General features: G+C 32.7%; 32 protein-coding genes across 32 annotated transcripts; 14 read left to right on the forward strand and 18 right to left on the reverse strand.

Annotated features, from left to right (window-relative positions):
- Positions 1 to 30,715: 30,715 nt before the first annotated feature.
- TRIADDRAFT_60224 (uncharacterized protein) lies at positions 30,716 to 37,262 on the forward strand (the record flags this gene model as incomplete). Its single annotated transcript, XM_002116155.1, has 26 exons — positions 30,716 to 31,156; positions 31,403 to 31,617; positions 31,820 to 31,847; positions 32,018 to 32,053; positions 32,147 to 32,227; positions 32,330 to 32,446; positions 32,545 to 32,643; positions 32,708 to 32,851; positions 32,924 to 33,016; positions 33,100 to 33,132; positions 33,264 to 33,344; positions 33,466 to 33,561; positions 33,640 to 33,717; positions 33,794 to 33,856; positions 34,058 to 34,113; positions 34,193 to 34,258; positions 34,318 to 34,456; positions 34,492 to 34,819; positions 35,076 to 35,401; positions 35,528 to 35,607; positions 35,706 to 35,778; positions 35,999 to 36,080; positions 36,154 to 36,258; positions 36,394 to 36,595; positions 36,757 to 36,946; positions 37,035 to 37,262. The coding sequence occupies 26 exons, from the start codon at positions 30,716 to 30,718 to the stop codon at positions 37,260 to 37,262; spliced, it is 3,480 nt and encodes a 1,159-aa protein (XP_002116191.1).
- Positions 37,263 to 39,597: 2,335 nt separating this feature from the next.
- On the forward strand, positions 39,598 to 40,362 carry TRIADDRAFT_60225 (uncharacterized protein; the record flags this gene model as incomplete). Its single annotated transcript, XM_002116156.1, has 1 exon — positions 39,598 to 40,362. One exon carries the CDS (start codon positions 39,598 to 39,600, stop codon positions 40,360 to 40,362), a length of 765 nt encoding a protein of 254 aa, XP_002116192.1.
- Positions 40,363 to 41,080: 718 nt separating this feature from the next.
- Positions 41,081 to 45,219, reverse strand: TRIADDRAFT_60226 (uncharacterized protein; the record flags this gene model as incomplete). The annotated part of the gene is made up of 14 exons (XM_002116248.1): positions 41,081 to 41,285; positions 41,378 to 41,472; positions 41,636 to 41,704; positions 41,801 to 41,978; positions 42,077 to 42,165; positions 42,255 to 42,313; positions 42,404 to 42,509; positions 42,655 to 42,830; positions 42,944 to 43,008; positions 43,099 to 43,322; positions 43,407 to 43,894; positions 43,997 to 44,355; positions 44,445 to 44,577; positions 44,667 to 45,219. The coding sequence occupies 14 exons, from the start codon at positions 45,217 to 45,219 to the stop codon at positions 41,081 to 41,083; spliced, it is 2,799 nt and encodes a 932-aa protein (XP_002116284.1).
- Positions 45,220 to 48,793: 3,574 nt separating this feature from the next.
- Positions 48,794 to 52,189, forward strand: TRIADDRAFT_50836 (uncharacterized protein; the record flags this gene model as incomplete). Its single annotated transcript, XM_002116157.1, has 10 exons — positions 48,794 to 48,848; positions 49,078 to 49,225; positions 49,463 to 49,557; positions 49,730 to 49,815; positions 51,150 to 51,251; positions 51,337 to 51,461; positions 51,565 to 51,625; positions 51,784 to 51,870; positions 51,954 to 52,034; positions 52,136 to 52,189. 10 exons carry the CDS (start codon positions 48,794 to 48,796, stop codon positions 52,187 to 52,189), a joined length of 894 nt encoding a protein of 297 aa, XP_002116193.1.
- A 471-nt stretch (positions 52,190 to 52,660) lies between these two features.
- Positions 52,661 to 62,197, forward strand: TRIADDRAFT_50837 (uncharacterized protein; the record flags this gene model as incomplete). Its single annotated transcript, XM_002116158.1, has 28 exons — positions 52,661 to 52,689; positions 56,603 to 56,663; positions 57,008 to 57,121; positions 57,465 to 57,539; positions 57,647 to 57,704; positions 57,803 to 57,891; positions 57,963 to 58,039; positions 58,146 to 58,184; positions 58,286 to 58,402; positions 58,448 to 58,452; positions 58,787 to 58,863; positions 58,962 to 59,042; positions 59,162 to 59,235; positions 59,420 to 59,495; positions 59,644 to 59,781; positions 59,896 to 59,997; positions 60,082 to 60,138; positions 60,201 to 60,290; positions 60,415 to 60,462; positions 60,575 to 60,657; positions 60,764 to 60,833; positions 60,926 to 61,018; positions 61,135 to 61,210; positions 61,319 to 61,387; positions 61,476 to 61,549; positions 61,627 to 61,713; positions 61,861 to 61,914; positions 62,084 to 62,197. The coding sequence occupies 28 exons, from the start codon at positions 52,661 to 52,663 to the stop codon at positions 62,195 to 62,197; spliced, it is 2,127 nt and encodes a 708-aa protein (XP_002116194.1).
- A 1,015-nt stretch (positions 62,198 to 63,212) lies between these two features.
- On the reverse strand, positions 63,213 to 71,634 carry TRIADDRAFT_60230 (uncharacterized protein; the record flags this gene model as incomplete). The annotated part of the gene is made up of 16 exons (XM_002116249.1): positions 63,213 to 63,801; positions 64,074 to 64,234; positions 64,352 to 64,572; positions 64,787 to 64,965; positions 65,111 to 65,279; positions 65,972 to 66,154; positions 66,669 to 66,849; positions 67,453 to 67,676; positions 68,277 to 68,367; positions 68,637 to 68,891; positions 69,048 to 69,201; positions 69,319 to 69,412; positions 69,849 to 69,973; positions 70,127 to 70,201; positions 70,556 to 70,620; positions 71,611 to 71,634. The coding sequence occupies 16 exons, from the start codon at positions 71,632 to 71,634 to the stop codon at positions 63,213 to 63,215; spliced, it is 2,790 nt and encodes a 929-aa protein (XP_002116285.1).
- A 1,002-nt stretch (positions 71,635 to 72,636) lies between these two features.
- TRIADDRAFT_60231 (uncharacterized protein) lies at positions 72,637 to 74,154 on the reverse strand (the record flags this gene model as incomplete). The annotated part of the gene is made up of 4 exons (XM_002116250.1): positions 72,637 to 72,739; positions 72,976 to 73,016; positions 73,735 to 73,826; positions 73,971 to 74,154. The coding sequence occupies 4 exons, from the start codon at positions 74,152 to 74,154 to the stop codon at positions 72,637 to 72,639; spliced, it is 420 nt and encodes a 139-aa protein (XP_002116286.1).
- Positions 74,155 to 76,172: 2,018 nt separating this feature from the next.
- Positions 76,173 to 80,266, reverse strand: TRIADDRAFT_60232 (uncharacterized protein; the record flags this gene model as incomplete). The annotated part of the gene is made up of 20 exons (XM_002116251.1): positions 76,173 to 76,208; positions 77,057 to 77,149; positions 77,241 to 77,294; positions 77,419 to 77,462; positions 77,601 to 77,679; positions 77,769 to 77,842; positions 77,927 to 77,975; positions 78,068 to 78,153; positions 78,244 to 78,318; positions 78,393 to 78,483; positions 78,571 to 78,621; positions 78,733 to 78,816; positions 78,924 to 79,010; positions 79,220 to 79,257; positions 79,382 to 79,455; positions 79,569 to 79,661; positions 79,763 to 79,818; positions 79,941 to 79,961; positions 80,055 to 80,134; positions 80,260 to 80,266. The coding sequence occupies 20 exons, from the start codon at positions 80,264 to 80,266 to the stop codon at positions 76,173 to 76,175; spliced, it is 1,272 nt and encodes a 423-aa protein (XP_002116287.1).
- A 198-nt stretch (positions 80,267 to 80,464) lies between these two features.
- TRIADDRAFT_60233 (uncharacterized protein) lies at positions 80,465 to 84,658 on the reverse strand (the record flags this gene model as incomplete). The annotated part of the gene is made up of 4 exons (XM_002116252.1): positions 80,465 to 80,562; positions 80,799 to 80,934; positions 81,321 to 81,402; positions 84,525 to 84,658. 4 exons carry the CDS (start codon positions 84,656 to 84,658, stop codon positions 80,465 to 80,467), a joined length of 450 nt encoding a protein of 149 aa, XP_002116288.1.
- Positions 84,659 to 88,939: 4,281 nt separating this feature from the next.
- Positions 88,940 to 90,227, reverse strand: TRIADDRAFT_30592 (uncharacterized protein; the record flags this gene model as incomplete). Its single annotated transcript, XM_002116253.1, has 8 exons — positions 88,940 to 89,011; positions 89,124 to 89,167; positions 89,245 to 89,323; positions 89,408 to 89,481; positions 89,575 to 89,623; positions 89,741 to 89,826; positions 89,959 to 90,033; positions 90,131 to 90,227. Coding segments are annotated over 8 exons (576 nt in total), but the record flags the coding sequence as incomplete, so codon positions are not given.
- Positions 90,228 to 90,282: 55 nt separating this feature from the next.
- Positions 90,283 to 95,088, reverse strand: TRIADDRAFT_60235 (uncharacterized protein; the record flags this gene model as incomplete). Its single annotated transcript, XM_002116254.1, has 13 exons — positions 90,283 to 90,339; positions 90,563 to 90,619; positions 90,862 to 90,899; positions 91,013 to 91,086; positions 91,235 to 91,327; positions 91,414 to 91,469; positions 91,592 to 91,612; positions 91,698 to 91,777; positions 91,884 to 91,939; positions 92,022 to 92,100; positions 92,184 to 92,322; positions 92,887 to 92,968; positions 94,937 to 95,088. 13 exons carry the CDS (start codon positions 95,086 to 95,088, stop codon positions 90,283 to 90,285), a joined length of 984 nt encoding a protein of 327 aa, XP_002116290.1.
- Positions 95,089 to 98,489: 3,401 nt separating this feature from the next.
- TRIADDRAFT_60236 (uncharacterized protein) lies at positions 98,490 to 102,155 on the reverse strand (the record flags this gene model as incomplete). The annotated part of the gene is made up of 18 exons (XM_002116255.1): positions 98,490 to 98,558; positions 98,658 to 98,701; positions 98,781 to 98,859; positions 98,964 to 99,037; positions 99,158 to 99,206; positions 99,334 to 99,419; positions 99,561 to 99,635; positions 99,756 to 99,846; positions 99,930 to 99,980; positions 100,196 to 100,237; positions 100,332 to 100,358; positions 100,798 to 100,867; positions 100,969 to 101,061; positions 101,254 to 101,309; positions 101,371 to 101,391; positions 101,565 to 101,644; positions 101,976 to 102,031; positions 102,109 to 102,155. 18 exons carry the CDS (start codon positions 102,153 to 102,155, stop codon positions 98,490 to 98,492), a joined length of 1,110 nt encoding a protein of 369 aa, XP_002116291.1.
- Positions 102,156 to 102,264: 109 nt separating this feature from the next.
- TRIADDRAFT_60237 (uncharacterized protein) lies at positions 102,265 to 104,759 on the reverse strand (the record flags this gene model as incomplete). Its single annotated transcript, XM_002116256.1, has 4 exons — positions 102,265 to 102,323; positions 102,541 to 102,688; positions 102,819 to 102,900; positions 104,635 to 104,759. The coding sequence occupies 4 exons, from the start codon at positions 104,757 to 104,759 to the stop codon at positions 102,265 to 102,267; spliced, it is 414 nt and encodes a 137-aa protein (XP_002116292.1).
- A 2,142-nt stretch (positions 104,760 to 106,901) lies between these two features.
- TRIADDRAFT_60238 (uncharacterized protein) lies at positions 106,902 to 110,339 on the reverse strand (the record flags this gene model as incomplete). The annotated part of the gene is made up of 13 exons (XM_002116257.1): positions 106,902 to 106,957; positions 107,668 to 107,816; positions 107,941 to 108,032; positions 108,127 to 108,226; positions 108,332 to 108,435; positions 108,574 to 108,728; positions 108,832 to 109,003; positions 109,069 to 109,116; positions 109,197 to 109,256; positions 109,340 to 109,483; positions 109,612 to 109,671; positions 109,824 to 109,973; positions 110,088 to 110,339. The coding sequence occupies 13 exons, from the start codon at positions 110,337 to 110,339 to the stop codon at positions 106,902 to 106,904; spliced, it is 1,542 nt and encodes a 513-aa protein (XP_002116293.1).
- A 2,684-nt stretch (positions 110,340 to 113,023) lies between these two features.
- On the forward strand, positions 113,024 to 117,786 carry TRIADDRAFT_30693 (uncharacterized protein; the record flags this gene model as incomplete). Its single annotated transcript, XM_002116159.1, has 16 exons — positions 113,024 to 113,122; positions 113,975 to 114,080; positions 114,272 to 114,479; positions 114,948 to 115,071; positions 115,273 to 115,397; positions 115,474 to 115,520; positions 115,615 to 115,718; positions 115,798 to 115,917; positions 116,010 to 116,108; positions 116,180 to 116,356; positions 116,405 to 116,453; positions 116,569 to 116,678; positions 116,875 to 116,969; positions 117,055 to 117,162; positions 117,237 to 117,347; positions 117,465 to 117,786. Coding segments are annotated over 16 exons (2,004 nt in total), but the record flags the coding sequence as incomplete, so codon positions are not given.
- A 1,363-nt stretch (positions 117,787 to 119,149) lies between these two features.
- Positions 119,150 to 123,103, reverse strand: TRIADDRAFT_64256 (uncharacterized protein; the record flags this gene model as incomplete). Its single annotated transcript, XM_002116258.1, has 5 exons — positions 122,965 to 123,103; positions 122,361 to 122,471; positions 120,880 to 121,074; positions 120,184 to 120,256; positions 119,150 to 119,262 (listed from the first exon to the last, which is right to left on the reverse strand). Exons 1-5 carry the CDS (start codon positions 123,046 to 123,048, stop codon positions 119,150 to 119,152), a joined length of 576 nt encoding a protein of 191 aa, XP_002116294.1. The 5' UTR covers positions 123,049 to 123,103.
- Positions 123,104 to 131,705: 8,602 nt separating this feature from the next.
- TRIADDRAFT_60242 (uncharacterized protein) lies at positions 131,706 to 134,522 on the reverse strand (the record flags this gene model as incomplete). Its single annotated transcript, XM_002116259.1, has 11 exons — positions 131,706 to 131,810; positions 131,888 to 131,971; positions 132,080 to 132,166; positions 132,248 to 132,299; positions 132,417 to 132,499; positions 132,606 to 132,718; positions 132,870 to 132,958; positions 133,169 to 133,205; positions 133,750 to 133,852; positions 134,090 to 134,134; positions 134,439 to 134,522. 11 exons carry the CDS (start codon positions 134,520 to 134,522, stop codon positions 131,706 to 131,708), a joined length of 882 nt encoding a protein of 293 aa, XP_002116295.1.
- Positions 134,523 to 136,412: 1,890 nt separating this feature from the next.
- TRIADDRAFT_30639 (uncharacterized protein) lies at positions 136,413 to 138,328 on the forward strand (the record flags this gene model as incomplete). Its single annotated transcript, XM_002116160.1, has 5 exons — positions 136,413 to 136,571; positions 136,826 to 136,994; positions 137,077 to 137,478; positions 137,585 to 137,749; positions 137,901 to 138,328. 5 exons carry the CDS (start codon positions 136,413 to 136,415, stop codon positions 138,326 to 138,328), a joined length of 1,323 nt encoding a protein of 440 aa, XP_002116196.1.
- A 6,420-nt stretch (positions 138,329 to 144,748) lies between these two features.
- TRIADDRAFT_60244 (uncharacterized protein) lies at positions 144,749 to 147,344 on the forward strand (the record flags this gene model as incomplete). The annotated part of the gene is made up of 4 exons (XM_002116161.1): positions 144,749 to 145,030; positions 145,956 to 146,121; positions 146,367 to 146,635; positions 147,285 to 147,344. 4 exons carry the CDS (start codon positions 144,749 to 144,751, stop codon positions 147,342 to 147,344), a joined length of 777 nt encoding a protein of 258 aa, XP_002116197.1.
- Positions 147,345 to 148,993: 1,649 nt separating this feature from the next.
- On the reverse strand, positions 148,994 to 158,974 carry TRIADDRAFT_60245 (uncharacterized protein; the record flags this gene model as incomplete). Its single annotated transcript, XM_002116260.1, has 26 exons — positions 148,994 to 149,257; positions 149,791 to 149,905; positions 149,983 to 150,619; positions 150,771 to 150,914; positions 151,048 to 151,185; positions 151,969 to 152,205; positions 152,312 to 152,491; positions 152,682 to 152,807; positions 153,044 to 153,169; positions 153,851 to 154,048; positions 154,190 to 154,288; positions 154,681 to 154,860; positions 154,959 to 155,057; positions 155,204 to 155,671; positions 155,793 to 155,970; positions 156,084 to 156,287; positions 156,364 to 156,677; positions 156,828 to 156,995; positions 157,215 to 157,395; positions 157,557 to 157,610; positions 157,694 to 157,747; positions 157,850 to 157,894; positions 158,033 to 158,095; positions 158,259 to 158,312; positions 158,611 to 158,721; positions 158,864 to 158,974. 26 exons carry the CDS (start codon positions 158,972 to 158,974, stop codon positions 148,994 to 148,996), a joined length of 4,548 nt encoding a protein of 1,515 aa, XP_002116296.1.
- An 11,348-nt stretch (positions 158,975 to 170,322) lies between these two features.
- TRIADDRAFT_30524 (uncharacterized protein) lies at positions 170,323 to 171,203 on the reverse strand (the record flags this gene model as incomplete). Its single annotated transcript, XM_002116261.1, has 2 exons — positions 170,323 to 170,525; positions 171,047 to 171,203. Coding segments are annotated over 2 exons (360 nt in total), but the record flags the coding sequence as incomplete, so codon positions are not given.
- A 1,697-nt stretch (positions 171,204 to 172,900) lies between these two features.
- On the forward strand, positions 172,901 to 175,123 carry TRIADDRAFT_30529 (uncharacterized protein; the record flags this gene model as incomplete). The annotated part of the gene is made up of 4 exons (XM_002116162.1): positions 172,901 to 173,069; positions 173,706 to 174,033; positions 174,633 to 174,747; positions 174,857 to 175,123. The coding sequence occupies 4 exons, from the start codon at positions 172,901 to 172,903 to the stop codon at positions 175,121 to 175,123; spliced, it is 879 nt and encodes a 292-aa protein (XP_002116198.1).
- A 789-nt stretch (positions 175,124 to 175,912) lies between these two features.
- Positions 175,913 to 178,318, reverse strand: TRIADDRAFT_60247 (uncharacterized protein; the record flags this gene model as incomplete). Its single annotated transcript, XM_002116262.1, has 11 exons — positions 175,913 to 176,084; positions 176,205 to 176,351; positions 176,428 to 176,531; positions 176,634 to 176,752; positions 176,861 to 176,953; positions 177,038 to 177,170; positions 177,266 to 177,356; positions 177,486 to 177,574; positions 177,670 to 177,778; positions 177,938 to 178,039; positions 178,209 to 178,318. 11 exons carry the CDS (start codon positions 178,316 to 178,318, stop codon positions 175,913 to 175,915), a joined length of 1,269 nt encoding a protein of 422 aa, XP_002116298.1.
- A 5,528-nt stretch (positions 178,319 to 183,846) lies between these two features.
- Positions 183,847 to 185,316, forward strand: TRIADDRAFT_30509 (uncharacterized protein; the record flags this gene model as incomplete). The annotated part of the gene is made up of 7 exons (XM_002116163.1): positions 183,847 to 183,993; positions 184,068 to 184,202; positions 184,297 to 184,361; positions 184,486 to 184,545; positions 184,640 to 184,722; positions 184,819 to 184,922; positions 185,011 to 185,316. Coding segments are annotated over 7 exons (900 nt in total), but the record flags the coding sequence as incomplete, so codon positions are not given.
- A 1,197-nt stretch (positions 185,317 to 186,513) lies between these two features.
- On the reverse strand, positions 186,514 to 189,183 carry TRIADDRAFT_60249 (uncharacterized protein; the record flags this gene model as incomplete). The annotated part of the gene is made up of 4 exons (XM_002116263.1): positions 186,514 to 186,864; positions 186,949 to 187,267; positions 187,597 to 187,647; positions 189,068 to 189,183. The coding sequence occupies 4 exons, from the start codon at positions 189,181 to 189,183 to the stop codon at positions 186,514 to 186,516; spliced, it is 837 nt and encodes a 278-aa protein (XP_002116299.1).
- A 329-nt stretch (positions 189,184 to 189,512) lies between these two features.
- On the forward strand, positions 189,513 to 191,807 carry TRIADDRAFT_60250 (uncharacterized protein; the record flags this gene model as incomplete). Its single annotated transcript, XM_002116164.1, has 10 exons — positions 189,513 to 189,573; positions 189,792 to 189,854; positions 190,066 to 190,250; positions 190,348 to 190,453; positions 190,829 to 190,893; positions 190,998 to 191,103; positions 191,185 to 191,266; positions 191,357 to 191,393; positions 191,473 to 191,577; positions 191,706 to 191,807. The coding sequence occupies 10 exons, from the start codon at positions 189,513 to 189,515 to the stop codon at positions 191,805 to 191,807; spliced, it is 912 nt and encodes a 303-aa protein (XP_002116200.1).
- Positions 191,808 to 204,484: 12,677 nt separating this feature from the next.
- On the forward strand, positions 204,485 to 208,826 carry TRIADDRAFT_30620 (uncharacterized protein; the record flags this gene model as incomplete). Its single annotated transcript, XM_002116165.1, has 6 exons — positions 204,485 to 204,561; positions 205,086 to 205,183; positions 205,923 to 206,327; positions 206,394 to 207,178; positions 208,244 to 208,390; positions 208,668 to 208,826. Coding segments are annotated over 6 exons (1,671 nt in total), but the record flags the coding sequence as incomplete, so codon positions are not given.
- A 3,477-nt stretch (positions 208,827 to 212,303) lies between these two features.
- Positions 212,304 to 213,213, reverse strand: TRIADDRAFT_50842 (uncharacterized protein; the record flags this gene model as incomplete). The annotated part of the gene is made up of 3 exons (XM_002116264.1): positions 212,304 to 212,620; positions 212,765 to 212,956; positions 213,165 to 213,213. The coding sequence occupies 3 exons, from the start codon at positions 213,211 to 213,213 to the stop codon at positions 212,304 to 212,306; spliced, it is 558 nt and encodes a 185-aa protein (XP_002116300.1).
- Positions 213,214 to 219,758: 6,545 nt separating this feature from the next.
- Positions 219,759 to 224,850, reverse strand: TRIADDRAFT_38236 (expressed hypothetical protein; the record flags this gene model as incomplete). Its single annotated transcript, XM_002116265.1, has 11 exons — positions 219,759 to 220,264; positions 220,364 to 220,501; positions 220,583 to 220,817; positions 220,935 to 220,998; positions 221,065 to 221,159; positions 223,127 to 223,204; positions 223,280 to 223,390; positions 224,177 to 224,265; positions 224,354 to 224,423; positions 224,611 to 224,671; positions 224,794 to 224,850. The coding sequence occupies 11 exons, from the start codon at positions 224,848 to 224,850 to the stop codon at positions 220,159 to 220,161; spliced, it is 1,104 nt and encodes a 367-aa protein (XP_002116301.1). The 3' UTR covers positions 219,759 to 220,158.
- Positions 224,851 to 232,574: 7,724 nt separating this feature from the next.
- On the forward strand, positions 232,575 to 234,696 carry TRIADDRAFT_60254 (uncharacterized protein; the record flags this gene model as incomplete). Its single annotated transcript, XM_002116166.1, has 5 exons — positions 232,575 to 232,999; positions 233,285 to 233,365; positions 233,481 to 233,552; positions 234,198 to 234,500; positions 234,609 to 234,696. The coding sequence occupies 5 exons, from the start codon at positions 232,575 to 232,577 to the stop codon at positions 234,694 to 234,696; spliced, it is 969 nt and encodes a 322-aa protein (XP_002116202.1).
- A 128-nt stretch (positions 234,697 to 234,824) lies between these two features.
- TRIADDRAFT_60255 (uncharacterized protein) lies at positions 234,825 to 238,162 on the forward strand (the record flags this gene model as incomplete). Its single annotated transcript, XM_002116167.1, has 8 exons — positions 234,825 to 234,860; positions 235,344 to 235,385; positions 235,627 to 235,712; positions 235,988 to 236,085; positions 236,192 to 236,322; positions 236,837 to 237,040; positions 237,311 to 237,722; positions 237,987 to 238,162. 8 exons carry the CDS (start codon positions 234,825 to 234,827, stop codon positions 238,160 to 238,162), a joined length of 1,185 nt encoding a protein of 394 aa, XP_002116203.1.
- Positions 238,163 to 250,824: 12,662 nt separating this feature from the next.
- Positions 250,825 to 254,196, forward strand: TRIADDRAFT_60256 (uncharacterized protein; the record flags this gene model as incomplete). The annotated part of the gene is made up of 1 exon (XM_002116168.1): positions 250,825 to 254,196. The coding sequence occupies one exon, from the start codon at positions 250,825 to 250,827 to the stop codon at positions 254,194 to 254,196; it is 3,372 nt and encodes a 1,123-aa protein (XP_002116204.1).
- Between the last annotated feature and the right edge of the window lie 5,588 nt (positions 254,197 to 259,784).

A 259,784-nucleotide genomic window follows, 5' to 3' on the forward strand; every position in this document is an offset into this window, starting at 1 on the left:
TTGGTTGCTCGTGCCCCGGTAAAATATGGTAATTCAATGCCCGTGCTTAACGCGTGGAAGCTTGATAATGTTACTACTACTACTACTAAATAGGTCATGTGCTAGGATTTATAAGCATATGTAAAGAGTAGATCGAGAGTTCTTCTTGTTCATAGTTAGTTATAAATACAGTTACGATTGGCTTATATTGTAATTCATAAACTTAACTCGGGTTTTAAATCCAGTTAGACTGATTTATTGTGGACCTTAAAAATCGACTTACTACATATACACATTGATAGTACACTATTTCATAAAGGCTAAGATCTCATCGCTATATATGTTTGGTCTAAAAGTTTAGTTACTATTGGGTTCTTTATGTTTTATAATCAAAAATATCAAAATAGGATATTGATTACGTAGTTGCAGTATATAGTCAAAATTTCAGGTCAATTTTGACGACGTAGTTTCAGTTTTACAAAATATAAAGCTATCCTATCTTACTTTATTTATCATTACAAATATGCAATAACCTATTTAATTCACGGAATTCTATTGATGATAGCAAAGTCTACAAACCAACTAGTCATAAGAAGGAATAATGGAAACAGTATGATTAGCGAATAATAAAGGCAACATCATATGATAATCCTAATTTGGATTAAAATCAAGGTATACAGATCGTGATCTTTTGTGGAATAACTATTTGTATTCATTGACTTCGAAAATAGGAAAATGTATCCTGCTTAATAATGCTAACTTCTTATTAAATTATTATAAGAATAGGGTGAATTTTAATAATTTATCCTTATTAATATGACGAAATTAATGCTGTGAAAAATTTTAGATCGAAATATGCGTGGTAAGAACTTTGAATTTATCAGTATCTTTAATTTATTAATAAGTATTTGGCGCCATTCATTTTGCGTGAATATTAGATTAGTTTCGATTTCAATTAATATCTACCTATTCATTATTTCATTTATCGCATTCATTTTACATAAATTTGCACGATCTTTTGTGTTACTCTATAGTTATAGTATCTGTGCTATGCAGTAGGTATTATAAATACAATTATACCGAAGGTGGCTACGGAGCTAGCATAATATACTAATAAGCCGTACGTTAAGGTAAAAGTCTGTCAAATGTTCTATTTGGTAGATCGTTCATAATGTTTCTCCTTAGATATATCCTCTGGTATGAAACTGAGCATTATTTGCCTTGATTTCAATAAATAAAGTGAAGCTTTGTTATATCAGCTTCAGCTGCTATATATTTTCGTATTTATGTATAAAATTAAAGTTCCGCTCGTAGGTTGTATGCTAATACGATGATTATAGAAATGAACTATCATCGTAATTGTAAAGAAATAAATGCTAAGCGAAAGGTATATCAATGTCATCTAAAAATTGGTGCGGATTTACTTAGTGACATAGTTTTGTATAAAATCATTCTAAGTATATTTTTCCTTAAATTTTATTATTATAGAATCCATTGAATTTCCAAGAAACATTGACTTAATTGGGTCTTGAACAAAGCTTCTATAGGGTTACTGATAGATAAAACATAAGCAACATGTATAATACCACTTAAAAAAGAGTACGCATTTGCAACTATGAAGATACAAGGAAGGATTAAGAATAATAAATTTTAACTATATAGTAAGATAAATCTTTCAAATCGAATAATTATATCACCCTATCATAGAAATGATTTATGATATTAAAGGAATATGGATGTTGAATAAGTGTCTGCGATCAATGATAATTGAATGGCCTCTGGAAATAGATTAGGATAACTTATGTAGTATATAGTACACAGTATGAGATGTTTGCTCTGTTCTGATCTTTTTTCAATTGCTGTTACCACAGAAACCCAAAACATCATCATTCAAGTCTGTGATATAATAATGCCTTTTATTAATTACCGTACTGTATTATAAAAAATAGCGGATACGGCCACTATAACAACTTCGAAACAGTTAGATGTACAGTTCTATATAAATATTATTAAACGCTAAAGTTACTTCAAAGTTGATTATAATTGTCGATGAAAGTAGTATTCGTAACAGATAATATTGCTCGATTAAGGTCTTAATAAGAAATTCAAAGTTCTGTTGAACAAGAGATCTTAGTAAATTATTTAAAGCTCTTTTATTGGGCATATTGAGTGCTGGAACAACGTTTTACGTTGGTAAACACCTTAAAAAATACTGAAAAATAAAGTATAATACAAATTACTCCTATAGAAATTTATATGGTAATTTATTTGATTAGCATAAAAATATTTTAAAGCTTCTCTTACTCGAGTTTGAAGCGATTTTTATTAGCTTAAATTTTAGACTCCTGCATGATAGTACTATGAAAGTGCACATAGCAATTATATTGAAGAAAGAATAAGGCATTAAATTTAAACTGTATTTAATTGATTACTAGTATGATGATTTGTGGTGAATAAAAATTTCAAAGGATATAGTCAATTAAAATAGGCAAAGAGGAATTCTCCGTTGGGTAAGTATATTTTCCTATTATAACTCAAGATTCTATACGCTTCCTAAATACTGACTAAAATACCTACTAGACAGCTATCTTCCCTTAATCAACTAATTTATAACTAATTAATTATAATAACTACACTACGAGCGCTACACGTAATCTTTTCTAAGATAGATAATTTGATTAAATGTGATTACATGTTGTTTGTTCTGCTCTTTCTACGAATTTAAAGGCGATCTAATGCCGGTAAAGGAACAAAACAATAACTGAAATGTTATGCACTATATACTAGGATTATAGAAAGCATAAAATTTTCATACGATACCCACAGTGTGATTGTAAGTATTTAAATGCTATTAAATAGTAGACATGGGATATAAATCAGTAATTTCAATTTTCGCAGTTTTACCAATGTGTAAAATGTGAATTTAACTTTACTTGTATTTATTATAATTCAAATATCCACGTAAATCTACGGCTATTAGGATTAAATGGCTAAGGCAAGTCGTTTCAGGATTAAGCAATGTAAGATGTCGTTGTGGACCATGATGCATAGGAACTACCTCTGAGTTAGAGATTAGTTTACTTGGATTACTTTCAAATTATAGCATAATCTCTGATTGTGTTATATTTTACTGCTAGAAAAAACTTAAGGGAAGTGTTTGCTACGTTTACCGATTCTGATGGTAAATGTACAAATTATGACCCTAATTAATTTATCATGGCTCCAGCTGGGCACATCTTTAAAGGTATTTACAATGAAAATAAAATGATCGAGGTTTTTCTCTATTAAAACGGTTAAAAGGGAAGAAATCGTCAGTGTATGACTGATGCTAAACATGTCATATGCCCGATTCAAAGTTAAGAAAAATTGGCATTTTTCTACAGATTATAAGAAATTGAGCTTCACTATATGTGAAAATGTAATCTTATTGGCAATTTTTGACAGATTGCAGGCTAAGCAGAATTGATGAACAGATGTGAATAAAATGTTGATAGTGCAAAATTGATAGCACGGATGGAAATGAAGTGTGCACGTAAAATGGTCTTGTCCATAAAATTACTATATGCGCCTGTATACACAGTATATATGTGGTCCTCCATATTAATCCTACTAGTATAGTGGCTTAAGAGTACAGATTAGAAATATACTATTATAGGTGTCTCTGCTGATAGATAGACTTCATTTTGTATTTATTGTAGACAGTTTTGACAAGAATAATTGTCAAGTTTATCTTAGGCTTAAAATTGCCGCAATACTGTAGGTAAGTGCAGAATAAAAGAATTTTCAGGAGAAAATCTGCTACTTAAAATCAAATCACGTCAACTTACCTTATAAAAATTGAAGATACCAAATGCGGTACGTGGTATATATAATCTAATTCGGCGAGAGGATGGGAAATTCTGAAAACTTATCCACACATTGAAGCGTAATTCGAATAATTAAATCATATTTTGTATCAGCGCTTCTTCGACTTTACTGAAAAATGTATATTGAAGGGCTTATAAGTTCAAGTATTTTTATATCCTATGTAAAGCTGTATATGCTGGGAAAGCAGACTAAAACAAAAAAAGCTTTATAATGATTTTGTGTTTATTATTCTTAATATTGACTATTCATGTTAAAGTCTCATGATAAAATAATAGCTAGTTCTTGTTATTGTTGTGAGATGTTGACTGCAAATTAAATCATCAGTCAATCTCTTTATTTGCCAAAATTTGAATATGATACTGTTATTCTTATAATATAAGCTATTACAATACTCATTTGGTATTTGATATTAATGGAAAGGGAGTTTATAATCAATCAACAGATAAAAGAAAAATAACCCTTTTTGTCATGTAATTAACTTATCGATAGTGTCCGCTTCATTATTCATAGCTATCATTGTACAATTAAAAATGTCATCGGAGTCAGTTTTAGCTGATAAATTTAAATCTTTGGCATGGATATATCCCATTCTAATTTTTTCTGGTATTGCGCTTATATTTACTCTAATTTACCAAACGTACACCTGCAGTATTTATCGGTGAAGTTATTATACTTTAAATTATCGCGATTAACGGATTATGTGGTTAGCTCTTGATATGTGGTATCGTTGTTACTGCCAGCATACAATAATAAATAGAACTGTATTTTATAGATGAAGTTGATATAGGAGAAATAAGAATAATTACTATACATGATATTTTTATTAGTTCTTACGTAAGAGATGTGCAATATCGTACCACACGTTAAAATTGTTTGCCTGCTATTATTTTATGGCTATCTTCTACTAAAAATGATTAGACTCAAATTCAAGAATTCGTAACTCAATAACATTAAGGTTAAATTAAAAATTGCATTAAAAAGTATTTTTGTCTATTTGCCCAAAAGTTCTTTATGATTTCTTTTAAATTGCAGTATAGTGCTTCGGCAATGTCGACTATTGATGCGTTGCTGAGTCGATTGCAAATATTAATTCATTAATTGTATTATTCGTATTGTAATGAGATATATAGATTCTACCTTAATTTTTAGACTTGCTATTATGTTGCTGCATGAATAGATCGTCTGTTTATTTCCCTTCCTTCGTTTTATATAAAATCTAATACTAGTCGTCCAATGTGACTTTTAATTGAACACATATTGCACTAGTACTTTACGTGATTTATTTATAGCCGCAGTCATAGATACAATTTATGATATTAGATATTGGAGAAAAAGACGTAATGTATCTATTTCAGCCTTTCAATCATAGACTGTTTGCAACTTGCATGATATTGTAAATTTTGGGGATTTTGGCATTACCCTACCGTCACAAGGCATACACCTTAAAGTAAAGTAGAATATGTAACAATTGCATGGCTTATACATAAGATTTATACACCTTTTTCTCGTTGCTAGCGAATAATTACGCTCTAGTTGAGTTAGCAATTTAAATACGTACACAATTATCAAAGCAATAAAACAGTTCACTATAATATTTCTACCCACTATCAGCCATTAGTATGGCACTATGAGAATATCTACAGTAAGTTAACTGTAATTTCACTGCGATTATTGGATTGAGTACAAAGTTGGCCACTGATACAGTAAAGCATTAAATGGCGATCATACGGCTATTGCAGGCAATGAAATGAGTCGTCTAAATCTCGTTTAGGGATTGCATTTTACAGCTGGCATGTTGAGATGATTACATTGGGATGCAGATTTATTTGACATTTCCCTCAAAATCTTAGCTTATGAAATTGGTAACCGCTTTGTGTTATTTGTAAATTAAAAATTAAAAATTTACATTTATTATTTCTTAAGATTTGCCATAAAGTCGGGATAGAAACTGACTTTATCTAATTAATAAAGCGATGGATTAATAAGTAGTCATGGGACCTCTGTAGTCTTGGATAAATAACTATATAGAGAGAATCTAACGGAAGTAGCAAAATAGATTTGTTGTAATTCGTAGTTAGCACCGTACTTGAAGAAGGTTTAATTTGCTTATGAATAAATATGAGATGCAGTACGAATTGATTTTCATTTAATTTAATAAAATCAACATTATAGCGAGTATTCTTTCTGTAAATTATTTATGCATAGTCATTACGTGATGAGCTCGATGTAAACTCCATATCAGTATACAATTAATTATTTAAGGTAATTGCGTGTCATAAAAATATCAGAATACATTAGTCACGCTAGTAAAAAAGACAGATAGCGCGTGACGATACCTCTTATTAAGGCTACCTCCTGTGATTCCGTCATAGTTTTTTAAATATTTTATATATCTTTTTTGTTAGTTAGCTACCTGGAGTTGTATTATACAGTGCATGGGAAAAATATTATTATTTTGATATTATAACGATATACTATATCTACAGCGTGATAAAAAAATAGCACATTCAATATAACGAGAGTATTAGAAATAGGACAAAAATAATTAATAATTAACTGTTAATACTGACTTGTAAGCTTGGCAAAACTTTGTTATTGACAGATGAAAATACTATATTACTCAGTTTTGTACAAGTACATACATCAGTTAGATCTGTAATCAATAAGACAGCTCTACAGCATGCTCGAGATAACATACTCTGGATCATGGTTCAAGTTATAGGAGCCGATAATTTTGATTAGTCAAAGAGAGTTCTAGCTTGAAGTTTTGAGGATGTTTGCATTTACTATATGTGATTTAATATAGTTGGTGGTAGTTTCTAACTTTCTATTATTTCCTATCATAGAAAACAGAATAAATTTCACGTATAGCCTTTCATAACAATTATAGGCACTATGCTGTATTAAATAAACTTTTATAAATAGGATAACACATGCTTTGATGCCCCAATTCTATTAACGTAAGCTATGTAGATATTCGACAGTACGTTTTTAAACAACCCAATCTTGATTTACCCAAATCTTTCTATGTGACCCTTTCGAGAAAAACGTAAGTGGAACAAATTTAAAATCTACTATAGGTCATTAGTACAAAAGATCTATCAATAATTATAATTCTTTAGTAACATAAATCAGCCGAGATAAAAAGTGATAACGTAGCTGCATTGAAAATTGAGGCTTAAAGCTAAAGCTAATAATTACGATGTTGTTATTTATTATGGGATAAGGCAACTATGGCTCTCAATACTTTTACTTTTAACGATTTATTGAAATCCCTTCACTCTTACTCCTTATAACGTTAATTTGGCAGTTGTTAAAAATAACTGTAGGCGAATTTAATAAAGTTAAATCAATTCTTTGCTTTCAAGTGCCTTTACTTAGCGGGAAAATCTCAGCTACCTACGAAAACTCCTTGGCAAATAATTTAATAATCTCTAAAAGGTATGCTTTTTCATTTCTTATATTGCATTCATGATTGGAAAAGAAAAGTTTATTTGCTACAGGAATAATACTGTGGACTATTTTAATTCGTGATAGCAATATCTCGGATTAATTTGCTTTTAAGCACAAAGTAACTAACCATAGCCGATTAGTCAACTCTTAAGGCCAATGTTATTTGCGTTCATAGCATAACATAATACTAAATCTAGTCAACATTCTGCTAGACCAGAGCTTACTGAAATTTTATGCAGGTATGAAAGGTAATAATGAACTGGTTAAAAGCATGAATCTATAGGAACTACGTTTTAGCAAAAAAATTAAGTAAGCAGATATTTTCTTATCCTGGTATAAAATAGAAGATATTGATTTGATAGCGATTTTAAATTGAACCCATTAAGTAGATATAATACGAATTTAGAGCTGTAAATCACGTTATAGGATTTACGAGATGTAACATTTAAATCTAGAAATGGTAACAACTAACTTTCAATATTTTGGTGGCAAACATTGATTTTTAATAAAGTATCATAATATCTTACTATTCCTACGTAGAAAGATTTCTGATAACGCACACGTCAGTTAGTGTTCTGTTTATTTTTAAAAATTATAATACCTCAGTACTTAAAGCAAGATAAAAGTTTACATTTGCTAACCTTAAAGTTTTATTAAAAGTTATAATCAAAATTCAGGATATTTCACTAGCAAGCTTTCATATAATATGTAGAATGAAAAAGTGGGAAATAGGCAACCGTTTCTGAGATTTACGATCCTATAGCGTCGCCTAGTATCCATCTTAAAATATACTTAACTTAAGCTACTGAATTAATTAGCATAACTAATTGAAGACTCTGGTCGCGATATGCTTTGTGTACCTATTTATTGAATATAAACTTCAAATATATAGTTTTTTGTTAAACTATTTTGTCTACTTGACATTTACTGCAAAAATGCATTTAGTTATATTAGTACTTACCATAAGCTCTCTTTATTTTTCTCTCCCTTTTATCTCGCAATAAAATTACTTAATTTAAGTTTCACGTCTTAATAATTATCGTAATCGTTGTATTGAGGTATTATCTACTTAATGCCATTACAAAATAATTATACGAGCTTCACGAATTTCTTTCTGTAAGATATTTAGAATGATGCTTTATCATGACAGAAAATAAATTAAAATCTTTTTTGCTTTGTCAATTGTGTGCTTGTATTCCCATCAGTAATAGTATTTTTTACCGGTACTAGCTACGAATATTTCTCATCACTTCATCATCAATTTTAGTAGCTCTATAAATTGGCAGCTTATTAGCCTACAATACGCTACACCAATTCATTATAACAAACCAAAAGTATATATATTTCGATCGTTTTATATCGTCTGTGTATTCTTAATTTTCGATAACGTAGAAATAAAATTTCTATTACTTTCAACGGCTGTAAATAATATTTTGATTTTTGGTAATTACCTACAGAGTGATTGTTCGTGAAAAAAAGGGGAATAAATGCCCAGTTTTTTACCATTTAACCTAAAATAATTAAAAATAGGTTAGAAGAAGTACTTGTTAACAAGTTGAAATACACCTATTAATATGATTCAACACTGCAATGAAAGCTCTCAATTATTTTTTATACTACAAGATTATAAATATCATCAAATTAATATTGTATATCAGCATTACTCTTAATCTGATTCTTCTTCAGAAGTAAAACGGATTCTGTATGCTTTTAAAGTGATGAAATATTAGAAGATTCTAAAGATATAGAAGAATATATACTCTAATATGTACTCCAATGTAATAGCTAAAGCATAGTAGAATCTAATACTTGCATATAAATATTTACAGCAGATAATTATAATTTATATATTTGCTCTCAATGTAATCTTAAGTTACATTGAACTAATGATGGAATGATTAAAGAATCTTCCAAACTACTTTCTTCTTAATCAATGCCTTTACTGCTAGTTCGCCAGCAAGATGAACTTATTTGTTTAAGTATTTAAACCTATTAGATTGATAACAAAATTGGACTACCACAGAGGAAAGTTGATAGTTGGAAATCAGTAAATAAAAAAGTCAGAGGTGAAGCAAGTCGAGTCATGAGAGTTTATGATAAAGAATGAATAAGAAATGTTTTTATTATGGATTAGCAATAATACTAATGAGTTTTAGAAGTAAGCTTACTAGTACAATCGAATAATATTTGATAAGAATGACGGTACCTCTCAAGGAAGCAATATCTTTATTCTAGAATATGTATATCAATACCGATTAATAAATGCATAACCACCTATTGATTATGATGATGATATCTAAATTGTCAGCGGTGGGGAAATCTGATCATATTGATAAAGTAAACATAAAGAAGCTGCTAAGACATAATAAAAGCTTTGAGAATCTATATACTTGCCGTTTGAATTAATCTTATTAATCATATAGATTTTGCTGATCAGTTGAATGACTTTTGCATATTAAAGAAATAAGGGAGAGGAAGCTACCTACTTTCATTTATTGTCCTTTTCATTATGGTAAGTAAAGAAAAGGATTGTTATAATGGAATGCCACATTAATAGACAATCTGCAATAGCATTAGGTTCTACAGTATATAGTGAAAAAAGTTATTGCGGAAGATAGAAACCGCCGCTTTAAATCAATCTTTCTATACATAATTTTAGTGATGTTGTTAGCTGATTAGTACTACTAGCGCCATATTCTACTTTAGCCAGTGTCTTTAAGTCTTATTCGTTACTAAAGTCTTGTATTTAGGTGAATTAAATTCATCTATTAAGAAGTGATCATAAAGGGAGAAAATTTAGGAATTGCAATTATAAATATTTACAGGCAAGTTATTATCTTAATAGATATCGATTATGTCGTACGGGCCTTAAATCTTTTAAGAGACTAACAGTTTCTTTATTATATTAGTATTATAACGAGAACCGAGTAAAATTCTCCATTCTACTAGAGAGATACAATTTTATAGCAATGTAACTCCATTTTTATCGCTAAAATCATGTAAATTTATTTCATTTTTCTAAGTACGAGCATTAGACCATCTAGTGAATAAATAATGTACGATATTTTCTCTTAAAGACTAGCTCTTAAAATGTATTCATAAAATACTAGCTGTTGTATAGCACGGCTAAAACTAGTCATGAAAGAATTTAAGACACTAAATTTCTCATATTTTGATAAGTATTTATTGTTGTAATCTACGATTAAAATTCGATTCTTTGTTCTATCACGGAAACTATTTGACATTTTTAATTCTTAAATACGACTTTGTAGTACTACAATGGAAGCTGAAATTATTTATAAAGTTGCCTCCTATATATCTTGCACAGTCTATTTCTCTGATTATAAGATATTGACTACACTACCCTTACATCATCAGGGTGCCATCAGAGTGTTAAATTTTAAATTATAATGCACTATAAGTCAATATGGTAAATCTAGCTCATAAATTTTTAGATATAACTTAGCTAGCAATTCCCCTTTTCGAGGAGAGTCTTGCTGTGAACTATTAGCTACGGTGTAGCTTTTGTCTTGAACATCTAACCTAATATTGCAAGGATTTCAAAATTGGATTAATTTTCTATTAACATTTACTTAAATTTTAATATGCTACCAGCCGAGACTGGTCTGCAATGAAAATTGGTGGAAGGAATTCACAATGAGAATGTAAAATTTCTTAATATTAAATCGATTTTATGATTAACTATTCCGAAAATTGTTAGCAAATGCGATTTTGTATCTTGAACATCATTTCTGATTTAAAATAATTAGTACGGTTTTCGTCTAAGATAAGATCTCAACCAAATACTTGTATGACTATGATATTGTTTCTATAAGTACTTAGCAAAAATTAAAACAGATCGAGTTAGGCGGAAGATTGCGTGAATCATTTCGGAAGCAACGTTATACTCTTCACATATACCGATTTTATGTTCTGTATTCAGAAATTTACCGTACACCTAATGACTACTCTAATAATTAGTAGATCTCTCACCAATGCACTGAGGCACTAGTAAAGCAACCAAAGCCCAGCTAATAACCAAATGCCTTTATTGATATATCTTGTATCATGGAAACGCGAAAAAAGTTCCTGTTTGTTGTATAGACGTGATACTTTTTTTTAAACTACCGGTCAGAATACTCTAGAATCAAATCTGGGTTTTTATTAGCCTATGAGGTGAAATTAATATCGTTAGTTTGCTTTAATTAATTTCTAATTTACATAGGTGAATTAAAATCATATGATTGTTATATATGAATTTCAATTCCTTATTTAATTATCAATGGTGCTTAATCTGAGATGGCATTGCGATATTTACCACAAATCTACAGGCAGTAATGGAACTCTTTATGTTATATAAAATAATGAATAAATTCAGTTGTTAGTAAGTCATAGATCAATAATGTTTTGCCCTTTAATTATTAGATAAGTTAGTATAGTATAAAATATAGATATTACGTAAATCAAACTGGTGAGTTTGTGTTTTCCTGTAAGTATGAAATTTTGCTTAATATGAGAATCAATTTTATCAATGAATAGCGTGTCTTCAGTCCGTATTATGCCGCGGTTGCTTGAAATACATTTAAGTGTCCCAGCCATTATAAGTTATTCGTATATGATGATCATTGTGGAGTAGCAAGATATCTATAATCTTTAGATTTCTAAATTTTAAATTCAGTAACAGATCAATGTGGCTATACTAAATCCAAATTAAATAGATATCTACGGTATTGTTGTAGTTTAATGACTGGCAAGAACAGACGTTAACTACGCTTTCGGCCATTTTTAAGTAATCTATATAATCAAGTCTTGAAATGCAATGTCTAAATTCATATGTTCGATTAAAATGGTTTCTCTATTCTACGCGTGTTACATTAGTAAAAAGTAGATAAGTTGAGCTTTTCCTAGTATTTGTTATTGTCAGTCATATTAACTTGTAATGTACTCATAATGATCGTAGTTAGAGGCGATCTATTAAGCTAAAAATAAAAGCTTCCTTTCTCACAATTAAATGTAATGCTCGCATGCTTTCATTGTGGCTGTATTATTAAATTTTATTCAAGTTTTTATCATATAATCTCATATTTCATTTCTTGCATTTTTTAAACGGTTGTCATCTGTTTAGCACAAGCAAAAGTGAAGGAATTGATTAATTTAGTCTGATGTATCTGTTGAATTTTTAACTATTCACTCCTTATTAATAAATAGATTATAGCTGGTATTACCTATACTGGTTTCGTGATCGAATTAAGATACCTTGTTCTCAACTGATTCCTGTGTCGCTAAAGATTTTAATTTTGAAACAAATTAAGCAGCTTGAAGGGTTCGATTCGCGCGCTATCGGATTCTTGCGATAAGTTCGGTAGCATAAACATACAGAGATATTAAAGTATGGATACTTAATTTTTAAGATTTAACTATTATATGCGTAATATCTTTTACTGCTTTCCAAAATGTGAATACCAGTATCAACTACGTGGGTGGAAAATTGACGACTTTATAGGATTGAATTTCAGATATACTTAAGTAAAGTTCATGTCTTATTTGTAAATAATTCAGATAATTGGTATTGCATGTATATAATTTTTAGCGTTCTGACAATAGAGCGAATTTAAGATAGATCTTAATATAACGCAGAATCTCTAAAAGTGCATATCCTGAGGATATTCAATTTGCCCAGTCAGCGATCTGCATAAGTAATGCGATTTAACTGGATAATGGAAAATTTATAATTATTTATTGGAATAGTAAAAAACGTATCTTTTCTTAGGCCTACGATGAACTGACAACGCGAAAAACAATGTTGAAATTCATATCCTGTTGCTACTACAAACCTATTATAGTTATAGAGTAGTTCTAATAAAGAGATTTTATAGACACATTATCGATTCATTTTTATGGCTATTATCTCTATATGGTATAATGGCCTTTATTGAAATATGTTCTGTAGAATCTATTCTTGAGAACAAATTGAATAAACAGGAAGGCTTGTCAGAGTTTCTCTATAAAATAATTCCGCAAGTTCTTTGTCACTGGAATTAAAAGAAAACTTTACTGTAACGGTCGTAGTTAATCAATTAGACTATTGAAATTATTTTTAACCTAAAATGAGCTGATGGCAAGGATATCGTCATCTTTAACAGTTTAACGCGTAAACCAGGCGAATGCATTGTGTTAACTTCATAAGATTGCAGTAGTAGATATTCAATTCTTGTATGGCTAATTCTGATTATTAAATAATTACTGCTTTTGTTAATATGTCTCTCAAGATCTGGATTATCGCAATTGTCTTAACACAGGTTCAATATTATTCAAACTTGATTATGCTTTCAATGATACAGTATATACAGGTCCAATCTTGTTATACTTTATGTCCTTTGAGCATTTTTTAAAGATGATGAAATACGGTAAGACTTATGTTATACAGTACTTTAACCCTTATAAATATTTTAATTGACAGAATAAATATATATTGTATGCTTTCATTAATGATGATTTTGGTTAATTTATGCTTAAATGACTTAAGAATTCTTAATCTTACGATTGCATCCTGCGTACTTACACTCCTACGCTTATTTGCTATATAGTAATCGTTTAACAGTGTATTACATGATTTCATTCATGAAAAACTCCTGTCAGTTCATTATTAAAGGTAATATTTTAATGTTATGTATGAATTTTTCTTGTAGTTATGCCTACATTTAGTCAGCTTAAGTAATGAGCTAAATTTATCTTTTGTTGCCATTTTATGATAATTTTATCAGTTAAAGCCTGAATGAAACGAAACTATCTTAATGCACCGAATAAATTCTCATACAGTTATATATCTACATTTACATTTCGTTATTGAGCCAACTTTATATGATTTCATTAAGCCTATGGAGTAAATCATTTAGTACTAATAATGAGGCTATAAATATTCATCGTCCAGAAAAGGAAATAATATTTCGAGTATAGAAAAAAATTTCATCTATTCTTTAAGATATCGTAATGATTTAATGTATAGCTGAGCCTAATTGAGAATAATCTATGCATTCTTCTCACTATCCGTGTTACCACTATTGCTTTTTTCTATCACTTAATTTAGCTTGAATCTTAGCAAGAAATCGGACTATCTGTAAATTATTAATGTAATATACTAAAATAATTATTAGTTATTATTATTTTCTTAAGTTTAATTCTTGAAATTACTATAGGCTATATAAAATTATTGTGATAGAAGAAATTTAATAATTCTTTTAAATGGGATTCTTAATTTCCTCACGAATACGAAAATATATTGCTATCAATATGTTATACTAGCGTTACCGCCACTAGTTTTATGCAATGTATGTTAAAGTACGACAATCCAGCTATAAAATATCGTAATCAATAAGTGCAACTGCTACCACTTTGCATCTTTAAGGATTGATAAGAAATTATGATAAATCAACCCTGGAGCCAAATAAACTGAATAAAATCTCTAGAAAGATATAGTTTGGGATTGAAAGCAATAAGTAGTTCAGGCAATTTTCTAAGTATAGTTTATTAGTTTAGAACGCTAATAGTGGTATAAAATTTGTTATATACTCTATTTAAGCCGCATTTATCAATTTTAGTTGCGATTCAAACTTTTGATTATATCTGATGCGATGATTCAAAGCAATATTAATTCTGTATTTAGGTTCACTTCCGCTGATGAAAACCTATCAAGTGATTAAATAACAAAGCGAACTAAGCTAGGAGGATCTTAACAGCAAATTTAATAAAGTTCTATTGTAAAGTAATAAAGTCAATAATTGTGGAATTCTGAAAGAATTTTCTTCTGTATTACTGATGAAATTGCCTTTTACTGAACAACAATAGTAAAATTTGTAATGCTTGTATATCAAATAGTTAATACATTATTTAAATATTTAAGAATCGGGCATATAGATGTGTATTTAATATTCCTCCATTGCTTCTATTTTGTTAGGTTGTTATCGAACTTCCTATGCCACTGCATTATCAGGACTATCGTTACATCCTCACTTATTGAAAATGCAAACATCCTGTATGCGTATGAATACTGCATAATTTATAAATTGTAATGAAATGAAAAGTGTAGAGATCAAGCTATAAAACTTTAATAAACTTTGATTCTACTTTCGTTGCACTCCGGTCGACTTAACGAAACTTTGATACCAAAGAAAATTTGGGAAACAATCGAACAACAATTTATTACAAAAAAAAATGGAGAGAAGCATAAACCGAACAACCTTACAAATACTTAACTTTAAGTATTAATAAAATAAGTGACAGACTTAAAAACTGTCAACAACCAAACAACCTTTCAAAAAGAAGAACGTTTTAACTTCCGACAATTCGACCCCGAAGGCCTTTTAAATTCAACAAGTTCTTCAAAAGAATCTTCTTCTACTCTCTCCCTAAATTTCCTAATTGCACTATCATTCATAGGCTTCGTAGAGCCGTCAGAGGTATTTAAAACTAAACATTTACTAACCAGTTGCTCTTAAGATCCATTTTAGAAAACTACTTTGCACCATTTAAGAAAACAACAATCATTCAAAGTTCAGACACAATTCAGCCTATGATTCCCTTACAAAACATTATAAAACCAACAAGTTAACTATAAAATATATCAAATTTCACTTCTAACATAATTTCTATCATCAATACATTATAAAAGTCTAACAATTAACCTTTAAACATCAAGATTTAGTCATAAAAATAGCAGTCTAACTACTTGACAATCAATACAACCTCTGCCAATTTCCATCTTATTCTCTATTTTCCTAACTAAACTTTCCTAACGTGACGTTCATGTCACGTCATAAAATTCCAAAGTTTCAAATTCATAACAAAAAGTTCAAATTTCAAAAACCAACTCTTACGATATTTCCCATAAACTAAAATCCAAAAATTAAAACAGAAAAATTATAACAGATAAATTAATACAGAAAAATTGTAACAGATAAATTCGACTGGTTCCGGAATCCGAAAAATTCGGATTTTATAAAGATCACAGTAATCGCTTATCAAAAAATTTTATATGACTACTACGACTACTTTTTCTGACATTAGTATCGCTGAGTATTGACAGTTGATGTTTTAGCGTCAAGTTGTACGGTAACTGTACGATTATAGACTACATTACAGTACTTTACTGTCATGTTGTTATAAAAATACCCTTTCTCTATGGATAGGGTTTTGTTACTAAGTCAAATTCATTTACAATTTGAATAGACTATCAAACGCACTTTCTTTAGATTAGGCAATTACTCTAAGGCTACTTCGCTAGTAATCTATATAATACCTTGTAAAATAATGAAGAAGAAAAGATGGCGACATGATGATTTAGCAGGGTAAAGCTTGAAGACACTATCACTTTATAGGTACTTTCTATAGTAAAATAATACTAGTTACATACTAAAAGCTATAAAGGACTCTACTTTTAGTCCTTTACTACAAAATGATTCTAATCAATTGATATATCATGATGTTATGCCTTGATGATAATTTGGATCATTGCTGTAGTTATATTCGTGCTTGGATTAATAGCTCTATATTACATGTATAAGAAATTGAATACGGTATTGACTGAGTTTTGCTTATGTAATATACTTTAAAGATGGACATTTTTAGCATAAGTATTATTAAGTATGATACTAAACAGATATTTCAGAAATGAAGGGGACTGAAAATGATGAATAATCGTATTTACAGATAGTGAGTCTATTATATTGTGAATTATCTAACTTGTTTTAATTATAATTCACCCTTGTTTATGATGTAGATATCATCAGTCCATTAATCAATTAGCTAATCCTTAAAAATTATTTTCGATAAGAAGAATGCTTGTAAAATGAGGGTAATTGATTTATAAAGATCAAGATTTTTATTCATAATATTATTAAATAAGTAATAAAGCTCTAAAAGGGTTTCGTATAAAACATTTCCGTTCCGCGTTGATTACTGATCAAAAATTTTCTTAACATGATTTATATGTGAAATTTACGAAATATAACAGAAATAAATAGGTGAAAAGTGAACCGTAGGTGTGGGTTTTATTTCGCTTTCAGATTGCAATTATTAACGAGATTGAGTTATTTACTTCGTTTTTTCTATGTAAAAGAACATCCTGGAATAATTATGATTAATGCATGCATAAAACTTCATTAAGAAAGATAATAAGATATTTGAATATTTACAGATTCTTAATTTGGAAAAATTGCTTAAGGATAAAAAAGAAAGCATACAAATATTAGGTAATTCGGGAAAATATTGATCTATTATTCTCATTTATTAATTTACTTTTGGCATCGTCTGTTCTAATAGTTAATATTATTTACGTATTTGATATGCTGATTGTTAACGATATATAAAATTTTTAACACAATAAATATGCTGAAAGAGAAGAACATTAATGCAAAAGAATAAATCCTGGATACAGCAGAGAAAAAATGAAAAATTTACAGTTATCCATTATAATCATTTCTTTCTAATATTGGCATATTACATTACGTAACAGTCAGTAAAAGAAAATGATCTTCTAATTAGATAATTTCACTTGATACGCAATTTTCTAGGATATTATGATAATTTGTTTGAATCATTGGCTAAAAAGTGGATATGACTAAATACTTTTCCAATTTTTAAAGCAAAAAATACCCAAATTACGGTTGTTTTTAATTAAATTATATTTGTTTTTGCAAAGCATTATTCTAACACAATTAGTATTTGTATACTATAAATATAGCCCAATTGGAGCCATCGTAACAAATCCTTCCGTGTTAGATCAGGGTCATAGAAATAGCCTATCTAATATGAAGATCCTAATATCTGAGATGCTTATTACATAGCACGCCATTAAAACAATATTTAAAAGATCAAGTGTGATTATTGTATAAATTCTTTACAAACTTATCATAATTCAGGTTTTTTGCAGTTACTATACCATCAAATTATTTCGAAAGTATTTTGACGTTGCTAATAGTATGATCATCTTATCCAAAAGATTATTTTGTTTATGATTCCTAAGATATAGCTCTTTACAATACTACGTTATGTAAACATTACGGCTAAAATCTTAATCCTGGCTAATCCCGGCTATTATCCATAACAATCGACTAAAATCCTAAATAGGAGTGCACAAATCTACTATAGTTTAAGAATTACCATTTGCTAATCAGAAAGAAAACAAACTTCCTTTACTTCTTTCAGCTTAATAGTAGACACTTTTGAAGTGCAATCGACCGATTCATATGACTAGTGAACTACCCGTTCAAATGAACGGGAATTATACTCCACACTAAATGCACTCTTAATATTTGAGAGTTGATCCTGTTATCTGATTGAAAATATTGCTGATGCAATAACAAGACATTCAATTTTGATTTATTCGTTTAAATAGGAATTTAAACTATGATATGGGCGACTAAAGCCCAAAATTCTGATATTTTGCCCTAAATTCAGACTTTAGCCAACTATTACGCATAATAAGCGAGGCCAGGTCTTAGCCAGATCATATATATATTGTTGTATAGATGACGATAGATAATCTACTGACTAGTTTACGTCTAATACTGTTACGAAGGTATCTTATGATAAGTCACTAGATGGTAATCAAAATTTTTCGGCTATAGGTAATATATAAAGATCTTATCTACAATACGTTAAATATAATGTATAGATAACAATAATATGAGCAAGAGATATCTCACATATTTCTAGATGACTTTCACTTACTGATCAGTGGCTATACATGATCTACAGTAGATATGTCTTAATGACTTTTTGTCTTTGGGAAAGATCTTCAATTAACTGGTGTATGATATAAATGGCTTATGCTTATGTAAGTATTTACCTTAATAATTATATGGAAGTAGCTTACTGTAGAGTGCTGTAAATATTAATATATCCCATAACTTGAATAGCGTTTCAGTATATCTGAATGCTGAAAGAGCAAAAAGTTATGAGTTGCTCGCATATCAGCATGATAATAATTTTATTAATTAAAGCTGTCACTAATGAGGTAAAGATCTAACTAAATTATTAAAAACTTCGCTTGCATGATTGTTTTGTGTACCCGTTCTGTAGATTGTATACTCATACTTCATATAAGGTCGATATTGCTCTATTATTGATGTCAAATAGATTTTTTTGTCTTGATGAACTAGCAATATTGTAGAAGCCCAAATAAATGAGTAAGGAGCTCAATTCATAATAGATGTATGCTAATTATGTACACATAAGTAGGTTGAGGTGAACTCTGTTTCTCGTGCGTGGCTCTTGCATACGTATTCTATGGCCAAGTTTATAACATAGAATAGCATGATAGTCGAGTCTCTCTTTACTACAGTGCCATACCATAAAGATATAATTAAATAGCTAAAGGAATATTTAGTAAATTTGTTCTTTTCGTTGTGGTCGGTAATACAATAAAATTTAATTATCCCTTAGCGTAAATTTTGCAAGGAGGGCATAATTATCTAAGGTAAGGTACTGATATGAGTATATTATAATTTAATAGGCTCATCCATTGTCCATCATCCGTTGAGATTTTCACAATGTTAAAAGTAAAATCATCTTAATGTCTTTTATTCCATTAAATAATAATCATACGTATATTATTAGTAAAGTTAGATTCTTCGCGATTTCCTTCTCGTTAAATTTAAACAGATGTAAATCATTCACATTCAGTTACATTAAAGTAAAGGCTACATCAAAATATGCTCTACTGGTGAAATATGTAGGTACAGTTTTTTGTTACAATTATTTTTGTTAGTAAATGTGTTATAGATCACTATATAACAAAGCTTGTACAGAAATTTGAGCACTGAGTATGCACATTATATATAAATTGCTGCATTTAACAAAAGAAACATTTTGCTGGCTATATCCTTATATGCTTCATGATAATAAATTAAGGTGAGGAAATCAGACAAATCCAAGATGAATTGACGATTAATGAAAACGACTAAAATAATCCTTGGAAGGCCTTTTACTGTTTTAGTACATAATTGAGACTAGTGTCGTCAAATTGTATAAAAATATACTGTACAGAATTATCCCAGCAATTGATCCTTGTAAAATCGTGGCTGACTTGTGGGCATTGAGGGTAGCGATTACTTTCCGGAACCTGATTTTTTGCCTTTACTACTTGTGCGAGAAGAGGCCCTTGAGCTTACTTTAGAACCAGTTGGCGATTTAGCTGCACTGCCAATATCAGTGGCACCAAATTCCATAGTTTTTGATTTGATGGATTGTTTTGAATTGGACGCTACACTAGTACGACTAACAACTGAATTCCTGTCGATTATCACATAAAGAAGAAATTAATCCTTAAAATATTGAAAAACCAAACAGTTACTTGCTATGTCCTAGATTAATAACATACACTGGATAAATAACTTACATTCAATTGCAATTACAAATCAATTTTGTTTTAATTACCTTGATGAAGCAACACTACTTTGAGATCGTGAGCTACTTAAGACTGATGGAGGACGAGAACTTTGCCTGGATGATGCTGGACTTGGAGGCTCTGATAGACCAGCCTGATAAGAAAATGATGATAGTCTTATTTTAAGCGCTGATATCAATTATCTAGATAAATTGCTTTACAATGAAGATAAAGCCATGTAGATGTAAGTAGATACGTAAGTTAAGAGGACAAATTATAATAAACTTACTTGCTGGTAGTAGGCACTAACAGTGGTTGATAAGTTAGGATTATCGCTGCTCAAACCCTTAACTTGTTGCATAATGTTATTATTAAAATCACGTAGTAGGCGTGTATCGATGTCTTTCTATATTTTCCACGATAAAAAAGGAATGAAATATAATATGCCTTTAGTTAATGCTATATATCATAGAGTCTCCTACTAATAAAACTAAATCAAAGAAAAGATAACAAAGCAATAATGGCTTTTGCAGTTTGTTCGCCAAATTTCAAACTCAGACTAAATAAAGTTATAAACTTACCTCTTGGGGTAACTCTTCAGATTTACTCGTGCCATTGCGAACTTCCTTTACTAATTTAGACATCTATAAACGAATTGATAGTCGCATTAGTTAAACTGTTTACGTTATGAATGATGTCTAAAAATGTTACAGCCAATCCTACCTGCTTATTAATTCTTTCTTGTTTCTTTTGTTGCTCACTAACGGCTGCTTTTAACTGATTACCTTTTAACTATTAAAACAGAAGAAGTTATTATAAAAGCTCTTCTAAAGTCGGAAGAAAGAGTAAGAATTTGAACTACTGATCATTATAACTTGGCACAGTTGAATATAGAATAGATTAGATATTTTTGATAACTGTTTGAAATCGTGGCTAATTTCAGGCATTCAGTTTACCTGGAGGTCTTCCAAAGCCTTTAGAAGATTATTTTCATCTTCATCTAAGGCAGCGAGATTTTGACGCATAGCCTGTGATGTAATGGAGATAATCATAAATTCAGCTGAAGTTTAAAGCTACTTTAAGATAATTCATTATCAAAAAATAAAGTGATTCAACCTGTAGATCTTCTTGTATTTCACGAACTTGTCGACGCTTATATTTATATTTGTCAAGGACAGCAGCCAACTGTTTTTCCAATAGTTCTTTCTCTTCGACTTCATCTGCCATATCATCGACCGGTTGAAGGCTTTTACGTAACTTTTCATTGCGCCCGGCCAGTAACCGAAATGTATTATCCAAGGCTCTGAAAATTATTATATAATATAATTACTCTTCGATAGCTTTGCATCTGAATCGTTGATTGAAGAACTCTCTTTAAAATTCAGTTTCAAGTTGAGTTTTAAAACTGAGAAATATTTACCTAATTTCCTTTTCAGCCTTTCTAATTTTAGCATCTAGAATATCGCCCTGGCGTTGAAGTTCTTCCTTTTCTTGTGCTGCCTGGAAAATTGATTATAAAATCTACTTAAATCTATTTTATTAAATATAAAGATTTGATGAAATAGTATACTGTACTAGCAATTAACTGTACTGTTGTATTGAATGTAATTATAATTTCATTATCTACCAAAATTTTTCATAACGGAGTAATCATCAGCGTTAGTTAACTTAAGCTTTTTTTATGAAGTGAAGTGAATTACAGACACGCAGTAAATCAATTATAGCTTTATTCTATTGGTTATCATAATGCTTTAACTCAGTAACGAAGGGTGAAGAGTCTTAACGATGCAATAACTTATTACTTATTAGAACTTGTTTATCATTGTTGTACGCTAGAAAAAAGTAATAAAAGTAGCGTAAAACGATATAATCCTGCAATTAATATTTAGCCTACCTTTATAACAAAATATGCTTGTGTATGTTCTTCTTCTCCTTCAGGTGGTGCCATAGAGACCATCAGAAGTTCATATCTAATTTTAAAATGATTTGTGATATATTACTAAAATGTAATGAAAGTTGAATTTAACAGCTATATCAGAAATAAGGCGAAACTGTTACCTTCTCCTTAGTTTATCAATTTTAGAGATTCTCTCGTGTAACTCAGAGCTGCGAATCACAGTATAAATGTTTAGTAAACAATAATGAGGCCTCGTATGATCGTCAATGAGAGTGGCTATTTTAATTATCACATCTATAAAATTTTTATAGTTACCTTATAGTTTGCTTTTCTTCACTTGCGCTCTTTAGTTGAGCTCGTAGCATATCCTTATGGATATTAATTTCATGACGCCTTTCTTTCATTGCCTTAAAGGTAAAAGTTATTATAACAATTAAACAATTAATACTAAAATTAAGACCGCATATATAATGCACTATTCATTCCATACTTACAGTTTCTAGCTGTAGTCTTCGCTTTTCTTGCGTTAGAACATCGTCAGCTTTACTTTGCAGATGTTCACGGATTCTGCGTTATAATTTGATTGCATAAAATTTAGTACATCTAAAATAATTGATTCTTGATCGAAATTACATTAGATTTATTTACGTATAAGTCTTGGTACTCACTTCTTCAGTTCCAATCTCAGTAAATTATCTTCAACCAATGTATCCTAAAATGAAATTATGCGATTTTTCTCTTCAGTATAAACTAGCAATAAAAGGTGTCTCTTCCTTCAGTCATGGCTTATAATAAGCGTTAGAATATGAAACAAAGCTGTACAGAAGTAGTGATAATGATTTTTGAATGAACTTTCTGAGCACGGTATCTCTATACGCCTTTTTAATAAAATTGCTATAAAATATTTAATGACTAGTTAGAAACAAATTTTGACTCTGATGAAGAGCACTTCAATCTTTAAAGTAGCTTCGTATATCGAAAAATAGTTTAATATTATTTTAGACATTTAAACTTATTTTATACCTATCATTAAGAGATAAAATTTCATGATAAATTTAATACTATTCAATTTTGAAACTCTTCTAATAATATCTTCCGAGATATTATAAATTGAGTAAAGTATACTTTAAAGAGCACATAGTAACCTGCTTTTGGGCTGTTAATCGCCTCAATTCGCGCTGCGAGCTGTCATTATGCAAGTTCAGTTCACCTAAAAATATTGTAAGTCAACGATAAGATCAGTCGTATTCAATAGTAATGTGTAATAAAACGTTACTTTTTACATTATATCGTGTTTCCAAGTTGTCTTCTTACATTATGTGCACGATTTAGACATTTTAATTTTTACCTATTTTGGTCGTTAATGCATCCTTTTCCTTTTTACTCTTCTCTAATTCACGATTTGTCCTTCGTAAATCATCTTGCAGTCGTTTCATTTGATTTGTGAGTAGAGCCTTGGTGGCTTGTTCTTTTTCACATTGAGTAGTTAATTCCTAGTAACGTCACCATTTGCAATGGTTAAATAGATTTATCATTACTTTCCTAAATTATTATAGAGTTCCTATCTTTTACGATCACTAAGAACCAGTGTTATTAGGATGATAAGCGTGGCACTATTGATAGCCATTTATCACGAGGAATATGCCACACTATCAGATTAACTAGTACTATCCAAAACATTAGTCTTGTTAAGACCGGATAAATATTAGTAACCTACTTTTGCTCTAGCTGTAAGTTTTTCCTTTTCATCTGTGCCTACTTCACCCTGTAGACGAGCAATTCTTCGTTCCAATTGCTGCAATTGGAAATCCTATGTGACAGATTAATTCAGATTGTAAGTTATAATTATCGTATGAAATCAAGTGTTATAATGTTTATGAAGAAGAAAACGATGGCATTTCTACATGGATAGAGTGAATTCGAAAATTTGATTTTTTGAGACGACTTACTTGAGTATAAATAAGTTCTTGTTGCTTTAATGATTCTCGATCTAACATGGCTAAGCGACTGTCGAGATTCTTAATAGCAGCACGAGAGCCTTGAATTTCAGCGTTAACTACCATTTCGTTATGCTGTTCTTTATGTAGTATCTCATTCTTCTTAAATCGCAGTTCTCCTAATTGTTGTAATTCTTGTTCTAACTTAGCAAGTCGGTTTTCTTCCGCTCTCATGATTTTATCCCAACGATCAGCTTTCTCCTCAACTGATAATGTTGTAACGTTACTTTCTTTCAGCTCCTTGGCTAAATCATCACGCTCTTCCTGAATAGCTAAAAGCCTAATATAATGAGCATAGCAAGTAATCAGAATAAAATTGATCACTTTTAATTTTCGTATTTTAATAAACGCCTATTACTTTATTTTATTAATGATTTATTGTCTATAAAGTTAATATATCTACCTATTTTGCTTATCTGCAATTTCTGCTTTTAATTGACTATCTTTTGATTTAATATTTTCATAGTCATTTGCAGTTCGATCGACAACTAGCCTTAAACTTTCGAGCTATAATTAGTAAAACATTTTGATTAATATCAAAAGTAAAATTTCGCTAGTACAGTATTGTAGAATGTTACAGTGAATTGAAAACTAAAAGAAATGGTAATTTTTTATCTGACTTTAGGGATATGCTTCTTTTTTACTAGTATTGGTACTACAATATGACTAAACATGGATGACTTAAAATAAATCTATGGTGAATACAAAGCATGAAGTACCTCATCTACAATTTCATTTCTAGCTCTTTCAACTTCCTGATATTCTAGGCGTGATTTGCCGATGAGCTGATCGCCAACGGCGATTTTTTTTCTAACTTCTTGATTATCAATTTTGATTGATTCCAATAGGCGCTACAAGGAGAGAGGATTTAAGGATTGTTGTATAGTTAAAATTTGATACATTGAGTACTTTCAATTTGTATAATTTTGCACTAATTCTAACCAGTCTTTCGTTAATTGAATTTTCTTTTTCTCTGACATGTATATTGATTTTAGCTAAATCCTAAAAATAAATGTATGGATCAATTTATAATGGAATAATAAAAATTTCTTGAACCTATTTAACAAACATAAAACTATCGATAGTATTGTGGAAGAACCGACGTCTTCACTTATTCTATGTAGTTACTAACGTTATTAATCCCTTCAATGTCTTTATCTCTTCGTTGCATTTGCTCAATTGTAGTTTGCCATTGTTCAAGTAGTTCCTGGCGTTGTTGATGAGCTCGTCTAAAATCTTCTGCTACTTTATCTACTTCTAGCTGTAATCCGTTTATAGTAAACCAGTAAGTATCTATTGAACTATTATAAAGTGATATACTTGTAAGCGAAATTTCGAAAGATGCTTTCGATACGAACCTGAGAGGTAAGTGTTTGAGTTGCTTCAAAATCTAATTGCTTTTTAAGTTTGCTAAGTTTTTCTGTGTTTTTCTCCGATTTTAATGATAGATCCTATTGCATTAAGTTTGTGGCTATTAACGTACAGATTCAAATTATAATTTATTATTTTATGTACTGTAATACCCATAATTACTTACTGTAACTTTAGTTTCGTCCACTCTTGTATATTTTTGCAAAATTAGAGCATCTTCATCTTTATTAGTACATTCTTCAAGCCATGCTTCAAGAGCCTACAATTTCATTGATGAGCATAAAGTATTCAGTTATCTATAATAAAGTGTCTAACTTTGTATTTACATCATAATATCTATTGAACATAAATTGTTTACCTGTTGATCCCATTTAACTTGATCTTTGATATCATCAATTTTTTGATTATTTTTAAAAATGACATTCTAATAGGTAGAAATATGATTATTAATGGCAATGATTTGATTACTTTTTTTAAGATACCGTTATCACAGTATATGTATAAAAGTAATACAGTTAAAATTTTATACACAAGAGATGTTATTTAACTGGAATAACATTTGCCGTTCGCGGGTCAAGTGGTTTACGTAATTATTCTGCATCTCCACTGTCACTGTAACAAACCTGGTATATATTCATTTTGTCTTTAGTCTCAGAAGCTAAATTTGCAATACGTTGTAGTTCTATGGCAATGCGGCCCTTTTCACGATTTGCTTTTTAATAGTAACAATAACGAACAGTTTAACAGGGTATTATATCTGGATTTTAATAGACCGCCAATGAAATTGGTATATTGAAGATTTGGTTATACAATCATTCAATTACAATAATGTTCTACTTATCAAATAGCTATAACATACCAAGTTGCAGAAAGTGTTTCTCACTTTGATTTTCATTTTGTCTGGCACGACACATTGCCTATCAAAGTTACGTATGTTACATTGGGATTGTAAGGGTAAAAGAGCAGGTTGAAACAATTAATTTAAGATTTCGATTAGAGTAGTGGGCATGCATTATTTCTTAGGCTAACCTGAGTCTGCTGCCATTCTTGCCTGACATTTTTCATATGCTCTTCCATAGCTCTTATACGATCATCATGCTCATTATTGTGCATTTTTAACGACGTATTTTTTTGCTCGTTTAACCGTATCTAAGAATCATTGAGGATAAGATATTATAATTGGATATAATTTAGTACGTCAGAGAGTGAAAGATACTTTCTGATGGTTTTTAAAGGAATAAAGGTGAAGTAGTAGAATCTACCATACAATTACTCCGTATAAATGTGCATATATATCTATGACGGAAATTGCCCATAAAATACAGTGCAGTTTTATACTCCAATAATGCCAACGTTCTATACTTACAGAATATTCCTTATTTGTATCATCTAATATGATACAGGGTTATAGTTAAAATTTGCAGTCATTTAGGCTGCGTTACAAGGTATACATACTTTCTCTTCCAGTAACTTATTTTCCTTATTGGCCACTGGCATTACAATGTCATTGTCCCAATCGAATTCAATTTTAGTACGTTGGTCCATGATGTATACGTTGATGTTCGCTTACGTTGGTAAAATTGTAATTTCTTGAATTATTCTGGTATGTTCTATAGAGTTAGATAAAAAAGGAGGGATATTACGTCCAAGATATGATATCTGTATATGCGATTATTTTTACTTTTTGGCTTATTCCAATGTTCTAATGATCGTTTATAATTGTTATCCATGAAGTAGAAATGCATTTATGTCATCCAACTAGCTTTTACTCTGGAATCTATTGAAATATAACTTATTATAAAACTTACATTAATCGTTGATAATGATGGATGGATCACAAGGTAAGATCGATTTAGCAGTTTTACTTGTAAACGTTACTGATTATAATTATAGGAAAATATGAATTTATGCAATGAAATGTCAAAATATGAATTTGTTACTATGGAGACGATATAGCCGTCCTTCTTTCTGGACGTATGCCATTATCCAACATCTTACAAGCACGTTTGTTTGGAGACTAAATCAATACTGTACCCTATATAGTGGAGTAGTGAATCAGTAGTTTAGGTATAATGACCGAAAGGAGAATAACATACCATCGATACCACGACCAAGGCTAGGAACTATCTTCATACTGTACCCTACGTAGTGGAGCGGTGAATCAGAGGTAACCTTCCATGGGCTGTTGATGAACTTGGTATAGCGAGATTAATTTCGATAATACTGTACACCAAAAAAATAAAATTGTGTACGTATAATTGTTATTTGTACAGCACACATAAATTTTATACAGAATTATTAGCAAATCATAACTTTTAGTAGTTCTTCATTCCGATTTTCCTGCCGAAATGAATTTCGCTACAGTGTACAGTAGTTTACAGAGGCCTGCCGTACAGTGTACAGTACTGTAACTTGAGATGGAAGAAAATGGTAAGGGAGGGGAGACGAGTCAGGCGGCGGCGACGGCCGTTACCAGTTCCGTACGTCCCGTCTGGCACGTACAAGGAGATTTTTGCCTAGTAAAAAATTTTAAAACGGCAACTTACTGTACTGTACAGTACAGTACATTAGGATAGATTGCAAAGCGCTCAAGAGCCTCAGCTTAGAGCTTTAGATGGTTCTTGATCTGTCCCGTCGAATTTATAAATTTGGCTGTAAACGTAGTCTTGAGCTGTTGGCATAATCTGCCGGGATTATATCAATACAAGTATCACTTTAAGAAGCAAGGAAAGATTCAGGTATGTGATTGCATCGATTGCTATAATTTGACAGTTGTGTACTGTAGATAGAGACATGAATGGACCAGTATCGAACGACTAATGTCGACGCGGATAATATAGTAAACATCATCACTATTTTGAAAGAAGCTGCACTATCTTACTAGTAATACCCTTATTAAAATTCAATAATATGAATAGCTACTGTGTTACAGTTGTAAACCTTTTACCTTGATTTCATGAGGAAGATCAGCTTAGAATGTAGGCTAAGTGATGGAAAGTATGTGTAGCCTGAACGATACTGTCAATCTAAATATAATCTTAATTGACTACTGCGCCAAAAACGTATTGAAAGAATGAATGTTGTGATGACAGTACAGTATTTGCAAATGAAGCATCTTCCTGATGCCATAGCGAGTAAAGTTATCCAGTAAAAGCGATAGACAATAATTAGTAATACTGTACAGTGTACATGTACTGTACTATAATTTCTATCTCTATTCTCCAACAGGATAGACATACTTAACTTTCTCTGCTTGGTTAGGCAGTTACATACTGTAATATGTACGCGTATAATCTAATCTAATTGATATATCATACTGTTAATATAATCAATTGTTTTTCTTAACAGTACTCTATTTTAGTGATGATTGATTGTAAACTTGTAATCATGGAGTACGTGATAATAGTGATCGATCTATGCAGTATACTTTTCGTTAAAATGTTAACAAATATCACAGTAATTCTACTTACTGTACCTATCTAAATGGGAAATCAAAGTTAAACCATCGTTACTGCATGAGAATTATACTGCAGTAACTGACTTGTAATGACCGCAAACTCGTATGTCAACATCAAATGTCTACGTACGTTGGCCATCTTAGTAGAGATGCGATCATGCATCATTTTAATCTGCTACTTTTCTAGATTAAGAACCTTATCTGATCAATCTCCTATCTCCAATTGCTTTCATGATAGAGTAATACAGAATGGCATGAATAGACTGCGCGTATCACTGCAATGATCGTTCATTAATTTTATTATTATCATATGAAAAAATTAAACTGAAATCGACCTTTCAAATGTCCCGCCATCTAATTTAAACTCAGCTACGAATGACTGCATGCCGAGTATAAATAAGTCCACTCACTATAAATAAATAGATTATTTTTATCATTTCAATACTGTGCTGTAATGGACAGTACCGCATATTTTAGTTCTAGGTCAATGACAGTAAAACAATTTGAATAACACTAATGGCATAACGTGAACCGAGCAAATACTGAACTATCCAAACTATAAATATTAACGTATATTCAACTTGAAGCCTATGTTAACCTCAAATCATAGCTAAAAGACCGGGCATAAAATTTTTTTGTCTGTGCTTTACTTTTCGCTGCGTAAGTTTTTACGACGTTACAGTTATTCTAGCAATTACCGTTAGAGCCTACAGTAACGGCAAAATTGTTAGGATTTACTACGATTCTGCGTTTACATCATCTCTCAATTCGTAACAAATACAATACTATAAATGACAAATCCTTCCATCAGCATTAGCGGATATCAGTTCTAACCGGAACATCCGCTCGCCATTCTGATATAAATATTATATGCGGTTATAACTTTCTAGGGTAGGACATTCATTTTGCTAGCTAAAATCTTACTTAAAGCTGAAAGAATGCTAAAGGTTTGGATTACACCATTTGAAGATAATAAAAGTGAAATTCAGACACAGATGTTTACTCAAAATAGCACTTTAACGTTTTTGCCTTTGTCATATTCCATCCAGCCTTCATGTTGTCCTATACTGTTCTTCTTAATTACAACAACGTTGTTAGCTATAACTACTTACTTTTAGATTAATTGGTTAAAATAATTAACCTCATTACGTTGATAAGCTCGCATGGTCGTATGGCATGGTCGAAATACTTTTTAACTGGTTAAATTTTTAAACTATTTCAGGTCCCATCAACTGTCTTTTGGTTATAATAAATTCTTTAACAGTAAGTTCAAAGTGACAGCATCATCGTATTAATCATTTGACGTTAAGATGGCTTCGCACAGTGAACAGCATAATAAGTCGCTTGGTGACTACTTAAAAGAAGTATCTGATGGCTTGATGACGCTTTATAACCAGAACGATGGCTCAAACCGTAATGAAGGTGATCCAACTGAGGAAATTCCACATATTGGGAATGCAAAATCCGCTTATACATCTGATCAAACGACACAGAATAAGTCTCTTTCGCAAATTGCTGCAAACGTTTTAAGTACAGAAGAATATCAACAGCATCGTGATATTAATTTACCACAAGAAGGTACAGACTTAACTGCCGTTGAAGCTCATGGCAATGATGGTGGTCAAGATAACGATACAAACATTCAACAAGAGCTTTACGATAACGTGGCTACATCAGGCCATTTACTTAGTGCATCTGGTCAGGCAATGAAAGACAGCAATAGGGAAAATGAGATTTCAGACAATCATTCGGTATGATGTATACTTTCTGTAACATATTATATTGATAAGAATGACCTAGACAAAGAATAATAAATCTTTCTGATATTACAGAGTCAACTAGATTAACATTAGATTATCATTTGAAGGCTCCACTTTAGGATTACTAATTAGCATTTTGCTTTTTTAAATCATTGAGTATGATTTCCTTTTTTACTAAAAGTATTCTTATGTTTACCATTATGCTATCAACCAACGAACGTTACTATTTCCTGTTAGGGTAACATTTCTGGAGATGTTGCACACTTGGAAGATGTCCGCTATCAGCTGCAAAATGCTATGAAATCTGCTGAGCCCAGTAACAGATTATTGGGGCTCGCTACGGAAAAGTTCACTGCTTCCGGAGATAACCAATTAGATGCACTACTAAACCGTGTAGGGGGTGATGGTAGAAGCATAGAAGATGCTCAGTTTTCGATTGATCGACATGATTGGTAATTAACATTAATATGGTTGGCAAATTTAGACTGTACTGAATTAAATATTTATCGGACATTCGAATATTCACTAAATTTAATCGCAAGAATTAGCTAGTTATCATCCGTTTAGCTTTTACCGTAGTTTATATTCCTTTTTCTAAATCTATTAGTGGACTACATTTGATTTATTTAATTTTATTAATCTCTCCTCTTTCAGGTTAAGTTCCATTGGTCTTGATTCACAGGTTCTTCATGCATCAAATGGTAATTCGAGTGAAATATTTACGTTAAAACAGCAGTTAGAAAGCGAAGTCTATCGCAGAAAGGCAAGCGAGTATTGATAGATGTAGACTAACAAAGATTTATTTTGTTAGCGCTATTGTAATTTTAACATTAAACTATTTTTCATCTTTAGCACTGTGAAAGTCAAATCTATTCACTTAATGCAAAGGTATGAGACTAATTTATTAAAAACATTTGACTTTGTCCATGTAGTTATAAGTATTCCAATGCTGTAATGACCTTCCATTTAATACTATTGTAGCTGTTGGAAATTCAGCAACAGTTAGCAGTTGCAAGGTCTTCGGAGCGAAAAAAGGATATGATGATTGAACAACTCGATAAAGTAAGAATACGTATCTTAAATTCTGAGAATTTAGATGCTGGTGATACATTAACGTTCTGTAACGTCTTTACTTTCTAAATTAAGTTACAATTTAAAAAATAGTCCGTAGGCAGTGTTCTTGAAAAGTGGAAATTGCGTGACGCGGAAAGAACTGAATCAATTAAGAGATTAACCAATGAAAGAGATACCATTAGACAAGCGCACCTTCGTCAACAAGAAGTATGATCTAAAATTTTCCATACGTATATTATTGTATCAGAAATCATAATTATGTCTATTCTGTTTATCCTCTATCATCAATTAAAATGTATTCATAGGTTCTCTCAAAGTTTGAGCAGGACATGGCTCAGGCTGTAGAAGCCTTTTCAAAAGAACAAAAACGAGCGAATCAAGCTGAAAAAGAGAAGCAAATACAAGTATACGCTTTTAATACATATGCTTTGATTTGAACTCCCTTTCACACTATAATTGTTCATTCAGGTTCAGAAGTTATTGCAGGAAAGAGAACATATCAATCAAGAAAAAGAACGTCATCGGATGTTAGAGGTTGAGCGAAATCTTATCCAACAAAATTTAGAAGCAGTATGCAATGAGAAAAGCGCTTTAGAGAAATTGCTGGAAGAGGTTAGTACGTTCTAATCGACTTGAATTTAAAAGTTTGTTGTACGCAGTGCTAAAAATCTTTCTGTATCTTAGGAGCGATTATTAAGACAAACTATGCAGCAAGATTGGTCTATTAAGGAGGATAAGTTGAAGGATGAACAACGTCAAATGTCTAAAGAAGCAAAAGTAGTGAACGAATTAACATATTTTTGACATGGCGTTAATATAGTTTATAAAACTTGTATTTATTACTAATCTCCTCACTTTAGGGTGAACTTGATAAGTACAAAGCATTATTTAAGGTATCATAATATGCATCGTATTGTTTATAATCTATTATGATCTATGAAATTGCCCAATTTATATAGTAAACCCTATTTGCAGTTTAAATCTTGCTATAATTTCTTAACGAAGAATTTATTCATATAATTAGGAAGCGGAAGTTTCTATGGAATCTGCAGATAACGAAATACATAAGTTAAAAAATGAGTTAGATACTTCGAAACGAGCTTATGTGAGTAGATGGGTTAAATATTTTGTATACAGTAGTAACTTTTATCGTCTATTACGGTTTTTACTACTGTATGGAAAGATACAAAGTGTTCGTAAGTAATTATTGATTTTCATGCAATTAGGAGAGTTTAAAGGTAGAAATGAGTCTCATGGAAGCTGAGCATGAAACAAGCCTTAGCAAACAAAGGACAGACATTGTTTCTGAACTTGAACTACAGGTAAAGAAGTATACCGTATAAAGATATGATAATGGTGGTACCGATCGACCCTTTAATATGCTTTAAAATGGTTGCTAGTTGTCTACTAAGTTAAAAGAAACTGAAGAAACAGCTGTAAAGAATATTTCTCAGCTAAGAGACAATCATAAACAGCAGGTTTTTATTTAAAAATAATATTATGTTTAGTCAACTGTACTTAATATTAATTGGCATTCAAATGTTTATTTTTTAGATTGTAACCCTTAAAGACAAACATAAACAGGAAATAGAAGCATTAGCGTCAGAGTATTCGCAGGTTATTAAATGATCTTGACCTTGCTACTGCTTGTATATATACATTCCACTGCTACCTCTTAGTTATGTATTTACATACCAGGCAGAATACTTTGATTTCTAACAATTTTTTGTACACCTTCAGTGTGTAGTATAATTAATTAACAAGTAAATTTAATGTATATGTACGGTACTAAGATCCTTGTATATATTTTGCATACAGGAAATGACTTTGAAAGCTAATACTTTGAAAACAACTATAGATGACTATGAAGGCCGGTATGTATGCTGATATTGCGTAAATATTCGATGCCCACTAGAAATTGCTAATGCGAGAGTTTAATTGTCAAACTGCTAGACTACAGTCATTACAGAATCGTTTAACTGAAGAAGAACAGTATCGTAATGAAAGAGAAAGGCAGCGGTAAGTCAAACTTTGTCTTCTAATTAAAGAAATGCTGCTAATATGAGATCAAATTTTAGGAATGATTTAATGCTTCGTCTTCAAACCTTAATGCAATCTCATTGTAATGAGGCTGTTAAGTTAATTGGAGATTTATTACCGTCATCCATAAAGGTGCTAGCGCTTATTTATTATTTCAAACGATTGCTCACCGCTAAGGTTCCATTAACAAGTTTTATTATTTTTGGATACAGCCATTAGCGGTTGATGAAAAGATAACTTCTACCAAGGTAAATTTATTATGTAATGAGAAAATGGAAGCAGATGCTACTATATTACAACATCAACCTGTAAGCTCGTCCGACGAAAAAACATATGATCCAGTTTCTAATGAGAACCGTAATGTTAACCAAAAAAGTAACGAAGTATCTACTCAGAACGAGGTCCAACCCATCAGTGAAAAATTAGATAATCTTGGTATTATGAATGAAAAGAGACCTTTAATAAATCCAGATTTAGGGAATCACCATCAGAATGAAAGTGTTTCCTCTGATAGCAACACTAATATTATTCGTAGCTATGGTAAGTAAGAGCAGTAACAGGTATCGATACAATACTTGTAGTCGTATGAAAATGTATTAAATTCTCAACTAAATGTTATAGTAGTAGTAATCAAGTCAGGCATTGTGAAATACTGTAACATATCAAGAATAACACAATACTGTAAATTCGTTCTAATAAAATCAATGTCAGAACTTATACATTTATCAGATGTTCTTATCAAATGTTGAGTATTTTATATACCTGCTATTCATTGCATCAATTTTAATTGATCTAGGAAATGATCTCAGCTCAGGCTCTTATTCTAATAATTATGCAAGTTCCAAGCCAAATTTCACTAATAGCTTCAAGATATCGAATTTTAAAACAGAGAAATTGGCGGATATTAGTAGATATCTAAATACAATGCCTAGAAATTCACAAGATGTATCTGATCAGATTTCAACGAATGCCAAGCAGAATAATCAAACAAGAGTCCTGGCAAATAGTATTAATAGTCGTAACATGACACCAACAAAACAAGCAAATACGGACTTAATTCTAAATATACTGGATACAAATGCAGCTAACGAAAATAACGTTACACGATCGAATATTGACATGGTAGTTTAGTTATTATTGAAGAAAGTTGCGATTTCTAAGTTTGTCTTAGTTATTTTACGCAAGATTTTATAACTGAACCGTTTTATATTAATATCAAAATTTTATGTGATATTGTTAATTTTTCAGAGGCCTATTCAAATTCCCATTGAACCAGGAAATACAGAAAAATCTACAACAAATTTATCGAATTTGTACACTGCAAATATGTAAATATGACCACGCCTCACACATTACAGTATTTTGGTATAACAACATCTCAACGTTGATACTTACATTCATTTTATTTTTGATTAACTTTATAAAGAAATGCTGGTCAGATAAATGCCGAAAATATAGACGATTTACGGCAAAATGAACTGCAACACTATGTTGAAATGGTAATCGATCTACCAATTAGCTTACTATATTTCTTAATGAATATATATAACGTTAAGATTTTACAATAGTTACTAAAGCATAGAATTGGTTATTTAATCGGTTACAGCTACTTCAAAAACCACCTGGTCAACCGCTAGAGACGGTAATGTCTTAAATGCTTCTAATTATTTATAAAATAAGTTGCTTGCTTGTTTTAATCCTAATTTTATAACTATTAAGGATATGTTGACAAACAAAATTGGTGATAGCGATCAAATTGGACTTCCCTCCGGATTGATCGCTATTCCGAAATCTACTGATGGTATTGATCGATAAATGTGTCTAATGTTTCTAAGACATTATCTTTACTGATAGATTTTTTGCTAAATTAATAGACTATGTAGCAAATTTAAATGAAAACAAGAATGAATCATTTCATTCTTCAGCTTTTCAACATGTACCTTCTGGTTATGCCGGATCGATTGCGGCGACGTCACAAGGTATGATGCTGTACTGTGGTATACGGTTGTACCCAAGGAATCTTGATAGATGGAGTGCTGCCATCTTACCTTTTGATTTTATAATTATGTAGTATCGCCTTTGCTAATTTAACGATTTTTCTTAAATACATGCAGCTATGAAAGGACAAAATAGGGCAGTATCAGTACAAGATCAATCCTCAAATATGGAATCTAGCAGTACTGCTATAAACACAGACTCTAAGTACTTGTCAAATCTAGTTAATATTTATCGAAATATGTCTAATAATCCAAACCAGAAGCATCTATCGTTTGACAACGAAGCCAACTCAGTAAATATGCAGCCAACCTACTTGAGGTATTGCATTTGGAAGAGTAGACTTCGTGTAATATCCAGTTAAAATTTTCGTTTTGGATATGCGTTGACTTAATTTTGATCTTGTATTTTATAGCAGTGCATTACTATTGGTTATGTTATTACAATATTTTCTTATTACGGCTAAAATTTTAATTTTAAAGTGAAACTTTGGGGGGTTATGAGCAGCAAGATTCCAGCTTGAACTTTCGCACCTTTCAACATCCGAGCAATTTCCAGCCAGATCATCAAATGGAAGAATTGCAGCCACTAAGTGATATATCTATACAATATCCGAAAGGAAATGAAAGGAATTATCCTAGGACCCAAGACACTACTTCAAGACACCAACAGGTAACCTAGCTAAGTAGCTGTAATGAATTCGGTCATCAAGTTTCCCTTTTTCTGAGCATTATTTTGTAAACTGCTTTATTTGAAAAAGCCGTCTGATAACATTAAGGCAGCGGTTGGATTTAATCCGATTTCGCCACCTGAGCGAAAGCGGCCATATAAGCAACATCAAAGTAAGCAAGCTAATACAAGTGGGCGAGAGACTAATATTGTTCACACACGGTCGTCTGCGTCTAAAGTGAGTCAACGCTCCGTAAAAACGGATAAAAAAGCTTCTGGTGTGGCGAGCCGATCAAATAAAAGTACAGCATGGCGTTGAATAGCTAATATAACAGTTGACAAGTACAATTTGTGTACCCAATATTTAATAATTTATAGTACAGCATTTTTATCCAACGTCAGTAATAGCAGGTTATTAGCAAAATTTTTAAAACGTTTCATTGTCGATAACCAAGATTAATGTATGTCGTAGAAAAATAGCAAATAATGAAGTTCTAGTGTAGAGTTTAAAGGGAAATTGAGATTTGATGTTGTAGTCATAAAGCGGCAACTGTATACTGAACGATAACTTTAGCTATTTATTACCGGTATAAGAATGCCTTCATAATGTAGAGTAACTTATTCGGATATAATCATTTTATCATTTTAAGCCATGCTGGCTATATCATAGAATATAAACCACCTTATTTGACATTAGTTAAGTATTATATTGTAATATATTTATTCATCGCTCAATGTTTAATCGATTTCATTCCTTGTTATGGCATTGTACATACAGTATATGAGTACGTTTGTATTTTTCTATATGCTACTGTACTCTAAATCATGTATACTTGCTTGTGCCTTGATTGATGTTAGTTTTTTGCAGTTTTATCATTTCTTATAATAGCTTTTCTCTTATTCCTGTGCGATACCATAGGTTATAAAATTAAGGTTCTATTTGACGAGTTGATGTACGCGTAATAATGCAGTAATCATTGTACAGATTTAAATTTTCTTTAATTTGCCTGTCAGACTATTACTGTATCGATACCTTAGTGGATTTGTAAATGACAATGAGTATATGTTGTATAATTGACACATATGTGACAATGGTTCCTATTAACAGTTTCGATTAATTTCTTGATGTAAATTTTAAGAGATAAATACTGTATTCTCCTTTTTAAACATTAAAAATATACATGTACTCGTATGTTTCGACATAGCATCGTACAACTTTGGGATCGGGTATTTCTTAACTGATTGAGTAATAATTCATTTCATGTATGCTATTGTCGTTTACAATAGCTATCACTGCAATTACACCTAAATAGTGATATCGTCTACTTAATTTTATCTATCTCTTAAACTAATGGAGCCTATTTGGACAATTTTATACCATTTTATATTGGTTTTTAATAGATTGAGGTCATGAATGAATCAGTGTAGTTGAGGGTTTCTACAGCAGAAGGTCTATCTGCTCGTAAAGTTATAGTAGGTGTTTCTATGAGTCTACTATGCATATTATGCATATTATGATTGCAACTTTTTTAAGGCTTATTTAGTATAATCCAGTAATAAACAGAATTTTGTCGTACTCACAGTACGATATCAATACCAGTGTATAATTCTATTTTATTAATTAATTATACTAGTCGAATACCCGTTCAAATGAACGGGTATGCATACTACGCAACACATTCCACTGAACAAAATTTAAAGCTAAAGCCAGCTAGGTTATCAGACTATGTATGAATCCCTTCTTAGTGTAAGATAGCTAGCTTACAATTTAACGGTGCAGTGTTTCGCGAATAACTTGCCATATTGTCAATTTTGGGGGAGTTTTTACTTGTGCATATCTAGTACTGAACTGTACAGTACTGTACGCCATTATAATAATTTACGAAATAAGTGTTGATTTATGTAAGGTACTATAGAGTACAGTACTTAACCAAGGACTACCAGAAGAGAGAATTGATATTAAATACTGCATAAATGTCAGTACTGTAATCCGTCTGAGTACTCAGTTCGCATGTGTTTATCATCCAGTACAGTACAGTACTGTACTGTAGTCCTTGAGTGTACTGTACTGTACATTAGAGTCTTGAAGTAAGGATATCTACTGTACACTGTACAGTACGCTCTACAGTAGAGCACTGTACAGTATAGTACTGTACAGTACATACAGTACGTACTGTACTGTACTGCACCTCAAGGAGTTTCCGAGTCATTCAGTTGTACCGCGTGCATTTCCAGCTAACACCTTGCCAAAGGTTACGAACCAAGTTCACCACCTTTGACATTTGACATTCTCCGTTAATTTCTATCATATTAATAGAACTGTATCATTATTCACTTAATTTATGCCCGTGCATGTTGATAGACTAGTACTGATACTGCTCAGAAATAATAGTCATGCTTTCGAGGAACAATATTCTACAGGATCTTACTATAACAATTCTAAACGTTTAAACTACGGCTCGATGAGGATAGGCTGACTAAGTGGCTACAAGCCCATGACCACGCCTAGTACAGTCTCTGTTCGTGTGTAGTACTGGCTCGATCAGTTTCAAGATAATATACAGTATATATAATAATAAATACCCGTATAACATAGAATCTCTGAAATTCATCGGTTGACTTACAGGTTTGAAAAAAAGTAAAAGAATAGTGAAATGGCTTTAAGAAAACGATTCGAGAATAAAGTAGTAGTTATTACTGGATCGACTGAAGGGATTGGTTTTGCTACGGCTCAAAGGATAGCTGCAGAAGGTGGCAGCGTATCCGTTAGCAGTCGACATCAGGAGAAGGTAGATAAAGCAATTCAACTATTACGAGATCAAGGCTACACCAATACCCTGGGCAGAGTTTGCGATGTTAGTAAGGAAGACGATATTAAAGATCTTATTCAAGCAACCGTTGATAAATTTGGCGCTATTGATGTACTCGTATGCAACGCTGCAGTTGCTTTTGGCGGACCAGTCATCAAAACATCCAGTTCAGTATGGGATAAGACATTCTCAGTTAATCTTAAATCTGCTTTTACGCTTACCAAGGAGGTTTTGCCTTACTTGAAACAACGCGACGGTAGCAATATTGTATTGATATCGTCTATCTTAGGTCATAGCCCTATGCCAGTGACTGGAGTTTATAGTGTATCTAAAACGGCAATGTTTGGATTAATGTTGGCACTGACCAAAGAATTAGGCAGATATAAAATTAGAGTGAATGCTATTGCACCTGGTGTCATTGCTACCAAAATGAGTCTAGGCCTACGTCAAGGAAGTAACGAAGATTGGGTCATGCGGGAAACGCCTTTAAGGCGATATGGTCAACCTGAAGAAATTGCCTCTGCTGTAGCTTATGTTTCATCTGATGAGGCTGCTTATGTAAATGGCAGTACAATTGTAGTTGGTGGAGGTTTAGGAAGTCGATTATAACTTTATACGCTAAACGATCATTATGATACGGTACAAAAATCACTAACTAAATAAACAAGTTTTAAATTACTTAGATATCCTATCCAACTACTGTACTGTAATGCGCAGTATCGAACAGTCCATTTGACATGAAGTAGTACGCAAGCTTTTATTAGATTATCTAACATGTTCTATCGTCCTCTACGAGATATTTGATCTCTATAAAAATTTAGAATGGCTTGTTATGGTGCATCTCAAAGCAATAGAACTAGCGATACAGTTTTTACTTCTTCTAGCTTCGTAAAATAGCAAAATCCCTTTTTTATCATATATCTACTCCAACTGATATTAGCGAGCTTAGTTTCAAATTAATTAAAACGTTACTTTCCAAAGATAGTATCACTGATATGTTCTATATCTTTTTTTATAAACATCAAGCTGTTGATATTAAAAACGATAATACAGTGGTCGATTATAATTATGTAATAGCTTATCAATAGCTATAATTTATTACTTTTAATTTATGATTCGCAAATCTATAAAATTCGTAACTAAAATAATCTTTTAATCCAATATAGAAGCGCATTCTTATAAAAGTCTTATAATAGAAAAGTCAATATTGTATCGTGTTCCAAATCAGAGTATGTACATGTCGATTTTTTGAGCCTCTATTATTATTAAATAGCAAAAATTGATACGAGAAGTAGTGAATATACTTATTAATTAGCTGTTAATCTGTTCAATTCCCAACTGAAATGGGTGATTTCACCGATGCATTATCATCCTCATTTAAGCGTCCATTTGGAGTACTTTTAGGTACTTGTAAGCGATGCTTTGGCCTGTGCTTTTGCTTATCACTTTCAAGGTAGCGAGGTGGTGCTAACTGTTCTAGTCGTGGCGACTTGGGATAGCGTAGGGTAGTTTGGGTTTTATTTAGCAATTTCCTAACATCATATTTACATTTAGAAATTATTACATAGATTTATTAAATTATATACAACCTTCAGTTTATGTCATGTAAAACTATGTACTGTACCTGATGCGCTTTTTAGCATTATTTAAAAATTCTTCATTCTCTAATTCCATCTTCTGAGCTTTGGATAACTCCGGTGTTTGTTGAGGGTGAATCAACTATAAAAAAGGTTATCAATAAAAATAAAGCCCATGTTATATGTATGCCTATGCATACATGTTTCATGATGTATAGGCCACATCATTGGAGTTAATTGGTGTATAAGACATACGATTTGCGATTGTTGGTCTATCGTAGTTAACACTAACTTTCTATCCTTACCTTAAGTTTAACGCCTACGTTAAATTTACAGCTTCTTGCTTGAGCACTGAAGGACAGATAGACTTTATCCTAAATAATTTACCAAAAGCATATTAATTTACCGCTTTCCCCGGATTCATTAAACAATCGATCGACATATAACAAGGTAAACTTAATTATAGTTACCTGCCATTTGCAACGAAGTGCAACTTCTTTGGTGATTGCAAAACAAATTGGTTGAAATGGTGGCGCATGAATATGAGCATTATTTTTATCCAGGTGTGAATCAAGATCCCAATTCCATTTCTTTTTACGCGTACCATTAGAATCCGCAACTTCTCCGCCGGTCGGATAAATCAATAATCTGTTAAAACAGACAATATAGTAATATAAATTTACATGGAAAATGCTTGATTACATAGTATAGATTAGACGATGGTCAGGGATTGATAAACTACTGACCTAATTCTGTTATTACTATGATAGATACAACTATGGCCGGACGGATTAAATAGGGCTAATATTTTTTGACTCTCAGATAAGGGAGCATCCTAGAGTAAATATTCGTATTGGCATAAAATAATGTTATTTAACATGTAATGAAACCATTGAGTTTACAATTTAGTCTATGATACCTTACCTCGAGTACAACATAACTCAATCCATTACCATGGGCACTAATACCTATAGCTACATTACCTGATGGATAACTGATTAAATACGCAGTTAAGGTAAAAAATAGTCAATATACATTTAATCCTTAGTAAAGATGTCAAGCTGCCATTTTACATGAATTATAAAGATACAATACGGATCCCGTGCCATCAGGAAGTAGAATTAAGAACAAACTACCATTCTCATAAAATTTTTGAATAGGTAATTGATTTCCTTTTGCCTATTTCAATTTATGTATGACATTGAACATTTCAATACCCACATAAATGTTTCCTTTCAGATTTAATATCTACACTTTAACTATGGTTACCAATAGATAATATTGACTGAATTACTAATTATTTATAATTATGGTTAATTGCTACCTTTTGTTGAAGAAAAGCTAAATTAGACGGCAATTCTGTCATAAATGACAATTTTTCGTCGTCCTCGTCAGGATCTATTTCGTCTTCAGGTAAAGGAGAAGGTATAACTGTCCATCCTTCTTCTAAGCAACGATTTGAAGATAGGGTATAATTGATTGTTTTAATTTGTCGAGCAACTGCAATAATATAGGAATAAATATAGATAAATATTAGTTCCAATAGTACAGTAATTTATGCTTTACTGTGATAAAATAAGGATGTTATGTATTGTAATAAGTAATTAACTTACATGCATAGTAATTCAGGTTACTAATTGTATTAGCTAACTGGCGTTCTCTTTCACGTTCTCTCATTCTATTTTTGAGTAAATATTAGAGTGTAAATAATTATGTACAGATATATGAATGCAACTGTGCGTAACTATGCAATCTTTAATAGACATACTTTTCTTGTGCTCTTTCTTTCGCTTCTCGACGAGCCTGCCGATTCTTAAATGGTGCATGAGGGGAAACATTAATCAGCGCATCACCTTCTACGTCACTTATATCGCTATCAGCTTGATCAGCATCTGCATCTGGAATTTCATTTCGTTTACTACGAGCACCTTTACTTTCACTAAGTTCGTGTAAGTATAGAACGAATTGGTGGTAATCTGGGCAGCAAAATAGCTGTAAAAATAAGATGAAAATGAGAATATAACATTGTTGTATTCACAGCTTATAAATCTTATAATTTTTTCATATTAAACTTACCTTTTCTGCTGGCGTTGTTTCAATTTCTTCTATAGTTGGAAATTCTTTAATAATAGCTAATCCACAATAATCACAAATTCCATCACCTTGTGCATCACCAATAGAACTATGAAAGCTAGCTACTGATTGAGACGTCATCGGAGTTTGGGCGTCGACTCTTAGAGTTACCGCTTCCGATTCTCGATTATACTTTAATATAGATGGTGGTCCTACTGCAGCAATTGCATCTTGCTCGTTATCTATATAATTGTCGTTGTCATCTTCATCGGACGAATCTGAGCTAAATTCCATAGTCAGGACACCGAAAGCATCAGAAATTTCAGATGTAGAATCTATTTTTTGGGATGAAATTGTACTTGATGGGGTATTGTGCCTACTAAATGCTTCCTCCGGTATTGTGCCACTTTCTGCATAATTTTCATCAACTACTTTAACATTGGCTAGTGCTTCTTCAGCTAGTGACCGATGCTGCATTGCTTGGCGAGATTCTGTGATTCCATCAAGCACATTAAAATTATGCATTGTATACGATTTAATAAATTATAGAAATCAAATTACATCGTTATAATACAGTATTACTTTCAGTTTACCTGGAGATTGGTTGCTTCCAGAATCTTCGTTATCAGAAAGGGCATTGCCTCCTTTGACTAAATTATGCAATTTCCAATCTTCCATCCAGCTCCAGTCAGTTTGAATTTCAATCGTTCTTTTAGTCCTATCCTCATTATATGTTGCATTGACTATTCCGTGTTCTCTTTTAATTTTGAACGTTTGAGGTTTAAAACTAACTACAGGCTTGCGAATATCTCCGTGTCGAAAGCGTCGATGCTGTTGTGAAGATAAAGTTTTACGTTTAGTGCCATCTGCACTAACAGCATTCCTTGTAGTAACGTTAATCTCTGTTTTAGAAGCATTATCGTCATCAAATGGTTTAAATTCTTCGCTATGTCTAATTGATAGATTAAAAGAAAAGTATTATATTTTTCAGCAATGATTTTAATTTAAAAATAGAGCATACATTTATCATAATGTCAATACCGTCTTTGAAGTATATGTTTTCCTTCTGGGTTATTAAGCATTACGACTTTCTTTTCTTTCAATTCTTCATCTTTAGTCGTATTTTTTACGTTGGTATTACTTTCGACTAGGCTGTAATTGCTTTCTTCTTGTTCTATTTGTAAGCATACACAAAATTAGCGTATCATACAAGTTTAATAGTCGAGATCGCAAGTCACTATGGAATTAGTATCAAATATCTACCTGGCTTTTTGCTTTCTTTAATCGGCTTAATATTAGGTAAAACAGGCTTTGGCATTTGTTGTTTTGGTGTAGCTGAACGCTCCTTTGCAATTATATCTAAAATTTCCGAGTCTAGCCCTTTTACCAACTCAATAGTTGGACTTGAAGGCTGAGCCGTTTTAACAACATCGAGTATAGGCAAGACTGTCAGACTTTTAGATTCTGATATCGATTGTGCTCTCTTTCTTGGATTTGAAACCCAATCATTTATATTAGAGTAGCTTTTTGACCGCATACGACTTGTTGTTGATTGTTGTGGTAACGTGTCTTTATTTATTAGTTCTTCTGGAATATCTGCGATACTCTCTGATCTTGTTTGTCGACTTGATGTTGTGGAGGAGTCATTCGATTTTAATTCAGCTCGCTTCAACGGTTGATTAGAATTATCAGAGCTAAGAGAAAATGTGACACTGTGCGATCTACTTCTCCTAGGACCTCGACGAAGGGCAGAGTTACTAACGTTCTTTCCGTCATCAAATGGTTGATTTGTAGCGGATCTTGTTTCACGAGACATTATGTAAATTGTATCGATTGACTATATGCATAATGAGTAATAGTAATAATTTTATGAGGATAGATCATTGAAACATGTTTTATGTCGATGTGTTCATACGCAGATAAATTGTATAATAAATAACTACATTTAATAAATAGTTAAGGTTGGATTCCATTTAAGTCAATTACATACGCGTATATTGAACGTAAACCTGTAGTTGGTAACTCAGCTTAACTTTAAGCAATCATATTATAGAGGCAAGAGAAAATAAATTCATAAGCAATTAATGAAGCACTTTTCTTCTATATTAAGCTAAATTACCTCTCTAGACAAAGTCTGCTATCTACATATATGGATTGTAAACCGATTTATTTATAATCTTTGAGAATTGTAAATATTATAAAAACTGAAATACTATCTTACTAAACGAAAATTTTATTTAAGCTAAAATTTTAATCGTATCTGTTGATAGATTAAATATCAAACTTTCATTTGTCAACCCAGTTATTTTTATCATCGCTATTGCAATTATCTCATTAAAGGAAAGGGTAATCAGTGTCTCTATCTGTGTTTAATCTGATATAAAATTTAAAATACCGTTTGCGTTTTATATTAATTCAATAACCGGATATCGCAATGCTTACCTGGTATGTGACGTATCAGATTGATCGCCTCAGTTACCACATATTCTTATTTCGAAACTGACTGATTGAATGATGAATATTGGTGCAAGCTATAACAAAAATATATAGACCGAGGTAAGTTAAATGTTTATATTGATCCATTATACGGCGAATTAAAATTTGATTGAATACAGTAAATTTTCGACTTAATTGCTTAAATTATCATAGTCTATATGATATATTGTCAATAAGCAAATTTAATATGCTTCATAAGTAGCCATAACTCTATTCATAAAATGACGAAGAAATGTGATGTTTAACTAATAAAAACCCTGATTATGCTTATAATATGATATACACACTTACGCCTCGATGACCGTTAGTATCCATATACAGATGCACGTTTATATAGAATAACTGACTATAGATATAGATAGTTTGCTACTATACCACTAAAATATCTAAATTTTTCGGGTGCTACTTACTTGTAAAAACAAGGGCAGTTTAAGTCTTTATAGGCTAATTTACTTGGGTATACGTGTATTTCAATTTGTATGACAATATGTTATTAACAAGATAGGTCGATACTACCACTAAAAATTTGGCATACTGTTAGAGTAGTTATCGGATATAAGTTTACGCTAACCTAACCTAACCTAAATTTGACTCGAATCCTATATTAAGACTTGTACAGAATGGCAACAGAGATCTCATTACCGAAGGCTTTCAACTTTACGTTGCCACGACAACCATCTGACACCGTTAAAAGTGTCACCGCAAGTGCGCAGTACGATAATACAGTGAACACAAGACTACACAGTGCACAGTGCACAGCACAGTACAATACACTGTAGACATTCGCCGTGTACTGTGCACTGTACATTGTAACTATGTTCAGAGTTCAGTACGGTCCACACGGTCCGACTCCAGTCCGCCTTCGCGCCGAACTGTGATGAACTTCGTACTAGAGTTAGAATAGAAAAGTTTTGTACTGTACTGTCATAATGACAGTACTGTACAGTACAAAACAGTGTCATTTAGCATTTAAGCATTTGCCATTTGGGTAAGAAAATTTTTAGGGTTTGCAAATCTCTAGTGAGTGTACAGTGTACACTCACGCACAGTTCACTTACTGTATTGTACAGTATGGTCAACTTGGCCATCTGGATCTGGCAATACAGTACGTAGTTCATACTGTCACATACTTGTACATTCGAAATGCAGTAGAACTACGTACAATACTGTATGGTACTGTAAAATACTCCGTCACTGCAGCGTACTGTACACTGTACAGTACAGCTGCTATTTTTGTTTCAATTTATTATTTGCAAAGACTATGCACGCCTACCATTTACTAATTTCGATCCTGGTATCGAAATTGTAAAAATACTGTACCGTAAATAAATTTAAATAAGTTTTGTAACGATAAAACTTGTTTATTGCTTATTAAAAAACAAATAAATAAATAAATATCAATGGCGGGCCAGGTAAAACACCACTACAGTACTGTACTGTACAGTACTATACCGTACAGTGTACAATGTACAGTACTGTACATTACCGTAATCATGAATAACGAATATTAATAAATGATCTTTCCGAAAGAACTGAGTATGCGCAGCATGCACTAATAAGTAATAACTACTGTACTGTACAGTGTACAGTACAGTATTTCGCCTCTTCAAGATACTGTATCTACAGTACTTGAGTTCTGTACAGTACAGTACCACTAACCCTTAGTCACTACAGTACTGGGATTCTGCTTGGATTCCAGCAATAACTGCCAATTGACGATTATTGACACAATTACAACCACGTACAAGCAAAATGAACCCTAGCCAATCATTTGCCAGCTTGCCGGTGTCTTCACGTGCCTTTTGATGATGCTGAACAAAGTGTTCTATCGGTCATAGATCAAAACATCGGTACGGTACTGATGTATTCATTATTACCCGAAATGAGGCGCAGGGGTATAAATATATATTTGTTGACGTACCCCGCTGGATTTCAGTTTCTCATCTGCTTTCCAAGTGACGGATCTCCAATCTTCACAAGTGCAGTACGTCGAAAACAATTCTACAGCATTTCAGCCTGCTTAGTCATTACAAAGACAAGATCACATTTACTGTACAGTGGTGTACGCAAAACTAGCCTTCGCTAACCTACTGCAGTCCAGTGTCATCGTGCCGAAAAACAGCTCTGAACTACTTTCTAGTAGTAACATACTCAATACAAGACTACAAGTGCGTACATACTTTACCTGCACATTATTCCAAATTCGCCATTTCATCCTTCTGATATTGACCGGCTTCCAATTGAAAATTATTGTGTAAGAAAATATACAATACAATATTTCCTTTCTGGTACTGAGTGTTACTTGGAGTAGATAGAATGTACAGTACTGTACATAGATGAACAGATGGATAGTACGTGTATGTCATGGGTCATATTTAATTACTATCTTGCATTGGATCGGTTTTCATAAGTCGCATTGCTCACCTCATTGAAGCTCTTAGATGATATTTTGATTCCTGTTCTACTTTTTGCCGGGACTAGGATATTTATAGTGCCTTGTTGACCACACTTGATTGATCATAGACCTCTTGTATGTACAGATTGAGCTTCGTCTATTGACTTTGCGTACCATAATGCAGCGCAGCACGAAAGGGGTGAAACATATTTGACCCACGCAGTAGTTAACAGATTCTATATACTGTACTTACGGTACTGTACTGTACTGTACCATCTTACTAAAACGATTACGTACGAGTATTGCATAAACTCGATTACTCGATTGAATAATATTAGCAGTAAATACGGTCATGTTAACCGATGGGATGTATTGATAATCTAGATTAATCTTGATCTTGTAACATTTTATCTTGGACTATTATAGAGATATCATCGTTTTAGTCTTTAAACCAGCCTAGTAGAGCAATTATTTACGACCGGAAGAAATCGGATTGAAAATGCAATGGCAGCCATTTATACTGGGTGGTGTTGCCTCGCTTGCTGCTGAGTCATGTAGGTTGATAGCGGCAGATTGAAATTTCAGCATTCTGTGTTAAATGATTTATATCTTCATATACCCTATGCATGGACTACCCTGAGACCTCTACTAATCAATTTATTACGATGCTTTGGCTCAGTATAGCGTAGACTTATTGCTATTTCGCTATGCATTAAATAAATGTAAACTATTCCGTATCCTTGTCATCGATGGTTAACGGTTAGTATTTACTGTATGATTTAGGCACCTTCCCGATTGATACGGCAAAGATTCGATTACAAATTCAAGGTCAAATTGGCGATGCTAGTTTAGCACGTCTACGTTACCGTGGCATGGGACATGCTTTAAGATTAATTGCCGCAGATGAAGGTTTTAAGGCGTTGTATTCTGGGTATGTACAGTACTGTACAGTAGAGTGATTTATGAAATGCAAGTTATACGAATCTTACTCTACTTGTGCCATGTTGCTATAGTACTGCACTAAATGGTAAATATAACAATTATATTATATTAGAGGTGATGCATCGTACTACAGTATATACATTGATAATATTAAATTATGTCTGTACTTCAATACAACGATATTATCATCAAATTTATTTACTCTATGTATTAATTTATACCATAGTCTTGCACCTGCCTTGCTGAGGCAAGCATCTTATGGCACTATTAAATTTGGGACTTATCATACTGTCAAAAGAATTGTCGCAAAAAATCCTGAAGGTAAAAGTTAATGAAATGATTCTATAGTAATTTACTTATTTTAGATGATTTAACACCTATTACAGTAGTGTTTATTTAGTTGAGATGCATATTTGGAGACAAAAATTTAACGTGGCATTTTCACATGTAATTTTATTATCCTTGTTGATTAATATATTAATTATTATTATAGATGAGACTATACTCACAAATGTATTTGCTGGAATGATTGCCGGAGCACTATCTTCAAGCATCGCTAATCCTACTGATGTTCTGAAGGTTGGTAACTATGATAATATGATTGCGCACAATTACACAATCTACCGTAATCCGTAATATTTCATAATAGAGTTTTATTCATTACCAAGAAACATTCATTTTTCTATAGCCAATACATATAGTAGTATTATTAAGTGTAAATTAGTTATGTACATTATGTGATCATTACTTCAAGATTACAAATATGTATATTGATACCTACAAGTCGATCGTTTAGTATTAGCTAGCTGATGCATTAAAATGTGTTTAGTTAAGGCTTATTCGTTTTCCTTGAGTTATGATATAGTGATTCACATCATTTCCGTTTGTTAGTGCTTTAATATTCGCAAAATGCTATTGTGTCATTTTGCAGATACAAGTAGAGCGAATTGCTTCTTAGTATTTCTCCTATCTCTTCAGTCATACCGTATCGTAATTATGGTGTAGTTTGTACTATACTTCATAATAAGGTCCTACAGGCATACACTACCAGCTATACTGCACTTGGTTTAGTTGGTTATATCAGAGCCATACTATAGTACTGTAGTCTGTACTGTAGGACGAGTATTAACTGTGCGTATTATCTTTTTTCACCGTAGAGAAGGAGAATTTTTCTGCATTGTGTAGCCGATCTAGTGTATTAACGCATAATCTACGCATACGCGTAAATCCGTTTTCTAGTAAATGCGGTAGATTAACCAAATATTTATTATTCGTTAAGTTTTAATTGACTTGATGAAATACCGCATATTTTTATTTGTCATATACTAGTTCGTTTATTCGTAAGCTCAAAATTAAATTAAGTTACTTTATGCTATTGCTTCACGGATGATTATGGTATTTTACCTTCCAGACTTTAAGACGTAAATGTTATCGCGTAGGCGATATATGAAAAGGAATCTTATGTCGTTTTCTGCAGTATGTACGGGCAAAACTGTAGCATTCGTCTGAATGATGGTATAGCGCTCTTCAGACGCTTTTAAATATATGTGTATATCTATGTATAGCTTGTCTATATTCAGTCCTCTACTATTTCGTTTGATTTCATTTCAGTATGAACCTGCATAGCATACCTTATTTACCGTTTAGTATATATATGTTACTGTACATTTAATTGCTTTAGAATAGAAATAAAATTTAATTAAATTATGTTACCATGTGCTTCTTTAGTTTTCCAAGTCTATTCACGGTATGAAAAAATTTATGATCATAGATAATTGAAAAATCACGATATGCTAAGCCTATGTAATATTTGTAGATGTAGTTCATGATAAGATGTTATTGTATTACAAGTTTTGTGTTTCGACTAAATTAAAAATTATGTATTAATTTTAATTTTTATTATGGTTTTATAGGTTAGGATGCAAGCTGGATCACGGATGAACCTGACTGGAAAGAATGTGCTTCGGTCTTTTGCTGATATTTATAAAGAAGAAGGTATTAGGGGTCTTTATCGGGTAAGCTATTTCTTACGTAATGTTTACGATGAGGCTGGTCGGATGTCTAAGTAAATTTTGTACAAATATTATTTTTATTTCTTAGGGTGTGGGACCAACGTCACAAAGAGCAGCTGTGATAGTTGCCGTTCAAATGCCAACTTATGAACTGAGTAAGCGTGAGCTCATTAAAAGTCAACTTATGAATGATGGCCTATCAACTCATTTATGGTGCGTTGTACTCGATGAAAGATATTTATTAATCAATCAACTATTTAACACGATAGTTATAAATTGTACTTATATATTTTACATAATCTTGTATGGTTTACAGCTGTAGTATGATATCTGGTCTTTCTATGGCTCTAGTTTCTAATCCTTTGGACGTTATAAAGGTTAGAATTGTTAAAATTTGTAAAATTTACCGTTTCTCACCTACAACTACAGCAATATTAGCGATTATATAGCATACGTAGACTTACCTTTTAATTTTGATATGGGCTTACAGCCAGTTAATTCCCCAGAGTGATAGAGATAACTTTAATATTTATAGACTAGAATGGTGAATCAATCAGCAAGTCGTATTGTTAGTAAAAGATCAGCGTCATTTTATAAGAATTCTTTCCACTGCTTATATCAGGTAAGAAATAGTACCAGCAATATCTAAAAGTCTCTATGTTGTAAAGTGAACGTAAGGTGCCTAATTAATAATTTTATTCGTAGACAATTCGTGGTGAAGGCATCCTTGCACTATATAAGGGTTTCGTACCCTCATTTTTGCGTGTTGGACCTTGGAATGTTATTGTATCCTCACATAGATAACAATTAAAATTACTATTGCAACTCTTTACATTATCTATTAATCATGAGTGCTCTTTCTTATGGTCCTTAACTTTCTAAAACAGTTTTTTGTAACATATGAGCAAATGAAGCGCATTGATTTATTGCACCATTACTAACCTGGTCTGAATTTTGGGTAGTTGGATTCATTGATTTTATCAAGACGTTGCTGCATAACCAAGAAATGTTTCTCTTACGAAATTAGACTACTTAATAATTTATGTCAGCTTAGACTTAAATTATGTATTATATCTTTGTGTAGATACTCGTATACGAGTACATTCGCCTCACATTGCAGTAACCGCAAATTGACATTATTACAAGAATTGACTTTACGGTTGGAAGCTACATGTAGGAGATGGATATTTACCAGACATGTACAGGATACTAGTAATGCTAAATTGTTATTACACTGTGAATACTTACATAATTAATCATGTATTCGCGTATATAGCCTGGTTTGCATTCTGTATGATATTGTAATTTAACCATATATGGCACTTGTAATATATTGTACTGTACGGTGTTGGCAAACAAGAAAATTATTAATCGAATTTGCATAAGTTGCGAACTAATTTGTTTAATTTATTATGGCATTATTCGGTGGACTAAAGACAATGTAATTGTATTTTGAGGGATGTTAAAAACATTTATTACTGGAAATGCTCTCAGCTTTTATAAAGGAAAATTCATTCACTATGCTTTACTCTTAAATACAAATAAAGATCTAGAAGATTGCTTACTACAAGGGAAAATTACTGAGCAACATACTCGTACGGTAGATCTATTAAATCATATTATATACTGTACCGTATGTTTAATATTAATGCCACTGATTTATTACGTATAATTATCAATTGCCACCAGTTAAGAAATGCCTAATAATACTGTACGTTGCTACGGAAATCGCTATTGCATACAGTACAGTCATTGGCAGCGCATATGACTGTATCGAACTTACTGTACTAGTATACGTATTGAACGGCAAGGATGACTTTAGGGTATATTGTGAAGGAGCATGAAATCATTCACAGTATTCATATTTAGCGAAAGGATGACTTAGAATACAGTACATAATGAAGAAGCATGAAATGATTCACAATGGAAAATTACAGTCGGCATCCAAAATTTGTTGAGGCCATACTGTACAGTACATTCAAGCCTTTAAAGAACGCAACGATTAATTATATGACTTGATCGAATTGTGGCTCCAAATACACCCAGCTCACAACTCCACAATGACAATCATTAATTGTAATTGTTGAGAACGCAGTCAATCGAATACAGACGTACTTGCGTCAGGTTAAATACACCTCCACCGAGACAGCATTAATTGTAAATTAGAATAACTATCTTAACAGGAATAATACAAGTTTTTATTTTTCTGTATAGTGGAACTAATCAAGTTAACATTAATAGCGACGATATTCATGCTAGATAGTAAAAAGTTGATGAGGTATAACAATTTCACAGTATAAGCGTACATTTGAAGACCACTGCACAGAAATTGTTAAAGCACTTGTGGTTTAGAAAATTTAAAAATACTACAATATTATTATAGGCATGAAAATGTAGAATCCTGCTCGATCACTATTAACCTGTATTTATTGTTGCTCATTGATAGTTTTCAGCTATACAGTAAAAATAATTATAATTGATGATGATTCGCTATTACGCATTAGTACAATAAAATTTTAGCAAAACTTAGTGTACATGTAACGTTATACAATTGTCAATAGCGGATTCTGCACCAGCGTGCATACAGCATGTTAGGTAAATGCAATAACAATAATAATAGGGATGAGATTTATTACAATAATGATACGTATCAATCGTTTAAAACAGAACTACTGTCTACTTGTGCCTTTCTGAATTTAGTCTTTCATCGATAGCAATAGGTCTGTCGTCATCCATTCATCATATTTATCATTCATGACACATGTTACTCATCGCTCAATTCATACGATTCATATAAAATTTGCCCTCGATGATTAAAGGTATAAAACGATTGCCTATTGGTAAAGTTTTCCGATGGCCTATCACATCATAATAAAAAGAAAGAATGACAACACCATGAATGAAACACTTATATATGTAGCGAAAGAAAAGTCGTCAAAATAAATTTGTTGGCAATAAGACTGGATTAATATAGAGCATATTGTTATAGAGACATGTAACATGCTATCAATGATACATTTTAATACGACAAATTCTTTTTCAGGCTTTCAGAAAATTGACCAGTAAGAGAATTTCTGTACGGTTCATAATTACGCATATAATTATATTATAATTTACGCCGAGAAATTTCAGTTCTTTGAATAGCTAGTACCTGTCGTTTAGTTCTGCTGTTGCACTTATTTCGCGAAAACTTCCAGAAATGATAACTACGCCAATGGTACAAACGATAAAGCCAGTTAAGCATTCGACTAAAATCTGCAAGTTCAAAGAAATCATTGTAATGGATGATTTTGTTTGGTTTTGTAAGAAAGATTTATGCCTAGGTATTGCAGAAAATTGTTAACAAAAATTGCTAGCACAAGTTATTGAACTATGATCATTTTCAATGCATATTATGACGTTCATGCTTAAGCTTTGAAAGTATTTACAAGGTACAACCATGTTTCATAAAATGTAATTTCTTGAATAAAAAAGTATGATGATACGACTTTGATGCTTACGTCTATTGGTGTATTAGCCACATTTTGTTCGGTTAATTTGGCGTAAGTCCGATCTATGAATAAAATACGTTGCAGCGATCATCAATGTAAAGTGTTGAGCGCATCCAATTAGGATTCACTGTAACGGTTAGATATCAAAGTTAATCAATGAAATTACGTTGTACAGCGGAATAGGCTGAATGGAATACTCCTAAAATTCCGAATAGAATTAAGAATCTGGCAACGGTGCGAAAGCCAGTCGCCATGATGTTTCTAAGCTTTGGAATAGCGAAGTAATGTAGAGACTACAGTACTGTACTGTACTGCACTGTAGTGAGAGCCTTTCTTCTTCATGAGTACAGTGTACAGTGTACAGTACATACAGTATAGTACAGTACCATACAGTACTGTACTGCGCAGTACTGTACAGTACTAGTACAGTACAGTACAGTACAGTACAGTGTACGGTACGTGCAACGTTGGTATTGTAGAAAAGTACTGTACACTGTACTGTACTGTACGGTACTGAACTGGCTGCACGTAGGTGAAAGCAAGTTTCTGCCTCTAGCAGCTAGCTCTAGATCCCAAGGAAGCGAAATTGAAGTCCAATCAATTAATTATTAACCGTCAACGAAGAGAATATGTACAAATTATTTTAACATGAGCACAATACGATTAGTCAACCTAGCCAGCCGGCTGCCATTACGATATGGGACCACTTGTTATAAGGTAGGACTGCTAAGAGTAAAGTCATTTTATTCATAGTTCAGTACATCCGGTAAAGAAATGAATTGGCTTGATTGTCCTCGACACAGGCTCTACTCTATAAGACCGTGTTCAGCGTACACCACGTGAGCCACTAGCTACAAGGTCTGGCCATGTTCTCTGGTCATGGCGTTGCCAATGAGCAAACCACACTCGCTCTGCTAATATCATATTATGAATAATGATACTCCAGAAGAAATGACCACAAAGTTTTTAAATAGATTTAAAACGTAGAATAGATTCCTTACTGACCTCACTGTATAGGATCGTAAGAGACCATTCGATTACAGTATTATGGCATGAAAGTCAAGCTAAATTGCCAATAAATGCTGTATGGAATAATCTTGTAAACGACTGTAGTAATCAATGAAGTCTTTCAATCCATTATAGCCATTTTGATCAGCTATACCTGATATTGCAGTGTACAAATATAAATGGCTCTGCAGTACCTGAACTCTAGCTGTGCATAGGCATAAGGGGTCATAATCAACTACAGTGCCGTAAATGCCGGCAACATTGTTGGTTTCTAACCTTTCACTTGCAATGCTTTGCAGCATGGATTTACAGCACTTCAACCTAGCTGTCCCTGTATGGAGAACATCTACACCTGTAATGTGCAATATATTGAGTAACAGTACTATGATTTATCTGCCTTCATTCAACAACGAACTAGTAGTCCTGGTTTAAACTTGCTGCATAACCCATTTCTAAAATGATTCATATAAATTGTAGAACTGTACGCTACTGTATAGTGACGTTAAGACGAAAATAATGCAGCGTGATTCAAGTAGAAATGTTGGCGTACGATCACATATCGCAGCAGTTGCAGTACAGTCGAACTGTTGCTTTTCCCGTAGACCACCATTAAACTAACAGACAGCATGTTGTGCCATAATATTATCCAATATTTTCATTGATACTATCTATCGGTTATATACGGTACCTTGCTGACCACTTTTAAAGTCATTTAGAATAGTTTAAAAATTAGTATCAACATCGAATCATTGAAATATGATAGTTTGCTCCTTATGTATAACATTGGATGTATTTTTGCTACCTTGTTATCATATTACTGCTCATATATATATATATACTCTAATAACCAAAAAGCTATAGTAAATATCAGCATCGTAGCAGTAGATGCGCGTACTTTTGTATACCAACCCTAGAAGTAATAGTAATTATTATACTCGTATGTAATAATTAATTGCATTAGTTGACGTATCTGTTTATTGAATCGATTTTATAGATATCACCTTTATTACGGGCTGCTATGTCGCAATCGGCGGTAAGAGTAATAATTAATTATTCGTGATTAGTAAACTGTATGTATGTGTATTATCTATCATACTGATCATACTGTACAGTATAATCGCAATTTCCCTTTATATCGTGAATTCATAATCCGTACTGCAGTCGATTTTCTGGCCGTATTCGGCAATAATTAAATTTTGTATTTTCTTATGTGAAAATAAAATTTATTTCTACGAGTTCTTTCATAACGTACCTACACAGGTAGAAGTAGAGAAAATTCGCAATATTGGAATATCAGCTCACATTGATTCCGGGAAAACGACATTAACAGAGCGAGTTTTGTTTTATACCGGACGCATTGGTCAGATGCACGAGGTAGAGTAAAAGAATATAAATTATAATTATTATACGTAGATTTACACGTGATAATTTTAATTATGCTCTCCCTTAAAATGAAATTTTAAAATCTTGAAAAACTTCGCACTATATGCAGTAGATCTTTACGGTTATACCTATACCAACTTTGAATTGGAATCGTTACAACTTTATCAAATTTAACTCATTAATCTTCACGCCTGTGTTGTATTACAAATTTGAGTAACTTATTCCAGTTTCTTAAAAATTACCAGTACAGTATTTAAATTTATCTCTCATACGAGATATAGAGCGATGTACTGAGCGTTTATCGATGCTTATAACTTTGTTGCATTTATTGCAGGTCAGAGGTAAGGATAATGTCGGTGCTACAATGGATTTTATGGATCTGGAACGTCAACGTGGTATTACGATACAAGTTGGTATTTGGTTTTAATCACCCATTGATTTTATTGATAGCAATACAACTTGACTTAAAACTAACCAACTTATTAAATGTTGTTTTTGTTATGTTATCGAGTATAGTCTGCTGCTACTTATACCAGCTGGAAAGAAACAAATATAAATATTATTGACACACCAGGTAAAATATATAGTAGAATATTTCGACATTTAAAACATTTGCAGTAGTAACTTTCCTTTTCTAGCAATTAACCATTGTAAACTTTATTGAATGATTAGGTCATGTTGATTTTACTATGGAAGTCGAGCGTGCCCTACGTGTCTTAGATTCAGCAGTATTAGTATTATGCGGTGTTGGAGGTGTTCAAGTGAGCAATACCTATATAAATATCTTATATTCTTTGTACTTGCATCTAACGTTGCATTTATGTACCGATAGAGCCAAACTTTAACCGTTGATAGACAAATGAAACGTTACGAGGTTCCGTGCTTAGCCTTTATTAACAAACTAGATCGGTTAGGAATATTCGAATGATCTTTTGCTTTGTCTTAATAAGAACCTTTGCAATAATTTATTATGATAATAATAACATTAACAAGGTATCTGAACTACTTCGTATAGAATGGGAGCTAATCCAGAAAGAGTAGTTTTGCAAATTAGGTATTTTTAAGTTTACAATTTCACTTTTAAAGAAATCTGTATAATGTTCGTTACATATTAACGTTCTAGAACATACTTTATCAATTTTATCAAAATACTAGGTCGAAATTACGACATAATGCAGCTCTTATTCATTTACCGATTGGTTTGGAAAGTGATTTTAAAGGAATTATAGACATAATATCTAGAAAAGCTATTTACTTTGAAGGTGCATTGGGGTAAGATACATCGTGTTTAAGCCTTACAATTTAAATTAGCATTAGTAATAGTAAAATAACGCCTGATGCGCTTGCTAGTATTTTATTGTAAAGTTCGCCAATATTTATTGTCCATTACTTAACGGTATTCTATAATTTAGCTCCCAAATAGTCGAAAAAGAGATTCCTGATGATTATGTGGAAGAAACGAATAAGAAAAGACAAGAATTGATTGGTACTTACTTGTTAGATAGATTAGCAGTTTGACTTAGTTAATCGACCAAATTTTGGCTGTCGATTTGGATTTAACGTCAGATTATTTATCATAGCTTAGTTGAATTATCGGTAATATCATTACTTGCTTTGCTAAGTTTTAGTTATTGCTATATTTTTACATCAAAATAGAGGCAGTAGCTAATGTTGATGATGAACTAGGAGAGAAGTTTCTGGAAGACGCAGATTTATCTAAGGAAGACATCATCGTAATTATGCATCTTAAAAATTTTTTTAATTGTATACTGAGTAATTCAACTTTTGTTTATCTGATTCTGGTTCATTTCTGAATCTTGCTATAAAACAGGCAGCAATTCGACGTTGTACCTTAAAGAAAACTTTTACACCGGTCTTATTAGGATCAGCTCTAAAGAATAAAGGTGTCCAGGTAGCTGTAGAGATCATGATCTTATTCAAGTAGAGAAAAATTTTTTATTAACATTCTTAATCGCCTAAGATACGAGTATGTAGTCTAATTTATTGAACTGTTGTTGTGGTATTTTATAGCCTCTTTTAGACGGTGTTTTAGCATATTTACCAAATCCTTCCGAAGTTGAAAATTTTGCTTTGGATCCCGAAGAGTAGGCTTAGTTATTATTGTTATTAATTTTGATTTTAATATTCATTTAACTATTATAATTTTAGCTATAGAAATTAGAACACTAACTTGTTTCATTCTGCAATTTAATAATTTTTTGAAATTTCAATTGTTTACTTTTGGTAATGAAGACATATTTACTAAATCAAAATACTTTTCGATACTAGCAATGAGCAAAAAATTTTAATGAATCCTTCACGGAGCAGCGCACAGCCTTTTGTTGGCCTTGCCTTTAAGCTTGAGGTATGCAATGCTGTAATAGTGGGAAGAAGTCATCGCAATTGATTATAGCCCATATTTACCGTTGTAACTTTAGCAGATAATACAATGACGTTAATTAAATATTATGACCATTATGTAATTGCTTAGTGACTTTTATCTTCGAATTCAGGCAGGTCGATTTGGTCAGTTAACATATATACGTATCTATCAAGGACAGTTAAAAAGAGGTGGCTTTATTGTTAATGTTAGAACCGGTAAACGTCTTAAGGTACCACGACTTGTTAGGATGCATAGCAATGAAATGGAGGTATTTCGATGCTTTTATTTACGATTTCCTAAAGTATCATGCTTCTATACAATCTGATAGGTTACCCTAATCTTACTGTAAGTTATTCAAGTCTGCCTTAAATTTTTATCATAGGACGTCCAAGAGGCTTATGCCGGTGATATTTGCGCATTATTTGGTGTAGACTGTTTTTCGGGCGATACATTTGTGGCTGAATCTTCTCGGTCATTATCGATGGTACTGCTGTACTTGATAATTTATCCTGTAGACGTTAGTACCTTTTGACTTAGTAATTTACCTGCATCATAAAAAAAATCATAGGAATCGATGTTTGTTCCAGAACCTGTGATCTCTCTTTCTATCAAGCCTACCAATAAGGTAAACATAGAAAAATTCATTTTCTTTACCTGTCTATTTTTAAAATATAACTAATTTTTTAGAACGATATCGGACAATTCTCTAAAGCGATCCACCGGTTCACTAAAGAAGATCCAACTTTCAAGGTGCACTTTGATGACGAGAGCAAAGAGGTACTGAGCAACATTGTGGTGCGCATGTTGATTTCTGTGGTTTTTTATCCAATGTCTTATTATGTATTGCATACAAACATTTATTCATTGTATTCTGATACTTTATTAATAATAATTATTATAGACCATTATTTCTGGTATGGGAGAATTACATTTGGATATTTATGCCGAGGTAAGTTTCTTGCATTGAACGATTTTAATATTATTGGGTTGCTTAGTCTCCAATTATACAATATAAGCACGCCTTAAGAATCTCATCACTTTTGAAAACTTATTCGTATTAGAGAATACGTACAGAATATAATTGCCCATGTGAAACTGGGAAGCCGAAAGTGGCTTTCAGAGAAACAATTGGTTCGATTGCCCAGTAAGTAAAAATAAAAACTATGATAAAAATATTTAATTTAACGATGAAATCCTTACTGTATGACCAGGAAAGGACCTTCTCATCTAATACTGTAATTTTGATACAGATTCGATTATTTGCATAAAAAACAATCTGGTGGAGCTGGTCAGTTTGGTCGTGTTATCGGAGAAATTCAAGTATGATAAAGTACTCTATTTACATGTACGCGTAACGAAAAACGTCTTCGAATACGATAATAAAATGATTTGTTTGCTAATAATATGGTTAGCCTTTGGGCGAGGATAAGTTAACATCAGTTGAATTTTCCGATGAAACTGTTGGTATGAATATTCCAAAGAACTTTATACCTGCTATTGAGAAGGTATATTTTCATTTGTTGCTGTATTGGCATTGACGATAATTATAATTACAGTACTACGTTTGGCGTATTTTATAATTGCCAATGGTATTTTAAGTAGATTTTTTGCTTATCCTTAGGGCTTCCGAGATATATGTGAAACTGGTATTATATCTGGACATAAAATTAATGGTGTTAAAATTGTATTAAAAGATGGTAATTAACATATTGTATTTACTTTAAAATATTATAATTCTAGTGTGTAATTCTCATGGTGAATTTATGGTATTGTTAATTAACCCAATAAATACTGTTATTCAAAAGGTACTTCCCATGCAGTCGACTCTAGCGAATTAGCTTTCCGCCTGGCTGGCAAGGGAGCTATGAGACAAGGTATTCATTGTTATTGCCCGTGTCACACTTTTTTGGTTAATAATCTTGATCAGTTTGATTCCTGATAGTTCTAACCTCCGCTCTTTAGTATTCCCTAAGGCCAACCCAATAATACTAGAGCCGGTAATGCTGGTTGAAATTAGCGCTCCAGAAGAATACAGAGTAAGCATAATTAAATGTGAAAAATTATTGGTAAGAATCACCTCACAAACATTTCTTTTATTCTTTACTATATGAAGGGGGCTGTTCTAACCAGTATGAGTCGTCGGCGTGGCGTCATTACTGGAAGTGATTCAGTAGAAGGATACTTTTATCTGTTTGCTGAAGTTTGTAACTGCTATGTTTTGACATTATATGAATTATTTGTAGATAAGTTCCATAAAAGTAGTCCAATCCTGAACTCATGGGTCTGATAGGATTGCATAAAGTTACCAATATTATTTTAAATTTTCTTTTTCAAATTTATACTGTAGGTTCCGTTGAATGATATGTTCGGATATGCAACTGAGTTACGATCAGCTACACAAGTAAGTATTGTTTATATAGCACTTTTCAACTGTAAAAAATATTTATGTAAAATGATCCTAAATATGTAGAGGTATTTGTGACTGCTTTAACAGAACTATTGCCATGTAAAATATATACCGTATATATACTCTAAAGCCACCATACTTAGTAACTCCAATATACTGTTAGGGCAAAGGAGAATTCGTCATGGAGTACCAGAAATATGCACCAGTAACACCACAGTTACAAGACACCTTAGTCAAGCAGTTTGAAGAAGAAAGGTTACGAAAGTTAAAAAAATAAAGAATGCCTGCAAAGCGAAGTACGTACATGTGGTTACTTCATGAAAGTAGCTAATCATGGTCAGTTCTTTATGAAATTGATAAAGAATGATATTAAAGATATGACCATGCCTTTGCTATAGGATGACCTTTAGCGTTAATATTTTTATCAAATAAGCTTAAGCTATCATAGTATCGCTCCTTATGTATACACGAATATTACAAGTAAATAAAAGTTATATCATGAATAAGTGAAATTTAAATAAAGTGATGAAAAATACATTGACGAAAGCATTATAAATTTTCGAATCGTGATTATGATTCTCCAATTTTAATTTTCAAAGCTAATTGTTGATAGTACCATTTTTTGAGTCAGTACTAAATACGTGAAAGCATACGTACTGTATATGGGCATACATACCCAGTAACCTAAAAATGGTCAATATTTTCAACGCTCATGTCACATATTTTCATTTACTATAACGTTTTCGTTGATATAGCATTAAAATTTATTGATTTCGTTAACGTTACAATTTCAAAAACAGTTTCTATTGAAATACACTCCTTACTAGGAAATGCATGATGACATAGAAGTGTGAGAAGATTCGCTAGTAAATGCCTAAGAATTTGACTAATTCAGTCAAATACCAATTATTTATGAAAGCTTTAGAAATTATAGTGATCTTACTATGGGTATATTCCTCATTTCTATCACAAAGTACACACTACATGAAGTGTGCACCGTTGCATAAATCTCTAAGTCAAGGGAGTGTTATTAAAAAGGGACACTATTATTACTATTGCATGCTAAACTACTATATATTGGTACAACAATGTTTTAATACGCATACTTTGAGTGGATAAATTAGAAAGACTCGCTGGAAACTTCTGTCTACGATAGTGTTTCACAGAAAGTTTTCAAGACATAAAAATCTAAGGAGTAATACCATATCCAAATTTATGCCAATCAACATTATAATATGCGACCAATAGTAACAGAAACTTTATAAAATAGCATCAATTAACGCAAATTATTTTTATAATTCATCTTTTTTATTATCCTGTGGTTGTTGGTCATCTTTTCTATTGCTTTCAGGTTGTTCATCATCTTCGTCATCTTCCTCGTCATCTTCGTCTCCTCCTTCGTCATCATTGTCTACTTCTTTAGAGTTTCCTGTTATTGCCTCTTTTTTCTCTTTGGTTAAAGGTCCAATGTTGGTGCCATCGATAATTAGCCCTTCATCATCACCGAACCATGCGATATTTCTTCTCGGATTATAGACATCATTCTTTTCTAGATATTCTCTAATATCTACAGCGGATTCGACGTTGAAGTCTTTCTTTAAATTATCTCTTTTTTCTAACGTCAAGAAATCGAGAGCTTCCTGCTTTGGTAACCAGTCGCGATCGGCTAAATGAACACCTCCCATTTGAATAATATCTTTCATATTAGCATGCAGAGTTTTATTAATCCATTTCTCAATATTGCTTATTTCTGGAGATTCTTCCTTATCAATAAATGTGTTAGCAATACCCTTTCTTCTATCGACATAAATGCATCTTGGAACAGCATCGGTGTTGCCACGGGTATAGTAGTAAATAATGGATTGCGTCACAACATCATCTCTGTCATAACAGGCAATTATTGCAAAAAGTTTCAATTAAAGTGCCTCAATAATTCGTAATACATTTAATTTAATTACTATATTTTCTTACATTCTATACAAATATGAAAGGTTCACGATATCATATGATTTCATCGATTCATGAAATCATACGAACCTACAATACTAACTATGATCTACCTTTACATTTGCATACTTTATATAATAACATTAGTCAATTATCGATGAAAGAGTCTTCAAAAATACTGATTATAAGCTAGTGGAGTGACTTACAAATCCATCCATGCGACATTTATATTACTATAAATAGAACCAGAAAGGCGATTTACTATCTCCTTCTGAATTGCTTCCGCATCATGGCCATGTAGAATGAATGATACTAATGGTTTCTTACTTCGGAAATAGTTTATAAAATTGTGTTCACTAAATTGATCCTAGAAAGGTGTAGAGGATATCAAGATAAGAATATTAAAGTTATTTAACGTTGAAATTATAGACAAGTTAAGAAATTGGATTATAATCATGAATGTCGTTAACATTATGAGACTAACAAATAATGGTAAGCCATTATTGTAGATAAAAGTTTCGATTCCGTCAACGGTTAACTCTCCTTCGTAAACAATCTGTCTTTTTACTTCATTAGTTGCTTTATAGCAAATAACTGCCGGTAATTTAATATTGAGCTTTTCCGCTAAGGCCATAGAAATGTCGGATTGGAAACTACGTCCGAATTGCATTATTCCACTAAAACGCTTCATAACTTCATCAAATTCTATTACGTTAAGTAAGTACATGAAAGTTATGAATTAGTAGACAAATAGGTAACTTTTCAAGGCTGATTATAGACTGCAGTTGATATTATAACGATAACCAGTTATAAATAAAATTGAAATTAGTCGCTACAGAACGAAATTGTTCATACTAGAAATGAAATATGGATTAAATTGACTTCCATAAATATAATAATTATGCTTACTAAGTCTTACCCACACTCGGTTTCTCGAACAAGCCAATAACGACAACGCCCGAAGCATTTTCAAGGAACTTTTGACCTTGCTCAACTGATGTAAATTTTCCATTGCTCTCTTCAGTATAAATCTTAATTCCAGCAATCAAACTATCGATTGTAAATGATCCCTTATAGACCACACCGTCATTATTCTCACTATGGGCGTACAATGTATAGCAGAATAATGATAGAATAGGTAAGATTAAATTCAACTTGATTGATTTAAAATTTTACTATTTCTAATTTTATCTTTGATTTTTACTTTTCTTTAGTTATATCAAGTATCTTATTGATCACTTACGTATAAACTTTAACTGTTGGATACTCTGTGATACCATTAGCTTCACATGGTCGTGGATAATCAGCGCAATTAATCTCGGCAAAGCTAAGTTTCATTCTAGTCGGGTTTTGCTCGAACTTTAATTTTATATCTTCATAGATAAATGAAAATGCACGACTTCGTATATCCCCTGCAGATGGAAATAATTTGTTCATAAATACTCTATTTACCGACAAAAATATTAATTTGACATCTAGTATAGGATTACTACAGCCTCTATTAGGTAGTTATTAGTATAATCTCTGTACAAAGGAGATATATAGGATTCTACGTTAATGGTTGATTAAAATAACGTTTTTTGTTAGATTAATAAAATAATGGATTACATAATTATAATTGTTGCCTATTATTTTTATATTGGAATCAGTATTTCTTATCTTATTTTTACACTGCCTTATTTTGTTGAGGGTGGCCCTATCTTAATTACTAATAATATGATCGATAATCATTCTAATTAAGACAATGGATAGTGTATAATATAGGGATGCAATATCTTTGCAATAATTAATTAATCAATATCGAGAGTTGTGTAGTTAACATAGAAAAATAATTAGCTCCAGGCTGATTGATATTTAGTCCTACCACTAATGAACTATAATTCAAAAATAAAACTTATACTAGAAATATCCATTCCTATAGACTAATGGATCAACAACGGCAATTTTCGATAGCTTAGACGAAGGCAATTTCAAAGATAAACATTTCTATATTTACAATCGCCTTTTTTGACAAATGCTAGTACCTTGCTAGATAATAAGCTTAAAAAGAGACAATACTGGTAATGAATACAAATTTTAAAAAAATTGTAATAGATTTTCTTACACGTTGTATAATAATTAATAATTCGAATTCCATTTTGGTTGATAAATTCTTGAATAGTTTTATCGGTTAATGATGTTACGGAGCTTTGTCTTTTATATCGTTCAGCTTGTGGATCTTGTTCATCTGATTCGTATATACGCTTGATATCTTTAGCAATTTCATCATCAATATTGTTTATATCAGCTATAATATTAACCAAAAGCAGAGAAAAGATATAGCACTTAAATTATTGGTTTAGTTAATGCTAGTAACAATAGTTAACGATCCAAATTAACAGATTCCAAGGACTAATTGGTAACTTAATAGATAAGATATACGTAAGAAGAGGGGTAGGTATTCTGGTACCCCGCAATAACTTTTTATATAGAAAATTACAGTAAAATTGTATAAGATAATTTAAATAGGAATGTGCTGATATTGATTTATCTATAACGTCTTAGAGGCTTTTACTAAAAATATTTGTATACTTTATAATATTTTTTATTTACTAATATCTAATATTTAAATAACCACACCATATAATGCTATTCGATTATAGATAGTAATAATAAAATGGTATTTATTGAATTAATAAAGTAAATTGATAGTATAATGAAGGAATTTGATATGTGACTGTATCAATCATTTTGGATGCTAAAAATGGCTTCAATCAAAATTTTTAAGGGATAAGATATATACAGATCCGACATTTAATAACCTTTACTATTAGATAAACGTTTTGGTGGTTCAAAATGATCGCCAGCTGTTGGTGGCAATCTAGTGAAATCGGTTAACGTTTCTTCTTCGATAAAGTCCAATATGCCTTCATATGTAAAGTCTTTTGTCTTACTAAATATGTTAACCTTGCCTTTAATGCTAACAAATCGCAAATTTGTTTCCTAATAGTATCAATAGAATGAAATAGTTAATATTGCATCAAATTATTTTATGATTAATTAACTTTGATGATAGGCTGAAAATTCTAAAAGTTCAATATCAATAAGAAATATACATTATTACCATGCTTTCGCAATTAATAATATCAGTAGTGTAGGATCGATCCATTTTTTAATCATACTTAGCTTATTTGCAATGTCAATAAGTGAAAAAGTAATTTATTTTGATTTCTAATTCCATCAATGTACTGTATAGTAGTAGTGTAGATAGGATTAATCTTAAATCTTCTTCAGCTTGTGGTATCCAAACAAAGAAATTTAATAATTCAATATCTATCGAGCTGTTCTACATTGATAGCTGATTACATCGATGTAGAAGAGTAACTAGAGTCAATCTTTGATCATGCTGATCTTATGAAATTAAATGAATAATTTTAGCAAATTATTATCAAATATTTAATAGATATTCTTTCCATGATTTCTGATAATATCAGCATAACATTTGTAATATCAGTTTGATATCTCTATTTAAAATTTAATACTCTATCGACAATCTTTATTCGATGTTCATTTCTAATTAAAATAGCTCATTCAGACGATACATACTTGTGGCACGTCTTTATCAGAGGAATACAAATAAGTAACTACGTCAAATTCCGGATGGGTAATAAAACTCCTCTTAACTCTTCCTAATACAATTTCCCAGTAATCGCAAGATACAGGTCCAGGACAGTAGAATATAGCGTAATTGATTTTCTTTTCTTTACCAGTGGTAATGTTATCATGTTTCTCTTTCGTGATTGATTCGACATCCATATCGGCTTTCTCAGCTAGGTGCCGTAGTAATGAATTCAGTTAGACTTATAATTAACACTGATTGCATAATTATCCATATTTCAGTTTCTCCTCTTTCAACTTAAGATTAATTGTGAAATTTAAGACTGAACTTGTTTCTAGATTGTTAGTAATAAGCCTTCTCGGCACATTACATCAGTAATTTCTACAAATTTTATAATATGTCTATCGTCTCCGATCGCTATTCGATTTCTGTTATGATAAAATATACACGCATATTTTATTGACTTAAAGGTGAATATAGATGCTATATGTACGAGTATATGCAAGTAAGGAAACTGAATTCTAGCTATGATAGCGTGGACAATTATCACATACAAGCTATGGGTTTCAGTACTTGTGCCTCTATTTTAAGATCAATATTTTCTTTGTTACCGTACTCTCTCGAGTTATGAACAGAACTGTAGTAAGGTTTAAGATTAAGTAATATATAATTCAACTGGACTATTCTTTTAGTAAATGTACGGGGCTTGAAGTACTTTAGCAGTAATTTCGATATAGATCGAGATATGCTAGATCATATCAATTTAAGAAAACTGAAATATTAACATTTGATTATACTGTACAATACTTACTTTTAACGCCTACACCAACGCGTTTCCAGTATTCGTCTACAAAATATTTCAAGTTGCGTGCAGTATAATTTCCTAACATTTTATGCGTATCCTATTATATAATAAATGAAACAGAAGGAATTGTCTTATTAATGTATGGATAGCGATTCATAAATGATAGAAACGACAAATATTTATTAAAATTTTGAATACTATTTGATATTACTAATATAGATAAACTACTTGACTAACGTATGTGGTAATTTGATATTAACAATTGATGCATAGAGCAAAGCACCAGTATCAATCTGACTAGAAACTTATATTTATCATAGTAGTTAAAGACCAAGAAGGAATAGGTGGAATAGAAGGTAAGATTACCCTGTCTGCACCAGCTCTTTGAGCATAGACTGCTGGAAATTCTTTAATTTTATACCATTTAACTGGCAAATCAGCTTTTTCATCTAAATTGGACATATTAGCTATAAGAAATCCGATTTTTCCTGAATATTCACTTCCAAAATCTTGGACATCCTGTATGATTCGTTCATATTGATGACTTTCAGCGAATATGAAAATTTTATTGACATCGTTTTGATTATAGATAGTTAAATTGTCTTGATGGATCAATTCCGTCTAAGAATAATAAAATAGCACATAGATGTTAAATAGCGTAGAAAAAAAGAAAAGAGAAAAACTTTCAATACTTATGCAGCAGAGGCAAAATCATTTATAGACTAATTCTATCCTACTTAGATAAATCTAGTATGACTTTTGTTATTATCAACTTACATATATCGGTAATTTATTCCTTTGCATGAATAAAAATAATTCGTGGCTTGAAAAATATTCACTATGGTAAGTGTGTGGACATGATTGATTTGTCCGATGTAGTGTATCATTGCAATGGTAGATCTTGTATACATAATCCAAAGGCATTACCGGGCTATAAATGAAAAATAAGTTCATACAATATTGGTTGTTTAATGAGTTCAAGACTTTATTTCCTTCTTATTGCATTGAAATCAAATCAAAGTAAAGCAATCTACTCTTAGAGCCATACTCTAGTTGTCGATGTATTAAGGTGATGTTCGTGATGATTACAAATTTATAGCTCTCCTTGAAAGTAGGGAAGCTTTCAAAGAACATCCGATGAGCTAGATATGGGATATAATATAGGAAAAGGATCGAAAATGATATTCTACACGATAAATTTTAGTAGAATTGAAGTATCTACTAGGCAAGATTAAGTTGAAGTATTCTATTTTATACTGTAAATATTATTTTTAAGTAGAAAAGGTCATCGTTAATACGTAAATACGAGCACTATCAAATATTAAAAACTACGCTAACGGTAATCATTTACGAAATTTGTTTCATTTCATTTGGACAATATTTGTTTGGATATCTCATGAATAGTAAAATAACAAGTAATCTTTATACCAGCATGGACTTCTAGATACTTTGAGTATCTGGAAGTCTATGATACCGGTAAGATCATTGTAATGTCCTGCTTCGTTTTTATAAATAATTTATTTCCATATCTATTTCTATCAGATACCTCATTATAAATGAATTAGCCAATCTACTTACCTCGAGTGTAGAATTTACTAAAATAGCCAATAAAAATATCCATATTCGCTTCAATGTTATCCAATATTAATTTTTTTAGCTCTTCCTGATTGCTAATTTTAGCCACAACTTGATCATAGTAGATGCTATTTGGATTAGCAAAAGTATAAGTGTTAATGTTCTATTAGTTGTAAGAACATGGCTAATATATAATAATGCTAAGATTAGTATAATACTCTCGTAAGAAGTTGACAAATTTCCATGAATTTTTTGTGTAAATTTTATCCTAATCGACATACTGTAGTAATCGAGCGACAATAGCATCCGTGTCTTGTAATTCTCTCAATGGAATGGAACTAAAATGTTTTCCACGCCTGTTTATAACCAATGTAATAATAGGTTAAATAAATGATTAGAAAGTTATCTTGTAGTTTGAATGATTCCTTTGCTACGTTGTTTATGTATGAAAACGCATAAAAAACAGTTAGCGATATGAACCTTTTTAGTAATTTATAATTAGAAGTCATCATCTACCATGGTAGTATGTGGTAGTGGTTAAAAAATTTATTGCATTATACATATAGTATTAAAGTTTGCTAGATTTATAAGTAAATTATAATTTTCATTTAGTTACTGTCGCTGGAGAAATCATTAAAAGTAATGTTAACAAGTTTGATCATGGAGAACTAATCTATCATAAGTAATGCCTTGCCTCGCTATCGACAAACCTGAAAATCTGTAGCTTTGGTTTAGTGTTGCAAAATTCTTCTTGGTAGTCTTTAAAGCAATCAATCTAAAGTAGAGATGAAGTTACAAAATTATGGCTTAGTCATGGTAGATATTGCAGGATTAAAACAAGCGATAAAGCTAAATCTATGTAAGGCAGAATCCAAACCAAATGAGCACTACACTTCAGGAAGCGAATAGCACAGAAAGAAAGTTACAATCGTCCTGTTTAAATTACATGGTCAATAACCCCTATCAAATAGGATAGCTAAGAGTCTTAAGATACAATAGCACCTGTATGCGGAAAGATATACTCTTTTATAACTTGTTATACTTTTATAGAATTATATAATTCCAATTTATTCAGTCAATAACTCCGTTTAAGCTATGTTGGTAATCTTCAAACATAAAGGAAGTGAAGAGTCGGTTTTATTACTCAAGTAGTCATTTCTACGTTTCAGCAAGCGGATAACACAGAAATAAAGTTACTACTGTACTGTTTAAATTATATGAATATTGACTTTTATCAAATACGGTAGGATAGCTATGAGTCTTAAGATACTAACGCAAAAGAATAAAATTATATGTAATTTATTCTTTACGGTAGGAGTTGCCATTTAATCGGTAGATATTAGTTCAAAAAGCAAAGGAAAACTAGTCATCTCTCCATTCAATGAAAAATCCTTCTCATTATCAAGTCGATAGGCCATTTGAATAACTTATTGCTGGCCATTGATTTTTATACAGGCGCATTCTGAGTAGGGGAAATAAACCCATTTCTTAACAAGCTTAACAATGTCCATCCAGAATGCGATGCCATTCATTCAGGGAAATTAAAGCACCTTGTCTTTTATAATAGTTGGTTTGTAAAAGTGATTAAGGCTTTTTTTTATGTGGTCGCCTTTTCTATACATTGAATGGGAGAAACAATGTTGCAGTACTGTTGTAGATAGAGCCGCCTTGTCTATAGTATTATAAAGAGACACTGCTTTAAAATGGAATAGTTTACACTAAAAATTACCATTTGATCTCAACAATGGCGTTGACTAGCCAACACCAGTTGAAAAACATCTTCCGCCATGGTTGAAAACATAACATCGCGAACGATAAATAATAGTTCGATAAGTAGTAGCGGCAATAGGAGAAAAAAAAATATATTAGACCAGAGTTCATTTTATCTAATGCGGATATGAACTAAGGTTGTTTTCTGTACGTCTAAGAAATAGAAGTTAGGACAGGGTGAAAATGGAGTGAATAGGTTGAAAGTATATAACGATCAATGGACATTAACTTAGAAATATATTAATCGCGCATTTTCTCATCTAGTTTAATTAATTGAAAAAGGCGGAAGGAAATGTAATGAAAGGTCGCCGATCTTAAAATGTTTCCGAGAGCAGCTACTATCGGCAATAATATTTTCCTATTATTAGAATAGTGCGCGTTGTAAAGTAGAAGTGCAGTGAAATGAAGAAAGTCTGGCCTAGAGTTAGAATGATTCATTGCAAAGAACGGCTATCATTCGTCATCGTTCGGCTATGGCTTCTATGAATAAAATTGACGATAATCTGAATTTCTTATCGATTTAACTAATATTGTAACACTGTAGAAGTAGAGAAATATCTTATTCAAAATCATCAAAGAACTTTAAATGAGATGAATATTTAGTAGTATACATATCTGGGTAGAGCAGACAAATTTATGATAGTCTTCGATTATATAGTCATGGACATTTAGATTACATCCTCCTGTCATAAACGAATTAAGATATATTAACCTGGACTTGTTACTATCCGTTTATTTACTAGGGCATGTTCATAGATAGTCTTTGATTTTACTGCAATGGATGTTTTGCTAATCTACATACTTATATGGCCGGTAATCGAAGATATACTGTGTTGAAAATGATTGTCTTACAATAATTTTTTTCCGTATCCTCTCGGATCAACTGACTTTAAAATGAACTATTTATGTATTAAGAGTAAAAATCCGGTTGTCATCCTTGACTTATATTTTCCTCTTGTTTTGTAATGATAGAGTTAATCATTCAACTCTAACTAGGCTTAAATCGACGCTACTCTACACATTAAATCTTATCCGCAGAGGATGCCATTCTTAACACATTATTGATAGCACAAGCAACGGCTAGACCAACCAAGAAAACATTAAAGATTCGTATCAACGACATCCTATAGACCATAGGGAAACCATCGACAATTACTATTTTACTCTTTTTCTTTTAGTGTTTGGTACACACGTATGATTACCTATCAAATAATACAAACTCTCAAGCAATAGCATACTGCTTGTTTATTATCTTGGGGAGAAAGCTATTTATGTACTTATTTCCCTGTAGAATAGCCAATTAATGAACTTTACTGTGAGTTAAGAACGTATTTCTGTTAAGTCACAATTAAAATCTTACCACTTCTCAAACGGGTATAGAGACATGCCTAACTTACTAATCTTTATGTATAACATATATAATTAGTAAACTCTTTCCTACAATTCATGCTAGCGATCTATAGCACAAAGGTTACGACCTATCTTTGTAAAATAGCATTTCTGAGATTGAACAACTTCTGATAATAATTATTTGTCTACGCGTAAACTTATTTCATAGTAAAATAGAAACACTCCTCAAACGATGATGTCAGATTACGAGGTGTAAAATTCCAAGGCATAGTTTTCAAGGTTAGAGTCAACAAGATGTCCACGATGAAAGTATTAGTCTTTTGCACAGTAAAGTAGTACGAAATTAAATACCTTAACACCAACTACCACAAATTCTTTACGGATTATTTGTCAATCATATCGACTGGTAGTACTTAGCAAACAGAAAGACCTTGTACTCGTACGTCTATCGGCAAACTCGAACGGTATTGACGATGATGATGCCTAAAGATTGTACATCGCTTTCGAGAAATTATTTGATGATGAACCAAGCGTAACAAAGTTCCAACATGGAAGCGTCATAAAAAAATGATGATAAATTATATGCTTAACTCAAAGTTATATCCCTATTAATCTACTTGGAGGCATTACCCGTAATGCCGTAGGAGATAGTCTACAGTTCTCTTACAAAATTTCATTTTTCTCTCGTAAAGGAGTGAACATATTTATTGTACCGAAGGGTAGGAATAGTAGATGTACGGGCAACGAGAATCGATATAAAATGACTTACAATAGCGATCTTGACTTTATGATACTCTAGGGCATCTGCAACAACGCGAAAATCGGCTTCAAACTGTCGAGTGAGGGTCTGATCCATATTACCTAAGTAATCAGAACATGAAAAAAACGGAAAAAACAACTTTAGAAAATAGAAATTTTCGTTACCTTCTACTCGTACTAATAGGAGATACTAGAGTAATATTCTATAAAATCTGCAGTTTAGTTTTTCATCTTCTTCAAACATACTTGGTACTGGTTGCTTGTAGTAAACTACAATTTGCCTGTAGATCAGAAGATCATTCTGTAACTGTTCATTGGTGATTTCGATATTAGGAAGTTCAGTAAGCCAGTCCTTTCGACATTCAACATGATATTGTGTCAACGTTAAAATGGCTGCAATCAGTAAAAGATTGAACTGCTTTGCCGCCATCTTCTTCGTTCTCTATCTCTTCTTTACTTCCTTAGACTCTCACTAATTGCTAGAAATTTTTTTCTCGAATCTTAAAATTTTGATGGATACAGCCCGAATAAATCACGCTGTAATCATCAAAAAAGAAGTGATTGATTCACGATAGACTCCTTCAATGCCTTTTAAGCAACGTTCATTCGGTATGCAAGTAGTTATTAAAACAATGATCTAACAAGTTGTTTCATTGATTTGCAAGCCTTTATCCAGTAGGAGGAGTTGAAATTATCCGTATTGTTCTAATTGACATTCATGCTTCCAAGTTTGTATATAGCATTTAATTTCTTGCTGCCACGTAGTACGTTTAATTAGCATTACCTTTGTTATGTCTTTACAAATAGATGGAATATTGAATCAGCATCGTCAAATAATAAAGTGTTTATAAAATATAGTTAATTCTTTCTCATCTAGTATTTACTACTTTTTCAATCTAGCCTAGTAACGCTGCTATGTAGGGTAATCAATTTAAATCTGATCGATTAAGTTAGAACATGCTTGCACTTTTGCCTATTTTCTATCGTCCATCCTTGCTTACAATTAAATATCCATGCGGTATGAGCGTATTGTCTATCATATACGCGTATTACTCGTCTTCTAAATACTCATGGATGCGGGTATACCTTGATCATATTGTCCATATACGATAGCTTAAAGGTGTTAGAATGAACTTTTACAATTCAAATGAAGCCTATGCTAGTTTATTAGCTTAAAAACTGATAATTATAATTAATCTCGAAAGAGCCAAATTAGGTACTGCCTATTTACTTTCATATTAGATGGTAGCTTAAAAACAAAGTGCAAACTTAAATCTATATCAAGAATCAGAACATGATAGTCAAGTGCAGGTTTAAAGACATACGTCTCTCAATTTAGTGATTTGCAGGTTAATATTCAGAGCGCAATTTGCCTTTTCGGCAAAGAGTTAAATAGTACAGCAATGATCAGGTCTATATTAGGTAATGACTTAAAATAGAGGTTGAAACAATATCATCTACGGTTTATCGAATATCAGTAGGAGGATTAATTGAGCTACCTTAAATCTCTCTTCAGTGTATCGATTTGAAAACTGATATTCACTGTCTATTTTATCAAAAGTGCTTAGATGTCCTCATAGTAGTCAGCTTTATGCAAGATAGCAGTTTAAAATAAGAAGTACGAATATCTATGCCGAAGAGCAAAGATAGACCCTAGCTAAAATAACTTATTTCATGTTCTTTTTAGTAGATTGGTTTGAAATCTGATAAGACTATTTAGTACATTATTTGCTTCACCGAAAAGGCCTAAAACTGACATCAATTAATCAGTTTAACGTATACTAAGTAGTAGTTTGAAATAATCTCAACCTCAATACTAACATCAAGTACAATGTTACAAGATATTTCACGCCATAATAGTTCTCTTTATATCTTATTCTTACTATCTTTAATCTGATATTTGATATTCAGTATTTACTTCATTAGTAAGAATTTAATTGGTTCTTAATATTCAATGTTTTGCATACCATCAGCTTAGAGCTAGGCCAATGCGTTAAAATAAATACTAGATAGTTCAATCGGATGTAATCAACTCGTTAATTATTACAGTACGAGTGTATACAGGTATACATTTGATCAGCGTTAGCGTGGTTATTGGCTGAGTCGTTTCACTATGACAAGCATGGGAATTATCCTGTTTCAATTGCCCTAGGATTAATATCGATACAGCATATAGACTAACATAATATATGTAACTTGGAAACTAAGTGTTGACATAACCTAAGATGCGTAGCTAATAAATAATATATGTATTTGTACAGTAATAATATCCATATCCTCCTCCTACTATTATTCACTAAATATTAAAGGGCTTACCTCTGACTAGTTGCCTTTGAAAATCGTGCAAAAAATTAAAAATTTTTTATAGCCACTTGATATCTCGTGCTGATAGGTTGAAATTTTAACTATATGCCTACTTGAATGAATCTTTTGAAATTTTAATCAACTTCATTTAGCATACAGGCTTAAGGCAACATCGCTACGCTAAATTATATAATAAACAGTTTAAACAAAGCCAATTCGTTTAATGAATTTATACCAAAGGCTGAATCTGACCAATGGCATTTGATTCGTAAAAAATAAACAAGTGAACTACAAAATAATTGTAAAAAAATGACAACAGGTAGCTAAGATTTTCGTATAGACATAAAAATCAACTCTTTTTGCATGAAAGAGATTACAATAAATGATATATTTTAGCGTAAATTTGTACAATATCATTATAAATACTCAATCGGTCTTTATTAATAGCTGAAATATTTAATATAAATATTTTGGGTAGTTAGATATAACATCAACTCAATGGAGAGTACAAGGTACGGTATGATATAGTAAACTATAAAATCTTTAAATTCAACATAGTGATACCAATTTACCTTATATTTCTCATAAGAATAACGTTATATCAAACTATTTATTTATTCTGATATTGCTTTTTCGCCTTGTAGAAGCAAGATTTCGAATATTTCATAAAATTTTCATTTTCAATTACAGTATTAAAAAACGCATGTATAGTAGAATGAAAAATATTATACGACCTTAGGAATAATGAACAGTTTCTCATAGCTTCTAATTATGAATTCCCATTAATTAAAATCTTAATATATCGCAGAGTATCAGAAATAATTACAATATTTATCATGAAATAAGTACGATATTAAGTAGTTTACAACATTCTCAATAGATCTCTAACGTCCGTCATCTATCTAGATTATATCCTGTTCAAACCCAGATGATGATCCTCTGATTTGTAGATACAATTAATAGATTAATGAGACTATGGCAAGAAATTAGGACAGCCAATAGACTGATCAAACCGTAAAATTACGTACCGTTTCCTTAACCGGCTTATTTCCCTTGTGGTTGAACGGAATAATAACTAAAAAAAATAAATTTGTCTTAGATGTATGATGCCCCATGAAATACTAATAAATACATTACAAATCCAAGTATCAATAGATGTACTGTAAACGATTTATGATTAAAGCAGTCGCAACTACAGAAAAAGCGGCTTACCAATGCAGATGCACCTTCTGATGCCATCAACATGTAAAATACATGGGACCAACCCTATAAAAATACAGTGCGATGAAATGTTTACCATGTTGTACATGTTTGAATATAATAACGTTTAACAAATAAAATGAAAGAGTAATCAAAATAAGAGTTAGCTGAACTATATTGAAAGACTTACAGTCGGCACTATGTAACCAGTTAGTAATGGTCCCATAGCCGCACCTGAAGTAAATTAAGTTATATTTCATTATATCCACCACTTGCATTATAACTGCAGTGCCTTTCAGGATATCCCAAATATTTCTCAAGCGAAAAATATGGCATAGAGCAACAACTTCAAATATATATTTCGAAACTAACCTATTCCACCAGTGCCGTTAATGATTGAACTCACAGTAGCTGTAGCTCTTTGATTACTCTTTAGTGATGGGTGATTTCCCTGATTTTATTCATGCAATATATTATGTTAACTACGATTAAATCTAACATTATATGTATTAGGCAATATGCAAGGAAATGGGGACCTACCAATTCCGCAGAGACGGTAGTGATTATAAGTGCGCTAGGACCATAAACCGTGATACCACATAGCATCATAAGTACTAATAGGCGTATCAATTTACATTTATTAAAAGCAATATAAAAATAATAATAGAAATATATGTTTATCCAATTGTAAAACTTACCGATATTTACCGCTAAACTGATATGTCCAAAATAGTGATATATAAATAGCTGTAAGTATAAAATGATAAGAATTACTTTTAGAGCCGTTTGTATTACTTAAGTGTATTTGCCTTCTTATCAAGAACTTAAAAATGCTTTACCGAAGGAACTGAGAGTAACAATAGGACAGTGCAAATAATAGCTTTGCATCCGGTCTTATCGATAATTAAGCCAGCACTTACACTACCTGTAATTGCATAAAATGAATTTCAGTACAGTAGTAATTTAGTTTAATATGACTATTGAATAGCTATCTAATTTGTCTGCTAATTATTACCTATTATGCCTCCGAGATCAAAAAAGACTGAAAGGAAAGCAGACTTCTCTGAACCATACCGGACGCCATTAATATCTGTAACAGTAGAAACTTTCAGTATTACATTTTCTCGTCCGTAATAAATTGTACAATAAATTTAAAATATTTACCAATATCATCCAGATAAAACGGTAACCAATAAATAAATGTATAGCTGACCAATTTATTAAAAAAGAGGGCAAAAGCGAATATGGCTACGCTCTGAAAATAACATTAAAGCAACATTTAACATAAAATTTTTATTTTACGAAACTAGGAAAAATGTCCATTAAAGAAAATTAAACTCACGTCAATTTTAATTGCATCAATAAACCTTATAGCAACTTTAGGTGGTGATTGCTGTCCAACGTTGAAGTAAGGAATAAGAATTTCGTAAGCATTAATACGTGGAAAGCATTGTATATCTATAAGTTTGTATTTACTATATTGCAAGAAGCTTTCTACACTCACATTATGGTGAATATCAGGCATATTAGCAGTATCAACTGAATTTATACTACGATGACGAGAATGTAATAATCTTCCAGAGTTATCCTGCAGTATGTTAGATTCTTTCATGAGATAACAGCATACGTAAATTTATAGTATACAATAGTACTCATTATGGTTAGTTAAATTATCATTAAAAGTATATATTGTACCTCTTCCACATAACTATTTGCCGTACTGTCATCCAGGAGCCTCTGTCGCTCACCCTTAGTGCGATAATGATCATAATTGTTAGTCATCTGTATTCATATTAAAATAATTGCAAAACTTTATACTGTAAAATGATTTTTATTTGGTAGATTACCGAGTTACGATAACGGTTGATTTCGTCTTCGTCCTTTCGCAGTTTGATTATTGTTGAAAATGAATTACATTCATTAATAAAAGGCTGTATGGAATGGGAAATAACTAATAAGGTCTTATCTATAAAACTTGAATTAATTCATACATTTTGCTTCGGTTCTCGGCAGTCAACCTCAGAAGGTTCTTAAGGATAAAGTAACATCAAGATTGAAAAGGAATAATAAAGATAACGCGGACTACATTATTACCGGCTCAGTAAATGTACGTTAGACCTATTTTTTATATGTTAAAAAAAGCATTTCTATACCTGTAACGAGAGTAAAGAATGTAACTATTCCAAAGACGGCCATTAAGATACCAGGGACAACAAATGACCAGCCCCTATTAATTACAATAATTACGTTTTTGAACTCTATACTCCGCACTCCTAAAGTACTACAACCACAAATATTTAATAACAAATATATTAGTCATTATTCATAAGTCATTAGTACCATGCCCCGCTTGCCCAAATACCAGGAATTATCGACCCAAGAATATTTCCAACAGAAGTATGTGAGTACCAAATACCCATTACTAAGCCTCTCCTACATTGGTTTAAATACGAACTTATTTAGCTTCGAAAATAATTTTTATATCAGTTATGATTATAGCATAAATGCTTTCTGCTGATTATTCTATATATTACCTTCCTTTTCCATACCAACTTGCAACACACGCAATTAAAATAGGTAATCCATTTGACTTTATAAAAAATTTAATAGGGTAAGCTTTATAACTAATATAGTATAATTTAATATGAAAAAGTTTAAACAATTTTAGATTATTGAAATATAATAATTTATTCAGTTTCTGAAGAATTATACCTGCACTAATCCATCTGCAATCTGTTTTACAATAAAAATAAAGATGTAAGCAATTTTAAAGTGATTTTCAGATCAACAAAACTCAAAGGTTATATAGTTGCAAAGATAACTGACCTGGAAGACTACAAAGTAAGCATAGCTGTGTATTTTAAGGAAATAGCTTAGTCCAAGGGCAACTGTTACGACAGCAACAACTGTAGGTGGACAATTAAAGTTCTCCAATTAATATTTGAACTACTCGTATTTAATTTTAATAGTTATCTACAAGTTTCGCTTGAATTATCCATGAAGTACGAGATTGCAAGTTTAAGCAACTTACGTAGCATACTGATAGTCAGAAAATATCTTTTATTGACCCGTTCAGCTATATAACCACTGTATCGATCAATAAAATTAAGTATTTAGTCATATCATATCGCATTGCGATTTCGCAGAACTGATACAGTACTGCGTGGTCATTCATTTTTATATCGATACAGGGTATAATATTAATAGTAAACCGTGTTATATCAAGACTTTAATCACTATACGTATTTGACTTGCCTGACAATACCACCAAAAGCATAAAAGAGTAGAAAGAGCAGATCTAATACACCAAGCAGTTGACTTCCGTCGCTTGTACCTACATTGAATTGTAATTAATTTACAGTTTTGAGAGATTTTATATGATTTCTGTTAAGCAAAGAGCTTGGTCGAGACAAAGGCCGAAATAATTTTGCGGATTTTCGATATATGGTATATTAACTAAACTAAATACGTGAGAAACTAAACATATTTAAGTGTGATATTTTTAGGTGGGATAAAAATTCTAACGAGGTTCAATGCAAATTAAAATCGCAAAATACAGTACTATTTTACCAAATGGTTTCCAATCAGGGCAGGGTACATATAAATGAGAGATGTTAGTATGATTTCCTTCAGCGCCAATAGCTGAGAGAAAATTTGAGCGAATTGGACCATGATCAAGGGTACAATTTGCCGTAAATAGAGAACTCTACAAGTAGTAATTTGGAAAGAAAGCGAGACATTTTTATCATGGATAATATATTTAAGAAATATAATTAATAATTGGCTATGTAGTTATAACCGATAACTGCATTTAGGGGCCATAATGATTAACATAATAATTTAATTTAAAACATGTTATAAACTTTACGAGTATGCAAGGATTGGTAATTTGTAAGCAGCCTGTTAGATATGTACATACAGTATATCGCTAAGTAGAAATTCTAACTTTTTTGTAAGAATTTGATAATACTACCGAGATTATGATTATAGATATTAGTAAGTGATAATTTACTCGTCTATTAAAATTGTTCTGCTTTTAAATAAATGAAAAATTTGATTAATACATATGGATTTATTGAATATCATTATTACCTTAACAACAGATATCACCTTTCTAGTGATGTGATAGTTAGTATAGCAAATATACGTCAAGACTAACGTCCACATACCATACCTAAGTGAAATGAAGTTAACAGGCAATGTTAAACAATAGACTGGGAAAAGCTTCTATTATCGAAATACAGGCTAAACTTTATATGGGATAATAAAAAACTGAATAACTTCAAACCAATCTCTAGTATACTAAGTAGAAATCTAGCTACTGTTAAGTTTCAATCATTATAGCTGTAACTTGCGGTACAATATTATACGCCTATTAATCGCATAATGCTGAATATAGGTACGCGTATTACATACTGTTGGCTGCAGATGAAAACGTAGCTACTGACTTATTCTACAGTAGAGCGAGTATTGTATTTATATCCATTGCGATCAGAATTCATTATTATATTATCTGCATCTTTGCTTCTACCATAATGGAGTTTGCAATATGCGTTTGTAAATTATAACGCAATTTAATTTGTTGCCATAGGTACTTGTAGTTGAATAATGAATTGATTAAGAAAATGCTATATGAAATTACTCAGTTGGTAGATAAATTTTGATACGAAGTAACATATTCGTTTATCATCTGAACATATGTTTACATTTACTTACAATACTATTTTTTGTACTGAAAGACTACTTCATTGTAGCTATTTGTGCTACTACGAACTTTAATCATCAAGAAGATAAACTCTTTTAAGTCATTTATTGCAAGTTTAGCGAGTTATTGACTACATTTTATACTGAGTAAGAAGTAATCACGCTAACGAGTTCTTACTATATTCAATTGTAGAATTGTAGAAATCATAAAATGTTTGACAAGATTCATTGGCTTTGAATTACTACAATTGGTCATTCATTTCGATGATGATCCTATACTCATGCAGGAAGAAATATCCCAAGAGCAGGACCTTCACGGGATCAGTACACACTTCCATAGTGCTGAGTTAAGAACTATTGGATAAGGTATTTACACTCATATTACACCTAGGTTTGATCTATTCGATAGAAGAATAAGTTGATGAATTCACTTGCATAAGTTTTAAAATTGTTCAACGTAAATGGTTTCAATAAGATAGTGAAATTCAAAGTGATGGACTGAAGTATTTTTGAGTTCGTTTGTTGATCGTGATTCTGCTATTGATGATCATCAGTTAGCATACCCTATTAGCCTTCCAGTACTATGAAGACTTACAGTAAAGTGTTTATAAATATACTATAACAAAGTGGATTAGGAATACGAGACTATCACACATTATCTTTACGTGATTATTTGCTAAATACAGTGAGTATAGTGCCCATAGAACCAATATTTTTCGATCCACTACAAGTTCGATTATTTCCAAGATCAATCAGAGTATTCTTAGCATGTGCCTTACGCTCAAATACCTACGATGGGCATGTTAGTTGTTCTGTGCTCTCCATGCTTGAGTATTTTTATATGGAAGTAAACTGCTGCAGAACATTATTGTTCCATAATAACTGTACTGTATTTGCTAATGGCTTTGAAGGTTAGTCCAAGACTTTTTACTTCAAATGCAATCAATACCTTGTATCCTTGACACAATGAATTGAGTAAGCAAAAACCGCTTTCTCTTCTACGGTTTATGAGCTAGTACAGTATATAATTTCATTGGACTATCTACCAGATAGGTCGTACTGTGAATTTTCCATAATAGCAGAAGATCAATGTACCTTTATTCTTTCATTTTTTGAAAGAAAGAAACCATTTCATTTCCTCCATCTACAGCACAACCACAGGTAGAATAGGCTAAAGAGATTATGATTAATTATTTTCTATAAGGGTGATATCTCCCTTTGCTGACACAAGCACAGCGTACAGCACGACAGTACATTTGGTTGACCAATAAAGAGTAATTTCATTGAGAAAATTCTAAAAATTTGTATCATTTCAAAGGGCGTAAAATGGTTTGCAAATTTCACGTTACTACAGCACAATAACACAATCTTGGATTGGCTAAAGTTATCACGACTAATTATTTTGCATAAGAGCAATATCTGCAATTCCTGAGACAAGCAGCATGATAGTTCGTGTGCATGATCAATCAAGGATAATTTCATTGACAAAATTCTACTAAGAATTTTATATCATTTGAAAGGATGTTGACATGATTGCAAATATAGTATGACCTTGATACAATCTATTTTCGATAATGTTGATATCTCCTATTCCTGATATAAGCACAGCTAGCACACAGCATGATAGTATCAATCAAGGATAATTTCATTAACAAAATTCTACTAAGAATTTTGTATCATTTGAAAGGATGTTGAAATGATTGCAAATACAATATGACCTTGGTACAATCTATTTTCGATAATGGTGATATCTCTTATTCCTGATACAAGCACAGCTAGCATACAGTATGATAGTACAGTAGGTGTTGTTGATCAATCAAGGATAATTTCATTAACAAAATTAACAAAATTCTACTAAGAATTTTGTATCATTTGAAAGGATGTCAAAATGATTGCAAATACAGAATGACCTTGGTACAATCTATTTTCGATAATGTTGATATCTCCTATTCTTGATACAAGCACAGCCAGCATACAACATGATAGTAGGTGTTGTTGATTAATCAAGGATAATTTCATTAATAAAATTCTACTAAGAATTTTGTATCATTTGAAAGGATGTTGAAATGATTGGAAATACAGTATCAGCTTGATACAATCTATTTTCGATAAGGTTGATTTCTCCTATTACTGATACAAGTACAGTATACAGCATGATAGTAGGTAGGTGTTGTAGATCAATCAAAGGATAATTTCATCGACAAAATTCAACTAAGAATTTTCGACCACTTCAAGGCCGTCAAAATGAAACCAAACATCACTTTACGACATTACTCCTAGGACAGCAGTGCAGTAAATAGACTAAAGTCGTCCTATCTCATTGGCTACGATAGCAATAATATCCTCCATGGATGACTTCCTTCCACTCCACTCATTATTATATCAATGAAGAATAATTCCAGCGAGAACATAGAGACCTACAATAGTCTACGCAGCATTTGCAATGTCATGCAAAGCATGCACTTTCAACTCATTCAACGCCTTTATACCTTGGTTGAATAAAGCGTCCAATGATCATCATTTTGGGTGGGATAATAATGATCATCAGACCGCCAATATAATCCCTACTATTATTACTTTAAATAAACTTACAAGGATTCTCTTTCTTGTCGCCTTAAAAAACGAATAAGTGGTGGAGCATTTTTATCGATATTCCGGCGTCGAACGTGGCTATAGCCAACCGGTAAATCGTTGTCTTGTGAAGCCATCAAGTCGTTGTCCTGCATTGCGTTTACAAGTTGAAGTGATCGATTGATGCCAAACAAAATGGAACCACTACGGAATATATACTTTATGCGATACTAGAGTGGATTTGGGGGGGGGGGGATTCTCAATATTCTAATTAGCCTTAATATTCACAGAGTAGAGAAGGAAGAGGCTGAAAAAGTAGACAGAAGAAGAATTTCCTATTTCAAACAGAAAATTAAATTTGTCAATTTGTTGATTCCATTGGTTGCCGCCGCTATCCTACAAGTTGAATCGTGGGTGGACGCTACACTCGCCATTGAGTCGACTGACGACAGCAGTGAATAGTAAGTAGTTCGACTGTAGGAGGTGTCAACAGAAAAATGAAAAGACGTACCGTATGTGTGTGTATCGTACAATAGCCGCAAGACCGTGGTGCATTGCATAGACAATGAACTCGATCGTGGTCAATTGCTATACTAATTGAGTCATTTCTCCAACGTATTACGTTATCGTGACGTGGGTGACGTGATTTCATAGCAGGTCAGTCACTTGAAGGTCGGCAAGTCTCGTTCAGGTCACGAGAGCTACGCTTGTCAATCCGTCAGTACTTCTAAGTCTGGAAATGGTAGTCAATCTGTTGACCTAATCCGCTAGTCCACAAGCAATCTAGTGCTGCAGCTAAAGTATTGGAGTCCAATGCATGACACTCCTAACCGTCTAACTGCTATACTTGATTATTGATGTCGAATTTGCTTGTCCATGGTGAATCAATAAAACTTTTCATGTTGATTTTTACATCAATCTTGTATCAGTGATAATATCTGTATCGATCTCGAAATTGGAGTCAATCCGTTCACCTAATCCGCTAGTCTACAAGCAATCTAGTGCTGCAGCTAAAGTATTGGAGTCCAATGCATGACACTCCTAACCGTCTAACTGCTATACTTGATTATTGATGTCGAATTTGCTTGTCCATGGTGAATCAATAAAACTTTTCATGTTGATTTTTACATCAATCTTGTATCAGTGATAATATCTGTATCGATCTCGAAATTGGAGTCAATCCGTTGACCTAATCCGCTAGTCCACAAGCAATCTAGTGCTGCAGCTAAAGAATTGGAGTCCAATGCATGACACTCCTAACCGTCTAACTGCTATACTTGATTATTGATGTCGAATTTGCTTGTCCATGGTGAATCAATAAAACTTTTCATGTTGATTTTTACATCAATCTTGTATCAGTGATAATATCTGTATCGATCTCGAAATTGGAGTCAATCCGTTGACCTAATCCGCTGGTCCACAAGCAATCCAGCCGCAGCTAAAGCGTTGGAGTCCAACGCACGACACTGCTATACTTGATTGATATCGAATTTGCTTGTTTATGGTGAATCAATAAAAGTTTTCATGTTGATTTTTACATCAATCTTGTATTAGTGATAATATCTGCTTAGATCAGTGAAAGCTCATCATATTAATGATACTTCTGAAAATATCATATCTCTATTATAATTATTGGACACGATCAATATTAGCAGTATTAGTCAATCCGTCAGGACTTCTTCAGGTCTTTCATTAAATCGGAGGCAATCCGTTCAACTAATCGCTAGCCCACAAGCAATCCAGTGCTGCACCCTAAGTATGGAGTCGAATGCACGACACTGGTATTTGCTATACTTGATTAATGTCGAATTTACTTGTCCATGATTAATAAATAAAAGTTTTCATGTCGATTTTACATCAATCGATCATCAGTGATAATATCCGTATAGATCAGCGAAAGCTCATCATGCTAATGATATTTATGAAAATATCACCTATTTTTCCAGATATTCATAGAGATAAAAGAAAAATTCACACTAATAATACCAAATCGAAGCTCGATTCGCTTCTCAACTTGCAACAGGCTTTCCTACTATCGAATCATAATACTATTGATATACGATTGAGTATCAAGAATTTACTGGGTCCGTCTAATGTACTTAATCCATATCATTTTATAAATAGTTAATAATTAGAATTAGAATTGAACTAGAATGAATTAAGAATCAGTCAAAGGCATCGATTGATTTACTGATGATTCTATCTCCAGCTACTGCTTAATTGTTGGCTGAATTGCATAAAGAGTACAACGAATGTATGATCTGTCTCTTCTTTCATCAGCCCAGCTCTAAGTTATAAAGGATGCTGACTGATTACACTGAAATAAGATTCTATCCACCATCAATCTGCATACCGCAGTGACATCTTCGTATTGAACGATGAAAAATGAACAAAAATAATTTCCACCAGCGCCAACCTTATTAATGGAGTCATTATCTACAGCCACTGGTTTTAGCAGCTTTAGACAACACTTTAGCGTACAATAATAAACTGAAATAATTACAGTACTGTTGATTGTAAATAAAAATATATTACGTAAATCTCTTCTTTCTTCGCTGGTCATGTGTATCTTATACAGTCATTAAACAGATATTTTGATCCTATAGTAACCCTTGATCAAAATAATAGCTAGATCTGTCTGAATTATAATGATGAATAATTTAAGGTGACATTTCACACTACTTCGATAGTGTTCAGTAAGTTTTTGAATATCTCTTCTTTATTCATTAGCTTAGAATGTTCCCGTGCATAAGTAGTGATCCCATAGGAATCCTTTACTTAGGGAGAAAATGACATTCATTCTCCGTTCCGCTCTGCGTTTAATATCAAATCGAGTAAATAGGACAGCAATGGTGTACAGCTAGTGATACTCTTGCTTAGATGAGGTAAGTAAAGATGAGATCGTCATTTTTTTATTGTTCCACAACACCATAGTAATTACTACTGCTAGATAGAAATCTTTGTAAGGAATGGCAATGCAGTAGAAGCAGCTCCTATTCATTTATAGAGTTTGAAATTACTTGGCTTTGCACTACTGCAATTTCGATACTCATCACAACTTTATCCAAACTTTGCCAACACAGCAATTTTGTAGTCTTTTCATCAATCATAGGCATTTTTTATTCGTTAACAAAATGTGCTGATTATTAATAATAGATGCTGCAGCTAAGTTAACGTCTATGTTGAAAGCTTACAGCATGTCTTAGTATGTAATACTGTATATAGAATAAATTTTTATAGTATTAATTTATAATACTATAGATATAGGATATTTTAAACACTTACGGCGTCTTTTATTTTTAGTCGTATAAAAGCATTTCTATCGTAATGATTTCTCAATTACTAACACTTGTAGTATAGTAGTAATTGATGTGGTCACTGTGGCACTCATACGTCGTACACTGGCCATAGCCTACTACGAGCGTACAAACCGTGGTGTAAAGCTTGTTCTTGCCAATAAAATATTCTTCTAGTACTTATATTGCTATTCCGGTAATTCAAAATATGCAATCATTGTCTTGTCATTATAATCAGAATAATTTAGATTTACATACAGTAACGATAGTTATGGATACAATTTCTTATACACGATACACTTATACACTTATATCGTATACGCTCATAGAAGGAAAAGACAATTAGACCATCAAATTTGTTCGATGGAAATATTGGTCAAGATACATTTCTATTTTGCCTTCGTAATAAAATATATCTTCGAAGATGAATAACTATGTGCAATAGAGGCCATGGCTATGCTATTTTATGAAAATGAATTAATGAATATTTATCAAAGTAAGATCAACCTTCTTGGTAAAAACACAAGAAAAAAATTGATTATAAAAAGTGATGATTCAATGCACCGATATCTATTTTTCATCTTCCATAAAGCTGTTGGAAATACAGTAATTAAAAAATAATGACAGTTTACCATACTAAAATAGTTCATTCTTAGCAGACAAACGATTCAATCGCATCTGTCCAGTAGTTTGCAATTAAGACCGTTCAAAATAACAGCAATAATAAAATTGAAATTATCCAAATAGAATCCGGGAATGAAATTGGCATTTAGCGCTTTAATATAAGCGACGTTTCTTCCAACGATAATTATAATTACATGTCATAACTAGTATTATGCAGTAGCGACTACTTTGCCATTTTCGTTGAACGAGTACGTTCTTTCGCTTCTATACAAAATAACGTTAATAATTTTGTTAGAATGATAGGCATAAATATTTTGAACTATCATAATATATTAAAATTGGTCCCAAGTAATCTGAAACATACCGATTATTTTTGCAATATCCCTTACACTCTTTAATCAGAGGGCCTAGTAAAGCCTAAAAATAGACGTCCATATTCATCACAAGGTAATATAAGACAAACCACTCTTATAAACTATTTTTTTTCGATACGATTTAGATTTCTGAGCAACAAAACTAAGTGTGGTTACTTACAAGAAGCGAACACAATTCAGAAGCCATCATAGTATAGAATACGTTCATCCAACCCTAAGGAAAAGCAGAATCGCACCGTTATGCTATTGCAATTCACTCAGACTACTTGCACGATCTTCTATACGTATTCAATTTTCGTACATATTCTTTTAACTATATGACTTACTGTTGGTTGTATGATGCCTGCTAGTAAAGGTCCCAACGCAGCACCTTGGAAGTGGTTATGTCAATTGTCGGTTAGTATAGAAGTTGTTAAATGATATACGCATAGAGCCAGTTATACTAACCTAATGAGCCTGTAGAATCTATAATTGCCGTTACAGTAGCGGTAGCTTCTTGATTTCCTTGAAGTGATGGGTTATGTCCCTAATTAATCAGAGGCAGTATTCGTTATCAAAGAGCGGAAACGATGATATTGATCAAATTAAAACAACTAAATTTTCAACGTACCAGTTCAGCTGATACTGCTGTGGTAATTAATGCGTATGGTCCATTGACAGTTATGCCAGAAAAAATCATTAACACTGCAACAAATGCAGATATCCATCCATCAATTTCATTTCATTACCTATTACTGTAACAAATTATAACTTGACAAGTAGAAAAACATAACTTACAAATATTTAATCCTAGACTCTTCGTTCCGTACAATTGATATACAAAGAGCTGTTAATTGAATAATAAAGAAATGCTCATTACATGTATGCAACAATATCAAGATAATATAAATATCCAAAATCCCTAAAATTAATACATCGATATCTTATATATATCGATACTTACAATAGGAATAGAAGCTGCCAACATTATTATACAAATTAGTGCTTTTGCGCCAGTCTTGTCAGTCAATATACCAGCTAGTACACCCCCTTTTTACAAAATAAAATGATTTAAACTTATTTTGATGAAGGCATAGCTTATTATGACGGGTTTTATGGTAGACTTTAAAGTATTACCAAGCACTAATAATGCAAATTAAAAACAATACTAAGTTGTCATACCGATGATTCCTCCAACATCAAAGAAGATAGAAAGGAATGCGGCTTTCTTACCACCATATCGAATTCCTCCAATAACTACGCAAAAAGGCATATTCGTATTGTAAGAGGAAGACAGTCATAAAAAATAACAAAACTTTGAGATAAAAAATCGGATGTCAAACAAACTACGTACGTATATTATCCAGATAGAAAGGCAGCCAAAATAGGAATGTATAGCTGACAAGTTTATTAAAAAATAAGGCCAGGGAAAAGTACACAACGCCCTGAATAATTATACCTATTTAGTAATAGTTAGAGAAAAGAGCGTAAAGGTTGTATTCTTCATCATACTTCAATTCTCAACGCTTCTAAAATTGTTATAGCCTTGTGAGTTTGCGGAGCCTACAAAATATAATATTTTGGAGAGTCAATTACGAAATAATCGATTTTGACACAAAATAATAATGTCTTATAACATAGACAAAATAATATTAAGTTCAAAAATTAGATAGCAGTTACAATATCATTACATTGTAATTAATTAGGCAGTGGATAGCTACTATTACTGACATAAAGATTATTAATTTAAGGTTACATTGCATAATAATCCTATACATTAGCTTACCTCCTGAGTTATAGTCTCTGCAGTTTCTGCCGATGCTAAAAGTTGGTCTCGTTCGTTCTAAATTTGGGTACATTCAATTTCGCTATCAAAATTTTATATGAAAAAACTAGCTAAACGATGTCAATTTCGTACAAATTGCAATTGGTCACTTGTTGATGATTCTTCAGATGGCTCATCCTGTAGACAATTTACAATATTAGTTAATATAAATCTAGCATCAAGCAATTTACGAAAGCTTGATGAAATAATAATTATGCTATTTTTATGGAAACGAAATCTGTAAAGCATTAGTAGCTTACATTTTGGCGCGGTTTAGCACAATCGACTTCATCAGGCGCTAAGAATTAAATCGTTAAAATAATTTTAGATCACGAATAATCAAATATTATACCTTTAGTATGTCTGTTACTCTATAAATTCTTAGCATAATTATATATCAAATAAAATTACCTGCTACAAGAGTTAAGAAAACCAAAACTGCAATAACTGCAGTTATGATAGCTGGAACAATGAATGACCAACCCCTGATCGTTAAATATAAAGAAATATTCATTCTTTCACTTGATATTATTACTACCAAGAGTTAGCTACAGTAAATATTATTCTTGAAGGGTTCAACACCAATAAGTCTAGTAAAAATTAGTACACGTTATTACTTTAATTTAATCTTACCAATTACCCTGCGCCCATAATCCTGGAATCACTGAGCCCAACATGTTGCCAAAAGATGTATGTGAATTCCACACTCCCATGATAAAACCTCTCCTATAAATTTTTACAAAACAGCGGACTCATTTAGCCATTAGGAGAAGTCCATCATGCTAATTTATTGATAAGTATAGACATCTTACTTGCTTTTCCCATACCAGTTGGAAACAATTGCTACAACAGTTGGCCAGCCTGTCGACTATAAGATAAGATGAGTCGAAATGAATGCAAATGTTATCTGTTTTCGTACAATAAAAGGATACTTGTTGCAACTAGATAATTATCAGTAGCCATGCATAGAATAATATTATCCAATGTTACCTGTGCGAATCCATTCAGTATCTACGAAGTATGGAAAAGTCGTTGTAAATAATTAAGTACATTTGATAAAGAATTATTAGAAGTATATTAATCCAAAGGTACTTACTTGGAAGATAAGAAAGTACGCGTAACTATGAATTTTTGCGAAGTAGATAACACCCATCATGGCAGTAAATATTGATATTCCTATTTTAAGTGAATTATTAGCAAGTTTTGAAGAACCAAAACGGAATTAATTTTAAAATCTATACCAATAACAGTATTTCTATTACGTGAAAATTTCATACGTTACCTAACATTCCGCCACTTAGAAAATACCTCTTATTTACTCGCTCAGCGACGTATCCACTGGTGATTTAAACATACCTGATTAGAATTATATAACACAATTTTGTAATAGCAAATGTTTTACGTATGTGCATGTAGGTACCTTACTAAAACACCCACGGCATAACAGAATAAAAAAACTACGTCCAAAATTCCCAGCAAGTGACTACCATTTTGTTCATCTAGATAATTGAGGGCAGGACTTACGTTAATATTTTGTTTTCAAAGGCAATCAAGTTAAAATACAAAACCAGTCATAACATACTAAATGGTGCCCATTGGGGGCATGATTGAACCAATTTCGTTCCGTTTATAATAAGTGGCTGAGAATGGATTTCATTACCAGAGACAAGCATTTGATCATTATCAAGAGCTAGCGTACAGTTGGGTGTATATAACGAGCTCTGCCGAACAGACAGTGAAGGAATGATAATATAGAGTAAGCAAATTTTAATGACCGAAATATCTTATTACAACCATAATATCATAATATAAAAAATATTTGGAATAATTTTACGACAATTAAATTAATTGAAGATGAAATTTTTTATTTCATTTCAGAAATTAGTCCATTCTACTTCACTTTTGACATCGGTCAAAAATTTTACAGTAGATAACAGAAATGAACAGGAAGTCCTATTGTAACAAAGCTATAATTAAGCAATTCACTATATACAGTATAGGGCAAGGCGTAGATAGAACGGAGGAGCAATATTCGAGCTTAGAACTTTCTACATTATGCACCAATACTTTACAATATTCCATATAATTGTTAATTAATCAAGCTAATACGATTCTAATCTTGGTGATTTTTAAGTTCTTTCTAGCAGAGAGATCTCAAACATTAAAAAAGATCTCCACTAATTCCGGTAAGAGAATTACAGATATTGCAGTATTTTAGTTCTTCGCACGTTATAGTGTTATCTACTGTATCATCACATAGCTAACACAATTTTGATCGAAATTACCTTAACAACGCTTATGATCTTTCGGGTCATATGATAGCATGTATACGAGAGGAAGGTTAGAAATAAAATCCAAGCCGCATACCTGGTAATCAATAGAAGAACAATATCAGAAACCAATGGCCTTTAAAATGGTTCATAACGCTATTATTACGTGAATATAACTAATAGCTAATTGTATGTGAGAAGATTCAAGATGGTGAGATACTGAATAAGTAAATATGCAACTACATTGTACAGTACTGATTTCAATCTTTGCATGAAGTTACTTGTATATGTGTACGGTAGAGAGAAATACTGATTGTAGACTATATAAACAGTTTACATAAAGTTTTGAGGCAAACCACCTTGCGAATGGAAAATAAAGCATAAACCTACAAGATTTTAAAATTATGGAATTATGGCTGATAATGTGATATAGGTTTTTCATATTAGGCAATTATAGTTCAATAATAATGACTAGATTGAGCATATACGTGTATAACCAGCTATAACGTATAAACACCGTATGTTTTTGTCAGCATGTCCTGAACTACTCGTATAGTAGTTCTAGTAGGGTATTCGAATACTCTCTACTATAAGATTTTCCGTAAAGTAGAAATCACGAATAGTATTTCGACAGCATTTAAGTGATTCTTTAATCAAACCGGAAGCTGATGTTGATGCTTTTAAATACTAAATACTATAGCAATTAATAAGTAAATTTTATATCAATGATATAAAGAAATTTGCTTAAAATTCAATTTTTAGAATGTAGTTAATCTTTACTAAAATCGGACGTATCAATCTCAACGAAAATTAATTATAGACGAGTATAGGTAGGGCATTTTTATTGGCCTGTATTGGATGTAATACCAGTCTATCACTGCAATTAAAGCAACATCTGCGTCCTACGAATATTGCGGGAGGCATTCTACGAAGAGCGTTCTAATGCACTCTTGTAGTGTTATTTAGGTGGCTTAGTAGTTCCGCTATTAAATCGGCTTGACGATTTAACTTGCATTATATTGAAGGGTATTGAAGAGCATTATTATTGATACTTATTTCTATCAAGTCTTGGGAAGATCAACTGTAGAAGTGATGCGCATCATAGCTTTACTAGCGATTACATTCATTTTTTATCATTCATAACTCCCAAGACGAGCAATCTGTTAATCGCATATGGCTACTGTATTAAGATTGTTCTACTACATTGCATACCGTTGAGACTTGATTAAATATTGTACTATACGTCCATGTATCGTATGATCATTTCCTGTCTTGTATAGCGCAAAGAAATAACAAGGCTTATACAGTATTCGTCTTGGATAACGTTGTTACTATTGGAGGCAGAATGGTGGTAACAGCAGCAATTGATCAATTTAATGTACGTGTATCCTAGTGATTTCAATTACGTTCCTCTCCTTTCCTTTATAGCAGACCAAGTAGAAATATAACTGTAGATTACTGGAATTAAAATTTTTATAGTACAATCTGGTGCTGTTACGCTATGGTCTAAATCAATAGAATAAGAACGATGCTACATACGAGTCCGGTATCAAGTATCTAGCAATGGCACTAGCAATTTATTTTAGTGGCTAGTAAAAAAAAATCGAACATGATTGAATATTGAACTCGATTGAATACTAATCGGCAGTAACAATCCATCATCTATTGAGGCATTGTGCTACTTTTCAGGGGAAAAATGTGATTCTAATCTCTGCAGTTATTTACTCTGGTCAAGATTACGATATGGATTTCCTCTCATTAGAAGGTAACCTTTAATAAAGGAAAGTACATTAGATCCTTGGAAAGAAAAAATGGCAGTTTATTTTACGGATTACTACAGTAAACAATCGTCTACTATAGCCTGTAAAAATAGTCCAAAATGAATTAGTTTTAAAGCGTTGGAATGATTATCCTATCCACTATGCAACCTCATCAATGATGACTAAGTGATAACAACCTATCAGGGAAAGAGAATTGGATAACGTATGGGGCCGATCGAGTAGTAGTGTAGATTATCTACTTTTGGATTGAATATCCTGTTTCAAAATCAATCCCTTCAACTCACATATTCTCCCTCGATTGCCTCCTTATCACTCGTATTAACGGTGGGCCTCCAGAGTTCCTGGATGTAGAACATAACTGCGTACTGCCGGCATTAATGCTGCCACTTTCGTCAATAATCTTCTCGTTCATCATATTCGCGTTTTCCTTTTCCATCTCGTAGCAGCTAGGGTACTGCCAGCAACGATTTGCTGGCGGAATATATAAGCGATCGTATGGATTACAACTCTAGCAATATTCTGCTTGGTTCATCTCATACTATCACCTATAGCGTTCAGTCGCTCGACAGACATGTTACTAAGTTTCTATAGTACTACGCCAGTCGGTAAGGATTTCTATCAGAAATTCTCCCAGCCAAGTTCATATTGATTCATATCGACTCGCCCACGGCCATATAATACACTCAGATTCAACGTACTTTATGAGCATGGATACTGTCAAGTCGTGTTGTCCAGCTGCGACTTATGGCCGGCCTTGTTGACTGTTTACATTTAGACCTTGTTTCGATAGTTTGCAACTAGGAATCCAGGATTAAATTAAATCCCACCCTTACCCCCCTCTGGAGAAAATATGCTAGCTTTTCCAGCTTTGATATACTTCTATGAAAGGGACTCCGTAGAGTTTATTCTAGTATTGGTAATTTTCAGTATTTAACCTACTTTGATTGACTTTTTGCTAGGCATGGATTACAAATAAATAGAGATAGTCAATATGGCGTTCAATGGTTATTGGCGTTGACAGCAAGTCATCAATCCACTACAACTTCCCACCATGGATGTCAGTACTGGTCTAGTTCAACAACTTTTTCTCTCTTGAATCGTCTCTGATAACGACAGTACTTTACTACAGCTGTTTAACCCTACACTACTTCTATCACGTATAAACAACTCGATCTCTATCTCGACCTACGCCATAGTCTATCTATCGGATGTGTGGATGCTTGTACTGAGGTTAAGGTTACTTTCTGTTTGTCAATATTCAGGTGGAAATCACGAGTGTCAGCGACGATGTTAGCTAAGTCCGTTGATTGTTGCATTGCATGATGCTGTCATGGATGGCGTTAGTATGCCAACTGAGCATAACAGGATACATCAGTAAGCCGAGCTACAGCACCCGGTAAAATTTCTTTAGTAATGGTATCGAAACTGGATATAATAATCATTTGCGATGATTATTGTCATAACTCTGGAATCCAGTTGCTGCATAGCTGATATAGTCATTCGGATTTTACTACTGTGCTTATCTTGTTTGCCATCATCCTGATATTTCCTCTGATTAGATACAATACGTGTAGAGTAGAGTACAGTACACAGGGACTTCTAAAGAGAAATCCGTGCTGTACTTATTTACAGAACAAGTCCTTTGCTGTACAATGTACAATTTCCTCTGATTAGATATTGCCAACAGCAACTTCTAATAAGAGAAATTCGTGCTGTGTTATTTACAGTAGAAGTCATTAGCTGTACATGGAGGATGCTTCGATCCGGTCCTATTGCAGAAAGACAGTACGTTAATAGGATTACCGATTACACATCATCCTAATATTTTCCTCTGATTAGATATTGTCAACAGCAACTTCTAATAAGAGAAATCGGTCGGTATTTTTCATACAGTAAAAGTCCTTGTTGTGCAGCTGGGAGGATACTTCGATCCGGTCCTATCGTAGCAAGACAGTTCAGTAATAGGATGACCGATTACTCATCATCCTAATATTTCCTCTGATTAGATGATATTGTCAACAGGAACTTCTAATAAGAGATATCGGTACTGTATTTCTAAGAGAAATCCGTGCAGTGTTATTTACAGTAGAAGTCCTTTGCTGTACATGGAGGATGCTTCGATCCGGTAATATTGCACCAATACAGTATAGTTATAGGATTATCGATTACACATCATCCTAATATTTCCTCTGATTAAATATTGTCAAAGGAACTTCTAATAAGAGAAATCGGTACTGTAATTCTCATACAGTAAAAGTCCCTATTGTACACCTAGTATGGCTAACAGTATCATTTGCAAATGGAGGAGGTTCAATCTGGTCCTGTAGCAGCAACAGAGTAACAGGCTTCCTTTTTATTAATAAATGAATTTTAACTCAACATCAATTATTTTATTGTGTACAATTATCTATTCCACATTCTACACGAGTAATGCTCTACTTCATCGTTCGATGATACTTTTCAAAGCGTATTTACTACTGTAATAACTTGAAATCATTAAAGTATAGAACTTTATGCTGATACTGTTTCAAAAGCACCTTTAATGAACGGGAATGGGATTACAGTATTTTTACACGCTGCGTATTACTGTATCTTGAGATTGAAAAAATTCTTTTCAGATCTTGAAGTAGGCATGCCACGGAACGTGACTCGATCATGTACACGAGCTTTAGCATAAAACATCGCCCAATATCTAGTTTGCCCATATTTCTCTTATGACTACTATTGTATAGGCTAAAAGCACAAAAATTACTCTTGAATGATAGCAAGCATACCCTGACTATGTTAAAGAGTTTACCCTAATCGCTGGTTTACAAGACGACCATAGCCGTAATGCTTCCGTATTATTCCCTTACAACCTGGTCTTGAGTAGAGCTTGCTGTAAGAATATGGCCATGAACTATCCATATTACAGTATTTTTCATATCCCAGCACCAGGGTATACAATATTACATGTTGAGTAAAAGAATCCATCGAACGATCAAACTGTAGCCATTAGCAAAGAAAAAAGCCTTTAATACCAACATATTGCAGTTTGTTGCTGATTCTTTATTGACTGACTGACAGCACATGACATGATTTCGTCGATAGAGTGCCAAATAGTAAGACCATCTGCGACCAAAAGCATGCTTAGAAACTGCATATATTAGTAGTCGATTGATTATTTAATACATACACAGTATGATTTCGTTGAAAGATGAAATAAATATCAAGCTACCGGTGACCAATGAAACAATAAGTTCTCGTCTTGTATGCCATTTGAAGCCCCAAGATGAAGGATTAAATAATACAGAATATCTTGAATACTGACTTTTAATTAATTTACATCATAAATTATTCTTTCTCCTGGCGAAGGAATCAAGGTATATCAAGTGTTTTAAATATGGCATATGTCTTAAACTTCAAGTTCAATTATACGTGTCTATTCACATTGATTTTGAGGTTGATAACATCGAACAATAACATTCTCATTCTTACAGATACTAAAATGCTATTTTTCCCGTAACGATAATAATATTCATAAAATCTTCATCATTCTTCCATCTTCATTAATGTGTAAGTTTTGCCATTACTAAAAATGATATTATATGAGTTTTTATTACCGTAACTTCAATAAACATATATTACTCAAGATACTTTCATGCCGATAATCAACCATTAAAACATAGTAATTTTTTTAGGCTACTCACGATGCTTTGTTACGCATTATTCGAATTTCTTTCACTGACGGATAGATTAAGATCTATAAAGTATTCATCATCATTAATAGAGGTAGCCAAAATAATATCATAATTACCATTTATTTTAATTAATACAAAAAAAATAAATTCTTTAGGCCTAATATTCCTGTACCAAAGTTGATATTATTTGTGAGCCCATTAGCATGTAAAATACATTGTTCCATCCCTAAATTTACATATATTTAAATAAAAAGTATAACAGAAACGTTAGCTTTATCACTATTCTTTAACTATTGGCATTGCTCGTGTTGATTAGTGGGCCTACCGTTGGTAGTATGACACCAGTTAATAATGGTCCAAGCGCAGAACCTATCGTAAAGTCAGGAATAATTTAAAACGCGAATGATCTATAATTTGTCGCAGATGATCCATTTTACTACTTGCTAACCGATTGAGGCCGTAGCATCTAATATTCCAGACACTGTAGCGGTAGCTTTCTCGTTATTTTTCAAGGTTGGGCTGTTACCCTGGTTATATACAGTGCGAAGTCAAAAATTTCAACAATGATAGGAATAAATATATCTTCGTATTTGATTGGAACAATTTTATTAAACCTAATATATCACAATACCAATTCAGCTGCCACTGCACCAACTGTTAGCATTAAGGGTCCGTTAATAGCAATGCCAGAAATAATCATTAAAACTGTAAGAAAATGGATAGCAGAGGGTGATATAAAAGGCAAGAAATGGAGAGGCAAAAGGGTATAATGATTATATCATAAATAATTTCTAGAATTTATATTCTGAATACACATTCACTAACCGATATTGGAGGCTAAATTTATTCTTCCGTAAAAATGGTAGAGGTATAGCTGATATTGAAAATAATCCATTACATCAAAAACGGATAGAATTGACCAACTTATACTTAGCTTTGAAGTAGTAGTATCAAGCGAATATTAGCAGCGAAGTAGAGATTACGTAATTATTGAAGCTTACCGTTGGAATTGAGATCGCATACAGTGTCATGCTGATTATTGCCTTTTTATTAGTTTTATCAAAGATGATACCTGCTACTATTACACCTTTAATAATAGAAAAACTATCCTTAGTAATAATCAAGCATCTTAGCAACAATTTTAAACTTTGTGTATTCTATTGTAATTATGACAATGTATTAATGGAAAGCTCTACCGAGATACTTAGAATACAATACAATATTGTACCTATAATTCCTCCAATATCGAAGAAAATAGATATAAATGCCGCGATTTTGCCATTATATCGGACTCCCCCTATTACTATGAATAGAATGTATCGTTAAATATGTATTAAAATACGTTTTTAACGTAAACTGATGACATTAAAATATAATTGAAGAGTAAAATCAAACAGCAAAGTATGATCATGGTTTTACATACGTATACTATCCAAATAGAAAGGCAGCCAGAATAAGAAAGTATAGCTGGTAAACTTGTCAAAAAATACTGCTAAGGCGAAACTGACTACACCCTAAATAAGCATACAACCAATATTATAGCTGAATATGGAATGCACAAAATTTTATTAAAACTATTTATATTATACATATATACTTCAATTTTTAAGGCGTCAGTGATCGTTACAGCTTTTGAAGGTGAAGTAGCCTACAAGATAATAATGATCCAATCATTAAATCTTTTGCCTTAATGAATGTAATTAATTAGCGTTCCTAGATATCGCTCATATATTTGCTATCTGATCTAAATCGGGCCATCTATATCCGTAAATACTGTCATAGATATGGTAAAACAAAGTAAAATATCCCGATTTATTGGAATATGCATATTGTGCCGAAATATCAAGTTTAAGAGTGACTTACACTTTTATTAGTTTTGGACAGTTGCTCCTGCTGATCATCTTTCTAATATTTCAGAGCATGGTACATATATTGCAATAAAATATACTAGTATTATTTGATTTTTTTGGCGATTCTTATTTGTATTTTATTCACTTACAGTTATCGTTTGTACGACCTCATAATCCTAAAAAAGCAATTAAATACCAGGATAAGAATATTTAGCAGTTATACGAGCGAAGTAAATCAGGAGAGCTGAACATAGCATAATCTGATATTAGGTATTATCAGTTGAAATAGTTTAGGATTTAAAATTATACTTTGTTTAACAATTACATCCGTATAATTAGATACCATATATAGAACTATGCGGAAACAGTCAAGCAAATGATTGCCAAAATTTACGATTACAATTTCACTTATATTTGGCTAGTTGGTTTATGCAATAATATAAGTTATTGTGTAGTAAAAGGAACATTACGTCATTTACATGTTGACGTGGCTCTGGACAACCAACTTCATTAGGCTCTGCAAAGTAGATAAAGCGCAACTATATCAACTTAAGCAAGTATGTCCAGATGTCAACGTTGGAAATAAATCTATTATATTATTAATAACTTGCCTACGACTAGACTAAAGAAGATTAAAATTGCGAAAACTCCAGTTATAAGTGCCGGTATAATAAACGACCATCCCCTGATATCATTGTAAATTAATGAAATAATGATTAAGAATTAGTGATTTGTATTGAGTCAATGAAATGTAGTTACATTAGATAATTAAGAAGTAAGGCTTACCAATGACCCTGTGCCCAGACTCCAGGAATAAGTAAGCCTAATATATTTCCTACGGATGTATTTGAACTCCATAAGCCAAAAAAGAATCCTCTTCTAAATCATTTAAATTTACAGCCATCAGATTACATACTATATTTACTTTAAACATATTTTTAATGAATCTTGTTGTTACTATAGGATCACAAAAAATTTTGCTTAGCAATTGCGAATATTTAAATTATTTTATCAGTTTTGTTATCCAAACGAGCGATCAGTAATTATATTAAAAACGAATAATGGATTTACCTGCCTTTTCCAAACCAGTTTGCAATAATTGCAATCATGGAAGGCCATCCTGTAGACTATCAGTACAGATATTAGTTATTTTTATACATTCCTAATCAAATATTTCGATTGAATTACCTGCGCTATACCATTCAACATCTAGTGAAAACAGTAACAAAAAGAGCAAATAATAATATGAGTACATCGGTAAAAAATTGATTTAGGACGTATTACACTTACGTTAATGGCAATTTACGCGCTTTATCATGAATAAAGGAATCTTTTACTCAATATTCTACACTATAAATGGTATCAAAGGATGCCAAACTTACTTGAAATATAATAAAATAGGCATAGCTGTGAATTTTAGCAAAGTAAGCCATTCCGGTAAGCGCAGTAGATAGTATCATAGCTGTTTGAGTTTAGGGTTGCAATATGAATCATAATTAGCACACTGTACTATTGACATTTTTATGAATTAATCTTTCCTTTTTAGTTACGGAAGTCGCTTAAATTCGTAAAATTAAAGTCACAATATTGAGATATACGCGTAAATTATTAAGCCATAATAAATAATACATAGTAGATATATGCTTATTTTATTTAATGTAAAGTGATTTTTATTTTATTTTATTTTACTGTATTGCTTGGTCAACTACTGTTAAAGATATTAGATGAGAATTTTAATATATTAATCGTGATTTTGGTATCCCTACATCTTTTATATACTCAGACTTTATTACCTAGCATTCCAAATGTTAGAAAATATCGCTTGTTGACCCGTTCTGCAATATATGCGCTACAAGACAAAAATGAGTATACTTATGATAGTCGTAGCAATCACGGAAAGCAGTCTTACATAAGTATCAACCTTACCTTAGTATCATTCCGAAGCCATAAATTAATAAAAACGAAACATCCATTACCGCTAGCAAGTAGCTGCCGTTATGTTCATCTAAATAGTGATATATATATAAGACTTGGTTTATTGCTATAGTTTGCGTTTGTATCAGAACCTGATAAAATAGAGCGTTATTCTTGAACTAAAATTTTTACATGATAACTTTTATAACTGCAAGTAGTATTGATTGCTGAAATAAAATTTATTAAATATTAATGCTAACACTTAAAAATGTATACGTTCACCATATATCAATATTATTTATGCTCTTGGAGCCATGAAAGCACAATTAGGTATGCATAATGCCTAGGTCTTATAGACATTATGCATATCTACTGGACGTTTGTAGCTTCAACAGTTTCATTGTGTTATCTCTCACTGTTATTGCAATTCTGAAATTTACTTACTGAATGGCTTCCATTGAGGGCATAACATATTTAAATTCGAATCGTTAATAGAAATAAATTCGGACGGGCTTATGTTAGAAGAAGAGTAACCGGCGTGATTGAGGTAACTTAGAATCTTGGACGTGCAATTGAGTGTATACAAAGAGCTCTAAAAGATAATGAAAATCTATTAATTAATATAATATAATTTATGCTGTGTTTTGATAATTAAATTCGTTTTCTGATTTAAATTAATTTGTTTGTTAGTTTCAAGTTTTCATAAAGATTTAAATTTTTACCTTAACAACGCTAAGAACTCTTCGATCCATGTGAAAACAAGAATAGGCTAGGTAAGTTAGTATCCAGGCCCAAGCTGCATACCTATACCCGTATACATTAAACAGTAAGAATAAAAGTATGATGAGAAGGTAAGAAGTAACGGTCAATATTATTCTTATTATTCGATTTCAAGTAATGGATAATAGATAGTAGGACAAGAAACATTGATAAATAAAAGTCTTGTAAAAAGTACGTTATATAGAAATTGATTTCATTATTATTTCCATGAAGTTAAAGGCCTGCTGTCATATTAAAAATTAGATTTAGTACCCATAATCCAAGCCCCGCATATATAAATTGCTGATGATCCAGCAAGCAAAACTTTTAATCTATCGAAGTTTTATTGCATGATCGGTCTCAATTTTAATTTACGAAAAGCATCTCACCACGTACTGAAATACGTGAGACCGACATTAATGGGCATTAATTTCTGCCTTGAGAAATTACGTAGGCGCTGCTAAATTTTCATAGGAATACGATAGATTGATCACTTGAATAGTGTTAACGAAATTACTATTCGAATTTAAAGACTGTAAATATCCCTGTTGGTGATGAAAATCTTAGCTGATGGGCGTAGTTGAGAAAAGTACTTTAAGTTAAATTGGATATGAACGATAATATTGAAACGGATTTCAGGGCACGTAAAAAAAACTGACCGATTAAAATCTCACTACTGCAGTTATCTATCAATTTGAATGCTTGAAATTGATCCTTTGATTAGATTCAACGAGACTGATATTATTTCTTACCCTTACTGAAAGGTAATATTAAAAACTGGCCGATTAAATCTAAATGTACCGATACCGGTAACGAACATTTACCTAAAACATTTGGAGCTATCTGATGTCAAAAGTTCAGCATTGATTGTATATCGGTAGCGCTATATGGAGCAGAGTGATCGCTTCAATGAACAACTAAGTCAATGATGATGAAGACATCGAATATGCGACATTTCCGACAAAATTACAAAAGTCGATTCAAACTGTTGAAGTTTTCAATCATCGCTATTACTACATATCTATCTATGATCTAATCTATGGTATAAAGATTAAGTAGGTGTCAAGACAGTTAAAAACTGTCTATTTTTGTATTCTAGTACAATTAACGAAGCGATTATTAAAAAATCGATCGATCATCAAAATATTTAATATCCTGTAGGTTACTGCAACTGCTTGAAGTATAAAAAATTTCCTGTAATTGATCCTATTTGCTATAGGGTACAGTAGTATCGAAAAGTTCAGTGTAGGTAATATTATTAAATATTTAAGAGTAAGTTATTATAAAATTCTGTAGTATCGTAGCTCGTAGTAAAGTGTGGATAATAATATACAGTAGATAGTACAGTATATATTTAATCCGTCACATTTATTGTATCAAATTAAAGATGGAAGGAGCGATACCTTAGCTACTATTTCTTAGGCGTGATATCACCTGATCTTTTTAACTGATGGTTTATAATGACTAATTTAACGAGAATTAAAAACAAATAGACCGTTACGCTTTTACAGTCTTAATAAATCCGCTACAGTTGAAGTTAACCGCCTCCAGAATTCTTTTATGCTTGCTAGTAACTAGTAATAGAGAATTAGCCCAGCAACTGATCAGTCATTCATGTAATTGAATACTAGTACCGATATCAAGTTCATCCTAAAGAGTAATCATAATCAATCCTTGCCATTTCTAATTAGACGTGATTTTATTATTGTGCTTCATTAATCATGATAAAAGAATGAGTTTAAAAATAAATTAGGGGCAAAGATTAAAACAAAATCTTACAAATCTTCTCTTTTTTGTCTTCTTAAGAAGCGTATTAATGGTGGGCCTCCTTCGTTCTCATCTTTGTTTTCCGATACACCTTTCGTATGCTTAGTTATGGGTAGTTTTTCGTTCTTACTTGCCATAATAATTTATTTATTTCTAGTCCGTGTCGAAATAAATAATTTTGTCTTCAATTCAATTACGGTCAACAAGAGATAATGAACCAATGGGTAGATTCTAAAATTTATAGTTCCTTAATCCAAATTATTGACGTGAGATTGCAATTGTTACTAATATTGAAGTGAGTGAGAAATATCGACCATAAAACTCTGGTTACTAGACTCTATTAGAGCGGTATACAGTATAGTAGTATCACTGCGTGCTTCTTTTTCTCAATAGTTCTCGTTGAATTAGTTCGAAACTGGCGTGCTATCCAACTCGCAGTTTTTTACTATTTCACACCATCATGTTGTTTATTGTCTCATATACAATATGGTGTATTGTATCATTCTAGTGTTTACAATAATATAAATTCAGAGACGAAAGTTGGCCATTCTCCTTATTACCATGATTAAGAATATACAAAACTCAATAAATTAGTTAATGAGTCACGTGAAAATTGATTAAAGGTGAAAAATCAATGAAATGGTTTAATGTTTGGACATGCATTTTTTAGTATGTCAAGCTGGTTCTTCCTATTACACGGTGATAGCGTCTCTACCAACCTAGTGATAATAGCTTGGATTTCTTATTAACTTTATGTTATTAAACGAATTCGTTCTTCTACAAACAATTACTTGTATCATGGTACAATCTAGCATTCAGATATGATCCATTTTGGGGCTGCACTACATTTACATACTCTATTGACTAATAGGCACGCAAGGGAAATTTTGAATACGTTTATTATTTCTATATCGTTGTTAATTCCCTGAAGTGATTTAGAATCACTATAGTCATATAACTATGTGGATTAGTGTGCAATTATCAGATAAATTAAAAAGAAAATTTATGCTCATTCCTGAAATGAGTGAGTAGAACTTTTGATCTTATTGATGGATTGTAGATGAATAAATCGGATCAATATTGATCTAATAAATCGAATATATTCAACAGGATTGTACATCAAGTATGGGATAGTTCATTTGATCAAGATTAGAAGCCGTCGACTAACCGTAATTAAATTAAGATATAACTATAGATTGTTGGAAAAATGAATGCAAATTAATGTGCAATAACAACATTTTGAAAGAGGCTTAATCAGACGTTATTATACCAAATGGATTGCGGGTATATCACAACATTCAACACCGATTAGATATTTGAAAATTGAAGAGGTAGAGTGATCATAGTGAAGTTAAACAATAAGTTAAGCTTAAAGAGATGGTTATAAATCAGTGTGCTTGTTATTGTGTGATTTAGTCTGTGAAATTGATCGAATCAAATCTCTGTCGTACGAGATGATCGCCAGTAATCGTCAATGCGGTAGCCTTCGATAGCATTCTACGTATACTATACACTAATTTAGATATTGAAGGTTTTAAAGAAGTAAATGACCGCAAAAGCATTAAGCCATAGTTCAAATTAAGGAAATAATAGCAGATCAGTACGAGAATCATTGTATCATTTGTCTGGGATTACTGCAGATAAATTAGATCATTATTATGAAAGGGTATAGACTACTAAAAGGTCTTCTTTTAGCAGTCCATGTCAATGGGCAAGGAGCGCAGGTAATCTTTAGTACTCAGCAGAATATATAGTTTCAAAATAAAAAAGATGACTATTCAAATCAATATGCAACTAACGGGATGGAATAAAACTTAATATTTCCATCCTCTGTTCGTACTTGTAAAGGAATTTTACATTATGGAATGGAATTCATCAAGTTACTATTAATGATAGGTAATGAAAATTTCTTAGTTTATATGATAAATGTAGTTTGAAATATTGAAATTTTCAGCGAAAAATAAGCTATATCACACAATTTGGTATTGGTTTACTGAATCTGAAAAATAATTAATGGAAATCTCGTTTACTTGATCTATCCTTGCAATGTAGTGCTCGTATAAATGCGTGTAACTGACAAAATATTACAGTTTTAACGAGTTATCATACGTTGCAACTTATCAAGCAATTTATTAGTAGAAATGATTAACAGCCTCAATTGAAAGTACCACGGTAGTAATTAATCAAGTAATCTGCAATCATTTAAGTTAAAAAGTATTCATACATTGACATAGACAAATCCATTCGCTACTACATGATGAATTTTATTGCTCCAAGAATTAAAATCTACGAAAAATCTCTTTATTTTCCTTTAGAAATATCTTCACAGTACTATCTAAAAATAAATAAGTTATTCTCTTTCAACGATTAACAAGTCTCTCATAGGCTGTTACCCAGTTATTATCAAGATTTAGTACAATTAATAGCTACGATATCAGAAGTCATTTAACATTCTTAACTATTTCAGATAAAAATTCAATTATACGTTTATCAGCAAGTGAAACTTGATACCGCATATCTCAATCTTTCTCTATATATATTGTACAAGTTACGTAACTTATTTACAACTCTACAGGCTCAAATTGAAATTGGCCAATGTAGAAGAATGCTATTTAAAAATAATGAGTGAGCCTCAATAAAATTTATCAACGTATATTCGAAGGTATGTCTTTGATCCAGATATCATCTGTGAATCTTAAAAACTTATTTATAACAGAGTCGAAGAGATTGCTACTAAAAGATTAGATTATATAAATTAAGTTTTATTTTATATCGTTGGTGATGATGGGGTTAAAATTCGGATCTTCACTTAATCTCAAGTTATGATTCCCAGTAATATCATTAACCGCATGACAGTAGCAATGACGACAAAGCTCTTGTATAAGCTAAAGGCCGAAAATTTTAAAATATATATAAGCTCACATAAAGCTTTAATGCATAGGTCGTTGGTATACACGTATGCATAAGAGTTTATGCACGAAATTAAAAACGATTGTAAATTAGTCGGTAAATTGTGGTTAATATACAATATCGCTCTCAACTTACCTTTAGGATTTTTGTAAAAGATGCAGTTGTTAGCGCATGTGTCTGGATTAGTTTCCCAAAGATTAGCAGTGCAATTGCACAGTTGAGGAAGTTCGGTATTACTAGCTTGAAAGCGCTCTTTGATACTTTCCCGTAAAGCGTTTATATATCTGATAATATTGATAAGTGCAAAATAAAAGAATGCATTAATATCTACACTTAAGAAATCCTACAAGCTAACAGATGATGATCGTAATATGGAATGAGTCATTCTTTAAGATATAAGACATTTACCTTTCCATTTCTTTGTTTCGTTGAAGTTTCTGTTTTCGCAGTTCAAGCTGCCGCAATACTTCTTCTTCTTCTGCTTTCTGCCTCTTTTTAGCCTACCAATAATCCAAGATAGAAAAAAAGCCAATTCGTTTTATTTATTTTAAATAGTATAGCAAACCGCCTAAAATTCATTTGCATAGGACATACTTTGCTAGGGCTTTCACCCGTAATGGGATTTTTCGGCTCTAAAGCTTCTCTTATTTTACTTTCTTCAGTTCGACGTAAACTTTCGTTTCGTTGTTTTATTCTTAAAGTGTTTTAATAAGTAAAGTTATTTAGCTTGCTTTTTGATTATGATCGCTTGAAGTTAAATACATGAAGGATAAGATCTGTCCGTGTATTTATCTCTTACTTGGCAACTTTTTGCCTGTGTTGTTTGAGCTTAATGTTTTCTCGTACTTGTTCACGCTCAATATCCATAAATAAGCGACGATACATGGTATACTGATTGCGAATCTAAAACAAGAGAAGTTATCATTAGTTTGATTTTTTTCTGAAATGGAATGATGTATGCAAGGGAAATAAGGAAAATCATTAAGACATAATGATGTTGATATTATCCATGATATACTAATAATATTTAAAAGATTATACCTGTCTTTTGACATCATCCTGTCCTTCATTTACTACAGATTTATTGTGGGACCTACTTTTACTTAATAACTGTTTCTTTTGAATTGGATGTGTATTATCAGCTTTATCATGCGGTTCATGTATTCCTAGCTGATCCTCTACTGTATCACTATCTGCTAAATGATAAAATTGTTATTTTTATCTCTACGTCGTAATAGATTAGGATACTTCATACACAGTATTATATAGCTCTAAAATAGATATTAAAGAATGAGTTACCTGCACTCAATTCTATATTTTTATCGTCTTCACCACTGTTCGAATCTGTAACGTTCGAAATTTGGTCTGCAAAATGTACTTTAGGTTTTGCCTTGAAACTGATGACTTCAGCACCATAGTCATCATTTGTAACATTTTCCTTTTCGCTTTCGATATTGGATGTATTGGGGTACTTTATGGCGTAGGAAGAATAAAATCAAAATTGTTTCTGAGTTAAAGTTAATAATTTACTCTTACATCTTGAGTGGGTGTATCTTTCCATCGCCCACCTGGCAGACTTTGTATCTACAAAGTACAAGATTTAAGTTAAGTAAAATTAAGGTTTGACATTTCAAGGGTGTTTATTGAATAACAAATATTATTACTTGAGAAGAAATTTTCCGCGATAAGAGACTTTGTCGAGCAGCACACGATTGCTGACTAACCTGTAAAAATCAGCATTTGTTATCATAAATTTATATATAAAATGACTAAGATGGTAAGAAAACAGTTCTGAACATATCATTACTTTTTCTGAGTGTTTCAACAATGCAGTATTTCCAGAACTAAGTGTTAATGGTTCTCTGACAATCTCCTTTGGTTTATCTTGAAATTGGTCTACACCCGATTTCATAGCTAAATTTGAGTTATCACGAATAATGCATGTATCTCGCTAGTTTGTGAAATAGAAATAAATGTCTATTAATAAACTACAAAATTGTGGATATTAAGCAACCTTTATCGAAAGTGGCTGATATAATAATGATAGAATTTAGGTAAACAGAAAGTTACATTGCATACTTTGGAAGTTGTACTTTCCACGAATGAGCTCTGACTAATAACATGCCTTTCAATTTCGACCTTTTTAAATAGTAATAATAAAAATGCACAAATTAATACGTCTTTGCAGACGTTTCCTGCTTATAGCGAGTATTGTAAAAATGTTACCCTTCATCATTTTGAAAGTCAGTGTATGAAGTGTAAATCACAGCTACTGCTATAATATTTCTTACGGCTTTGTAGGATTTCTCAAGTTGGCGAATGCGTTTTTGATGTTCCATTTGTTTTACTCTTAATTTAACTTCTTCCTGAAATTGCTTTAGTTTTGATTCTCTCTTTAATTGTTGTGATTTTATCTTTTTTTCTTCTTCAATGGCAGTGATCTAGATATGCGGATCGAGTATAGACGCCATGAATTTTAAATATTTTTGGTAATTATGAATATCTTGTGAATATTTACGCAAAAATAATTTGAACTACATCTTATCCGATGATACCTCAGCATGTTTGTATGCACCCATACGAGAATTTCTTGGCTCTGGCAAGACACATACTGAATGACTACTAGGGTCTTGGCCACGATCGGCTATATAAGCCCGCGATTTGCCACTGATCGCATTGAAAACAGTTGCTATTGGTCGGTGTTTTGTTTCTGCGGTTAAATCCTTTCGATAACTTTTTGGCACCGGTATATGAAGTTTATTACCATTCTTGTTTGTTGCAAAAACAGATTTGGTATTGACCACCATTGTGATGGATTTCAATGGAATTCTTAAAGGTGAGGATAGCGGTACATTAATTTATCAAATCAGAGTTATGCAAAACAATTTTTCAGCTATTAATGGTTCTAAATATTTTTCATGGATAGTATATTATCGTAATAATAGTATAATATATATATGCATATTGATTTTGCATTTAATTATAATTATATGGTATTGTATGTTTCTGTGGTGATTTAATGATCGATTTACTTTAAAATTTAATAGTTAATTATTTCAGCTAGGATAACAGACAATATTGGAAATTAATCATGGAGGTGACTGCTGAAATTGCAGGGTATAAATCAAAGGGTTAACGATGCGGTCATGAGTTCCATAGCTGAAATTAAATATTAGAGTATGACTTGTTGCTGTTTTAATTTTACCGCAACTCTATTAACAGAGAGCACACTTAACATCAATCTCGAATCGGGAAGGATCTTATATAAAATTATTACTAATTTCGTATACGCGTACCTACGAGATATATCGTACGTACGATCTACAATGCGAGACTGTGACAAGACTTGTAAAAAAGATAGGGTGGTCTAATTGTATTTATATACTAACATTTACTATCCTGAATAAGTACGAGTCAAATTGAAGTCAATTAATGAAGATGATTGGGTTGGTTATAGTTCTTAATTCTATGGCAACATTTATCGCTAGTTCCATCAAAAGATGATGTGGCACTTGTGGTCTAATCGTATCGATATATTAACAATTACTATCCAGAATAAATACGAGTCAAATTGAAGTCAATTAATGAAGATGATTGGGTTGGTTGTAGCTCTTAAATTCCATGGCAACATTTATCGCTTGTTATATCAAAAGATGATATGGCACTTGTGTTCTAATCGTGTTTATATATTAACAAATACTATCCAGAATGAATACGAATCAAATTGAAGTCAATTAATGAAAATGATTGGGTTGGTTATAGCTCTTAAATTCCATGGCAACATTTATCGCTTGTTATATCAAAAGATGATATGGCACTTGTGTTCTAATCGTGTTTATATATTAACAATTACTATCCAGAATAAATACGAATCAAACTGAAGTCAATTAATGAAGATGATTGGGTTGGCTATAGTTCTTAATTCCATGGCAACATTCATCGGTGGTTACATCAAAAGATGATATCGCCCTTGAGGTCTAATCGTGCTTATATATTAACAATTAGTATCCAAAATAAATACGCGTCAAATTGAAGTCAATTAATGAAGATGATTGGGTTGGTTATAGTTCTTAATTCCATGGCAACATTCATCGGTGGTTACATCAAAAGATGATATCGCCCTTGTGGTCTAATCGTGCTTATATATTAACAATTAGTATCCACAATAAATACGCGTCAAATTGAAGTCAATTGATGAAGATGATTCGGTTGGTTATCGCTCTTAAATTCCATGGCAACATTGATCGCTTGTTGTATCAAAAGATGATATAGCACTTACCGACAGCTATGATGAAAATACGATTTTAATTACGACAAGCTTGGTGCATTCAAATTTTGAGAAATTTCTTTAAACTATGCAGTAAGAGATGAACTCTTGTTGCTGATATAAATGGATATCTCCAAGTTCGCTGATTATTGTATTGATTGTTCACTTTCCTCTAATCCTTGTAAATTAGTATAGGACTTATTCGATTTCGCTATGGAGATCAGAGAGTACGTCTACCCTGTAATATAGTGTATTATCCATGAGTCCATCAACCAACCCTATACAGCTATCCTAACTCGATCCCTTGCGCTACTTCCATACTGATGACGGTACGGTCCAGTATCGATCTATCACGTGATAACATTTGAAATTACTTTTACATGATAATTTCCGTTAATATTCGTCGTGGGTTCATTACTAGTGTTAGTATCAATCTTTGATATTGTCAGTACGCATGCTCAGGGATAGGTTATCCAATTCATTGCTGTTATTATTATTGACCTTGATGAAGAAGTCTTCTTCAGCAGCAAAAATTACAGGGAAAACTAGGGCCGTAACCTTCAAAGAGAATTTTGCGTTATGAATAGGAGAGTTTAGAGTAGTCTTATTTTTATTCTGTAGTGATAGACTGCCAGGTGTCGTATAGAACAATTTCTTGCTTTTAAAAGGAACGCTACTGTAGGCGCTATTCCAGTATAGAACTGTCTAGGACGCATGCGCTATGGGCCTTCTGCTATGACCGTGAACGATAGTGAGACTGTTATTATCGAGCTAAAACCATCATGGCGTCCGTTATGATTATCGATTCTGCGCACGAAAGATTCGTGCAGTAGAGCAGAGTACAGTACAGTGTACTGTTAGTGTACAGTACAGTACTTTCACTTTGCTGCGTCTAATGTACTGTACCGGTACGTTCGCCAGCTGCACACTGTAGTGCACAGTACAGACGGACGACGTCACTACTGGTCAGAGGACGGTACTTTCCAGGGTACAGTACACCAAGTCACAGCACGCACACAACGACGACACTCAGTTCTGTTAGTCAAACATTCCCAGTGCTGCCTGCTAGCAAGAATGGAAGACAAATTGCAAAATCAAATTGAGTATGTTGGAAAAGTACAACTACTATTGCTATTTTCCATTTGGTTTAACTCATGACTATGTTGTTCTACAATAGTCCATTGAGTTTTCTTTGATTGTGTATTCTATTATAGCACGGGTCAATTACAAAAAGCCTTGGCAGAGGGTGCCAGCGTGGAAGAAATTCGACAAATGTGTTACCATAAGTCTTTGCCAGATGAGTATCGAGCAGAGATTTGGAAGGTAATTTGAATGACTTAATCGGGCTATTTGCATGTTGATGGCATTGATTGAAGGCTGTATAGGGGAAGAATGTCCATCTTTAAAATTAAAATATCAACTTTATATAGCACCCAGTCGGTTAGATAGGATAGCATAACTAGTTTACACAGAATACCAAGTATACTGATGGAGTCGTGGGTTCGTCATAGACTACGTGAAATGGAAGCGTATTTTACCTTTATTCATCATCATCAATGGCTGTAATCAACTACATTTTGTGGTAAACATGCTTTTGTCTCCGTCATTATCGATTTGAAAATAGACTTTTAATTGAAAATATGTGTAGCATACATAGGTAGATGTCTTTTAGGATTATTTAATACAACTGCCACAGTCAATGGTAGCTTTTTCTTCTTTTACCTACGAATACAGTGTCACTTGTGCTAATTAATTAATCTTTATCATGGATCATTTTATTATTATTGACAAGCAATCCTTCTGATCATTATTATTATAATGCCAAGGATTAAATAGAATTGATCCTTTCATGGAAGCGTTTATAGATGTACTTCACTGTTATACGTGGAATCGATTTCCCATCATAGACTGCAATGATCAATTAATTGACATACAAATGTTCAACAATTTTACCGCAGTGTATAGTGTAGGTAGATATACGGGTACGAGAAAATCAAAACTCTGATAGACCAAGTCAGGGATTGTTCAAATTAAAATTCCCAAGCGCCTGTTAGCATACCCATTCGTATCAATAACTTTGATAAGTCCAATTTTCAACGTCAAGTGAATATTGTATCATGCTACAATAAAACTGAAAGCGTATTGCTTATTATTGTTGTTTTCATAAAACTCTAGATATGTCTAAACGTCAAGAATAAACCGGATGGTTTAAGTGATTGGAAAGAAGAGTTAAATATGGAACAGCAGACAATTTTACGTGAAGACTGTATGAGAGAGATTGGTAGGAGATTCGTATTCAGTAATAAGATTGATACATATTTTAAAGGATTGATCGATCTCTTTGAGAAGGGAAGACTTATTCCTTCATATTTCTAAAACCATCCTTTTCATTCTTTGTATTGTGATCAAATAATTATTGCATACTAAATTTTCGATGATCGAATATAATTCTAAAATTGTATCGTATCACAGCTAAACTGCAATTGGATGATCAAGAGAAAGAAGCACAAATGCTGTGCGACATGGAATCAGTTTTAACTTTTTATTGTCATGCAAGACAATTAACGTATGTGAAGGAAAATGGATGGCCAGAATTACTCCTACCTTTTGCTGCTTTGAGCTTACCTCGTTCTGATTTATACAACTGTTTTTATGCCTTTATTTCCAAATTCATACCAAGGTAAGTAGTTAAAATGATTAGTAGTCATATGAGTGTGTAGATACATTATGTATGATTTTAAAATGGTATATGAATTATTTTTGCAATACAGAACATAATTTAACATGCAATTACTAATTTTAATGATAGTCATCCTTATTGCCATGACATGATATATTGCTAATTATCGATAGATAAAGACCAGTAATGTTGATGACATTAACATTTATTATCTGCTCTCTCTCTCTATATCTCACTTTACCACTATGCTGGACTCTACAGATATCTCTATAATAGCACTATATTGCACTAAGCGAATCATGTACTATACTTACTCATATTATACTTTTTACTTTATTACTATTCCAACGTTATTATCACGGTCAATTAGGCAACTATTGTATTGTATAATATTCGATACAAGTATTAACATTTTCGACAAGTTTACATCACCCGTATTAACTTGATCTATAACAATTCCTTTTGCAGAGAATGTCATCGATCTCCGAAGCCGTTTCAGGTTTTTAGGTTACTTCTTCAGTATCATGAACCAGAGCTGTGCTTATTCTTAGATACTAAAAAGATATCACCTGAAATGTATACGAGAAAATGGGTAAATGATTACTGTAATAATAATATAAAACATCGTAAGTTGCATTCGTAATACAATGTTATGCAATATAATTTTTATGACTTAAAGTATACATAAACTTGATAGTTAGTGACACTATAAAATAATTGATGACAATAATATACTGCTTTGTCTTTGCTTTCTTTTAAGAATTTTAATCAATTTTACAATTTGCATCAACAGTTTCGAAGTCTTCTTGAAAGTGTGTGTGATTTCAAAGCCACTAGGACCATTTGGGATATTTATTTCATAAATAATGATCCTTTTCTAGTTTTTTTCATGGCATTAGTACTGCTACTTAATGCTAAGTAAGTACTAAGTGCTAAAATGTCAATTTATGCGTATGTCCAAGCGCAGAATTGAGTAAATCTTATTTTCGTTTAGGGAGTTAATTATGAGCATGAAAGCTGATGAGAAAGAAAAAATTTGTGGTAAGCTTCAATTATCTACTTGCATTTATCATACTGTGCATTCTGCGTTGCTGCTTCTATCTTATTAATATTCGTTTCTGTACTGCTTCAACAGATACCATCAAGAGCATTCCATCAGAGATGGGCCCCAATGACGTTCCAGATTTCATATCGCTTGCTGAGTATTACGAACAAAGAACTCCAGTTTCTTTAAAACGAGTAAGATCTATGGGTTAGGACTAGCGGGTATCGATAAATTATGCTAACATTATTGATGGTTTTTAAATAAACAAATTAGAAATACTATGTACCTCTCTTTGGATCAAGTGAAGTTGACGTTGAAGCGGATGATTTATTCAACCTACTGTGCCTTCCTATATCATTAGAAGAAATAATTGAAGCACAAAAACTTTCTTCGGTATGTCTTTTTGTACTTTATGTTTGGATAGATAAACGATTCTGTTCCATTTTGTTACTTTATATTAAATTTTTTTTTTGTATCTGTACTAGAATGAAAATGAAGTAGCTTATTTTGTTGTCGATTGCCGACCTGCCGAACAGTATAATGCTGGACATTTACCAACAGCTTTTCACTTAGATGCAAATCTCGTGAGTGAAAAATCTTATTTTGAATTAATTTAGCGATACGTTTCTAATTTTTATTTACTATTGCATATTAGATGTTACAAGAGCCTACAGAGTTTTCGGCTGCTGTGCAGGCATTACTGTCAACAAAGAAACATTTTATCGATAATGGTTCAAAATCAGCTGGAGAGTACATGTGTTTTATAGGCTCTGGTAGAGAACTGGAAGATCAATACTTACATATGGTTATTGCTTATTTTCTTCAGGTGCTTGTTTTTTCGTAAGATCAGTAGTAAATATTAATTGGCATACATACATAGGAAGAAATCCTATCAATATCGTTTATTAATTTTATTATTTTCTGTCAACGTAGCGCTGCACAAAAAACGTAAGCATTATTCACGGTGGATATGCAGGTTTGTATGACCTATGGTAAATAGCGCTTAACCTTTGGATTTTAATTGTGTTATATGTACTTTATTAGCACTAGGCAATTTACCGTCAGATAGTTTAGATCCACAATTGGCAGAATTAATATCCTCACTGGTGATCAAATATTCCTCTAAAGATGAACAGTCATCGAATACAGATGAAGTAAGGACAGTTTTAAGTACAGATAATTACTCTGTTAAGAATAATTAAATATCTCTTTCTATTTTTACAGAGAGAATCATCAGAAAGCGATAGTGCTTCAAAAGTAATCTGCACAATGAATATGAATTTTATGATTACGTATATACTTTAATGATATTAAATTTTAACTTTCATTTTAATAATTGGTATTTGCTAGGGTGGTAGTGGTAGTAGTAGTGGCTTAGTTTCAAGATTATCTTTATCATTTAAACAAAGATCCACGAAATTGTTTGGTAGCCAAGGCCCGGATAGGTTAATATAATTAATTTTAGGAATATGAAGCTAAAATGGACGCTGTATAGTGAGAGTCTAAATGCAGAAGTTTATAACATTTTAGTAATAGGCATTTAAAGCCCGATACCTCAGGAAAGCCGTATAGAGCTCAAAAATCCATCTTTAGTATTGGTGACGATGATAATGGTAATTTATTTTTCACTAGTAAACTGTACTCCTTTGCAAGTTCTAATTTATCGCCCGCGTTTTTTTTTGACATCCTTAATATTTTTCAGAGGAGGACAGTAGCAATCCACAGAAGGAGATTGTTAATATTTTTACATGGAAGAAGCGTAATGATGTGGTGTATTACTGCAATTGTAAGCAAATCATGAATGATGGATCGGCAGTTAGAGGGTAATAATAAATATGTGCACGTAGAAAGGATACAATATTATCCGTATGTTTGGTTATCTAAATTTTCAATAGAATACCTACTAATGCTCTAATACTTGCTTTTTCTTTGCTTTATAGTCATATTATTGTAACTACAACTCTACTATTTATTCTGCACGATATTCCCGATCGTCAAAGTCTAGTATCTATTGAGGGTCGGCATGATCTCAAATCAATTGTAAAAATTACGGCTAAAAAGAATAATCCTAATATTATTACGTTCAAATTCGGCTTTGCTGATGGTAATGATATCCAGATTGTCAGTATACAGCGATTTTGGATCGATAAAGCTGACAGAGCAACCAAAGTGATCACGGATAGTATCGTAAAATTGTTTGCCGATGAAGAAAGCAACGAAGGTGAAGCGCAGGATACACAAACTGAGATTTTCAAGATATAATTTATTTCCTATCAGATGTTGGTAACAATGGATATGCAAGCCTCTGTGCTGTAGTAAAAATATCTTTGGGTATGTAATATATGGTCTTATTGCTATTATAAACGGTCAATATCAGTGGAATAACTCAAGATTTGAATTATTGACAATAATTTTTAAAGACCTATACGGATATTTATGTAGCTGATTACAAGTTACGCTCCTCAAATTAATTTCGATATGCGTATGCTGCACAAAGTGATACTGAAATATGAATTGCTTATTATAATTATTATTTAGCACACATTGACATGAAGACTGTGATATCGAATTTCATTATTCACAAATACGAAGCGATAGATTTGTCTTAGTATGTCAATTTACGTATTTAACATGCTGTCATGGCCTTTTCTCTCAAAAATAATACCGCATATAATATTTGTAATGCAATTAGTACTGTAATGGATCCTTCATTTGCTCGCAGAATTGGGAAATAGATTCGATAACGATCTACTGAGTATGTGTATTATGGAGGATCTGTTCTTGTAAACTAATTTGCACGTACACAATCGTATTATTTAAGAATGCAATCATTATTACTTTAAAAATTGTACAGTTACTACACAGATTGCTATCAATGGTTATCTGTTAATTATATTGCCATAGATGATGTAAATTTAAAAACACGCTTTCCGTGAATTACCGGCTAGTCTGGTAAGAGTACTACAATCTTTGATATGGGTATGCAGTTTACGGAGGGTGCGTTAGTGATTACATCATAGTTATAGTATCGTAAAATTGCCGATAAAAGATACAAGTTGTGAGTACAATGATCAGATTTAATTTTATAATTTGTTATATGAGTCGATAACCTTGATATTATTATTTAAGCAATGTTGTGCGTATAAATTGTTACCACGTATTCGTTATTTACTAAAGTTCAACCAATTAGTGCTCATTTTTCTTCCTTAAAGAAACATCTATCATTAAATATTGACATGGATTTTGTTGCATGATAGTAGTATATTACAATGAGTATGAAACTGTAATATGTAGTTATGCTGCCCAGTTGTGGCTGTATTCCCAACGATACTTTGCAATAGTGTATTTTTTTATCATTGTATGTTATGTTCTTGCCGTTATCAATCTATCAATTTAGTTTTAATATTTAACAGCATGGTAGACTGAATGATGATATTTCAAGCTCGGAAAGATGACAGCGTAACTTTATTTCATCTTTAATCAGCTAACGGTAGTGACAGCGAAATTGTTTAGAGGAAAAACATTTTTAATAAAAGATATAATAATAATAATTAATCGCTGTTAACGTAAGTTATTAATAAATTTATGGGGGGCGATTATCTCTTACTATTCTATTCGTATTAGCTTATGTCTCCGTATGATCATTTTTAAATTTACATGTCAAAGCACCAATTTTGGTTGTATCTGGTGTTTTTTTTCGAACGGAACAATCTACAGGAGTCACTATTATAATTAGCCCTATGAGAGAGTAATAAAGGCATTATGGAAGCATGATAAACGTTCCCGTAGTCAGTTGCAAGACTACCATATATGCAAACATCATTCGAGACTTAATTGTTATCGATAATTCAGTATAGAAATGATTTCTTGGCACTCCGTTGCGCATAACAGTATATATTTGTAAGAACGAATTTGCATTATTGAGAATTAATCATAATAAGAAGTTTTCGATGGAAAGAATTAAGATTGAGATCCTCATTCCAAAGTGCTCGTTTTGACGATTTGATATCTATGGTATTGCAGATATTCGATATTCTATTGTAGACAAAATATTCGACGACCAGACACGAATGAAACGTTTGTATTTCACGCAAAGAGTGTTTTTGTTTTAGATGAAGTTTTATTACAGTTAAACTAAAGATTTTACTACATCTACGATACTACAATACTGAAAAATTGAATATTGCAGTACAGTAAAGACATGGATGACCTTGTTAAGCTATCTTCTTTGACAAACAGCACTTCAAGCTAATTTAAGATCACTTTGGTTTACAAATTTTAAATTGTATATCAGTAAACAAGATTTTTCAATTTATTGTAGTATCTTTAGCTTTATGTCACAGCATTATTTACGTATTGTCAGTTTAATATGTAGGAGAAAATCTAGTAAGATCGACATGTACAGCAATAAGATGTAGACATAATCAACTATAGTTGGTATTCCAATTTGGCAGCAATATAGTACGCTTTTCATCATAACATCAAAGAGTCTCCCAATGATTATCAATTCATCATGCTCTTCCAGGTACTTTGAGCTTTTAATTAACCCATTCGAATACTTTGGATCATTTGAAAGATAGCTGAAAAGTATTTATAGAGAAGGAAGTATGTTAATTGTATAAGATAAATTATTATCCGGCCATAAATTAGCAAACGAACCTGATCCGCAAACAAGAAAAATGAATAATCCCAATACGATAGGACCAACGGGTGCTTTATCTTGTTTAGGAGACTAGAAAGAGTAGAAAATTGAGTACATTGATTCTAATAATCACAATCAATATACTCTGTGCGAAGTGACATCGAGTAATGTAAATGGTAAAATAGAAAGTATAAGTACTGTACAGTAAGCGAAATATCACCAGCGAGGGTTCTACTTGGTCAATCATAAAGATATCACGTGAATAACGAGATGCTGTCTTTTCCTCCTTTTACTAATTACAAAATTGAACATTTTTCAATTGTTATCAATACTGTATGATCTCATGGTACTTTTAATATTAATCATCTAAGGAATCATTTACGGCTAAAGCTTGGTAGACAATATACTGTACAGTAAGCAAGGATGTCGATTTCCTGCTGATCTTGTAGAAACACTAGGGTTCTACAGGTCGATAAATGATATTGACAATTGAATGACATTGAACAATCCGACAGCGCATAATGAAAACCTAGAATTTTAACATCCAATGATCGAACTTGCGAAAAGCATTACTGTAAAAAATCATAAATTTCATACAACATCAGTGATTCAAGAACGATATTGACGGTATACACACGCTGTTATTCTACAGTACTGTACCACCGATGAAGAATAGTTTTTAAAGGAGAAATTTACAGTAAGCGCACACTAACATGGACCGTTTTGCAAGTCTTATAAGTACTATAAAGTCGACGACTATACAGCGGACCTTTGTATGCAGTATCTCCACTAGCAGCAGTAAACAATCTACTCTTGTTGTATCTATCGATCGCACATTCAACGATTTCCTCAAAGTTATTTGTAGCGTGTAAACAAAGAAGTTCTTGAGCGAATGGCATCAAATATCCCTAAATATGGCGTTGAATTCTCACGTCGGTGTTGCTGTATAACTCGTATCTTATTGTGCTTACATTTTTTACGGCTAAATTGATCATTAAAATTGATGAGTTATGGCAGCCTTGTGTAGAAAAGAAAAGAATCCGAAACTAATCTATCTAATGTGTCAGGCACAATGATTTGTACAGTATATTGTTCGCTGACAACTTTATTACTTATTCTAATGGCGCATGGCATAAAATATTGATAAAGCTCTTTCGTGTTGTAGTCGTGTTCATAAAAAGCAACATCCTATGTGTAGTATACAGTCCCTGCTTTTACTGTAAGCATTCAAAACTACTTTTTGATGTAGTCTATTGGAGACATTTTGATACATGAATCGAATAATACTGGTGTGAACATCATGATCATTGTATATTTCCCTAATACTGGCTGAATAACTCGGTTTCAATGGGTTACAAAGTAGCTTAATTAATACTATGGACTAGTCAAGACGCCCTAGGGCATCTTGAAGTAGTCCATGCTAATACAGTATTGTAGCTTTTGATATGAATCAGTGAGAGTGTAATGTATATATATACGTATAATAATACAGTAATGCATACGCCGTTTTTTCTCATGTTTCTTTCCTCATTGGCATGATCGTAGCTTGCTCAATATTGTACTAGTAGGTTTACTGTACGTTAGAATTGATAACAACCCCCAAAAACGCCATTAGTATCCTGTACTGCTAAACTAGCTTAAGTTAAGAAAGTAATCCTAATGTTATCCATTCGTCGCTGTGTTATTAGCTTCTGCCGTACAGTTAAAGGATTAATTTCCTGTTTCTTTTATGAATCAACATGATCGCAGATTAATCAGAGATTCAGAGTAGTCTAGCTTTATAGTGCAGTCGATGAGATATGAAACGGCAACCACTTTCGTTGTTTTGCCTCCCCCCTCCCTTCACCAAAATTTCATCATTGCAACGTATTCTTTTAATTTATGTAGATTTAATACTACTGTAGCTTCTAGTGTAAGATGAATTTTTCCAGATGTCTCTTGATCAAAAGGATGATCAGTTCATCAGTAGTGTATCATTATTTCAAGTCATTGACTCCACTAGTTTGCATGAAAATTGAACCATCGCGATCATGTTATTGTCTAAATCTCCCTAGTTCAAACAACTCATCATCAGCAGTCCATTAGTCCGTGTCATATTCGTTCTTGATGTTGACTTGTAGTCTACTGTAGAATAGCCTTCTTTCTCCAATACCATGAGGGTAAGTGAAATAGTAGTCAAACTAATTGAACTAACCTGATCAACGTTGTTGTTTATAGAAAGCGGAAATAACATACAGACATGATTGAAGGCAATAACTAGGCGTTTGCGTTTAGTATTTCGATAGCACCATAGAATGGCGTAATACTAGTACAGTATAGTATTGACCATGATGACAACAATGTCTCAATGGATAGGAGAACAGAAAGTGTTGGTATCCCATCCATTGAACTGCGATAATATCGAACGATAGTGACATGATTATTAAGATATGAAAATAGTGTGGAGGAAATGGCAGAGGAAAAAAATGTCATCATCCATCGGTCGATTAACGTGGGTATTGTACTGTATATCGAGACAAACGGCAAATGGATTGATGACGATGGAGAAACGATCTAAACGACACCATGATGCTATTGAACATGGTCAACAAGGGAAATTGAGTCTAGAAAAATCGCTCAAGATACCCTAACTCATGTATGATGACTACTCTCTCTACTCGTCAGTTGATTCTTGAAACCGATCGAAGTTCAATAACTAATCCAATTGGCGTCCATGTTGGCCAAGACGATATCGGCTTGGATCGATCGTCTATCAGACGCTATCTACCATTTCTCCATATCATAATAGAAAGACTTACTTGGGTTTTCGGAACGGCGCCTCTTTGAGTGACATTCTTGCTGTATTTTTCACTAGCAATTCTCATACGCTGCTTAGCCGGCATGGTGATCGCTGACGATGGGACAAGTTGTTGTTGCCAAGAAGAAAAGGAATGAAAGAAAGCCAAAAGCAAGCGGCCCGAGGTCAAATACACGCTACGCTCTCCTAGTGTAGGCACAGTATTATGCTGAAAGCGTGGCCATCGGTGGCAGACCTTGGTACTAAACCACCACAAGCGAGCTGTTATTTTTGGCTGTCTGGCGAGACTGTATAGTACGGTGGCTCACAAGAACCACCGTAGTACTGTATAGCACCTGGTATGGTAAGTACGGTAGAGTACTGTACAGTTTTTCGTGGCCAGATTGGATGAGGAAAGTCTGTCTGTCCGACGACTAGTCTCACAGTGACAGTACTGTACACAGTAAGTGCCGTACTGTACTGGATTGTCACTGTGAGACTAGTCGTCAGACAGACAGACTTTTCTCATCCAATCAGGCCGTGGAAAAATGGCTGCTTAGGATGGATTTTCCGGATCTGTTTTCTAAATCACGGGTACTAATTTAAATCACATTGATGGTCTTATAAAACTGTTTCCAAGTAGGACTTAGTAGCAGATAATAAGATTCAACGTAATGTTATTACTTCCTTCATTTCAAAAAAATGACTTCATTGACATCCATCCTCTCCATACAAAAGTACTATCCATAACCAAGTGTTTGAAACAACGTTTTGACGAGATGAGACCGAAAAGGTCTGTCCGTCCAAAAAGGGATCTGTCCACTCGTCTAGTAGTGTCCAGGTCTTCTGCCGTCTTCTGCTAGTCCATGTTGTCAGTCTGTCTGGGTGGCCTGCCACTCACATTTCCATACAGTACAGTACTGTACTGTACTGTACGAGTAAGTGCTTTGACGTCCGGTCTACAGTACAGTACAGTATACTGTACAAAATCCAATGCCAACCATGGTCATCCATGCCATGGACTAACATGGAATACTGCTCCAAATTTCCACTGTGGTAGTCCATGGCTACTCTTACTTTCTAATCCCGATTAGAAAGTAAAATGACATGGAAATGAATCCGCCGCTGGTGATATCATTTTGCAAAGTATTGGTGTTCCAATCGTCATAGAATGTGCTATACAGTACTGCAGCCATACTGTGCCTTGCACATTTGCACAACCTCAGCACCTAGTAATGTTGTCGACTGTGCAAGTGTCAATGAACTACAGTAGTAAAATCCTCGCTCACCTCACCATTGAGTGGTTTACTGTAGCTATGCTGTAGCCAAGCAAATCCACCTTTCTCGATGGAGTGATTTTAACCATACTGTGCCTTGCACATTTACTCTTCCTCAGCACCTAGTAATGTTATCGACTGTGCAAGTGTACATAAACTATAGCAGTAGAACCCTTATTCGCCATTGAGTTGTTTACTGCAGCTATGCTGTAGCCAAGCAAATCCACCTTTCTCGATGGAGTGATTTGAACCATACTGTGCCTTGCATATTTGCACTACCTCAACATGTAGCACTGTTGTCGACTGTGCAAGTGTACATATCTACAGTACAGTAGTAAAATCCTCGCTCACCTCACCACTGAGTGGTTGACTGTAGCTATACTGTAGCCAAGCAAATCCACCTTTCTCGATGGAGTGATTATAACCATACTGTGCCTTGCACATTTGCACTTCCTCAGCACCTAGCAATGTTGTCGACTGTGCAAGTGTACATAAACTACAGTAGTAGAACCCTTATTCGCCATTGAGTGGTTTACTGCAGCTATGCTGTAGCCAAGCAAATCCACCTTTCTCGATGGAGCGATTTGAACCATACTGTGCCTTGCACATTTACTCTTCCTCAGCACCACTTCAGTATTGGAGGCATGACCAAATGATGTTGAAATGGCATCAACACGCGATCAAGTCTAATCATCATTGATCATTTTGATAGTTGGCAACAGATTGCTTCTTGGACAATGTTTCAGTATCATACCTAGTGAGCAAAGCATGTTTGATACAGACACTGTCCAATGCAATTTCCACTTCACAACTGTGGGATAGAGTAGGAGAGGAAGGACGGCATACTGGACGTTGCATACGAAATCATGCTACCCAAACATGACTTCAAAGGCGATAGTCAGTTAGTAGCTAGACTGCAGTCATTGCAGTAGTGGTTAACACTGACTCCAAGTCCTTCGAAGCCGTAGTAGTAGCTGATCAAATTAATCCCAACTCGATCTTTTCCATCTTTAACGCCAACGAGTAGAGGTAAAACTTTGCTATTCAATCATTAACTACAAGGATTTTCTTCTCATGTTAACCTATCATCTCTATCCTATAACATGATGCACTATTGATACGGATACATTACCTGTTGTTACAGTAGTATCAATCGATTTGCAAGTTTGGTCATCAGCGATGAAAATGGCGGCTTTGCAACTTTGACCAATTTCAACCAATCTTGTTGTCTCAATCAGTCCAAATTCAACAAGACTAGCATTCAAGTTTCTATTCTATCGATAGCAAATCCTGTTATGCGATAAATTGCCATGTCAAAATCAACCAGTCGTAAATCGTTCAAGCAAAGCAAGGAAAAGAATAATACTCCTCATAAGGTATCATAACCTGCAGTTTGTCTCATCAACCAATTGAAAAATTTCTCCATTACTCTATGTCAGTAGTGGCAGGTAAAGTCATGCAGTAGGATTACGCCAGCCAAGTATCCGTCAAGGCACGATAATAGCTACTCTTCTCTCTTCTAGTCTATCTGCTAACACTTTCAAAATGCAATAGTAAATAGTATTTAGAAGAAAGATACATCTCCATCATACCACATCTTTTTCAACTTGTACCATGTAAATCACCCAACAACCCTACAGGTCAGACTCTCTTCCAGTCTACCTACGAACACTTTCAAAATGCATTAGTAAATAGTATTTAGAAGAAAGATACATCTCCATCATACCACATCTTTTTCAACTTGTGCTATATAAATCACCCAACAACCCTACAGGTTAGACTCGATTGAAGAATGAAATGATCATAAGGACAGTGCAGTATTATGATGGCTATCTAACCAACAGGATTCTCATCGAGTGGTTATCAACTCGGCTTAGATAACTTAAACCCTATTTAATTCATCCACTTGATGAGGATAATCATTCTTAGATGGCGTCCAAGAAATACAGACAACGTAGAATCACTTTTGATCCATTCAATACGATACTGCAATAGTATACAGTAAGTTACACTCCTACAACGACATTCGAAAATAACGATCATGACCACAGAAGGATAAAGTTTGAAATAAAAAATCAACCTTTTTTATTGTCCATTTGACTATTCCTTCCTGTTTTATGCTACAATTCAATCAGGCTCTTTTATCAACGCGATCGTAGAGCACCTTACCAAAAGGGTAAATGTCGTCAATAAAGCGTACAGTAGATGGTTTGAAAATAATATTTTTGGGATCGCTAGATGAACAAACTAGTCCATCATTATACTATAATTGTTCTCTGTTTGCCTATTCTCAATCGATCTTTTCCCATTCTCGCCAACTCGTATTCTATAAGATTTCGTAATTAAGTCATCAGAAAACGACATAATTGTGAAAAAATTCCCACATGACATGAAGGTAATACAGTACAGTAGTGGAAGACTGTACGCTTTTAAGGTGCCTAGATCGAGCACTACAATAATTACAAGCCAGTATCCTAAATCGATGGGATGACCACAAAATCTTCTTGTACATTACTTTATTTTTTTGAAGAAATAATACTAATAGAATATGTGATTAATTTGCCTATCGATGAAGAGGAAAGAAATTACACTGCGATGATATTCAATTACCATCACTTTATTGTGGCCCCTCCTGCCTGTTCAAAGCAATATTGGCCTTTCAATAAATTCACAGCCATGCATGGACGTAATCATCCTAAAAATTTTCCAGTCATTTACATATTAAAGAAATAGAGATAATAGATGATTTATTTGCCTCTAGGAGTCAACTAGCGAAATTATAACAAAGTAAACACATCATTATATTTTATAGACTCTACTTACTATAGTCTCTTCTACTTGCATCTCAATACGAACGAGTACAGTCTATTGCAATAAAGATCAGGATCATGGATCGATTTAAGCGCGTTATACGAGATTACATAAAAGAAATCCAGTTAGTCTAGCATTTGTTTTCCTATTGATTAGGACGAATAAAAACGATAGTATTATCATGTTATAAATATCCTAATTCTGGCCTGTTCTGAACATAGGCAACAAATAAATCAAAGTCATCAATAGACGTCGTCGCCGTTAGAAAATAGTTTGCTTTATTACTACATGACATAGAGGAAATTGTACATTGTATTCACCTATTCAAATTAAAAAATTGCACCAGAAAATAATCTGTATCATCTCAACTATCTCACTTGCAGAGTAAATCGTAGTCATGCTGTAAATAGGCGAAGATTGAGATAATATCGCGCTAACACGTTAGTTCAGTAGTTTATGTTAAACGAAGAAAGATAACTAGATTTGATTCTATGTGTCAGATTAAATTGCCACTACTTATTTTTTCATAAATTATAAATTAGTTCTGCTCGATTAATAGATAGAGACTATCAATCACTTAACTACATGATGTCGATAGATTGCCAGTTTAACGGTACTACGCATAAATACGTGCAACAGAGTACTCGAATGCTATGCTATGTGTTATACTATAACAGTAAAGGATATTTACGCATACGCTCATGAATACAAAATATTTTTTTGTCATTTCGAATCATAGATAGATATAACATTTTAACGTGTTACAATGAACTCATTAACACCTATTAATCTTAATAGACTAGTTAGAGTTGTTCATATCAGCATTTCTTGAAGCTAACTAAATGAATGGAGACTACCAATATTCTATCCTGTGTAGGTCACGCTTCTAATCCAAGATTGTTTTAATGTCAATATTTAAACATAGATTATAATTCGTTGCTTGCCAGCAAATTTAACTGAAGAGCAATTTCTAGAGCAAATATCGCCGTTACCAACTTATAGCTATTTCCGATTCGTTGCCGCTGATAATAGGTAAATACATATATATGTGTATAAGCATATTAAAGCTTACAACTTTCAACAATTTACCGCCAACGATATTAGCCATAATAGTAAGCAAGCAATAGAGTAGTTGCTATGGCATGTTTAATTTTTTCTTGATGTCGTATGCTCCTGAATTAAAAAAGGGGTATAAAGGATACGATGCCCTACATTGATGTACTACATTGGATATATCAGTAATGTGTATATTTGTTGAACGAATGCTTTATATTATTTCGTTTATATTTCAATTACTTTCAGTTATATAGACACTGTCTATAATGAAAATTCTTACTGATACTTTTATTGATAGACTGAACATACTACTACAACTATGCTTACATCTACATTTAATAACCCATTGCAGTCAATGCTAAATGTCATTGTATAATAATGACTATGCTAATATCAGTACGATATTATAAGCGTCATGTAAATCGATTCTACTGCTAGACCTACCCTCAACCTAAAGAAGCAGTCCTTACTGAGCCCCTATATTAATTATAGTCAATTTAAGACTGTAAAATGCTACTCGAGTCACAAATCGAAATTATTTACTTATAGATTATTTACTAAAAGACCAATTACCGGTATTTTTCATCATTAGTTATGGTCGCCACTCTTTTTGTCGTGCATACGTTAACTTTGTTAACGCCAAAGATATTGTCGACTTTTTCGAGAAATATGATGGTTATCCAATCTCTGACAGTAAAGGTTAGGAGATAATATTACTTTTATTGCAAAATTATATGCCAAATTTATACCCATGTTTGCATCTAAGTACATTGAACCTAAAACGTCATTAACAATTTTATTAACGATTCTATTACAGTTTTGTTACTTCCTACCATCTAAATAGCTTCCTCTACTAACTGAAATGATTTTAAATACAAATAAGGCAAGCAATTCCCAGCAATAGTTGAGTTTGCTCCCTTCCAGAGAATACCTAAGAAGAAGAAGAGAGATCCAAAATGTAGTACGATTGAATCCGGTGAGCTAATTTTTGTAATTGCTTTTTATCTTAGCCATGTGAATGTGCTTACTATTTAAATTCTCTAATAGTAACAAAATTGATATAATGTTATCGGAAAATATTGAACATCATGCTTTTGATAAACAAAAAACTAGATAAGGATTTCTTGGCGTTTATGGCCTCCTTGGCAGATAAAAAGGATTTGTCGCATATTAGTCAAGCCCCTATTGATATTGAAGATACTAAAGATGATAACTTATTAGGTGATTGTTGTAATGAGTCAATGCCAACAGTATACTGAACGAGTCATTTGGGAACTATCTCTAAGACGATTGTTTTATACAAAATAGAATCCACTCCTTTGTTAGAATACGTGAAAGCTCGAAAAAGCGGTAATAAATCGAAGCAATCCCAAAATCAGGTTGTTATAGATTATAGTTTGTTTATCCATGTCGAACACGTTACCAGAATTATCGAGAGTATTATTTAGAAAGCTAATAAATCTTACTTTACAACGTACGGGCAATATTACTACTACAAGCAGTAGACTTCATCCTGTAATTCTATCAATTTACTACTTTTTATTATAGTGGTAATACTGACACTTGTTATTAGTTTACTTCTCCAAAATACTTATTTATCTAGTTGACATAAGATTACTTATACCAATTATAGATATCAGCAAATGAAGCAGAGAAAAAGAGAAAGAAAGAGAAGGTTATGATAGTGATTATGCTGCAATATTGCATTTCTATGTGTTGTAGAAATTTGCTAGATTCAATTATCTTAACGATAAGTCTTATATTTTCAGAAAACTGAAAATACTTCGGAACAAGCCGAAATTGGAAGCAGTAAAAAGAGTATTAAACATGATCCTCCAAAGAGTAATAAAGATTCTTCAAGATCTAGTAGTAAAAAAAGCTCTAGTAATCACAAAGTTGAAAAAGATAAAGAGAAAAAGGAATCTAATGTAAATGAAGAACATAAGAATGCTGTCAGGAATAAGGATCGAATATCCGACAAGCGTGACTCGACCAGAAAAGCTACTGAGCTAAAGCAAAATCATAGAGATAAGAGTAAAGGTAGTGAAAGAGAGAAAGAAACAAAAGACCGTAATAAAGATCGCAAAATAATGACAACAAGTGCATCAGCCAAAAGGAATGAGGATAGAGAACGTGATAGTAAATCTGAACGACGAGAAAAATCGGTTAGTTTAGTCTTTGTTTTAAAAATTTGTATTCCATGTTATTAATCGGTAAAAGAAATTCATTTTTATACAGGCATCTAAGAAATCAATGCATGCATCAATCCCTCAGGAGAAATCAAAAAGTAACTATGCGTATTTTATTTCGTTTTGTTAAAATGATTCAAACGATTAGGCGTATTTTACGCTACATAATGGAATCATTATTTTTATATGTCATTAACTGATACATATTTGCCTTGCAGAACAACAACATACTGACGAAAAAGAAGGCAAAGCTACAAAAAAACTTTCTAGCAATGATAGAGTTTATGATAACGGAAAGAGATTACATGATAAGGATACAAGTAAAGCTCGTGATGAGCGCGAACAACAAGGACGTATCCGTAACAAGGTACTGAAATGACAATAACATTTCGCTCTCGGTAAATTATTACCATCACTAAATATAAAAAAATAATTGTATTGTAATGATTCTCTTATGGTAATGTTAATACGTTAAGGATCGTCCGGATAGAGCAGTTTACAATCCAAGGCAACGCTTTGGTAGATCCTCTGAAGGGGATATGGAAGAAAAACGACCACGTTCTAGCCGATCTCAGGGTAGTAAAAAATAAACTTAGATTTATTATTGGACAAGGGTATCAAAACTAGCTACATGCCTTACGTCACTGTCGCAGATATGGTATCACAATGCTGAACTCTCTTAGCTTTACGATATGTTTTCTGATCGGGCTCGCATTGAATTTCCAAGTCTGGGAGCTGAAACTGGATAGTAACCCATCATCAAGTATCAAAAAGCTCCTAAAAGTTTGTACTGTACTCTTTCAGCTCTATACATTCATATTTGCTGCTGCTGCCAAGTCAGTGAAATTGCAAACTATGAGTGCTTTGATGTAAAACATGATCGACTTAATGTTATTAAGTTGGCTGCCTGTCGAAAAACCTTTATATGCGTGCATTAACTATGCATGGAGACAATCTCAAAAACATCCATTCAGTTTTATGATAATTACACAATATATTTGCGGCGATGGTGCCTAGAATATCTGATCTATCTTTGGCCAATCTGTTGTGATTATTGCAGTATGCAGCAGCTATTAGAATAATTTATTACAATGTGATGTTGGTTGGAATATAATAACAACAGTTAATGACAAGTGATTCGGAGCATGTTCATTGAACGAATTTTTATTTTAAAACTTTGCATTTGAACGTATCTGAATTCTTGATTGAATGACTTTGATTTCGGAGCATTTCATAATGAAATAAAACAATCTTTGTAGTATCAAAATATAACGTATATTCATTTTCGTATCATAGTTATCTAAAATACTGAGAGTGATAGCTTTCGTTCTATCCTCTTGTTATTCATAGCTCCCATTACGTAGTGGTTTAATTTGTAAATGGTATGCAAATACACTGGTTGGTAACACGTTAATAATCTAAAAGCATAGTTAAATTTGAAATTCTTGCAAAGCCCTAGCTGTCTTTCTACTGCATTTTCGACAGGCGATGCCTTTCTTGCATTGTTGATGATACACTGAGTTACATAGAGGACACTACAAAATTGAAAGCTAGCATTAGCTGGTTTAATGTTGCAATTTTATGTAATCAATTGAAAGATTGCTTCACCTACCGTGATGGCTAAATCTAACTGAAAGGGAAAAATTACTTCTTCGCTTCTACATAATTCACATATATAGCCTTTCTGCCAACACCGCTAAGACCAGAAGGAATTGAATGCATTTTAAGATGCACATTCCGTGTAGCCTGAGTAAATCTATTTTTCAAATTAATTCCTACACACAAGATACGTATACTCACTCACCTTACACGATTTGATATGTTGCATCGCCAATTGGACCACACTTCTAAGTTGTTCTATCAATTTTCCGTTTGATACCTCAATCAAGTCCTATTGATTGAAACATGACAAAATAACGGTCTCTTCAAACTATATCTAAAGTTGTTGAGTTATCGCATACGATGTCATTACCTGAAGTGAATAAACACTAGCATCTTCCCATAGATAAAGCCTTGATAAGATTCTACAGGACAAACAAGCAATGCATATGTACGTGTATGTGCATACAGATTTTAATAATGTATCTTGACTACAATCGCAAAGTAACTTAATAGCTATAAAGGAATCAGCAAATTCTTACTTCCTTTCAATTGCTACCACAGCATCATTGTCATCACAGCAAGATAAGTATTTCTTAATTTGGTTCATTTGTAGTCTAAGTCTCTGAGAAGTAAAAATTCACATTCATTAAACTTCCGATAAGGGTAATTATAAGCTGTAAACACCATTTCATCATTGTAATCTGAGATGAGAACTATCGATAGCAAACCTTGGCTTCACCCATTTCAGGGACAGTATTATACAATGAAGGATTAAGCTTGGAAATATCGAATAATGGCTCTGATTTTATCATTGCTAAAAATTTCATATTTTCGTGGCAAACTATGAGGTATAATTTTAATTTAGTATTTATAATATTTGGAAAAGCTTACATAAAACAAGCTACTCAGTAAAAGACTCTAACATATTGTTATATCATTATAGTCATGAGAACCGAAGCATGAAATTATCGTCTACCTATATCCATACTGACCTGCATATTCGGTTGAATCCCAATTATGTATTAGACGAGCCGGTATAACATGAAATTTGCCATTATCGTGGCAACCAGAACAATAATAACTAAACAAAGAAAGGTTAAATCAGAAACAGTCTCCGACTATTTTCATCTTAAATCTACAAGAAACCGATTGCATAGCCTAGCTACATTCAGGCCTATTTTAAAGGTAGATCCCATTAATAAGGGCTGTCTATGCCTACTTTCCTTATTGTAGATAATATTTACTTATTTAGTAGGATAGTTGCTATCGGTTGTAAATTCTGTACACTTACCATCCGTCGAAATTACAAACATTGTAACCTCCAAAAACTAGAATATTCAAAAAAATTCGTTTTTTTATTAAATATCATCGAAGTCGTTTACGATAAAATCGGGCACAATAATTTCATAACTAACACAGATATTAATATATTATGTAACAAAATGTTAACTTAAGAATTCGTTAACGTATTTAATCATTAGAAACTTAAGTATTAAAAACTTGGTAGACGAGAATCAATTCTCAGCATCAATTCATCATGCTATAAATTGGAGAATATATACCGTCGATCAGTGATAGTCTTTTCTTATATTAGTCAAGGGACTGTATCTTATTTTCTTTACGATTACTAAACTATTTGATAGGAATAATAAAAAATATTCCCAAAATATAACTCTCAAATTTATCATAAATATTTTATTTTCGTATAAAAATAATTTTACAAGTATAATTTCGTCTAATCTATTAGCAAAGTGAATATTTAAATCTTCAGTAACATCTTTTTGCAAAATTATGTGGTGATTGCATTACTGCAACAGAGATCATTTAGTTTATAATCATTATTTGGCATCGATATCAGTCTACTATGCTTACTTAATCCAATAAAAGAGTTGCAACGGGAGCATTTATAGTCTTGACTGTCTAACCCAGTCTCGTTCTTGATTGATGTCAATAGTTGCATTTTTGTTCGAGTAGCCTAAATAGAATAAAAATTGAGCTCAATGCATAAAAGATATCGTCATCTTACGGCACAAATATCTTGGTAGTAAACAAAGTGACCTACACGTATAAGTAGTTACAAGGATAAGTGATAGGTACTGCTAGCCAGGTAATAATAGATTATACTACAGCCATGAATTTGCAAGTAATCTGAAGCCTGTAACTACAATACTGATGTCATATGAAACGCACAACGTTATTTTACTTCTATTACCTCGTCCATAGTCGATGGATCCAAGCTGGAACACCGATGCATAATCTGCAAAATAAATAAAACAAAGTGTATATATACAGTACAACATGCTGGCATTTCACGCTCCCTATATTGGTAATATAGGACGTTCTTCATGTCTACATTGGAATTCACTAGTAGTCTCTAACCTCTATCCACTATCAAATAACATTCAATGTGTCGCGTATAATAAATAATAAATACTAATTTTAAAAATAAATAGACATATACAGTATATACCCGTATCGTACAATATAACTGATGTTAGTTGAGGTTGCGTTATTTACTCTAATGGACAATTGCTATCAAAGGATGTTCATTAAGTTCTTACCGAACAATTATCTGCATCGAAAACCTCCCAGCTAGACAATGTTTCATCTTCAATTTCTTGGAAATCATCTGATCTTGTAGTCATTCTACAGGAAATAACTGCAAGAACAATACTTTCAACTGATTTAAGTATAATTGATATTTATAGTTGCTCTCGGTCAGCACCCAAATAATTGGATAGGAGCATGGATGTGTTTTTAAGCTTTCCAATCGATATCAGCTAACTTGAGGCAAAGATAGTAGAAGAATGGCAACTTTATAATTACAACATCTATGTTAACAGTGGATCTCGTAGCTCATGAAGAGAATAGTTGCAGCTATAACTATAAAACTGTAAGATCCTAACGATGAAATGTTGGTAACTTCTATTGCATTAAGTTTATCATCGCTTGATTAGAATAATATGCTCATGTACTACAACTCGTATATCCTGTAGAACTGCAAGTTAAGCTAAGCAACATACCAGTAGACTATCAGTTTCTTATCCTACAGTATCAGAACTGATCATTGCCGACATACAAGTCACAATCTAGCTGTAACATTTGAATTATAAGCAAGGCTAATGATGATAATGTTGATGAAGGAAAGCAGTTGCAAGGCCGATCGAATTTCATACCTATACGTCATAAGCCATACCAAATGCCAATATGAGTTAGATGAAGTGCTTACCGTATACATTCTCATTACCCGTTTGAGTATTTATATTGATGAAATGGCGCTTGTTTGAGTGTGTACCCAGCTACAGTACGATCGATGGGTTAGGAATGTAGTGGCAAAACGATGAAAAAGATTGAACACACTATAGCATTAAACTACTGAATGCGTACTTACCCATGCATCGGTTGGAGCTATTCGTTATATATGCAAGCGATAGTGCGCAAAACGCTGTCAATACGCTAGCAATTACTATAGAACATGAGCGTCATCGTGTTATACGATCCTTTCTGACGGATGTTGATCTTGTTGATTGGTTTTGCTTCCTGCTGGCTTAGCTTGTCGCTGCACTTGTAGTGGTTTTATACCAGTCTTGTGTCGGCGTATGAGTATTTAGTTGGACATTTTAATTCATTGCCAAGTTCCCTATTGATATCCTCATCATGTCAAGCCAAATTGGAGGTTAGTATCAAGATAATCGGCAGCAATAGCCAATTTATTATTCTACTAGAGGGATAGTGGGATTTTATTCAATCATAGTGGACATTTAGTAGATACTGCTGTAGATTGCGTATAGTAGTAGATGTTCAAAGCAAGGTGACGACGATGAGGGTTGAAATTGGGTTCGTGTTCACGACGGAAAGAGAGTGAAATCAATGGAATTAAATGCATCGTAGTATAGGCAAAGCGTATTCTTGCTGTTAGATGGACGATCTAATATTGATAGAATAAGAAAAAAAACCGTGACCACTCTATTTAGTTGGACAAGAGATAGCGTATACAGTAGTATTGTGACGACGATAAGGGTTGAAATTGGGTTCGTGTTCGCGACTGAAAGAGAGTGAAATCAATGGAATTACATGCATCGTAGTATAGGCAAAGTGTACTCTTGCTGTTAGATGGACGATCTAATATTGATAGAATAAGAAAAACAACCGTGACCACTTTATTTGCTATTGTAGTTAGTTGGACAAGAGATAGTGTATACAGTAGTAGAAGCAATCTACATAGTAGCCTGGTTAAGCAACCACTCATAAACGTTAATATTATCTTATCTGGAATACTACTGGAAGTCCTATTAAACAACCATGAGTGGTGTATTGGCGATATTGTCTGGTAGTCCGTGCGTGAGTTCACTCACTAATACATTTAATGAAATAATAAATTAACGTTAGATAAAGTTGTGACAGCCCAATGGTACACTGCCATTGGCTTTAATTAATAATTTTAACTGAAGACTACACGGAAACGTTATGTCGGATAGACAAGTACGACACTTTGCGGTTTAGTAATATATACGGAAGAATATTATGATGTAATGATGCTATATGCTTTCTTTACATTAATTATAGCATTGAGGCTGCTTTGTGCTGTACAAAAATATGCTTGGGGAAAGATCGGCTCTAATAGCGAAGTAGCACTGTTAGCCAAAAGCAATGATCCGCAGTTTTTATTGGAAGAAGATAGCCCGTATTCTGAGGTATGTTTGTTATTTACAGAATATACCTATTTTTTGGCGACGACGTAGGTAGTATAGTACACACCATATCAACTTTAGGCAAGTGCCAATGGGTACTAGTGGATTACCTACCTTACAGGATTGATTATCGTGCTCTATACCCTGTACCATTTGTATAAGTAGATTCATTAAAGTATAAGTCTATCTAGGCATTATCACCAATGTTAGCCTACAGTGCAGAAATAATGTTATGTAATATTCGCATTACTATGTAGCTGTGGATGGGAACCCATATAAAGGGTCCGTCCCACGTTACTTACCAAAACGCAGAAGGAGAAACTATTAATAAGTTGTTATCCGATTGGATAAGAGACCATCCTGTATTCGCAATGGGTAAAAAAGTTGCCGATGAATATCAAAATCAACTGCCTTTTCTATTTAAGGGTAAGGGTTAGATGAAACTCTCGATAGTTATTGAATGGTTTCCTCTTTAATAACATTAAGTATATCTTGCGTATTATTTTAGTCCTATCAGTGCAGAAAGCTTTGTCTATACAGGCACACCCAACGAAGAAACATGCTATAGAGCTTCACAAAAGTAGACCTGACAAATATCCTGACCCGAATCATAAGCCGGAAATGGCAATCGCATTGACGCCATTTGAAGGACTATGCGGATTCCGTCCTATTGGCGAAATAGTTACATTCTTACAGACAATACCTGAATTTTATAACATCGTTGGTAAAGACCACGCAGAAGTTTTACTTCGCAGTTCTAGAATGGTATCTGCTAAGGACGAGAACAGTATCCTAGCATGCCAAAATGCACTTAAATCGTGTTTTACATCTGTCATGCAATGTGACCCTGAAGCAGTTCAACGGCATCTAACGACTTTATTGGAAAGGTTATCCAACATCGACGAACATGGTGAACAATTAAACGACCAATAGATATTGCAATTGATATTTTTCGACTACTAACTACAATAATATCTGATGAATAACTTTAATAAAATGTCTTGTATCATTTATAGATGAATATTATCAAGCCTCTCAAGGTACCTTGTTATCAAGATTAAATAAACAGTTTCCCGGTGACGTTGGATGCTTTTGCATCTATTTTTTTAATTACATACGACTCGAACCCGGTCAGTGTTTGTTCCTTGCTGCTGGTGTTCCTCACGCTTACCTAGCTGGAGGTAATATCTGTGTTATTAATGGTATTATTAGATGTGACAATATAATTAAATTAATACTGTCATTGTGGGACAGAACCCTAAAATTAGTCGAAAAATATATAACCAAGTAACATAGATTCTTTTTTCTTATTGGTGTGTGATACTACTGTAGATTGCATGGAGTGTATGGCATGCAGTGACAACGTTGTACGAGCTGGATTAACTCCAAAGTATAAAGATGTTCCAACATTATGCGAAATGCTAAACTATCGTTGTGCTACTCCATCAGAAAATCTATTCTCCTGTCATACAGATCCCGTAGACGAATTCGTTTCAGTGTATGACCCTCCTGTTGGTGATTTTGCTGTTCACGTTATACGTGTGCCAAAAACGGTATCCAGCTATGAAATGCGAGCTTTACCTGGTCCGAGTATTTTTCTTGTCGTCCACGGCAACGCAGAAGGATCGATTAACGAAGAACATCACGTTATGAATTTAAGAAGAGGTAGTGTTGTATTTTTAGCGGCAGAACATAGCTATTCACTAAGAACCGCAGGTGATGACCAAGACCTTTTAATTATGAGAGCATTCTGCGTTTAAGGAAATTTACGACATTTGACTTTCTTTTGCGAAGATTTCAAACCTTACTTCTGTTACAGAGGTGTAATTACAATATCAGAAAGACTTTTGATATAGCTAGGTGATAATGGGAAAATGAGAATATATAATAGTTTAGAACCGTTAGTATCACAAATTTTAGTAATATTTTTAATACGAATGGTTAATATTAAACTAGCAATTAAATCGAATGTAATGCAATAATTTCTCAATAGTTTCTTAGCGTCATTTTAATTGTAACTTATTTGTACTATACGCTTTTATATTGTTAACTATATAAACAATCAAAATTGACGAATTTGATCAATTCATTTATTCTGAAGTTGTGTTAAACTTTACTGTTAGCAACTTAATAATCTATGCTTCATCGATTTGATATTCTGAGGTATAAGCCGAACACTATGGTACAATTGAATTGTCGTTATAGAATTACTTGTATATGTAATCTCTAGCAAGAAGTAATAAATATTGGATGATCGAAAAGCTGATTATAAATGTAGCATTAGCAGGACAAGCGCATAAAATTAAGCAATGATCATGATAATGATATCTGCTGTAAGCAGTTTGATGATTCGATTTTGTGTATGTAATTGTATTATTTTATATGGATACCCGTATTTTGATGTCAGTATACTGCAGTATTGTGATGTACTCGTATGCTATAGCAGTCTAACGATCGGTCTTTGGCTCTTTGTATCCACAATAATTATAGCATCATTCTACCAGCATAGTCGTTCTGCAGGACATTTGATACACTCAGACTTTGGTTGGTAGTCGCATTTGCCAGAGTAATTTACGACTTTACAAACAGTCTTTAGTATATGTACTCAACAATTATCATTTTAGATCAGTATACTACAGTATCTACTGTAGTCAGTGCGATTTCGTAATTTAATTGCATCACAGTGCTCTAAATTGAGAAAATTTCCACGAGTTTCCTATGCTTTTCTGAGCTGATTCTATATAAATTTTATCTAGGATTAGCTGAAAAAGTATAGGAAGCATTTATATTGCTTTGTCACAACTGTCTAAGTGGCATAAACTATCTAGAGCTACCCTCCTAGATATACTCAAAAGATCAGTCGGTAAAAGTACAGCTTGCTCTAGGTTACGACTTTATTTTAGTAGTTTTCACCAGCAGTTTATAACAAAAAAGAAAAAATAATAACAACCGATAATAACTAGCTTTCATACTTAGACTTAAAATTAGATAGCATAAAGCAAGAGACATCTAATCAAAGGAGGTCAACGCAGCTAAATCAATGCAAACATGACAGATTGTAACTTAGTCAAAACCGTATTATTAACTTGAGTACGATAAGAAATTATAACAAGTTCAAATATAGCTCTTAGTATGAGCTAGGCAAGAATTCCAGCCTGAGCACGTACCTTATCTACTGTTATTTAATATTACTAACAGAATTCCTACTACACCCACTTCATAACTCAATCAACATCGATATCTTAAATTATAGACATAACAGTAGAGCAAGTCATTGTCCAACAGACTGTTAATACCAATCAATGCAATGCATGAATTTCTAAATTAACGCATCAATGTTAACCACATACGGTAACTAAACGGTCTACCTACTGTATGTAGACGTTCATAATGTAATAACATATAAAGGCTGGCAAAAGTATAAAGGATGATGAGAGCCAGAGGCAAATACTACGCCAAGACTTTAAAAAAAAGAAAGATTGGCAGCGGTGGGATTCGAACCCACGCCATCGAAATGACTGGTGCCTAAAACCAGCGCCTTAGACCACTCGGCCACGCTACCTCATATCGTAATACCGAGGATGATTTTAGTTATTAAAATATATTACACGCCGCTACAGTAGCGTGTTCTGAGTACAAGGGACAGACGGAGTGATAGGACTTGTACTGTACACAGTGTACAGTACAAGAAGACAAAAGACAACTACTGTACTGTACTGTATTGTTCTTGGAAGTACTGTAGGTACTGTACAGTACTGTACACTCACTGTACAGTACACTGTTGTTGGAGAAAAAATGACTACTACTGTACACTACTGTACTGTCCTGTACAGCACAGCGCGGCGTACAGTACTGTACAGTACTATTGTATAAAATCGAAAATTAACTGCAAGTGCTCGTCGCTCTTTATCTTATCTTACAAAAGACTATTGATGGTATCACTTTCTTATTAACACGAGTTATTATCTATGTAATCTAGACAATATTGGTCTGAAGTCCTGTGTCGAAAATAAGAGTCATCGATTATTGCAAAGCAGAGGGCCAATCGTCGTGCGTACTGTATTACTATCTAATACAACAGTGAAAAATTAGCGAGGCCTTTGTCAATTATTAAAATTATTATTGATTATCATCATTGAGTGAATCTCACTGACCGGCTGACATCAAGAGTGAATGAACGATCCAATATCGACCTATCTTGTCGTCCAATTGTTCGATTAAAGAGAGAAAAAATGTCCTCCATATTTTGCAATTCAACTTTCAAGTAGGACACGGTAATAATGTAGGATAGTAAGTATGATGATGATAATTGAATGATCGATCGCCATGACAGATACATTATTCGTACATACACTACTTGATTCTGTGATAACATGCAGTTAATTAAAGGTACAACATCAGGTAATGCATCAAATAGACATTACTAATGATTGATTTTGATTTCCCCCCCCCCCTCACACTCCAAGATATCATATCATATCAGACTCTCGTTACGATCGACACAGTATCAGTCACCATTTGGCATACGTCAAGACTAAAGACAGTAATGACATTCAGTCCATCGACTCCTTCTACAATCTCTTTTTTTTCCCCCATTCTTTAATACTGTAATAACCAATGGCAGAGGAGATTTTAATTAATGCTTAATGAGAAGTTCATTTTTTTGGACTGTTGTTGTAACGTCGACAAGGGCTAAAGTTGTACGATAGATTCGACGTAGTAGCATAGTATAGGAGAATATTCTTTTTAAAATAGAGACATGGAGAAGAGAGAGAAAATTGGGGATCGGATATCTTCTACAGTAATTTATAGTTGACCTTTTACTATGAAGGAATATCATGGTTGATTTTGTAAAGCCTACCAAATCAACATGTCATACTATGACTACAAGAAAAGAACTCCATTGTTTCATACCTTAGTGGCAAATAATCCAATAAATAGGCAATAATATTAATAAGGTACAACGTGAAGACGCCATGGATAGCCTTGACTTAATTTCATCATCATAGATAGGATAGAAAAGTAATAAATACATAAATTACAACTTTGAATCATCAATTAGCTATCATTGATTGAATAGGACAACATAGCCAAGTCTATAAAGACAGACCAAAATATCAATTGAGTCGATGGTTACTGGTTAACTACTTTTGACTTTGTAGAGTAACATTTCTAAGGTATTTTTAATTTACCACCTAGTGAACAGAAAACAATTGTGCAATAAAAGTAGAGCCATGGTAGTCACAAATACCAACAAAAATGATCCCGAGTTTGACTCATGGGCTTCTAAGAAAATAGTCTAGTCTAATACTGTCCGTTAGACTAGCTCATTTCCACATAACAGTATACGCTTTCATTTCTTTCAATCAATATTGGTCAAATTCTTCCATTTTGGACCTGTGTAACAGAACCCCAATCCAATTAAATACAATTGAAATACATGTATACTTTACTCTTCTATTGCTATAAGCAATAATTTACCAACCTTCAGTACTCTTCAGTCCTCCATTTAGTAGTCTATAAAGAAAGTGATGTTTCAAGCCTTCGTTTTTTAAAGCACCAATATGAAGAAGTACACCCTCGAGTAAACAGTATAGGTTATATACCGTCTCCATATTATATCGAGATTGAGATACGAGTATTCGCGTATGTACAATTCGATACAAAAAGAAATTGGTCGTATAACTTACTGATATATGTATTCAATACTAGTGCTGACCAATAAATTATAGCAGCTCTAGACTGCAGTGCAAGCTTCCATTCTTCCTCAATGATGCTCTTCTAATCAGCCTTGTTTAATGTACAGTATAAAGTTTGTTAATATTAGATATTTAGATATTGTACATTTTATATATGCGGTTATATTGTCACGTAATGAATAGAAAAAGTCCCTTTCAATCTTTTACTACTATCGATACTTTGCCTTATTTTTAATGGTATTCCCAATATCAACTTTGTTTCATCTATACGACATACTAACATTGGATGTTTTTAATCTATGTATATGTACTTAATCAAATAGGTCTAGTCAATTTTTTGACTATTATTATCTTTCGCCCTTTTCCATTGATAGTGTTGTGATTAGTCTTGTTTCATACATACGATATGCCAACGTTGGATATTTTGATACTGTGCACTTAATCGAATAAGTTCCGTTAGTATTTCTCTCTCCCAAACACACTATCCTTAATTACCCTAGTTTAATCTCAAACCCTCATTTCAAACGTTGGAAAGTCAATTACGGTGTACAGACATACTCGTATATGTTACGAATGGAATGTATCTCGCCCATTTTCACCACTATTAATCAATCTTGTATACTTTCCCGGTAATATAGTAGTATTTTAATCCATTTTTTCCGATCTATATCATCATAATAATTGATATACGTAAATTTCTTTGCTAGAGTAGGTCTCGTCTATTTTTAAATAAGCATCTCGTTCTCCATGATAGCATTTAAAATAATTAGCATTGCTTAATCTATGTTTATTATAAATATTAAGCAGTAGATGGCAGAAAATAGTAAGACAAGCATTTTAAGTATACTCGATCGCCATAAACAAAGATTCTTTTAGTTTTCTTTTTAGCCTTTTTATTTTTGATTTAATCAATTTTGAGATATGATTACAACGATCAAGAAAAGCCAAAACTCACTTTTAATCGCTTTTGATTGAAAATAAGTAATCTTAACTACGTGTATTGGCCACATAACTCATTTATTCAACCTTAATAAGCTAAACGATTCTAGAAAAAAACTTCCTATTTCTCTACCTACTCTGACTAATAAAAATCTACATAACTACTACGGTATAATAAAAAAAAATTGTCTTCGATTGAACTTAGTCGGCAGTAATAGATTTTATGGTATGCTAGATAGTACTTTTAAGTATCGAGAGTCATCATGGCGTAGTGTATCGGTAAATTATTTCCATCAGTTATTTCTGATAGGTCACAACTTGGCTTGCAAATACAGTTTAGGCTAAAAATATCAAAAAAGTCGATTGACTGCTTATTTCTTTCTCTCATCTCAACAGATAAAACGCATTACTGCAATATTGAATAAATGGGTTAATTTAGTATATATCAGGTATAGTGATGAAGAATTTTACAGGCTTGTTTATGTCATGACGACGACTACTGTACCAACCAAATATTCAAATAATAATAAGTGCTATTTAAAGAAAAAATTGACTAGGGTGAAAAGTTGAACGTGATATATCAAGAATACTTTTAACTATCGCTCTTTGACTAGCATTCTTTCTTGATCCGTTGCAAATCTTCATCAACTGTTGTAGTAATAGATATTTGGAATAAAACACTTGAATGTAACAATTTTTAATCTTCATGTTAAAACAATACACATACTGTCGTCTACTTTAATATTGATCGTTTTCACAGAGTGAAAATAACATCATTTTTTTACAGAGCCACCGTTTATGTATTCTAGTGTCTAAAAAATAAAAACAATAGCCAGTGAAATTATATTGTGTCATATATTGGATGGTGCAGTATTGATTGATCAACCTCTATAACCAGATTATTATTCCTTACTATATCATATATCAGTTAAGGTCGAATTAAAGCCTTAATTTATACTATTTCTAATTTCTAAGAGTTCATGATGAAAAAGAAAATAAAGTAAAATTAGCGTTGGAATAAGGATAATATTCTTATACTATTGTCGTCTAATAAAATAGATTGATGGCGATAATAGAATACTATTAAATGTATATATATACGAGTATACTATAGTAAAATAGTGCTTCCATTTTCAGATCCATCATTGGTAAAATGCCTGTACATTGAGGATTGTTTCTCTGATGGTCTGATTACTTCTATCCTAAATTGGTTCAATTTTTTTGGATACAAATATTGGATTCTATCATTTCGACGGCTGTGGATCACATACAAATAAAGCAACGTGAGAATAAATGTGTTTTCAAGCTCTTCTCTAACGACAAAGTACATACTATAGTTTAATCTATTGGCCGTCTATAGACACAAAAGCAACAGCATCCCTAGCGGCTTCTTGCAATTTTTCTTTTGTTACTTTGATTATCATCATTATTGTTAACTACAGTACTAATCAAGTCAATCGTGACTAAAGAGCGTTGTAACAGTAGTTACAAATGTCACGAGTGTTTATTTGTAGATCAATGGTTTTGGTAGTGCTAGCATCGATGTCTTTATGCGATAACATCATTGATAATATCGATATTATCTCAATCAATCAGTCCAATTGGCAGCTAAATGATACATCCTATGAACCATTTGGTAACTGTGCACTTATTAACGACAATTCAGGAAGCCAACAACTTTTATCAATATCTATTGATCCAATTTACGATTGGGATATCATTAAAAACCATTTAAATCAATTTGAGAAAGTTCTTTCTAGATTTGATTGCCGAGACAAGAGTCAATATCGTTATTCTATGATTTGGAGATGTAGTGATTGTCAGGTAAGTTCTTATGGCAGTATATGACACTAATATAAATTTGCTTCCATTCAAAATTCTATTCAACCCGTATAGTGAACACTTAGCAATGTGATACTAACAATTTCTACATAATGGAGAGAGGCAGAAATAAATAGATCGCATAGAACCTTCATTTTTTTAAACGTGATTTTACTATATTAAATGGATGAAAATTATAATTACGTCTTAATAAACAACCGAGCGTTACCGCATTGATTAGTATGACAGACAAATAATAAATAATTCATGATAATGTTCAATGGCACATTTTGGAAGTCAATAAATTATAAATGTACAAAGAAGAGTCGATTAATGATCCTCCCTAACATGATTTTTATACCATGATTAAGCAACCGTCGTTTTTCTTCTTATCAGCTATCCCTTTATTTGGCCTTTAAATCAAAAGACGTTAAAATAAACAAATGCTATAGTAATGCCTATCGAAATGATAGGGTTGATTATAATTATTGTAATACTACATGTATATTACTATACCATAATGTGAAGTAATATAACCCATAAGATAGACTCTTTTTCTAGTCCTATCCATCACTTAACGTTAGTGTAGCGATCGTAACAATAATGTAGCATCCAATCTTGTACTTTAAGACCAATATCAAGCTTGCTCATTAAATAGTTACGCTACTGTCTTCATCAACCTACCATATCGTATATTTTAAAAAATAATACTTTTATCTCTATAACAATCAACTAGCTAGGCAATATAGTACGATTGTTTAATGTTAATAATTAATATAATTGCATCCCACTTTCTATCGTTTAACCTAAAATTCTATCTAATATTTTAAAAATTGTATACGAAACTCCGATATTGTATAAGTAGCTTACCGTATAATAGCTGCTTTATTTAACATTAAAGATTATTTTGATTAAAATTTATTTGCAGGCCGTATATTATATTTGGCTATATCTATCATCTACTGTTATTCAAGTCAATGGCACCATTATTAAACCATGTTTAGACGTTTGCAATAGCGTCTTGCAAAGATGTCCTTACCTTGCTGCAAGTTTACAGCACAGCTACGATGGTGAATCGGCATTTGATTGCCCATGTGAGTTAGAGCAAATAATGGCATAATTTGATCGTATAACCAGGATATATCGATAGTTTTTCACCATAAGAGTTGTATCCATTAACGTCTTATTAGTATCGCTTGGTTGCTCTCTATAGCGATAAACTAATTCGTATTATGCCATGTTTTATCAATTCTTTCGATCGTAAAAGGTGATACAATGATATTACAGTAGTAATACAAAAAAACTAATGTCCATGATCCTTTTTTTACTTTTTTAACAGCTGAGAACGCGGTACAAGCACTTGGAAATAGCAGTTATGCACTAACAAATTGTATTACATATAACCAGTCTATGCTAGATATGGAGAAAATGCAATATAATCTAACGTGTGAAGAGAACAATGTTTACATGACTACCGATGTAACCACAATCAACAAAACGCTCCATAATAATTTTGTAACTGAAAAAGATTTTGCATCCAAATGTCATTATCGATTGAACAGAACCATGTATGAATTATATGTAAAAACTGCTATTGTTAATAGTGCAGTTAGCATAGCAAGTTTTAGTATTAATACGGTAGTATTATCGTTTATTTATTTACTACATACTGTACTTAGATATTAACGGGACTATTTTTGATTGCTATGGCTTAATAAGTTGTCAGTAAATGCTGTAATATTGATCAAGGTAGCAACTACCATTCACTTATTAGAGAATAATAAATTTATACATTTTCAATTATGTAATTGCTTCGTGTACGTTTATGAAAGTTAGTTGACTCATAATTAGCGCCCCAATTTAGACGTAAAAAGCCGATTTGACTTTATAATAATACTGCACTCTCAGGAACAAATTCTTACCATTCTTGGTAATGAATGAATCTTGTTACAGGAGGCTTGCTGAGATTTATCCTAGATTGCCTTTATAATCTCCATCAATTAGTTTTTACAATCGTTGATACATCGTGCTTACTAGATACCTGTTTATAAAATTTTAAATGGATAGTATATTAATTTATAAAAATTTTCAAGGTATCTTACTTAAAATTGCAAACAAGTGCTCAATGAGTACCGTACTCTAACATGGCTCTTCCTGTTCTATGTCAATAATTTAATCTAGCACTTGATCAAACCAATATTTTTTAAAATTTGTTTTCAATCTTGCTAATTTTTTCTCACTAAATGGCATTATTCAGATAGTGATGCTTATTATCTTCGGACCAATCGATCCTTATTCTTGGGCACTCAGTGTCTAAAGAACTACAAAAAAGGATTAATTGTAGCGGTTTCGTCATGTTAAAAAATAATCTGTAAATAAATGGACTGTGCTGTTCTTTTAGATATAGGTACTGAATACTAATTGATCATTTTTACGTTATAAATAAGTCAATTTCCAGTGCTTGATTCATTTCTACTTAACCGATTTTTTAATGTGCATATAGACTGTTACCATCAGTACTCCGTTTATAAAAGCGATAAAATTATTCACAAATATGCTTGGTAATTTCTATTGCCATGTTTAATCGCTAGCTAGACGAAGCATTATATCAGCAATTCACTATTAACAATACTCAAGATTTCGAAGCATCTGAGTTGCGAATACTTATCTCGTATGTTACGTAGCAAAATGAAAGTATGTATCAACATCTAAATTAGCAGCTCTTACTGGTTAAAATATTGAGTAATAAGTCTTGCGTGATGACAAAAGTCAATACTGGCTCTTTATACATAATACATTAAGAATATAAAGCGGTATTTGAATATACTAGAGTAATATTGAACTATGTACAAATAATTACTATTTTTAAGCATTATTCTTTCTACTCAGTGCGTAAGTATTCGTGTATTAATTGATCAATTCAGTCCAACTTTTAGTTTAAATATATACACCCAAATGGGCTTGAAATATGGAATAAAACTGTTAGTTCTCAAGCGAAATAATGTCGAAGCTACTTTTGCTTTCATCAAATTAATCCCTATTTACAAGTACTACACGACGTCTATTAGTATTGTTTTAAAATAATGATAAAAATAATCTCTAGACAGTAAAAGTAATATCATATAACTGTCACTTATTAAATTGTACCGTATCGAAAAGTGATCTTGGGAAACTAATATCTCATATATTTGATCATATGCATAAGATCATACACTAACGGAAACAGAGCCTCTGGAGAATAACTATATTTGACTTAGCATTTATAGGAACGCACTATTTTATACATTATGCAACGTCTCTTAAATGGTACTGGAAAGATAATTTTCTGTGGTTTACATTCTACGGTTTCTGGCCTGGTATGCTGGTTGTGAGTTAGTGGTACAAAATGCAAAACTGCGATAACCTTTTAAAAAATTCTAATATGAGGTTTATGAAGTACATGAGCATAAATACATTAACAAATCTCCTAAACGTAGGAATAAGAATTATACGTTTTATTCAAGAAATACAATAGCAGCAAGACTAATGACATTTAAAAGTAAGTAACTCAACAGATAGATGCATCAACATTTTATTAAAGTAATGATTCTAAAATTCAATCAATCGAACCCTAAACAAATTGAAATAATTTCCTTTTACTGGCAATTACTAATTTTTTTTAATAAATAATTAATTTCAACTAAACTAGTCAGGGTTATCTGCAATTTTAACAAGGTACTAGTGGTTGAATATGGGTAGAAAAAGAATCTAGTGATTGACATCTCTAGACCAACTTTACGACGTCATGATATTTTCATCATTTTGTGTGGAACCTATTGTAATATTTATCGCCTATTTATATTTAGATCTAGACCAGAACTAAAGTTGCATTTTTAAATAGAAAATGCCTATAGAAGTAATCATAAAAATTTTGTTCTTTCTTGTAGTTTTACGCACAAAACATTGAATACATTTCCACGTCCATCATTAATTTCCAAATGTTGATTTTTTGCAAACTATACACCTACTGATCTCAGAACTAGTCGCTGATGCACTTAATACTTGTTGAGTTGGAGGATCGAATTGCTGACTTGCGTTAATGGCTTTCATCCAAAAACTTAGCCCTCCAACGGTGTTAATACAAGTTCCTCTAGAGTTACATTCGATGAAGGGTTGTGATCTAAAGTTACGTAAGCAAGAGCCAGGGGATTGTAATTGTTGGCCGGAACCTTGATTTCCAGTGCCAGTTTGCTAAAGTAAGTTTTATAAGATAACATTGGTTAATGCTAGAATATACCTAAATGTTTCATACATGTTCAAATAGTAAATCTCTATCTTGAATATCATCGAAAACGCCATAATTTTTGATTAGGATAAGAGAAAATATTTATTACACATTCTGAGAATCTTTGTAACATCACATATTACAAGCTATCATTTATTCATTTATTCATAAATTATAATTTCATTTTTCAAGCTTATTAAGCTACTATAAATCCCAAAAATACTTCTTATCCAAAAATGATTTCTAATGACTAGCAACTGTATTATACCAGGTCAGATATTATAAAAATAACAAATAATGCCTTACTGTATAAGTGTATAAAGTGATTTATAGCTTAGAAGAATGTACATTGCACAGTATTATATCTTTTATCAAGGATATGAAATTAGTTAAGAAATTATTAAGACTTCGCAATTTATGCTGAACGTATAACAACTGTTTACTACAAGGTCTATTCAGCTGTACCCATAGTCATGACCAAAGTAATCAAATTGCTTACCATAATGTAGCTGTACCCTTCCCATAACTGCTGCCATCCATTTGGACAGCTTGGAGCGGTACTAGTTTGACTATGGAATGCAGCAACTGGAGCGTTAGCTTCACAAACAGAGCATCTGTATTTATAAAGAATTAAAAATATTTTTAGAAGCCATTATTTACACTATAAAACTACGCTATCAGTATTGATTACCGTCCAATGTAAGGGGCTATGTTGGATCCAGAGATGGGTACATAAGATGGAGCAAGAGATGCAGATAACCAATAACTGACGCCCAATCTCGTCGCAATATCGCAGCGTTGATTTAATGAGCAAAACATATATGGCAATGTAGTAAATCGCTCTAGACAAGAACTACTACGGCCAAGATCTTGACCTATAGTCTGCCCATTACCTTCCACAAAGAGTAAGCTATAACCAGACCAAAGTGTGGTAAAAGGGCTGGGACATTGAGGAACTGTTGTACTTTGGCTATGTATAGCCATAACATCACCGATTTGATTATCTCCAGGTTGTCCACGGCCACCAGGATCCCCTCGTCGACCGCGATTACCTTTTTCACCCTTTTCGCCTGTTGTACCAATCTGCCCTTTATCACCTTTGGGGCCATCATTACCAGGAGGACCTTGCGGTCCTACTTCGCCCTTTGGGCCAAGATCACCTTTAGAGCCATTAAATCCACGAGGGCCAATAGGTCCAACATCTCCCTTTATTCCTGTATTTCCCTTATCACCTTTTATGCCTGGGCTGCCTTTTTCTCCTTGTTCGAGCACAAATACCGAGCCAGTTTCATTCATATAATACGATAATCCTCTTAAACCTCGTTGACCTTATTAACAGAAATAGGTACATTTATGGAGAAGTTATTGCTGCATTTGAACGATAGCTATAGTTATAATAACATTTTGAACTAGTAATCAATTCTAGACTATAAAATTGATTGCTAATAATGAGATATGACCGTAATACTCCATTTAAACCTTTTTCTCCTTTTTCTCCTTGCAATCCAATGTCTCCTTTTGCCCCTGTATCGCCCTTAGAACCGTTAAACCCAGGAGGACCCGGGTCGCCTTGAATACCAATCTGGCCTTTCTCTCCTCGATCTCCTTTAGTTCCATTAACACCTTGAATGTGATAAAGGAAAGTGAAAATTGCTTATAATCATGGTAATTTAGTACATTCTTGCAGTTTAAATATCTTTAATAAGTACTGCACTGGTAACGCAAAATTTACTTTCAAACGTCTAAGATAGGTTACCTTGAAAGCCAATTGGTCCTTTATCGCCTTTTGGCCCTGGATTAGTTCCATCGCGACCGTTAAGTCCAGGTACACCTTTCTCTCCTTTCATTCCATAGAGACCTTCTTCTCCTTTATCACCTTTCGGACCATCGAACCCTTTTATGAATACGTAAATGAAAGCAAATTATCGAAAACGTAAATTTCTTCATTAAATTTCAAAATATTCCAAATGATCAATTAACTTGTAGTACACACATAGTTTTCTTATCAAGTATCAATAATTGCAGTATTCATTTAAAATCTTTTTAATTTATCATTTTAAAAGTTTGTAGAGAGGTATTGCGAAACGAAAATTCCCTCTTGAACCTTACTGGCATTCGGTGTGCTAATTGTTTATATGCGCGCGATTTTATCACATTGATATTTATCGTAGTGTTAAATTCTCACCCTGATAATACTAGAAGTTATTAACGCAAAATTTCTATTAGTTTATCATTTTAGATTATCATGGATGATAGCTCAATTTTAATTCCTATCTGGTACTCCATAATAGTTCTTGAACTGCCTGTAGCATTTTATCATATTGGCATCTATTTTTACAATTACTATTAAATATCAGTAGATTTTACCTTAAATCTAGTTAGTTTATCGTCTTATGAGACTGCCGTAAAATGAAATGTAGCCCTTCAAATCTTATCTGTATTCCATCATCGACTATCAGTAACTATGGGTGTAATTTGTATTCCTAACTCAATATCAACAATTATGGCCTATAGTATTGATTAATTGAAGAATTACCAATTTATTATTCAAAGAAATTGATGATAGAGTACCAATATTGGCGATACGTATTTTAATACCCTTGGGTCATATTGGATAACTTTAGTTAGCTTAGATAAATGATAGCGTACGCTTCAGTAGCCAAGTCTATTAACTTACCATCAGTTCCATTAAATCCTATAGGTCCCGTCAATCCTATTGGGCCAGTTGCACCTTTCTCACCAGGCTCACCTTTGGGACCTGAGCCATCACCAATTGGTCCTTGAGGCCCAGTTCCTCCAGTATTTCCCTTTTCGCCAGCTGCACCTTGTGAACCTGTAGCACCTTTATCACCCTTAGGACCTACTGATCCTGCTAGGCCTGTTTCTCCTTTAGTACCAATATCACCTTGTTGTCCTATAGCCAATTCAAGAGATCAAAATATTGATTTTATGAAATACGAGGATATTGCTAATGCCAGCCTTGAATAGATCCTCAAATAGATTAAATAAATTGATTGTACCTTTATCTCCTTGCATTCCCTTACATTCACTACTACCATCTTCGCCTTTCGGCCCAGTTGGTCCAATCTCACCTTTGCTACCTAGAGGTCCTTTAGGTCCTCGTGGGCCTGCATTACCTTTATCTCCTTTTTCGCCTTTCGGGCCTATATTTCCTTGAAAACCCTGCTGACCCGCTTGGCCTAGAACAAAATAACCAGAATCTTGTTATCTATTTGAAAATTAATGAATATGTAGCAGCAATCTAGTATCTGTATACTTTAATTGTAATATAACAATTAACCAATATAATAACAAATCATATATAATAAACAATTAACGGAGGCAGTTGTATTCTACTAGAATTAAATAGGGAAAGTTTCATTTTGTAACCTTGAGGTCCTTGAGGGCCTTTGTCTCCAGTAAAACCGTTATCACCCTTTTCACCTTTATCACCTTTTGATCCAGTCACTCCAATTGGACCTTTAGGGCCTATAGGTCCGGTATCACCTTTAGGACCTGATTAGACATGTATAGGTTATTTGAGACAATATAATTAATTGCTAAAAAAAGTACCGCATTAGTCTATTTAATCCATGAAATGTAATTACCTATATCGCCTTTTAGGCCCTTTTCGCCTTGACTTCCTTTATCACCTTTATCGCCATCGGTACCATTAATTCCAATGGGCCCAAGTGATCCCTTATCACCTTTATTTCCTACAATACCCTGATCACCTTGAATGCCTTGATTACCTTTTTCCCCTTTATCTCCTTTGCCACCAACTTCTCCTTTTTGGCCTGGTATTCCGCTACTACCAGCCAATCCTCTGTTGCCTTTATCACCTTTGGGACCATCAATGCCTGCGATACCTTGCTGACCTAACGAATCGATCATGGAGAATTCAATTTAGAAATACTTTAATTCAGTAAGGCTGATAAGATTATTACATTTTACTTAATGCCAATTAACTACCCGCATCTGATATTTACACACTTAGAAATTGTATAAAACTGCTTCAAACGATTAATAATCGTTTTAAATCATTTTATATCTTTTAATGAGATTGGTAGACCACGAAAATTGTATTGGTATTAAGAATTCTTAATCATTTTAGATTTGCGTAGCTATTACCATAAATATTTCATCATTATATGAAAATAGCGTCTGAAATGTTGGTATGCAATGTTGCGCTATTTATATCTTAATTTAAATAATTGATCAATCTTAATGATGGTTTCATATCTTAATTTACGTAAATTTATTCAATAAATTGACATAAAATATCCAATTATGAGTTATAAAACCTACCCAGTAAGATTATTAACAATAACCTAAAATACTTTTAGAAATCGTAGCTATACTACAATAAATTATTCTAAGGTATGGATAAGATACGATATATATTCTTTTTTACATGGGAAATGATCACTAAATAGACAATATTTACTATTTGAATAACCCTGTATGAATTATACTAGTACTCGTATACGGCACACGGTCACAAGTACGTTAGCGATCAGGGCTATCTCGGAAAATTCGGCTATACTAAACTAGCGAACCTTTATCTCCTTTAGTGCCGTTCATTCCTCTATCACCAGTAGAACCTGTTGCACCTAAATCGCCTTTTTGCCCAAGCTCTCCTTTCTGGCCAGTGGCACCTTTGAAACCTTTCAAACCTTGTTGGCCTGTAGTTCCCGGTGCGCCCTTCTGACCTTTGCTTCCAGGTCTTCCTGGTATCCCAGGCTGACCAGCAAATCCTATTTATTTCGAAGTGAATGGTCATGAAATTAATATTACTATTGGAAGTAGAGTTAACACTGTTATGGACTGGTTATATATCGTATTCAAAGTTATTAAGCTACTAACATCAATTCTATATCGTTATAGGCATGCATTACCTTTTTCTCCTGTTAGACCTTTGCTTCCTTTCGGGCCAGCCGCACCTTGTAAGCCAGTCTCACCTAGCGGACCTTTTTCTCCTTTTGCACCTGTATCACCTTTAAATACCGACGATAAGAGATTATTAATTTCAAAAAGGATACGCATATAAATACATTAGTCAAAATCTTACAAAAGAATTAAAATCAGCTTTTACAAAGACTAAATATCAAGAAATTAATTTGTTATCAGATTTTGAATTTGAATCGAAAGTGAGGATTATAATTTATAGATTTAATATATTATATAATTAAAGTAAACTAGACAATAATAGTGCCAGCGAACATTGTATAATGAGGAAGTGTAGTCATTTTTTTGACGTTAATTAAGATATTGTGGCAGAAATAAAATTAAGTTTCTTGATAGCAGCTAGAAATTAATCAAGTAAGGAATTAATTAGCAGAACTCTTGGCAATTCAGCTGAAAATCATCCGTGCAACAATAAGAGTACCTTTCACGCCACGGTCTCCGATATCTCCTTTTTCTCCTTTTAAGCCGTCCGTGCCGCGACTACCCTTAGCTCCAGGAAAGCCAGCAAGTCCCCGATCACCTTTGTCTCCTTTAAATCCTTGCACACCTTTACTTCCTTTCGATCCTTTATTCCCTTTATCTCCACTAAGGCCACCTTGGCCTAAATTTTTCAATAGTATTTGGGAATAAATCTTGTTATCAAATTTTCGCATTAATTGAGCTAATTAAAGTGGGTTATAGTCTATTTAAATTTCAAACCTTTATCTCCCTTGTCTCCTGCAACACCTTTTGGACCAGGATTACCTTTATCACCCTTAGTACCTTTAGTTCCATCAATACCCTCTCTACCATGTAACCCTATCCATTTTATAAAGAGTTCATTTAACATGATTAAATATATAATCAATAATCCGGTTAATAGTGATATAATATTTATACATTATTTATTGATTAAGTTGAGGAGATATGCTGCATATGGTTATATGGAATAATATAGTCATTACCAGGCTCTCCTTTAGAACCAGCTTCGCCTTTGGGTCCTGGATCACCTGCAAAGCCTTGTTCACCTCGGTCTCCTTTCTGGCCTTTATTACCTTTAAAACCTTGGTTTCCTTTATTTCCTTTCGGTCCAGGTTGTTCTCCTTTGTCACCTTTATTACCTTTGATGCCAGTATTTCCGGGTTCTCCTTTAGGCCCTTGCAATGATTGCCCTATATCGCCTTTATCTCCTTTCGCTCCTTGATCACCCGTTTGACCAACAACTACCGATGAATTTCCCGGTGGTCCAATAGGCCCTTTTTCTCCCTTAGTTCCTGCTATGCCAGGCTCTCCCTTAGCTCCAGTATTTCCAGTTTGTCCTTGATCGCCTTTACTACCTTTCGTTCCCTTCTCTCCTTTAATACCGGATATACCTTTTTCGCCCTTGATACCTTTTTCTCCTTTATTCTGTGCTGTTGATACGATAGGTTCACCTAAAAGGGAAAAATTGATAGTTCATATTCATTTTAATTGATGTTGCGAGAACGAACATCTAGCTGAATTAAAATCGAGACGTTAATCCATCTAGATATGGACAAATTAATCATTTTCTACCTTTTTGGCCTTTTTCTCCCAATGTTCCAGTTATACCTTGAATACCTGTATCACCTTTATCACCAGTTGGTCCAAAACCATCGGTACCATTAACACCTGCTGCACCTTTGCTACCCGTAGGACCAATATTTCCTTTTTGTCCTTTTTCTCCAGTTAAGCCTATGTCACCTTTAAATCCCTAGTAAAAGTTTAAGTCGAAGATAGATACGGTATTCCAAATGATAACATCCTAGTTTACATTAGCTCAGGCTAGCTTTAACGAATAGGAATAGGTATTATTTAGGCAGATACCTGTTGACCTTTTTCACCCTTACTACCAGTTGTGCCTGTATCTCCTTTAGTTCCGTCAGGTCCAATTGATCCTTTATCTCCAGTAATGCCAGTATCTCCTTTCTGTCCAGGTAAACCTTTTTGACCTTTTTGACCTTTAACTGATTCACCTTTATCACCTTTTGCTCCATCTTGTCCAGGATCACCTTTGTTACCTTTCAAACCCTACAGGGTGATTAATGTTATACTGAACTCGCACATTATGCCTGGTTTCGTAAAATGGAAATGAATTAACTCTTACTGGCTCTCCTTTTGGTCCACGTTGTCCTATCTCTCCTTTATCTCCCTTGCTGCCATTTACTCCAGCTGCTCCTTGAGTTCCATTTAAACCTGGTGGGCCGATATCTCCAGTTGTGCCTAAGCTACCTTTTTCTCCTTTCTCAGGGATTGGGCAGGCCATGCAAGCATCTCCTTTTTGCCCAATTAATCCTGGTAGACCAGGTACACCTTTGGGGCCTGTTGCTCCAGGGTCACCAGCTCTACCTGGAGGTCCTGATATTCCAGGAGGGCCTTGTACAACCGTTGAATTACTTCCGCCACTTATTCCAGGTAAACCTATCCATACATATATATTTAAGTAATTAAGATACATAAATCAATTGACGATATTACTGCTATTTATTTTTACGTACATTATGGAATTCTAGTTTGCACTGCTGCGTTAGAGCTGATTATATCATATGATACGATATTAGTAGCTTTTACCTTGAAGCCCACGGCTTCCCTTTTCACCAGTTGCTCCAGAATCTCCTTGAGGACCCTGATCACCTTGAGGCCCTTGTATTGAAGCTCCAACTGGTCCAGTATTTCCTTTCTCCCCGGAAGGACCTGACTCACCTTTTTGCCCAACCTGTCCATTGCTACCGTCCATTCCTAATCATCATGTATTTTACAGCATGAACATATCTATCTCTTTCTATATACATATATATATAGTGATCGGATATGGAGGTATTTTTGCTATTTAATACGCTACTTTGCAGCTTAGCTATAATGTATCAGGTTTACAAACCACTTAGACATTAAAAATTATTTAAAAATGCAATCACGGAAGATGCTAAATTTTCGCAAGTAATGCATGGATATACGCACCTGATTGACCTGGTTCTCCTTTCGTTCCTTTAGGTCCAATAGGGCCAGATGCTCCAGATGCACCTTTAGATCCAGTAGGACCTCGCTGTCCTGGCAATCCACGAGGTCCAACATTACCTTTTGGACCTATAGCGCCTGGATCTCCAGGAGGACCAAAACCTTGTCCAGGGCCTGGAGGTCCCTGAATATGACAGAGAATAACAATTTGATACCATGAAGTTGATGAAGTATATAATAAATTTAACTACTATGAATTTGAGTGCTTAATTACGACGCAAATACGCGTACTTGCAGATCGTATTAATTAATTAAATCATTAATACATTTGTATAGTATCCTTACCGGCAATCCTATTGGGCCAGTATTACCTTTTGTTCCTATTGGACCTCGTGAACCCTAATAATAAAGATCCGATACTCTAATTAAAGCGCTTGATTGAGTAGAGCACAATCGAGCTACTGCAGGTAAGGAATACTTACATCACGACCATAAGGCCCTTCTTCTCCAATACTACCAATGCTTCCAATGTCACCCTAGGCGGTTAATTTGAAATCATTGACAGGATGGTATTCGTTATTAAAAATTAAGCAGCTCATTTTTAAGAATCCGTAGAAATTGCATTATCCAGTAAATACCTTAATGCCTTGAATACCAGTATCACCTCGAGATCCTTTCTCTCCCTATCGATATCACATAACAGATAATCATAACATGTCTTGTAATCATTAGTTTTAAATCGTTAGAGCTTGGGTATTATAACAGTTGCTGCAATTAGCTATAGAAACGACGGATAGCTAGTTGTAGAGTAAATAATTTACCTTAGGTCCAGTTAATCCTTGCAAGCCTTGCGGTCCTGCAGAACCTTGATTACCTGCTATACCCTAAAGCAGTACACAAGATTGAAAACACGCATACAAGATGGTTAATAATGACATATTAGCTGTCATTGTGGGCGAAATAGAGTAAGCAAGTCTTAAAAATTCATGGATACTATCGTAATTCATATCAATACAAAATGGGCGTATTTTTTCTATACGGCATTACTTGAGGTCCTTCCGGGCCGATTTGTCCTTTTTGTCCTTTATTACCTTTAATTCCCTACAACATAGAAAACTGTAAATATGAATAGACTGACAGTAGAAATCTTTAATCCCTTTGAAGGAGATTAAATGGCTTTATTTGCCAGTTATCATCGCAGTTGGATAAATCAAAAAACGCCTAAATTATCTAAAATTATTGAAGCATTGATTATGATAGCTAGTCTTATTATTTACCGGCTCTCCTTTTTCACCTTCTATAGGCTGTATTTATACGTATAAACAGCAGTGGAAGAACGAGTGCTCAGTAATAATCAGTTAGACGTAAGTAATAAAGAGAACAAGAAAATTATTAATACCACAGTAACGTTGGTTGAGTTATCAACAGTAGCTGCTGCTACACTGGCCCTAGGTACCACACTTAACATTTGATAAACCTCACCAGGTGGTCCAGGCGGTCCTCTTTCACCCTATTATTTTTTAACGAGAAGGATTGCGGTAAAGATTGCAGCATGTACATTGTGCGTATAGCAAATCCTAAAATTCTTCAAGTTAAGTATATTGTATATGTAACACTCGAAAAGCCTATCATCACTTAGTTATAGATATGACCTTTTCGCCCTTTTGCATAGGGATTACTGTGGGTGATTCTAAGTTTGTTCGTAGCTGAATAGTATTCCCATAGCCGATATAGGATAGAATTATTGCAAAGATGAACATCATATTGATTAGTTACATGATCGTAAAGCAATCATTCGATAAAATAAATATTCGAAATCAGCTAATAAGCGTTTGTATACGCAGGTAATATCGACTAGTATAAAGCAGGGATAAATATTAGAATGATTAGCTTTATGATTATTAAGTTTAGCGAAGCACATACGCACTGGGAGTAAGTAGATCTCATCTAACTCTACTGACGATGTAAGATAGATACAAAAGCAGAAACTTATACGATAATGATTAGCAGTATGATCACTAACTAAGCAACCGATAAAACAAATACACAAGATAAACTGCTATATATAGAATCAATGCAAGATAGAATGAAGCAAAATGAAGATTATAATTTAATAAGAAAATTGGATATACGGTGATAAATAGTTTAAAAGTGGATAAGATAGAACTATGCTGTAGATGCTAAAACTGTCATCTACTGATAGATCTTGCTAAATAGCAATAAAATTTATAGGTAGATGCTAAGCCTAGCAGTTATCGGCGATGAATTATTTTCTGTATGTACTAGATCGCACAGTATACTTATTGAGTTAAAAAACTGAAGAAAATGAATAAAGATAGGATTACGTGCTATATTAGTTCGATCATTGATTAATTGCTATGTTAAAGGTTACATTTAAGAGCAGATGTTAAACCTTACGACTATTAAACGATAATTTTATATAGTAAGTGTTAGAAATCAGTTGCTTAAAAGAAATTGATCGCTGAAAAAGACAATTGCTATCGATATCGAATAACTTCTGTAAGTAATGATTATGTAGAGCATTTTGTATTTGAGATAGAAATTAAAGAAAAATAAACGTGCATGTGCTATATATTAAGATAGTTCATAACTCATAGATTAATACATTATTTTAAATTTCAAAGCAGCTGCTAATCCTGATATCTGTCGAATGTTATTTATAGCAATAAGATGATGAACGTAGCTTAATATTTATTACTACAAATTAATAAAATAGAACATATTAAGATACTATAGAAGATAGAATAGATGAAAATTTAAGCCAATTATATTTGCCTATATATCACACTGAATGTTCAATGTACCTCTTGTGTTTCTGCATTTCTTACATAGGCAATAAATACAATAAAAATGACTATTTGCCTAAAATGAAAGGAAATAACGAGATAATTACTCTTTTATAGTCTCAATTTGAGATATATGAGCATGATAAGCATGGTTGATGAAGAATAAAGTTTACATTATTAGCAATTAGGGCCAAGAGGGGACTATTGACCCTTGACTATTTTACTATGATGAAATTTCAAAATTATATTAAATTACTTACTTCAACATCCCTTGAGTTGAAAAAAGGGAGTTAGTCCGATTGGAATAATTTTACTTCAAATGATAACCTCAGAAAACCTTAAATGGAGGTAAGAATTATTATTATAGTAATTTAGCAAATCTATCCACTATTACTAGTCTATGATCGTGCAAGGGATGGCCAACAACTTTAGTCATAAAGTACAATAATTGAATAAATAATTTATATACATATATATGCAAATAGATACATCTTTGGATAGATTACGTGCCTCAGTATCGATTAACTTCAAATTTTTGTATTTGCCCTTATGATAATTAGCACAAGATTAGTCTGTCGATCGATGATGTCTATATAACATCTCATTCCAAAGTTAGGACATACAATCGCAGTAGTTAGTTAGAAAGTGTCGGCGAAGATATTATCATTAAGATAAATTGAGTGCGAAGGGCGAAGAATGCTGGTCATGATCGTTAAAATGGCACCCAACAGTGTATCTCACGCTGACATCGCTAGCTAAGAATGCTGTTTTCTATCTATCTATCAATAATATGCATATAGATCAATGAAATTATCAGTAGCAAACCCAGATACATATTATGGTTATGTCAAGGTGATTTTATTAACACCAAATCGACTTTAAAAATCCATATTAATACTGTATTATTGCAGAATTCATTTGACTTATTCCAGGTATTAATTTTTTGTATATTACTGATACAATGGCTTATTCCATTCGATTGATAGTTTACAATATTAATGAGCATTCTCTTGATGTTTATATTTTTTAGGCTACAGGTACAATGAGTGACTTCTTTACTTGAGTTGTTGCATAATTTATAGCGGAAATAAATATAATTATCGAGCTGCTGCCGAATGGTGGAACAGCTGAGGTTGAAATAGGAATACTGAAATGATTATTTTGAAGATAGAAATTTTGTTGATATTTTTCTTCTCTATTTGAACTACAAATTGTCTAATGGAATGGATTTCCATAGCTAAAGTTACTACTTAATTAAGATCAGCAAGATCATTAGCATCATCCGAGAACATAAAGATTTATTCTCAATGATTTAAGATAGAATAGAGGGTAGGAAACGAGAAATTTACTACCGTTATAAGTGAAGAAACGTTTCTAATTAAAAAACGATTAACAAATATAGGCTATAATAGTCAAGTAGTTAGAATTTTATATGGATTAGATGTATAAAACCCTTCTGAAAGTTATATAAGAGCTTTGTACTCAAATCGTGATGCATAAACCAATTGTGGCGATTGATCAGTATCACACATTCTTGTTTTAAATTATGTGAGTATTGAATGATTTTATTGCAGGATTAGCAAAGGGAAAAGAACGAGATGAAATTCTCTAGTTTATGCTATCATATAATGTAATTAATACACAATTAAAATAATTGGACAATTCTACTAGATTAAATTTCGCATTAATAACTAATTTAGTATCGTAATTAGCCATAAAATGAAGGCAAGTAAGGTACTATTAAAAATTGTTTAAAGCCATTTAGGAGCATGCGAACGTAGTAATAAGAGAGAAAATGGTAAGAAAGATAGGAAAAACCGTATCGATTTATGCATTAAATTTATTATCCAGCTTAATGAATGCGTTATGCACTTAGGTAAAAGATATAATTCAGAGAATTGGAGTCTAATATTTAAGAGGTTAATTTATAATTTACTAAAGAACAAATGTGCAGGGCAAGTATGCGTAAGTTGTAAATCTTTTGGCTCTGCAAAGATTATGTCAAGCCTTATTAGTGAATATGCCAAGGCAGAAAGAATGGTAATGAACTTAACTCAAAAAATAACTAAACTCGATCGCTAATATCTTAGCAAAGATTGTGTAAACTCTTCAATGACATATCAAGGATGGAAAGCTAATAGGCTAAATGTAAAGACATTTTGATGATTCATCAGAGATAGAACGTTAACAAATTTATGCCATTAAATTAATATAGAGATCGACCGAAATTGTTTAGTGGCATTCCAAGGAGTTGAAGCTAACAGATTTAGTCCAACAAGGAATACTTTCATTAATATTAACACAGAAATTGTATCTATCCGTTTTAGTAGCATAATAAAAGCAAGTTATTGGGATAAAATAATAGTAGACTTGATCAGGAGTAACAATATCAACTTTTAGTATCAACACAGAGATTGTATGAAGCCATTTTGATATCATATTAGGATAAATTGCAGATGAGTGAAGTAAAAAAACAACTTCGATTGCATGCTTAGAATAGAAAATTAGTTGCCTTAATTGAAGGATACTATGTTTTCATAGACACAAAGATTGCATTAAGCTCTTTAAAATGATATATTAAGGGTAGAAAACTAAAAAAATAGCACTTAATTAAAAGTTACTCTAATACAAGGCTTGCTATAAAGTAAGAGATGAAATAAAAGTAGATAGTTGCACGAGAATCGCACAACCAAAAATCTGCACAATAAGATGCCTATGGATTCCGTGAACTAGCATAATACCGTATCCATTTTAAGTAGTAGTCAGATAGTATACTATCTTAAGTTATTAATTGTAAGGAAATCAGGAAAGGAGGTGAGAAAAATGTCTATTTCCTGCTTAAATAATCAGTAGATCCTGTAGGGGGTATCATTAAAAATGACCATGTGCGTCAATGAAAAGATCAGGCCGACATATTTTAAATCATTGCAATTGTAATAATAATCACCATCAAGTATTTAACAAATGAACTAATTAGATATCAAGGTCTATGATTGACTAGTAATCAACATACGCTATTGCATACTGCTGTGTCGAAATGGACTTTCTAACTCTTCTATTTGTTTACTTTGATAGCATGTCGTTGAAAGCACGCATTCAATAACAAGATAATTAGATGGATGACCTACAGCTATGACTTGAATAATTAGATCTACTGCTATGAACTTAATCTAGCTCTATTGCTATATCTGATGGATCGAATCGATCAGGTGTTACTATAACCGATGCAAGATGCAACTGCCTAATAAACTTAACACGAATTCATCCTATTGGGCTGTCCAAACCAACAGAGTAAATCAGTGAGATTATTGACATTATTTGTCGTGATTGATATCCTCGACAAGTATAGGCCACAATATTAGGGGCGTGGTAAATTCTCTCTACTCTAATGATTGAAACTCTTCAGCTATAGTCTCTTATTAAATCTTTCAATATTCAAGGCATTTACTTTAAATTTGGCTCAAACTCCACATCAGTAGCTGACTAAAACTCCGAACAATTGGCCCTTGATGTTTTTATGAACTTTTACTACAGTATTGAGTTATTTGTAGGAAATTTCTAGTACAAACCATAAGTCACTAGTACATGTACGGCCGGTTCAACCAGTAGATACTAGAAGCCACGCCGTATATAGTAGTGGTCTGTGCCAAGAGCTAATAAAGAAATATTGACTATTACAACTTTTAGTGATAGTTGAATACTGTTTAAATCGATTGGGTACTACCATCGTTCCGACTTCTATCACCTTGTTATAGAAAAGAGAAAACAGCTGAAAACTAAATCATTCTAAACTGGTATATTGGACAGCTTGGAAGATTGATTTCAACTAAGATAATTTGGAATTTATCTGGGATTGATCGCCTAATGCAATACACGTAATGTAATATAACCTTTTCCGTATCATGATGAGAAAAGCCAAGATATTCATTATTGCAGCATTACTATGGTTATGCTTACTCCATTTGGAAGCTCATGCCAATATTAGCCCGGTATTGTTACTAGTTACTATTTTCAAAGCATTACAATTGAATTTTATTTACATAGGATCAATTTTAGTCTATAATTGAGGAGTTTTTCTCATGAACGATAATTAATAGCAATTATAATCTCGGCCGGACTGCTTTAAAAGCATTGTAAAGTAGTGATTTTAATTTAAATGGATTCTATTATTACGGTTATAAGAGTAGTTTTTAGTTATCTGCTTTGATATAATTCTATAAGTATTGTTGCAATTCTATGCTAATGACTACTGTAAATCTATTTCGAGATCAAAGTATTATGTACCTATATAAGCGATGATCATAATCGACTCAAGAGAATCATAAAATTATCGCCAATTAATGACTTTAGCTTAATCTACGATGAATTTACTACACAGCAAATTATCTAGATTAACAGCGATAGTGCCTAAAATCACGTTTATGGTCATTGTAAAAGCATTCTTATACATCCATGCTAACAATCACCGTAAGCTACCTTGAAATGATCATAGAAAGTATCATGACCTATCCACGCTAATAACCACTATAATCTACTTCTGGATCATGAAAGTATCATGATATGTATTTGTCTACATTATCCATCGCTGTTCTCTCTTTCTAGATGATGACAAAAATCAAGTCTAAATTAGATCATAAAAGTATCATAGTACGCGTTCGTCCATATTATCGATCGTCATTCTCTGTTTCTAGATGACGATCAAATCAAGTCTAAGTTAGCGATTAGTAAAAGCTACTTCACGATATTTTTAAAGTATCTCTAAACTGACGATCAGCGTAACCTCAATAAGTTCTACACATTATCATTCTACAGCTACATTAACGACAATTCTGATCTAGCTAGAGATTTTTATAAAATTATTCTTACATATCTCCTATAATGACTACCGTGCTGGAATCGATTTTGACTAGCTTCTACTTTGAAACTATTATCAAAATATCATTTTATGTATAAGTGAGATAGTTCATTTAACCTTAACTAATCCTATTTATAAGAAAAATCGTTACTTAGTGGTCTAGTCTCCACGCTAGCCGTTTTAATACATCTTTGTCTGATGAGGGTAAAATGATTAACAAATAAAACTGTAGAATATGAGGCGATTGCTTTCAATTGGATCTACAATAAATTAGCTATACAAGTAGATTTATGTTGATATCGATGTAGTTATAATGTATCTATGTAATGGCTTTGGCATAATTTTAATAGCCTTATACATTCAGGAACAATTTTTCTTATAATCATTAATTACCTAAATCGGTACTAAATGGTAATCATTTTACAGCTGTCAAAATTTAACTGTAAGGTCTCTTTCTGGTTTTAAGGTCAAAAGTATCTTACATTCAAGAACTTATTTTACATATAGTTATCATATGAAATAACTATAATCGTTTTGTAGCTATAAAATCTTCGTTAGAAAGTATTCTCTCTGGTTACCAAGTCTACAGTATTATTAAGCTAAGAATTCTTTCCTAAGGGTTAATTATGATACAAATGGACTCAAGATCGCAATGTTTTGTAACCATGTAGTATTCGTCAGAAGGCACTTGATCTAGCTACGAGATTTACAGTATCTTGTACTTGATATTATAGTCATATCGTAGTCATTCAAGCGACCATTAACTATGATCCAAATACAAGTAAAATTTAATCCATTCATGACAGTATAAGATCTGCTTGCCGATGAAAAACTGAAATTATTACTAGTGTATTAGCTGATAGCTTTCTAACATGGCTTAAATTTCTTTTTACTACCGTGTGTGCTATCTCAATCTCGTCAAAATAAAGAAGGATCTAGAGAAAGCTAAGATAGAGGTAAGATAAGCATCCATTTTCAGTCTGAGTGACATAATTTTATCCAGACGTATGATAGATGTAATTAGATTGATCTTTATGGCAATAGCATGGTATTTATAATTATCATTTTATTGTTTTACCCATAGTCAAGAGGAGATACCGGAGAATCTGGCCTTGCCGGAATGCGAATAACAACAACTAAAGTTTTGATATATCCGGATGATTTTGGCCGTAATGGAATGTTTGTAAGTCATCCCACTAATTAATTATGATATAATGTTCAAATTTCCTCAGTTATAGATTTTTTTCTTGAATGTCTGTCTGGCTACTGGCCATATTGTAAATTATCATGCTATATTAAAACCGAATAGCAATCGTAATAAGTATCTACTTGGAAATTCTGTATATCTGTAAGGCTTTTTAGCAGTAAGTTTTTGCTATTCCATGTTAGTTGACTTCTTTAAGTACATCATAAATTCCCATATTTTATTCAGAACTTAAATTTGCAGTACAATAGTAATACACGCTCCCTTGAAGTTTTGGATATCGTCGAGATTTCTAGTTGTAGACTTTCTCTGTTCAATGTCTAGCTGAGTTCTCACTACCGTACCTAATAAACTCTCATATTTCGCTCATTACAACAGACTTGAGGAGTGACAATACTAAATGCCGGCTTAAAACTACTGTATGTCTACGTCAGTGCGTTTCCATATGATTACAGCTTGCACCCATTGAAGTATCTAGGCAATTTAGCTCATCGTAATTTCTCATACTCCACTTAAGATCGCAAATGCAAGGAATAGTTGCAACAATTATTCGCTTAAAAATTACTCTTTTCATATAGCACTAATTAAAATTTATTAAACTTCTCTTTTTCTCTTTCAGAGAACATTATTTATAGGTGAGAAAGGAGAAAAGGTAAATCTTGAAAAGTAGACCTCGTCCTTTATTCTATCTAGTAATATTTACCTACTATTTTTAATAAATATTTAAAATAGGGTATGCCTGGAGACAAAGGACAAGCTGGAGATGCTGGACCGCCTGGATTAAAAGTAGAAAATCTACTTATCAATCTATTTAAAAAGCTAGATAATAAAATCTTTTTATTTGATCGTGTTAATCCATTCACAATTTAAAATATCTGCATATAATCGTATTCTACTTTAGGGTAACACGGGCATAAGAGGTCCAATTGGGCCAACCGGACCTGACGGATCATCAGGATTGAAGGTATGCTAATCTTTGAGGATAGTTATAACCATTGATTCTATCCTTTGCCCATGGAAGATTGACCATGTCATTATAAAATGGGATAATGACTTAATCTATAATTAATTGATAAAATGATGAAATTTTAATATCGAGAAGGCAATAATGATAGAAATTATTTACTAATTTAGGGACAAAATGGAAGCGTTGGAGCTCAAGGAATGAAAGGACCGATGGTAAGGGTTTTAAATATTCAATCTTGATATTATATATGTTAACATTTAGGCGTATATCTAGCTGAAATATACTTTATTAGGGTGATCAAGGAGTAAAAGGAGCAAGGGGTCCAGCTGGTATAGATGGTCTAGAGGCAAGACTACCTTACAGTCATGATAGTAATTTAATGACTTCATTTAATAAATCAAAATTTATTGAAAATTTAGGGTATAGAAGGAGCACAAGGCTATCCAGGAGAACGTGGACTGCCAGGCTTAACGGGGCCTCCGGGAAATACTACCGGTGTAAGCAAATTCTGCAATCACCATCCTAATTCTTGTTCATCAATACAAAGATATGACCATCCAGCTTACGCGCATAGATTAGCACCGCGTACCGCACTAATTTTTAATAATCATTAGGGCAATAACAGTAAAGGATTAAAGGGCGTAACTGGTGGCCAAGGGCCTTCCGGTGATCGTGGACAACCAGGTTCTCTCGGTAGCCCAGGTCTATCTGGATTATTGGGAAGAAATGGAACAGTAGGAATTCGAGGTCCAACTGGAGATCAAGGAGTCTCTGGGCAGCCAGGTTGGAACTCATTTTTCGTTATGACTTCAAATGATTTATGTACTGCATTAGCATCTAAAATTAATGCACTTTAACAGCTTTAATATTTCAGAAAGTATACTATTATAGCTCCAATTCTGATCAAAAGTCCTATATCAATAACTTTTATGAAAACTTACCTGTGTTCGCGCTAGTAAAATCTTTATATTTATCAATACGCTGATGGTGTCGTTATCCTTCTAGGAACTCCAGGCTCATCTGGTCAGAAGGGTCAACAAGGTGTAAAAGGAGAAAAAGGTTTAACAGGGGATCGCGGTCCATCTGGACAAGTTATCGCCGGTATAGCTGGACTTAAAGGTCTTCCAGGTTTAAAAGGATCAAAAGGTCAGAGTGGAGACATTGGAGAACCAGGAACACCAGGTAATTTATACCTACGATTCCATGGATTACTTGCTATATCATCTCAAGCATATGATATACCATTAGATAGGAATGAAGTGATTGAAAACAATTATTTTCCTAATTCTTTTTATGTCAATAATAATTTAGCGCCAGAAATTGCTGCTAAGCTTACTGCAGAAACACAAGGTGTTGCAGGAGACCCTGGAGTAAAAGGAATAAAAGGCTATCAAGGAAATCGTGGACCACAAGGAGATCGTGGATCCAATGGAACTAAAGGTTTATTGTAAATGATTAACGATTCCTTTACTGTCTGTCTTCAGCAAGAAATGAAAAATTTTTGTTAATTAACTGAAATATCGTTTACAGGTGAAAGTGGTGGCCAGTGCCTATCATGTCCGAAAGGTCAAAAAGGTCAGGTAGGACAAAAAGGTAATCGAGGACCAATCGGTAAAACTGGACTATCCTTGGCGGGTCCCCTTGGTGCTAATGGCGATGTTGGAGATCGTGGAGATCAGGGCAGTCCAGGCCAACCTGGAGAATTTGTAAGATCAATAGAATAGATAGGTTATTACTTCCATTAATTAATGCAACTATTTAAATCTACTTGTAATCCATCATGCACGTCTAGCGTTTACAGTTTAACAAAATTTTATTAGCGCTAACATTAGGTAATGTGTTCTACGCTGCTTTGCAATTACAGGGAGTCATTGGTGATTTAGGAGAAGTTGGAATTAAAGGCAGTAAAGGAGACTTGCCTGTTAATATAACCAAAGGAGATACAGGAGATCAATCTAATATCAAAGGTGTTTCTGGGGATAAAGGACAAACTGGTGTTATCGGTGATAAAGGACAAAAAGGGGTAACAGGTGATTTGGGCTCTAAAGGTATCCAGGGTAATGTTGGTGATAAGGTTAGTAAAGCTTTTCAAAATGGTTTGAAGATTCTTACTCCCTGGTTACTTATCTGTACATTTCCTGATTCAATAGGGAATTAGAGGAGATACCGGGTTAAGAGGGCCTACAGAAATCGGCGATATTGGTCAAAAAGGTGAAAAAGGAACACCAGGCATTCCCGGGTTAGCATTTAAAGGATTGAAAGGGAGCCAGGGTGATCAAGGGCTGAAAGGCGTAAAAGGAACTAAAGGTAATTTATGCGGTGATAGACTATTTTGCCATTGTGACTTTTAATTTGTAAACTATTCAAGGTGTGAGCAACCCACGATGTATAGATAGTATATAGAATAGAGGAATATAATTATGCAATTAATTCTAATCTAGGCCTAAAGGGAAACAGGGCCAATGGGACAATCGGAGCTCGAGGTGATCCTGGTGATCCAGGAGATCTGGGTAATCAAGGCCAGATTGGATTGACAGGAGATCTTGGTGATGTGGGTGATGTTGGCATTAATGGCTCAAAAGGCCAAGTTGGTGATAAAGGAATATCGAATTTTACTGGTGATATCGGAGAAAGAGGAACAGATGCTATGCCACAAGGTCAGTTGGGATATATCGCCATAAATTTTAATTGATGTTAGGGCTTGATATTATGCGTTACATATTAAATAGGAAATTTAACCAACTAAAATTATTTTATACCATATTCAGATCCATCTACTGCTCCTAGTGGGCTTAATGGGACTAAAGGTGATAAAGGACAAACTGGAGAGCCTGCTACTACAGCTGGATCTAAAGGAGATGTTGGTAATATAGGATTACAGGGCGCTGTTGGTGATCGTGGTGATGGATTACTTGGCCCAGTAGGAGCTATTGGAGATCAAGGTGTTCAAGGGCAGAAAGGTGAAGTTGGTTTTAGAGGCTTTAAAGGAAGTAAAGGTATAAAAGGTGCTCTAGGAAATCAAGGACAAACTGGTATGTATCAACTAACCTTATGTTATTTATCTATTTCTAATCTACCGGAGAGGTCTCTTGAAAGTAATCTAAAACTAATCCATGATCATCAATTAATTAGGTACAAGTGGTAGGAATGGAACTGATGGTATTAATGGCGTTAAGGGACAGAAAGGCGAAGCTTCAGGATTGCAATTTATTGGACAGAAGGGAAGCAAGGGTATTATAGGAGATATCGGTAAGAGATTATTAGAGCCTTTAAATTTTTTATAAATTGGACAATTTTTGACCTTGAAAACAAACTGCAGGCGATGCTGGTAGTAAAGGCCTTGTGGGAAACTTTGGTGATGGAGGAGACGTTGGGGGGTTTGGAATTAAGGGTAGTCTTGGCGATAATGCACCTACAGGCTTAAAAGGAAACATTGGCGATTCTGGATCTGTGGGTACGAAAGGGGACAAAGGTCCAGTTTCTGTAATTAAAGGATTTTTGGGAGATGCAGGTAATCTCAATAGATATTTGTTGTTGTCAAATTGCCTACAATATTCAATCAATCGAAACATTTACAATTTGCCCTGATATTGTTCACAGGATTATCCGGTGATAAAGGTGGAATTGGATCTAGAGGGCCTATCGGTGAAAAAGGCCTACCAGGTGAAAAAGGAAACATTGGTAATATCGGTGATGATAATGTTGATCATGGAATAGATGGAACCAATGGCGCTATTGGTGATAAAGGTGATGCTGGTGTACCTGGTGTCCAAGGTCGAACTGGTGATAAAGGTAGCGTTGGTCAAACTGGAGATAAAGGAATCAAAGGAGATACAGGATTAAAGGGCTTACAGGGTCCAATGGGTTTTCAAGGTAATTTATGAAAACTTTTGTGAATTATCTTGTATAAACCTTACTGATACCAAAATTTTAATCAATACTATATAGGAGTTAAAGGTGATGTTGGTGATTACGGACAAAATAATTCCGTCAAAGGATTACCTGGAGATGTAGGTGATAAAGGATTTCCAAGTAATGTCGCTGATAAAGGGCTACAAGGTGAAAAAGGTATTAAAGGTGAAGTAGGCCTTAGTGGTGAAAAAGGCATATTGGGATTGCAAGGGAATACGGGAACGACTGGTAAGCTCTTGACTAGAGAACGTTATTTACTTTATTCGCTTTTAACTGACAAATTCTTACATGTATTATTTGCAGGTAATACTGGTGATCAAGGGCCCAAAGGTTTTACTGGCGAAAAAGGAATTATAGGCGATAACTCGACGACACAAGGTGTAAAAGGAGATCGAGGAGAGCAAGGTCCTGTTGGAGAAATAGGCCCGATTGGAATACAAGGCGATATTGGAATTAAGGCTCAAGGTCAAAAAGGCGAACAAGGTTTTAATGGTTCTACTGGTGTTATTGGCGATAAAGGAATATTAGGTATTTTTTATTGATAATTTCAAGCAGTCTTTACAAGATATAGACCGATCTATAAATTTAAATGCGACATACGCATTACTTAATATTTCAACGTTTTTCTTGATGATCGAAACTTAGGTACTTCTGCGTGTGTCAGAATTACTATCGACTATAGAATGATCAAATATTTTACGCTGTTTTAAATGATGGATTTAACGTATTCAAAGTTAAAAGTTGCGATTAGATTTCATCCAACGCTATATCATAGTAGAAATGTTCCTTAGACTTTGTCACCTATTTCTATGCATAAAATCATCTCAGAAAGTACAAGAAATATAGAAATTTTCCTAATTTAGTGTACAGTGCAATAGAAGTATCATATATTAGAGCTATAATTCTTGTAATATCAGTAATCAATTTCGAGGTTTAAACTAAGTTTATTTATTTAAACTTTTGTGTGTATAAAAATTGAAGTCGACTATCAATTCCATTGCAAATCAGTTTATATAGTGGAAGTATCATAATTAGAGTCAAATTTTAGATTGATATAAGATATTTCTATCATGCAATATCATATCTAAAATTCCCGGATAGTCCTCGTGATACAAATGATCTATTTGGGTTCGAATCTAAAACTTGATTATTTGTGCTTTCGTACTGAAATACTTCAAAATTACAGTCCAATATAATTTACAATTGTACACACAATAGTTTTATAAATCGCCGTCTTAATTAAAACTAGAACTTGAGATACTGTATCGCGTAATGGTAGTATCCTGTGCTAGAGTTATAATCTTGGACATGATGTAAATCAATTTAGAATTCTAACTTAATTAATGTACTTTTGTGCCCGTCAAAATTTTGGTCAGGCATAATTTACCATGGACATAATTCTACAGAATAGAGCTACCGTAATTAGAGGAAGAATTCTGAGATACCATATTGCACGATAGAAATATTTTATGTTAGAGCCGAACTCTACCATATACTAATAATCTAGAAAGTACCGGTATATTTTATAGTCAATCAGTACCTATACTATAATCCATTTACTATAATAACCCTATAATATTCATTATCCAGCACACATGTAGATCCGCCTTGCTAAGTTAGATACGCGTTATTTTTTTACCTTTTCAGGCGTACTAGGTCCTACGGGTGTGTTAGGCCCTCAAGGCCAAAAAGGAGAATTAGGTTTGGGCGGCATTTTCGTATATGGAGCTAACGGTGATCAAGGTGTGAGGGGAGATCCAGGTCTTAAGGGGCCTATAGGAATGATTGGAAATGCTACTACTAAAGGAGATCCGGGCAACAAAGGTATCATAGCACCAAATATGATTGCATTGCACTATATCAAATCTCGGAATTAGCGTTAACTATTTGTTGAAATTTGTCTATCTTATAGGCGATAAAGGTCTACCAGGTCAACCTGGTGATATGGGTTTAAATAGTACGCAACGTGGACTTCCAGGTGAGACAGGCGATCTCGGAGTAAAAGGAGTAATCGGTCAAGAAGGAGATATTGGCAGCATGGGGCCAAAAGGCCAACCATCACCACCAGGTACTCCTGGCCGGCCAGGCCAGAAAGGTGAACCTGGCATTCAAGGTGATGGAGGACCGATTGGCATAATTGGACCAACTGGAACACCTGGAAGAAATGGCTCAAAGGGAGAACGCGGTTTGCGTGGTATTCAAGGAGTTATGGGAGTTAAAGGAGACATTGGTCAATCAGGTAGACCTGGTCTATCTATTTCTGGACCTATTGGTGAGATCGGAGAAGTAGGTATTCCAGGTATTAATGGAACTAGTGGAGATGTTGGAGAGATCGGTGATCAAGGCCCTATAGGGAGAAGAGGAGATTCAGGGCTAAAAGGCATGACAGGAGAGCAAGGACAAGCTGGAGAGGTTGGAATAAGAGGTGATAATGGCACAATTGGAGATGTAGGAGAGGCTGGCTTGCTATTTCGTAATTTGTCTGAAGTCGATTATACAATAAAAGGAGAACAAGGTGATCAAGGTTATCAAGGAATGATTGGTGATCAAGGAGTCAAAGGTGATATTGGTCCACGCGGTCTAATAGGTTATAAAGGTGATCAAGGTGGAAGCATTGATGGTGACATAGGGCGCAAAGGTTTAGCTAATTTAGTTAAAGGTGTACTGGGTGATGTTGGCAGTCTAGGATTATCTGGTGAAAAGGGGTTGGTCGGCATTTTAGGTTTTAAGGGCTTTCCAGGTGATCAAGGACCAAGTCGATCTTTTGCTGATGCTGGATTCCTCTTAACGGTCCATAGTCAAACTGATCAAATACCTGATTGTCCTGGCAATCGAACTCGATTATGGATAGGATATAGTTTTCTAAGTATGACGGGTAAAAGCAAACACAGTGGACAAGATTTAAGTTCAGCTGGTTCTTGTTTAAGAGCATTTTCAACGGATCCTTTCGCTTACTGTAATGGTAACAACCTCTGCCATCGAGGTGGCAATAGCATGGTTACCTATTGGTTATCAACATCGCTCACTCCAGCTATGATGACTCTGACTGGTCTTAACATTCGACCTTATATCAGCAGGTTGATGAAACTTTAAATACTGCATACATTAATCGAATTTATAAATTTATTAAGCTATTACTAACAAGGTTTTTCAGTTATTACTATAGTTACATGTTACAATATATCTATCGATAGTCGTTACCAATAATAAGAATAACTTAGTGTATTCCACTTTGAATAAGTCATAAAGTGATTCGATAGTCAAGGTTTGACGTAGATTGTGAAATTGATGCAATTCAAGGATTTACGTCGGCAAGATTTCTGTACGATGGAAGTATAGATGATGAAATTAACTAATTATAGTACAGTGCGATATTGATGTTATTATCGACAATTAACAACCTAATTAATAAGAATAAGAGTAACAATTACATGAAAGAGATTTACATATATATCTTTCCCGTGGTTTACCATCAAGTTTTTAGTACTGTATTCGGTAATACTACAAATTTGATGATATAGCTATGCCACCATGAATTTGATCAGTCTTTCTAATTTGTAGCATAATGATTAATTTCATGGTGGTTGATAAAGGTACATTAAATGTGTTTACTGCTGCAATATTATTGAGCTCCAGGAGAAGCTAATTTTTATTTGATGTTTTGTTAAAATTTCAGATGCACTGTTTGTGAAGCTGAAGCAAATTCTATTGCACTCCATAGCCAGTCTCAAACTCCACCTTCCTGCCCAAGTGGCTATGAATTGTTGTGGCAGGGCTACAGCTACTGGATGGTAAGATAATTAGTTGATAATGCTTCGATTTGATCATGATTTGGTAATTGAGTGAATTGTTCCTGTACGTAATTTGCATGTGATTTGATATATTGCATTTTAATTGCAGCATACCGGTCAAGGAAAATCTGTAGCAGGCCAAGACCTCTCTTCTCCTGGTTCTTGCTTAAGACGGTTCCAGTCAATGCCGTTTATTGAGTGTGATGGTCCTTCTGGTAGCTGTTTCTTTTACAGCAATTCTAAGAGCTTTTGGGTTACAGCAGTCAATGTTACCGATCAATTTGAGCCGCCGACTGCTACTGTACTCAATTTTAACGATAACCCTCAATCTTATATCAGTAGATGCAGTGTTTGTTTAAGGAAATTTACGACCTAGATACATCATTCAATTCAATTATCGTATTTAAATAATGTTATTAATACGCATTCAATTTGTCCGCTCCACTCGTTAGCAGACCAGTTCATTTATTATTGATAAATTTTCTCCTATTAAAGTAAAAAATGCCATTACAGATGACTCAAATAGGCTATTATTACTAGCTGAATTTCTAACGTAGAATTGATATTTTCTAATAGTAAGGCGTGGAATTATATTAAAAAAATTCCAAAGTAATTTCGCAATTTTTCTGCCAATTAATCAATTATTCAATTGTTAAAGACTCCTTGGTACGGATTTATGATGAAAAACATAAATAAAACTTTCAATTTTTTATGTATCTAACGATAGATAATATCATATGTCAGTAATTATTAATGGGAGTATGCAGACATAACGTGATCGTACTATATATAGATTGCATTGCTACCTACTAAGGTTATTGATATAAGTACCCTCCATAGCCTAATATGCCAGTAAGTATTAGAACTAAATCCAGCTTGGAAGCGCAGTAGATATTTACATCAATTGATATCTTATTAATAAAAAAATTCATTTAATATCCAAAATGTAGCTTGTGAGGATAATTTAAAAGTATCCAGGACAGGTTAGGTGTTAATAAAGGCTAATATCCATTTAATAATATACGGCAATTATTTTTTACCAGTTACAGTAGCTGGAGAAAAGGAACGTAACTGTACAGTACGTGTTAATCAAAATATTTTATGGCATTGAAAACTTTCGTGCTGTAACTAATTTTAACTGTATGTATACAAATTTTTTCATTCTTTACGCCTTACTATTACGCGATAGCAAAGACCAAAGTTTTACAGAAGATTCTGTCATTATGTGCTCTTCAGGATCCTGATCAACGTCATTATCATTATCATAATTACGACCGGGCGTAACAAATAAACGTTGACCACATGATGAAGCAAGAAGAGGTAAGGTTGGATGAAAGCTAAACATACGAATATAATCAATCGAGCGTTAACACATCACAATTGATCGAATTGAATGGGGCATATTGTTTAAAGCATAGAATCGGTTCAATGAATACACTTTCTATATAATTTCTCACCTAACACCATTTACGGCATCACGATGGGCAACAAATTGTAGTAACGAAGGTAATGGAGAATCCTTTTCATCATTTTGTGCTGATAACGTTGTATCCCAGATGTTGATTGTACCATCTTGGTTGCCGGATGATAAATATCTTCCTGACCTAATTGGTAATAGAAACAATTTCTACAATTAATAGGATACATGACTTTATTATTATACCACGACGACAAGCTTACGGATCTAGATCAAAATAAATTCGTTGATTAGTTAAAACTTGTCTTGTCATAGAGCAAAGCACAACACCAGGTTGTCTAAGATCCCAACATAAAATTTCACTGTCCTGTACAAAAATTTGTAATAAATATGACGTTATCAAAAGAATAACAGTGATGATGACTTCGTCTATACTACACTTTGAAATGATGTACATAATTAGTTAAACCTTTCTTCCGCCAGTGAAGAGCCGATTTCCGTCAAGAGAAAATTGTAAATGAGTAATTCCCCCATGATGGCCCTTCAATTGAAAACATAGATAGCCGCTGGGTTCTTCATAAATGCCAACTAATGATAATATGACATACTAGTCTTAGTCGAAGCATTTTAAAATGTTATGTAATACATTAAGAGTTAATATTTTATGTCTTATAATACATTGCAATATAAAATAACCTGATCGAGAATATGAGCCAACAGCATATAAATTTGTATGGTAAGGGTTCATCGCTATACATGATATAATCCCACTTTGTCCTTCCTTATTAACTATGCAGACATAAGGCGAACGGATTAATCCAACTTTTAAACTATTGTGATAGATTAGTTATCAATTGTCTTAGTATTCTTTACCGAAAGTTGGTCTATTTTCAAAATCGCGACCCGGCCTTGAAGTATGGAATACACGAACGGATTTTTTACTACCGCAATAAATTAAATCACCATTTAAGCTAAAGGCCAAGCTATGAGCGGGTGATAATTCATCCTATTTCATTAGCAAAGTTTATTAGCTAAAATTAATTGCAGTAATTACTTAAATAGTGCTATCCTGCGTCAAGTTAGTCACAAAAGATTTCGTACCAAATGATTAAAACAGCTATAGGAGCATCTAATTTGGCCGGTATAAGCGTCCCACAAGTGTAAAGGATGATCTCGGCTTGTACTTAAGAAGCTAAAAAGATTAAGAATGTAGATCGAATATATCATTAAATTTCTGTATGAAGTATGTATTGTTTATGCAGTAAATTAAAACGTAAAATGACCGCAAAAGAAAAAGTTTTAGATAGTAAATTTCATATACCAGCATGTAGCGGCATCATATGATGACATCTTGGGATACCAAGTATAATCATAGATAGTTTCTCCTTCTGCCATTCTCAATGCGCAAGTCTATCCAAAACATATAACAAATCTCCATTAATTCATTAATATCATCATCAATCCATCTTTAAATGTATCGTTAGTTGGTGATATATTTTATTTACCAGATCAGGTAGTGTCAAACATGGTTGCTCGTAAGCCTCTAAAGGTAAGTCAAATACACGAAGGACATTATCATTCGCGTTGGTTAATAAACAGGAACCGTCAGGGGACCTGAAATGAATCATGTTATGATTAGACGAATGAACAGGATGATTGCATTGTTAGTTAAATATTACATAAAAAATGATTGCTTTCACATTGTTTAGTTACTTTGGCTGGTATAATACGTATATGCAGAGTAATTATACAGTATTAGGGGCGTCATATTACCATTTGCAACCTTTGAGAAAATTTTCACTTCGGTTATGAAATTCAGAGTAATTGACACAAAATTCCAATGGAGTAGTGACAAAATCGTAATTGATTAATGGTCTAGGAATAGGCAGAGGTTGAGTAAATTCTTACGCATTATGTAGTCGAATAGACGTTTGTATTAAATAATGGTACAAATATCATTTCATAGTTGAGCATGAACCTAATTTTCACTTGAAATACAAAAAATTTTGCTTTTCACTAATCTACTAGCATATACTCCACGTACATGATGTGGTCTTCGTTAGATTCCATGTTATCTTCGTTCAATTCCGTGTTATCTTCATTGGATTCTATGTTATCTTCGTTGGATTCCACGTTGTCTTCGTTGAATTTCATCTTATCTTCACCGCTGCCGTTATCATCCACCTTTGGCTGATTCTCGTTAGGTGAAATGGTCACTCTCTTGAGCTAGCGGAATTTGCTCAGTATCACAGGGTAAATCCGCATTGGAGGTTACAATGGTCATTGATTTATCAACGTTATCTTGCAAATCCATTTCTGGCGATTGTTTTAAATGAGAATTTGCATTAGCCAAATTGGTATGATCGTTTTGTGTATTATCGTCGTAATCTTGTAATAGAATGGATTGATCGATTTGTTTATTATTTACAGTTAGCGTACACTCCTCATCCATCTCTTGCTTATGGCTGTTATAATACTGTAACACTATACCAGTGCAATCCACTTTCGAAGCAAATGCAAGTTACTCCAATTTCGATATAGACACAGCCGACAGTATCTTTAATATTGCATGGCAATCTCAAGGGGTGTCCTTCGTAAACGTACGGATTTATTTACGCTCGAGTAAACACTTGGTCGTATACCAACAGTTAAAAATAGTAAAATTTTAGATTTTCGAAAAAAGTGGAAGTGATACCAATCTTGATGTTAATGAAGCAATAAGGATATCCTCAAAGTTGCATAACGATCCCAGCGGACGTCCTTTCCAAATGCAGAATATTTCCTTATATCACCATGGGCTGTTGTATGTACGTATGTACAGTGCTTTACCTTAATACTACTACGACAGTCACACTATCTGGTTTTCGAGTGTAAAAATACCAATCTTGACGTTGTGCAACTCACAAAGTAGTAAAAATATCTTCAACGTTGCACAACCACCTCAAACGATATCTTTTCCGAATGCAAGGCGTTTATTTATATTCTAAAACGTTGTACTAGACTATTATAATGACCAAAATAGCCGATATTTCAAATCAATCACAAGCTATACCTTATCTGTAGACAAGGTAGCAAATGTATCTTCAGCGTTGCATAGCGACCTCAACGATCTTCATTCCAACTGCAAAAGATTGATTAGCGTAGCAATTGATCAGCAGAACCTATCAGTCACCAGATTACCTTCTCAATAAATAATATATATTCTAGTTTAGCATAAAATGATCTTCCAAATGGAATCAGAGCGGTTTTCTCTTAGTAGTCCCTGGCTAACTTTGCTAATTTGGTCGATTTGCGAGCTGATGTGCAAAGTGGAAAGGCTTTTGCAAAATTGTATCCTAGCAGCCAGTAAAGCTGCTGAGCGTAGTTATGTGCTCACGCTATAGCTAACGTACAATACTACACTATACAGTACTGTTACAGACGTAGAATTTGTATCGTCAACGCAGTCCACTTCTAGTATAGTACAGTATGTTGTACTGTAGTTTACAGTACAACTTTGTACTGTGCACTGTAGACTGGATGGAGTTTACTGAACCGATTTGGCTTCCAGGAGTTTTATACAGTACCGTATGCAGGGATGGAGCGTAAGCAAGACTGCAGACTCTAGCTATAACACTAGAAGGCATTTCATAAAATTGTTTGAACGACTGCGATTAATCCAGCTCCGCCCTGGGCCACTAGCCATCGATGATTTAATTCAAGCTTGCACTCAATTTTAATTTACAATTAGTTAATATTATTAAGATTCCCCTGGAATATTATTGGTTGTATTACAATCAACGTTAATCCATCCATCTTAAATCATGCGAATTCTGAGCAATAGAGTAGTCATTGTCAAGGTTAATGCTTCGATGAAAACGACGTTCCTGGATTTACCTTCCAGTTGCAGAGATTACTTCAGCTCGCACTCCAAGGTATTGGCTGCAAGAGTGGCTTGCCTACAACTGTTTAACGTGGAGACAATTTTAGTTCTCTTTGCGCTAGATGACTTCATTCTTCTCCAATGGATATAAATTCTAATATACATTATAATATCCAGTTAGTAATAAGAATTCCATTGGATTGGTAGATCAGCAGTTATAGCGATGATCCAAGGATAGAGAATTACGCACAGCTGGATCCACGGCTAATTCCGATAATTATAATTTTGTCCATGTAGCAACGATAGTCAACAATAGATACTCATTATACTAGCTTACTTTACTCTAATGGATCATAGCATACATTAAAATATTGAGTGAGTTGCAAAGATATCATTAGATGAGCAGTATAATGATAGTCGCAATGATGATACTACGAATCTAGAATAGAGAATTCCGCAAAACTAATCTACGTGTACTTCCGATAATTTTGCCTCATGATTACTAGGGTAAAAACAACAATCGCGATGTACAATTGCTAATAAATCATTAATCATAGGTACTGGTTTTGAAAGCCGAATGGAATGATAGCTCATTTGCTTACTTTACGTGGTCTGGTCAGTTTGTCAGGAAAAGCAAGAGATCCTTCGATTCAAATGACTACATCCAGATTAGCAGCCAATATGCTAATCAATTGGGTATTAAAGATGGGAATGAGGTAAATACTCGTACAGGGCTGCCCTTGAATAGCTATTATAAACGAATCTTAGCCGCCAAGTTTAAAATTGATTCATATTTTGCTCGTATTCCTAGCTGTATTATAACCCAAAGGTAAAAATATGTTTCTAATGTATTATACTGGTATTATTTATAGATTGTTATCAGCGAAATTGAATCAATAGACAATTGTTCCAGTGCCTCCATAGAGCCTGCAACTAGCGATGATTGGGAAATTTTAGTAAGCTTATCTTTTTCCTTAATAAAGATCGATGCGTTATGCGCTAGTCCTTTCCAGTGTGTGTAATTATGAATCATGAATCACATATTATTGACGATATAGGAACTAAATTCTCAGTATGTGGAATCAAATTTATTAAATCAAGTACGCGTCATTTGGCCTGGACAAATTATGCCCATGTGGATTCATGGTAAAGTTTGCGCTTTACTTAAGATAGGTAAGCCAATAGCATAGTTTAAGTATGAGTCAATAAAAATTCGTTTAAGCTATCGGAAATACCTACTTATTGTGAAATCAAACTATGTAATTCTAATATCTAATTTCTATTTAGTTGATGTCGAGCCAGCTGCATCATGCTTATTACTAGATAATTCTACCAAGTTAGTTGTTGCACCTAAATTGCGATCTAAATCATCATTGGCAAAAAATACGGCGAATTTTGACTCTAAAGCATCGGATACAGGTAAAGATAACCAAAAATTAGGGTCGACTACTGAAAATGAAGAGAGTATCGGATTTTATGATCAGTTGTGGTCTATGTTTTCCACATCACAATCAAGAAATAATATTGAAAACGAAGATAGCAACAATACTGGAGATAGCAGTAAATATAGTTTAGAATCGTTACAGCTATCAGGAATCGATAGGAAATTTAGAATTCAAGATGGTGATCTTTATGACGATCTTAGCAATATTTATTCTTCAAATCAATACACATTGGATGTGCATCCCTCTGACATGTTGAGCCTTTTACCATCTAGGCAACAATATGTCAGTAATAAAAACATCATGGTTGTCGTTGAGTGTGACAGCTTTAGCCTTAACAAAGATTCAAATGATAATGGAAAAGGAAAGAGCAAGGACGAAGAAAAAGATTTAAAACCTTCCAAAGGTAGCAATCTTAGGAAAACTATAGTATATATTACTGCATGTGAAAAAAAGAATCTTGACAACGAAGATAGTTCGTTAGTACCAGTAAAAGAAAATCATATCAAAATGTCATCAATATTAAGAAGACAGCTGAACTGTAGTTTGGCAGCCTACGTGAAAGTGAAAAGTGTGACTGCTACAGAAGCAGTAAATGCAGCTATCATGACGATTATATTGCACCCTCTCGTAAAAATAGTATGTATCAATAGATGGTTCATGATATATCATTCTGATAGATAATGAAAAAGCGCCCTCATTTGCGTTCAAAATTTAGAATATCTGAATATAATAAATTATTTTATAGAACACCAATTTACTACCAAATACTGAAATAATAAAGGCTTTCGCATCGTGGGTAAAAGAATGTTCCACTGGATTACCAATACCCGTGATTGACGGCTCACTACTATCTTTTCCAGTTAAAATCAACGGCAAAAGTTAGTATTAAAAATCTCGTAATAGGAATGTGGTAACGATATTGTCTTGTTTATTAAGATAACTATGGATATTTATTCCTATAATTTCTAGATAATAAAGTGGAAGTGGTATTACATATCGAAACTTTTTCTACCAGTATGCTCTTTTCTAGTTCCGGGTTGTTCTATTTTTTACTTTGTCCTCAAAGCCTAGAAAATGTAGATATTAGCGTCGGAGGTCTATATAACGACACTGATATCGCGAAAAGATATCCAATATGCAATTTAGAAAATGTCGATTCATATCATCCTGAATGTCAATATTCTCAGCTAGGGTAATGCCAGTATTATTATCCACATTCTATAATGACAAACTTTTAAAATATTTACTAAATTTTTTGTAGTGGCTTTGAAAATGAACTTGAGATAGGAATACAACATTTACTGCTTGATTTGAACGGCGCCCAGGACATTGTGACAATTAATGATGGTGGTATCATAATCTATAGCAGTACTGGTGAAGCGTCAGGATGTGGAAGAACTGCTTTAGCTCATGGATTATGCCATCTAGCTAGTAAATGGCCCCTGCTAGCTCACATTCAAGCTATTCATTGCTTATCAATGCGAGGTATTTTATTCAATACGACGTATTAACCTTCTTGAATATTTTTTATTACAAGTAAAACGCAAAGTTTGTATAGTTAATCGTTTGAAATAATAAATTAGGTAAAAGGGTCGATCAAATTCGGCGATTGCTACAACAGACATTTAAACAAGCGGTATATCATCAACCATCAGTTATTTTACTGGATGATATTGATTGCATTACGTCGTTGTCTCAAGATCCTGCATTGGAAGTTGGGGAAGATGCAACTTATAAGTTGAGGATTGCAGAAAGTAAGTATAATTTGATCATCCCTTTCATTGTTAAGTTTATGTAATTTACAGATTATAGATAACTGTCTGTTTATGCTATTTATAGCGATTTATGAAATCTGTAAAAAAACAATTTCCAAGAAGGATAGAATATCAGTTATTGCAACGTGTCGAAGCCTGGACGCATTACAACGAATTCCAAACTGGATTCATTTATTTCGAACAACTATTGACATAAAACCTACTACGATAGTAAGAAATGGAGAAAAGTTTATATGCATGAGTAACGGCAAAATTTTAACTTACATTTCTATTTTATTAAACTTTTGTTGCTAGGAGAGCCGAGCAAAAATTCTTGCTGCTATTCTAAAAAGGAGAAATATAATTTATGATGAAGACACAATTGATCTTAAGTATAAATTTGAAGCTTCTATAATTTTGCATCGTACCATTATTTTCTTAACTAAATCACCATTTATGTAACCAACCATTAAATGCATTTAAAGTTTGTGGGCCTCTAAAACTCATGGATTTCTACCTGGAGACTTACTATCTTTAGTAGATCGAAGTCGCCATGCCGCTACTAACAGACACATCACGAATAACTTAGCCACGAATAATTCTTTGAACGTTTTCAACTATGACATTGAGAAGGCTCTAGAAGGATATACACCTGCAGCCTTACGTGGTGCAAGCCTACATTCTCCGGGGGATTTATCCTGGCAAGATATAGGAGGACTGAATGATATCAAGGCTGTCTTAGTAGAAACTCTACTTTGGCCATCAAGGGTTAGGATTTTTAAAACATACCGCTAGTATTTATACACGATTTATTAAATAACGAATTTCACGTACTATTATAGTATCCAAAATTGTTTGCCAGTTGTCCTCTCCGTCTTCGTTCGGGAATTCTACTATATGGACCCCCTGGTTGTGGTAAAACACTTCTTGCTGGGATTGTTGCAAAGGAATGCGGATTAAATTTCATAAGTATTAAGGTGTCTTACTGCTTTATAAAATTATGGATGGGTTGTAAATTTTTATTCCCGATATTAATCAAAAGAATATGCAATTTATGATTATTTAATCAAGGGTCCGGAAATACTTAATAAATACATTGGTGCTAGTGAGCAAGCTGTTCGAGATTTATTCGTGAGGTAATTTGACGTGTAAACTTGAAATGAGTTTGTGTCAAATAACTGACTAGTAATAACAATCAATAGTTATAATCTAAGACTCGTTAAACCAATAATTTTCAAATTTTTAAATTTTTTTTAAAAGAGCTCAATCAGCCAAGCCATCCATTTTATTTTTTGATGAATTTGACTCGATTGCACCCAGGTATGATTGCGAAATTAATAAACTATTTAGACATTACGAAAATTTAGTATTGTAACTTTAGTGCTGAAATTTGTTTATTACACGATTAAAATAGGCGAGGACATGATAGTACTGGTGTTACAGATCGAGTTGTCAACCAACTCCTCACTCAATTAGATGGAGTAGAAGGCTTGGAAGGTTACTTCATATCTGTACTTTCAATTAGTTAACCTTTGGTATAAACTAATAGAATTTATGCAATATTTTAATCATTTCTACTTTTTATTGTTATAGGTGTATATGTACTTGCTGCAACCAGTCGACCTGACTTAATCGATCCAGCACTTTTGCGCCCTGGCAGATTTGATAAGTGTTTAAGATGTGATTTGCCAACAAAGGTATCGTATCAGTCTTAATTTGTATAATACTAATATGTATAGCGAGAATGGAACTATTCCCTACTCATTTGGTATCATTTTTTATTAGCAAGAACGAGTTGAAATCTTGAAAGCGCTTTCACAAAAATTAACCTTATCAAAAGATGTTGACCTAGATGAAATTGCTGAAAGTTCTGAACATTTTAGTGGGGCTGATCTGAAGGGACTCTTATATAATGCTCAGATAACATCTATACATGAAAGCCAACAGTATTATACAAAGGTATCAAATACAGTCCAGGATTATCAACCCAATAAATTTACAAATAAAGAAATACTACTCATACACGGTTTCAATGAGACTCCACGATCTCCAAATGATACCGAAATTAAAGAAATCAATGCAGCGGTATGAAATAAATTTTAGAAGGGCTTACTATACTGTATAGATAGACATCGCCGCTATTTGTTGATTTTATTTCATTTATGTTATTTGTCTTAACCTGTCAGTTGATGCCATTAATGTCATCGAAGAGTAAAGGAGCAGACAATATGAAGCATAACTCATTACACCAACAAAGTAATCATTCGGATAAACGTGCAGTCACCATTGCTATTACGAATGATCACTTAATACAAAGCGCTTCAGAAATGAATCCATCGGTTTCTGAATTTGAGCGCGCGAAATATATAAGGATGTAAGTATTGCTGCGATCCTCATATAATTCAGGAATTACTTAGGACCCTGATTCTTATCTCATATTGGTTCGGTATGAATATCGAGATAGATAGAAATTTATTACATCACAGTTTACTAACTCATTGCCGATTTCTGTAACTATAGATATGATAACTTTGTTAAGTCCCGTACTGGGCTATCGCAGTCATCCGATGAGGATACTAAGGGTAAACGTGTTACGTTGAAGTAAAGACTATTTCAAGGTATATGTGTAATAGCAATATTTAGATATGCTTGATTATTCTTATTTGTTGTATCAATTCTGACGAAAGCAAAATGGTGATTGAAAAGTATTGATAATAGTACTGTATACTGTAATCAAATTAATATGACCATATTTTTGAAGAAGATAGCATACAAGATTATAATTTGGAATCAAAAAATTGTGATAGTGGTAACATCTCTAACTAGAGCCAATGAATTTATTTTTTTTGATATCTGAACGTGAAATTAATATCAGATAAAAATTACTATACAAGCTATTAATCTTATGATAGCATCAATAATTAACAATCAGAAATTGAAATTTTATACTGGTTCGAATCAGTTTCAATTCCTTTCGTGAAAATTAACTTATTAGCAAAATCCATCCAACATTGAAGAAATATTTATATCTTGTTACAAGATTTACTAATATTTTTAATAATGCCAGTTTTTACCGAGATTTGTGATGTAATGAATTGCGTAGATCGCAACGCATTTAATTCTGTGATTATATATAAGCTGATAAATACTGCATTAATGCCAATGAGAGGCTGAGAAAATTTATAAATGTGATTTTATATTCTTTGCCACTTTCCCTATAATCAATAAAATATGCGATGTACCATTTAAAATCAGATCGATTCCTGTAAAAATTTCTTGTAACTATGTTCACTTTTTTTTCTTTTTGCCCTTTGGAGTTGATTGTAGCCTTTTTACATGTAAAGGTTTATAAAATTTAGATAGAGACAAATTATGTTCAGTTTCGGTCTTTAATATAGGATCTTTTGTGACACTAACGGCTGCATTATCAATATTGGGATTCTTATTACTCAAATTTGCCTCGTTATTTTCTGTACAATGAGTATTTTTCGTTTCAAACGATTGAGATACATCAACAGTCTTACAAATGCTACTTTGTGTTGAAGTCGAAACTTTGGCCAATGTAGAAATCCAAGGGTAATTAATTTGTGGTACCCGTTCGATGATATTATTAATACAGCCGGTGAGTGAACACGATTTCTTTAATATTATTGCAAAGGAAATAATTACCTTGATTAGAATGTTATAGAAGGGAAAAATTAAACAGCAGTGCTATTAACTGACCTTAATTCCAATTGCGATTGCACTATTAATACCAAAATGTGGAGCAATTTCTTTGCTAAGATCACTTATACAAGCTGCATGTATCGTATTGGTTGCACACAATAGCAATATTTGTCGCCGTAGTAAATTGCTACTTATAGAATTGCAAATTAAAGCCATCCTCAATTTCTTTTGCTCTAAAGTTCGTATAACTGCATTGATTCCAACAACAATATCTTCTTTAGTAAACTGATCGGGCTTGGTAGATATTTCTTGTTGATCCGCCTTAGATTTAAGATCACGGGTACTTGTCTTACGAAGTAGCTGGCTGGGTGAATGGCTACAGTTACGCAAAGACGTTTAATACAAATGTCATCTTCTACCATCAACTGAGCATTAAATTATTTATTTATGTGCAATAATCTATCGTTTTCCATATTTAATTTAACGTGAGAAATTTAATTTATTGCATGCGCGTACTATTAAAAAGTATTCTTTCGTGGAGCTAAAAATATTAGCAGAGTAACATGAAGACTTGTCATCATTCGATATTTCAAGTATCGAAACGGACATAAATCAACATTAAGTATTGTTGCATATTGATAATTTCTGATGTTACGCGTATCATTTCCAATATGTGAAAGCAGCGTGCTTTATATTACAAATCACCTGATAATTTCTTGTAAAATAAATTGGTTATCTTCAGGGCTCAGTACTGACCTAGATGACAAGATAACGATTCGAAAATTTTATCCATTCGTTTGAGATAGCTACAGGCTGCAAGTTATAAGATGTAGCAAATATGATGCTGTACTGCATAATGAAGTTGCGCATAAGATATTACCAGAGTCATAAGATATCGAGTGATAAAATTTTATTATTTAGGATATCAATTAGTTAGGGTTTTATTAATAAAAGATTATTTTACATGGCTTAGACTACGGTATATATTATATATATATGGCCGCATTAGAGTGATCAGATCTGATAAGAAAAATTTTTGAATGGCTACCTCAGTAAACTGTAATTGCACAAGTCTATACGCGTATGTGCTCACAATAGTATGATATAGAGGAAATTGTACAGTTCTACAGATGAGTTTGTACAGAAAAGATCAACTTACGGCCATTACTTGGATTATTACTATATGTGACGCATATAGAGGAGTTCCTACTAAATAGTTTCATTAGGCTACTATGATTAACTCTAGTTGTTACGAGTAATAATTCTTAAGATGAAATGACAGTAAAGATCTGCTCGTAATCAATCATTTTATTAATTTAAACTTATATGAGCAACTACATTAAATTACATTACAAAACCGGGTAGACGTATTTATAAACAGATAATTGTAATAGATGAATGCGAATTTGCATAGAAATGATCAGCTTGTAGTCAATTACTTTTTAGTTAGACTGCTAATGACTAACCGATGCAGATAACTGTATCCTATCAGAAGAATAATACTGCAGCTCTTATATATGAGTTTGCATAGATAAGATCAACCGTTCACTTTTTATCTAGATTAATATAACTAGCCGGTGCAGGTTAATTATATTAGCAGAAAATGAATACTATAGCTCTCCTAGACCAACTCCTAGTTAATTACTTGTTAGATTACTGTAACGAATCCGTACGGATTATATTATTAGAAGATAGATAGTTCCTACGATGTGTTTACATAGAAATGATCAGTTGGCACAGTAGTTAAATCATTTTTTGCGTAGATTACAAGTATTCGTTTACCCGTATTAGGAGAAAAAAGCTGTAGAAACTGCATTTGGTAAAAATGAGCTTGCACAGAAAAAGATCAGCTCGAAGTTGATCACTGTTTTACTTCGATTACTACTACTGGTTTGTACCGATTATACTAGTAGAAGGGTAGATCATTCCTACAGATGAATTTGCATAGAAAAGATCAGTTTGCACCGTAGTTGAATCATTATTGACGTAGGTGCATAGAATAAGTAAATTATTATACGGATGTTTTATTGAATCGTGAATAATTATGATACTATTACAGTATTCTATTTGTGGTACTGTAGAAGATAGCTGGGGAAATTGCAATTGGCATGAGCTTGCACAAAAAACATCAGCTCGTAGTCAATCACTTGTAACTTAGATTACTTTTATGACTAACCATTGCAGATTATACGGTGAAGATATGTAATTCTTAAAGATGAGTTTGCGCTTTTGAGCAGATTTACTACGAAGTGTAGCAGGCTTTGCATTTTGATCACGTTTGATATCCGTCATATTGTCATCTTCCTTCTGCACGACCTCATCGATAGTTGGACCGTAGGCAAAGAATCGTCTATAGTAAATATTACAGCAGTCAGCGCCAAACGACTAAACCAAAGACATTAACAGTTGCTGAGATCGATCCGTCTATCCGTCCATGTAGTTCGAGTATGGAGAGCAAGTGTGCCGAACTGTACCCGTTTTAGTAGTCCTCGACTGAGCACAGTGTACAGTGTACAGTATTACACTTTGTACTGTACACTGTATGTCTGTACTCAGTCTGAGGATGTACACCTTTGCGGCGGCGCAGCCACATCCATCATCTTTTCGCGGGAAAAGCAAACATGGCCTCCGCTGCAAATCAGAATAAATGCCCTCAAAATCAATGGGTAGCTATTTTGCCAGGTTAGTTTTACTCCCTTCATAAATGATCAGACTGTTATTATAATACAATTTACTTTGAGCTATCATTTCATGATGATTAACTAGGTAATCCATTTTGATGCAATATCGACCGTTACTTGTTTAGTAATACATGCATGACATAACAAGTGGCATGCTAGCCCATCATCATGAAATGTAATCTATGATTCTTGTGATTCTATTCTAATCTTCATGGATAGCTGCCATCGCTAATACCAATGGAAGCAAAAATCGTATTATAACCTTAAGACATCCACGATTTGGTAAGTAGTAATATTGCCATCGTTTAACTAAAATTGCAATACTTGTAGAAAGCCAACCTGATGATGCCTAGCAGTATTTGCAAGTACTGCACAGCTGGACTTCAATAAGAAACATAATTCTTTTCATTAGCCATGTTCTACGTAATCCTCGAATGAATAATCTACATCGTAAAATGACGACAAAATTCGTATTTTCAATTATGTTACTTAGATATTGGATGCCAATTTTTACTTTGTCAAGAATCTCATTCTCTGTTTGAAATAATGGAATTTAAAGAAGAGCCACGATCCTGGTTTGTTAATAATACCGTCCAACAAAATGGAGCCTTATTAATATCAACACCTGTAGATCCTATATTTATGATTCTACCCTATCTTGCCAAAGTCAAGGACAAGGTACTTCTATTTGTGCAATAGCTAAGGATTATCTTACCACCCCCATTAAGTACAGTAGTTGACTCTGGCTCATACAAGTCTCTTTGATCATATTCAGTTCATACCAATGGATCAAATTCTAATGGATGATAAATTTCCATCGTGTTCTCGGTTATATGACTGTGTTTCAGCGAACGACTTGGCTAAAGTATGCGAATGCAAAGGTAAGATACGCTATTATTGTGAAATAAATCTCACAAACTCATGCTTTCATGATCAATATGAACATAATGTCACTCTGAATGGAAGATGACAATAATGGCAATTTTTATGCTAAGAGTTTACGAAAGATAGATGAAACTTGATTGATGCATTCATAGGAATAAGCGGTCTACCATGTGTTTTTTATATTGTATGATCTTTTTAAATCCACTCATTAATTATTAGACACTTTGTACGGTACATCTTCTACATTAAAGTATACGTAGTAAAGTTAGTCATGATTGGAAAGAAACCTGTGCTAATCATCTATACTAATACTATCATCAATGCGTGACACGTTGGCAACTTAACTTTAACCAATTACCTTATTATCATAGGCAGTGAAGATCTTTTTGCTTATCGATTGAGTACAGATAAATTAATAGGATGGATTCAAAGAAAAGTTAGTACTACATAGCTAAAAAAATTTTCATCTCCTATAAGAAAGGTGTAGTAGGTTGCCAAAGCTATCATTAGACTAATGAAAATGTCCTTGTTATCATACAGATAGAAAGAGTGGCAGATGATTTACGGCACCTGGGTGTCTATGCTGGAACAGGGTCTCAGTCAGAAACATTTACTCGTAGTTCTAAAGATAGCAGCACCAGTAAAGGTAGCTATATGACTAGTGCTAAACATTAACGTGGTTATTCTTATTCGTGATGTTTAATACTCTGCCATATCCAATGCCTAGATGACTACATCAAGTATACGTTCGGTCTAATATCGGATTATCTATCTAAAGATATTTGTGCACTCGTTGAGAAAAAGATGAAGTAAAGTAGATAGATGATATTAAAATTTTACACGATTTAATAAGTAATTCTTTATATCGTATTTCCATCCAATGTACTGTTTCATTTCAGCATTACGTCACAAAAAATAGAAATGCCACCTTCTAAGGTTAATAGTATTAAATTCTTTGCCTTCGATACGTATGCTAATTTACTGCGAAAATTTATATTTGTTACTGTTTATTCAGAAACTGAAGCAAGAGACAAAATCCCAAGGACCCACAGATGATTACACAAAATTTAATCCGCCATCAACGTTGGCAGCTCAAGTTCAGTCGTCTCATGATGATAAGGTACATTGACTGATTATACAACGTTGCTATGTTCTCATTCAGTCGAAGCTAATCGAATGATAATTTATCTAACAGCTACTGTAACACTCATACATATACTGATTTTCATCGTTAATTCCTTTTAAAAGGCTAGAAAATTAACCTCAAGTGAACGAAAATTAAAGAAAGTAGATAAAACCAATATAAAATCAATTAGTAGCTATTTCTTCCGAGACAAAAAAGCATCGTAAATAGGCTTCCTAAGCGACCATGCGTTCTATATTCTGTACATATATTCGTATGTAGTAATACGCGTATGTAATATAATTTGATCATGTTCGTATGGCATTCATTGTAATAATATAATTATTAAACCTATCTGCACAACAGAATAAGTATTAAAAAGTGTAACCTTATACTGGACTGCTATGTCGGCAATTTTTACATTCAAGTTTACTGTATGCATGATATTCAGAAGCACCTGGTTCTTTATCTGAAATGTGTAAGGCATGATTAAAAGTATTAATTCTTTTCATAAAGTGTTATGTTCATCTAAAGACTTTACTATTAGCGCAAAGCTACGAGTATAATGATTTTAATAAATGATCTGTCAGATGCCGTGATAGATGCTAAAGGAATTCGTCATATTTCTACGGGAAGATTTCAAACAAATAGCGTTTCCTTGTTTTCACATTCTAACTTATTATTATGCTGTGTAGCAAAGGTTAGTGTAATTTCGTTCTCGAATGTAAATTGATTGCCAGCAAAATAATTTAGACCATTGCCTCTTTGCTATTTGGAAGTGCAGCCATATGATCCTAACAATGTAGTACAGAGAATCGAAAAGCACAAAAACAAAAATATTTGTGTATTGTTAGAGATTTTGATTATATGATTTAGGGAATTATTTTTCAAAGGAAATTTTCTATCTTGTGCATGAAATCTTTCAACATGATCGCAGCCTCGATTTTATTTATTTTATAAAAAATGGTTGCTAGGATCTAATAATTATCCCTGAGCTAATGATATTTAAATGGTCAATTTAAACAATAAATATTTAAAAAATGCGACAATAATGCGTATCATTAAGATACGTACAAGTCTATGAATACGGAACAAAAGCGCATAAAAAGGAAATTTCATTCAAAATTTATTAAATTGATATTAATAGTATATTGTACCGTACTGTTTTACTCTGCGTAAATTTGAATTTAAAAATTTCTAGTACTTTTAAACTTTGATTATGTATTTAGTTTGGTTTCAGCGCCCATCATTATTTATAATATTCTAGCTAATACACAAATACCCCATTAGAGATATTGATAGGACGTAGCAATTAACCTGCCGATCTATGTAAAAGTCCTTGTAGGGTATAGCAAGCACTATTTATCTGACACTTTTGCAGCTATGAATTAAATGTACGGTATTATTCAGTTGGGTTGCCATGTCATCGGAGGATAGTTTCAAGGTAAAGAATTTTAGGATACAGGAATATCGCCTCTTGTCATAAACTTATCATGGTTTTATAGTTACCATTTGTCGTCTATCCTGCAAGCAGCCGAGTTTTCAGAAATAGTCTCTATTAATAATTATAGTTTATCTATTACTCAGTAATGCAATATTACAATTGATTGTTATTCGATGTCATTATCGATGAACAAGCAGGTGATATCAGCAAGATACAAATACCTTTACAGTAACGTTAATTTATCTTCTGCTTATCTAACAGATTTTAATAATTTTTCTTATTCTCCACATATATGAAATTGCATGAAATGTGAGACATGGCGAATTAATCGAAATCTTAAAAGGAAAGAATAAATATTCGTATAATCTACCATTCCATGTTACAAAGGTACTATAGTTATTTTCTTATATTGAAATTGATCAAACGAAAATTTTCAATATGAATTGAATAGAATAATAGAATAATGACTTAGCATTTTCATCGCCTTTATCTCCTTTTCCCAATTGAAATTGGAAGGGTCTAAATTTTATATGGAAATCAATTCATCAATGATCAATTGAGGTACTCAGTTTATAACGTGTCATGTGTGTGGTGCCATCACCAACATGAGTTTAAATTGAATGCGATTGAATTTTAGACGATCCAATTACTGTGATTAATTGCTTAAGGAATCACTGATTACATCGCCATTTTTAAGACTAGACTACTAGCTGATTGATATCAAGTTAGAGAAACTAGTGTTAAATCAATAGCTAGAAAACAGCAAGGAATTGACTACTTCAATTTAAAGTTATGTTATAGCTTGTACGATAAGCGAATCTTTTAGAATGAAAATATTTCTATTTCATCCTTATGATTCAGGTATGGCTAATACTATCTATATGCTATCATCTTATACTTGAGTAACTATATTATAATATGGTCAAGCTATTCGTCTATTCCATGTATTAGAGTTTTATTAATTATATTATGAATTTTATCTAATTTTCCTAATCATGCAACTAGCTAAACATTTCTTTTGTGACAGATAAGGCGTTACAGTAACATCAGAAATAAAAACAGAATCATCGCTACCCTGACGCATGATCTATCTCCTCTATTAATTTTCGGCCAAGCAGCACAACAACAAAGATTATTAATAATGTAAAATAGTGAGGTATTATAATTATTATTAAAACTCAATAGACAAGAATAATACTTGGTGATTAATTAAGAGCGAGGTCAAGGATGAGGTCGAGCGTAGGAAGTGCAGTAAATCCTGTTAAAATATCATCCGTCCAGTTATTATTCTATCATCACGTAAAATAAAATAAATTACATTTGATTATCGGTATATAAAAACAAGATACATTTCTTCCTAAAACTGAATCGAATTTATCGATGTCATATTGATATAATTACCAGTAAGTGGTAGCTAGTTTGGCTGGCTATTTGACTAGCTACGACTGCGCACTATAATTATTCTTATAATTTGACAGCCATTCTTGGCAGGCGTGTCTGTAGAATTAACAAGTTTCGCTCTTAATAATCTTAATAGCGACAAATTAGTCTGATGCATACTTTGGACGAGATGGTCAAATTCTGTAGTACTTTACTTCAAATTACTACGTATATGCGTACATATTCGTATTAATAAATTGTTGATCAATTTTTATTTTGTGTCAAAGTTGCGTTAAGTCGACCAGAGTGCCAAGAAAGTGGAATCAAAGTTTGATAGAAGTTTTGTAGTTTGATTTCTACATATTTCATTTCATTACACTCATGCCAAGATTTCAATAATTTGGAATAATTTGCTGAATCTATTATAGGGAATGACAATTTGGTTAGCTTAGTAAATTAAAAGTATGATGCTATCTGATTTTGAATCCTACTAACCTGATAATCGACTTTAAAATTTTAATACCCACTTTCTCTTAGAAAGAAAGAAGAAAATTTACACCAATATCACCTAAAAAACTACTTTATTTGTTGCTTTAATGCAATAGATACTGCATAATTTATATATTGATTTCACTACTATTTGAAATTCTACTTGAAAATTAGACAGCAGGGAAGATTTTTAAATTAGTGGTATTTTCTAGTAGTGAAGAAGTTACGATAAATTAAGACTAAAATAGAAAATTTAAAGAATTTGATATGTTTCATGTAAGAAAATAATATCGAATGTGCAGTACAATAAAAGGTGTTATTCAGATGTTAGCTTTAATAATGTTTACCTATCTAGATAAGCATATCCAATCGTAGAATAGTTGATATTGAAATGTAAATATTATATCATGAAGGAGATACCACTATTTAAAGTGGTTTACGCGGCAGAAAGTATACGTAAATTAAGGTAAGTAATATTGAACCAAGGATATTTATCGAGTCTATAATACGAATCAATTATCCTAGATTATTACTACGGCAGTAAATTTTATTTATCTTACTATCCTGTCATCAAAGCTACGTCTTAATAAATCATTTATTAAAAGTTTGCATATTATGCAACTATAGATTATCAATAACATTATAGGCTATCATTATATGTTTTCTTATACAAAATCAGAAAATAATTATCCTTGCAAGCTTCCAGTAGCAGTCTGTAATAAGCAGTATAGCTTTGTATGTAAAAGAATTTAGCTAGATGCTCATTGCATATCCTAGTTGATAATTTCGCCTCGACACATTGTGAAGAAAATTAACACTTGAGGATAGCCATAGATCGGTAGTCAAATAGCTTATCAAAATGGAAATATAGCCTTTAAAAGTCATGTACAACATATATTCATTACCCTTCGCTGTATAACTTGGATTTTAATTTAGCATTGGAATAAATATGGTCTATGAAATACCGGCATTTGATAGATTATTTTGTCATTGATCATGCTCAAAGCTAACCTCTAGGTGCAATGATAGCAAATGAATAAGCTATGTATAAATATTCAAACTGTCGTCAGTATCACAGCACTGACAGAGGATTGCACAACTCAAGCTAATTTTACGATGTATGTATATACATGATGAATAAATATTTAGCGGCTTATTTATTCATTAATCATGAATTAATCCTTGATTACTAACAGTCGCATGTCTATATAAACATATATTCCAGTTAGTATTTCTAATTTATGGTTAAAGCACACAATTTTTACATTATTTCTTTAATACATGTAAATTCGTATATTTGAAAGATGAATATTTGCTACCCCCAAATCGCCTCACATTGTCATGAGTAAATTAATAAAAGATACGTAGGTGCAAATACACTCTCGCTCGTACTATTGCATCCTAGCAGAATTATATAGTTTTAAAATTGTTTTGAATCTAGTGGTACATACAGTATATGAAAGATTAGTATTTAGACTTTGTTTACAATGGATTACGAATTTTATCGAAACAGTAATTATAAATTTGTAAAAGCCATTTAAATATATAATTATATGTTTCTAGCGAAATTTCGGCATCATCGATATAAAATCATTTAAGTTCAATTTAGTTGGTAAATATCCACCATCCGTAATGGATCAATACTTGATTCTCATTTATTATTATTAACGAACTAAATTAATTTATAGTGACGATAAATTAATTGAACAAAAACCATTTGCGATATTTTTGCCTATCGCATATAATAATAAGATTGTAAAGTTTTAAATTCACTAAAAAAAGATAGATATCAGCTACGAAGGATTAATTTTGATAACTTATTTTTTGTCAACAACTACCAATAAAACTGATGTAGAAGAACGACAAGTTGATCTGACTAGAACTAAGTCCATACTGCAACACGAATATAACAACTGCACGGGTTTTTATTTAAGCTTGAAATAACACATCTACGAAAGATCGAGGTTTAATGACTCATTTGTCATCGGTTATCAATTATAATACCATGTAAAAATAATAAACTTGTACCAGATAGTCATAATTTTACAGTTAAATCGATACAAGTGCGCTAAGGACAGTGATAGATATATTTGTATAAATGATTAGATTACAATTTCTATTTCATACAATATACTAAATACAATCAACATGGAGTGAAATTAATACAGGAAGAAATCGATTGCAGTCCTGTAGAATATATCAATCCATTAAAAATGGATGTATCTTAGGTTTTTTGCCCTACTTTGATGTTTTTTATATTATTATAATTCATTCTTATTACTATTAATAGGAATAATATTTTTTATTAAATTTGTAACAATAGGCAAATGATTATCATTCTTCAGCGGCTAAGCTAATCAAGTTGGTATTGCCATTCTAATTCTAGCTGTAAATTTAATATTGTATTGATAATGTAGACATAATAATTGTCGGCGTTGTTGATTACCATTTTATTCTTCCATTTCAACCCATTCTTAATGTTTGATTGTTGTCATTCTACCTTATTCCTTTATCATGCCAGTAGGGTAAATTATTGTAGAATAGAAATTAATTTTAACTTATAAATGGTCTAAATCTGTCCATCACTGGCAATGACGAAGCAAGATATTATAAAAATAGATTAATCAGTGTAAAAGATTTGAATTAAACTTATGCATACATCGAAAATAATGTAATAATGCTGTATTTGCATTCCAGCTGTATAAGTTGATAAAGCACAAAAGAACAGTAGTATTTCAGTATTGTCCAAGTCTTTATCTTCTTCTCTTTCACACATTTACTTTCTCTATTAATCCAGTATAAATTTGAATGTTTTCGGGATACATCGTCTTCAACACTAATAACTTGAAATACTGTTCGTCGTCACTATATTGTGTCAAAGCAATTCAAAAAAATTTGAATGTAGATAAATTCGCCGCCAACTAAAGTTTGAAGAAACCGGTCTTACTTTATGGTATACAAGATTGGTCCTATTTATCCATCGTGAAAGGCGTCAAGACGTAAAATTAAAGGTAAGTTAACTAACTCTATCCCGTATACATTTGTATATGTTCTTTTCAATAATAGTATAGATACTGAATGCCTTCAATGAAGGCCACTATTCATTTTTGAGCATTTTCTAGCCTGAAATGACTTTATCAAATCGGACTAAAAATCTTCTTTTTAATCCAAAATCCATTATTATTTTATCGAAAATTTCCCTCTTAAATATTTTCTGGTGATTCAATGCCGTCTATTTTTGATCATTTAATGTGGACAACGATACTATGATAAAAGTATCAATCAAATGAAAGCTATAGATTATGGGATGAATATCTATCAGGATTAGGTTTTTTCATTATTAGAAAACGAAATCTATCCATTCTCATCATTTATACATTTACTTGTAGTCATTAAATGCATCTATTTTGCTTATTTAACTTGAATAACGGCACTATGATAAAGTATCAATCATATGGAAGATACAAATTGAGGGATAAATTATGAAGATCCATCATGATCTGTTTTATATATTATTTTAAAAATAAAACATAAATCCTTGTTTTCCTTATTGATACTTATATTTGTAATGATTCAAAGTTCATTTATTTTGACCATCAAAGTGAATAACGGTACTATGATAAAAGCATTAACCCGATAGAGGATATAGACGAAGGGACGGATTATGACTTAATCCATCATATTTAGGTAAACACAAGATAAAAAATTAAAATATGCACCTTCCCATTAGAGCTACAAATATTAATGATGATGGTTCAAATTTTGAATTTAAACTATTCGATATAAATAGTAGTACATGGCTGATTTCTACTTGATGAAACAATTTCTACATTCTCATTATTCGAATATGCACCTACTAAAATTTAAAATCTTTTAATTTGAGCCATTAATTAGACATGATTAATGACTATAACGCTGTCAAGCATCATTAGCATGAATTTATACATTCTTTTTAGTTGTATATTTCCTTACTAAAATTTAAAACCTTTTAATTTGAATTATTTAACAGATACAATTCATAATCATAATGCTATCAAGCATTATTAGCATAGATTGAGCATTGAATTGTAACTAGATTTCTCTCCTATTTGAATATTCTATGACGTTAAAATGAAATCTATGTAATACGACGATTTCATATTTCTTACTTTGGCCGTCCAACATGAATAAGGGTGGTCAAAATACCGACTAAATGATTGGATTAAGGATTGTACCGTATCTGCAGCCTCCATTGTAATTATCGAAATTGACTATTAGATGGAAATTAAGTTTCCATGTTATGGGTATTAATTTCATCTCTTGACTACCACAACAGCTTGATCAAAATATCAATCCTGAGGATAGATTCAGAATCGACTGTATTCATTAATTATTAACAGATTTTTTTACGAGATGGAAATTAAATCTGTATTTCTATCATTCTACTACAGTAGAAATGAATACTTGAATTGAAGAGAGATGACAAGGGATGATTACTTTCAATCTTTTAGCACTCTCCTATTTTCTACTGTCATTTACTCTTCTTTTCGTGCATGGTATACTGTCTTGTTTTCAGAAGGTTGTTACACCGCTCCAATATTGTCATAGCTGTAAGATTGCACTATTCGTCAGCTGGTATAATAGTTGAATCCTAATTTAAAATGGAAATGAACAGAAAAGAATCTGATCGTAATATCGACCAATGGACCCGTTGTTCGAATCAGTTCGCATCCACTTGAAATTTTAATCAATTTTTGGATTCCCATTTCTGGTCTGCCTTGCCCTTAATACTTGCTATAATTCGTCTCGTGTCTCATTATTGTTAATGTCTTAAAATATCCTTTCAAAACTAGTACAATACCCTAAATACTCTGCCTGTTTTCAATTAGCAGAAAATGATGACATAAACGCACTATGGCAACGAATTACCATGCTATCTATACTGTAGGCATGTAAAATTTTAAGTTGGTTTGATTTGTAATCGTTTCTTCGCTTTACCTCACCATAAAACTGCATCTTCTATCCTCAATGATATTATTAAAGCTACATGCTGATGTAAAGTCTTACTTTCTAGCCAATCTTTTTATTTATCACCAAGTATACTAGAGCTGTTACTCCTGAAAAAGTGGACAGTTATTTTATCGTTCTACTATTTTAATTTAGTCAAGTCGTTGTTTTTTTCTTTTTCGAAGGCTATTGTTTACTTAATTTTGCCTTGACAACCTATTAAAAGTCGCGAACGGCTATTACCGAATTTGTTCTTTTTATAATTATCAGCAGTCTTGATTCATTAATTTGCTATTGGAGTTTAATTTACTTTGAATAACTAATCAATTTTTGACCACCATACTGACTGTGATTGTAATATCGACGAAATTTTATACCAACAAGGTAGCAATAACTTGATAATTAGTTTTACTGTAGGTCTTTTGATTTTACTAGAGGAGTGTTACGGAGTAACTTTTAAGCAGCTGTCGTAACAGATTCCATAAGATAATCTTTCCAAGAATGTATTTACATACCGTTATCTATGATGTTTTACATATTTTTTAATAGATAACTACATAGCTTTATAATATTATCTATAAACTGATAATAAATGCTTATATCGATTCGTTATAAATTGACTGACTTTTCAATAAAGTTTGGATTCAGTTATGTCTTAGACAGACTAGTGATGTTATTATTCCTCCTGACGATAGGAGATTGTCAGTATTTAGCTAAAAGTCGTACTGTAGGTTAATATCAGGGAGGACAAACCTGACAGTAGATTCGTAGTATAATTTTTACAATATTTTTAGCATTTTCCTCGTTACAAATTTCGATTTGTAATAAGTAGATAAAAATGAAATAATCGATTGGATTTACTAACAAATACAGTAGTCAAAGTGAACTTTCTTTATTTCAGACACATAAACAGACTTACTGTGCTACATCCCTACTACCGGTAAAGTCGTTCTCTTGCTGGACATTCTCACCTTTGCATAGCGGTAGCTGCGCCTGTATAGTTAGCACTCACTAAAAGTATCTACTATAATCATCATCTAGCTTAAATAGGATGGAGATAAAAGATAGTTTTAGCATGATGACAGAATAAGTGGGCTAATTTCGGTCAAGGCAGCGACATGAATGGATGAGTCTAAGTAGCAGCTATAAATCACTCCTGATGTCTAATGTTTAATTAACATGATTTTGTCTTATTTCACTATGTACATCATAATAGATCCATTATATATTTGTAACTAAGGAGGTTAGTAAACTGTTTACAAATACCTTTACATAGAGGCATAGTATATAGGTTTCCAGATAGAAGCAAGCACCATGATTATTAAGACTATTATAGTTCTCTAAAAGGAGAAGTTATAAATGTTTTATAGAATAATGGTAATCATAAATATGGAAAAGTGGTATACAAAAAATTGGCTATAAATTGCAGAAACTGTTTTCGTAGATCTTTCCCGGATTATCTACTTTAAGTCTATTTATTCATTGGACTTATATCGACTATACGACAAAAGTAAGCTATTCGTCTAATTTATAATAAGGACTTGGAGGACGGATATTGATTAATTATTCTAAATCTGTCATATCTAATGAACTTTGTACAGTACAGTTACCGGAGTATCCAACCGGCATTTTATGAGCCTACTTATCCAAATCTTTTCTATCTAGCTTAAGTAGCGGTCATAATCTTAGATTTTTATCGGCTATTCTCGATCTGTTGAATTAACTAAGATTTATTAACGTAACTTACGCCTTACTAGCATGTGTTGTAATCTTTACCTTGTTTCTGATATTGGTTTTAATTGCGGAAATGGATTAATTTTATGAACTGATTTAATTTATCGGCTAGAACTTACCTATTTGTAAACATCATCCTGAGATCGAAGCTTCTATCTTCGTTTTACTAATTTATTTTTAATCATGAATAAGTTCAAGTCCTTTATAGCGACTGATTTATCTTCAAATCTATCCAACTCCATTATTTTGATCTACTCTTAATTAAATTTTCAACTTTTTATATAGTAAAATTAAATCATCTCGATTTTAAGTGAATCATTTAACCTAAAATCATGTTAAATGGAGTTTTCGAACTAATCGCGGGAAGTGCCATCTATTTTCATACCTGGAGGTGCCTACCTGATATCACAACATGATTATATAAGTTATTTTGCTCGTAGACTCCCGTCTCTGATTGAATCGTAGAATGGATAGTTTTTTTTCCTTATTGATTGACTTGCATTAGTTTACTAGGTAAATAACAACAAAGTTAAATCATCTCCTCGATTTCACATAAATTATTTGACTCAGAATCACGTTACATGAAAATTTTCAAACTAATTGCGGAAGTACCATGCTCAAACTTGGTTAGTTGCTATCGCAACAAGATATTATAAATTATTTCCCTCGGAGACTCCCGTCTTGGACAGAATCGTAGAATTGCCTAGCCTTTTCCTATCAATTGACTAGAACGGATATACTGAGTAAGTAACAAATACATTAAGAGCGAAATTAAATCATCTCCTCGATTCAAGTAAACCATTTAACCTAAAATCACCTTAAATGAAATTTTTCGAGCTAATTGTGTCAAGTAACATACTCAAAGGTGCCTGCCTAATTACGATCACAACAAGATCTTATAAATTGTTTTGCTCATAGAACTTCTATCTTATATAGAATCATAGAAATAAGTGGTCTTTCCCCATCGACTGAATTGGGTTGATTTACTGACTAAATAAGAGCAAAATCTAATCATCTTGATTTCAAGTAAACCATTTAAACTAGAATCACGTTAAATTAAAATTTTCAAAATAATCGCTGAAAGTATCATCTGTTTGCATGCCTGAAGGTACCTAGCTAGTAACACAACAAGAACTTATAAGTTATTTTGCGCATAGACTCCAGTCTCAAATGGAATCGTAGATATGCGAATTTTTTACCTATCAATTGACTAGGATTGATTTGCTGAGTAAATAACAGCAAAATTATTAATTCAGAATTATATTTAATGGAATCTTTCGAGCTAATTGCGGAATGTATCATCTGTTTTCAAATCTGAAGGTGCCTAGCTAATATGACAACAACATCTTAAAAATTATTTTACTCATAGACTCCCGCTCCAGGTAGAATCGTCGGTATGAGTTTTGTCTTTTCCCTATCGATTAATTAAGATTGATTTGATACAATTCTATATTAGATTGTGAATATTGACTCGGTATTGTCCTACAAATCCCTCTTTTCAGGTTTTTACAACTCAATGCTATTGCAATAAACATAGAAGGAAATTTTTATTCTGTTTAATTTGCATCATTTAGTTATGAAAATAGCTATAACTCTGATATTCTTAAGGTGATCTAATTTAATATAGCTAAAGTTATGAATTTATAATAGATAGAGCAACACTTGATATTATAAAGCCTGTTGAATTTAATTTAGCACATTTATATCGGCCGATAATTTAGATTGGATTCAGTTCTGATTGCAAATATTTTTCCGTTATTTCAATTGGAAAAGATTGAATGTAGTGACTTACTCAATGCTGATAAGTACTCTTCATTTTGTCTAATTTGCTTTAATTCGGCTATAGTCCAAGATACCAAGAGCTATTTTGGTTGAATGGTTAATTTGATATAGTTAAGGCGTGATGTTGTAGACTTGACTTAATATTTCTTGTTCTATCTAACAAAATATCATTCATGTACAATGATATTCATAGACAAATCTTTCCTTATCTGTTTAATTTGATGTAGTGAGTAAATATCAAGATTGCCTTTGAAGAGGAGTGATTTCATTTTATTCCGGGTAATGATTCAAGCACACATAATTTTTTATCCTCATCTATTTTTAAAACATTGCTATTATACTGCGATATTACTTTTAAATCTTGACATAAATGGTAGTATTTTTGACGCTAGAGTGATTTTTGGTCCTTGATTGTCTATTCTTAAAAATTGAATAGTTTCACGGCAATATCAGCTCTGATTTTTCCTTCAATTCTGGTTATAAATTACATCGACAACTTTATTTACCAGTTACATATTGATAGTCTATTTGACTCAAGATTCAGATACTCATGATCATTTGAGTCATTTTTTTAATTCTATTTCATAGTAATATCGAGGATTAAATATCTGCTCTTTTCGATTACAGATCGATCTTAACGGACTAATTATCTTTATAAAATTGGAAAAAAAGAGCTTACATATCAACAACCGGCGTTGAATAAAGCTTTTAGGACTAAATCTAAAAAATGGTAAGTTCTCAAGAAAATGAAATATCTATAAAGTAACTCTCGTTGGAACAGTAGTGATAGTGTGAAATTATCTATTATTATTCAATTTTCCTTTCCAATTCAGTCTTTAAAAAGTTCTCGATTGTTATTGCATCATCCTTTAGTTATATATGTCACGTAGCGAACGTATACACTATAACTAATTTAGAGCATCAGATGTCGTGCAGTCAAAATATAAATAATTTAGATCAATTTCTCATCATACCGATATATTTCGTGATATAATTTTTTGCAACCAATTAGGACAGATTTTATTTATTTTTAGATTAATCTTGACTCTTAATGCTTTTACATTTTTGTTATATCGTTATAAATATGAACAGTATGGATTAATTAATCACATCATTCAAGCACTACTGAAGACTAAATTCGGCAATGAATTCTGGGAAAAAATTAGGTGAATAATTTGCCCCCAGCAACTGGATAATCAATTATGAATAAAATAGTGAAAATTTGGCCATTGTAGACCATATAAAAGTCGATAATTATATCTTTTAGGTTGATTTTACCTGATTGTACCATTATTTGTTAATATAGGTATTCTCATATGTGACCGATAATGTACAAGACTATCGATAGGCTAGCTTTAACCGATATTAATAGCTAAATATCGTGGAGCATATGAAAAATAATGATATCAATTTAGATCAATTTGATCTTTATATATCATCATTCACCTGTATATTCTTGTACAAAATTAATAATCTGCAAGACAACATAAGATTTTTTTTAATAAACAGTGATATATTCAATGCATCTCTTTAGAGAATATATAAATAATTATAGATTGATAATCTACCAGACTGCAAGATAGTTTTGACTAATAATACATTCATATGGTAAAATTAAAATAATAAGTATAGTACATCTGTTAAAAAAATTTATATATTTAGTGATTTTTTTCCCCATGCTGATTTGTAGAAATAAGATGGGTCATTTACCTGATGAATTTGAAATTCAAAAATTATATGATGATAAGGTTACTTACGACATGGTTAAAAAAACTGCTCGAGATACAGGTAATCAGTTTTTGAAAGGGAGTATCCATCCTAACTTGGCTCTACTGTACTGTATAGTTATTGCGAATTATCTTTAATTCCATATATATTCTGTTCTGTTTATCAATAACCCTTAGCTATTTCACATTTATAACCGTCCCTATCATTTATAGATCACCCATGATGCTGATAATTACACATTTTGTTTATTTATACATATGCTTCTCTTGTATTCTTCTTGCTGCTATATACAGTATTAAGTATATCGAATTATATTGCTCGCATATTTTATTTATCATCATCCTTTATTTCTTTATATTTTGTAAATATGGCTTCTATTTATGAATTATTGCTGATTACAGTATTGGAAAATTGCATAACTTACTTCTAAATACCTATTCCTTTCTTCATATTTCTCAGGATTACACATATCAATTTAGTGCTACTAAATCATAAATTACACGATCTACTTCATTTACATATCATTCTTTTTTCTATTCTTCGATAATTATAATTGATACTGCAGTTGATTTAGTACTAGTAATCTCCAGTTATATGAGCTACTTATTCCATTTATCATCTTTCTCTTTGCCTTTGCATATATTTTTTTGCCGTTTGTTTAGGATTGATAATATTAAATCATGTAACATGTTCCATTAATACTTAGCACCACAACGTTTTATTTCAGATTAGCAATGTTAAATGAACTGATTTCATTACTGATCGTTAAGTCTATCAATATAATTTATCATTCATATAGGATTAACGGTAGATGAAATTTTTGAATTGATCGGCCCCTGTTGGTTGGATTGGATCGAAACTAGCCCTTACGCTACCTTAATTCACGTTATTGGCCCTAATTTATATTGTTTATTAAATAATTTAAACACATTATATAATCACTTAGGAACGTCATTTACTCATATGATGCCACCTGAATTTAAATGTCAAGAAACACAAGATCCACAAGTTTATCGGCTTCATTATTATTCTAATCGTAAGCATTTAAAGGGTATGGCTATCGGCATTATTAGAGATATTGCACGTAGTTTATACAATTTAAAGATTGACATTACCGTCTTATACGATGGCATTGCTGAAAATCGTTTAGCTTATAAAAATCATATTATATTAGAAATCCATGAACTTGGCCCATACAATACTAGTCGGCCAATGAAAGCAACTATTAGTTCAGCTGAATTAAAATTATTAGCATCGACCGATAGTTTAGCTTGGCATCTTGGTGAAGATGAGAGTAATGGTTGTTATATTTCTGATCAAATTTTTAATAGTATCTTTCCCTTTCATATCGTATTCGATAATGAATTGAAAATTAGAAGGATTGGTAATAGTTTAGCCAAGAAATTGCCTCAAATCCAATGTAATAGCAATTATCGTCCACGTCTCAATGAGTTATTTCAATGTTTAAAACCACCCTTAATGTTGACATTAACCAATATATTAGACAATATCAATAGCGATTTTATTATGGAAGCAATTGATCAAGAAAGTCTTGGGCATTACCAAACATTTCAATTAAAGGGGCAAATGATTCGATTGATCGATAATAATTCATATATTTTATTTATGTCATCACTTGTAGTTAAGAAATTAGTTGATTTAAAACGGCAAGGGTTTTATATTAGTGATTTTCCACTGCATGATAAAAGTCGTGATTTACTATTGCTTCAGCAATATCATCAAGTAGAGCAAGATTTAAACGTACAAGTAGAACGATTAACAGCACAATTACACCAAACGACAAGATTACTTCAAGCTGAAAAATCAAAAGTGAACCAACTGATGTCATCCATGATGCCTGCAGCGATGCAAAAATTATATCAAGATGGACAAATAGTACGAGCACAAAATTGTCCTCAAGTTAGTTTATTAGTGGCTAGTTTGATTGGTGTAACAACGTTATGCCAGGAGAAAGATCCGGTTGAAATCATCGATTTTTTAAATATATTATTGGCTCAATTTGACAGCTTGCTAGATACTTCATCTATTTATAAAGTAAGTGTCATGATTATTTACTTCTTTATATTTAGTTATCAATTTAGAGTAAAAATTTTTCATTAACTATATCGATGTTTTCGTCCAGTAACATCGTAAAGAATGAAATTAAATTTAGTAGCTATCCATGTATTTCATGTATTCGAATCTTGTAAACTTCCTTTTCACTATTGGCTATAAAAAAGTACGAATTATTGCGTTGAAAGAGAATCATTTAAGCCGTAGAATATTATTAGTCTTAATTTAACTATCAGTTGATAGTAAATAGTAGCTTAATAGCGTGCAGGAATATCAACGTAGGCATAATACAAATAAGTTTGAGTTTACTGCTAGTACTCTGTATTGCAAGTGTTTTACTATGTCACAAGTTCTTCCACTCCATCCTTAAATGTGCAGAGATGTCGATAGTAAATTTTTCTGCACAATTAGAACCCGATAAAGCAATAATGCTAATTTAGTTAAAAGTGAGGAATCTCTGCAAATTAGAGTAGCTCCTGGATCTGATTGCGTACTATATCCTTTCTAACTGCTATACTTTATGCAATTAAGCATTCAGTTTCAGAAGTTATTATTATAAAAGAAATTGCTGTTCACTAATATACGAGGCTTTTAGATAACTTTACAAGAGCGACAGGATAATAAACAATTTAGCTCCGAAAATAATCATTAACAGATAGATCGCTAGTATCTACTTAATTTTTCTAATGAATAATGCATTAGATACTCTTTAGTAGATCTAATCGGAGGAATAATTGCTATACACATTATCGAATACATCAATGTCAATTTAATAAGACGATTACTTTTTAGTAGTTACTATTCTGTCATTAGATCAAAGCAATTTAGAAATTTACATGGCTTAGTGAATATTTACAATATTATTAAAATATTTGTACCCATTTATTAAATTTATAGTGTATAATTTGTTCTATTTATTATGCCTATAATTAGATTGATGCAATCACATGAATTACTAGATGAATATTTAAAACATTTCTACAGACAGCAATGTCAATTTACTAAAATCACACGAGATTATTCATATCAATTTTATTATTTAATCAGGTTGAAACAATTGGTGACATTTATATGGTCATTAGTGGATTATCGCAGTCACGAGACGATCATGCTGAGATTGTTGCTCAGTTAGGATTGAATATGCTAGATCAAGTAGATTCCATATTGTCACTTGATGATAATCGTTCTATTCAGGTAAGCCTTACTAAAGTGAAAGCCTAGTGAAAGTTGTATCAAATAGTAGACTACAAGATTATATTGTTGAGTAACATTAAGGCTAAAGAATGTATATAGATCATGATTTTTGATATATGACGCAGTTGTACTAGCATTTTTGCACATTACCTATAAGATATTGACGCGTCCCTAGATATAAAGTATAAACTGATCATGTTCTACTACTAATTTAAAGAACAATTGATAGCTCAAATTTTATAACTATAGTTCCATTTTATATTGCCTATGATTAAAGCTTCGAATAGGTATCCATTCTGGCTCGGTAATTACGGGAGTCATCAAAAATGCGGTACCTCGATATAGTGTCTTTGGTAATGCAGTTAAATTTGCTGGTCGCATCGAAAGTTATGGAGTACCTGGAACCATCCACATTAGCTCGGCAACACAACAGTAAGATGTTGATTCATGACGATTAGAGAATAAGTCAGAATGGATTTCAATTGCAAATACTGTAGTTAATTTAAAAGCTTAGTTAGAAATGGATTATATAGAGTGAATTAAGTAACAGAAACTGATATAACACAAAACAAACCATATTCTCTAAGATGTAGGAAATCAAAACAAGAGCAATTCTAATATTATAAATCTAAACAATTAGTAAAAGCTGAGTTAAATGATACGTCTTTTAATCTATAAAATGTATCATACGCGTGTAAATAAGAGCTCATATATCGACTTGCATAGCTTTAAACAAAGTTAGAATATGAAGAGAAGATGTAACCAATGGCAGATAGAATAAATAAAAGTAGATTCCCAGATAAAATTAGCACATGCAGTTAATAACCATAATCGATAGCCGATAGCCATGGCCAAAAATAAATCAGTCTACCGATTACGACTTAAATTTTATTGAACGCCTTATAACAAAACTTGTTCTTCTAATGGTAATTAGAGTGTAGATCACACATGTAATTTTATGATAGCAGATTTTATCACCGATTCTCTATCGTTTGAAAAACTACGTAGTAGTACAACAAGCTCTGGCAAACAAGGAAAACTTCCTACAACAGCAGATCTTAGAAAGAAAGAGCTAAGAACAACAATAACAGAAAAGCTTAACTGTTTAAATACGTTATCTAACTTGTTTAAAAATAAAAATTGCGAAAATCATCACTTAACACTTATAAAACTTAATATGAGAATAAAATTTTATGATTAGTATCATATTCTATGAAGCTGAAATCAACATACTTGAATTATCATAAACATTACATTTATATATACCTATTATTGTCAATAGTCCTAGATTTTGCTATTATTTTTAAGTTATGTCTAATTCACATCTATATAACAAGTTGACAACAATAGCTTATCCAACAGCTCCACTGCACGCCTCTACATATTTTTTAATTTATCAATTATAAAGCTATATCTTTGAACAATATTTAATTACTATCGAGATTGTAAAAATGAGATTTAAAGAATTATAGTTGTAAATGATCATGCAGTATATTATCTTTACACAATAAATTTTATTTATAGAAGCGTTATTAATTACAAGATATTTTTGACCACTAACACTAATATTTAATATCGAAACTCTGGATATATCATCATTTATTTAATCCATACATAATACAAAGTGTTTTATTTTTGCAGGTTACTCAAAGGTAACGAACAGTTTCAATTACAAGAACGAGGTGAAATGATAGTCATCGGTAAAGAAGTCACGAAAACCTATTTTGTCTTACGAAGAAATCAAGTTAGTATCACAGAAGACATTATTGCTGATTCCAACGACGGTCAAAGTGATAGAGACAGACCGGTAGAATGGACAATTACCTATAAAAGTTTACAAATTACAGATTCCAATTCCTCATCATTGAAAGCAGGCCACAAAAAGTATAGCAAAATACTAAATCCTCGCAATCGTTCAAATGGAATCGAAATCAATAATATCAGTACTAATTATCAAAATCGCGATAGCGGAGATAATGTTTCTAGTAATCAACAAAATTTATTAAATAATAATAATGTTGGCTCTCCATCAAGCACTACACCAATCGTTAATATCATTTCAGATGTCCCTGTTAATCAGCTTATGAATTCTACATTAGAAGAATTTAGTAGTGATGCGGGAACGTGCACGACAACAATCGCATTTGAAGATAATTTAGATTCCAAAAATCGAAAAGTTGTTGACACTGTTGCTGGCTCTAAAACTGCTATTTGCAACATCGCCTAATACGCCAATTTTATTAGTGATTTATAACCGAAATCGATGGCCAAAATATTCCGCGTTTCAAGGTTTAATTCAATGGCTAGCTCGTTTAACTTATAAATTTAATTTATGAATTTATAGCTATTTATTCCGTAGCTTTGCTGTAGTTACTTGCAGATAATAATCATTGCAAGCTGATTTATTTTACAGCGGTATATTAATTAATAATCAATATTCTTGTGATATTAACAATCATTTAATAGCAATATAAACTGTATCTTAGTTGCTCATGTTGATGTATTGCGGTAATAATCATCCTAGCATCACTTACATAGTCTGGGTCAAATCTGCTAGGTGAATTAATGCTGCTCAATAATTGACTTTAAAATGAATTACCTGCTATTCATACGTAAATATTCCTTGTATAGCAGATAAAATTGTATTAGTTTGATAATAATCACTCTTAATATTCTTGAAAATTATTTCCAATGTTAAATAATGATAATTTGGATGACGTACAAGTATTAACTATAATTTCTAATTACCATAGCTGAACCTCTTCCATCTATATAGCAGGTTAAATTATCAAATTAAAATTCTATTAGCTATCGTATTCATCATTAATAGCTCTAAAAGGCTGTCTATTGGGCAATTTTTATACTAAGTTTGTAAAGGGATCGCAAATAAAATGTTGCTACGTAAAATAGCATATACACAAGTAACATAATAAGAATACTTACGTCGTATGTGTAAGCTTACAACAAGATATATTGTGTAGAAAAAGAAACTAAAACTTGAACTTACGAATTTGGGTAGAATTTCCAAATATTGTAAACGTAAAATATAAGAAATAAATGACATGTATATATATATTTATTTCTGATATAGCAGAATGAAGAATATTCAATTAGCATTTATGAATTAATAGAAATTATCTATTGGATTCCATAAAATATTTAGAACTTGTATTTACCTCTCTGAAGCATCTACGATCACATATGATTAACTAGTAGTGAGTGATATTATTTCGAAGATCTTCACCTAGAAATCATTTAGATATCTGCATATGGGTACAAAGTAAAACCTTATCATGCCGCCATCAAAGTTACTGTAGATGTATCAATAATGAAATTAATAAATCCGAACCATTATAGCCCTTAAAATATTAAATTTCTACGTGCAATAATTAATAATGTAATTTGACCCGACTTAGAAACCATAAAAACGAAATAAGACTTGTATTAATTCCAGTATTTTAGCACTGCAATCAAGACACTTCATCTAAATATATTAACAGTAAAAATCCTCACCAAGAAAATTAATAGCAAACAATACCATAATTGGGGTGTGCTTTTACTCGCTTGAGTAACTAACATACTGTTACAATAATGTAGCTATTCCATATCAAATCTCAATACGTTGATCATCTTAGTTTAGATGATCTGGTTAATCATAAAAATTGAGTTATTTGCGAATATACAAATCACATAACTGAAAAAATTTAAACGAGAATATCAATGTACGATGACTCGCACATATATGAAATAAAGATTTATTCACTAATCATATACTTATTACATCAGCCTAGTAGAGCAATACTCATTCGACGTCGGTCTTAACGAAATATTTTGCGCTGCAGTGAAATTTTTATAATCACTCCATGATTTTAAAGATAAAGCCTTGCAAAAATATCATTGCAAGGTGGCATTTTTATGTACATAATTTCTCAATACGTTGGAAGATGGAAGCAAATGATGGTCTGTCTTCCGGTTTTTCATACCAACAATCCAACATTATTTGGTAAACACCTGGCGGACAATTTTTAGGTTCACTCATCCGATTTCCCTCTTCAACAAATTTCAAAGCCTTACGATTATCCATATCAGGATAGGGCATATGGCCATAGGAGAACGCTTCCCATAATAGCACTCCGTAGCTCCAAACATCACTTTGGGTAGTGAAGCGTCCATAATGAACAGCTTCTGGTGCTGTCCATTTAATAGGCATCTTTTTTGTCCGATCAGTAACTATAATCAAAAAATTAAGCGTTTTTCAAACAAAAAAATTAAGCTCATAAAGCCTTCACTGCATAGGGATTTACCGCTATCATTAACTTAATTCCTACAAAAACTTATCCAGAATTCTTAGTAAAAATTAATAGGTTTATTAACCCAAATAGACGTCTTCATCATCTCCTTCCCGTGCCATTCCAAAATCACTTATTTTTAAAGTATAATCGCTTGTCATTAGGCAATTGCGGGCAGCCAAATCTCTATGGATGCATTTTTTACTTTCTAGGTATGACATCCCACTCGCAGCATGACACAGCATTTTTAGTAATAGCACCGGGCTATGATCTTTGCCTATAAAATTATAATCCAAAAAATAGCATAAATATATTATAATAATCTAGATATCAACTATAAAATGATAGTTTTCCACCAATAGAAATTAGGAAATATCTAGTTGAAGATTTAATATCAACATCAACATTAAAATATCATTAATATGTAATAAAATTTACTCTCAAATACGGAATTACGAGTGTATTGCAGCAATTAAAGAGCTTACTTTTGTTACGCAGATAACTATGAAAGTCTCCACCGTCCATAAACTCCATTACAATATAGACTGGTTCTTTATCAGCACAAATACCTATCAATCGCACAATATGCGGATGTTCGTACTGTTTTAATATCTCTGCTTCCAGCAAAAAGCGCTCTTTCAGGGTTTCATCTAGAGTTCCTTTACATTGTTTAACAGCAACCGTTAGACCTGACCCTCTCAATGTCCCTAACATAACTTCACCAAAACAGCCTTCGCCGAGTTTTTTACTACAGGCAACATCTTCATGTTTTATAATCAAACTTCCTCCATCCTTCTCTTTTAGTACTGGATTGGTAATTACAGCAGGCGACTTTTTTAACAGTGGTACTGCGTTGCTCCGATGATAGTAGAGTAATTCTTGGACGGTTCCAAAAGCTTTCTCTTCAAATTTGAAATACTATGAATAATATTGACAAGTAATAGCAATTATGATAATTGACCTTGATGCATATATCTATAAACGATCTTAAATACACTACTTATCTGAAACATACCCCATTTTCTTCTTTGATGATAAAGTGTAACCCTTTACCATTATAACGAGTCGTTAATACCATTTTCTTTTTATTACTTTGGTCGGAATCATCGACCTTATTTGGAGAGATTCTAATTAAGTAATCACCATCGTATTCTATTAGTTTTTCCGCTTCTTGCCTAGTAAATTTGCCATAGAAATACGGTTCTTCTTCAATTGGCACGCTAAGATTTTCATATGTTCTCTAACAAGAGATATATTTCAATTGCATATAAATTTAACGAATTAACGATACTGCTTAATGCATTTGTACTTGCGTCAAGTAATAAGATAATTAAAATTTGGATATCGATCTATTATATAGAGTATATATATGATCGTTTTATCAAAAGCTTACGCTAATAGTACGACCATCGAATGTGTCATCACAATAATCATCGCCAGTTGATTCTTGTAGTTCATCTGATAAACTGGAACCACTTTCGTATGCAACAGGGCCAGCTGATTTATATTTATCATCACTAGTTTGAAAAAGCTTCTTCCATTTCTTGAGCGGTTTCGGAAGTAAATTTGGATCAGACTCGCTACTCTATGGTAATAAATCGATTAATATACATTAAATTGCAAAAATGTAAAATTGTCACTCTTACGCTTTATAAATGCACTAAATAAATTATCAATTAACCTTTAGCCGACTTCTCCTTGCAACTTTGGAGTCTTCTGGTACTTCAGGCAAGCTTGTTTCAAATTCTAATGTATTACCCCTTACATCACTTATAGCTGTATGTATAACATTCACTTGGCTATTTAATTTATTTAAATCACATCTAAGTTTCCCAATTTCAATACTAATTGCTATTGATTCATCAAATTTACTGATGTACCTGATTAAAATGCAAACCAAAATAATTTATGTTAATCTAATTGTCGGATTTCGCTATGAAAATATTAAGTACCACTCAGAGTTTTTCAAAATATTTAAATTTGGATAAAGTACAAGTTACATAAACATGTACACATACTCATCCTTTATTCGATGCTGCTCGTTCCAGTAAGATATTGTCGATAGCTCATTTCGTAATTTCAAAAGATTTTCCGTCTGTTAATAAAAATACAGAAATTACATTACAGGAGCCTACTTATACTTCAGCATACGAATAAGTACTCTTCAGATGATATCAAATAGTTGTCAGGCAATTACAATATGTGAACGCATGAGAATTACGGCAAACAGATATAGTAATATATATGATACAATTACATGAGAAAAATTACCTGTTTATTTAATTCTTCCTGCAAGATCGAAACATCTGTTTTCATATTCTCTTTTCTAAAGCAACAAAAATTAAAAAGTACATCAGCATTTCGAAGACTCAGATTACTATCGAAATTATCATGACTATAAATTTTGCTGGGTAAAAATTTTCTAGTGAAACCATTTATTTAGTCAATTGGTATAGTAAATTTGACCGCTATAATAATGGTTGTTATCATCGGTAAATATGCGTAAAAAAGCAATTACTTTGCACATAAAGAATCGTAATTGAGATCATTTATCGAGATGCCATTTGACTTTAATCCGGGTATTTCTGTATTTGCCGGAAAGTCTTCTGAAACCTGATTACGAGGTGGTTTCTCATCTCTTAATAAAATCAATTAGTTAATAGGGACACGTCAGTAAATTAGTTGGGTATTCGAAAAAAATTGAATAGAGTTCAATTGCAAATAGATTGCAACAAACATGATGTACTATAATTGTGAAAGCCATTTAAGAAGAGATGGCAGCTTTACTTAATAACCTATTGCTAAAATATATTAAAGTATGAAGAGTCAACGTTACGTATCTTCACTAACCTATTGTTTGTAATGAATTCCGTGAATTCATTTTCGTTCGATATTTCTTGAATGGCTGCTTCCATATCAGTTTTAAAATTCACCATATCTTCGCAGGCTAGCGTAAAGATATTACAGGTTTCCTTTAAAATTCCTTTCCTATTAGGGTAAATATTTAATAGAAACAGAAATAAAAGAAAGGGAATATATTAATTAATCGTCAGTACCGCATATGCGAGTTTATCAATACATTGATTTACGTAATATAAATAAAACGTATTTTTCCCTTATCATTTTATAAAAGAATAGTATAGATAGTATCCCAGTAGTACTACACCTTACTACTATAGTATATTAATGCTAAAAAAGTTGCTATAAAAGTCTACTTTAGTAGAAATTATTCTCTTTTGCATAGACCTACATTTCAGATATGTGCATGACATGTATGTCTTCAGCAGCATTTAATAATGCAGGCAAAGCATAGTCTTCATAGCCGGATTGACATTCATTATATGCAACTTGGCTTAAGAAGTATTCATTAGAGACAGTAAATAAAACTTTAGCTGCCTTCATATATCGGTCTTTCGCTTGGTCATACTTTTTACCACTAGACTTTCCTTTATTAACGATATCTTTCAATGATTTTAAGGCGAAATTAGCATCGCGTAGTCGTGATAGAAATAGTTGGCGATGCTGCTCCATTACTTGACTATGCCGTGTACGTGTACTTTCCAGCGATCGCCGATTAGCAATATACTTGTTAATTACATTCTTCTTACGAGTAATCATTGAATCCAAACGCTCACATAGCGATGCAGAATATGTAATTGCTTTTTTACCATATTCAGAGCATAGATTATCAACGGATTCAACTATGGAAAGCCACACCTGTAACAAGATGTAGTCATTACTATCGAAATATGCACGCACTACATTGTTATACGAAGTCGTAGTCCGAAAGTAAAACTTAAAACAATATCTGCAAGTCAGGAATAGATCAGTTGTAGAATTAATCTGAATGTATTGTACGATTCTCACGAAGTTTTCTTATAAGTTCTATCACTTTTCAACAAATTACATAATTATTCTTTATTCGTGAGTGCAGTTATACACAATTTACTTCGCCGAGGATTATGTATGGATACCAGATGATAGTCAATATTGTTTAGTAGATTTAAGCTAAGATGTATAGAATAGTATTCTAGGATTTTCTACGAGTTATTAGTTTACTGTAACCACCCAACAGTTTAGGGGAAATGAGCGAACGGCAATAAAAAAGAGAGTGACTTTCGTTAAATAACTGTCGAGCAATAAGTACAATAATGATAGCTGTTTATAATTTTAGTATAGTTTCAATTCTTTATGCTACATTTTAACTTAAATGTATTGGTTTTGTAAACATATGAAAGCGACAAAGGCGTGATTTAATAAAAATAAACACAACCGCAGTTGGAATAATCGCGAATGATGATGTTAAACTGCTGAATACAAGCAAATTAATACGATTAATTATCAACTTCCGCAATAATTATATGAACTCTCTTTATGTTATTTAAACGGTCAATTAAGTCAAATTTTATAGTGCTGATAGCGCTTTAAATGCCAATATTTGGTTGAAATCAAGTTTGTCAAGGTGATACGCGTATGTACTCGTATGCAGCAAAATCTGTGTATTGCGGTGCAGGCAAGAGTACATTAATACATGTCCTGAAAGAGCGATAAAATCTTCTTTAACTCTTGATTAATAACTACTACCTATGTACATTTTTAATCCTTCTAATGACCATGGATAAAAATCAAACTACGGAGCGTCTTTATTTATCAGATAGCTTGAATATCACCGAGATTGTTATTTTCGCATCAATATTGTATGCCGTATAAATTAACAAGCGTAGGCATTCCATGGAGAGCTTTTCCCCTCTTTGTTTACTGATAGCAAGAGCTTTAAGAAGCAAGAAGCAAATAGTAAATGAGTAAAATGTTTCAAATTGACTCTATTTTTGTGTGAAAATGAAGACGTCTGTTATTAAGGGAATTAAATAAAGAAACTATTCTAAATTAATGCATCAGTTACAAGAAATAGTGTACTAAAACAGTCGTGGATTCAATTTTTTTTACTTTCGGTAGCAAGTTGTATTGTAACTCGGGTCTCTTTAGATAGCTGTTCAGGGTTCATGTACTGCATGTCGACCATTTTATCCATCATCAAAATTATTTCAAGGTCTTTGTAAAATCATGGCAAGCTGTTATTCACTTCATATACTGCTGGGCAGTCCTTCACGATGTATCAAAAACTAATCTTTCGCTGCACGGTTAGCGGAGGTTGCTACTGTATATTGGCATGGGTGTGATACCTTATTATAGAAATTGTATCTGGTCCATTATCCAAAGATAATGATTAATCTATTGGACTGATCCGGAGATATTTTTCCATTCTGACACTACTGTATTTCAAAATTTGATTGAACGTAAACGATTTAGCCTACAAAAATGCCTAAATGTGATACCTTGACCGTCGCCATTTTTGATAAAGACGCAAATGCCGCCATTGTTGCTTTGTTTGATTTACTCTTAATCTATGGTTGATTCTTTGTTACGGGATAGGGCATTAGTACAGTACTGACCAATTTTTTACTTTCAACTTTTACAATAAATAAAGTGGCAAACTCTTGTAACTTTCCAAGGTCTACACTCTAAAGAATATATATGCATCTATATCTAAAAGGTGATCAAGCTGAGTAGTCTTGTCTGTATAGTACAGTATTAGAATTATCCAACTTGTAATTTACTCATCAAGCCATGGAGCAACAAGCTCATCGAGCAGTTGGATATGCAGCGATTAACAATTTATAGTAGTATCTCGACGGAACACTGACTTTTACTGTAATCAAGTAGTTCATCAAGAGGAAGTGTTACAATAGTAACGATGTATCTCTTCATTGCGATAATTCTATAATGATGAATTTATTTGATCATGATCATTTTGGAACTGTAGATTTGCTCGACAATAAGACGGATTAGGATAGATAAAATCCTACAATACACAATTTATTAATTTCCATTACCTCCATGGTTTTATTAATTCCGTTATTTTTCATTCCAAGTAAGAGCTGTTTCATGCCATATTCATCATTTAGTTGAGCGATTTGTCGAGCATACTCTTGATCAACTTTACCACGTTTCTTAATATATTGCTTGGTCTTCTCTAAAATTCGGACTTCGTTATCAGCAAGTTTAATTAAAGCCTCATTGGCTGATTTACCTTGTAAAGCTTCACCAAATCGAGTCATTTTTTGCTCTTTTTAATTAATTTAAAAAGTGGATGTACGTACTACTTCTTGAAAATTTTCTAGCGATACAACTAGAGTAAAAAATTGTATTTTCAACAGAAAATTTTACGCCTTTACCAATAAATAGAAAGCGATTACAATATTCTAGGCTAGAAGCTCGTGACCGCCTATCGTAACCACTATCCTCCAACCGCGATGGACAGTGAACTGGAAACCCGGAAACACTATACAGTAGATTTAAAATTCCAATCAGTACCCGTATACGCGAATCAGAATGGAAAGTAAATGATGGTACCCTAACAACTACAGCGTGTCAGAAGACTGTAATTAATTCTTTATGCAGTATTATTGGGTGTCAAAGTGCGATTGTACAGTAAGTTACTATAGTCAGTAAACTTACCCGTTAATTAATAACTAATTAATTAACCTGTTTATCAACTGCTCCAACTCTAGTGGAAAGGATTTTTCACCCGCTCTAGACGCCTACAGTATTGCACTGTACAGTCAGTACAGTACAGTACAGTACACTTCACGGCTACTGTAATGTACTGTACTGTACACTGTACCGTTAACTATTTATTCATCTCTGTGTACTGTACTTTAGAGTGCCTAGTTTTCTTCTGTCGCACTCATCAGGTGTAGAGTCTGTAGTCTGACGACGGTAAGCACTTTTTCCTTTCATTCACTACTACATTTCAGCACTGTACTGTACGTTACTGTATTGCAGCTGTGCTATGCCATGGACTACTAAAAAAACGGAATTTTGGTAGTCTACTATGGCTGTGCTATATGTACTGTATTGCTTAGAGTCGTCGCTTTAGTGAAAGTTATAAGGATCTTTCTATGTCAACTACTGTCCTTTCAAAGCAAACTGTTGCATTCATACTGCTGGCGTCATCTATAAAGAATAGGATGCACCGCACTGTAGCCAATAAACCCCTCCAAAAAGTTTTAAGTAAATTTCGAAGTCACAACTTTCTTTATTAATAAGTTTTTAAGCGCTATATTTACTTATTTGCGTTAATGAAATACATGAAATGGGGTTTTTGCAATTGTCTAGTAAAGCACTCATAAATAATAACTACAAATAATTACATTAATCTGTAATTATGAGATTTACAGTGCTATTTCTTGTTATATAATGTTCAACTAAATGAATAAAATACATAGATGTGTCTTCAATCTTTAAAAGCTAATTCAAAATCGTCAAAGCTGAAGCCTCGGTAGTTCCAGGGCAAACAGTTAAATATATATAAGTAATATATAAACTCGTACAGAAACCGTACAATATTGTCAAATAAGTGCGATTCACGTTAGGTTATATATGCATTGTAATCTCTTTAGGATTCGATAGTTTCCTTTATTTACGATATTTTTGTTGAAATTGCTTCATAAAGTCGACCAGTTGTTCCGTTTCTTCCACAGATACCGCATTGTACAGCGATGCTCTGATACCACCAACAGAACTGAAAGAAGATAAATCAATACTTGTTAGTATACATATCCGTAACGCTCTGCACTGATCATCGAAAGTAATTCGGATCAAAGTTATTCTTAAGAATTACCGGTGTCCTTTGAGATGCATAAATTTACGCTCGCCGGCTTCTTTTAGGAACTTCTTTTCTAATTCGTCATCGCCATTCTCAGATCCAATCCTAAATGGAACATTCATCCTAGAGCGATCTTTCTTACAAACAGGTGCTCTATAAAAATAGTCCATATATGACATTCTTTAATTCACATGTGAGTCCTTCATGAAATCATTTATATATAAGAGTACTTACACGTAAAACCCATCCGAATTGTCAATGACATTGTAAACCTTGCTAGCCTTCAATGCACTTCTTTCACTCATGGCTTTGGCTCCACCCTTCGATACAATCCATTGGAATACCATGCCCATAATGTAGATACTGTAAGTTGGAGGAGTGTTATAAAGTGAATTCATTCCAGCCGTAACTTTATAATCCATAACAATAGGGCAATAGGAACGTGCATTTCCAATCAAATCCTCACGAACTACAAATGTTTTCAATGAGTAAGATAACACTTTAGGCAATGCTGTTGATCTACAGTACTCCAATTACAAACAATGTAGGGATTACGTTCATGTGCAATAGTTGATTATAAACTTACCGATAACAATGGTGACGCCAGCACATCCAACATTTTTTTGCGCTCCAGCATAAATCAGTCCGAACTAGAAGATTAAACTCAATTAGCTAGGAGAAAAATAACTAAGTACTGATAATAAAAACTACATTACCTTGGAAACATCAATTTCTTTTGAGAGAATATTCGACGACATGTCACATACAAGTGGTACACCCTTGGTGTCAGGAATATCATGGTATTCGACACCTGCACATACATAATTAAATTAGAACTGAATAGTAAACATAAAAACTCCATAATGTATCTTCTATACTTTCGTTTATTCGCAGAATGAATGACGAAATCTAAATATCACAGTTTCACATCGATCGGCTTTGTTTCAATCATGCAAATCGTTGTCACAACAGTCACTTAAAAACTATCCGATGATGCACACTGGAAACGAAGAAATCGTCAAACACGCTCTAAATAGTTCTACCTAATACATTACACGGCACATCAACGTAACAATATACAATTACGGTAAACTAATATGAAGAAAATTGCTAAATATACGTACATATATCACAATATTAAAATCGTTTATCAGCCGCTCTCTTAGTATAGTACAATAATAAATGTAACTTTAGGTAACTCGAGATGTTACTGGTAAATTTGAATTATAGTATAGTAGAATGCAGGCAAGAGTTGCAGGAAAAAATTGTACTTGCTGAATTGAACGGCTGATAAAAGCTCTCTAACTTAACTACTGTATTGCAGTTATAGAAAGAGCATCTTTACCGCATAAAGTAGCTTTAGTTAATAAACATGTGCTACTGTATTTGTGAATCAGGTACATAAAGCGATATTTCGGAAAGGAGATTAAATTATGCGTTAAAGATGCCTTTCATAAAGTATAGTACGCTTCAGCTCGCAAGCTTGTGCGTAGAACTTTATAGTACCGTACAGTAACGTATTATAACATACATGATAACTTTACTATAGCATACTCTAGTAACCTTTAGACGCATTTACTATTACGTTTCTGGCTGAGCTGAACGCTCCCAAAAAGACTGGGTACATTACAAGCACCCGATTTCATCAAGCTAAAGGCGCAACAGAGGTCAATAAACGGCAACAATATGTAAGACATGACAATTAACAATAAAAAGAAACAGCTATGTATTATGTATCGCTGCCACTGTGAACTTGAGTTATTCCTCTCATAAATCATCCATTCTAAGTGCTGTTTAACCTTTTACGTAATCTAGCGTAATCTATGACTAAGGCAAACAGGTATAAGAGCATTCAAGGCATCACAGCAACAGCGAAAAGATTTTCATGCCAAGCGACAGACACCAAAAATAGAAAATGGGTAAGGGATCTGGTCCGGCACTTCAATGCAACCGGAAATTATCTAATCACTACCAAGCAGTTAAGTTTTAATGCGTGCGAAGACTATGGACAAGCGTATCAGAAATAAAGTGTCGGGAATACTGTACTTCTTAAAAACAAATTCATGAATGAAAGAATGCAAGCAAGCATAAGATGGTCTAGAGATAAGTGATTAAACGAGCATGCTAAATTACTGATGAATCATAGCGACGATGCGAATATACGTAAAATCGAGGGGTATCAACGAGGTTGCACGTCACGTTCGTTACAAATGCAGCGTCGGCGACGAGTTTATACGGCATAAAGAAAGCATACACCTAATTATATCGAATTGACGAGGGAAATATTTTACCGACAACGATTTTCTCTAATGATCATATCATAAATATGTAAATGCGGCGTAGATTTGTATATGGGTGAATGTTTGAACTTCTCTTTTCTAAAGTTACAGCGATACGGCCATGATAAATTTTACTGTAAACCATCGTACGACATAAAATTATGATAAAATAATGTAAACAGCGCTTTAACGGAACGGACAATGAATATCTACACAGACAGTGTAAAAACACCAACTATTTCATTGATGCAATGACAATCAGGATGAATTGGTATTTAAGTTCGGAAATTTTGACTGAGATTGAGACAAAACCCAAAACATTAAAGGGAAGACTAATCAGTTTTTGGCCATTTAAGGATAGGAACTAAGTAATAGATCGTAATTTTGGACCAATATTCAATTCGAATGGCAATAACTCGACAGAGATAAAGTATTACGATCAGAGAACATAGTGTATAGTATAATACTTTAGGCACAAAATCAGTACCGTAGTACTTACCGTGAATAGTCTCATTAGCGCAGATATAGACATAGGAAGCCTCAGGGTTCAAATTCCATTCAGAAAAGTTAGGAATACCTATAAGTAAAAGATTATGCTATACGTGCTTGTTTCGCTCGAAGCATAATTTCATGTTGGAAAGATTTAACTAACCAGAATACTTTTTAGTCTTGGGGATCACACGATTCACAGTACCGAACTTTTCGGCTTCAATAGCAGCCTTTGCAGACCAACTACCAGTGACAACGTAGTCTGCACAACCTCCTAGTATTATTTTAAGTAATTTTACGATTATTTTCGATTATTTATTATCAAAAATTGAATGCATACACGGTAAAAACAAATGATAAGAAAAGTACAATTTATTGAATTCTACAACTCTATTTTAATTTAACACTGTACTGTACAGTGTACGATTTTACAATTGATAACAAAACAAAGTGCAGGCTAATGAAAACATACGTTGTGATCGGTCATGATCAACACCTTATGAGTTACCATTTTTTAAAGTAAAGTATTATACGGTCGGCACGTACTGGACCGTACTGTTCGATGATTAAAAATACGGCCGGATAAACAAATATGTGATCAAAAACAAAATATCAGAGTACAGTACAGTATTGCATCACTACTTTACGTAAAGTACTGTACAGTATGCTGTCAAGAATGAAGATGATTGTGTACTTTACACTATGATCGGGGTACATTGGTACTGTGTATCCAGCAGCGAACTGTTTGTCCTCAATTGTTAAAGAGTTAAAAACAGCAAGCAGGCGGCGCGGCGGGTACATAGAGTGAAAAACATCAACGATGGTAGAGTAAATACAGAGCGGTAGAGTACAGTACAGCACGATACGTGCCCAGTACTGGGCATGAATGATCCATATTTCGTAATCTTTGGTATCGTACACTGCCGTAAATAGTTTACTGTATGACGTTATTAACAGGGACTACTACTGTAATGGCTGTTATTACTACTACTCTATATACTGTACCAGTGTACATTGGCGTATATGGATCAAACGTAGTAATAATGGAATGTTGTCATACCTTCCTTCATTAAGTTCAATGGAACAGATGCAAATTGACCTGTGCCACCTCCTTGCATGAACAGGACTTTGTAATTATCTGGGATGTTACTGAAACACCAAGAAGAACAAATGAGTTCTAATGAACGAAAGTAACTGTAGATATTGTATCATCGTACGAGGAGGAACGTCAACTTACAGCAACTGTCTTAAATTCTGTTCAGCTTCATTGATAACCTTCGCAAAGTCAGCAGATCTGTGGCTTAGTTCTAAATTACAGAAAATAACATTTAACATACATACGTACAGTCGTTCTTTAATCTTATCTCGCTTCATTTCAAAATCGATGCCACACTCAGTATATACTGTACTGTAAGCGGATCATACGTTACATAACATACTGTATAAACTACATGAAATGACGGGAATCTAAAGTAAAAAAGGGTAAAAACTAACCCATGACGCTCACACCGGTGCCACCAAAATCAACGAGTTCTTCTTGAGCCTTCTTTAAGACCTACGCAAGAGTAAAATGAGTTATAAATTGATCATTAAGAATAAGAATATTACAGTTACCATACAGAAATTTGTTCATAAAATAAAAACTTCTAGACTGGTTGCATTAGCTAAAATGCTAACCTCTTCAGGTATTTTGGCTGGACCAGGAGCAAAATTGATAACCTTAGTATTCGACATTTTCAAGAGCGTGATAGTAAAAGTTTTCAAGAAATTACAAAAGTAAAAGCGTTGCTAAACGACAGGGTATTGACAATCACGAAGATCCTCCCAAACTTCAGTCACAATGACGACTAGAGTGAATCAGACTAGGAAAGATCACCCCTTTTATAGATTTCGATGTTGTCATGTGATATGTGATTCATTGTTATAAAGGTAACCTATCAAGATTTTGCCAACGTGCGTGCGCGCATGCTACAGAATAATAGGGGTCATACTTTTCATACCGTTCAGCCAATATGGGTAAAGTTCGCTATCACGTGCCGCGACTTGACGGTCAATGATCAATTTAACTTCCTTAAGTAAATTACGGTACAGTACAGTACAGTACCGTACAGTACAATGCGGCAATGAATTATTGTGTACAGTACTGTACAGTACAGTACAGTACTGTATGTACAGTACGGTACATTACTGTTTAGTACATTTACAGTACTGTAAGCTACAGTACGAAATATGAATTACCCACAGTACTGTACATCTCGTAATGATCAAGAGATGTCTGGTAATTTTTAAAATGACCAGTGATGGAACAGATACGGACAGTACTGCAATATTTAGTATCCAACCCTGCAGATACATTTAATGATCAAAAGTGGGATTGGTAAATCCTAATACTGTACTCTAGAGACCCTTAGACTAATAAAAAGGGTCTCTACTATACGGTACACTATTGCACAACTACTAAAGTTTTACACATACTGTACTGTACAGTACTGTACAGTATTCGTACAGTACAGTATTCGTACAGTACAGTACTGTACTGTACAGTACGGTAGTGACGCCTGTGACATCATGAAAAGGGGCAGGACTTGTAGATCATGTGCAACTTTTGTGAGGTCAGTAGGTCAGTATTATTTCGCTACCAACCTATCACAGTCTTACTACCTGGTCACGCGGTGGTAATATTGAGTTCTGCGAAAATAATAATAATAATAAGCTGGAAAACAATTAACAAATATAATACTGGGCGGAAAGCACAACGAACAATATCATTGTTCGAAGTCTAATGACCAATAAACCAATAACCATGTCTGTACAGACAGTACAGTACAAAGGAGGGGTCAATGGTCAATTGGTCATTAGTCATTCTCAAAGCTCAATGTTACTTTGTATGACTCAGTGCGTACAGTACCGTATTGAACCCTACAGTAGACTATTACAGTACTGTACAGTACAATGTACTGTACATAGTACAGTACTGTACTGTACTGTATAATTAATTATATTATTAGTAGCCTTTGTTTGATAGCCTTTGTTTGAAGCAAGCAAGGCAAACTATACAGTACTTGGACTGTACTGTACGGTACAGTACTGTACTGTACTGTACAATGTACAGTGTACAGTAGTTGGTGTACTGTACTGTACTGTAATGAAACCTGAAAGCTTATTTATTTTTACAAGTCCATAGTCCAGGCTCAGAGGCCAGGCCGCGGCAGCTGTCCACTATGCCAGATCCTTATGCTACCATCACATATGCACATTAACTAAAGCAAATCTTATTCGTCTTTATTCGTATTTACAATCACAGTTGTGGTTGGAAAAAATTTCGATGACTTCCTCGATGGCTTCACAGTTCATAGTCCAGTAAATCCCACGGATAGTTGTTTGCCCGAAGGTCACTTTACTTTAGGCTTGTGGGCGATTAAAAATAAAAAACAAATAACAATAATCATATATTACACTACAAATATATATACAGTACAATATACCCGCATCAAAAATAATGTAAAGGTTATTTTCTTTTTATTCTTCAAGTACTGTATACAGTGTATATACTGTATAGATATATACAGTATATTTGCGCAAGTACCGCAGATTAACTTGTTTGGAAATGAGTGGCATACGCTGGGCGTGTACGTGTATATCATGTACTGTATATCAACAAGTAGAGAGAATGTCAAGGAAAAGAGAGAAAAGGAGTAAAAGTACGTATACAGTTGTAGCAATACACCGACAAGTGACAATTTATGCAGATATGTCATCGCGACGTAAATTTCTTGATCGTAAAGTTCCCCTCATAAAATCAATTTAATTTACCTTTCTTCTTCCTTGACATTCTGGCTACCTATTGGCGTTTGATGCTAGATCATTCCTTAATATCAGCGTACGATGACTAAGGATATACGAATACATTATAAAACTCTCGCAGTACTGTACTCCAGTACCGTATTAAATCCAAGCTGCTTAGAGAAATCGCTAGCTTAGTGATCAGTTTTTTTTCTTAATTCTCAATTTAAATAATAAACTTAACAATTATATTTACTAGTGTTAATAGAACTATAAAGTAGCTTTGTAACTGATAGCCTAATACGAGTATCATTATATACTGCAATTTCTCTGTATCATTAGAATACAGTCTTTGCATGAAATAAATGGCTTTAACCTTGGATTCGCGCCGTCACTTCTCCTTTACAGAAAATTAAAAAGATTCAAATCACTGTAAATCATGCTATTTCTGGCAATCTAGCATAATGGAACGGACGTGCGTTATTTTTAGTATGGCTGTTATGATGCCTTGCCACAGAGAGTATAAAAGGAGCGAGCTCACAACGACTAGGGAGTTCCGAAATTCAGTAGTCATAAAGGCTAGTCAAGTAACACAATAAATATATAATAAACTAACTTTCTAGCTGAATACTTTTCGAGCAATTGATTACCTATACGTACCCCGCGTGTATTAGGATATTAGTTATTAGAGGAGTTGACCGTTCACAAAGAAGAAATTTGTGACAACGGCAAATACAGTTCTATATAGCAAATATGCTCAAACACACAAAGTTCAACGTGTGGGATCTCCCTGAGCGACATATGCTATGATTATTCAGTATTTCAGCGATAAACATCTCTAAATTCAGTAATTTCTCATGCGCTTTAAAAGTCTCTTTAACTGCCGTACGCTTTATTCTCAAAGCTTGGCAGCCGATATAGCTTACAGCATTTCCTTAACTTTCTAAAGATTTGACTGCGAACTACCATTCTGTAGTATCGAATACTTTGTATTTATCAAGATACAGCTAGGTAGACGCGCTTGTGGTTGCTATTGTGATTGGTTTGGACAGGAAAACAATCCAATATTAGCTTTATGCATCTATCTATGTACTTTTAAAAAGAGTCGGTAACTTGCTCACACAGATTGTATCAGCATCGCAATGTAACTAGATTTGAAACACGCATTTTCAAATCAACGGAAGTAGTAGGCCCTAATAATAGAGAATTAACGTCGAATGCGTAATTCATACACATACATTTTATCTATCCAATAAAGCAATAAAGTTCAATTCAATGATCAAATATTCAATAAATCTCGATTATCTTCAGCGCTCTTGCCTCAGGTACGAGTAAAAGCTGGCAATTGTAAATGCCTTTGATATTACGGCTACAATACTTTCTCCGATATTCAATTAGAATCAACACAAATTATTCCTGCCGTCCTGGCTGGATAATATAAGTGTAAGATACGAATAAAAAGATATATTTGATAAATTGAATTGTGCTGCATTGAAATCATTGAGTTCTCTCTTTTCGTTAGTGTAATTTTATACCGGGTGCGATATTTAGTAATATAAACTTTTAAGCCATTTAAGGTTATACGAGTAAATAAGGAAATAAATTAATGTTTGGTAAGCATTTTAATTCTCTCGACTTAGAAAAACTATACAACACATATGTCACCATATACGTACATTTGCTGCAGGAGTATGCCTTATCTCCTGGATTATACTAGATGATACTCAAATATGATGTCGCATGCAGGCAAGTTGCCATGTGCACGAAAAGTATTGTAACTAGAAATAGAAATTAACGTAGATGCTACAATAACAAGATGAAGATTAATGTGGTACGGTATAAAGTAACTATCTACTTCCTTATATTGGTATTACATTCCAAGAACTAGATCACTGATCCCGTGGAACTTTCTAAACCATTAGTTGTGTAAACTTGTGTTACTAATATGAAGTGAATAGTGAATTAAGTCAATTGTTCAGTTACATAAGAGCATTCATTACTTCCGTATTAATATGATAGCGATTATAAGTATCTAGATTTCGATACATCCTACTCTAGTCCAGCTAATTAATATAATTATACGCCTAAATAAATAAAAAAATCACTCAATGAAAGCCTAATTAAATTCATTAGATTTGTACAGTAAAAATGTCTCCAAGTTAATACGGATATTGATTAAACGTAATTGCAGCAGTTCTGGTTTAAAAATGTGCTAGTAGTATGGAGTAAAGAAGTCTGTGACGTAGATTAGTTGGTTGTACAGTAATTAAATGAAGCAATTGTAGATTATTTCTGGTATAATGAAGTGTATGGCATATTACAGATTTGCTTTATTTCCAATAACTCAAATTTTCAGTGAGCAGATTATGAATTCTAGAGGTTAAAAACCCATCCATTACAATATGACAGAACTTTGATTTCTTGTTAAATTTCATTTCATTACATACAGTACAATATTACAATCTAAGCAGCAAACATACAGCCTTGTAATCTACTTTTAGGGCAACACTGCAGCTTACATCATTAAACTATCTGGTATATGGGACGAATCGCTCATATCGTACAAGTAAAATACTATTACCTATTATTTTCAAGTCTTTATAGAAAAACTGGTACTATATTAGTAAATCTATGCCCAATTAGATGATAACATCAGGATCAAGTTAAAGAAGCGGCACTTGTACCGCATTCTATTACCTGAGACGATAAATGTTTACTATCGTACTAATATCATTGTAGATGTAATCATTAGCATATTATTCACGAAAAAGCTAAATTAACATTACAATTAGCTTTTTATTTACTTAGTGCAATACTATAGAGCTTATTCAATTCTATTCTTTTAATGATCTGAAACTCCCTAGGTAGCGGTCCTTTAGAGATCATTTCGCCTTAAGCTGCGTAATGGGAGAACAAATACTACCAAAGTAGCGCATACTAGTTGTTAATTCTTACTAAGTTGAAGCTATCGAAGGGTGTGAGATCGTAAATACACTTAGAGGTGCAAGTTCAGAAAGCCTCTGTTAGAAAACGGAAATCAACTCAAATTCTACTCTACTTCTGCTCTAATCATGGTAGTTCTATCCGAAAGTTATACAGAACTTGCCTTCGTTAAAGGACTGAAATCGCTCCATAAATTTACTTCACAAATCTTAGCGACTTTGCGTAGCTACATCGAAAAGAGTGAACATTTCTCTACAGACATCCAAGATTTATACGATAAGCCCTTAGATAACGATCTTAAGGTAACTAGCGCACAACAGATGCAAATAGATAAACTATTTAAGACTCTGTTAGCATTACAGTACTTATGTCATCAAATCGAACTTTCTGCGTTATTGATCTTGATTATTAATGCTCAACTACTCGCTGATTAGTTCTTAATTTATGCCTGTCTTAAGATAAAGATGATCTCTATTAAAATAGATTTAGTTAGCGTCATCACACTTACAGAAAATTACTCAGAACTTGATTTCTAAAGCGTAACAAGCAATCAGTTATGATCATTAACTAGTATGAACTTTCATTAACATTTCATTACCTCATTCTTCGCTGAGTATGAAAAGCTTCGTTCAATTTTAGGATTAAAATCTAGCATCAAAGGAAGGTACATATCATCAGTTTTTCGGAATGTTATGACGTCTTACTAATACGTTCATGATGTGGTGCTCATAAGTAATTAAAGTTAGTTAAATCTATTGTTATCAGTAGAAAATATCGACTGAAAAGAGAGGAATGACATCAAGAAGCATTAATTCGTGACCGTTAATAAATGCTATAAGCTTCCATCTCAGTCAATCGAAAGTAAATTTTCGTGCAAGTTCAAAGTTGAAACTTCAAATAACTCATATGTCGGCACGGAAGTGTGATACGAAAAAATGATGCTATTGGACCTGAATAGAACTTACAAATGCATCGCAACCGTTGCAAGCGAAATAATGAATTAAAAATCATAGTTTTAAATTTCTCAAAAGAGGACTTTACGGTATATGGCCATCAGCTACGACCTTTTGTGTAGATAGCACAAATAATACTGCATGTCTACATCATTTCATCAAACCACTCATTATCTACTATTACTTTATTAGCACAACTAATTATGCTATGTCACATAGTATTTACCGTGCATCAAGTTACAATATATATTTATATATAAACTTTCAAAGCACTACTGTAAAATATAATTCGCTGAAATTACTACAACACGGTGTATATTAACCCTTATCAAGTAAAAGCTTTTACCAGAAGAACTATGTAACATTATGATCTTATATAGAAGATGCCTAGTATAGTAATATCCTAATATACGAATACTTATCATATACCGTTTAAGTACTGTATTGTATTACATTCATAATGTACGACATCATGACCACATATAGACGACATGCTATACATATAAAGACACTATCTCAATCCCATCTAAAACCTATAAATACCCTTGTACGCTAACTCGTTAGTCAGTTCCTTACGTTCCTGCTATCTCAAATACCTTATCTATAACAACCATATCATTGTTAGCCTGTAACTTGTATCTCAATAAAATCCTTTATACCTTCTATCATCGTCTACCTTAAAATACCTTACGCTACTTAAAGAAGATATTATTACAAACTATATTAGTATTTATCGTAGAAAAGAAGTACGTAGCGTACTTTACCATCATATTTTTACTGCAAAAATTACAATATGAATAGCCAGAGAATATTATTAAGGCCATACAAATAAGTAATATTGATTTCGATTTATTTATTTTTCGAAAATAAGAAAACTTCTGTCCATTATATATAGAAACTTTTCAGTTATCATACACTGTATTGCCAGTACACGTCTCTTAAATTTTGCATCTATAGAATTTGATCTTAGCTTTCAACACCGTAATTTACACATTTTGCTTCATTTCGATGGTAAGCAACGTATTGATATGGTTGTGCCAGATCCTTCTGTAATTTCTCTCAGAATTTGCTGGGTAATAATAGGGAATAACTCTTTATAATCGGTATTAGTGAGAATGATACTATGTAGATGATACAGTACATTTCATAAGTAAGTTTATTCACGCAAATTGTACATTTTATGCTTTAAATCATACATATTTTATTAGATATTTCAATATCTAACTGTACCGAATAAACTGAGAGTTAGATATAGTAGTATCATGTATCTGGATCATTAGCTCTCTACGGACTCTGCATACTCGTATTTGCAATTTATCATACAGAGACAAGAAATACCTTAGTTGACAATAAATATCATATTTCCTTGGAGCAACTCAAACGCAATTATAGGTGATTTTTAACACAGCTGTTTATAAGAACTATACCGTTAAAATAATGATCAGAATCATTACGGTTATTAAGCAACTACTGTACTGTATAATTTCAGGGTGGGCTAATACAATATCTAGTTTTTACATTACCTTTGATACATATCATCAGACTGACAATGGCATGACAAGATGTGCAGTTGTGTACTGTATTTATTGTCAATATAGCCTTATTATAATAACCAAGTTATGCTTATTATGATATTTTAGTTCTATCAAAACTTTCACTGATAGAATCACTTCTAATATCATGCTAAAATAGTAGGCAATTTTAAGATATTCACCTCTAAACATTGTATTGATATGACTAAAGATCTTACAGGATCAATCAGCAAAGACACTTCGATCCATGATAAACAGCGTTAGTCGACGTAATGAGGCTTTACAGAGTCAGTGGGAAGAAATGAAGGAAGTTGATAAAGAGCTGCAAGCGATAATTCAAAAAATAAAGGATTATCAAAAAGAAGTAAATAACCATTACGCTGAATTACATCACAAACATCAAAGCCTTTATGAAGATTATAAGGACAAGAGAGAGCAATTAATACAAATCCGTGAAAGTTTAATCGGACAGATGTATATATCCGAAACTCGCTGCATGGTAAAGTCAGCAAAAAATCAATTTGAGAAATTATTAAAGGACTATCATGCATTCAATAACGAGGTCGTTGTATCTGAGCTAACTTTGGAAATTGGAAAACACCAACAAGAACATATTTTTACTGATTTGTTTGAGCAACTACAAGTTTATCGCAATGCTTTAATGGCTAAATGGTAAGATATTTGCTTTTAAAGGCTGTCTATGTAAGCCATATTCATTTAAACAGAAATATCTGTAATAAATACTAACTGTAAGCAAGGACAAAAATTATTCTAATTCGATTTTGATAATTAAAAATTAATTATCAAGACTTCATTGTGCTCCATGACAATTGCACTTAGAGATTAAATTCGATCTACTTCTTAATACTATAATGAAGTATTCAGACTGCGTTGTTATAGTTTCATTCGTTGTAGAGCTTGAGAGTTTACCTTTGCTTTACTTTACGTTGGATGTAGGAATACCAATTTAGACAAATTTTGCAGTACGCTTGATTCACCTTTTTTTTCTAATCAAGAAATATTCATAAGACAAGATACGTAAGTTATAAGAGCTTTCAAATTAGCAATATTATGCAATTACATTCTTACAATATTTTATTTCTTAATTTGAATGTTTCTATTGGCGTGCGCAATTTCTGTTCTGTAATTTTAGAAACGAGAATGAAAATAGCTACGATACAGATTCCGTTCAAAATTCCGCTGGGGATGACACTTCTACTATTAGGTAAAATAGTAATTCATTTCTTGTGACTATTTTCACAAAAATTATTCATTTATGCAATGGATACAGTATATTCTGCAATACTTAATGAAAGAATTAGCATTACTCGAGCTTCAGGATTAAAAATTTTCGTAGATTAAAAGTATTTAGATCTATAACCTTACTACAGTGTAGGTATCCATATAGCAAAACACTAGTATCTTTCATGCGGCTGGCCTTGACCTAGCCACCCTATTTTATCTTGAAAGATAGCTATTTTTAAACTATATCAATATTATTATAAACTATGCTTAATCGTTTCCCTATCACCAGTAATTACAACACATAAATGGATTTATGTTGATATTGACAGACAAAACTACTTAAAGGCAAAATTTCTTTTTCCACATGATACCGACGATATTGATATCGATTCAATATATAAAATTAACGTATTCCGAATACATTTAGTTATAATTTCTTCAGCCCTACGTATAACCCTACTTACTTTATATCTGGGTGATAATCTTTCAACTTTATCAGTTCACTTTGCTCAAGTTATTCTATTATTAGCTAGCATGTCCAATAGTAGGGTGCTTTACGGTATATCATAGCTAGGAATTACTACCATACAATAGCTACTTCATTACTAATATTTCTTGTTTTTAGATCTGATCAATCGCCTAGATTGGGTAAAAACGATAAGCTAGCATATGTACAGGCCGAGCCGACGTCCAATTTGAGATTAACTAATGTGAATACTAATACAGAGGGACTTGAATATTGGAACAAAAAGAAATTAGAAAAGGAATTTCCATCGACAGAAAATTCCGATAGTCTTTATGATGACTACAAACTGACTGCAAGATATTTTAATAAACATATCTATGACCCTATTATATCCCCAAGGCAAGAGGAATCGCCTTACTGGAATCGTCAAGATTTAGTTCTGGCAATACAACGCAGCCAAGAGTAAGTTTAAAAATTGCGCGTCTGGTATTTAAATTTATCGTCAATAATATTTTATTCTGGTTTCTGTTTTCTTATATCATATTATGTCAATTTGATAAATATTTATAGAGCAAATAGACTGGGAGTTAAGATTATTTCGCTGTTAAGTTCTTTATCCATCAACGATTTCACTCTTTCTTCATTAAAGGAATTGTGAGTATTACTTTCCGTTATCGTACCTTTAGAAGTATTATGTCAAATAGATTAAACGATAAATATAAAAAGGAGCATTTAAATCAAAATCAATATATTACCCTTATTGTTAATCACTAAAGATGTGCAGATATGCGAAAGAAAACCCTCGAAGTAGCCTACCCCGAGGTAAATAATACAGTTTGAATTAAAATCGAAACATAGTGGAAATAAACTACTATATTTGAAAGTAAAATGGATTGACTTCCTCGCTGCCATTTGAAAGGCCCTTTCATAAAATTAAATCTAGTACATACTCTCTTATAAAATTCTATCAAAGCCACTTTAGCCCATATCACGATATCTACCCAGCTTGCATGAAAGTGTTTAAGCGTATTTTTCTTGTTAACTATTACAGTACTATATTTCTACTAGTTCCATATTTTGTTTAGTGAAAATTGCAAATTGTAGCCTACGAAAGTTACTCCTTTGACTATAATTGTAGTTATTCTATTTCGACCATTTTTACATACCAGTCTGAGAAAAATAACCACATCTTAGAAATAATTGATAGAAATCTGATATTCTTGGTAATCGCTCTAAACAGGTGTATTCATTGCATATCTTGCAATAATATAAGTTTAGCATTCATATGTACTTACTTGTTTACAGGTCATTTATTTCGATAAATTTGCAGACCTTCGAGATTATATGGTTAATTTTGATACGATTTGTAAATAAGTTCATTTAGTTACCTTTCAATTGAATAATAACGACTTAACTGGATCATACGCCAATTCATACGTAGAAGTTGCCTTATATCACGGACACGAAAATTGATAATAATTATCTTACGTCATATTAAAGAACAATCGATCTATTTAATAGTTAAGTTATAAATGTCCTTCATATGATTTTATCCTATTTTTTATCGTTGTATGCAAACATTTACAAGATTACTGCCACGATCAAGAAATTGGATGATATAAAAGCTGAATTATCCGAACCAGATTTCGGCGCAAATGGATCTTTGCAGTCCATGTAAGCTAAGGATAATTAAAAATGATTTAGAAGCTTTGCTATTTGCATTTCTCCTAAATTGTAGTAACAGTTTACAGTATAATAGTAGATTCGTGATTAATTTGATATAATTAGCAATAGATATAGTAAAGATATCGTAATACAGTAAATCGTCAATTGTAGTAATAATACTATAGTAGAATGTATAAGATTGATATTTATACGGTACCGGTATATTTTAGAGAAAATTAGATTTTGATCGAATGCCAATATAACGGCTATTTACTTAATTTTAGATTAAATTATGAAACCGAGCTGAAAATTCATCTCGAAAAATCGAAAGTTAAACATTATGAGGAAATTTGTGATTTAATCGAGGAGAAGATAAACAACGGTGAGTTTCTCCTTTTTGTATACCACAAACAATGAACAAGTAATTATCGATTTATATAGGTAATAATTTTCTATGCTAATATTCATCTATATGTATCTGATGTTAGTTGAAGAACCAAAGGCAATTTTGTTCTACGAATCGGATGTAATAAAAGCCTGGGAAGACTTACACAGTCGTGAAAAGAGATTTTTAAGCGACCAATCCGTAAAAGCTTGTCCTGAATTACCGGAAGTAATTGTAAGTACGATTTACGTATACTTTGTAATTAACTAGAAGAAATTTACCCTCTTAACATTGGGTTTTAATAGATATATCCTAGAATTATAGATATAACTTCCCTTAACTGAATTTCAAAAAAAATACGTTGCACTTTAATTTAAATAGCAGATTGCTGTAGAACTGTATATCAAGTATAATTAGTCCAAGCTAATAAGAAACAATCTATCAACTACTTTAAAGTTTGCGTTATATATCACGCAAGCATGCAAACCAAAACCAAGTATCAAATGAGAGATCATTTTTAATACATAAGCGAAAAATTCTTCTTTATCTAAATATATTTGTGAATCTAGAAAACTACACTTTCAATGTTAAGATAATTGCAAAATCGAGTAATGGTAACTCAATGGATCATGCCATATTCATCATAATTTCGTTCCAGAGCGTTCCATCTAACATAACGGTTAACTTGGTAGATAAACTAATAACCGATGTTTTCGTTAATAGTGTAATTATCTTTACTGAAATTTAGAGAAAGCCTTACTTTTGGGGGAATATACAAGAAAATGAAGTGGCAGAGTTGGGTAGATTAAATGATGGCAAGTACCTTATAAAATGGTCTGACACAGCACAAGGAAAGAAACAAAATGAATACGTAACAAACTTACGTTTATATCTAACTCCTGGAAGAATATCTACGTTTACGAAATTTGTTATTTATGGCAACGAGACAAAGGTACTACTGTATTGGCAATCTGAGATATTTGTCGATTTTTAAGGTTTTTTAATTTCAAACTGCGAGAATCTTGTAAAGTAATATTATTGTTGACAGAAAGCTGAAGTAGGTATGACTTGAGTCGAACCTATACAGGCGATCGCATATAAATATTATTTATCGAAATTTTTGAATAATAAAACGAAATAATAGATAATCCTAAATAAAGTATATTCTTAAGTAAATTTATAAATTGTTTTAAATGCTACTAAAATTGTCTTTCTACAATAGGGCTATTGGATCGTAAAGAAACCGACAACATACTTCCCTACCATCCAAGAACTGATTGAACATTATTCTAAAGGTGGAGGGACGCTAACGGAAAAAAATTTGTCCCTAATATCACCGATCGATAATTACCATCGTGCAGTGTGCGAACACTACTGTCTTACAAAAAAATCTGGCTATTTTATTAGAGAAGGGCTATATCGTAAAAAAAATGAACAAACTCACGTAGCTGTTACTGAAGTTACAAAACACAGCTCTGAAGACTTGATGAGTGAATTTCGTGCTATTCGATCAAACACTCGTCAAGATAACCTTATACAAGTGCTAGATATCTTGGTAACTGATTACCAATTTAAGATTATCAGTGAATTTAAGAAAGGCATCAAGCTCTCAGAATATTTAAGGGAACAGAAAGGTTGGTATTTAGTGTTATTTTAATCCCATTTAAAATTAAGCCTACACAAAATAGATATATCACGATAGCGAAAGTTGACAATATTTCTATAGTTTACATTAATTTGCTTTCTTGAATAATTTTTTACTCCTTTAATCAGTAAATAAATAAATATGGTCATTTATTAGATTTAACATAAATGTATGTCAGTGTGAAAGCAATGAATTTTAGAACCAGATAATTTTGTTATTAACTCCCACCGCCATTATTTGGTCATCATTATAGATCAACTAGGTAATTTAGAATTGCTGGACATAAGCAAGCAGGTCGCCAATGGTCTAGCTCACTTGCACGAATTGAAATGTATTCACGGTCGATTGAAGGCTAGAAGTTGCCTGTTTAACATAGATACCAAGCTAGTTAAAATCACTGGCTTCGGAACCTATAAATGTGAGTACTAAAATGAGCACTTTACAATAATTGATGGAGAAATAAACGGATTCACTTATAGGTGGAACACACGATCTGTTCTAAAATCTGCTAAATGTCAAACGGGAATGATTTATTAAGGAGCTTTCGATCAAGCAAAATTACTCCTATTGCAGCATATACTTTTGATAACAGCAAATAATAAGTCTATTATTACAAGAGAAGAGCATCGATTTACAATTAAATACTATTTAGTTGATTAAATTATGCAGTTATTGACAATAATCGGATTGCAAAAGATCACAGACAAAACTCCTACATATTATTCGGGGTTAGAGTGCTGCATTATCTAATAATGCAACAAATTTTATGTTACTATGGCGCTATAAAATTGATAGCAGGGTATTAAATTAAACTGTCTAGAATATTAAATTGACCATAAAAATTATCAAACAAGTTGATTTACAATGTTTTAGATTCCAGATAGAGCAGGTTCAGTAGGTGATATAAGTCATAGCAAAGCTTTGTCTTTAGTAATTGGTAATATCTCAAGTTTAAAATAATCAAAATAACGCGCACAGGTTAAAGTATAAAAGAGAATAAATATTAAGCGTAGCCTAAAAGAAACTAGTAGCCACTTATGTCTTACCAACAGTGCTACCGGCTAGTGTTAACAACTATTTCTGTTGAACTACAGTCCATATCCATGACATAGCGTAAGTAATTGTCTATTATAGTCTACCGATAGCGGAAATCTGTATGAGAAGTTCAGTAATTCATGGAAGCTAGAATCTGTATGTATTAAGCTACGATAAACATCGAGATATCAATAGAAGGACTTATTTCACCTGGATTAGACAGATAGTGAGGAAGTTATGAGAAAAATTTATTAATACATGGAAGCAAGTAGCAAGTTAGACCTCTATAAACTTCTGCAGTAAAGCTGCGATACTTAAATTCTTTCCATTAACTTCATTAGAAGATATGATAGACTCCTTAATGTTTGTAATAATACAACTATTTTATCCTTCGTCTTAACTTTTAATATTATCTATTTTGCCGTTAGTATCCAATAAAAACTTTACCTTCTGTAATCGCAATTTGCAATGCACTTGTCGCACTATATTTCTCTAAGACAAACAAATACGCATAGAGTTGTGAGACTAACGTCTCGACATCACAGTGTTTGTCACTTTAACCTCACTCGCTCTGACCAATACATACTTGTGGAAATTGGATAAAATTGTTAAAAACTATATAAGTTTGATTACGCGAATTATCACCATCGAATTCCGATTCTTAATTATTTTCTGTTTAATGTAGTCATGTCTAAACAAGAGCTAGAATCCATTAAGGAACTTCGATGGATATCGCCCGAAGTTTTATTAGATAATGAATTCTCAGTAGAATCCGATCGATGGAGCTTTGGTATAACCTGGTGGGAAATATTTAACTTTGGCACGTTACCCTATTACCACTATAAAGACGATACACAAAAAATTCAACGAGAGATAGCAGCGAAAAAATTCCCTGAAAGGACTGACAGGATGAACAAAAATTATTATGAATTCGTACAGTTATGTTGCGATAAACATAAAGAGAATCGAATAACTATTCAAGCTATTGTCAATAGCTTGCAAAATTGTGATCCAGATGCTCCAAATTTTGCAATTACTCAATTCAAGTTTTAATTGGATATTTCTGATTATTTTGTTAGAATCATTACAGTATTTGAATTTCTGTTTACATGCCTTACAACGCTCAAAGCAAACGTCTGGTAATCGTCAATTCAATGCAAAATGATAGGGACACGATTTTGCTCTATACATTTACTTGTCTAGATACTAGTCTGTTAGTATATGCCGTGCGTTAAAGCGTTGGCAGACTTTGTTTTTAAAGCAATTAGCATAGTTACAGGCTTAAAATCCTTTAGTGTCATTTGTACTATCACATCGAAAATCTATGTAGTTTATGCTTCATTCTGTAGATCTTTAATTGTAATTAATATTCTCTCTTAGAATTGTTACTAATTCATTGGCTATATCTAGCTAGCTACTGTAATTATCCTTCTAGAAAGGAGGAGTTTATTTGAATAGACATTATAACTGGCCATAGTTAAATATTCGATACTGAAGTAAGACTCAAGGATATCGCTACCAAATTGATTGATCACGCCTAGACTACAATCTGAACATTTACAGTTATAGACTTTCCAGAGTGATTAATCAGCAGTCAGTTATTGTAACAACGAGTACATATAACTACCGCACAATTGTCGAATTTATTAATAACTAACTAGCTTGGCCCTGCATGCCTCACCGCAGATAACATACTAGATATAGACTTTTGATTTTTACTTGATAGATGAGAAACATCTAACACAAATGTAAAACCTTTTTGGTGTCACTTTTAGATTCTCTCTTAAAATTTATTCAAAAGATAGCATGATATAACTTTAACCAACAATTGAACATTAAAAGGATTAGCATCGATATTTTCTATCACCCATTAAACGGAACTATTAATAAAAGGGCTGGTATGCGTACTTGAAAATGTAGGTAGTCATTTTATAAAACCTTTTAGAAATCAACTGTACAAAAATTGCTTTAACAGAAATAACTCTTTTTATATTAATGATAATTAACTACCTGTACTGCATAACATAGATTTCTGAAAGCCAATGAATGTCTAGAGCTAGAGCAGATTGACTAAACGTTTGCTAAACACGATGACGACAATAGGCTTAAAGCGTCTAGTTTTTAGCAAAAGTAGATCAAAAATGCATATGTAGTGATCATTAATTTGTAGATTATACTATCGCTATTCAAAATTTAATGTGCAGCTCTAGCTGATAGCAAATTTAATGGGCTATCTATTGCGAGGTTGATAATTATAGGCTACAGCAGTAATTGCCTACCTACAATCGTTTAAAATCCAAGGAAAGAAATTATCCTTTCTATGAGTAACTACTTGATAGGTTACGGGATAGCCTTCTTGGTAGTAAGTCTAATAACCAACCTATTCCAAAGACTGTCAAGATAAGTCGAAAGCAGTCACTACATATAATTTTTAAAAAGGCAGGCAAAAATGTTATTCTTACAATCATTATTCATTAGTATTAACCAATAAGCCTATCCAATAAATAACTATATTCGATTACTTAATCTTATGTATACTATAGAATTCATAGCTTATTTTTATTAGAATCATTTACAGTAATATATTTATGGAATAGTAAGTAATCTATTCAAAATTTTGCTACATCACCAGCTAGAATAGCGCTTTCCTGGTATAATTTACTCCAATTGATGTAAGAATGATTAGCTCTATTAGTTCTTTGATGTTCGTAACATCATCGTTATGATACTGTATAGTAAATCTTCCATTTCTACTAATAAAGTTAAGAAATTAACAGGGATTATTTGCTCTAGACGCCATCAGAGCTTTTTGATTATTCTTATCCGATTCATTTTGTAATTAATTATAGGGTAAACTTGGGTAGATCTATTACATCATATAAAGAATGTTTGTGAATGCTTGTCTTCTGTTAATATAAACTGTAATTTGATTTATAATATTATTTTTCGGAGAATTCTTAAAATTCATAGCATTATTACTCATATGTGTGTAGAGTACTTTTTGGATACATTTATTTCACCTATTTTTTACTTGGTGTTTTACCCAGAGGATTATTCAGACGAGGTATCAGCCCAGTAGTAATTGCTATTATCTATATACTAGGCATTTAATTTATGTTAGTTACTATACTTTCAGTATCTTAAATGTATACATATAAATTTATGTATTTCTTACGAAGTTTGAAAGTGATTTCAAATTAAAAGTACTAATGGTTAGTTGATGCAAATAACATGATATAGGTAAATAGTATTCAATTTATTATAACAATCACTCGAAAGGAAAGCACGAATTTAGTAAATGCGTTTAAACATCCAATTCTCTGTGTATCTTGTAGTTCTTATTTTGTATACTGAAGTATTACTATAATGGAAACGAGTTTAGATTCAGATAAACCTAAATTAAATATGCAATAAACACTACAACTGCAATGCAATTATAACAATTGTTAAATTTCTTTCTATTCACTGCTTATTTAGAATATTCTTACAACAACCACCACTGTACCAGGTATTTAAGGCAGAAAGAAATTATAACCATTTCCTGTCATATACTATAACATAATGACCATGATTGATGTTTCCATAGCTACATGTTATTTGATAATTTTGAAATAATATTCCAAGTAAATACATATTACAACCTTCATGAGTGTATAACCTGGCGTAATTTACAGTTTTAAACATACTTCGTATCTTCGTTGCTCCTCTATTCCTTAATACTTTTTATTTAATCTGCAATAAGAAAAATGCGATATTTTAGCATAAGTATCTACTTATGTATCCGCATTATTGCAATTAAATAGATGTTATTTATATTTATGCACTACTGAAGCAGGTGTGTAATAGTGGCAAAACTTTATCAAGGTCGTACATTATTCGAAGGTAGAATAACAATCCATTAATACTACTTATCATTATAGTATATTTAAATCAAGACTAAATAGCTGATCTACAATTTTCCGCAATCCCTACGGTGCCGAAAGAATTGATGAGTAAAGCACTAAATATTTTTTCAATGGGGTCAAGACACTATTTAGTCCGCTAATTGCTTGCAAATAGTGGTAATTTACTTTATAAGATTATTGAATAAGTTGATCCTTGTGCAAAATCTTTTGTGGAGTATCGCCTACCCAATCGTAAATACATGTATTTACTATTCAATTTCATGCTTATCGAATAGTATATCGATATTATTAGTTATTCAATTACATAATGCTACATATGGTTTCATATGGTTGCATTCTGTACCTTATTTATCCATCATGATAATTACATAATCGAATTTTAAAATAAGAATTCTCAGATTACTGTTAGGGTACAGGAAAGATATCTATCTTCGAACATAAGAATACGATTTAATTTGATATCAGAGTTAAAACCACGCACATAAGTTATTTCTTAATATCATGGTATGATAAACTTTCCATTCAGCGCGTACTTATTATTACCTCCTTCATCATAACATCATAGTTATTCTAATTACATTTAATATTATCAATTATAATTACGTCTATCGTAAAATATGTAATAAAATTATACTCTTTATTATAGATTAGAATCAGTCAGCCAACCGTTGATTCATCATTTTTGTGGTTATGTATGGTAATATGATGCCTGAGTTTAAATGCTCACAGAAGTTATTATCTTAATATCCTAATATAAACTTTTCATTCAACGGATGATTATTGCTACTTCTGTCATCATAGCATGACAGTTATTGTAACTGCAATTAACGTAATCAATAGTGTTAATCACCTCCATCAAAAAATATTCTCTTTACCGTATATTAGAATCAGTCGGTCAACTGTTGATTGTCTACATGGTTAAAATATCCTGTTTATTTAATGTAGAATTACGGTTGAATACTGCTTGTATCATCAAATTGTTGGTTTCTTCTGCTGCAGAATTAATGCAATCCGCTGTGTTGTGCAATAATGTTTTTTCGATGACATTGTTGACGTACTGTAGCATAAGATAAAAGGAGCTTTTTCGGTGAATACTTTTATGATTTAAATTCGGCTCCTTATTTACAATATTTGATGATATCGGTGTACGTGAGTGTTTGCGAGTGCAATTAAACATATTGTTTAACTGCTTATTTAATTCCAAATTGTAGGCTATAGATTATAACGTATACACAAGATGCCATCAGATTATACCGTGGCATAGGAAGAGACTATAATTAACGTTAATAATCTGGTGCTACGTTTCTTGCTATAACGTATAATAGTACACCTGTTGATTCTAAGTTTTATTGCAAATTATAGGCTGCAAACTGTACGCAAAATACCATCGGATTATATTGTATAATTTACGCGTATACCATGATATAAAAAGAGACTAAATATAGCTAATGTTAGCAAGTTGATAATGTAAGCTTGCTATTCTCTTCCAATTCTCGTAAGCTATGTGTAATTTTATACGTATGATCAATATCATTCAATATTTTTTCTTAAAAATCTAAAGCTTAGAGATTGATATATTGACAAAGAGCTAAATCTCAATGGATGAGGTAATAGCAGTGAGTATCTGACTGTCGTGAACACGATACTTTCAGAGGAAGATATCACCTTGCATTCATATAGAAAAGATATAATCAACTATTGATGCTATTAGTGAAGGCAAATACCTAAATTAGTCATTGCCGGAGATTTGCAATCATTGGTTGATGAGAAATTAGTTGAACAATCTTTAAGGATTATACCGTAGAGTAGTAAACAGCCTTAATAATCTTTCAAGCAAATTAATCAACAGCACCCTGCTGCTTGTTACCTAGTTCAATCTTATTTTCGAAAACCTCAAATATTGAGCTATTAATGCCATTAATAAAGACTAAATACCTATTTCTGGTTTGCAAAATTAACAATAAATAAATACTAACTGTAGAAAAGGGTTTTCTATAAATATAGTCATAGCTTAAGCTAATTTGAGCGGCCATACATACCGATGACTACCTTAATAGTATCCTGGCACTTATTATTCTAATTCTGTGTTGTAACCCTAAATTTCGGACATACAATCACTAATTCTGATATGCCTTGAGATCAAATGCAATTTACAGAAGGCTCTCGATTAGTATCTGAGGAATATTCGTGAGTATAGAAGATTTTGAGATAGCTCCTATTCTCGATAGGCTCAATTAGCAGAAACAATAGTACTGTAACTATTCAGCTGAAATATTAATCTAGACTTTAGATTCTAGGTTGGATTTGCTGATATGCTTAAGACTAACCTAACTCTAAATTCGCCAGTTATATGGTAGATCGGTATTATTCTTAGCTATAATATAAATAAGAAGAACCCATTGCTTCGTATCTATCAAGATAAAGCATGGAGAAAGACTTTAAAGGCTATTATCGATTTCTTTTACATACTCAAAATTACTCTAGCTCTAAATTTGCTGACCAGGTTGTGAGATTCTTCACGATAATATAACACATACTGTCAGCATTAATAGAATCATTAACGAATAATTGTTTATGATAATATCATTAATTTTTAAACCACTCCCATTAGTTTGTTTACTTATGATATTAAGTATTTTTTGATTGAATGTGAGCAGTAAAACTAATTTAAGCTATTGCCGCTGAATATTAATGGTCGGTAATATATTTGAAGTTCTCGATAAGAATGACTAAACATAATCTTTAGTCGAAACTAAGGGTCGGTATGGTAATCAAAGTCTCTCTTAACATCTGTACTACTTGGTCAACAAAGTAAATTTAAATTTAGTATACAGATAAATAGAGACAAATAAATAAGATATGATTACGTGATCCATAAGGTCTAATCAAATATTCTATAGATCAAACTGGTTTAGTCGTGTTTATATGTTCGATTATGAAGCCTATCATTATTTTTTCTAAATAATATCAGAAATATAAGAAAAACGGTCTATTGCCGCTATGGATTTCTTGCAAAGTAACGGCTCATGTCCTTCCATACTTTAGGAAAGAATCTCTAGCAAGTTTTGAAGCATATATATTACAGCAAATGATAAGACTTCGCTCATAAGTGAATTATTTTTTCCTTTATAATATTTTTAGCTTCATTTCCTTCATAGTTCGCAATAAAACTAATTCCCTGTAGCTGGTTTCTATTAAAAGACACGAAATAAATTTTCACCTGTAGCTGAGTTTTTTATCCATTGCGCTATTTCGATAACCCTAAATCATGATTAAAAACCTACATTTATACAGCATAGAAAAAATGGTCGAGAGAATTAATGCATAAAGTTGTATGTATACAACATCATGTATCATGATGAAGGTTATTGACTGGAAACTACATCGTGGTACATATGCATTCTGCAAATATTAATATGAAATAATGTTTGTGATGATGAATGCAAAGAAATTACAACTTGCTTATAATTTTATAGTATGCTTATATTTATTTAATTTTTATAAAACAGGAACGTGCTGACTGCAGTCTGTTGACTTGCTCCTAATAGTAATGCATCTTAATAGAATATTTCGATCTCATTGCTGGTAGAGCAAAGTTTTCTATTGTATGCTAAAGTACTCGGTCTATCATTAGTATTGTCTCTTAAGTAATTTTAATCCATTAATAAAAGATATATTACTCAATTGCTTGAACGATGTAAGACTCCAATCCAACAATAAACGTGTTTCATCATGGTAACAGATTATGTTGACATTGAATTGTTATCCCTATATCACTCATGTCCGGAAATTAATCCATAACGGTCATAATATGAATGTTCTACAATAAAATAGCAGACACTATTGAAAAAGTCTGCATGCGAATAACATTGTTCAGAATTCTTAACTATAGATATCTTATGATATGTACACTGTACAGTATGCAATGTCAGGAATCGCAATATTTCCGAAAATTGTTGTGCCTTAAATATCGACATGACCTAAGGCTCGTATATCCTTATCTAGACTATATTTTAACCATCACGAACGATAGTCAGAATACAGTGCAAGAATTTGCATAATTAGATTATTTCTGCCTGTTAATGGCTAGATAATAATCATCTTTAAGATATATGGATGCATACAACTTTTCAAACCAGATCAGTTCATCATTAATTATTTCAAGAAGAAATTGAAATCAGACTCGTCGTCGAATATCCATAGTATGATATCATTGCAGAAATAAACATGAACGACAGTTAATTGACGTAAAGCCATGGATGATCCTCTTATTAAACTACCTCTAATAACTTATTTCATGGGATTAAATACCGGAAATTCTTGCGTAGATAATAATTCTAATGATCGACGTGACCTTAGGTGTATGCACGCGTATAACCTAATCTGGGCCATATTTCAACCATCGCAAATAGTAGTCAGAATTATAGCACAAGAATTTGTACAATCATGTTATTGCAGCTTGTTAATGGCAATATGGTAATTGTTTTTAAGATGAGTGAATGTGCAAAACAGCTCAAATCAGATCATTTCATTATTGACTGTTTCCGTAGGGCTATAGGTTCAGAATGGACGTAAAGAAATTGAAATTAGATTCGTCGTCAAATATCTGTAGCGTGATATTGATACAGAAATGAATATGAAGGACATTTACATAAAACAAGGTCACGGATTATCCTCTTATTAAATTACCTTCAATCACTTATTTTATACCATTAAATACCAGAAATTTTTGACTTGGAAAACAGTTATAAAGGGTTAATAGAATAGCAGAATAGTAATTTACACTTCTTTTTATCGTAGTTTGGTCATAAATAGGCGTCAATTACCAACTGGATCATGATGTGCAATTGTCCTATTAGCTTTTCCTGTAGAAACTCAAGAGAAATAGGCATGAATGATAGCTCAGCTCAATTATTAATTAATCGCAGAATATCACTGTATAATTAATCCTCTAAGCAACATTGGATTGGAATGCAAAATATAGATATTATAAAGACTTGAAGCAACCTTATTAACTAATTTAATTAGAATGGGTGTGCATATCATACTGAAACAGTTTAAGGCATGTTTCAAAAGTATTTATTACCTATATTCTGAAGGCCAATTTCTCAGTCTATTTTGTGAGGATTGTACGTCATTATTTTAGTACATTACTTTATTTCGTATCTTATAGAAATAGATGTATGGAATATGAATATAGAGACAGTAAAGGCTTGAAATATACTTATTAAGTCATAGAATTAGTATCAGGTTAAAGATATATTAAAAAACAACCTTGTGGCTTCTTTCTGCGATCTTAATCGAACTGTATCTGATCTCCATTTTTAAGATCAATTTACACTTAGTCTATTTTATACGGATTATATGTCATCATTTCGAGATATCACCGTATATCATATCCTCTAAGGAATGTCGATCTAGAAATAAAATAGAGACAGACTAAGGGCTTGGAATAAACTTATTCAGTAATTGAGTTAGTAAGAAAGTATTTGGTTCTAAAAAGCATTTTAATCCTAGCTGTTAAATGATCTTCATTCTTATTAAAGTACATTTGGATACACTCAGCCTTCTTTACTCATTCAGAATGTATCTCATCATTTGGCCATTATTAAGAATCGTTTTGTTATTTCTCGTGAATATTATTTCTCATTATGTGCTTTTGATTGACCTTGGACAGTAACTTACCGATAGCCTAAAAGTGTATACCTATTAAACTATAAGATGCTTCTTTATTATTAGCATTTTCTTAACCTCATTATGCAACGTTCCATAACCTATACTAGTCATAAATTATTGGAAGATGATTGTTCTCATCGGGTTATTTCGATAGACCTTACACAGTAGCTTGTCAACAACATAAAAGTAATTCCTATTACAGTATAAAATACTTCTTCGCTATTATCAACATTTTCTCAAGCTCATGATACAAGTTATATAACCTAGATTAGTAATAAATTATAAATATTGGAAGATTAATGTGTGTTGTCATCAGTTGTGTACGATGCATCTGCTATGCAGTAGTTTGTCAATAATATAAATGTATAATCCTATTTAACTATAAAATACTTCTATATGATCAGCATTTTCTTATAATGCAATATTCCATAAGCTGATCTAGTAATAAATCATTGGAAGACGATTGTTTACAATCAATGGATGACTATACTATCACCTATCTGATGATAGTAAATTAGAAGCATTCAGCAACCCATACTTTCATAAGATCTTTAATTGGAATTTCACCAGACTCTTTCAATCATCTCTATCGATAGTATAAATCCAAATTGGCTAACACCAGAGCATACTAATTCAACGATTTCCTTCTCTGATGATGACGTAGTTGTACTAATTAATCCTCAATATAGAAAGGCTAAGAATGGATTAGACAATGATGACAATAATCGGCTTAACCTATGGCGTCTATGCCTGACTACGGTATACAATCGTAATGATATACAGAGTCGGGAAAGAATTCTATACATTGCTAATTGCAATAATATATAGTTAGAGCAAATAGGGGAAAAACTGCGGCCAACATCAATAGAGAGTGCTCAGATTGGTCTTATTATGACGGCTAGAGGAAAAGACAAAAGTAATTATGCATATCCATCCTTACATTATCATGTAAAAGCCTTCTAAATATGCAAGACTACCGATAAGGACAAGGTAGATAGACTACAATTCAACTGAATCACAAGAGGAATAATAACTTTATCTACTCTACTGGGGTTAGTATTCTAAACATTAGTCAGCGAAACGATAAAAGAGACGGAGAAAAAAAAGTTATAGTCCTGCCATTAATTTTATCGATTGAACTTGGATTTCTCAACTAGATCGATTAGTGTCGCTAATTAAAATGATTGCTCATCAGTATTAATAACTGCCAAGATAATCTACTTTGCAATATCACCGGTCTAAATTTACTATTCAATCGAATAAATCATCAGCAACTTATTGTCTTCATAACTGTAAGTAAACTTTTTCATCACTTCTACATGTATTCGTCGACGATTTTACTTGTAGGATATCAATCATTCTCTTGTATTACTGATTACGATCTATTCTTATTCGACTTTTTCCAAATTTCTCCAAATATTCAATCATGACTAAGCCAGCTAAATCATTTATAACGATCGTTCTTTTATGCCCAATAAACTTTATTTTTCCTATAGGCTAGCAAGCTATTCTGTTCTATATCATCGTCGATTCCATTCGATCATCGACAAGAGTCAATTTTTCTTGTAAGTTCTACTCAGGTAGCTACAATTCTCCCGTCCAATATCATTAACTTACGTGTTCATCGATCGAGCTTTCAATTTCTATTTGATACCATCGAGAGCTATCGGCTTTCTTCCCTAAAGCATTGACTATATTCCAGTTTTCTTATTCAATATCATTCAATCAACTAGGTTAACTTAACTTGACGAACTCCTTTTTGAATAGGTTATCAACCTATTCTCTTCAATATCATTGACTCCATTAGATAGACCATCTATTGATAGTTATTTCTCTAGCAAGTTCTACTTAAGTGGCTAGAGGTTTTTTCATCCAATATCAACTACTTACTGGTCTATCGAGCTTGGTAATTGCTATTTAGTGCCATCAATAGTCATCGATTTCCTCTTAAGGCTATCATTATACTCAAGTTATTTTTTGTTCAATATCATCAATTCCATCATATCGTCTATAATAATCAATTTCTCTTGCAAGTTCTACTCAGGTTGCAAGAGTTATTTCGTCTAATATCATCCACATATGGGTTATCGATCTTAGTAATTTCTATCTGATACCATCGATAGCTATCAATTTCCACTTCTCGAAAGCTTTTACTATACTCGAGTTTTCCTATCTAATATCATCTAACCACCAGTTTTTGTTGAATTTTTGCTCTTTCTACTGAAACTATTCACTTTTAATGTCATTGATCAATTTAGATTATCAATAATCATCCATTTCGATTATTAATTGTCATCTCATTGCTTGAATCGGTACTAATCGATGCTCGAAAGCCATCCATTTTATACCAGGTTGCACCCTGTTTTACTTCTGTCATTTTACTGAGCAATATCTACTCTATTCTATCCTCTAGACAATCTAGTGTTTATGGAAAAGAATCAAGATTGATCCCCTATCTTGTTGAATTCAGTGAAAATGGATACGATGAGCACAGTTAGCAGTGCTACCATCAGTCGTAGCCAATCGGGCATACTGGATTCTCAAAGCAATCCACTCTTAGATCGCTACCTGAATAAAAATTACATAAATGATTTAATGAACAATGTTTTCCAACATTACTTATTTCTATCGGAAACTGATAGTAATTCTCATATCCATTTCCAACTTGGCTACATCTATCATCATGGCTTCGGATCGGTACCTAAAAATTTAAACAAAGCATTTTATCATTACCAGCTGGCTTCTGATGCAAAACATCCAGCAGCACAATATATGTTGTATAAATTATATGGGAGTGATCCTGCTAAAAGCGATTGCTATGTTCGAATTGTTAGTGAAGATGAATTGGTCGATTTAAAAGTGCGCACTTATGTTAAATCAGCAGCACAAGATAATCACTACTGTAAAGCCAATTTAACCTTATGGAAAGCCTATCGTAAATCTCAATTATGGCATGATATCATCAATCGAGCTGTTGAACGTTATAAGCAAATTTTAACCGATGTCAGTGAAGGCCGTCGAACGATGGAAACCGATCAATTAGCTGAAACTTACAACGAAATCGGCTATCTAACGGTGCAGTTAAACTTAAATAATAGCGCTAGCATTTATCGTCGTGCTATGGATTATTTCACTCGTGCTTGCCAATTAGGGAATGGTGCTGCCTATTTCAATGTTGGCTGTATGATGTATCATAATAGTTTCGGTGTTAAACGCGATGAATTAAAGATACAAGAATATTGCTTGAAAGCAGCAGAACGGCATCATCCTCGGGCTTTATATGTATTAGCGCGACAAAAATTAAATCCACGCATTAATTGTGAAGATGATTGCTTACTCGCCTATAGCTATTTAAGAGATTCTTGCACCTATCGTTATTCATCGACATTATTAGAATTAGGTTATGTCTATTTAATGGGGATTGGTGGGCAAATGAAAAATTTCAATATCGCAAGGCAATTCTTTGAAGAAGCTGCAGTCGCTTTCGATTATACCGATAGTTTTGGTAATATTCGCGCATTTCATGTCTTAGGTTATATGTATGAGCAAGGATTAGGCTGTGATATCGATTATTCACGCTCTGCTTGTTATTATGCCTATGCTGCGCGCAAAAATAGCTACGAATCTTACTGTAAATTAGCCAAATTAATTGAAAAAAATCGTATACCAAGTCGCGATGTCAATGATGCAATCCAATTATATCAATTAGCCATCGATGCTAGCTATCATGCTGTTGGTTATGCAAATTATCGTTTAGGTAAATTATATTGTCGAGAAGGGGCAGCATATTATGATGATCGATTAGCATGTAAGCATTTTGTGGAAGCTTTTCGTTATTATGATGAAGCAGTACGACAAAAGGAGCCAACAGCTGGCCAATGTTATCATATTGGAGTTATGTATCAATATGGTTATGGTGTGAAAGCCGATGGTGGTAAAGCGATCGATTTCTATCGCTTAGCCATGAATTGTGCTGGCTTAACTTATAACATCTTGGATAAATGGTATGGTAAGAAAGCCAAACGTCAATATGATCAATATTTAACGCGTCAAGATCATGCTAATCAAGAAGAAAACGGACAAGATGATCGCCACAATTCAAATTATAATTCTGATCGACCTAATCGACCGATCTTGTCCGCTTTTACTGATGCTGCGGAAATGAGGCAATCACTCAATGATTTAGATGGTTTCCGTCTTGATTCCAAAGGTCTCCAGGTGGAACAAATTGAATTATTACCCCTGCTATCTCTTTACGATCAATGTGAAAATTTATCCACTGATCCATCTGAAATACCATCCATTTTAGATGAAAAATTAACCACCGAATTTCAATCCTTAGCTGCTGATAACCTTCAAGTCAAGGATATCTTCCTGGAAGGTTATATCCAATTATTAAAAGAAGAAATTGTTAATCTTGATAATCAACAGCGTAATATTGATACTGCTATTGAAAATTTAAAAACCAACTTAACAAGTGATGAGAGAGATACCAGCCAAGAATTAGCTCGTTTAATTCAGGAATCAGAAGATTACACTAAAATTAGGAATGATAAAATGAAAAAAATCTCCAATCTACAACATGTCCAAAATTATCCTCCACTATGTACATTCTATCATAGTTGTCGATTATCCTTAATTAAAGCATTATTAATACCTTCCCTCGAGCGATTAGATACAAGTGGTGAAATCTTTTTCGATCCTACTGTTAACATGGAATTGAAAACTATTTCAAGCCAGTTATTACTCTCCGATAATAATAGTCCATCCTTAGCTAAAAAATTAACTGCATCACCAACGCCTTCATCATCATCAGCAGCAGCAGCATCCTCTTCTTCAACCCACCGCCATCGATTATCGCATCCCTCTCGACAAGAGCGATTAAAAATAACACGAATTGGTCTACAACGTGTGGAGAAAATTGCTGACAAAATTGCTCGAATGTTAACACTTAGTTACGAAAATCAATTATTATGTGTTACTAGTTGTGGTGCTAAATTATTAGGCCAATGTGCACTTGAATTTGTCCAATGTTATTTACCTCACCAATATGATCAATCAGAACCATTACCAGCATCTGTGGTAGAATTCGATGAATGGATCATTCATACATTTATTCAAGGTATTACTGCCAATAATCATGAAACCGAGCAAACTTTACCCGTCAGCAATCGACGAGTACCTTGTGTTGTGATGGGGACGGAATGGACAGTTTATGGAGTCTTTAAGAAGCCAAGCTTGATGACGAGTGATGGTGATTACTTTGCCACTTCCACATCGGATCCAGCAAAGTATGGCTACCGTTATGTCAACCGTAAAGAATTGGAACAAATTAAATTGCAAACGCAAGAAATTGAGGTAACCATCACAACACCAGCATCGACAACATTATCATCATCGTCTTCTACAAGTGTTGATTTATCCTTAGCTGTACAAGAGCAGTCAACAACAACAACAAGCAGCAATCAGCTATTAGCGACACCGACAACAGTGCAAGAAATGTCGACAAGCCGTATCTTAGCTCGTGAGAATGATTTATTAAATCAACAAGTTTGCGAATTAATGAATGAAGTCCAAAAATTGAAGAAATCGGCCTACAATGCTCAAGACGATGTCGATGCAAGCAATGAATCACAACAGCTAACAAGCAACGATAAAATATTGCAACCGTTATTACAAGAAGTCAAGCAATTACGTAGCGATGTTAATCTCTTGAAGAAAATTTTAATCTCCAAAGCGTCATCGGATGAACAGCAAGATTTAGCCAATTTAGTGCGAGAATTAGCCTTGACGAGGAGCGATACAGCCGAAACATTATCCGGTATGTTTCTATTCTGTCTACTGTAAGCTATTTTTAGTATGGATTACTTTATTTCTTGATGAATAAAGATCACAATCTGTTTGATTTTAGATATGATTGATGAAAAGTCTTCTGTTATACTCGAAAGTGAGGGAAATAATATAGATGGTAAGTTAGGATAATACTGTAATTTATTGTGGCCTCCGTATTGAATTCTACAAATCCCAATAGCGATTCATAAAATAAATTCACTTTGCTTGTTCCGTTATTGAATCTTTCCATCAGTCTTATTTCCTACATTACTGTTTTGATATTACAATTAGCTAATTGCTTTAGCTAATACTAATACATAGAACTGACTAATTCTTTAAAAGAGAATCCGACAAAAAAGCAATCAGCTTGATATGTACGAGTAGATACAGAAGTATACTTTTTCTCAAGTGTTATTCAGGACTAGTTTTGCTTGCCATTGAAATTAAAATATCTGCAATCTTCCATGATTGGGAATAACTATGTATCGTAGGCGATCTGAACTACACGAAATAGTCAAATTATTGCAAGATTAGTACCAAAATACTATAAAAGATTGTCGAGCTGTTGACATATAGATTCAATTATCCTTTAAACAGGCATTTGTAAATTGATCAAGCTATTTAGCGAAAATATATAGCATAGGCACCAGTAATTATGCAAGTTCTAATTCTGTAACTTGCTTCAAAGCTTACAGTATAATTCTAAATAATTATAATTTAATCAAGCTGGCCAGCGATTACGGTATGGATTTAGTATACAAGCTGTACGAACGTTTGTTCTTTTTAATTTTTATTTCTGTTGCCTAGTATAAGACTTCTGTTTACTTTCATAGACCTATTTAGAGTGTATAGTAGCTATCCAGCAAAATTCTGTGATTACTCTATACATTAATTACGAATTATCACTATAGAAAAATTCAAATTTGACCTGTTTATCGGACTATCGGTATAGGCGAGTTGTCGATGTATAGATTCAATAGTGATATAATTCTTTAAATATATTTTCATAAATTGATCAAGCTATTAGCGAAAAAGATATAAAATCAGCGGCAGTAATAGTGAAAGTTTCGATTCTGCAACTTACGTCAAAGCTTACTGTATAGTTCTTAACTGATGTCATCAAGTTATCCAGCGATTGCGGTATAGACTTAATATAAAGTATTGGTTCTTTCAGTTTTATTTCTGCACCTAGTTCAAGGCTTACGACTACTTTTATAGACCTATTTAGAGTGCACAGTAGCTATTTAGCAAAATATTTAATGGTTGCTCTATACACTGAATACGAATTATCTATAAAATAATTTCAAATTTGACCAATTGGTAAGGCTATAGCTTAAATCGAGCTGTTGATCCAGTTTGAAAGGCTAAAGTTTAACTTTATGCAAATTTACAGCGAATAGTTGTAAAATGGCATTTATATGAATTGCTATTGTTATCAAAATTGCTCTAAATTAATTATTATCCTTTAGAATGATAATAAAGCTAGAGAATTCTTTATTAAAGTAAATAAAATTGCTAATTTAAGTCATTTATATTTATGAAACTACTTTAGAAAATGTCCGAGAAACCCGTGGAACAGCTGATATCAAAGATAACGAGTGAGCTTACTATTCCTATCATTTAATATATTTATCCATACCTATCCTAACACTACCAATACTTTTTAAATTAGTTTAAAGTTGTGATATTAATACGAGTATTGGAATTAAAAATTGTTTAATCAATTTCCTACTCATGTCGAGTTTATTCATTTCTATTTAGCGACGAAATGGTCATGGTTTAAGAAATGGCCAGAATAAGAACGAAGCGTGGATAAGAATATCATTAACATCGCACTATAGCTACTTTAGAAAATACGATCCATTTGATATTCTGTCTACTGCAGAAAAAATTTTGAATACATATTTCCTGAATATTATGTGAAACTTTACTAGTCTTAACTACAGATACGATGCTACTATTTTTAAGATACATAATCAAAGCATGAATCCGCGAATCCTGTTTTTATCCTAAATTATGTTTAAATAATAAAACATATACCTTTCTAATCATTTTTATATCAACCTAAACTATCATTTGCTATGGATTTGCCAAATTTTACATTAAAAATTTCATCAGCAATTCTATATTGCAATGATCACTACGCTTGATTACCTATCCGTTTTGCCGAATTTGTATACTTAAAAACATTGAATATATCACGAATATGATAGGCAAAACATTACTGCGCCTTTTTGACCATTGATTGAGCCAAAAAATAATTTTTTGCTCACCAAATTGAATATGCAATTAATCTTTTTATGGAAAATGATCGCCTCAATTTTGTCATATAGATATTGGAGAAAATTTATCAATCATCACTTATGTTAACAATATTTGCAATGAAAATCTTGCTAGACATGTAATAATAAAAGATACGAATAGAATTTACACGACTCTATATTCATTTTTATACTCTTAATTAATTATGATGTGTTATTAGCCTTGATATTTCAATCGTTATGAGTTTCGTAACTATTTTTGATCATTTACTCTTCTTTTGTAACTATTTTATGGCAAGAATGGTCTAATTTAACCTGTTATGCCTAAACCTATATTGAGACACTATAAGATACTACATCTATCACCTTTATCCTTGAAACTGAAATCGACAGTAGAGTAGGATTTGCTTTGAGTCGCTTATTTATCCTTTCTCGTTTAATCCGTTGCATTTGATAGCGAGAATAGCCAATGTTAACCTGTTATCTCTTCATAAAATTAAGATACAGAGAATATGCTACTCATTTTTGAAAGTAAAATCTATAGTACAAAAACATGGCAAATTTTGAGATATTTATAAGTAAACTCGTCTAGGCTGAAGCAAATTGTGTCAGCTGATCAAAAATAATATCATAGCATTATAAAACGAAAGTATAAAATCTAAATTAGCATTTTTAAACTCTATTTATAGTCCGTGGCTAGATATTCCAATTAAGTATTTTGTGAGACATTCAAGAAGGGAAAACCGTCTTTATCGAGATATACAAGTACATCATTGTACTCTAATTTATAGCAAGCTAATTAACTTGATTTATGAGACAAATTGGAAATACACAACGATAGCTAAGGATAACTTTGCCCTTTCTTGCTTTCCTCTTAATTTACTTGCTATGATAGCAGCATAATGAAGATTTGTTTTTAGGATTCTACTTCAAGTTTCTGTATTGAAACAAGTGTTGTGGCTTTAAAAAGATTACAACATACTTTGCTAAACCCAAACTTGATTGAAAAGTCAGTCCATTAATAGTTTATTTAAATCAATACAGTTATTAGTAGTTAGATAATATTATACAACTGTGCACTTATCTATTTAAAACATGCATAAAATCATAGATAAATTAATATCGTTACATTCCTAGATAAGTAATCTTGCAGAAACTATGTTACAGTAGCTATTAACCCTCTTATACCAAGTTGAACCTAAACTTGATTAAAAAATCATTCAATTTATAGTAAATTTGCATCAATATCAGTTATCAGTGTTTATATAATATTATAAAAGTATACACTTATCTATTAAAAATATGTATAAGGTCATCTTGAGGAGCTATGATAAAAGTAATTTTATTTAAGAGGAAAATTGGAATTCATCAGAAATTAATCGTTGTAGTATAGGTAACGGCTAGAAAATCAATTAGTTTTTAAAGTCCATTTTCATAAATCACTAAAGACTTTATTACTAGGCTGAAAGTGATGGTAAACTTGATAAATTAATTTAAAACCAATTTGCAATATTGATGAGAATCTAGGATAGCGATATTATACGTTAGGTAAGACTCTGCTAAAGATAAAAGGCCAATGATACGGATGCTAATTAAAAGAATTTAGCAATATAATGATCAGTGAGGATAGATTTATTAAAGGAAAGGAGAGGATTATGAATTCTTGCACGACACTACTCATAGCATGTATAGTAAAGTCATTTCAAGACCAATTAGCTCAATCCTAACTAAAATTGAGCAATTTGTCCATCCTTCCCTATGTTTTACACCATGCTAGAAATAGTTATTCCCACTATTATCGAAACATGATTCCTATCTGATCTATTCTAAACTCAATTATTCTACTCCACTAATGGTATTGACACTATTAAAAAATCTTTAAGGATAACTTTATCGTTCTGATGGAGGTCAATGGTATGAATAATCATTAAAAGAATTTATCGATATGATGATCGCTGAAGATAGTGTATTAAAGGAAGGGAAAGATTATTCATTCTTACACTGTACTACATGTCATAGCATCTAGTTGATGGAGTTCAAGGCCAATTTAGCTCAACGATAACTAAGGATAAGCAATTTGTCCTTTCTTTCCTATGTCTTTCACCAAGACCGAAAGAGTCATTCGTACTACTAGCAAGCTGTCATTCTCATCGACTCTATTCTAAACTAAACTCTTCTACCCCTTATCCACCATTTTGCCGTTCATGGAATTAGAATATCCAATTCTAATCATGACAAATCTTTACAGAGTACTAACAAATAGCCATTACCTATAGACAACTGAATGACGTCAATTGGAGTAAGGCTAATTAAGTTAGCCTTCTCTACTAACCAATGATAATGTCTAAGTAGACAATTCTCTTTGAAAAGAGGACTAATCCTTGCTGGCACTTGGACGCATTGGAACTCTATACTATTGGATAAGCAATCCAGTCTCTCATGTTACCATATGTTAACAACATACTGCATCGATCAATTAAATACTTCTTCTATAGCGATTGGATGCAAGCATGATTGTGCGAAAATTTGCTTTTGTCCCCGTTATTATCATGTAAACTAGGATGGCACAAGTATAAAGCCATTGATGTCTGCTTCCATTGGAGGTCCATGTATGAAGAGTAGAAGAAGAATGTTGAAAGTAGAGTAGAGTAGAGGATACCCACATTTTTCCATATAATAAATCAATACAGCAAGTGGTAGTAGTTGTGCTAGTAAGTTGAAATTGATATTGAAATTTATGGACAATGAAAGCTCAAGCTAAGTTTAGAATGGAGTCAAGACTGCTCTAGTTGCCTTCAATCAATATCGATCCAATTTTTATTCCTTTATTTTTCTACCTTAACCCTATCGAAAGACAGCGCTAGTAATCCTGAATTCGATCCAATCTCCTCAAGTTCTCCTTCCTTGTTTCTTTTTTATTCTTGCTTAGTCATCAATCGACTCATTAAGATTTCAAAGAAGCCTGACGACATTGATATCAGCCATCTCTGTAGGATAGAGCTTTGATGATTGACGTGGTCTACACTGCTTAAATCATTACATCCCTGTCCATGACATTGACATTGATAGAAAGGGAAATTACAGCCATTTCTACCTTATTACAACTAGCAATAAAAACAGGAATATCCACATTTGTTTCTACAGCTTCAAATGACAGAAAGGATTCATACTATGTATCAATGATAGCATCAATACGACTTTAATGATTGCCGACCATTAAAAGATTATTCTTCCGTCTACTAACCGTAGTGGAATTTCTTCATAGCAAGATCAATCTATTCCTTTTTTAGTCAATATTACGTCCAATAATAAAGACGATAGGCAAGTAATGATCCAAAAGAT

This window comes from Trichoplax adhaerens, genomic scaffold (assembly GCF_000150275.1).
Source record: "Trichoplax adhaerens TRIADscaffold_14 genomic scaffold, whole genome shotgun sequence".
Lineage (NCBI taxonomy): Eukaryota > Metazoa > Placozoa > Uniplacotomia > Trichoplacea > Trichoplacidae > Trichoplax > Trichoplax adhaerens.